We start from the raw sequence: 288,358 nt of genomic DNA, 5'->3' as shown, positions 1-288,358 counted from the left end.
AGTTTGTTTCCTAATGTCAGCACCTTCATTAACAGCTCACCAGTATCATCTGCTATGCCATAGCTACCTGTTTCCTCAGATAGTTATTACACCCTGCTTTACATCTACAAATACTGAAATGTACATATACTTATACACCAAAATTTCACTCCCATATGTGATGCGCATTATTGTTTGCACTACCACACACTTGCACTTTATGTATATTGCTTGTCTTTTATATAATCAGCATATTGCTTGTATATTGTGTATTGACTCTACATACTATAAATGCTGTCTGTACATTGTCTGCATTGCTTGAGAAGCCACAAACTGCCAGAACAAAATTCCTTGTGTGTGTTAACATACATGGCCAATAAGTCTGAGTCTGAGTCTGATTCTGATTCTCTGCACTCAAAGAACAGTGAAAATGGTAGGGAAACACCAGACAGGCTTGTGAGAGTGATGTCAGGAAGAGGAGAAGTGGAGCACACAGTTCTGAGTTGTAGGAGGTATAGGACACAGAGATGATGAGGAATAATCTGAGGGAATTAGGGGTGCAGGAATTCACATTAAAAACATTACTGAGCATGCGTGAGAGAGAACTGGTCAGGGTACAGCTAGTTTTTTAAAGGGATACAAAGATTTTTTTATAGGATATGATGGATAAACAGGAATAGGGTGGTAGGGTGGCTGACATGGACATGAAGTATCCATTAAGTGTAGTTTAGGGGTTTTGAGTGTGTGCATGAAGGGATTTAGCAGAAGGTGGCGGTAATGCACAATAAGAAGACGACGATGGAAGCTGTTGCTGCTACAGACTGCAGCTGGCTTTACCGTGTTGGTACTACTCTGTAAACAAGGCCAGTGACTGCTACAGATTGAGGGTAAAAGGACAGCTTCAGAACACCATCTACCTATTTTCTGTACTCTGTTTAGACACAACCGTCTGTGGGAACTGACCGCTCTTGAAAGTCGGAAGGAGTTCATGGAGCAGCGACTAGCTGCGGTTGTCGACAAGATATTTGAATATTTCCAGATGACAATAACTGACAGTGGGGAGCAGCTGGAATGCTATCGCAAGTTGGTGGACATCGTCTTTCTACCTGAAATTAGGCTGTGTTTTCATTTAGCTGCTTTATTTTACTGGGGACCTCTTTGTCAAGGTATTTCTACACAGGGTGAAAAAGTCTGAGAGCCCTTTCCCAGTAAAGTAGTCTCAGACCTCTTAACCCCACTGTATCTATGTATATGCTTTGTTGGAACGACAAACACAAAAAATTATAATTTCGACTGACCATCATTTGATAAGTGCCATTATATTTGAATAGGTGAGTTCATTGATTGTATACTGTGACGTTATACAACATAGAGTACACCTCTGGTCAATATCACTAACATGGGAAGTATTGTGAATCCTGTCCATTTAATAGAGTTTTATTTGTTTTTGACAAAAGGCCAAGAAGAACAAAGCCAATTCGGTTGAAAAACAGAAATGTTTGACGAAATAAATTCTCCATATTAAAGATCCAACTGCAACAACAGTCAGTTCGCCCTTAATTAGTGTGATTCCATTCCTTGATTTTCTTCATTATTTTGTGTGTGCGCCTTTATATTTGATGATAAGTTTGATCCTCCTGTTCATGGATGATACCAGTGTAACAGATATTTGGAGAGATGTCCTGCTTCTTCACAGATGATTCTTTTCAGCTGCTCTTTGGTGGAAGGGTTTTGTTGTTCTTCCTTCCATTTTAAAATACCCCAAAGGTGTCATATTGGATACAAGTCAAGGGACATACTTGGGCATGTAACAGTTTTCACGTTTATGTGATTTTGCAGTGTGTTTGGGATCACTGCCATGTTGGAAAATTTCTTTCACAAGCCTCTTGAGACTGGGAGTCATCTTTTCATTCAGTATTTGGTTACAAACTTGCATTCATAGCGCCATCTATAAATGTCATCTCCCCTACACCTTTGCACTCATGCAGCCCCACATCAGCACACTCCCACCTCCATGTTTCAGGGTCGGCACTATGTAGTCACTCTCACAGTCTGGATTCTTACTTGTTGAGACAGTTACTCACCATATGGAGCCATTTTGCATTAGATACAACCTAGACCAGAACTGAGGAAGCTGTGCTGTTCACAGGTTCTTTTATAACCTTGTTCATGCCATTAGCCTCAATTGGAAATCCCAGGTCCACTCACTTCTGTTACACTGAGGTTGCAGTTTGAGCCTGTTTTTTCATTGCAGTCTATCAATCTTGTTTGGGTTTACATAAGATGTAATACCCCACACTTCATTTTAAAAATAATACAAATATATTTAACATGGTACAGCATTTTAGTTACATTGCACATGGGTGTACTCAATTTTGTTGTGTGCTATATAATGTATAATATATATATACAGTATGTTGTCTTATTTCTAAACTAAAGTGATCTGAAGCGATCAGTGTTTTTTCTTACCCGTTTTTTTAAAGACTTTATTAATCCAAAACAGATTTCCATTCAGTCACACTCAAAGTGTTCCACATTTTACAGTCAGTATTTAACAAGACTAAGGTCAAAACCTGGTACATGGCTGGACCGCGTATGGTCAATTTCTGAAATTGTGGACGTATTTGAAAACTGTTGTGGAACCGCTGTAAACAACAACTTCCAGTGGAAAGGAGCTAAAGCCTGCTGGAAAAGTCACTAGATGTCACTTGATTGATGTAATACGCTAAGTAGCATATTCATGACATCAGCTCACTTTGAAAGAGCAATGGCCAGTGGGGAAACTCCAACACTCGGCCAGCCAACCAATGGTATTACATCAGCGCTCAGTCAGTCTGTCAGAGACAGACTTTCGCATTGATAGCTGCTATTGCAGTTTAGCCAAAAAGGAAATACAAAACCAACAGGATAATGACAATTAAGAAAAAAAACAATGAAGAAAATACAATATATATAAAAATACAATTAAAAAGACAGTTTGCATTCCATGTATTTTAAAAAATGTAGTCACAATATTTAATTGCACTTATACTCTTCGCTCTTATTAAATTTCAGACAGTTCAAAGGGTCATTCCATGTCAACACAGGCCTCCCGACTGACCATCTTGGATCTTAGAGGGACCATGAGAATTCGTATATTTTACATGTTGTACATCTTATACATCTTATACATGCATCCACATGGTTTCTCTAAGACTTACCGTTGGCCCAGGAGAGAGGATATCTGTTCAGGGCCTCTTGTACATATCCTGAAGATTGTTGATGCCCCATTTCCACCAACTGGCAGGCACCAAACACTTCCACCAGATTTGGAAAAGAACGTTACTGCATTGTTCAGACTCTTAAAGCCTTAGCTAAATTGTAGAAGTGTTTTTTTTTTTTTACAATGTCCGTTTATACTGTTTAATAACCTAAGAAATATGGTTTGGCTCAAGGTCCCAATCTCATATTATGTGGATTTAATAATTAAATAACAGTCTTTCTAGTGGTATGATTGTTTTTAGGGTAGACTTTGTCATAAATCGGCAGTATGCACTTGAAATACAGGTCTGAAATATTTTTTTTCATTTTTAATGCCTCATAAAACAGAAATATGCACCTAGTTGCTAAGAAAGTACTATAGCATGAGTATTATGTATAAAAATTTAAAAGATCTGATGTAGTTCAGTGTGAAGATATAGTGGGCTCCAAAGCATGAAAGATTTTTAAAATACAATTTTAAAAATCAGCTCATTACAAGGCAGTTGCTCATTAAAATGCAACTGTGGGTCGACTGTTTTAGAAGTTAAAGACGTTTAATGGTATAGAACAATCCCTGAAAATTTCAAGCATTTAGAATGAGTAATTCAAAAGTAATGACATATGGAACTTTGTAGTTTTTTTTTTTAGCAAGACTCGTTTATTAGGGCCACGACCCCTTTTTTAAGGCCTCCACATCTCAGAAACTAAAGATGATACAAGCAGAAAATTTTGCACATTGTTTTTGGGTACAATTACACCATTTAGGTGAAGTATAAAGCAAACCCAAGATGGTCGGTTGGGAAAATATTGTAAAATCTGTGAAATTACCTTATAAAATAAGTAAAGTCATGAAGGAAAACAGAAAATAGGTAATCCTTTAGAAAAACAACAGTTGTGAATATAAATAATTCCCCATTAAAATCATCACATTACCAATAACATCAACCTTGGGGTCTTTACAATAAGAGTATGCTATGACTTCTTTTAACTGAAAGCTTAATATTGTGATCATAATGTTGGAAATGACAACTAAAATTGGACCAAAATGTAGCAAAGTTACAACTGAAAAAGAGATGAGTAAGTGATTAATTTCTTTTTCTACAAAAAGTATAGTTAACTGCAACATCAGCAAAATGTGACAAAAACATTACTTATGTATATGTTCTGTACATTTCTTAAATGTAATTCTTGGGCCTTATCGGCTATAGAGAATTTATACAGTAATGAGCAAGGTTCCAATTAATATCTTCAATGAACTGATTCCGAAAAAAAAAAAACATTACTCTTGGAGTGATCTGTCTTTGGACAATTCATTTTGAATATGTTTAGAATTGCATCTAGACTAACCTCCCATAACTGGTTTGTGGTTTGAGATATTAATATCTTTTCACCAAACACCAAATAGCATCAGGATTCCAAAACCAATATTTGATCAATTAATTTCAACATACATCTCAGATTCCCTCCAATTCAGATTTCTTTCCATCTCCTACCATTTTTTAGGATTCTTATATTTGTTTTTCCAGAAAAAAATGTACTTTTTTTTGTTTGTTTTTTAACTTTTTGATAGCAGAGTAATCAACTACTAATGATAAGGATGGGTAAAGAAAACGAGAGTCCCTCGCTGCAGCCAGTTGTTAAAAATACATCTAGCTTTATTAAATCTTGGCAAGAAGTTAAATATTTGGTTTTCATTATTTTTTTAAATATTAATACCAAAATATCTAATATACTATCCTTTACTGGAATATCACAAATGCTAGATTCAGATTCAGTCGTGGGGACTTGGTTAAGTTCAAATTTAATTCAGAAGCATTAGAAAAGGAGTTAATAATGTCTTAAGATATTCCAACTTGTGCCTTCTTTTTTTTTTTTTTTTTAAAGAGGGTTGTGTTATCCGCCAGTTGTGATATTTGAATTTCTATTCCAAATAAAGTTAGTCCTTTGAGATCTAGATTGTTAATAATTTGCAAAGTCAGCTAACTCAGCCATATTAAGAAATAAAGAGGGAGAAATTCCACAACCTTGACAGAGGCCAGGGGTGATGAGAAAGGATATGAAATCTTGACTATTTATATCTTTGTAAAGTATTTTCATAATAGTAATAAATTAATCCCAAAGTCAAGGATGAGAATAAGAGCAGGTATTAACGGTATTATCCCTGTGCAATTTGCATCTGGCAGCTTATCGAGGCAATGCAAGTTGGACCTGTAGGCCCACAGATGCAAGGTTAATACCTGCCTGCAGGTCTACAAAGATTAACAAAAAGACACCTACGTACTACATGATTTCCTAGTTTTCTCTGAAAAACCCGAATGTAACAAGGAGGTACCTATAAACTGTAGCAACAAATTTGGCCTTTCTTGAAACATCAGATTAAATTCCAGCTAATTATCTGCTAATTTGGAGAAAAATATGAGGAACGTTTCTAGGAAATTAGCTGGAAAATATGGGACCTGTAATATAAGGTATTACCTATATTCCTCCTGGTCTGTGTAGTATCTTTTAAGAGATGAATAAAAGTGATCCCGGTCTATTGATGTTTTTTCTTTTTGGTTTGTTTTTGAAGTCGTTATGATTGCTGCCAATACACTGTAGTTGTCTTTGCCCTTTATTATTTACTATTCTTTTTTTGTGCGTTTTTTGGCGCGATACTAGTCCCACACACCTGCAGCTAGGAACTTGGTTCCAAAGCTAAAAGGTCAGGCATGTTGGGAAGATAGCTGTTATTCGTTTGTCGCAGCTATCTGTAACAATTGATTTTATAAGATTTTTTTTCCTGATGTTTTCTGAATGGTTTTCTATTGTGATGAGCAAAACATGATGAAACATGATATACAAACAGGATATATCAAAAACTACAAAGGCTACAAAACTGAATGTTGGTGAACAGCTTCCCATTACTTCAGTGCTTCAGTGCGCCACTAAGGGGCGCTATAGAAAAAAACAAAAATTGCTTAATACAAATTGTTACCACTCCCAGGTAATAATGGTTAGAAACATGGTTCCACTTTTAAAATGTCAAGCATGGGAAGGCCATATTAGCTTGTAAACAGCTTGTTGAGTGATTCATTTTTTAATGAGGAGTGCATGAAATCACTAATATTGAAACTTCAATAGACGGCTGGCGGTGAAATGCTTTATATAGTCGAAAAACAAAACTATTTTGTATGTTTTTTAGCCATTCATAAGTTTGCTGCTATTATGGCTGTTCAAGGTGATATGAGCTGCATTCTTGCATCAATAATGCAAAAAAGTGAAATGATAAGACTGTGGAATTGTTTACTCAATATGTCAGAAAATAAGGCAACAGTAACAGAGGCAGCAATCACACACATTTTCTTCAGGAAACCTAGATGTTCTAGTCTGTCTCATTATTATTATTATTGTCTTACATCTTTATGTGGAACCTGCCCCCCCTTCTCTCTCCCTCTCTCTCTCTCTTTCCCTCTCAACCTAGTCGGTCGAGGCAGACCCCGCCCCACCATGAGCCTGGTTCTGATCAAGATTTCTACCTGTTAAAGGTAGTTTTTCCTTGCCGCTGTAACCAAGTGCTTGATCATGTGGGAATGTTGGGTCTCTGTCAATATAACTATAAAGAGTCTGGTTCAGACCTGCTCTATATGAAAAGTGCCCTGAAATAACCTCTGTTACGATTTGGTGCTTTAGAAATAAAATAGACTTGACTTGACAGCTGTCAGCTAGTGTTTGCTCCCCGGCAGGGACAGACTAAATAAAGTAGAATCCACACATTGCTCACTCGACTTCCACGGCCACACATTCATAACCAGAGATAACATCTCTTCAACAAACACAACCTGGGAGCTCAGACCAGTGTGCAGTCTATTTTCAGTCTATCCCTCTGTAAGATGTGATCTCTAGATTCACTATGAGAAAGCCAGAGTCAGCTAACAATCCACAGTCATGACAGTCCCGTAAACTGCGGCAGTTCCACATAAACTGAAATAATTCATGTCACAGTTTACGAGACTGTTGTGACTCAAGGTGGATCATATAGCAGCTATCATCTATGTTACTATTTCAACTCAAACTGTAATAACTAATTGAACCACTTACACACATATCATTTAGGGCAGATGTCCATGTTTACTGAGAAAAGGCGCAAATTAAAAGATATCATGGGTGGCTGTGGCTCAGGTGGCAGATCAGGTCGTGCACTAGCCGGAAGGTCAGTGGTTCGATCCCCAGCTCCTCCAGTCCAGATGTTAAAATGTCCTTGGGCAAGATACTGAACCCCAAATTTGCCGCTGATGTATCATAGTTGTGTGAATGTTTGTATAGAAAAGCGCTGTATGAATGTGTGTGTGAATGGGTGAATGTGGCAGTAGTGTAAAGCCCTTTTCTGTGGTCGAAAAGGGCTAGACTAGAAGAACACTATATGAGTGCAGTCCATTTACCATATCTGGATTTTAAGAATCAATATTGGATCATTCATGTAAAAGTTGTGATTAATCAGAAAATCAGAAATATAATAATCAGAAAATAGAAATCAGAAAATTTGACATGGAAGAAGAATGCATGGAATGGAAAAGTAAATTTTTGGTTCTGGTGCATCAATTTTGATCCGTTTTTAATTTGTGGTAAGTCTGACATGGTTGAATGAGTAGAGTGCCAAATTGGTGAGAACTATTTTAAGAGGGTGAAGGGAAGTGAAAAGACACTAAGGCTGATGGACATACGTAATGTGAAATAATCCTGAAATAATCTTATCAGGCTGGGGTTAACATGAAGGAACTCATGTTCGTGTATTTGAACACTTTTCCCTGCAGATGTCCCTTCTCTGACTGAAAATGTAAAGATTCCCCCCGAGCAGCAGGGGATTAGGCCGAGTCAGCTAACAAGAGCCCCCACACATTAAAAAGGAACATGAGGAAGTCTGGTCCAGTCAGGAAGGAGAGCAGCTCCAAGGGCTGGAGAGTGTTTATATCCTAGATTTCCTATTCCCACTCATCTCTGTGAAAAGTGAAGATGATAAAGAGAATCCTCAGTTATCACAGCTTCATCAAAGCCATACTGAGGAGAACACAGAGGCAGATCCTCCAGCCAAGAGCCAAGCTGATCAGATGGAAACAATAGCTGATGGAGAGGACTGTGAAGGATCAGAACCTGCCAGTGATGCAAAAGCACCAAGTGATGACCGCAATTTAGACTGTTCTGAACCAGAGATTAAGGACAAGGATGACTTGAATAGATTTAATGCAGGGAAAATGTGGATACCTTTCAGCTGTTTATTTTGGGAGAAACATTTTTGCAGTAAGTCAGAATTGGTGATATATGAGAAAGGCCACGCAAGGCAGAAACCTTACTTTGGAACATTTTAGCAGAGCATTGATTTGAAGTCATGTTGAAAGTCCACACAGGAGAGAAACCCTTTAGGTGCTCAGATTGTGGTGAATGCTTTAGTCACTGTGCACCTTTCAAACAGCATATGATGCGCCACAGGAGGGTTAAACCATTCACTGGGAGGGTCTGTGACAGAAGATTCACTCAGAAATTACAGCTCAAAACCCAAGAGTGTGTTGGTAACAGCAGCAACTAGCAGTAAAACTGCAGAGCTGCAGTTTTACTGCTAGTTGCAGGACTGCAGGATTATTCAGAAGTAATACAAACTTCCCACTATGAATTTCTTAACATCCACCTTAAAACATTCGAATGGTTGTGGAAAGAACAACATGGAACTGCCAAAAGTGCATTGTAAATGTTACACAGTTTTCCCTCAGCTCATATCCTACTGAGCAGTTCACTATGGGAAGTCTTCGTGAAATCACGGTTGTTCATAGAGTACAGTGCAGTTAGAAAATATTCAGACCCCTTCTCTTTTTTCACATTTTGTTATGGTGCAGCCTTCTGCTGAAATCATTTAAATTCATTTCCTTTTATCAAACTATACTCAAAACCTCATAATGACATAGGAAAAACAGAATTATAGACATTTTTGCAAATTTGTTACAAAGGAAAAACTGAAATATCACATTGACATAATTATTCAGACCCTTTGCTATGACACCTGAAATTTAGCTCAGGTGCCTCCCATTTCTCTCGATCGTTTCTGAGATGTTTCTGCACCTTGATTGGAGTCCACCTGTGGTAAATTCAATAGATTGGACATGGTTTGGAAAGGCACACACCTGTCTATATAAGGTCTCAAAGCTGACGATGCGTAGCAGAGCAAAAACCAAGCCATGAGGTTGTAGTAACTTCCTGCAGAGCTCTGATGCAAGATTTTGTCGAGGCACAGATCTGGGGAAGGCTACAAAAAATTCTGCTGCACTGAAGGTTCGCAAGAGCACAGTGGCCTTCGTAATTCTTACATGGAAGAAGCCTAGAACAACCAGGAGTCTTCCTAGAGCTGCTGCAAACTGAGCAATCGGGGGAGAAGGGCTTGGTAAGAGAGGTGACCAAGAACCCGATGGTCACTTTGGATGAGTTTCAGAGATCCTGTGTGGAGATGGGAGAAACTTCCAGATGGACAACCATCACTGCAGCACTGCACCAATCTGGATTTTATGGCAGAGTGGACTGATGGAAGCCTCTCCTCAGTGAAAGACACACGAAAGCTTCTTGGAGTTTGCAAAAAAAAAGCACCTAAAGGACTCTCAGACTATGAGAAACAAGATTCAACAGTTTGGCCTCAATTCTAAGCATCATGTCTGGAAGAAACCAGGCACCGCTCATCACCTGCCCAACACCATCCCAACAATGAAGCATGGTGGTGGCAGGATCATAATGTGGAGGTGTTCTTCAGCGGCAGGGACAGGGAGACTGGTCAGGGTTTAGGGAAAGCTGAATGGAGCAAAGTACAGAGATATCTTCAATGAAAACCTGGTCCAGATCGCTCAGGACCTCAAAAGTTTCACCTTCCAGCAGGACAGAGTTAAAATGGTGAACCATATTATCAACATCTAATGCATTGGTTATAATATTACTGGAAAGAATGGAAGAGAAGGAGTGTCTTCATTAAGGATGCCAGAATGTGACATCTGTGGCTGATTTACTGACTCACACTGGAGGACACTATCAAATGTAATACATAATTGGTCAAATACATAGAGGGTAACAGAATTAAATGTACCAATATTAACACCATGATTAAAAACCAAATCCAAAATATGGCCACTATTATGTGTAGGACTTGTAATGAGCTGTATTAGATTAAAAGAACTTTACAGTAGTGTAATTGCTTTAAGACTAGAAAAGCACATATAAGTGCAGTCCATTTACCATTTAAGTTGGACTACCATACAGGTACATACAAGTACTTGGAGGTAATTTGAAAGGAGGCACTGTGGGTAGTGATCACTATTCAATATCTGTTAATATAGAAATAGACAGTGATACAGAACAGGATGAAAGAGAAGGGAGATGGAAATTTGAGGAAGCACATTGGAACCAGTTTAAAATATTAAAGGTTAGTTTATGATTTAGAAATGAAAGGAGAATTCAAATGTTATCAAAGTGGATTTAGGAAGTAGCACAATAGATCCTGCTCTGCGTTTAGAACATGAAGTTAGGAAGGCTTGAGTTATCAGAGTGTAGACAGTAGTGGCAGTATATTTTGATGTTGAAAAAGCATATGACATGATGTGGAAAGAGGGGTTAATAATCCAGCTGCATCAAATGGTAATACGGGGAAAAATGTATGGATGGATTAAAAGTTTTTTAACTAAAATGACGATCTCAGTAAAAATAGAACAAGATTTTAGTAGGAATTATTTAGTAGAAAATGGAACCCACTATTGGTTTCTGTTATGAAAAAGTAAATATGTAGCAGTGTATATAAGTCTATTAGGATTTCATTATTTGCAGATGGTGGGGTTATGGGGAAAAGGGGAAGAGTTTGTACTTGAGAAGTTACAACAGGTAATAGAGAAAGTGGAGGCATAGGCACTGGAATTGGCTTTTAGATTTTCAGGTGTAAAGACCAATATGTGTCTCCCGCTGTCTCCTGCATAACAGGCAGAATGCCGAGCTCTAGCCGACCAGTCTGAAGCGTACAGAGGCTGCAGATGAATGAACACGTGTTTACTGCTGCCTTCAGATGGCTGAAGGAGAAGCTTTTCATACAGTGGGGAGCGGCTCTGGACAACAGCTAATGTCATGTTCATTTCTAAATCCATGCAGAGTACATTGCTGCTTCAACCACATTCACCTTTAGATTTTTTATGCTGATGTAAACGCATTTATTGGCTGGGGAGCATTTGATTAAATATACTTGATTTATATTTGAAGCATTATTCTGTCATTTCTGTGCATTTTCTGAAAGAATTTAGTTTGCTCTTGTCGACAGCATCACTGAATGATTCAGGCTTAGAAACAGACGTGGTTCGGTGACATCTATTCTCAGCACAGCAACGCCAACAACTCGCTTTGCACTGCTTCATCTGAATAACCCCCCCCCCCACCTGTTTATCCCTCTGCTTTCACCTGTGCACCAAAACAACCAGACGGGCAAAACCAATTTGGAAAACGGTCGGAGCGCTGCTTGCATTGGTTGTTAGAATCAGAAACTTGAGGCCTCTGGCTTCTGCTCAGCTGTCTCTCTTGCTCGCTCGCCCTCTCTCACCAAAATAATCTGCGAGCTACTGCATCCACATAAGTCATTCATAATCGTATTATTTCCATGATCGTTTTGAGGAGGCCTAGCATTCCCCAGCCTCTTGTTAGCACTGCCTATGTGTCCTCGATATCAACCAGGGAGTCAGATACAGTACATACATTTGCACTGCCAAGGAATCAAATGTCACGGGGTATTGAGGTATCAGAGAAATGTTGCAGAGGAGATGTTTTCAGATTTTTAGGAGGTACAGGGATTATAAGGAAAATTTGATGTGTTAGTACATTAACTGTTGTGATGCACACTCCAATCCAGAAGGTGGCGGTAGTCCACCTAGAAGCTGTTTGCCAACCGCCATTAAACAAAACGATGAAGTGGAAGAAACGAACGCTTCTCGAACGCTGCAGTCAGGAAGCGCAGCCTTCGGGTGGGGACCTCCGTCCTGGTGATCGGATTTGCCCATTCTTCCCCGGTCAACGCCGGCTGTCCCCTCAGGATGTCCACCATCCAGTTACTGAGAGCGTTCGTCAGTCAGCGACTGACTGCGGCCGTAGAGGAAATAATCGGGGCGTTCGAAAGAACGATAAGCGAGTACGAGGAGGAGATCGATCGCCAGCGCAGGCTGCTGGAGGCTGGGCGACAGCCCGGCATCGGGGCGGCCTTAAACAACCAGACAGGTCTGTGAAGTAGCTCCAACATTCTGATGTACTTTCCTCACTAGTTTCTGATGTTTGACAGACCGGACAAGAAACTCGTTAAGCAAGAAAACAATCGGCAGATTCGTCAATAATGAAACGAGTGGTAAGTCGCAGCCCTGGGGATCAGTCGGACCCGAGGGATGTTTGCTACCGTTCTACCCTCCCCAACATACTGAAGGGGGTTTTATTACATTACATTATAACTTTTTTATTACAAAAAAGTTTAAAAAAAAAAAGCCAAAGCCAGGTTAGGGTCGGAGGATTGACCACGACAAGAGAAAGCTGGAGCCCGTGGGATGACTCTCACTAAAATGATTGATACTGCCTACTGGTAGCTAGGCAACGGCAGTGGCTGGTGGCTAGGCAACAGGAGCTACCTCCAGCAGCTTCTTCAACTTGCAGTCAGGCAACACCAGTCGGTGTCCTTACTCTGATATCAACAGCGTTCGTTGCTGGGCTGAATTTGCGCCATAGGTAGGGCGATTTTAATAGAAAATAGGTGGCGCTATAAACATTTCGCTCACTAGGAAGGTGCCAGCATCAAATTTCTGTTTGGTCAGAATAATAAACTTTTTGATCCTGATATTCGTGGACGAAAACAGTGAGATTGAAGAGATGCAGACGTGTAAATTCCCGGTGAATTGTCCATCACTTTTAATAGTCAGCATCTTGTCTTGAGCCACAAATTGCAGAGTCTAGCAGAAGTTTCGATATACACTTCACATTCAGTGTTTGTCTGGTGTAATAAAAATCCAGGCAACCATGGTGTGAAGAAATGAGCCCCTTTTCAGCACTAAAAGTCATATTTTAGAAAACAGCAGTCCTAAAGAAATACTCCTGAACTTTTCAGTTTTTACATGATGTCCTATATGTTTGTATCTCAGGTGGGTGTCAGGACATCCAGCCACTGATTGTCAATGCAAAGATTCCCCCGGGGCGCCCCAGTCTGGACCAGGAGACCACAAAGCCCCCACACATTAAAGAGGAACCAGAGGACGTGTGGACTAGTCACGAGGGACAACAGTTCCAAAGGCCGGAGGCGACAGATATCCCAGAGTTCCACTTCCCTCCTGTCTCGATGAAGAGTGAAGACGATGAAGAGAAGCCTCAGTTATCACAGCTCCACCAAAGCCTAACCGAGGAGAACAAGGAGGCAGATCCTCCAGCTACCAGACCAGCTCAACAGATCAAAGCCGGAACTGCTGGAGAGGAGTGTGGAGGATTAGAACCAACCTTTGACTTGGATGTAGCTGGATTTTTAAAAGCGACCAGCGATGGTCAGTTTTTCCTTTCACAGTGTTTTAAAACTGAGACTGAAGTCTTAGATGGTGACTGGAACCACATGATCAGATCAGATCAGCCATTTTCAGACACAAGGAAAGAGAGTGACACTGTGTCTAATAAGAGATCTCATAATCAGAAAAAACTCTATAAATGCCCAGCGTGTAGCAAAACATTCAAACACAACACGGCTCTGCAAAGACACATCACATGTCACACAGGGGAGAGGCCATTTGACTGCACTGAGTGTGGTAAGACATTTAGGCAAAAGGGAAGTTTGCACATACACATGAGAAAACACACCGGAGAGAAGCCTTTCAGCTGCTTAGTTTGTGGTAAAAACTTCACCCAGAGTGGAACATTAGCTGCACACATGAGAATTCATACTGGAGAAAAGCCTTTCAGCTGCTCAGTGTGTAAGAAAAGGTACAATGAAAGAGGGACACTAGTCAGACACATGAGAGTCCACACTGGAGAGAAACCATTTACTTGCTCACTTTGTGGCAAAAGGTTTAGTGAAAAAGGAAATCTGAATAAACACAAGAAAATCCACACAGGAGAAAAACCATTTAGTTGCAGTGTATGTGAGAAAAAATTTAGTTTGTTGTCGCACCTCAAAAACCACAGGTGTCCCGGTAAGAAAAGCAGTGAAGCTGTAGAGCAGGAACTTCGGCTGAAATGTCCAAAAGTTACAATACAGTTAACCAGACACATCTTATGAGTCAGTCAGGAGGAAAACCATTTAGTCAATGTTGTCTTTTTACTTTTCTCTGGTGTTGAGTAGACCCAATGATTCACCTGTTAATCCAGGAAATAATCAGCAGATGAATCAACAACGAAAATAATCTTTAGTTGCAGCTCTACTCTGATTCAGAATTCTTAACCTTTATTTATATTGTAAAAATAATTTGAGAGAATCAACTGCTTAAACTAACCCGACATGATCAGTGAGATAGTCTCACCAGAGAAGTAGAGCAGAACGTTTGCAGGCAGCACAACATTCTTAGAGTTAAATGAATCCAGGTATTTTGAAAACCAGGAACTGGAACCAAAATGGAACATGCTACACTGCACAGTGTGTGTGTGTGTATGTATATGTATATATGTGTATATATATATATATATAGAGAGAGAGAGAGAGATAGGAACATTTACATATACATAGTCCCATACATAATTGGACAATTGACTGACAGTCAGTTTCATGGACGGATGTTGTCTGTCCCCTCATTTTTTCATGACAAATGAAGCAGATAAAAGGTCTAGAGCTGATGTCAAGTGTTAAATTTGCATTTGGTAGCTGCGCATGGGAACTCTCAATATGTGGTCCAAAGAGGTGTCGATGCAAATGGAGGAGGCCATCATTAGGATGAAAATGAATTAATATTGTTTCCCATATGAACTCCTCCACCCACTACCTACAGTTAAAAGAGGCAATTGGGAGTATAGGTCAACACATGTCAAATGAACTCCTCTCTTGCTTCTGGATCTGGTCCACCTGCTGCCTAAAAAGCCAAGCCTCAAGCCCTATGTTCTTACTACCTATTCTTTCAAAGGTCGCAGAAAAGGTGATTTATATCCAACTGATGAATTATATGAGTTCCAACTATCAGTTTGAGAAAATCAAATCTGGTTTTAAGGCCTGAGCATAGCACAGAGACAGCTTTGCTTCGTGTATCAAGTGACCTTTTGTTAGCAACTGATGTTAGTCTCTGCTCCAGTTAGTCCAAAATACTGCTGCTTGACTCTGAACTGGAATTACGAGAAGGGAGCACATGACCCCAACCTTAGCATAATTTTTTTATGGCTTCTCATTGCTTCCAGGATACAGTTCAAAATTTTACTAATCTCATACACAAGATTAACTGGATCAGCTCCAAGCTATATCTCTGACCTGCTGAGCCCATAAGTACAAGGGGGCACACTGAGGTCAGAAGGAAAAGCACTTCTCGCAGTTCCAAAGTCTAATCTTGCAGGGTTTACCGAAAGAACCCCGTGGTTGTGCGATATTTGGGGAGTAGAGAGAGAGAGAGAGCAGTGGTGAATTAAAAATTATCATATAAGACGGTAATTTTTTTTTTCTCTCATAGGCTACATAACAGATGGAGTTTAAAATTTCTTTATCTTTTAAAGCCTTAATTAATGATGTTTAGAGCACAATGGACGCTCACAGCGAATTGAGTTATACATTTGCATCAGTTTCATTATGTAACTTTGAAAGAAAATTAATTTTGCTGCCTGTTTTATAACAACCAACACAAGCATTGAATGACAGGACATTAGTTGGGCTTCTCTTTAGTTACTATTAGGACACATGCTGTCTGTAAAGCGTTTCTCTAGATATTTATTTATCTTGCAAAATGCTGGCTGTCCCATTCTCCTGAATGCAATATCTCAGGACTATCTGGAGGGAATTTCTTAAAATTTGGCACAAACGTCCACCTGGACTCAAGGAATTAGGATTTGGTGGAAAAAGGTCAAAAGTCAAGGTCACTGTGACCTCACAAAACACCTTTTTTGGCCATAACTCAAGAATTCCTATGCTAATAATGCCTTCACTGTGTATATTACATGAGTCTGGACAGACATGAATGTAAACCACAACTTGACTGGTTGGCAGAGGCGTACAACCGTGAAGTGGTAATTCTAGTGGTAATTCTAGACTGATCTGCTCTGGGTTTATTAAACAAATTATTTATTTTTCTTTGTGCATAAGAGATGAAGGTAGAGGTAGAGAGGTACAGGTATCTTTATTTTCTCTCTATGTGCATGTTCAACTGTAATCGGGGCAATTCCTGGATTTTTTAGATGAGGCGGCGCGGGCGGGATTGAGAACCAGTTGGGAATGTTTGATTCTCCAGAAAGCAAACAAAAAGATTGCTGACCTTAACGGGGACAGTCCAAATGGATTACTGATCTCAGTGCAGCCATTCAGGACACAGTTTTGTAGGACCCTTCCACTTGTCCATCGTTCTCCTGATGCTCCTGAGGTTACCACTTATCTGGACGATACGCAGCTGTACTTCTCGTTCAAACTTTGCAAAACTGCTTAATAGCTATGAAGGACTGAATGTGCGATAACATTCCAGCTTAACCCTGATGAAACAGAAGTCCTTATTATTAGTTCTCAGAGCTTTTCTGATAAAATACAGCAGTTTATTAGTCTTTTGGAATGTTTCAAATGTTAAGCAAGCCTCAAAAAAACCTAGGAGTCATTTTGGACCAACACATGAAGTTTGAGCTGCATGTAAAGAAAGTAGTCCAATCCTGTTTCTTTCAACTAAGAAACTTTGCTAAAATCAAATCTGTATTATTTTTTCGGGATCTGGAAAAAAATCATTAATTTTTTTGTTTCCTCCCGACATGATTATTGCAATGCACTGTTCACCACTCCATCACACTTCTGTGTCTCAGCTCCAGTTGATCCAAAATGCGGCCAGTAAACTTTTAACCAAGACATGACGTAGGTCACACATTACACCATTATCGGCCATTCTACATTGGCTACCCATTGAGTGCAGAAGTGATTTTAATATTCTCTTAATCATCTATAAAGCATTACATGGACTGGCCCCACTTTACATGAGATCACTGGGATCTCTCAGGTCTTCTGACCAAGGCCTTCTGGCTGTCCCAAAAACTAGGCGAAAAGCTAAGGGTGACCGAGCTTTTGCAGTTGTAACTCCCACTTTTGGGAAATGTCCTCCCTTAGCGCTAAGAAACACAGAGTCAGTGGATAGTTTCAAGAAGCTGTTAAAAACTCACTTGTTTCGTAAGCACATTATTTAGTAGTGTGTTTTCCTTCTGTGCAGGTTTAATTAAAAAAAAATGTTTTACATAGTTACTTTCTGTAACAACTGGTAACCACAAAGCATACGACTTAATAGCGTGACACAGGAGCCAAAAACAGGGTTCCAAAAATCTGAGTTTTAATGAAAAAACAGGTCAATACACAGGTAGGCAAAACACTCAGGCAGAGAAAACCAAAAGGGATGAGGCAAAGGCAAGTTCACCTAACTAGCAAAGGAAAAACAAACGCAACACGAGGAAAAATGGCTGGAACAATCGTCAGGGGAACAAAGATGATTTGGCACAGAGCAAAGGAAGCACAGAGACTAAATACACTAGGAGCGGGGAGACAATGAGGGCGGGGCAGAAAACCACATTGGGGGGAAACACATAAGAGCAGGAAGTGAGATCTGAAGCGAGAGGGACAGTTAGTGGCACCAAAATAAAACAGGAAATACTGCAACCAAAGGAAGAAAAAGGGGAGGACAGGACATGGCACTTTCTGTTTTGCTGTTTTTAACTGTCTGGTCTAGTTCTAGTTTCTTTTCTGTTTTTATTGTACAGCACCTTGTAACTCTTGTTTCAAAAGGCGCATTATAAATAATCTTTACATACTTAACTATTTTCTTATTGTCATACTTTTTGACTGATATTACATCACACATCAACATGTCGTTTACACATTGCAAAAAGTGTAAATGCCAAAAATTATATATATTTAAATGTATTATAATATATGTAGATGTATATTTATATTTATTATATATAAACGTCATTGAAGAAAAGCCCTTAAAAATGAATCAGTGTTTTGTTTAAATACTTTTGATAGTTAATATGAAATGGAGACAAAAGGATTGAGTAGGTGCTTTAGGAAGTTATATAAGGGAACTTGTGGAATTGCAGAAGGGATACAACAACTATGTACAAAAGTTGAACCCCTAATACTGCACACTGTCAGTAGGTATTGTTCCAAGCTATATTTTTACTAAAGCAGAAGCTGGAATGTAAGGATAGGCACACATTTACTACTCAGTATTTGTGCCAGGATGGATATAAGAAAACTATCAGATTGACAAAGGACCACTGACATAAGTCATTTTTTATTTTTTTTATTTTGTTCTTAGGACATAATATTGCCATCATGCAGGCATGACAGACAACTGGTATTTGAAGTCAGTTATGTGATGTAGAATGAATAAAAATATTTATTTTGACTTAGCACCTGGGGGGCTCTGTGTTGTCTTTTGTTTTTTGCCATCTGTTGCAAGTATTTGTAACTTCCGATTTTCATTTTCAACATCAGTGATGTGTTAAATTGCACAAAATCACCAGAAGAGACAACTGGTGAAGCGGGCATCACAGCTGCCATTTCTGTCCTTCAGAATAGACCAAAAAGTATAGGCAACCATTTGTAATCATTTAATCACACCAATACTTGGAAATTGTTAAGGAAAAAATATCATCATAATCCTTAAAACATTCTGTCCTTAAATTACAGATTGTCAACTGGTGCTTTTCACTGATCTCCAGAATTGCTGGGCAGAAGATAGCACTTTGCTTCTTAACTGGTTTTGTCGTTTTTTTTTAGCCAGTCCATTCAAGGTGGAGATATCTCAATTTTAACCCATTGCTCTCACTGTTGGTGAGTTTTTATTAAGTTGTATGGCTGTATTGTGTTGTGTATGGCTTTAGTTTGTTGAAAGATTTGCTGGCGATATACACCGATCAGCTTCAACATTAAAATAGTTACCAGTTTAAATGTTGTAGTTGAATGGTGAATGTGTATATATATTTAAAACACAGGGGAAAAGGAAAAAAAACTAGAAGCACAAGGAATAAACTGGAGTCATGGTAGTGACAATGACGTGTGTCGTGTATATGTGTGTATGCTATAGCTAAAATATATCTAACCTGGATCTTCACCATATTCTTGCTTCAGTTTGGTATCAATCGCTACTCATTCTGAGTTTTCCTTGTGTAATGTTTTCCAGGATCACCTCACGTTTGCCTGCCTGCCTGCCAGTTCAATAATGTTGTGGCTGTATCCCTAAATGATTCAAAACTGTGTCTTCTTACAATAATTTTTATTATTTTTAAAATGAAGTGTGGGGTATTCTATCTTATGTAAAACCAAACAAGATTGATAGACTGCAATGAAAAAACAGGCCCAAACTGCAACCTCAGTGTAACAAAAGTGAGTGGACCTGGGATTTCCAATTGAGGCTAATGGCATAAACAAGGTTATAAAAGAACCTGTGAATAGCACAGCTTCCTCAGTTCTGGCCTGAGCTGTGTCTAATCGAGAGTCGAGAGTTCATAAAGATGGAGCGGGTAAAGGAGCATCAGTAGGCTACTGAGCGGGCTGAAACACAGCTGCAGCAGTGGTTAGGAGGTATAGGAAGAGCCATACTACCAATAACAGAAGGCACAGTAGCAGTCCTCGAAAAATTACACCACACGCAACTTGCTGTTTACATCACCTTGAAAGTCCGACAGGTAAGAGCTTCTGACTTGGCACAAAGACTGTCTGTGGAAAATGATGTTTCAGTGACTGATCAGACAGTTAGAAGGACACTGCATGAAGTCAACCTGAAAGGACGGCGTCCAAGAAGAAAATCACTGCTAGCAAAACTGCACAAAACTAAATGATTACACTTTGCCAAAGAACATTAAAAGAGGCCTGATGAATGTAGGGAGCACGTTGTTTGGTCAGAGGAAACCAAAATAAATGTGTTTAGATGGGGTCCAGCATGTCTGGTGTAGACCTGGTCAACGCTACCACAGTAACTACAAAGTGCCGACTGTGAAACATGGAGGGGGGAGCGTGCTGATGTGAGGCTGGCTGTTACTGTTACATGGGGAAAACAGAACTCCCCCACCAGATGGCTCACTGAAGCTCACAGTCCTATCCTTGGTAAATGAAAGCTTAAAAAAGGCCCTTCAGCACTCAGGCCAGAGCATCCCCTATCCTCTCCGAAACACCACACCCATCCCCACCTCTGAATGCCGCCCTGGATGTTTAAAATTTATTTCGTCTCACAGTCAGATATCAGTAGGGATGGTGGTGAAGCAGACAGTGTAATTGTCCGTTAGCTATTCTGATATGTTATTATGGGATTCATATTAACAGAATTTGAGATTAGAAAATATCAGAAAATCATTTGGCTACAACGGAAGTGAGAAGATTATGTCCAATTATGAAAATCAATATAAATATAACAACATTACAAACACCAACCAACGTTTCAAACCTGCTGGCTTTTCATCAGAATAATGGCCAAGATATGTACAGACACCAAACTGATGTGTGTGGATACGCCACCTTTTCATGAATTGAATTTTATCCTTTATTTTTCCTGAATTTTCAATTTGCATTTTTCTGTCATGTGGAAAATAAATTGGACTCTCACCTTTGGTAACATGGCAGGTTTGCTCTGAATTGTAATGAATCTTAGTGAAGAGACAAATGATGACCAAAGATAAACGATGTAAAGGTGTTCCTCCTTTTTATGTCTTTCCCATCATAATTTTCCCTGTGTTTATGTAAATCACAGCAGGATTAATATTAATTGTTCCATCTTTCCTCCTGTCTGTAGGTAGTCTTGTAGGAATGTCTTGCTTCTCTCTGTGGGCTTTTCTTTTGTCTCTACCTCTCCATGTTTGTCTCTGTTGGTGTTGGATTTTCTGCTCAGGGAGGGGTTCAAACCGGCAGACAGTCCTCATCTCTTATTGGCTCATGCCTCCTCTCTGTGTCTCTGTCACTGTAATGAAAAGAGGGAATTGAGCAGCACTGTGACGTCGCCCCCCTCCACCCATTCACTCTTGTCCTCTCCCTGCCTCCTTCTCTTCTTGCTTTCATCTCTGCCTGCTCTGTGACTGACGGTGGATGGGTGGTCATGTGATGTTATAATACCCAGGGATTTTCTGCCAGGCATGCTCTGTAGCCTCCTTTCCTCCCTCTATCCATCCCAATCTGAGGAGAGATTGCCTATTATTGTCCTGCATCCAGCCGCTCTCTCAGCTCTTCTTCCTGCAGGATCTATTGTTAGCTGGTAGTGACGTTTACCATGGTTCTGACTGAGGGCTGAATGGTGTGCTAGTGCGCTGTCTTGTCACACATTCATCAGAGGATACACACGTTGGAATACATGCACAGTGGTAATAGACACCAGCAGGGACGTGGCAGCATTTATACATGTGACTGGTAAGTGACATGCTTAGTGTTTGCATGTTTATGTGTTAGGATTGCTGTCGATCTTATTTAACCAATGTGTCCTTATCTGTCATTATTATTAGCACTAAATTATACCATATCGGTTTGTGATCGAACATTTTCACTGATACTACATGGTGTATTCCAATATAAGTGTATATATAAGCTCCAGTGTGACAGTGTTCGTTTGTGTGTGTGTGTGTTCGGTGTGTGTATGTGGGGTGCCAGGAATAAATTCATTTGTCCATTGATTCCCCCTCTGATCTAACCGAACAGCTCTCCTTTCAGTCTGCTTTGACAATGATACTTTATCAGGTACTGATTAAATGATTATTGATTTGTTGGCTAATTTGTTTGGTGGTTGTGGATTTGTGTGTAGTGCACCAGGGCTTTTTCTTCAGAGTTTGAGCATATTGGGTGAAAGCCTCCTGTCTTTTCTGGTTTGTATTCACTGGTTATGTATTCAGATGTTTGTTTTTTGGGCATTTCTGCTTCATTGGGTAGAATACAGAGAGCAGCAGGACACAGAGCAGACTCATATCATCAGCGTGATAGAGCACCTCTACTGTTTACATCATAAACACAAAAACAGCAGTGACGACAGACAGGGCGGTTTGTACAGCAGCCAACACGGACCATCAGTGGCTGCCACATGAGCTGATGGTCACTGGCAGCTCATCTCTCAGTGTCACCATAGCAACCACAGTCTGGCCCAAAGACTGGATTTAGAGACTGATATTGCCATCCATACAGACATGCCTCTACTTTGGCTAAATCATAGATATGGACAGCATGTGCTTCCAAGTTGGACTATCAAATGTGTGCCACCAAACAGTGCTTTTGTTATGTCATAGCACAGGTAGTACTGGTGATATATTATGTTGTTAGGTCTAAGGGATTTAATTACCCCTAAGCCTTTGCAAAAATAAATAAATCAATTCAGAACACAACTATGATTTATTTATATTTTTAGTATAGTAAAATATTGAATCTAGAACAGCAACAACAATGTTAACAACAGCAGTCACTATATCAGCTCAATAATATCTCCTGAAAGTGTCATGCCCAGCTCTGCTTCCTAGGTCATTTTTTGCAAGTTGCGTTTGCGGTTTTATTTTGTGTTTCTTACCTTTTTTTCCCTTTACTTTCAGATCCTCACTTCCTGCCCTAATGTGTTTCCCGCCATTGTGATTGCGTGCCCCGCCCTAATGTGTTACACCTGTGTCTCATTGTCACTCCTCTCCTAGTGTATTTAGTCTCTGTGCTTTCTTCGCTCTGTGCCAGATGTCTTCCGTCTCTGTAGCAAGTATTCCATCGATTTTCCAGTGTTAGTGGTCTCCTTGTGACCCTGTTCTAGTTTTTTGACTTTGCCTTTGCCTAGCCCTCTGGTTTTGTTTGCCTGTTCCTGGTTGTCTGCCTGTGTACTGAACATTTTGCTCAGTAAAGAATCAGTAAAGATAGTACCAACTGGCCATGATGGACTCAGCCGACTCTGTTTCTCTGCAAGCTGCCATCCGCTTTCAAGGAAGACAGCTTAATCAACACAAAGAGCAACTTACCTCATCTGCTAGGGGATGAGAGAGTTCAATGTTCACCACAAGGGCTAGTCAAGTGGAAGCCTAGGCAATGACGGAATGGGCTCACAACTCTCCCATCTACCATTCCCTGGACCTGTTTACCAGCATCTTGTGAAAGATTTTTGACCATATGACCCCTGGTCCAGGAAGCAGCGCTGGCTATTATGGATCTACACCAAGAAGGTGACAGGTTCTGCCATAAAGCTCAGCACCCTGGCAGCTGACAGTGGCTGAACATCCCCTCTCTGCCTGATGCTTTACATCAGAGTCTCAGACTGTATTAAGGACCCGCTGGTGGCTATGGAATGCCCTTTCAAACCTAGATTCATTCATTGCTCTTTCCAGAAAGATTGACAAAGATTTTCTCTTGAGAAGGAGAGGTCTCGACAGAATTCCACTCCACCAATCCAGAGGGGACACCCTTCTAGCGGAAAACTTCCTCCTCATTGTTCTTCACCTCATCACTTGCCTTGATCAGCCAGTCCCACACCTCTTGCCAGTCTGGAGGAGCCCATACAGATGAGACTTGCAAGGTTAATGACAGAAGAGCAGCAACGCCATCTCCAGTAGGGTCTGTGCATCTACTGCACTGCATATAGACACCTCATGGCTTTGAGTCCAGCAAAAGACCGGGCTTGCCAGTGAAGAAAAGGGCAATTAATGTGGCTTTGGAGGAGTGGCAGCATCGGCTAGAGGAACAATCATTCTTGGTGTGGACAGATCACAAAAACCTTAGCAGTAACAAGGGAAATCGAGCAGATCAGATAGACCCGTGCTAACACCCTGTACAGATCCTCTAAAATGGTGCACTTTATTCCCCTGCCTAAGTTGCCTTTGGTCAAAGAGACTGCAGAGTTTATGTTGTACAATGTGTTCCGTTTGCATGAGTTTTCCAGAGAGGTGGTGTCTGACTGGGGGCCTCAGTTCATTTTGTGGTTCTGCTCCCTGATCAGTTTTAAAGTCTTCCCTTTGGTTACCATTCCCTATCCAATGGTCAGATGGAGAGGCTGAATCAAGAACTGGAGACTAGCCTATGCTGTTTGTTTTTTCCACAATCTTTCTACCTGAAACAAACATCGCATAAGGGTAGAGTATGCTCATAACACCCTGCGTTGCTCTGCCTCTGGTCTAACTCTATTCCAGTATGCTCATGGGTACCAACCTCCTCTGTTTCCTGGATTGGAGGCTGAGGTCCGAGTTCCATTGAGTCGAATCTGGAGTCGAAAAAGGAGGCGGCTCCTCAAGACAGCGGTCCAGAACAAGAGGTTGGGCGCTCCCTATTACCCTAGTCAACCTGTTCGGCTGTCCTTCCAGGATCTGCCCCTCTGTGGGGAATCCAATAAGTTGGCCCCTCTTTTCATGGGGCCTTTCCCTATTTCCAAAGTTATCAACCCTGTGGCTTTGCATTTCAGACTCCCCAGATCCTGGAGAATTCACCCCAAAGTCCAAATCAGCCCCTTCTCCCTAGTGGTAACATCAGTCAGTAATTCTTCAAGAATTTACCACCTTTTTTAAGATACACAGGGTTAATTACGCTTAACAGTTGCATATAGGCTACATGCAGTCAGCTTTTGTTTTAGCATGTTCATAATAATTTGCTTGTAGCCTAACAAGCGTGCTATGGCTAAGTCATACCAGTGGTGACTGGGAGACTACAGGAAAAGTAATTGAAAACAGAATTTTTCTGCTTGTTGAGCAGGTGTTTTGTTGAAGAACTCTTATTAGCTTTTTACTCGCAAGGATTTTATTTTCCTACAGTAACGAGTACAGGTGTTGTCAGCTTGACTAAATAGTACAGCATCTATCATTTCTTTCGATACCTGCTGCCCTGCCTGCTCTTGAGTAGGCAGGAGTTTAGCCCCACCCCCCCAAAACACCAACACCAAAGCTACATTTTCTTATCTGCTAATCTCACTCTGTGATTTCAAGTACCACTAAAAGGTCAACTTGATTATTATGTTTTTGATCACGGGGAATGTATATTTAGTAGAATTAAAGCAGAAATGTAGGAAAACAAAAAGGAAAAACTAATTTGATTGGTTAGTAGGATTAGGTCCTAGCTGCGTTCAGTGGGCCTGACTCAGGAGAGGACTCAAGACTCTCCCTCTCCTAGGAAAAGTATTAGATCTGGGAGGATTGACTGGGCATTGGAGGCGCAGCATTGGTTGTTCATCTTCAGTCGCAAGTAAAGCTGCAGGACACCTCAGTACTTGGTTTTGTCTACATGTTTATCTGCCTTGTGTTAGGCTGATGTTACAACAGGAACTGAACAGAGGGGACTGGCAGCATCCTCTCCAAGCCAAAAGTCAAGGTTTACAGGAAAGGGAAGTATATCATGAGACTGGCCATCTTATTTGCTTCCATGTTCCACAGCTCTTTTCATGAGATTCTTACCTTTCAATGCCCCCTGGATGAGATAATCCAGTGGCCTTGCTTGGCTTGAGATATGGCTAATCTTACTTTGGCACATTTGTATTCTTCCGTAAGGCTAGAAATTGGGAGTGAGAGGACTTAGTTTTCTGTACAGTCCTATGCTGCTGAGACATCTTAGTATTCTAAGCCACTACTTCATGTGTAAGATGACTCTCCAATATGCTGACATATGATGGAGTGGCTTCATACATGGTAATTGGCCACAAGATGTGGAAGCAGCCCAAATTGGAGGCACCAAAGTTTCACCTTCACTGAGAGAGCAGGGTTGTTGATGTGCTTTAGGCCAGTGATTGAATCCTCCTTTATTTGTTGTACCTGCTGTGTGTCTTTACGTTTGCATCATACCATTGTCTGAGGCTTTTGATTAGCTTCTTCAGGACTGTAGGTATTGGTTCTTTGTGCATAAACTTGTCATTTGTGAGCTTGTCCTTTACATTGGAAATACTGCAAGGTTTAATTCGCTTGGTTTCCATTTGAAGTAAATATGGAGTTTGTCCAGAAGTCGCTTGATGCAAGCCTTTGTTGTTGTTCTTGTGGTCATGTTTTTCATGTATGCCCTGATCAGATACAGACGCAGACCACTTTCCAGGCATTCCCTTCCTACCACCCAGCATGAAGCCCTGATGATTAGCTCGACTGCCAATTGTGAAAGCCGGAGGGGAGAGAGTATAACCTGCCATTATCCCTACCTCCAGGTGCTGCCAAGTCGTGTTGTATTTCTTTGTTGTTACACAAAACTGCAGGATCCTGGAAGTCAGCTTTAACAAGTTGTGTGATGGCCCCTGGGACCTATAAGAATCTGAAGGCTGTCCAGAGCACTTCATGACACACTGATCTAAAAGCATAGGGCCAGGTCTAAAAATACCACATACAGGTCTTTATTTTCCTTCTTGGCAGCTTGTATCTGGTGCCAAATGATATTTGCATGTTCCAGACATCCCACAAAGCCCCACGCTCCTGCCTTCTTTACTGTTGTGTCCACCAAGCTGTTGCTCACTAGGTAGGCTGTGAGTCTTTGAGCCAAGACGCTAAAAAATAATTTGCCTTCTACATTCAGGAGGCCGATTTGGGAAAACTGATTGATTGGATGAGGAGCTTCTTTAGGAATCTGAACTCCTCCTTCACTTTGCCAAGCTTTCGGTATAACCTGTTTTCCCACTTTCATTCGATTCCAGAGGTATTTTAGAAGTCCTGGTGCATTTTTATAGAGCCTATATGGAACACCATTGGGCCCTGAGGTGGATGCTGCTCTTGCTCATTGAACTGTGCTCTGAACCCTTTTTGATGTTGGGATGCTTTGTATCCATCTGAGAAATAACAGCACAAAGAACGGGTTGCCTTAAGACGATAAATCCATGAGATTTTAGTAATATGTGTCAAATCTTTGCATCACACCAACAAAGTACTATGAAAACGATTGTAGCAAGTGTCAGTCTGGCTCTTCAGTAGCTGTACCTTGGTACATGTCTTATACCCAGGGTAGTGTATAGACTGCAGTGCTGAGAAGTGAATAGGGTGGGGCCAGTTTATGATTTACTTCAGGCAATAAAATTGATATCAGAATATGCTCCTTTTGATTACACTTCATAATAACAATCACTAAAAACAACCAGCAGGAGAATTCAGCCTGGGAGATAGTTACATTATTAACTAACACATACTTGTCTCCGACTCCTCATGGGAGAAGACAATGACTGAAGTAATAAACTATTTAATGTATGAGGACCTGCATCCATATACAGTAGCTTTGACAAAAATGCTAGATTTACAGTACAGACAATACCAGCCCTAAAACTGAGGTACACAATACATCCTGTGTATAAAGTTGCGTTCACATCATATTGAATTTCATTGTAGAGGTGGACAGATATCCATAGTTGTGACCTGCATGAGGATGAAGTCTTTGCGTCATCTGACGACTCCAGGTGGTTGTATGATTAGAGTTGGTTGTGTGTGTGTTTTAAAATACTGTGCATTAATAACACTGTATTTGTTAAATTTGCATTTAATTGGTTAGATGCCTCGGTTGGAGGCATCCGTGTTTGCATGATTTTCCAAACTAGAATTCGGATGTTGACATGAACTGTATTTCCAAATCAGAAAAACTCCAAGATGACAAAGAGATGACATTACTATCCAATGTCCCCTGTTTAATATTGATGTTGAAAGTATAGACTTTATGAGATTTTTGATAGATTTTTTCCCCCCTTTTTATCTTCAGCCCTACAGAACACTTTAAATTATGTACAGGTAAACATATATAAATGTATAAAATCTGATCTGAATTGTATTGAATCAGATTTGAATTGCAGTTCATTGGATCTTGACAAATGTATCTATATCACGTTTGCATCACACTGAATCATCTGAAAGAGACAGCTGCTCAGCTCTTGTGCACTGTTAACTTTAATAAAAAGGCGCACTGCCTGTGCCTTGGAATACTGGTCATGTATACAAATCAACTGAAATTATGAATAGGAGAAATTTACAGTATATCTGAATTGTACAATGAAACAGCCTCGACCTGCCAGAGCGGTTGGCAGCTTCAGTTACACACTGCCCTTTAAAAGACAGAAGAAATTCTCCACTTCCGTTAATCTTTTGTGGACCATTCGCAGTTATTCGGCCCATGGCTGTTTCTTTCTTGATAAGATATTATGGAGCGATGCTGAAACATGTTCTCACAATTCATTTTGCAACCACAGAAGAATCACAAGTAAGAGTTAGTACAGGTACAGACACATGCACAGATAGAAACAGACAGATTCTCCTGTGGGAGTGTCTGCATGTCATTTGGCAGAGTGCGGTGCTGAATGCCACATGGCAGTATTAAGCTAATCCCAGCCAATTCCTCTCCATCCTTCCAGCAGAGCTGATCAGAGGCAAAGCAGGATGAGAAGGCTTTGATTCAAACCTTCAGCCCTACTCTGTGATGTGTGTGTCTGTTTAGAAAAACATTCGGTGTTAATTTGAGGAGGAGAGAGAGGATGAAGATGCAGTGGTGTGGTTTGCTCTCCATGTCTCATGCTTGATCAAAGTATGAAGGTGGATTTTTGGATTTTTCTTTCTGTGGTGACACACACACGCACACTTAATTGTTTACTTGAGAAGAAGTTGCATCAATGCAATTTAAAGATTAAAGATTAGAGGTCCTGCATTCAGAATCCAAATTACATTCAAAAGTTCTTAAATTTAAAATTAAAAACAATATATCATGCATTAAAAGGTATGAATGAATTAAATAGTGTAAAATATCCCTTTGAAATGTTAAAGTGGAAGTATAAAGTTGTGGTATAAAGTAGTATTATTAGTATTGCAGTATAAAGTTTAAGTATAAAATACTCAGTGGTTGTACTTATACTGTATCTCAGACTTTTAAACTTTTACTAAAGTACAGTATAAACTGCCCAGCCACAACACTAAAACCAGTCACTGGTTTCAGTGTTGTGGCTGATCGGTGTATGTATGAGTCAGTGTACATAACATTGCACCACTGAATTAGAAAAGAAACAGTCACAGGACCAGGTTATGCAAAAATGATGATAAAAAAAATGCAATATAAATAATTCAAAAACTAAGAAGTGCCCAGTATAGTTTTCACTACTGCTTGGACTTTGTTTTTACAACACTGAATGGGTGTAGTTTTATATATTTTTTTCAGAATGCGAGAAGAAAAACATTGGTAAATTTCTACAAATTTTCCTAAATTATTTACAAAAATGAAACACAAAATAAATAGTTGTGCAAGTATTTGTCTCTTAAAGTCAGAGTTTAAAAGAAGAACCTTTTAGTTAGAGCTGTGAGTCTATGGTGATAGGTCTGTGTCTGGCCTGATGCCATCTGATGCATATTAGTCCCCTAGCTAGTCACTAGGTCCTAAACTCCTAAAGGCTGAATGACTTGTCGTGTATTTATGAGGGTTTTTTTTTTTTTGTGAACAGATGTATAATGTCTTCTGTGGCTCTCGAGGAGATTTGTCAGGTTTGAGAAAAAAACCCTGATATTGATTGATTTTTAAGTCATCAAAGTTATGATGTATGGTTTTATGATTGGGTGGGGTTAGCCATTACCGCAAATCACATTTAACTGGATAAATTTATATAACTCCCCAAATTTCAAGATGAGTCATCAAAATTATTACTATTTTTTTTTCTAGGAAGGGAAAAGAGAGGGATTTGACTCAAAACACATATTTAGAATGAAATAAGATAAATTAACAAAGGTAACACAGGTACACAGTTCTTTGAACTTGGAAAACACACACACACACACAACTCACAAAAACAAACACACAAACAAACAAAACAGGAAATGGTGTATTGTGTCTTGTTCACTAAAATACTCTTTATATAACTAAGTAATACAAGTACGCAGTCGTAGACCTGGTCTGTGAACCATGACCAACAGGCTGCTGCTATGAATGAGCACAGGATAAACCTGTGGAGCTTCTTTACATGTCAGCAGGTCTAGGTTAAGGACAGTATTTTGTGCTTGTATGTGTGTCTGTGTGTGTGTGTGTGTGTGTGTGTGTGCGTGTGTGTGTGAGGATTGTTAACACCCAGTCTCCTTAAATTGTGTCTGGGGGGAGCGTTTGGCTTGGATTAAGTAAACACTTAATCCAAAGGTTGCATGAGTGTGTGTTATTTTCAGTCACAAGCCAGAAAGTTGGAGAATGATGCAGTTTATCTAGAACTTATCTGGTCTTATTGTCAAAAAACTGATTTAAATGTGCAAAGTTCAAATCCTGTTCTCAACAGTGCAAGTGATAGATAGGTATGTTTTGTTTTTTAACTTGCTAATGGCTGCCATGTGATGAGAATTAAATGGTTAAGTACCTGCTCTCTCTCCGACACACACACACACACACACACACACAGACACACACACACACACAAAGCAGGAAATGGTGTATTGTGTCTTGTTCACTAAAATACTCTTTATATAACTAAGTAATACAAGTACGCAGTCGTAGACCTGGTCTGTGAACCATGACCAACAGGCTGCTGCTATGAATGAGCACAGGATAAACCTGTGGAGCTTCTTTACATGTCAGCAGGTCTAGGTTAAGGACAGTATTTTGTGCTTGTATGTGTGTGTGTGTGTGTGTGTGTGTGTGTGTGTGTGTGTGTGTGTGTGTGTGTGTGTGTGTGTGTGTGTGTGTGTGTGTGTGTGTGTGTGTGTGTGTCTGTGTGTGTGTGTGTCTGTGTGAGGATTGTTAACACCCAGTCTCCTTAAATTGTGTCTGGGGGGAGCGTTTGGCTTGGATTAAGTAAACACTTAATCCAAAGGTTGCATGAGTGTGTGTTATTTTCAGTCACAAGCCAGAAAGTTGGAGAATGATGCAGTTTATCTAGAACTTATCTGGTCTTATTGTCAAAAAACTGATTTAAATGTGCAAAGTTCAAATCCTGTTCTCAACAGTGCAAGTGATAGATAGGTATGTTTTGTTTTTTAACTTGCTAATGGCTGCCATGTGATGAGAATTAAATGGTTAAGTACCTGCTCTCTCTCCGACACACACACACACACACAACTCACAAAAACAAACACACAAACAAACAAAACAGGAAATGGTGTATTGTGTCTTGTTCACTAAAATACTCTTTATATAACTAAGTAATACAAGTACGCAGTCGTAGACCTGGTCTGTGAACCATGACCAACAGGCTGCTGCTATGAATGAGCACAGGATAAACCTGTGGAGCTTCTTTACATGTCAGCAGGTCTAGGTTAAGGACAGTATTTTGTGCTTGTATGTGTCTGTGTGTGTGTGTGTCTGTGTGAGGATTGTTAACACCCAGTCTCCTTAAATTGTGTCTGGGGGGAGCGTTTGGCTTGGATTAAGTAAACACTTAATCCAAAGGTTGCATGAGTGTGTGTTATTTTCAGTCACAAGCCAGAAAGTTGGAGAATGATGCAGTTTATCTAGAACTTATCTGGTCTTATTGTCAAAAAACTGATTTAAATGTGCAAAGTTCAAATCCTGTTCTCAACAGTGCAAGTGATAGATAGGTATGTTTTGTTTTTTAACTTGCTAATGGCTGCCATGTGATGAGAATTAAATGGTTAAGTACCTGCTCTCTCTCCGACACACACACACACACACACACACACACACACACACACACACACACACACACACACACACACACACACACACACACACACACCCTTTGCAACCATGGCAACAGCCATAATAATGGGGCAGCCCCTTTGCAGAGAAATCAAATTAGGGACAAAAGATGTGTGGGGGAGGGGGTGGAGGAAGATAAATTAAGGAGAGCGCTTGTTGGGGTGAATGGCAGGAGATATGGTGTATAGGATGGAGAGAGAGTAAAAGACAGTGATGTCCATTACAAGTTTAGTGGGGCATGTAATGGAAACACTCACTATTGATAGGACACCGCCTTGTTCAGCCTCAAGCTTTCAGGTGAAATTGTACTGTGCATCACAGTGTATGCTTGGACCCACCAAAGATGCCTCTGGTATGAGAGCTGATTAATACAGTAGTTCAGCATTGAGGATAGCAGCACTGTAACACTAGCTTGATGTGTTGTACACAATCAGGTCAGATTATTCTTTAATTATATTGCCTACAACTAATTCTTCTTGTTTTTTCATTCACTTTGTGATATAGAGCAATGAGGAATGTTTGCATTGTCTCAGTGACTATGAACAGGAGACTATGACAGTGTGGTTGCTGTGTTTATGTTCTTTTATTCCCTGTGATAGAGTGAAGAACACAGGGAGCAGAAAGTTTGCAGTGGGAATGGCTTTGCTAGATACATGTCAGGAGATCATCACTCAACTGTCCTTGGTTGCTAGACATTGAAATCAGTATCAACAATGTCACCAAGCTCCACAGTTTCCACCAGGTTGTAACATTTATGTCCACAATAACTGTGATGTATTTTCAAACCTTAAAGCCGGTGTTCCTCAAGGTTAAGATCCAGGCTCAAACTGACACTGTCCCACAGCGTGGATGTGAACGCAGACTGACGCATTTACATCTGGCTGTTGTTGTTTATAAACTGTCAGTAAGGCATTTGCAGATTGCAGGGATGGTAAGAAACTCTGCTCTGTGACTGTATATGCTGTCAGTAGCTACATTTGGAGAAAGAGCCTCTATTTCCAGTTGCAGTTGGAACTATGTCATCAGAAACAGGACTGCACACACAAAGGCGACCCACAGTTTGTATCAAACAGTGTATGTTCAGCTGGTTTCAATGTGAGCACAAATAAAAACTATTAAATTCTGCAGCTGGAGTGTAGGGGACGAACTCCTTGCAATTAAATTCAATTCAGTTCCATTTTATTTATCTAGCATTTTATTTAGGTACAACATAAAGATGTATAAAAATAATGAGATTAATAATAAAACTAATAATTATAATACTATTGTGAATAATAATACTAATAAAACTAAATTTAATAATGATGATAATCATAATAATGGAAGCAGCGGCTGTTGAACAGGATCATGGGGGCAGTAGGTGGTTTGCTGTCACAGATCCAGACTCTTTAGCACCAGGGGTAGAAATACCTGCAGAAAGCGAGGGGAGGAGAGAGGAGAGAGACCAGGAAGCACAAAACTATGGGAGAGAGAAGAAGTCAAGTTAGTAACGAGCATTGATGCCATATGAATACGTACAGATGGAGAGGAAGAGGAGGAGAGAGGAGCTCGGTGCATCATGGGAAGTCCACCGGCAGTCTAGGCCTATAGCAGCATGACTAGGGGATGGTTCAAGACAAGGCCTGAGCCAGCCCTTTCCCTCTCCAACTTACATGCACAGGTCCAAACATAATGCAAACACCAAAGGCAATATCTAAAATGTATTTTTATATCTTCATAATAGATTACAATACATGCATAAGGCAACAGATGGGCTTAAGAGGGCTTGTGCAGGGTAAAAGGATGGACTCTTGAACAAATGCTGTTAGTGCTGTGTAGGACCTAGATAGGTAGGTGCTCAACCAATTTAAGGCCACTCAGTGATTCATGCCCACTTCTCCAGTCCGTCAAGTTGAGTATGTTATGATCTGCTGTGTCGAAAGCAGCGCTGAGGTCCAAAAGAACTAAGATGGAGCAATCACTAGCATTGTCAGCCAATACAAGGTCATTACAAACTTTAAAAAGGAGCCATCTCAGTGCTGTGGAAAAATCGAAAGCCACGCTGGAATAAATCGAATAGATTATTATCTGTTAAATGTGCCATTAATTGTTTGAACACAACTTCTTCTAGGATTTTTCTCCAGAGTGGTGGGACATAAGTTGGGTTTTTTAAGGAGAATTTTGACCAGATCAGTTTCTAAATAGGCAGGGACAGAGCCAGAGGTCAGAGAGCTATTTACAGTAGATAAAATGAAAGGACCAGTAGTGGGCATACTTGCCTTCAGTGGTCTTGTAGGGACCACATCAAGGGCACGTGCTTAATCATATCATTTAGTGCAGATAGAGAGACTGGTGTAAAAGAGCAGAAGGATAAAACATGTAATGATCTGTGAGTTAACATCTCTGGGACAAAATTTGTGAAGGGCAGGTGCTATCGGTCTGGGATCAAATTTTTTCAATTTATCAGTAAAAAATATTTTAAACTGTTTACAGAGGTCAGGTGATGAAGGTAAGTTAATATTAGAGGGGGCACCAACAATCTGGTCAAGTGATTTAAACAGTACTTTTGAATTTTGCACATTCTGAGATCAAGGTGGAAAAGTTAGTTGCTTGTGCATTATTAACTGCAGCACTGTATTTCTTCATGAAATCCATCATATGCTCATAATGAATGTGGAGTTGCAAGCCTTCAATTTACGTTCCATCTCTCTCTTTAGAGAGCTGAAGATGTTTTGGTTCTGGTTTTGACTGGAGCAACTGAATCAAATGTTACTGAATCAACCAGGCAGAGGTTGTTAAAGGAGTTCAACAGAGGGTCAGTATCAGGGAGGAGGGGCAGATCAGACAAGAGGGTCGAAAATGCATAAGAAAATTTACAAGCTGTTGTTGAGTTAATGATGCAAGAGCAAATGGGGGCCAATGTAATTTTGGGAGGCGGAGGAGAATACAAATTAAACACAATACTAAGGTGATGGGATACAAAGAAATTAAAAAGAAATATTAAAAAAAAATTGAAAAGTTCCACATCCACATCGATCTTCAGGCTATATGATAGAACAAGATCGAGAGTGTGGCCCTTGTCATGGGTAGGCCCTGTGGAGTGTAAAACCAAATTAAAAGACTCTGAAGGGTTGAGAAATTCCACGCATTCATATACTGCGAGTGCATTACCAGGACAGTATATGAATATTAATATCACCAATAATACAGACTCAGTCATAATTAGGTAAAAGCAGACAGAGCAGGTCAGAGAATTCAGAGATCAAAGTGCCATGAGGTTTCGGGGGGGCGGTAGACTACGAGGAATAAAAAACAAAACGCAAAATATTAGGGTTTCAAAGGAGGAGAATTCCCCATAGGATACTGGCTTATAGATAAAATTATCTCCGTAGACGACAGCGTGTGTTACATTACTGCTTGTACTAATTAAAAATTTCCTGCTGCTTCACATTAAAAGAGTGTACTCTTGTACCTGGGGCACGAGAGGTGGCTTTCATTGTAAAGCAGCCACAGGAAATGCAACATAATTTTTCACTGAGGTTAACACTTAATGTTGATGTGTCTACAAATAAAGAAATTGTCATTTTTGGCAAGGGCATGTGGTTCTGTTTAGGCAATAACAGAACTTCATTTAAGGTTCGGGAAAGATGGTGGTTTGGGTCCAGTGTAAATAAACAGGTTGTGTCTGAAGTCACTGTGAATTTTTTCTGTGTTAAACCAGACCAGGATCTTTCCCTGACCTTAACCAAGTGCTACGAGGGCTTTAAACACACTCAAGTCAAGTCAGTTTTATTTATATAGGACCAAATCCGAACAGACATGATCTCAGGGAACTTTTCACTTTCAGGTCTGGACATAGCTATAAAAAAAGTTTAACAATGCTGTAGATGCAACAAATGGATTTTGTATTGTAATACCGGATATTGGGTATTGATGAAAAACAAATGAAATACTTCAGTGAACATTTTAACTGATACTTTCACTATCAGATACTTTTCACTATCAACATTTTACTGCTTATGATATTTTTATTCACGACATTGGCTAAATCTAATCTATTTGGCATTGTTTCCCTCAGAACATATTTAGTGTTGCAAAGGAGACAGGGTTGCCATAAGATGTAAGCAAAAAACGTTTTAATTAGTCAGTCTAACCCTAGCTTTAGTGGTACGGTAGCCCGTATCAATCTCTTTCTACTCTCTTTACTCTTTCTCTGCTGTAACTGTGAGAACCAATGTCTTTTCCAATATTATTGTCTTCCTACTCAGAAATACTCTTTCTCTATTTGTATGAAAAAATTTTCCACATCTCCCTAACTGAACTGAGACAGAGTCAGGATTATGCAGCTGATTATAATAATACTTCAGAGCACAAGTCAGCAACAGCATAGTGCAGACTGTGTCTGTGTTGGAGAAGATACATGTACAGTAAACAATCAGACTTTCTTATGGTGCCTGTTTGCGGCTGCTCAACAAATCTGAAGTGTTACTAGGTCTACAGACTGCGAGTATACACCAACCCCCCACCCATCACCCACTCACCAGCCTGCTTATGTAACCATTGCCCCATCCTTAGTGCAATTTCATCTCTCAGTTTGCTTAAGAATGCAGATTTTCCTCTCTCATCAAATGGGAGAGATCTGAACCAGCGCAGCAGCTATTAGCTCATCCAGGTTGTACACCAAGACATCTGCCAGGAACAAGCCTCACAGTGGCTCTGAAGAAAATCTTGATTCTTTAAACCTTGTAGGTGGGTAGAATAGACTGTCGATGCAGTTGGCATCATTGAAATTTTTAATTTTTGAATTTGTCCAAATATTTTGTTTTTGGTTTATTGTAAGTGTCTCAAGTAGTTCAGGATTATATTCATTGCCTCTTTTATAAGCATGTTTAAAAAAAAGTGTCTCTCTGCAGTTGATGTAAATAAATATTTCAGAATTTATGGTAACCAGTGATGCTAATAGAAACAATCCCAAACTACAGAATTAAGCCTTGCTAGTTATAAAGTGGGAATTATTCCTCCAGCTCTATGGTGTTGATGATGAAATGGACTTTAATTTTAACTACGACATGAATCAATGTCAATGTACATTCTACTTTACCGTTCTTTTGTTCACTGTTAATGAAACTCAACAGTTCTTGCACAGATGTATCAAACTGAAATATTCCTATGGTGTGAAATATCTGCAAGAAGTCTTGAGTTGCAGTGAAGGTCGTTCTCACTCAACCAAACACACATAAACAAATAAGCAAAAAATTTACAATACTAACAACAGAAAAGGCAAAGTAAAAGGAACTGCAATGCATTGGTGAGTTTAAAAAAAACTGTATTTCTGTTAAAAAGACAAAAAGAGCAGCAGAGTGACGAGCATGACATGACTGTTGTTGTACTGATGTGGAAATTTACATTATACACAACTGACCATGTGGGCACTGCGGAATGTTTTTCATGTTGGCAACACCATGGCTCATTGCAGACACTGCCATTTTTTGAACACAGGCTTTACAGAATTAAAGTGCCATAATAGTCACAGCTGTAGCTAACAATGGAAACATACAGTATGTAGGAAACTGGCACCAGAATTTAATTTCACTGACTGACTTCAAATCAACATATTTTCTCTGTACTGCCAAATATCAACACTTTCCCTACAAAGAAACAGTAAGCAAATACAAATAAAGAATAATACATTAATCTATTCCATCTATTTATCTAGTTGTCAGGTCTGCTGGAAGCCACAGCAAGGAGAGAAGCTGAAGACTTACAGTATTTTGACTTGAGTACAAAATGACTCATACTGCTCTGTCAGAACATCCACTTTCACTCTGAATCAGTCACACAGTGACTGTTCATCTCAGACAAGGCCAAAGGTCATCTAATTTTAAATCCCGGAGCATGCACTCTGCAGGCCAAGCCACAGGATTTATTTTGCTGGAGGTTTAATGACAGTGAAAAGAATCCAGTGGATGCTCAGCTCCTGACAACCTGTCAGTTTGCATGTCCTCACTCAACTAGTTACTCTTCTACTCCGGTTTTAGTTTTGATGCATAACCACCATACCTAGGCTAATAATGTTCTAATAATATTGCTTGAGACACAACCAGACCATTTGAAGAGTAAATTTGTACTACATAGTCATTTGTGAATGTGTGAATTGGAATGAATTTTCTGAATGAATAACTCTGAAGAAGTCTGCATTTTCTAAGCAAAGTCAGTTATATGACTCGCTATATGATCAGCAGTATTTGTATTATTGTGTGTTTGTTAACCTGGCAAACCAGTGCATTCTCTTTTTTAACTACTAAGACCAGAATTTACACTTTTGGCAAGATTGACAGATGTCATGCCCTGAGTAGATCCTGCATATTCCCAGGGGTATACACTCTTTTGATATAAAAGACCCCTGGCCTCTCCTGTAGTGCCACCCCTGTTGCTGAGACCCACTGGAGTCTTTATCTGTCCTCAGCTCCACAGTATTTATTTGAAAGAGAACAGACACTGATGCCATGAAGGGATATACCTGCTCAGCACCATTGCTGAGGTATGGGTGTGCCCAACAGCTCACACCTTTACAGTTTTACAGCTCATACATGCCTGCTATAGGGACAACCCAGCATCACTCTCTGCTGCTGAAGTTCATCCACTTCAGACATTACCTCCTGTCCACTACTGTCACTGTTAACGGTCATTTGCGAGACTGTGCTCTCAGGAAGAATGACAGCATCAGTTGTTTCAGCAGGTGCCCCAAAACAATATTTATTTATGTGACAAAGCTATCTAGCAAAAATTGCAATTATGACAAAAGCAAAGGAGGAAGTCAAGTGTTGTTGTTAAAGAGCAACAAAGCGAGTGTAGGGAGGAGGTCTGTTTGGATGGATGGGTCAACGGAATATCAGACTTTAACACAGGAAACCATGATGTTTCCCTAAACTTAATCAAGTTCTTTTTGTGCCTAAACTTAACAAAACCCTAACTAAAGCATTGTCTCTTCACAAAAATTAGTTAGAGATTCGTTTTTCAATTGAGAATTGTAACAGTTTTAGAGAACAATGAGGAGGGATGCTATCCAGCTGATAGGGTCATAAGATCAGATGGAGGGGCTGACAGTTTACATTCACGAGCATACATGAGCTGTTTCGCACACTTAACAATCTCAACTGAACCCCAAAGGGATTAGTGCTCCTTCCTAATTGGATATAGAACCAAATGTAACCTGCTTGGTTCTTCAGTCACACACTGCCTTTAGAATTATGAGCTAGGTGCAGGCATTAACATAACTGAGGATTGCTGTCATAAAGCGGCGTGCAGTGACTTTTACAGGTAGGCAAGCAGAGCGGGAGAATCAACTACACCCCTCGCCTACAAACCACCATCTCAATGTGTGATTCAGCTATTTACTACACCGAAGAGAAAAATGGACCAGACTAAAACATACCTTTTAATGACAGAAACTCTCTCTTAAATTCAGGGCCTGTCCTGTCTCAGGATTTTGTGCCACCTGTCTTTCCTGTGCTGAAAGTCTCTGTCCTGCATCTTGCTGCACTCTGCCTGGACATTTTCACTTTCCTGCACTCCTTCCTGGCTGAATAAGTATTTGGAAAATTCCTTTGAACTGACAACAAACACATCAAGTTTGCAGTAGAGGAAAAATGTCTAAAAAATATTTACTACTAAATGACAATGACACACTCCTGGGACAAAGCAGGATTATTAATGAATGAGTCGTTACTAGTTTGTGCCGCTCACCGGCTGGTTCATAGTTAATCAGGAACGACTTATGAAGCAAGTGGTCATTACTAATTTTCACAGATAATTATGAATTATTCATTACCTAATGAGACATTATATAGGTTCTCCCGATCAGTTCTCTAGCAACTCCTCATTATCTACTATGTGGTCCTCAATTCAAAGTTATTCAAGTACTACTGATTAACGGTCCATTAGTTATCAGGTCATTCCTGATTCTTTCCTCACTGGTTCCTCAGTAACTACTCACATTTTTGTGTACCTTGTTGTAAAGTGTTACAGAATCAGTTATTGTAATAATAATAATAGTAATAATTATAACATTTGTCAGCCCTGTGATTGACTGGCGACATGTCCTCTGACCCAGACTGGGCTAGGCTCCATGCATGCATCATTAACAATGGTTTGATATATAATATATATATATATATATATATATATATATATATGTAATTACATCAAATTACATCACATTACATCACAAAGCTCTAGCCATTTTGTTGCCTTTGGTGAGATTAGGATTTGGGTTCCCTGGCTTCTGACGTCATACAAAAAGCGGTGTGTAGGAGGGGTCACATTTCAGATGTCTATGAGTTATTAACAGCTCCACCAAATAGTGATTTTTCCCTCTAAAGCCAGGCTCAGACTACAGGAGTTTTAAAACCCTAACTTATTTTCTAAATCTTGTCGCATCACGTGTATAAGGAGAAACTTCACAGATGAAAATAATGGTGCATCACACACTACAGGTTATTATTAAGCTTATCGTGCCAGAGGGAGCAATCAGAGAGCAATTCCCCACCTCACCTGATCTCATGGGGAAGCAGATGTAAACAAAATGGAGACTGTAGAGCAAAAACTTGGTGTAATGTTCATCATTTACATTACACCAAGTGTACGTTGCAGTGAAAAAACAAAAGCAGAAGGCTAAAAGAGTCTGGATGAGAAAATGGTAGGGGAGATGTGGTCAACACGGGTTGTCTATTCTTCAGTGAGAACTTTACTGTCAGTTTGAATATCTCTAAGGGCTGGAGTCTTTACCGTCGCTTTGCAACATCGTCAGCTAGGAAAGTACTGACGTAATCATGATCGTAATCATCCTGATTTTAACTCCTAAATATCAAACATGTTCGACATTAATCAGGGCGGCCCCGATGAGTCTGTGAGTAGTTTGGGAGGTTTAAGACTGGGATCTCTAAACCCCTCACAGTACCAGATAATCTGGGCTGAACATCGGTACCAGACCAGATTTCTCCTCCGATTGTTGGGTGAATCAGGGATAAAACTGTATACTGAGCCCAGTTTAAACTTCCCACATGGCTTCATTTGTATAAATGTTCAAATGATCCAATATCTCAGCAAAAAATCAAACATTAGAGAAAAAGCCCAAAAAACTGAAAACAGATTTGCTATCAGAGCTTTGTTTTTTCTTCTTTCCTTTCCAATGAGTAATCTGACGACCCCTCAGATTTATCTGGTGACCTTGTGTCTAAAACTGTATATAAAGTAGTCCAAAGTAGCTCCACCTCCAGAATCTACAACAGTAACATGCTGCTACACACTGATGCTTCAGTACTAATCATCTAATGGTGACAAATATAATAATATATCAGTCAGAGCAACCAAACCAGTTCTTTAACTTTAATGCTTTAACTACATTTTGCAGATACTACTTATGTACTTTTACATACATAAGTCTTGCCATTCAGATTCATATATCCTTCAATCTGTATCTGACTGTAGCTATCGTACCATCATTATCTAGCGTTTGTTTATTCCTACTTAAATAGACTACAAATGCAATGTCTACACACAGAGTACGTATTATACAATGACAATTGGGGCGGTCAAATTTTTCATCTGGTCATAAAGGTAAGTAAAGGTAGTACAGCGCAGGCGCATGCTTAAGTAAGGTGAAGCTTTACAGTCCTTACAGTATCTCTAATGTTTGATGTGATGTCTGCTGTCTGTAATTGTTAATAAGTCACATCCATTACACCAGCTCATTGGGCTCGCACCACACATCAACATTTGTTTTCAGAGGTCACCAAAAAAGTATTCTACAGAATACCTACTAGCAACAGCAGACCATCAGGCGGGTCTGTGTTTGATCAAACACAGACCCACACAATGCTGTACCAGAACCAAAGACACTATATACATGCCAAAGAGGCTGGCAGATGTGTTACTACCATACATCCTCTGGGATTAAAGAAATAAACCACCCAATAATCTAAATCTGTCAGCTGTTTTCTGACTTTGAGAGTAGTTTAATAAAAAAATAAATAAATCAACATCCCAAATTGTAGATCCTGTACTGGTCCCAATACCAAAAAGAATAGATAAGATAGGATTCAAGCTGTAGGCTCAAAAGTCTAAGCTTGTTTGATTCCTGTCTTCCATTAATTTAGCAGTAGAAACATATGGCTCCTATGGACAAGATCCTGGAGAATATGGATTGATATGATGGTGAATATGATGACATACATCTCTAAGTGCAGTCTCCTTTCTAAATCATTTCTTTGATATTAGGCTCTGCCTGGTCACTGTCCCCTGACAGCCTCCTGCCTGCTGACTGTCATTCTGACCTCCCCCTGCTTCCTTACAACATCACCCACACTATCCTGCTCAGTATTAAACCTGCATGACAACCACAGAGACTACAGGCTGCATTGTCATCTCTTAGACCTAATTCGTACAAGTTTCAACTCTCTCTTTTTTAGCACAAAAAAAACAAAAACGGATATCTCCTCTCCTCTTACTCATGTTGAATCTGTGAATGAAATATTTGAACTAATACAATTAATCAGCCTTCAGCACACATGGATTTTAATATTGTTCAATTACCCAACCAGGTAAAACTCCTGAATTCCTGAGTGAAAACAAAGGAGGTGATTATTATAAAAGCTCACATCAAAAAGGCAGAAGACCAAACCACCATAGCCACACAAAAGACTATTAAAATGAAATAATAAAGTCTATATTGACGTCAAAATGTGTCTGTACAACAATTCCATTTTCTCACTGTTCCAGACTGAGCACCAGTGTTAGCTAACATTAGATAATATATGACATTTTACATTGGTAATGAAATGTCAAGCCAACATTGAAAATTACTTAGCTAATGTAAGGTAAGGCAAACGTTAGCTCTAGCTAGCTAACTGCAACTTGAGGACAAAATTAGAAACTAGCTTGCATTAGCTTTCATCCGTAGACACTTGACACAGTCTAATTCAGAAACTCTGAACGTACGAAAGTAAAGTTTATTAAACAAGCTAGATAGCTAGCAACTTACATTAAGTGACAGTGTCTGCATTGGCTTGCAAAGCGCACGGGAGCATAGACTTTTATGAGGTTCAACTAACATCAAGATTAAGAAACTGTTTTTTTTTTTTACCTCTTTTGGTGTGGTCCAAGTCTTAATTTGAGGGGTCAGACCCCACCAATCCCCCCCTATAACTTCAACCGTCTACACACAAATGGCATTTTAATGTTAACATAAGACGACATACCTCTATATTGGGCTTTTCTTTTCCTCCTCTTTTCCCCATTTTTATCCTTGTGCACCTGAAGGCTTGGACCTTTTCAGTATGAAATAATGAGATAATAATAATTGAAGCATCCCTGCATCTGATCCAGTCTAGCATTTGACATCAGACAGTCAGTGTTACATCCCGGATTTGGGCTCCGCTCAGCAAGAAGAGCTGACTCTTTCGGCTCCCAAATTGCTCTTCATTTAGTAACATGTCTGGCTTTTAAAATTCAGCCAAATTTAGCAATGTTTTGACCCAAGATTGGAATGTGTGCACATATATCACTCAAATTGTTCAATGTAATTATACTAAACATTATAATTTCCAGAATACCATTATATTATATTATCTTTGGTATATAAGTGTGAAGGTAAAAACCTCAAACACTATTACACATGTGTATTGAATGTTTTATTTCTATTGAACGTTGTAAATTAGCATTTCACTACAAACACCCTCTACAAAGACTGTCAGTCCCCCCTCCCCCTTCTAACCTGATGGTATGATCCTTGTCTGTCATCACACGTGATTGGTGGCACAGCATGCACATCAACACAACATTCAGTCAGTGCATGGAGTGCCCATGGCTGAGCAGTGTGGTGAAAAGATCATCCTATTATTGTGTCTTGAATGAATTAAAAAAAAAAAAAAAATTGTCTCTCAGATGGGAGCCAGCTCTCATCATTCACGTAAAGGAGCCGTCTCATAGAGCCGCCTCATTCACAACCAACACATCTGCCACAGATGAAAAACTGTGGGGAGCAGATGTGTTTAATGCATCATGTTGTCAACTTGTGACTGACAGTTCATGTTTACTATTGTAATTAAAAGGCTGTTTTTATTGATCACGTTGTTTCGTTAACCATGATAAATAAAATTATGCTAGTGGCGTATTCTGCTCTTGCAGCGCCCCCCTAGGAGACCGCCTATGTTGCCTATGTAATGAGCAGCCCTGGCACCAAATCATAACATACATCGTCTCAAGGGACTTTACAGAGTTATTGTAAGGTCAAGACCTTACAATGTTATAGAGAGAAACCCAAAAGTTCCCACCATGAGCAAACACTTAGCAACAGTGGAGAGTAAAAACTTCCTTTAACATGAAGAAACCTCTGACAAAACCAGACTAAGGGTGGACGGCTGTCTACCTTGACTGACTGTGTTGAGAGGAGAGAAATGGGGGAGAGAGAAGAAAGAGGGAGGAGAGGGGGAGAGAGACAACAGAGAGACCAGGAACAGTTATATATACTGTTGTATTCAACACTGTCAGGCTGGTTGTTGTAGTGATAATAATACCAGTGATACTCACAGGTGTAATAATGCTAGCCCCCTCTGCAATTCACACCCAGTGTTGAAGTGATGCAGACCTGCAGGCCCACGAGCTGCTAGTGGGCTAGTCTCAGGTCGGGAGCAGCAGAGATTAGAAAACATCCCATTCATTTATTTATGTATTTATTTATGTATTCTAGAAAAATAACAAGCAAATTTCATGCCTCTGCAAGTTTCATGTTAATTGAAGTGACCTATGAGCCTCAGTGGGGCATGGAAAACTACATGCCCAAGCTTTTTGCTAATCAAAATAGCTGTTGCCAAGATATAACATCACTTCTTGTTACCGAGAGGAAGATATTCTTTTACAACTTTTGAATTTTGTGGACTATCAAAATTATTTTAATAACTTTTAATAACGAGGGTCCTTTGATGCTACGTGCAACAATTGTACAACGATACAGATTGGATTTCAACCTAAGATGAGTTTGAAAAATTCGGTTTCGCATATTTTTCAACTTTGTGCCACCTCGTGGCCAATATGCACTAAATTTGCACACAACTTCAGTGTGGCACAACAAACTACTGGCCCAAGTTTCATATTAATCGGAAAGTTCTATGTAAAGATATGACATCAGTTCCTTTGTATGAGTAGTTTTTCTTTTCTAAAAGAACTCATATAAAAACTCTTTTAATCACTTGTGATCATGAGAGTCAATATATTCTGTGTCAAAAGTTTCATGCAGATCACTCACAACCTAGGAGTTTGAAAAAGTAGGTTTTGCATATTTCACAATTTTGCAAGGTTTTATATTCAATTCAAATTTTAAAGTCAATTTTAAATAAATCTAGCGCAACATCATAACATTTCATATAGGCACTTTTCATATAGGCAGAAATTGGTGTGCCTATGTCCTGTGATTCAGCTAAATTCAGGGAACACGTGCACGTAAGGTTTTTGAATGTGCAATGCACTTTGTTGGAGTTATGGGCCAAAACATGCTTAACTTGATTATAAGGCCATCTTCTGGTAAACGTGTCATTTTTGGTGTCTGACATGTGAGCACCATTCTATACCTCCCCTGAAAATTTCACTTACTTTTAAGGTGTATGCTGCATTACCCCTTTTACCGATGGAGGAATTAAAGATGAATATAAAAAAATTAAAAAATAAATAAAAATCTGAGCAATAACAATAGGGTTCCAAAGTGGCCCCCAGTCCCCTCGGGCTTGTATCCCTAATGACATGCAGTAGCCTGGTATAAATGAATTGGGACAGAGTGAAGAGAGAAGAAGTGCTCAGTGCATCATGGGAGTTTTCCCAGCAATCTTATCCTATAAAAGCAGTACTAAGGGATGGTTCCTGAGTGACTCACCTGAGCCAGCCCTAACTTTACTATTTTTTTAGGTTAATCAAAGAGGAAAGATTAGGTTTTAAGCCTAATCTTAAATGTAGAGAGCGTATTTGACTTCTAGACCCAAACTGGAAGATGGTTCCACAGTTGAGGAGCCTGATAACTGAAGACTCTGCCTCCCATTCTGCTCTTGGAGACTCTAGGAACCACAAGCAAGCCTGCGTTCTGGGAGCGCAGTGTTCTAGTGGGGTAACAGGGCTTTGTAAATCAGGAGAAAGACTCTGAAGTATATTCTGGATTCTGGGGCTGCTGTGGCTCAGGAGGTAGAGTGGGTTTTCACTAATCAGAAGATCAGTGATTCCTGGCTCCTCCAGTTTGCATGTTGAATTGTCCGTGGACGACCCAGATTGCCCCTGACACCTGTGCCGCAAGTATGTGTGAGTGTGTGTATGAATGAGATGTATGAATGTGTGTGTGAATAGGTGAATGGCATGTAGTGTAAAGTATTTGGTTGATAAGACTAGAAGAGCGCTATGTAAGTGCAGTCCATTTACCATTTACAGGGAGCCAATGCAGAGAAGCTAATACAGAAGAAATGTGATCTATTTTCCTAGTTCCTGTCAGTACTCTCCTGCAGCATTCTGAATCAGCTGGAGAGTATTTAAAGATTTGTTGGGACAGCCTGATAATAAGGAATTACAATAATCCAGCCTAGAGGTAACAAAAGCATGGACTAGTTTTTCTGCTGTGCTGGATGGACTGCAGAACAAAATTACAATTTTGCTGTTGTTAGAGATGTTGTGGGTAGGTAGTCATTTGGTAAAAGTTAATGGATTTTTAAAAATGGATTTGTGTGCAAACTGAAATGTTGACCTTGCGACGTGCCAAAAGAAACAAAGTCACCGATGTTATTAGGAATCCTCTTTTTGGGAATATTCATATTAAATTTAATGGCAATCTGGCCATTAGCTGTCATGTTATTTTCCTCCTGACCAAACATTATCACCTTTAGGCTTAGCTCCAAGAGAGGCAACAAAAATGTCAGAATCATGCAGACTGTTTGAAAGGTTGAAACCAAATTAAAGAAAAGTTGAAAAAGAGGCAAAAACAAAAAACAACAACAAACAAAACAAATTAAATATCTTTACTCACGATATTCTAACATCCTCTTAACCTAGAAGTGTTATACGCCTAGTCTTACAGTACACTCATTTCTACAGTGTGTGGTTTCATTTCTGGTAACATCTATTTAGACTGATTGGCTGTGCCCTCCAGCCTTCCATGGAGCTGTGCAGAGAGACGAGGGAGCAGCCAGTCTCAGCAAATTATGATGGGAACACACTGATTATAGAGTGGATGTACATGCAGGAGCTATTTCTGGGACTGCACAGCCGTCAAATCAAATGCGCGCACACACACACACACACACACACACACACACACACACACACACACACACACACACTAAACAAAAGATGATTACTATCATTAGTTTGAAGTAACCAAAAAAAAGTGGGTTGGTATCTACGTCTCTAGCAAATAAACTCAAATAGTGCTTATTATTATCTTTCTATAATAGGTGTGTATGTATAAGGATGAGATGAGATGAGATGAGATGAACAAATCAATATTTTCATATTAATAATGGATCAAATGACTATATTGAATGTATGGCATGTAGTAATGAACCAACATTACAGGTCCCCTCAGCTCTCCTTTGAGTCTTAGCATCTTACAGGTCACGTTTATGGTTTTATAATCCACAGGGTTACTGTTTAGTTCATTCCTACCACTCTCACCATCCTCATTTCCAACCGCTGATTTCAGCAACCAGCAGACAGACACAGTTAGAGAGCAGCTGGTGAACAGAGTGGAGCTTTTAGCAGCTGAAGAGCCAGATGTTTTCTACAGGACAATTATCAGAAGCAGGGCTAAAAGAGAGGGAATACTGGACTTAGATTCATCAGGTGGACACAAACATCACTCCAGATGTAGGATCGTGTTGCTCTGTGTCTGTATTACAACTTTGAAATGTATTATATGTCAATTAATGTTGTTGTTTTTTGTTTTTTCTGCTACCCCCAGGGGGAAAATAATTTAGTCCGTCTCTTATAAAAGATCGTGTAACAGAACAACAAAAGTCTCATACAACATACATGTGATCAAGATTCAGTTTAGATCGCGGTAAACAGGTTGTCCAATATTTTCCTATATTTTTTACATTTCTTCTCTGACAAGTTTGATACATAACATGCAGTGTATGTATGGACCAGAACACAATTAATTTGATTTTTAATTTTTCTGTGATTGGACAGTATGTCCCCAAATTCTTAGTAACATGGCTAATCTTGACATAAACAAGTATTGTAAAAGCTTTTACTTAACTTAGATGACACAGAGTTTGCACAATGATATTTTGCAGTACTCATCCTTGTATTCTCATCCTTATACAATTCATTCTTGCAAAATGCACCCTGAATATTCCAAGACCATCATACCCATCTCGTGATACTTGAACTTCTTCACATGAGGCAGCAGCTCAAGGTGTCGTGGTGAGGTGGTTTGGACATAAGAAGATGATTGCTAGCTGCAGTCCGCCAGTCGGGACTTTGTGTGCACTTTGTGTGACTCTATGTGCACTTTGATACATATTTAGTTCTTCAAGCAACAAATTTAGGAAAGCTGTGCTAGAAAGTGCTTTCTAGTTGTTGTTGAAGTAAATGCGGTAAAAGATGTTTAAACATGATATGGTCCTTTAAAGCTTCCTCTGAGGCTTCCTAAAAAACACTTGTATCAGATCTCAGTGACCCTGGAGAGTGGCTGGTGTTTGATTTGGCTGAAGTGGAGCAGAGGTGTGGGTGTGTGCACAAGTCTGTGTCTGTCACTGTGAGTTTGTAGAGCATGGATGAAGTGATTAGACTTGAGTGGAATGTGTATGTGTTTGCGTGTGTGTGAGGCAGCGGCTTGTGTGGACATGTGAGAGAGACAAAGGGTGAGTAGGGTGGAGGGTGAGTTGCAGCCCTCTGGTCATGTACCTCATCCAGTCTTCTAAACCTCCTTCAAACCACCTCCGTCTCCTCTGCCTCTTGATCCAGGAGCCCCTCCCTACACACCTGTGTTTTACTGACTAATACTGAGTAACAGCAACACCCATAATCACAGTGACCCGTGCACACTCACTCAGACGCAAAGGAGACTGTGGATGTGTGTTTGATCCGGAGCAGGCGCGTGGATTAACAGCTGCTCAGGGCCCTCCAGTCAGCAGGGGGACTCAAACAAACACTTTTTGAGGTATTCTGTTACTTGCTGTGAGTTTATTTTTCTCATAATTATTTAGTTTTTATTTTAGGGGGCAGGACAAAGTCCAGGATTCAGGGAAGCTATAAAAATTTGGTGGTGTTTCCACTTACCGTCTATCTCATGGTACTTCTGACAATAAACATTTGAGGGCTGGTTACTGGTGGTAAGAGCGAGTACGATGTAACACATCTGCAAACACTCTGAGCAGCTGCTGTGTCATAAATACAACAGAAGTACTTATGTTACTTAAGTCAAGTCAGGTTTGTTTTGGGGAAGATTGGTCATATAAATCAGGTTAATTATAAGTTTGACCATAGGTTACCATGGAAACACATCCCTCCGGACTAACCTAGTCGAGACCTCAGGTTCATCTCTGGTGTTCTGTTAACAGACACATGAGCTAATGGTCCAACATGGTCTCACTCCCAACTCGTGACATACGGACGCTTGGTCAGGACCAATTCAGCGTACTTTGTAACGTGCAGGGTAGTCCGATAGGAGATCCGTCTCCCAGGAATGATGTTTCTACACAACTAAACTGGCATTATTAAACTGGTTTATGGTTCAGGTTCGGGTAAGATCCTGGCATTGTTTAATACAGAGAAAGCTCACAGTGACTTCAGACACAACCTGTTTATTCACATTGAACCAAAACCACCATCTTTCCTGAACCTTAACAAAAGTGCTGTTGTTGACCGAACCCAGACGGGACTCTGGATGTCCCGGACTCTGGAACCTGGTCTCTGATGTCACAGTTCTGTACTTTATATGTCCTCCATCCACCCAAACCACATCCTAATGACTCAGCTGCTGTTAATAAATGTGTCACTTCATTCATTCAAAAATACGTTGCCTCTGGACACAATCCAGCAAGAGATTACATTTCCTACAAAACGTGTTTGCTGTTGCAATTTAGTTGTAAAGAGAAACCATTATTAGGAGCATCACCATGGACACACACACTGTAATTTATTTTAACACAGTCCCACACAAATGTTTGTCCCTGTTTGAGTGAAGTTTGATAAGAACTGCAAAGTCCAGCTGTTTTAGGATTATACAGAGCCTTTCTTAAAAAATGAAACAATGTCATCGTGAGCCATTTTCAGTCATGCTAGCGGCATGCCTTTGGGGCTGGCACTGGTGGTTGGCTGGTTGGTCCAGAACTGAAATATATAGACAGCTATTGCATGGACTGACTTGAAATTTGGTAGACATTCACATAACCTAATGACTCTTTGATAAAAATGTACATCTTGCACTGTTAGGACGCATTGAGACACAGACTAACACATTGTTGGTTTGGGACTTTTTGTGTCATTTGTTGACAAGAAGAGAAATTTTGAATAACAACAGCCACATCCTTTAACCCAGGTTCAGCTTGTCTGGTTCACTCAAGCCAAGCTTTTCATAATACAGTAAGCCCTGATTTCTTTATAAAAACACTTGTTCAGAGGGTTAGTATGGAAAAATATCAGCTCATCTTAATAACTCCACTATACAACAAATGTGGAGCATTTTTGAGTCAACTGTGTTTTTTCAGATGGAGCTTGCTGTTTCTGAAGCTGAAGCTCAGTGCTGCTGATATTTCTGTGCAGCCCGTGGTTGTCTGCCATGCAAACTCTAAACTGAATATTGTGAAAATATGGGAGAGAAGACCCTTTTCCCTCTTTCTCTGGTCTGAGGAAGAAAACATAGAGGTGAAGGAGGAGAGGGAAAGCAAAGAATGGGAGAAAATGACAGGAAAAGGAGTGAAAATGGAAAGGATGAAGGGGTAAGTGCTTTGACTTGCATGCTAAACGAATGTGTGGAAGATGAGGCAGAGGAGAGGAAAGGGAGGGAAGCAGAGAGGGAGATGGAGGTAGACAGCAGTGAGGAGGAGGAAGGGAGGGGGTGATTGTTTCTGGAGCTTTGGAGGTTTCAAATTTCCCTTTTCTTTCGATTCTCTGCTCACATGCAGATTGAATCTCTTCCTGTCTTTTCCTCCCTCTCTTACTTTCTTCAGACCAGTGGGACTTTTTGCAGACTGGCCCATTCCAGCCAAGCCCCAGCATGTTGTAGGCGGCTGCTACCGACAGGAAGACTGGAGTGGAGAAAGCAACAAAGAAGAGAAGAGAAGAAAGTGAAGGAAGGGACGGTGAAAGAAGGTAAGTTCTGCCGCACGTGTTCTTTATTTGAAATATTGAGAGGAGAGAAGGAGGGGCAGAAAGATGGAGGGATCTCCAGTTTCGGTACTCTTTGTGTTCGGTTTCTGTCAGGGGAGACGTACTTGAGTGTGTTGCTGTTGATGCGTGTGTGTGTGTGTGTGTGTCTGTGTGTGTCTGTGTGTTTGTGTGTGTCTGAAACCTGCAGCTGAAGCCAGCCTCGCTGCTGACGTGAAGGACTAAATAAAGCCATGTTTGTGGGGTGTGACTACGGGATAGAGAACTGTGCGTGTGTGTTTTCAGGTGAACCTGTGGGAACCCACAGACACACGGTACCTTGACATTATGACCTGCTTTCCAGTGCTTTGATGTTACCTGTGGCCTAACTGCCGCAGCGATAAAGCAGCGACCTGCAGCTAGATTAAACACCGTGCCATTACTACGCACAGAAACCTGTTTGTTTGTGTTTCAGCTGTTCGCATCTGGCCCCTGAGCATTGGTGATATTGTATTTGGCTCATTGAACTGTCCTGCCTGAACAGCAGTAGCTCTCTCTTATTTAGACGTGCTGAATGATGTCATACCCTCATGGTGGACAGCCTTTGGGGTTTGTCCAGACTGAATACAAAAGTTACTGAGGCGGATTCTTTAGTGTTTTCAAAATGCATTTTGGCCTAAATAAAAAGTTTTGGAATATAGTGACGGCGAGAAGTCACAAGCCACTCAGACATAGGTATATTATATAGCTTCTACATGCAGTCTGTGGTGAGTTATTATGGCTCTATGAGGTATATGGCTTCTTGTTACCTTGGTGTCAGACTGAGGGAATGCTCCACCAAAAATCTACAGTATCTTTTGAGTCTCAAATATTCATTGTGTTCTGTAAGACTGCCGTTGGGCCCTGATAAGTCTGCAGATCATTGAGGATGATGGTAGCTGTAGTCAGCTTAGCTGTCACAGTGGATTCCAAACGGTCACTCGGTGTCATGGCAAAAAAGTGTGAAAACATCCATAGAAGTGTAGAGCATTTATCCCTTGCTGATGCTTAGTAAACTGTATGCTTTGCCAGCAAAACACTAAATATGCTACTTCTGAGGAGGCAATAGCACGTAGAAGCAGAGAAGGGATTTATGGCACTTCACCTACTTCCAAGGTGCATGGAGAAGGGTCAAAATTTGAGCAGGACATAACACCAGTAACACAGGTAGTATAAAGAACAAAGACCAACATCTTTCAGACTGTGGCCCTCATCACTATAAAGTTGTCCTTTATACAACAAGTGTGTTCACCTCTGTAGTGTATTTAGCAATGTTGTGACATTATGAGGATTTGGGACATATGGAACATACAGATTAATGGCAGAGAGTGGATTGTGCTGCTGAAGTGGTTTAATATGGTAGTAATTTCAGCAGTGTTATTTTGAGATCAACTGTACATTGAGCTCTGATTTTGGCTCCGCATTTAAGCATTTTAATCCTGAAGTAAAAGATGCAACATTTTTTTATGAGCAGTTTACATTTTACAGTTTACAATTTATGTTGACATTCTCCTGTGGTTGCATGAATAATTACTCTTGTCTGTTAGGAGCACTGGAGGAAGTAGGGTGTCATTGCAGCGCCACAAAACCTTCAGGAAGGATGGATGGAGTGGCTAGCGAAGACTGGGGGTTTGACACTGGAGACTGCGGTTTGCACCTGTCTCCTCCTGACAGTCAATATTGGTTTTCCTGTAACCATGACTGTTATCACGCATAACCTTAACCAATGCTGTCTAAACGGAACTAAACCTTACCTTAGACATGGCAGAAAAAACATACATATGAATCATTTCTGACCATTACAGGTGGTAATGGTCTTGAGAGGCACTGACAAACATTGTTGTCCTGATGACTGGGTGCGCGATCGGCAAACGCCCACATGGACGGTTTTGAAAGGCGGTCGGAAAACAAGGAATGTTTTGTTTTTAGTTTGGAGGATTTTTTCTTGTTTGAAGGGACAACTGAAACATGAATCAGCTCTATGCTTGAGGACTGTTCACTTATCTTATTGTTTGAGTCATTTTAAATCACATCAGCATCAAGGTTTCTACGAGACTGAACAAAGAGTTTGCAGGAATAATAAGGAACTGATGAATAACTACTGTGTGTTCGCATACAAGCACAAACACAAACACGGCTCTCAGACCAAGACACGACTCTGCAGTGTACAAGTCTGCCTTCACATGCGCCCCCTACCTGCCGCTACAGGAGGAGTTTGAGATGTGCACGTGTGTCAGTATAATTCTTCTGTGCAAATCAGTAGAAATATAGATGGACACAATCAGACGTACCTCTGTTCACCCTCCTCTCTCCCTCCCTCTAGCCTCTACACTTGCTCTCTCCCCCTCCTCCCTTCTATCTGAAACCCCCCCGCCCTTTCAGATGTTGCTCTCGCCATCCCACTGCTCTCCTACTACCCTTCCCTCCCCTTTCCTGCTGACAGTTGACTAGCGGCCAGGGTCCGTGAGGAATTTAAACAAGGGGGAGAGGTAGAAATGGTTCTGTCTCATGCGGGAAGGATCTGCTCTTTTTCCTCTGGGGCAGCTCTCACTGACCACACATATGGATTACATTCCCCACAGAGCAGCTGCTGGCATTCTGATACCCCAACCCCCCCCCGCCCCGGTTCAGTCATTGTACTGTTCATCTTGGGAGGCTGAGGCTCTGGCAGCAATATTACTACAGAACTCAGTAGTTCTTTACAAAAGAACTCCAAAGATTGTTTCACAGAAAAAAATATAACACAGTGTAAAAATTCATTTTTTTAGGAGGGATCCTCTTATTGCTTTAAGAAAAAAAAAAAAAAACAGACTCAGAGACTTTCCAAGACAAATACAAAGAGGGGTCTTTCGGTTGGCACTTGTGCCCCTTGTAGCTGCCACATGCACAGCTACTAGATTGCCTGGTGGCTTGTTTGAATTTTCTGATTGAACCTGCCAATACCTGTGTAATATGTTGTGTCAATATATTCTATATTCAGTATTGATCAGTTTCACGCTGCAATATTCTTTTTTGTTCTGTGTTTTTCTCAAGAGCATATCCTTTGAAACAACCACATGGGACACCAAAGCTGTCATTTTAAACCAGCCTACATTCTATAATGGTTAAGGCTGTTCGAGGCGAGGTAGTGCCTCGAACAGCCTTAACCATAGAGGCGGCAGATCAGAAAAGGCTCATGAATCATTTTGGAAATGCAATATGTAGCTGTAACAGCAGACCCAAGTGATGGGAGATGATGCTGAAGGAAGAACTTGCTTACAGTCTTCATAAAGCAAACATTAACTGTTGGATTATGAGAGGACTACACCCCCACCTTCCAGCCACACCACTACACAAGTGTTTTTTTTTTTTTTACTAGGGCACACGTCTTCCTGCACTAGCACTGAATGTTGGATGTAAAGCATACACAGCAGAATTATCCAATATGTAAGAAATTTCCTTGCAATACAGGGATAGTTTTGGAGGGTGGTGACAAACAATGTTGTCCTGCTGAGAGGAGAGAAAACACACATACTATCGAAGGCAATGACGAAACTTGTGTGTAGTTTAAGTTGGAAGACTGTCAAAAACTCAAAGTTGATGACCGGCTTTAGTGTAATCTTCCACAATACAGCATAAACAAATATATTCTATTAAATTATAGTTGAGTTTTTATTTGATTATTTATCCATATGGATGGTTCAGTAAAAAAAAGCAGTTCCCCACCTTTGCAGGGGGTCAGGTCGGTGATACACATGGTGATTTGCCCGTGAGCCCAGTCCCGGGACACACACGCTCTCGTGCGCACCCTGGATGACAGATACACAGAGAGGGCACCGGCCGACCGATGCAGCGGCGCACCAGGATAAGTCCCAGCATGCCCGATGGCCTATGACCTGATCCAAATGTAACCCCGCCAGTAGCTCCGCCCACCACCAAAATTCTACTTCCGGGATTGGAAGCTGCTATCACTCACAACTGATTGACAGATCTTATATTACTGTGGCTGACACTAGACAGAAACTAAATCTGTGTTATTATTATATTCATTAACTTAAGTAATATATGATATATCTGTAATATAGCAACATATATGATTAAGGTAAGTTCTTAGCCAACTAATATATCACTCGTACTCTTTCCTCCTCTGGGTCTCTGTCTCTCTGATTGTCCAACATGTGGATGCCAGTCTACAGCCTGCCAGCTGCCAGGGAGACACAGCTCAGTCCCACCAGTTAGGCCGAGGACCAGACTCACAGCCCTCATTCTGCTCAAAACTGTCCTCTGAAGCCGTGTTCCTCTACCTGTGTGGTCATCTCCTTTTCAATCAAACAAAGACAACAACAATTCCTAAAATCTCTTCAGAGAATTTGAAAATTGTGACCTTATGATCAGCATCATGAGGTCACAACTGCATATACGACACAATAGTGAGCAAAGCATAAACAGAACTAGAGACACACTAAAAAAAGACATGACAATAGGAGTCTGTAGGAGTCTTTCTATGCTTAAAGTAAAAACATCACATCTGTGTGTAACGACTGTCTGTCTGAGTAAACAGTCAGTTCAACGTAATATCTTAAGTTCTTTGTCAAGTTCAATTAACTCTTAGTTTTACATTTTCAGTTCGGTTAACTCACATTTTTAAGGCAAACCTGTGTTTCTAAGTTGAACAAACTTAACATAATTTACAGTGTAGTAGCAGCAGTTGGAAAAGGACAGTTTATATAGAGACTTGGTTTCTTAATACGGGGAGGGCCAAACTAATCTACTGAAGAAATTGCACTGCAAACAGGCAAACTGAAAATCCAGGAAAGATTAAACCAAACATGATGCCACATGACCCCCAAAAAAAGCAGAAATGTCATCATTTCCTTCGGTTATCTCTATGTGGCTTCTGCAGGACACTAATATAGGACTCCTTTACTAGGACTGTCCAGGCCACAGGCTGGTGTCTCCTATTGTTCCTCTGCACATCCGGTCAGCTCTCTGCTTACTGCGTCCACTGCTCATACACCTGCCACACACCTCTGCTCTGATTAGGTCAAGGAAGGAAAGGAGGTCACCCCTCTAAGACCCAATAAACCAATCGGGTTGTTGCTTCCTGGTTCCTGGCTTCCATACCCTGCACTATAAGGAGAAAATGTGAAATGTGAAATGTGAAATATGTGATATTACAACACAGTCAACAGTTTTTAAAACTCCTCATGTCATCAGACAGTGCTGGTTAGCAGCTATGGGCGAGAAGTGTTATAGAATGACTGACTTATCCTGCCGTGGATCCTGCCTTTTTGATGCTTCTAATGTTAGTTTAGTTGTATTATCGGTGAGAGAAATGACCAAGTGTCATATGCACAAATGCTTCAAGTGACACATTTACGTTCACCTAACAAGGACCTCTTGTGGCTGTGTGAATAATTACTGTTTGAACCTTTTGGAAGTAATGCTGCTGAGATATATGAAAAGTGGCTTCCTGAAGAGTTGTCAATGGTTTTCCATGATGTTCAGCAAGGTTTGTGTGTTTAACATTAAACTGTTACTTTTTTATGTTGAGTTTGGAATAACATAAATCACATATCAAACACTGAAACTGAGGGTTATTACGCTGAGGAGAGGGGTGGAGTTCTTACAATTCTTAAGTAAGGACTGGTTTGTGTGTGTGTGTGTGTGTGTGTGTGTGTGTGTGTGTGCGTGTGTGTGTGTTTGTGTCTGCTCTTTCCACCAGGGGGCAGTATGAGCCAGGCTTTTTGTCACCTTGTGAAAACTGAAAGTAGGTTGTTGTTGCCAACTGGGCCAGACGTCTGCTGCCTGTGTTTAGTGCTCTGCTGCTGTGAAGTTATGAAATCAGGCCAGCAGGTGATTTATGAGAGGCATCTGTTGAAGCTGCTTGGGCTGGGGAATATTCAGATAACAGCACTGGGCATCAGCGCAGCACTCAAACAACCTGAAATGCAGCCCTGTTTGACATGTAGCTGGAAGGTGGGGAGGCTGATGCTTCCTGTATGACACCCACAATAACTGGCTTCTGCAGCGGTACTCATGCTAACTGTACAGTAGTTTTGTCTACGGCTGAAGGCTGTTATGGTAGAAAAGCAGATATTGCCGTGCATTCTGTTCTGCAACAAACATTGTCCAAAGTGATTTATTTATTTAAATATTATTGCTCATAAAAGTCTTGTCTGAAGGAGAGCTGGCGTAGTATTTATCAAGCACCTCAGAGTCTCTTCTCAATGCAGTTCCCCAGAAGTTACCTCAATTGTATACAGTACATCTACTTTGTTTTGAGGGAAACATAACAGCGCTTAGATTGAGGCAACAAAAGCGCTTTGGTAAAGGTTTTGGTTTATCATGAATAAAGTTTCTTGTCTCATATTTCAAACTACTTTTGACTTTCTAAATATTTAACCATAACCATAATATTTCCTGGCCTTCTTTTATGGGATGTTATAAATAGTCAGTGAACATTTTGCAGACATGTTAAGTATGAACATTTTTTGACTTTGCACATAGAGGTCAACTAAAGTAAATAAAAATACAACTTTCTGAAAATGCATATCAGGAATGTTTTTAACATTGTGCATTCCTGATATGTAAGGACTGTGATGGATAATTAGTCACTTCATACAAACTCAATTTCAGTTGTTTGTAAGAAAGGAGTTCAATGTCCTGCATGCTATCAGTGTTTACTGCATACCAGCAACAACTAATTAAGTTGTAGTCAGTTAGACATGCTGCTTTACTTTAAATCTCTGCAGAGCATTGCCTGAGCTCCTCCATGTGCCTCATTAGAGCAGAGAAGCAGGGGATTGTTTCCATAAAAGCTGCTAATTTACAGTAAGTCCACTTCTTGCCCTTTGTCATATCAGTATGTTGATAAAAGACTGAGAGAGCCAGAGCAACAGAGGGGAGGCACATGATGCCTGACAAAGAATCTGGGGGAGTATTTTCAGTGACTCTGTAGATGTAAAGTATACCCAAAATGAAAAAGAATGAGCAATGATGGTTTAAGCAAGAGATGGCATCCAGTAAATGACCCGGTCTAGAATTAATAATGCTTCAGAGTGAGAGACTATCCAAGCTGATGCAGATCCCTGTAGATATTGCACTGGATTGTATGTTATGGACTCTAGAAGAATTGCAAGATATACCATAACATATTAAACATACTAATAAACTAATATGAAAACAAAAGAACGGTCTATATCAGTCTATCATGACAGAAAGATTAACTGGGTTATAAAACTGATGACTTTTTAAGAATTCTATTTAACAAATTGGATAAATATAAAAAATTTGTTACTGAGGCCCACTGATTAATATGAGCACAGTAATAATTGACACAGCATTCTGTACATGTCTGAAAGTCTCAGAGGTAAAGAAGATGAGTTAGATGTGAATGTCCTCCTGTCCAGTGACATTTGACCTCTTCCCAGTTGATGCTGTGAGGGATTTATTGAATGTTTGTTCATAAAAACAATCATCACTTGAGTAGAATCTGAATCATGAGTGAATCATGAAAACACTATTGAACACAATTCCAAATTATTTTATTGATTCTTCATAGGCCAAGAAGTTTTTCTTTTCTTCTTTTCTATATTCCGTTCCAAGGTCATCTTAGTTCTTTCAGAAAAATATACGGCTGCAGCCCAATACAGCTGCACAGTCCCTGTTATGTGTGTTATTATAGTCCTAGAATATCAGACTTAGCTTCTTCTGGGTCTACCCCATTCTCCAACCAGTTGGAGATGCCCGGAAGACCTCCAATTGAAGGCACCCAGGAGGTATCATAACCACCTCAACTGGTTTCTTTCGATGAGGAGGAGCAGCGGCTCTACTAAGAGCTCTCCACGGATGTCTTAGCCCCTAATCATATCTCCAAGGCTGAGCCCAGCCAACCTGCAGAGGAAGCTCATTTCAGCCACTTGTATCCACAATCTCATTCTTTCGGTCACTACCCAAAACTCATGACCATAGTTAATGGTTGGAACTCAGATTGACTGTTAAATTGAAAGCTTTGCCTTTCCGTACAGCTCCCTCTTCCACCACAACTTTCCAGTGCAACATCCTCTATACTGGTGACGCTACAGCGAGCCGACTGTCAGTCTCGTGCTCCATCCTACCCTCGCTCGTGAAAAAGACCCCGAGATAGTTAAACTCCTTCACATGGGGCAGAAACTCTTTCCCAACCTGAAAGGAGCAATCCACCATTTACTGGCAGAGAACTATGACATCCTGACTTGGAGGTGCGGACTCTCATCCTAGATGCTTCACACACAGCTGCAAACTGCCCTAGTTCATGAAGGTCATGGTCTGATGAGGATGAACCACGTTGTCTGCAAATAGCAGAGAAGCAATTCTGAGTCCTGGAGGAGGGCAATACCCACCAAAAGCGTGTTTGACTTCCTGCCAAGAATATGGATGCAACTCACACTCCAGTTATAAAGGGACTGAAAGGCTCATATTAACAGCCCAGAAACTCCACATTCCCACAGTACCCCCAACAAGAACCCCCAAGGGACCAGGTCATAGGCCTACACCAAGACCACAAAACACATATAGAGTGAATGGGCAAACTCCTGGGACCCTTCAAACATCCTTGAAAGGGTAAAGAGTTGGTTGACTGTTCCACAGCCAGGTCGGAATACACATTTTGCCAACCTCCATGGGACACTGAAGAGACGTGTCAGCCAAGACAGGCCAACTATGTTGAGAACCTCCAGCATTTCAGGGCAAATCTCATCTACACCAACCTTTCCCTTTCTCAATGGCCTCCCCAAAATCATTCCACACCTGGGTCTTTGCGTCTGTGACAGCTGCAGCTGCAGCCCCTCTGGCCTGCTGGTACCTGTCTGCTGCGTCAGCAGGCCCCAGGGCCAGCCAGGTCCAAAAGGCCTCCTTCTTCAGCTAGACAGCTTCCCTCACCACAGGTATCCAACAGCAGGTTCTCGGGTTACCGCCACGACAGGCACCAATGACTTTCCAACCACAACTCCTGACAGCTGCATCTACGATGGAAGCTTGGAACATGGCCCACTCAGATTTGATCTCCCCAACCTCCCCCGGGATGCATGCAAAGTTCTTCTGGAGGTGGGATTTAAAGACCTCACAGACAGGGGCCTTGGCCAGACATTCCCAGTTGACCCTCACTAAACGTTTTCTTCAACTGGCAGCCTTCCCTGCCAGCAGTGCTGATCAGTTGACAGCTCTGCTCCTTTCTTCACTCCAAGACATACGGCCGCAGATCAGATGATACCACCATAAAGACAATCATTGATCTTAGTCCAGTAGCCTGGACTGTTGACACAAGGTGGGCTGGGTCCATGGATTCATGCTGCTGATGCCAAATCCCGACCCTACCATCTGCTGCCTCAGCACAAATCCAGATTCATCAGACCAGGCTACATTTTTCCAGTCTTCAACTGTCCAGTGTTGGTGAGCCTGTGCCTGCTGCAGCCTCAGATTTCTGTTCTTGGCTGAGAGGACTGGAGCCTGACGTGGTCTCCTGCTGTTGTAGACCATCCACCTCAAGGTTGGACATATTGTTCATTCTGCTCACCACAGTTGTAAAGAGTGATTATCTGAGTTAACGTAGACTTTCTGTCAGCTCCAACTAGTCTGGCCGTTCTCCTCTGACCTCTCTTATCAACAGGGCTTTTTCATCCACAGAACTGCTGCTCACTGGATGTTTTTGTTTTTTTCACACCATTCTGAGTAAAAACTCTAGAGACTGTTGTGTGTGAAATCCCAGGAGATCAGCAGTTTTAGAAAGACTCAAACCAGCTTGTCTGGCACCAACAATCCTTCCACAGTCAAAGTCACTGAGATCACATTTCTTCCCCATTCTGATGTTTGATGTGAACATTAACTGAAGCTCCTGACCTGGATCTGCAGGATTCCATGCATTGCACTGCTGCCACATGATTGGCTGATTGGATAATTGCATGAATAAGCAGGTTGGTAGGTGTTCCTAATAGAGTGTAAATTAGTTTGCCAAATTTCATTTGATATGAAACTAAATAAATAAATTCAAAACAAAGTCATTAGTCAAAATGAACAGGGTAAAAAAAGAAACACAAGAGATAAGTTTTCATTACTCAGACGTTAAGACTGTCAGGGCTGAGACATCTGTAAAGATGTTATTTTATACAAAGTTTTGTGTTGCTTGATACTTCAAGAATTAAATCAGTAATGTTTATATTGTAGACTTGAATTATCATAGATTGTCTGCAGTCTATGAGACTTTCTGTTTTTTCCTCTGCTCTCCATGGTGCAAAATCCAGCCAATAAAATCAAAATATCTCCAATTAAAGAAAAAATGAAAAGTTTCAATAAAACGTTCTGTTGTTGATCCAACATCTACACCAACCAGCTTTTAGAGCAGGTGAGAGCCTGTTTGATGAAAACATGTTGTCCATTCCTCACCTCTCTCTCTTTTATCCCCGCTGGGAGGAGCCGAGACACGAGGAAGAGATGTGAGTGAGGGAAGCAAGGAGCCATGCTATCCAAACGGAAAGCACCTCCGCAGTATTTGCAAGTAGTCAAGTGGCTACTACTGTGACATATTTACACTAATTGCCTGTAGTGTCCTAAGTGAGTCTGTCTATCATTTATCAGAAATGCACTGATAATTGATATTTTTTGATTATTATTTTTTTCTGTTTATGCAGGTTACCAGTGTCACGTATGCCTAACTGAACCTTTACATTCCTCTTGTGCAAATGTATTGTGATGCCCACAGAGATCTTCAACTGCATTTATTGATTAATTTGAGCATCCATCAGTACATGTCTGATGTCACTGCCCAGGGAAGATTTTGGCTGGGAACTTTAATCTGAAGTACCGATATTTTGGTATTGGCTGGCCCATGGAATATCCTACAGGGTCACAACATGTCCCTAAATCTACTGTTTGCCACATTGTCCACAAGATAGCAGCATAAATCAAATACATGATAAAACAACAAAGTCATCCACTACCCATGACATGATCAGCATGGATGACATTGGACAGGGCCTTGACTGCTTGGCCCACAATGACACCCTCAGCAAAGCTGTTGGTGCAATCAATGCGTGTCATATTTGGGTTAAAGCTCTACCTTGTCACAGAGAAGATTACTGTAATCACAAGCAGTTTTACTCAATTCAGATGCAGGCCATATGTGATCAAACTGGACGATTTATTAACATCTTAGTAGGTTATCCAGGATCAGTTCACAACACATGCATTCTAAAGAATAGTCCCATGGACCTCAGTGTTTAATATCCACCTCAAGGCTTCTATCTTCTTGGAGATGGAATCATCACACCCTACACCATACCACAAGGAAGAACACAACACTGTTTCAATCAGCATCAATCAAAGACCAGCTCTACCATCCACCTGACTTTGGGCATACTGAAGACAAGGTGGAGGTCTACCTGACGTTCCTGGGCTTCTGGCTCACAAATGGTCTGCTGCCTCATTTCTTCCTGTAGAATACACACACACACACACACACACACACACACACACACACACACACACACACACACACACACACACACACACAGAGGGGGAGAGTGTAAATATGTTTAATATATCTTTGATTAACTGGGAAAAATATGCTATGCTATCTTTCATTTTTAAATAAATCTTTACCAATATGACAACAATATTAGTAGAGCACTGTCATTTCTTAAGTGGGTAAGGATATATTTTGCCTATATTATTTAAATGTCTGTTTCCCTTATGGGTAGGCATAGGTTTCCTATCTCTCCTCAGGGGACAGGAGCAGCAGGGTTTTAAAGCAGGGGTCAAGGGTTGATGCTGTTTAGAGGATGTTCTTCTCCGCTGCACTGGCATATCTCTTATTAGGGTCTTGACCGATGCTTTTTTTGATGTCTCTGACCAACGCTGTGTAGCCAATGTTGTCCTATGTGTCATGCAACAGCTTTGTGAGCAGCGGTGCTACGAGTGACAGAGTAGGTTTCTTTTACTCCGACATCACAGTGGTCGCCACTTGCATCGACTTCAAGGCCCAGACTGCGCTACTTCTTCTCAATTCAGCAGAAATGGCAGGCTGTTGTTCAAAGAATGCCATGTTTCTTCGTCTGGCCGCCTTCCCGCCAGCAGTGAGAGAGATAACAAGCTGTTATAGTCACATACGAATCCACTGCCCATGATCTCCATGCAACGCAAGTTAATGCAACCCTTTCTGCTGTATTCAGACTTTCCTCAGTTTCAAGCTTCACTTCTCTGTTGAGCTTGGGTACGGCAGTGTCTGTGAAAAACCATCGACATGGAGTCACGTACCTGGGTTCCAGTGTCTTGAGCATATAACAAAAGCCCTTCTCCACAATGTTGTATGGAAAAAGGTCTTTGCACATGAAGTAGGTGATGGTTTGTCTTATTTTCTTAGCCTGCTCTGAATTGGGACGTAGCTTTGTCAAGCTAAGTATGTCCAGTGTTGGTTGGTTTTTCGGTGGAGCTGGGTTAATGTTAGCTTTGCTGTCCTCGGCTAACGCATTCTCTGGATGGTGGCATGTGAGGTGAGCCTTCATGTCGTAATATTCCCAGAGTATTTTATTTTCATATGACACTCCTTGCAAAGCCCACGGGTCATATCCATCTACTTAATTCTTCCTTGTTAAAAATCAAAAATATGTTCAATTTTAGCTGTAAAACTGTTTGTTTGATCTGGATTATTTTTTCCAACAAATCGTCTGAGCTCTGATGTACCAAGTACAGTATATGATAAACCTCAACACGCTTGCAGTATTTACAGTCACGTGGGCCATGTGAAATACGTAACACAAGTAGCCACTTGACTACTCACTGCAAATATGGGTGTTGATACAGTCCTTCCATCTTTTGTCCAGGGTTTTTCCTGTTTTTGTTTCTTTTTGTTCATAGAACTTTATTAAAATCAACATATTAACAAACAACAATGACAAAGTGATGACATGAAATAGACATTTGACAAATAAGGTACATAAGGAGACTTATAGGTTAAAAAAAAACACATGACAACAACAATAACAATAATATATTAAAAAAAACCCTTGATATATGCGTAAAAATTGCACTATGGGGATGTTAATTGGAGAAAAATACCCTAAATTGGTCCAAAAACAATTTAATAGTGTTTTACTATAGAGAGGCTTTGTTTGTTGTGTAATTTTAAAAACATTCGGTAGTAAAAATGATTAATAATAAAAGGAGAAGAAACTGGTAGCTGGCACACTGAATTTACTCTTGTAAATACAATTTTTCTTGTAAAATGATGAAATTGACTGCGTGTTCCCATCTCTTACCTGAGTGAATATATGCCATTTATTGTTCGAGTATTTCTTGAGTGTGCAGTATAAAAAAAGGAAAATGGCACTATTCCAAAGCAGACACTCAACTACGTTCATAAAATAAGTGACGCGACGATGCTTTTGAATTTAGAAATAAGATTATTAGTTGGTTATATATCATGTAGTATTTTTACGATGCGTTCTCTTTCCTTGTTTGGGAGACAGTACTTAAAAGGCAGAAACCATGTCTCTCCAGTTCACACTGGATGTGACAGAAGTCCAGTAAAAATTTCCCCTTTTTCTTGGTATGGAATACACAACTTATCATTTTGTTACTGCATTTTGGATCATTTACGTACAGTATATCTAAACTGCTTTTCATAAACTGTTAAGTGATAACCTGGGGTTTTTGAAATTTAGATAACTTTTAATTCGAAGAATTAGACCTACAGGGTTTGTTTTAATTACTTGTTTCAGTCAAGGTTTTTGACACGAAGCTATTCGTGGTCATAATGCCTTTTGAGAACAACAAATCACCATCCTGATCAAAAAGATCACTTAGTTTGTCAGGATCCTCGCTGTTTGACTAATGTAGTGGTCCCCGCTGCTGTAAAATGGGGTGTCATTAGAGACGTGAAGGTGCTGAATGCTCCGGCTGGGTGCTCTGACAGCGCAGCCATGCAAGTGTTATTTAGAGGTTTGCTCTGGATATTGTAATATATTGTTTTGCAGGCGTCTCTTTGGTAATAGAAGTTTACAAGAACAAGTCTCTCTGGGCAAAAAAGGCATCATGTTACACACCAGCCTCAGTGTGACCACTATCACACCACATTAGCTCAGTGCTCTGTGGGAGTCCATGTAAGGCTTTAGCAGGATCGGTCCAGCCTGGCTATTAATTAAAGGATTCTATCTTGTTGTGTGGTGTTGTCCTGGGCTCTCTATCATCTTATCCAGGCAGTTTTGTAACTTGACGAACACCAGCTGCTTCCAGGCTGCAGCTAATTTATATAAAAGCACATTCCCCAGTCTCTGACCCTTAGCTACATTTTAATCCCTCTCCTGCCTTTCAGGAACTAGTCAGTTCCCTCCCAACATGCTGAAAAGCCGCCTCCTCCACTGCTAGACACCTCTGTTTCATCGTTTCTGTACAATCCAACACACCTGTACAAACCACATATGTATTCAGCAGTAGCATCAAGATAGTAGAAAAAACACAAATAATCAAGGAATGGTGAAAAGTCCTGACAGTGACATAGATATTGTAGTGAAAATACACAGACCCACACTCCTACATTTGTCTTGTGATACACCACCAATTGAAAATACTCAGCGAGCAGGGAAAAAAACAAGAGGGCCGTAACCAGGGTTTCAGAGTTACTGAAGTCAACAGTGCACCATGCTGTTTTTTTAGATATGCTTGGAATAATGCCTAACCGGTAGGCTTATGGATACACTATTTGATCATTTCCCAACAAATTTGTCAAAGAGTGACCAAGTTCAATTTCTTACTAATTAAATGTTTAAAAAAAAGAATGTATCAAAGCAAACAAAGCAGGTCCCTTAAAACAAAGTTGCTGGTGAAAAATAATATACACTATTCATTTTATTTTATCAATCAAATATGGCCTCTTTGATATATTTCTTTAAAAAAAAAACAATTAGGAAAACAAAACATGATTATATAAGTGCATATAATATAAGTCCATATCATCAGTATGACATACAGTAGCTACAACCTAAATTTCAAAATAAATGTAGTCATTTACCATTATTCTGGCAGACTACACTCCACGAGCACTTAGCATTAGGAACACCATACACCATACTAATAATGGTTAGGACCTCCCTTTGCTCTCAAACAACCTCAGCAGTGGCAGAAAATCCCCCACAACCCTGAACATATCAAAGACATAACATCAGTGCCTTCAGTGGTTTAAAAAAAAAAAAAAAAGATATTTGTTACTGATTGGTCCAGATTTAGAAAGAGTCAAGCGTGGGAGAAGGAATCTGATTTACTGATTGTGTCAGTGTTAGATGAGTATAGACTAAAGCATGAGTCCTAGAATTTGTTTTGTCCTATTTCAAATTTAACAACAAAAAGGTAAAGATCATTTGGGATGTTGTCCTCAAATAAGAGGAGATTAATACCAAGCTGTTCATAGATCCCTGACTAAGAGCAAAGCCATTTAGAAAAGGTTGAATTTCATCATTGGTAAATCATGTAAAAATGATCTTTTTGTGTACTGGCAAGGTCTATTATATATTAATAGTATGACCTCTAACCCTGAAATATCTACATTTAAATCAAAGGGCTCACATGTGGCAGCTCATGCTAGCGCTGTGGGCTGTGACTGTGACACATGTTGCCACACCTGCCACACTACTGTGTTCCACGTTTGCACTTGACTGCCTGTGCTCTGCTGTGCACTGTTCGACTGTAACGGCTGGTCGTTGTGAAGGCAGAGGCGTGGTCACTAGTGTGTCTGGCCCACATCTATTGATCAGGCTGTTTGAGTCATATGACACAGAGCTCCGTGGTCTGCCAGTAGGATCAACTGCCTCATGGCTCGATCAATGGTCCTAAATATCAGTCATACTCTTAGTCATACATTTGGTCTGGTTTGGTCTGTCTAAAGGCTGAGAGGAGGGATATACTGGTATAGGTTTTATTGATTTATACAAATATTGATAGTTTTGTTCATATACATTGGTACATAGAGAACACTTAGTGCTCATTTTCAATATCTTGGAGCCTTGAAATCGAACAGTTTCTGCATGCAGGAACTTCTACAGGAGGAATTATCGGCTTCTACTTTAATTTCACTGCTTTTGGTTTTTGAAGGTCATTTAGTACTTATGGAATAGCCATTTTGTGTTGATTTTTATCGTATTTGAATATTACCCCAGTCATGAAAAAAGTCCTATTAAAAGAGTTCATTATAAGGTAAAAAATGGAGAGCAGCCAATATAAAAGCTTCCATTTACCTGGAGTAGGTTGAATTAACATAGGTATTTTTTAACAAGCAATACAAAGAACAGACTTAAGATCATGTTAATTCATTGTTCATACAGACTGACTGAAGAAATCATGGTGCAGTTTAGTTTTGTAAACATGTAAATAAATACGTAAGACTTAACTCTTCCTGCTCAACATTAATTTGGCAGCTTATTAGGTACATCTAGCTGAAACTAATGCAGTCTAATGCAACTGTCCTGTATTAAATCCTCCTTCGTGAAGCTTTAATCAGTTTTTGTTGTAGCTAGTTTAGAGAGAATGTAGCTTGGATGTAGTGTGTGGTGCTGTTGAACTGTATTGCATTATACAAAGAAGTGTGGGGTGGACAGAATAATAGAAACACCTGTCAGTATAACAAGTATACAATTCCACAACACCACGAACTGCAGCCTCCAAAATGATCAAACAGTTGAATCAACACCTCTCTGAAATAGTTTCAACACAATCTGAACATTAGAACCTTAAGAAGGGAGGATTTATTGCAGGACAGTTTTAGCTAGTTCCTAATAAACTGCCAAATGAGTGTATGTAGAACTGTTTGTTTTAAATCAGTGGTCCATGCTATTTTTTCCATGGGAGCCACACTGGCAGGACACAGTCAATAGGAGAGCCTTTTGTTGTGAAACACCAAACACCACACAGTGTTATGTGTGTGATTCGGAATTGGTACTGGATTTCCTGTGCTCATCTTTCTTTTTTCACTCGGTCCACCTGCAGTCTGCCTGCTGGTCCCCATCAAAGGTGTCTTTGTTTTGATTTTCAGTGACTCTTCATTTTCCCCACTGACACACTACCTTGTCTGTCTCCATCTGGTTTGCGACTGTAATCAGAAATCGATCCATTTTTGTTCTTCATGCACTTCCTGTTAGCTAGCATGAAGCCCTGCAATAGTTGAATGAATAACACTATCACACGAATTTACAATCTTGGCAAATTAGTGACAGTTTCCTGCCCTTTAATTCATGAGCAATAATTAGGAAATTAGTCAAAGCTCAAATATACATGATATAGTGCAGTGTACTGTATCTGTAAATTTTGTAATCACCCCAAATTATCCCACACCAGCTTCGATTTATTTACCATCCAACAGCCGCCAAAACTGGCAGCACTGCAGTGAGTTAGGGTAGGTGTCGTGTTTGAAGTCAACATTCCCATCTTGTGTATGAATAGTGAAGCTGTTTTGACTATTTTAGGGGTTATGTGTAATGGCTGCATTATCAGATACTGAAATTGTTTGCAACCATGTAAAGCTGCCGATTAAAGTTTGGTGAACCAGATTAGACTCAAGAGCCACGCAATGAGTGTGATTGTTTTACATAAAGCCATGCGGTGACAAATGTAGACAGACAGGAACCAAAGTGAAACCATCACTATAACCTTCACGAACTTAGCATTACTGATATCAGACAGCGGCCAGTTTCACTTTGTACGAAATCTACAAACTGAAATTAATGGCTGTGAAATATGTAGAGCAGCTAATGACATCACAAAGTAAAAAATGAGTAATTTTTGGGAAAATAGTTGTAAAAAGTATTTTATAGCACAACATTTTCTTCGTGTTCTGCTCTGCTCGCTGCGTGCAAGACAAACCCTGATTTATTGTTTATTGAAAATTGAAGACCATGATGAAATGTGGCACATGGCTTTATATGGCCAGTCTGCTGTGGGCTTGAAGCCATGCACAGGCCAACAGCTCTCTGCTCTGGATTGTGGCCAGCTCTCTGCTTGCTATCTGCTACACTGAGCACGCCTTTTAGACCTCCACCTCCAACCTCTAAGTGTAACACTGGGCTTGACAAGGTATGACAATTAGAAATGTTACGTTATGTCAAATAATGTATGGTTAGGTGCGCTCTGGTGGCCTTGGGGTTAAGGTGCCAACCATGAACTGCAGCGTTTACGTCCAGCTTGGTGGGATGTCATTCAACATCTCTCTCTCCCCTCATTTGCTGTAATGTCTATACTGTCAGCTAAGTTGTACACTGGACCATTATTGGCCTACAAACTACAAACAGGTGGCAAATTAAATGAAAACCAACAAAAAGTGTCTCAGGAAGGTGTTGGGCCACCACGAGCTGCCAGAACAGCATACCATGCTGTATGAAGGGGTACCCTCCCCCTAGTGCTACCACCATGTCCTCGTTGACCTCCTTGGGTGATAAGCCCTTGAGACTGAGGTAGCGGATCACTGCACAAAGGCCTGCAATATTTAAAGCTGATCTGCCGACCAAATAGGGCTGAATATATCCATATCTGGTCTTTTAATATGACACCGCGACAGGAGGAAAGGTTTGGTTAGCATCAGTAGTAACTTAACATAGTTTCAATACGGCTGAAAGCAATCAGTAAACAGCAAAATAAGGCAGATATGTGAAAGTATACACAGAAATGCAGGAGTGAAACTAAACTCCAAACCACAGAGACTTAGGTCGAAGCTACATAAGTACTGAGCGCTGAACAAAGAGACTTGTACAAACAAAGCCTTTCTCTCTGGTCTCCAGCAGACAGAGTTTAGCCGCTGAGTACACAGTAGAACCACAGCAGCTTGGCTCAGCGTGGATATCCCCTGCTGTGAGGCTGTACTAGAAACGTCTTCATGGTTACAGAGGATCAACCCGTGCCCATCAAAAACTATGTATAACTTGATTTATATGTCTTTTATTGTGAAGGCCGAGAGGCAGTGTCTACTGGGGTAGTCTCGCAATATGCCCTCATTGGGTACATCCAAATTCCCTCACAGCAAGAAGGTTCAATCGGGGCCTGTCTGTGTGGAGTTTGTGTCTGGGTGTGTCTGTGTGGGTAGCCTAGAATTAGCAAAAAGGTTCATTATTAGTGAAATGACTAAGCCTGAAAATTGCACTACTTTCAACTTCAATCCATCAATCAGTCAAAACAAATAAGCCTTTACAACAAAGGCTTCACAATTAAAATGTAAATTTTATTGACTAAAAAAACAGTTCACATTATTCTCTGTTATCTGAAGTTTAATGATTTTATTTTTCTCCCTAGGGTTTACCAGAGAATCTACAACAAAGGAGGGAAAAAATGTAGGGAGGACTGACAGTAAGAAAAAAGGGAGAAAAGATGGAAAGAGACAGCAGAGAAAAAGGATTTCCATTTTTACTTAAGGAAAGGAGGGGGAGGGGGCAGATATTGTTAGTAGTTTAGTCACTGATATCACATAATAAGTCTTTCAACCCCATACAGACATACATGTATTATTGTGTATAGGTATTATTATTATTTACTGATTGCCTCTTTAAGTAGAGTACTGTGGAATAGAACATATCTCTGTATCCATTATCCAGCTATATGTGCTTAAGTGTGGCCTCTCAGGTTTAATCTTGACAGGATGACATGTTAATATGTGAGCGCCTACAGGGGCTGCTTTTAATGCTGACTTTAACATATAGGCTACATGTGACTGCGGGCCCAATGAGAGATCATGCATGAGCCGTTCAGTATGCAGTATGTGTGTTGAGGATTTTTTTTTCTCTTTTTTTCTGGAAGATGGTTGAAAACCAGAAAAACGGGACGAAGATAAGACCAGGTCAAAAGATATGTTTCAACTGATCAGTGGGAAAATAAGTAGACTACTGAGACACAACGAAAAAAACACAATATAGTGTGAATATTGGATTAAACGTGTGGTAGTGATCTTGTTACAGGTACAGAGGTCAAACCCATGACAGGTAATTTATGCAGAAATAGAAGAAAGAATCAGACAGGGACCTGCTCTGTACATCTTCACTCATTAAAATGTATTATTTCATATGCAAAATTATTCTTCTGCTCTAATTATTCCCTCAGTAAAGAGTCAAATACTTTCAAAAACAAAACAGAAATACAGTCTCTCTGGTTCCAGGCTTATACACAAATTCAGTATTCACATTTACCATCATATCAATAAGGACGCTCTTAATTGTTCATGTGAGAAACATACACAGTGCTACCCAGTGCTAATATTTTAATGTATGGAATTATCCATGCACTAATGGAAATTTAAAAAAAACAACAACAAAAAACACAAGCACACTGCTACCATTAACTGTAAATTCAATCCTGATACCTAGGCTGAATGTCTGCACAACTTGTTACATTTGAAATCCTTGCAACATTTCAAAACAAAAAAACATTTTAAAAACACAATATTCCTCTGAAATGTGATTTTATACAAGGTGAACTAATAAGAAACCCAAAAATAAATGTTCTGGAGCCGGTGACTAAAACATGAACGGTAGAAATTTTATTACCACGATATTAGGCTTACTCACCACCAAACCATAGAGAATGTATGTATTATTCCCCTTTACAAAATCGATTTCAGCATTCACAAACCTGTAGAAACAGGAGAAGGGATGAGACAAGTTTGGCTGTTTTGGCTTCTCTATTAACAGAATAGTGTGTACATGTAACAATAAAAACTACTTCATATGGAACAATATGGTACCATGATTAGAGACCTTGAAAATAAGAACGCTTTCAAAAGACAGTATTTTTGTTAAATACGGTACGGACAGTATTGGTATTAGTACTCGTTTTAATGTGGGGTTATCCCTGCTATGAATAATTTTTTTTACATACGTCTTGACAAAAGTCCAAAATTTCATTTGGAATCAGTCTATTTCTTCTTATGGATGTGGGATTATCCCATTAATAACATCAGCTTCTATTAAAAATAACAAAAACAAAATCAAAACTTAACTATCTCATTGCTTTCAATACAAAAAAGCCTTTATCTTGCAATTGTAATTGTACAGTTTTCCCAGTCTTTCACCTTATAAAATGCTGAACGTCCACCCACAACATTCTGGTATTAATACAATGGTAAAACAGATGGCAAATTGTTTATTTTTCTAATCCACAGAAATCCCAATAATATTCAAGGAAGGAAGGATTGCACATTATTTAATCTTACCTTAACGTAATTAGCCAATATTTTTAATTTCAGATTTGGCAGAATGCCAGAAAAAATAATAAAATAAAAGCCCTCTTAGGGCTTGTTTTCACAGTTAAAAAAAAAACAAAAAACGATGAAAATCGATTCTCACTAGCCTCTCAGGGCTTCTGTACAATTCACTTCAAAAGCACAATTTAAAGTTTTCATTACCTTGAAACCACCATCTTTCATTACATAACACATATTACTTTCAATGACATTTAAAGTCATATAAAATTAAATCAAATCTTATCAAGTTCCTGGTATATTTTAGTTGGCATTTCCAGTTAAAAGGATACATAGACCAACCTACATATTCCCCTCAGATTTGGACAACAAAACTGTCCCATTTAAAGACAGGTCTCTTGACAGCCACATGAACCTTTTACTTATTTGTTCAATTATAAGATTAAAATTCATACAACTTCAATCTTTCTCATTCTTATCAATGATAATACCCATATATGTAATGGAATATCATTCACTTCTATTAGTTATTTCAGTACGTTAGAATGCTAACATGTGCTAATTGGCACAAATATTAAAAGTGCAGCTGAGGCTGATTGGAATGCCATTAGTTTAATGTACTAAAGTATTGGAAAGGTGGAAATTTTGATCTGATGGTGGCGTTAAATTAAAACTCAGAGCCTCATCAAAGTTATTATAATAGATCCTGAAGGGGCCATGAATGTATCATATCTTCATCAAAGAGTTGTGAAGATATGATGAATGAAAGTCAGTTGATCATCAAAGTCAGCAGGACTCATCCTCTAGGACTGACCGACTGACTGACAGACAGACCAGCCAATAGACCACATGAACATTGATCAGCCCTGATCTTTTGGCCTGCCAAACTGTTACACAACTAATCCATCCACAAACATGAAGACAGTCAGACTGAGCTGTCTTACCTAAAACCATGTTTTTCTCACTTTCCACTGCACACAAAAATCAACGTTACTAAAATCCAAGACTGATTCATTCATTTTCTCTATAATAGACCTGAGATATTTTCTTGTTGGTCTTGGTTCTCAGTTCATTTCATATGCATCATAATTTGAAAAAAGAAGTCTACCTCATAATCTGAGTTTCCAGCTTTTATTTTAAAACTCACTGCGATATAAGAAGCAGTTGCACTGAACTAAGCATAGCTTACAGGTCAGCTGATCCATTGTCACTTTCATGTTGCATGTTGATATGTGGATCTGTGGAAAGACCTTCGGTTCATATCCCATGAGTATTGGCATAATCAGCTCACTTTAACATCCATGGCAGTCACAGAGATGAGTTGCTGTGATTCACTGCACAGAGACAGTTACACTTCTTTCTTCTTTGCCTCCAACGGACTACAGTCATAATCCTTAGGGCTGCTGGAGGGCTTTGTCACTTAAACGTTAACATGTGTCATTATTGGAAATTTGCTATTTTGCTATCTATTTTTTCAAATTAGATCATATCTGCTTTCTCAGTAACTTACTTATCTAATGCTGTTGTGCATAGGAATTGTCCACTTACACTGTTATAGTAATCCAGAAGAATGGAAAACTTAATCTAGTATCATTAAAGCAAGGTGTTGCTCATGTATATGAAATCAATTTCCCCACATCTTTCCTTCATCACAACTTTTGACCCCTTTAAGTAGCTCAGAAATTAAAGAGAGATCAATACGTTAAACATATATTTATCACAAATTCAACGACTTTTCTACGGGCTTCGTAAGTCTTTTCTGCTCCTATTTTTTCTTATAATCAACCAGAGTTTGTAGTGCTGTGTTTTTCTACTCTTTCTACTAGTGGTATCTGGCTTTAGCAGATAAGGTGCTCCCTCACTGAGTGAGCTGGCAGGATGTGCCAAAGGTCAGAACACCTGGACGGGAAGAGTTAACCCCTTTAGTCCCCATATACCTTTATCTGGGCAACATCATTATGAGATTTTGTATACTCTCAAATATCAACAGTGATGTCAGCCCCCCAAAAAACCCAGTTTCTGCAAGGCTATATTTAGTATCCTCAAGAGGACTCTAATTTGTGGGCTTGGCATTGGAATGTTGCAGATATTCCTGGACTGCTGGGATAAGTCAGGCTTGGGAAAGTTCAATTCAATTCAATTTTATATATATAGGGCCAAATCATAACATGGGTTATCTCAGGGAACTTTTCATTTAGAGCAGTTCTAGACCAAACTCTTCATAGTTATATTAACAGAGACCCAATATTCCCCTATAAGCAAGCGCTTGGTGACAGTGGCAAGGAAAAACTCCCTTTTAACAGGTAGAAACCTTGAACAGAACCCGGTTCATGGTTGGCAGCCGTCTGCCCCGACCGGCTGGGTTGAGAGAGAGAGAGAGAGAGAGAGAGAGAGAGAGAGAGAGAGGAGAGAGAAAGGGGGTGTAAAGGAGGGAGGAAAGAAAATGTAGCACAATGCAGGTTCCACATAAAGATGTATAATTATAATAAGAGTAATAATAATTATCAGGCAAAATATAATAATAATAATAATAATAATAATAATAATAATAATTGTAGCAGTACGTGTTGAGCAGGATCATGGGGGCAGTAAGTGATATGCAGTCACAGATCCAGACTCTGCAGCACCAGGGGCAGAAATACCTGCAGAGAGTGACAGGAAGAGAGGGGAGAGAGACGAGAAAGCACAAAACTACGGGAGAGAGAAGAAGTCAAGTTAGTAACGAGCACTGATGCCATATGAATGTGTACAGATGGAGAGGAAGAGGAGGAGAGAGGAGCTCGGTGCCTTATGGGAAGTCCCACAGCAGTCTAGGCCTATAGCAGCATGACTAGGGGATGGTTCAAGACAAGCCTGAGCCAGTCCTGACTGTAAGCTTTATCAAAAAGGAAGGTTTTAAGCCTACTCTTAAATGTGGAGAGGGTGTCTCCCGGATCAAAACTGGAAGATGGTTCCATAGTAGAGGATCCTTAAAACTGTACGCTCTGCCTCCTATTCTACTTTTGGAGAGTCTAGGAACCACAAGCAAGCCTGCGTTCTGGGAGCGCAGTATTCTACTGGGGTAATAGGTACTATATGTTCTTTCAAATATGATGGTGCCTGACCATTAAGGGCCTTGTAGGTGAGGAGGAGGATTTTAAATTCTATTCTGAATTTTACAGGGAGCCAATGCAGAGAAGCTAATACAGGAGAAATGTGATCTATTTTCCTAGTTCCTGTCAGTACTCTCCTGCAGCATTCTGAATCAGCTGGAGAGTATTTAAAGATTTGTTGGGACAGCCTGATAATAAGGAATTACAATAATCCAGCCTAGAGGTAACAAAAGCATGGACTAGTTTTTCTGCATCTTTTTCAGACAGGATGTGCCTGATTTTTGTAATGTTATGTAGGTGAAAAAAGGCAGTCCTTGAAGTTCGTTTTATGTGAGAGTTAAAGGACATATCCTGATCAAATAGAACTCAGCGACTCCTAACAGTGGTGCTGGAGGCCAGCGCAATGCAATCTAGAGTAACTTTATCATTAGATAATGTGTTCTGAGGTGTTGGGGGCCAAGCACAGTTTGTGTGAGTTTAACAGAAGAAAGTTGCTGGTCATCCAGGTCTTTATGTCCTTAAAGCTTGAAGTTTAGCTAACTGATTGTTTTCTCCAGGCTTCATTGACAAATACAATTTTGTATCATCTGCATAGCAATGGAAGTGTATGGGGTGTTTCCTAATAATATTGCCTAAAGGAAGCATATATAAGGTGAATAGAACTGGTCCAAGCAAAGAACCTTGTGGAACTCTGAGAAAAACTTTTAAATATGTGGAGGATTTATCAGTAACGTGCACAAACTGATATCGATCTGATAGGTAGGACCTAAACCAGCTTAGAGCAGTTCCTTTAAAGCCAATTAAGTGTTCCAGTCTCTGTAATAGGATATGATGGTCAAAGGTCTAACAAGATGAGTACAGAGACAAGTCTTTTGTCCGATGCAGTAAGAAGGTCAAGAGGTTTAATTACAGATGTTTTAAAGGACTGCGGTACATAGCCTGTTAATAAAGACATATTGATTATATCTAGTAAAGAGGTGCTAACTAAGGGTAAAACTTCCTTATGCAGCCTAGTTGGGATGGGGTCTAAGAGACAAGTTGATGGTTTAGATGAAGACATTATTGAAGTTAGTCGGTGAAGGTCGATGGTCTAAGTATACATCAGGTTTTACAGCTGTTTCTAAGGTTTCCGTGTTTGAAGACAAATTGTTGCCGGTTGAGGGCAGGAGGTGGTGAATTTTGTCTCTAATAGTTAGAATTTTATCATCAAAGAAGCTCATGAAATCATCACTACTGAGAGCTATAGGAATACATGGATCAATGGAGCTATGACTCTCTGTCAGCCTGTCTACAGAGCTGAAAAGAAACCGAGGGTTGTTTTTATTTTCCTCTATTAGAGATGAGTAACAGGCTGCTCTGGCATTACAGTTGGCCTTCCTATATGTTTTAAGACTATCATGCCAGGCTAAGTGGGATTCTTCCATTTTGGTAGAACGCCATATCCTTTCAAGTTTTCGCGTGTTTTGCTTTAATATATAGATTTGGGAGTTAAACTATGGAGCTAACCCCCTTTGTTTTATTATCTTCTTTTTTAGAGAGGCTATAGAGTCGAGTGTCATTGGAAGGTTGCAGATTCGATCTGAACTGGTGGGATAAGTCTCGGTCGGGTAAGTGATAGTACAGACCTTATCCGTCCATCACTACCACCACTGACATCCCTCTGAGCAAGACCCTTAATAGTGAATGTTCACAGGAGCTGTCTTGGTTGTGTTCTGGTCACACTCCAGCCCCATCACAGTCATTTGATTTTATGATGATGACAGTCTCCTTACTAAGTAAAGGTCAAAAAAACTCCACAGCCACCCAGTTATCTGAAAATAATGCACACTCTCTGCATTAATTTCAGAGTTGCTGGACTGCTACTGCTTTGACAAATGTTTTTTTATACCTGTTTTCTTTTTGTCCTTATGCCACCAGTCAAACAGAAAAAGTGTACTGTGACTGACACCTGCTTTAATTTAAGCAGAGTGAAAAAGCTTAGTTTCCATCAAATGTCACAAATAGTATGTTCTGTGATTGTTGTCATTAACAAACACTGTTTTAGCAACAGAGCCTAGCTTATACAGGAGCTTTCAATTACATTTCATTTCAATTCACCAGTAGTCATAGATGACAGAAAAAGCACGAGGGTGTGCACATCCAAAGTTTTTTTCAGTTATAGGACAAAATGTGCGTGTAAAAAAAATAAAAAAGAAACAACAACAACAAAAAGAATCAAAAACGAAGAAAGAAAAGGAAAAAAAAAACCCAGATATGAGTCCGATCACGCTGAACTTCATTTAAGTGGTATACACTCTATGTTGACAGCACGTCCTCCAACTCTGAAGCTGAAATATGTCGGCTGTCTGTGCCTTAGAAAACTTCTACAAATGACAGTTACTGTATGAAAATGATTGATTGAGCGTTTTCTGATTTGTCACATCTTTAGCATGGTTAAAAGAAACCATGACTGAATAGTTAGGCTGAAAACCATGGTCTTTAGTGTCAAAGTCAGAATCTGCCATGCTAATAACTCAATGGCTACAGCTAATTTGTTCCTGTAGAGTACTGACCAGGAATTCTCCCATGGCTTTGGACAGATGTGTTCACAGACACACACACAAGCACTGTCCTTTGAGAGAAAATCCATGAGAGGGAAGTGAGATACTGATACACCACCAATGAAATAGAGAGAGAGACAGTGAGGTGGCCAGTAAATGAGATAAAGATAGAGAAAGAGACACCATGATAGAGATAAAGTGAATATCAGCCAGACTGAGGGGACTGAATAAGCTGAGTGTTGCATTTCTCAGCCAGGAGGCAGCGAGTGTGTGTGTGTGTGTGTGTGTGTGCATATATATATATATATATATATATATATATATATATATATATATATATATGTGTGTGTGTGTGTGTGTGTGTGTGTGTATATGTGTGTGTGATAGAGAGAGAGAGAGAGAAGGAGGAGGGGATGAAGCGAAACAGAGGGAGGGTGAGACAGGTGGGGAAACAGGCAGAGAGAGAGGCATGCAGTCTGTAGGAGAGAGATGAGGACAGCGGTGTGTATTGTCCTCCTCTCCTCCATCCGTCCAGCTGCTCTCCACCCCTCTGTTCATCTCTCCACCTCTCCTCTATCTGTCTGTCCATCCATCCCATCTCCTGCGGTGTTGGTACATGACTGATCCGGGGGAGGATGTTGAAGTTCCGTGTGGACAGGAGAGTCAGGTAGGTGGCGAAAGAAAGTAGCTAGCGACATGCGGGGCCGGGTTAGGACGAGACAAGGAAGAAGAGGAGAGGATGAGGGGAGGAGGGGAGGCTGACGGAGGAGTGGAAAGCCAGGAGCTTGGAGGTCAGAGATGACTGCAATGCAGTGCCAGCAGGAAACTCAGGGAAACCAAAAGCCCTGCTGTGTATGTATGGTCAACGTGTGTTTTTTCTATAGAGTGATGTCCAGTGTGATTAGTACAGTGTGATGGTTAGTGTGTGTTTGTGTGTGTGCCAGTGTGAACCATGGGTTGATAGTGGTACAGTGATGCAGTACTAAATCAGGAGCAGAAATTGTTGGATGTTGTTTTGAAATGTGATCGAAAGCTCGGGAAAAAGGCGGTAAGTGGACATTAGGCTACATTTTTAAAATTGCAATTCTTTAATTCTATAAATTACACCAATCAGCCAGAACATTAAAACCAGTTACCGGTTTTAATGTTGTGTTGTATCTATTGTTTATACACACACACACACACACACACACACACACACACACAAATCCCTCCTCTAATGTTGAATACATGGCAGGGTTTCAATCATGACTGCCAATGAATCAGTTCTAATTCACCCATTATCTGTGAGGATACCTGGGATTGAATATTAGTTGATTTGTTACACTAATTAATCACAAGATACCAGATATTTCAGGACATATTCTTTATTTACAGTAAAGATTTTTACAACATAGTTGTTCTCAACATGTACAAAAGGTTCAAGAAAATTTTTGCCTCAACTGAAAAAAATAAATAAACACTTGATTATGTGTTCCTTGCAATCTTAATGAAACTATACTTACCGGTCATATACATCATCTCACAGCATGTTTTTCAAATTTAACAGTGAGTAAAATACTTATAAAACATTCAACATTAATGGGATCCCTTCATGTTATTTCACACTTTAAAGTTTCTCATTTTAAGTTGTTGTTTTTCTGCCTCCTGTCCTCTTTGTCCCCACCTCGCTCTCCACCTCACTTCTTCCCTGAATTACTGAAGCTACAATATCAATACAATATATATCAATACAATATATATTTGAGTTGTAGTGCTGCACTAATGGGGGAAAAATAAAACAGACAGACAAAAACTGATTTTAAGATGAGTTTAGACGACCTAAAAAAAAATCTGAAGTCAGAAAATTATACCTTTAATTTTTTTTTTAACCTTGAAGGCCAGGTGAGTTTAGTCAGTTTTCAAAACAAGAAATCACTGAGCACTATTCAATTTTTTGATGGTCAACATGGTCTTGGAGGTTGTAGGGACCATTAGGTGTGCTATGGAAACACATAATTGTATTTACTCAGAGGAAAATGGCTTTGCATTGCTGACAAACAGGGAGACTTTTAAGCAGCTCCCACAGGTCCCACAGGAAGTGTCCACACACAGCTTGAATTGTAAATGCTATAAAAACAGACAAATAGATTTTTACTATTTTGAGCACAACCAGCAAAGGTGACATTTAACAATACAGCTAACTGAAGTAAGTTTAACCTTTTTAGAGAGGTTTGTTGCTAAAACCGACCAAATCTGTTTTCACAATAAATCACTATAATCACTGTAACAGTGGCTATGCTAAATTGTACAATACTTGGTCGTACTTGAAGCAGAAGGCTGGTATTTGCTAGAGTGAATGAGAGTCAAAATGAGACCCTATTTTAATATCAGAGATGCTAATGTTTAACATTATCCTAATGCCAGCTAGCATAATTTTGTAGCAGCAAATATAGCCAAATTACCAGTTCATTTTTCATTTATTGCGTATTGCAAATAATAGCAGTGGTTCAGATGTTTGCTAGAAAATAAAATCTACCTACCAGGACACTGCTAAACAGCTTGAAAGTTCTGGTCCATTTACATGCCGTTTTTCAAGGGAGCAAACCAGCCTATTGAATGGACCCAGCATTTTCTTTCGTTAAAAGACTAAAACTACCTCCTTCCACAGGATGGTGAGAGACGATCAGAATGTTGGGCAGCAGGAGCAGTTGGAGCAACTAAATAGAATTTTGACTCTGGACTGTCCCATTTGCTACAGTATATCCCACCAAACGCAACTTTCCATTGTTTTCTGCGTTACATATAAACAAAAACCCAACATGCTGCACAGAGGAGAAGTGCTTTGTTTAAAATAGATGTACTCCAACCTGTCTAAAATGGTTGTTCTCCAGTCCTCATTTTGGCGGGAAAGTCGGCAGTAGGCATACCGAGGCAATATTGATTAAATGTTAGAAATTTGATGTGGAAAACATGAAATTGTACAACATGTATATGTTACACGAAAATATGTAACATATAGAAAGTGTTGAACAAAAAACGTTGGCTATCTGGGATATTACCAGACAACAGCCCAGGGTTTCTTTCTGCTTTCTATCCAATGCATAGAATTGACATTAATCAACCGCAGCTGTTGGCGACATTGGTCATTGGTCACTGGTCACAGACTTACACTTTCATCACCTACAGCTTGGTTAGTCACCATTGATCCATTAATTGTGTAAATAATAACTAACATTGTGGCACTTGTGATCTGAAAATTGCAATCTTTTAAACTTCAATTTCAATTTAAGCCTACTCTCCCTACTCACAATCCATATCTCAATGTTAAAAGACTATTTGGTCTCTGTAACTGTGACGTTTCCCACATATCACTATTGAAATTCTTCCTCCGTTTTAATCGTTATTTATCACATAACAGACTTTCTCATGGGGTTGTTGGTATTGGCTGTACCGTGCACTGTAAGACTGTTCCACTTTTTAGAGTATTAGAGTAGTATTTAGAGTATTAGATGCACTAATATGAAAATGATTGGTATTCTTGTTAACACTTTTTCTGAGGTGTCCTCTGCATAGCCCAGTTTAAAAAGGTGATGCTGATGTTTCATCATTCCGAGCAGGGAACTAACTACAGCTGCCCTGTTCATTTCTAACATCTGGCAGAGTTGTGGTTGTGTGTGCTGACTTAGATCCTTAGGACTCTGCTGCCTGATTTTTATTGTTTATACAGCAGCTGCCTCTTTATAGGTTTGTAGGTTATCCCTGAGCAGGGAGGCACCACCCTGCCAGACTGTGTCTCACACTCATAGACAAACATACACACACACATACACCTGTGGTGCATAACCAGGATATACACATCCACAATCAGTTACTTGCAAAGCAGGCTCCTAAGACTGTACCATAACAATGCAGTAACCAACCCAGTCCCTAACAAACTGCCTTTACTACTTCACCACGATTATCTTTACCAAGTAGAGTTTGGAAGGAAATGCTGGCTGGTTGCCAGGACATTTGCTGGCAACATCTTTTGCAAATAAGGAAGTTTGAACGGCTATTGTCAGAAAAGTGATGAAATACAGTGGCAGTGAATAGTTTACAGATCCATTGCCTCATTATATTGATAAAAAACATAGTCTGGGGGGCATTGTTCCTGCAATACATATTTGCAAATGCAAATTAGTTGTATATGAGCATAATTTCTGGGTTGGATTTAACACACACAGAGTGTTAATTCAGTTGTGATTACATTACAGAGATTCAGTGATGATTCAGTTCAAATCAGTTAGAAACCATATTTTCCCCAGCAGTAAACACAAGGCCTCTTTTCAAAATCCAAGAGACTTCACACATCAGAATAAACTCAATACTTGTTTTGTTTGGTAGTTTTGAGTCAGTCTGTTTTCTAATGAACACACAGCACAGCTATGTAGACGTGTATGTGTGTGTGTGTGTGTGTGTGTGTGTGTGTGTGTGTGTGTGTGTGTGTGTGTGTGTGTGATAGAGAAACAGAGATTGAAACTGTACAGTATATGTGTGAGGAGGCCACACAGATATCCCATCCAGAAACTGGGCCAGATGCCAAAAGAAAAACGCACATCCACTCACACACAAACACACACACACACACACACACACACACACACACACACACACACACACACACACACACACACACACACACACACACACACAAATTCAGGGAGCCCTAGCGTCCAATGCAGCAGCGTGTGAGTCTGAAGCCCTGAACGAGCTGAGGATTCTGAGTGCTGTAAAGTAAATCAAGCAAGGACTGTGAGCTGATGGAGGGAGACTGCTGCAGTGCTGCTGTGTTCTGATCAGTTGTTGCATCAGCTGAGTGTGTGATGGTCCCATTGCTTGTTACTGCTGCTGCTACCTGAGTATGTCATGTTTTACTTGTCACAATCACTTCAACAATTAAAAAAGAAAGGTTCTGCAGGACAACTCTGGAATACTTTTCTCGTCATTTGACAATGACAATGTGTACTGTTTGGATGATGATGTTTGTAGCATTCTGTAATGAATAAAATGTGGAAATGAATCATAAAGAAGTATTGCAGAGAGGAAGAATGTGGATTTTTCACTGCCACTATAAAAAAAATGCATCACAGGTTTCTGCTTAAGGTACCCAAATCAATAATGTGGCTATATACCCTCCCCCCAACCAACACTCACTCACACATATACAGGTCCACACAAGCAAATCTGAGAGGAGTCACTGACAAATGTGACATTCATACAGTTTGAAAATCTCCTTTTTGTATGCTATGAAGAGATAATTCTGGCTTATTCAAATCTTTGTATTGTTTTTGTAGTTTTGTCTATCATTCATATCTACCACAGGAACATTGTATTCTTCAAGTTAATTGCTGATATCAAGGTTCTATTCAGTGAGGTCTGGTGACATCACTAAAGGGAGATTGACAGGGCAAAAAGCATGCCCATCATTCCTGTCCTAACTGACAGAAATGATGGATGGAACTGGAAAGTTAGGACCCAAATTGTAATACACTGTAATTTTCTTTATCCTTGTTGATAATCCCAATGAACAATGAAGAGATTTTACTGACATCCTATGAAGTCCTCTTCAACATCTTGTGTTGATCTATGCCCTCTTTGTCCTTCATCTGTCTGTTTTCAGTCATCATGACCACAGTGGACCAGCTGGACAAGCACTGAGCCCGATCCAGCTGGAAGAGCCTACACCAATACACTCTTATCTGCAGTAAGTAACCTACAGTATCAGCAGAACTTACCAGCAGTAATATACTTTATAGAGAGAGAAAGAAAGTTCACTAATGGTAACAAGTCTTCAGCTATCAGATGGTAAGCAGCTGGATACAGTGGATACTGTTGGATGCTGTAGATGGTACTGCCTGTACATGCATACAGGACTGCTTTTACAATATCTGTTTTCAGCTTTGTCTTTTTCAGAACCCCTGCAGCATACAGACATTAAAAATGAGACTTTCTTCAAGACTGATGCACTGCTCCTTTTTATTTCATGAACTGAAAAAAAGACAAAACAGGTCAAACAGGTCAAATTTGTAGAACACATCATGTATACATCAGCAAGCTCCGCTGAAGTTTTAGGAATATGCAAAAATGTCTAGAAAAATGGTATTTTGTTAAAGACAACCTATGAATTGTGCTTTCAATGAATGGTTAGGCATCAGTGAGATAATCACATCAGTGTGATAAGACATAGTGCTGGCTCCAACATCTCTGGCCAATTTTATCACTACAGACTGTAGGAGAAGAGCACACTGAGGGACTAAGAGGAAAGATTGAGGGAAGAACAGAGTTTCATTTCAAGTGTTAAGAGAGAGTGTGGAAATGAGATGCAGCATATGCATTAATCCCCCCACTGGTCAGTAGATCAGTATGGGGCTCCCTGAAGTTGGACTTTATAGAGATCAGACCATAAATCCACATAATCAATAAGTAGTGTCACCGGTCCCCACAGGACAAAAAACAAAACAAAACAAAGAAAAAACATAGTATCTTAGTGGTGTTAGTTAAAATATAGTTCTAGTCCGTGCTTGCTTAGCCTACATTTTATGAATTTAAGATCATTCACTGAAGCCCCTTGAAAACAGAGATTGTCCAATCAAAGTTTAGCACCTGTTGCTAGGTATTGCAGGTCTGTCAGTCTTTGGATTTGTCAACATGCTGAAGCTGTGTTCATGGGGGTCTAGTTAGAGCTATACTTACCAGTCTGGAGTTTTATATGGTTTTAGCAAAACCCAAAACACAAGAGCAGAATTGTAAGGAATGGATTTAACTGTATGTTTTTCTGTTCTAATTTATGCAGCTAATGTTAGCATGCGTGGCTAACGAGCTTACTGCCTACAGTGGTAAAGCTAACCTAGTGTTACTTGAAAAGCCAAGGAGCATGTCATTAGTTTACTGACTTATTTATGGGGTCACATGCCATTTGAGAAAGCCCTGTTCAAGAGTGACACATCATGGGTGAAAGGCAGTGTAACAGTATCCCGGATATGCTACTTTATAAGAGGATTTGAACAGCAGTCTCTGGCATCAAAGTCATATGTTCTAACAATATCACAGTCCTGCCAGCTTTGCTTCTGGCAGCCTAGAGTCATTATTCACATGACCACTAGAGGTCCTTGTCAGGTAAATGTAAACATGGGTCTTTTCTCTAGTGAAGGTCTCCTTAGAAAAGTCTACAATGTCATCGGCTGGAGCAGATTAGACTGGGACATATCAGTCAGATTTGTACCATTTGTCATTTTGCATGGTAATTATGGGACAGTTCTCTTGGCAGCCTACTAGACAATAAGGGCTGGAAGTACCAATGCACTGATCCACTGATAGGAGAGCCTTTGCTGTTCTGTCCAGGGGCTGTGATTTGGATATGAATGGGAAGGTGAACACTGCTGCTGAGAAGATCACTCACTACAAAAGAGCCAATATGGTGTCAGACCTGTCTCCAGAAGCCCAGCCTTACACCCGGGTGAGCACGGACACACCCACACACTCTCACACGCACAGATATACTAGTACCTCTGTCTTTGTGAGGACACTCATCGACTGTGTCCTCATAAAGATAGAAGTGCGAGAACGTTCACAGACACAAACACACTCTTTAACGGTGATTTCAGAGATTTTTTTTTAAGGTTTGATGCAAAACTTAAAATTGTGCACCAAAGTATAATTCCAGAAATGTGAAACAAACAAAAAAAAGGCTTAGGCCTGAAATATTGATTATTATATGAATATATTAATATATGATATTAATATTATATTATATATTCATGGTCACTAAATAAACAGTACTCGGGGTGTGAAACAGAGCCTATAATTACATCAGCCCACAGGAAGTACTGTGATCACACTCACTTAGAGGGTTTTAGCTTAGTAAATAAGTTCTCCTCCACATCTTTTTTGACCCCATGTCCCTCATATCTCTCATGTCATACGACCCCCTATGAAAGGAAAAGAATACATTACTTTATTATTTTTGACTACTGAGATCCAGTCCCAGGTTGTAGTTAATGAATTCTCAAATCAAATGGTATTGGCTTCATCTATAGAGATGACTTGACTCACTTGTTCATAACCAACTGGTGAACACACCCTAAAGAGCATAATTGATAAATGTTATTTAATAAATACATAACAATATATAAACCCTCCTCTTCTTCCATATCTCTTCTGACCTGCAGATGTCTCGTACTCCCAGAAAGGCGGCTACATTTGGGAAGCGCTCCAACTCTATGCGCAGGAATCCCAAAGCAGAGGTCACCAAACAGGGATGGCTGTACAAGCAGGTAGTACCTTTTCTCTCTGCTCTCAGTAATGCAGGAGAACTAAACTGATTTTACAGAAGGGATGGGAATTGTAAGATCCAGTGTTTTTGAAGATTGATCCATACTAGGGACTACAACTCATATTCCATGAACGATCAACCAGATTAGTAATACAGTAGTCAGTTTGCACCTTTTCAAGCAAATGACTTGTAAAAAAATACATACAAATAAAACCAGACACTCTGTTTAAACAAAGAGATCACATCAAAACCCATCTACTCGAATGTCAAAACTCAAAACCCTCTTCAAAATTACATCCCCATTGTTTGTACAAGCCATATATTTTCTGTGCAATTTGTCTGTCAAGAACAATTACATCCAATGCCAGTGTTCAGTACTGAAACAAGAAGTAGGGTGACCTTCGTACTGCATGGCAAATACTAAAAGTGTGGAGGGTAGGGTGGTGAAATTGCACTCTATTTTAACATCAGTCCAAATTTGCATCATTTCTCTTACCAGCAGTTCTGGCCTTTTGTTATTAAAGGTTAAAAAAGAAATCTCTTGAAGAAACTCAAACCAACAATTCATCCCTCTGCAGTGGCCATGTTCAAATTAATGCAGGAATATATCTCCCACTGCAGACACTTTTATGTGTTTAAATAGAGTCTTATGGCCTGGAGGCAGAAGACGTATCAGGCTGTGGCTAGAGTCAACACTTAACACATCAATTCATTGTTGGTTTTTGACTTTTTATGGGATTTATTAATAAGAATAAAGGTGACAAAAACAAAAAGGATGGTGTTGTTTCTGATGTTGATGAATGAGTGTGTGATATTTGTTCCTCCAGGCCAGCAGTGGAGTGAAGCAGTGGAACAAGAGGTGGTTTGTCCTCACTGACAGATGTCTCTTCTACTACAAAGGTTTGTGCTTCATTCTACTCTCCAGTCTATCTGCTTCAGTGACTTTCAGTTGATATGATTCGTAATGTGTTACCAACAAGAGGGTTGTTGTAACTTGTTGATCTGGTTCAGTTGGTACGGAGCCTCGGTAACAACAAAAACAAATAGCATACTGATGATGTGTAAAGTCAGTTCATGCATTATTTCAAAATTGGTAGTTACAGTAGAAATACATAATTTGCATAGTTTCAACATGATGCCATATCACTCACTGCGACTATATTGTTGACATAACAGCCAGACAATGTGACTCATTTTGTTCTCAGTGTTGATAAATGAAATGAAACTAACAATAAAATCAAGAACAAACATTAGTCAGCCATGTTGGTTGCTTTCAATAGGTTACTCTCATTCTTTGTAATGCTGTTAAAGGCTTTACACTGTTTAATCAGATCTATCAGATCTCTATCAGATGGCTGAGAATGTATGTATTTCACCCTGTGGTGTCAACCTTTGCTGACTGCTCACTTTTAAAAGCTTTTCAAAACTTTCCTAAAAAAAAAAAAAAAAAATTAAACCAGGATTTAACTACACAACTACCAAAGCCCACTGACTGTGCATAGCCAGATCACCACCAACAGCTCAACACAAGTTGCATTACATCATCCCCTGCCTGTTCGGTGGGCCTTGTTTGTTTATTTTTATTTTTGAAAGTTCTGTTCCCCCCGTGCATTTCGGCTGTCAGTCACAAGTTAGAATAACTGGATGTAGACTGTGGGTATCAGGGCTGACTCTAGCCATTTTGGTGTCCTGGGTGAGATTGTGACTTGGTGCCCCAGAAGGAGGCACTGGTACTGCCCTTATGTGCAATTGTTAGATACCTTTACATTACTTGATTATTTCCATTTCATGCTTCATTATAGTGTAGTGGAAACTCCACTACATTTCAGCGGGAAATATTGTAGTTTCTACTCCACTACATTTATTTGACAACTTTAATTACTAGTTACTTCTAAGATGAAGATATTACACAATGAATGATACAACACACTTTTAAATAAAACAAATTGTCAAAGATTAAACCAGTGGTTTTCAATCTTTTTGGCTTCTGAAATCTTATAAAAAGCAGTGTGTAGTCAGGGTCACATTTCAGATGTCTATGAGTTGTTAACAGCTCCACAAAACAGTGATTTTTTCCCCTCTAAACTTCTCACATGGCTTCATATGCATAAATGTTCAAATGATCCAATATCTCAGCAAAAAATCAAACATTAGAAAAAAGCCCAAAATAATGAAAACAGATTTGCGTATCAGAGCTTTGTTTTTAATTCTTTGCAAATGGGAAACCATTTGCATCTGATGACACCTCAGATTTATCTGGTGAACTTGTCTCTAAAACTGTATATAAAGTAGTCGAATGTAGCTCTACCTCCAGAATCTACAACAGTAACATGCTGCTACACACTGATGCTTCAGTACTAATCAACTAATGATGACAAATATAATAATATATCAGTCAGAGGAACCAAACCAGTACTTTAACTTTGATGCTTTAACTACATTTTGCAGATACTACTTATGTACTTTTACATACATAAGTCTTGCCATTCAGATTCATATCTTTCAATCTGTATCTGAGTCTAGTGTGTGTTTAATGTCTGCTGTCTGTAAATGATGATAATTCAAATCCATTACACCAGCCAAAAACGTTTGTTTTCAGGAGTCACCAAAAAAGTATTCTACAGAATACCTGCTAGCAACAGCAGACCATCAGGTGGGTTTGTGTTTGATTAGACCATCAAACACAGACCCACACAATGCTGTACAAGAACCAAAGACACTATAAACATGTGTTACTACCATACATCCTCTAAGATTAAAGAATTAAACCACCCAATAATCTAAATCTGTCAGCTGTTTTCTGACTTTGAGAATAGTATAATAAAAAAATAAATAAATCAACATTCCACATCATCTCATTCAACATCCCACATTGTAGATCCTGTACTGGTCCCAATACCAAAAAGAATAGATAAGACTCAAGCTGTAGGCTCAAAAGTCTAAGCTTGTTTGATTCCTGTCTTCCATTAATTTAGCAGTAGAAACATATGGCTCCTATGGAGAAGATCCTGGAGAATATGGATTGATATGATGATGAATATGATGACACACATCTTTAAGTGCAGTCTCCTTTTTAACTCATCTCTTTGCTATTAGGCTCTGCCTGGTCACCGTCCCCTGACCACGTCCTGTCTGCTGACTGTCATTCTAACCTCCCCCTGCTTCCTTACACCATCACCCAAACTATCCTGCTCAGTATTAAACCTGCATGACAACCACAGAGACTACAGGCTGCATTGTCATTTCTAAGACCTAATTCTTACAAGTTTCAACTCTCTCTTTTTTAGCACAAAAAAAACCTAATAGGATATCTCCTCTCCTCTTACTCATGTTGACTCTGTGAATGAAACATTTGAACTAATAAAATTAATCAGCCTTCAGCACACATGGATTTTAATATTGTTCAATTACCCAACCAGGTAAAACCCCTGAATTCCTGAGTGAAAACAAAGGAGGTGATTATTATAAAAGCTCACATCAAAAAGGCAGAAGACCAAACCACCATAGCCACACAAAAGACTATTAAAATGAAATAATAAAGTTTATATTGACGTCAAAATGTGTCTGTACAACAATTAGTCCTCCATTGTCTCACTGTTCCAGACTGAGCACCAGTGTTAGCTAACATTAGATAATATATGACATTTTACATTGGTAATGAAATGTCAAGCCAACATTGAAAATTACTTAGCTAATGTAAGGTAAGGCAAACGTTAGTTCTAGCTAGCTAACTGTAACTTAAGGACAAAATTAGAAACTAGCTTGCATTAGCTTTCATCCATAGACACTTGACACAGTCTAATTCAGAAACTCTGAACGTACGAAAGTAAAGTTTATTAAACAAGCTAGATAGCTAGCAACTTACATTAAGTGACAGTGTCTTCATTGGCTTGCACAGCGCATGGGAGAATAGACTTTTATGAGGTTCAACTGACGTCAAGGTTAAGAAACTTTTTTTTACCTCTTTTGGTGTGGTCCAAGTCTTAATTTGAGGGGTCAGACCCCACCAAACCCCCCTCTAATTTCAACTGTCTACACACAAATGGCATTTTAATGTTAACATAAGACGACATACCGCTATATTGGGCTTTTCTTTTCCTCCTCTTTTCCCCGTTTTCATCCTTTTGCACCTGAAAGCTTGGACCTTTTCAGTATGAAATAATGAGTATCCCTGCATCTGATCCAGTCTAGCATTTGACATCAGACAGTCAGCGTTACATCCCGGATTTGGGCTGAGTGAGGCACAATTGTGCATCTAATGGTTCCCATCATCCCCCACGTTCAGTGCACAGTGCACACTGTACAAGTGCAGTGCAGGGCAGTATTGATGGGAAGTCCGGTTCTTTTTAGTGAGCCACATCATTTGGCTCAGCTCATCAAGAAGAGCTGACTCTTTCGGCTTCCAAATTGCTCTTCATTTAGTAACATGTCTGGCTTTTAAAATTCAGCCAAATTTAGCAATGTTTTGACCCAAGATTGGTATGTGTGCACATATATCACTGAAATTGTTCAATGTAATTATACTAAACATTATAATTTCCAGAATACCATTATTTATGTCTTTCATCACACTTGATTAGTGGCACAGCATGCACATCAACAAAACATTCAGTCAGTGCATGGAGTGCCCATGGCTGAGCAGTGTGGTGAAAAGATCATCCTATTATTGTGTCTTGAACCAAGTTAAAAAAAAAAAAAAAAAATTGTCTCTCAGATGGGAGCCAGCTCCCATCATTCACATAAAGGAGCCGTCTCATAGAGCCGACTCCTTCACAACCAACACATCTGCTACAGGGCAGATGAAAAACTGTGGGGAGCAGATGTGTTTATGCATCATGTTGTCAAGTTGTGACTGACAGTTCATGTTTACTATCGTAATTAAAAGGCTGTTTTTATTGATAACGTTGTTTCTGTAACCATGATAAATAAAATTATGTTAGTGGCCTTTTCCGCTCTTGCAGCCTCCCCTTACGTTCCGCGCCCTAGGAGACCGCCTATGTCACTTGTGGCCCTGGTTGGTATAACCCTGCCATATAACCCTGTGTGTGTCATACAACATTCTCCTCCCCCTCTGCTGTTACCATTTTCAAAATCCCTTTCGCTACGGGAAACAACAACAACCTGTGAGATAGCAGCCTACGCTCTGAAAATGGCAAGCTTTGACAAAGATTTGGATCTTGCAATCAGAGAGTTGACATACCACGTCTTTAACTGTTTTTTGTGGTGTTTTCTTTGCGGGGAATTAGCTGTTTTTATGACAGAGATCGCCTCCCCACGTGCAAATGTGCCACCAAAATGAGTTATCCCCCAACACTATTTTGCAGGAGCACCATTGCTGCATCCTGGGCTTAGCACCGCCCAAGATGACTGTGATTGGTTTCAAGCAATACAAAAACAAGCCAGAGTGTTTTTTCCCCTATAGTAGAATGGTAATAGGTGCAGCCAAACCATTCTCCAGTGCTGACACAGCACTGTGGCTATGTGAGACTAGGACAAGCTGGCTGTGACACACTGAGCCTTGAGTAGTCCAGTCATCTTCCTGTGAAGGCCAAAACCTTTTAGCACTGCTTTATTTCATCAGCAAGGGTTATGCTGTGTATGATTAATAGTTTATAATTATATTTACTTCAAATAATGGTGTTTAAATGTACTGTTGCCAGTCTACTCCTGCAAAGTACTGACAGGATACCATTCACATGTGCTGTTGATGTGAGAATATTTATGAATGATTTCACTACTTCATCCCGCTATTTAGATCACTGCCAGTCTTCGCACTAATTATATAGTTCTGTGTAAACAACTTTATATTATGTTGCAATTTCTTCTATATAAACGACCAAAGCTCAAACAATTTTGCAGTTGTTCATCTTTCAACCATACCGAGTATTCGTATAAAGAATGCAGTCTTTCTGTGTGTGTGCATGTGTGAAGATGTGTGAATGTGCAAACACTCATCAGAGGCATTTCTCACATGCACATTAATGGGTCACTGAGCTAACTTTGGGCTGCAGCCTGGCTGGGCTCTCGCGACAGTAGCTCTCTTTTCAGGAGTGTACATCTCCATAGTGACGCTGGCTGCGGTCCTATTCACCTACTCACTGGTGAACTCAGAAACTAAAACACTATAAAGGAATCTTAAGGACTTAATTACCTCTTCTGCCAAAAATCTATTTCCCTAACAACAGGTGAGATAAGCAACCAAAAATCAACACAGAGAAAGTGTTATAAGAATAGACAGGAGGAAGAGATGTTGGCAATGTAATGGAGAACAACTCATGATATTTCGACTGTCATGTGAAGTGCGTTGTCCAAGACTGTCTTGTAATATCTCCAGAAACGAATCCTTCCTATACTAAAGCAGGTAATTCATGCCTTTGCATCATCTGAATAGCAGCTCTCTCTTTTTGCACTTTTCATTTTCTACTGATTATATTTGGTCCAAAATGCAGCAGCCAGGCTTTTAACGGTTGCCAGCACTCATGTCATATAAAGTTGTTAAAAATTATTCTCCAGCATACATTTCAGTCCTAACTTTTACAACCTAGAATTCCCTCTTAGTTCTGCAGAAAGCTTCTCCTTCAGTTCCCAAATCTGTATTTATCTCATAAAAAAGATTTCCCTTTTGTTGTCACAGCCCCTACATTTTGAGCGGTCTGCCTGCATTTGATAAAATTAGCCATCAATCTGAATCTTTAAATGCCTTCAAAAATGCCCTCTGTGAATTCACTTTCACTTCTTTTCACTGTTTTTACTCTCACTGATTCCTAGGTTGACATTGATTTGAGTTGGTGAATGGATGATTAAGCAAGTGTCCATATATACATTCATTATAGAAAAACATCCATTAAACATTGGGTTAACAAAAAAATAACCTGGCTGGAATTTCCTCGAAAACATATAAGCCTGAGCAAATTAGTATATACTGTAAATATACGTGAACTGAATCATTTGCTATTCAATTTTTGATTGAAGTGAAGCAGATGAAGGTATAGCTGCGCCTACATTTGGTATTGAATTTTATACATGATCCCAGGAGTAATTTATCAAACCCTGTAACTAAGTCAACATTTAGCGATCATCAGTTAATCATTTAACATTCATTGTGACAGTGGTGTAAAATGTGCACAATCCAAAGACCCATCATAAGCCACAGCTAAAAGCATCTGTATGGTCCCTTGAAGCCCCATGAATGGAGAAAGTTGTGATAAGTGTAATTATTTGTGGCTTGTTATTATGTTCACAAGTGCATTGCCTTCACCAAAGAAATCAAATTAGGCTCCCTATTTCATAATTGTGATATCTGTAGCTTTTAAGTACCAGTTCCATATCTTGTAATTACAAGCTCTTTATTCAATAATGTGAGATATGAGAAATACAAAATCACATCATCTCAACATCTTATAATTATAAGATTCTGTTAAAAACACTAAATAATAAAATTATGACGAAATAGCTCCTAATTATGAAAAAAAGATCTTATCTGATAATTTCTCAATTCTGACATAAATAAATAATATTCTTGTAATGACGACATCTTACATTGTACGTACAAGGTCCTTATTTCATAATGACAGATGGATTACCAGAAGATAACTCATTATTTTAAGATTCCATAATATAAAGTGAAAATAAGTTTATCTCATGACTAAAAAAATTAAAAGACCTCATAAGAGATCTTTTCCCGTAATTATGAGATGCAGGTCTCATCATTATGGATTTTTTTAAGAGATCTTTGTCTTCTTGTAACTGTGAGATAACACTTTTTTTCTTTTAGTGAATGCAATGTACTTAATGATCTCATTAGGCAGTGTGTTTGATAAATAGGAGAGGTTATTAAAATCAAGCCGTTACGTGAGTTTACTCATGTCTTTATCAAAAATGTTACAATTTAAGAGAAAAGGTATCAGTTCCATTACTCTCATCAACTGTGTATCCAAATCCATGTGTCATGTATTTCCCTCGCTGAGAAAATTCAGTGGTATTCCAGCCTTTGTGATGACTGCAGGGGCCTTTTTCTTGTCCTCACTCTCCAGTACTGTGTGGCTCATGTCTCAGAGACCTGTTGTCACTCATCTTTGTCCTCTGCCTCTCAGCTGTTGGCAGCTTTGAATGACCTTGTGCAGGATTCGAACAATAAAGCTGGGATAGTCCCACAAGTTGTAGACAGAAAACATGATGTGATAAGCGTGTAGGAGTCAACAAAACAGTCGCTGCACCATTTCTTTTTCGTTGTTGCTAATTGATACACAGTTCTTTGTCCCTTTAGTCTTCCTCTGTAATTACTGTAACCAAATAATCCATGTTATGGTTGTAATACTTTTACAAACTTGTAATTACAAACATGGCCTTTAAGTCCCTGTTCTTTTCTTTTCTTTCCTCTTCTTTCTTTTCTTTTCTTTCCTTTTCGTTTCTTTCTTATTTTGACGTTAATTCCTTCTGCGCTGGGGGCTTCTCTCTCTATTCTGAACACGTCTGCTTTGTTCCAGCCTCTCCTCCTCTCTGCCTGGCCCAGCTGTGTTTTGGAAAAGAAGGGAGTGATGGAGGGAGGAATGTGTGACAGTGCAATTTACCACTGCGATTGCTATGCCAGCGAGGACCAAAGGCCAAAAAATGGGCACAAGGGGAGGAGAAAAAGCGCAGGACTTTTGTTGTGTGGGTTGTGTTTTACAGGGCTGTCTCTGACTCCTCCAAGGCACAGCCTGTGCTCGTATGAGTGTGTCTTTAGACAAATATATATTGATGTTTTAATAAAAATCTGATATTTCCGATATTTTTTCACTTTGACTAGACTGAAGTCTGGTATCCAAAATCCAAAAATGTGCATGCGCTTCATGACGAGGCAGAGGTACTGTGTCACTTTAAGTGCAGACAACAGCAATGCCTTAGTCAGTTGTACTGACTAAGGCATGCTAGGTTGCTAGATCTTGAGTGAGTAGTTGCTACAGTGTTTGGGGTTGTGACAGGGTGTCCAAGGTCTGCAGATGTATAACAGGTTTGACATTTTGATTGTAAGAAAATCATTGTACTATAGATTTATGGATATTTTAAACATGTTTGCACTGTTGGGAGAGCTTGAAGTCCAAGCTTTTCAGTACCAGCAATGACTGCCATGCATTTAGGTGTTGTGCACTTGACAAATAAGGACCTTGAGCCTTAGAGTGAATACACACACCTGAAGTTAAATGAAATATTTTGCGTGATGATGTCAGGAGCACATTGTTAAAGTTAGAGCTTTGGAAAACATTTGTAACCAACATGGTGGTCTTATTTTAACATTACCTGCGCTGTTCAGTGATTTTAATCCCACCCAGAATTCCTGTGTGTCATTTTGGGTCAGTTGTGATTACAGCCACAATGGCCTCCTGTTTTTCTGTGAACTGGCTGCTCCTCCTGTCTGGAGCCATGAAGAGCTGTTTGTCCTTTTACTTTTTGTTTTGGTAATCAGTTCAATGTGAAATTTGACTTTGTGTGAAAATGGAGGCTCGCTACTCTGATGGCTGGAAACATGCTAACACCAACAGGATAGGATAGGTCTATTCGAGAATCAATATTACAAGAGAAAAAGATTAAAGACAGCTGGAGAGCAAGACCCCATAAAAGCTTATCAAGTGTGCTGTTATAGCCTAAAGACAGCTACATGTTGGTACTAGTATTCTCATTCTTTATTTGACAAATTTTCCCCATTAAAAATATACCAAATCAGCTGTGATTGGCTCCTGTTTGCAGTAAAGCCATGGATCTACAGAGAACTATCACTGGATCACTGTGATACTGAAGGAAATTTAAGATTTGATGACCCTCATGCAAGTTTGAGCAGTGTGCAGGATTCAGGATGGTTGATGGTGTGCATAACTTTTTGGAAATTACAACAATCATTACTCAAACAGGAGGAAATAGGGCATCTGTCTGGGACTATTTTCAGTGGTGGATTAATCCAAATTTGGTGCTGTAGTGAGTATTTTGGGCAGCGGGACTGTTTGGGTGGGACTGAGAGAAAAGAAAATGTCACCACACTTATACTTGTGATTACATGATCACTGTCTTGAATTCTTAAGCCACCAGAACGTCCTGAAAATCATTTGTTTTCTGTCAAAGTCAAATTGTATTTTTTTCCCTTATTTTAAGATATGACAATCTTAAATAATATTTTACTGCATATGGCTTATTTTCTAGTGTGAAAACAATTAGATTAATTAAACTGATCAAGTGTCCATTTCAATAAATTATTTCTATGGTCAGTTCAACTACATTATGGAGCAAAAACAGTTTTCTCAGTTCCCTTTAAATGTATCTAAGCATTCAGGTATTTCACTTGGGATAATTCCGACCTGGCTGTGAACAGTTTGCAGTCAAACTCCTTTTTACTGAATGAAAGGCCCCTGTTACAACTGCTGAAGGTGAGATCCGTGGATCAATGAGAGTAACAGGCACACTGTTTCTTGAAACAGATGCTGTTGTTGATTTTTTAAATATCATTTTGGTAGAACTGTACTTTACCCCATTTTGCATTTATCGGCAGTATAAATGCTTAATAAATTATATATGATAATGCTATATGATTGCACACATGAATAAATACTGTTGAGTGTCTTGGGCTTAAAGAAAAACCTTAGAAAAAAAACTTTGTTAACAAATACTTTGTTATAGACCATCTATTAATTGTTTTTATACTGCTTATAAGGGCTTCATGCGGCCAGTAAAATGAAGTGTTACTATTACTGTCATGTCATGAAATGTGGACACATTAAACTGAAAGCATCTGCAATGATAGATACTCAACTTTGACATAAAAAGGTACAATGTAGGTTGTTTCCCATGTAAAAATACCCCAAATCATCTAGTTCCAGCTTATCCGAGATGTGAAGTGTCTTCCTTCTGTGTCTGACATCATTATAAAAGGATTTTTTTCCTTCCTGTATGTTGCACTGTCTGTTGTTGTTCTGTTCAGATGGTCTAACAGAATGCATTTTCATGGTTTTAGTCTATAAATACAGACATCGATAAATCATTCAAATGTGTGTGGGAGACCAGAAAGTGAGAGCAGCAGAAGTATGTCTATTTACCTGCTGTCCCTGTATGCATTTGTGTGTGTGTGTGTGTGTGCGCTTGTGTGTGTGTGTGTGTGTGTGTGTGTGTGTGTGTGTGTGTGTGTGTGTGTGTGTGGCTGAAGTCTCATTGGTACAGACAGGCAGCAGGTACATTTGGCCGGGGGCCAAGATTCCTGCAACATGATTGCACAAGCCCTTCCCCCTCCCTCAGATCTCTCTCTCTCTCTTTCTCTCTCTCTCTCTCCTTGCTCCCTTGCCCGCGTTTTTCTCTCTCTCACACACACCCACACATAAACACACACACTCAGTCGGCAGCAGAGATAGCGTTGGTGCAGAGCTACGTTCGGGGAAAAAAGAGGTAGGTGGTCCCGGAGAGATACAGTGTATCCCTTTTTCTAACTGCTGAAATTTTCATGCCTCCTTCCATTATTTAGTCAGCACCGGTGTGCCCCTTTTACAGCACTGTTATCTATAACTGCTGGATCCTGGTGTGTGTGTGTGTGTGTATGTGAGCCATTACTGTTGCTTATCAAAGGGACCCTCAGACCATAATGGATATCTATTCTAGGAGATGTCACCGTGGGAGCAGAGAGTACACCGGGAGGAGAGCAGCTCTGATTCCACTCTCATGTTTGGACTCCTCCTCTGTCTTTTATCTTGCAGGTTGAATGAACTGGCTCAGGCTGTAATTGCTGTTTCTCTCACACAGTAGTTGTTATTGTGTTTCTCTGATTCTTCCTGAGATGTTTTCACAATTTCACATTTTTCCTCTTCACAGATGAGAAGGAGGACTCAGTGTTAGGGAGCTTGCCGCTGCTCAGTTTCCGGATCGGAGGAGTGGAGCCTTCGGATAACATCACCCGCAGGTTTGCCTTTAAGGTCAGTAACATCCTGCTGAGGGGACAAACGGTGCTGGGAGGTCTATGTGTAATTGTGTTTCATGCTCGGGTACTGGAGAACATAAATTAGTGCATATGACTTTCAGTGTGCAAGGCAGAAATTGTTGGGAAACAAATTGGTTATATGTAGAATCATAAGTTGGTTCTTTGTAGTCTCGTATCTTAGAAGAAACCTTTATTGAGGTCCTCTGCAGCAAGAGGATCAAATATTTAAACAATAAAGGACCAGAAAATAGAGAAGCCTTTCAGTGAGTGACAAATTCTCCAGAGCAGTGGTATCGAAAGGTTGTTGGCTGTAGGTTTCCTGAGAGACAGCAGTTCCTCACAGAACCACTGCTTATTGAAAAGGGGAAGGATTTACTGATGTTAGACCTTGTTCCTTGGTTGCATTGCTGTGGCTTAGTGAAGGGTGTTGGTTTGATTCTGGGTGATTGATAGAAGCTGACTGGCTTCATGGCTTAGTCACATGATGTTATTTATGACTGTTAAAGAGCCCCATGGGGACCGGAGTCTCCTGCGTCTCATCAGAGTGTAGAGCTGACGGTTTTTTCCAGTTCGGGGGGCAACCTTGAATTAGGATTTCCACTAGTATTGGTTTTGATGTTTGATTAGATTTTTAATCCTGTTTCTTCTTTTTGATGCTGATATTGTGTACACCATCCTGCCGATGTTGATTTGTAATTTGTCTTCTAAAATATACACAAGAACCATCCCCTTGCAATTACTTGGAAACCCAATACTTGGATATCACAAGTATTGTGTCAAGATCAAACTCGAGCTGTTCTTCAGTCACATCTTGGACTTTCTTTGCCGCTTTCAGAACTCTAACGAAGTCAAATTCTTTTGAAAGACACTGACATGGAGCTGCTCGACTAAACAAGCATCAACAACATTTTTGACTGATGAGGGTGACCGGATCATGAGTATACAGCCATTTCGACATAGACAACCAATTTAGTAGCATCATATCTGTGATGTCCAAGGTGTCCAGCACTGCCAGGACCACATCCCAGTTTCCATATTCAATAACATCCTTAAAAGACAGCATCATCGTGCTTGTAGTCAGAAGACAGAGTGGGACCTCTGCGTGTTTTATGTAATAAAACATATTTTGATGGGAGGTTATGACAGTCAAAGACCAAAATGGATTAATTGTATTTCTGCCTGACAAACAGATCAAGGCTGTGTTTCCTTAGATCCTGATGAATCACATCAGTGGCACTGGCGGCAGGGGATAAACAGAGCACAAAGCCACCTGACAGGACTGTTTGTCAGAGCTGAATAAAGATGCTGTGATGTAGCTTAGCTGAGTCTGAATCTGCTGAGTAAAGTTTTATGTAAGTTGGAAAGTTAGCCCTGTTTCCCCTTCGGCATCAGTGTGAGACACACACAGTGACAGCTCTCTCTCTCATCCCTCCCTCTCTCGGTGCCCCTCCTCTTACTCCAGTCAGTGTTTGTCATTATCACTTTTCTGCTCTTTTCAGAACATTTAGTCCTTTCTGTCGTTCTCTGTCTTTGCATGTCCAGTGCAAGCTCTGGTGCAAAGTCCAGTGCATGTACCCAGTGTGTCCACACACACACACACACACACACACACACACACACACACACACACACACACACACACACACACAGGCACAGGCACACGCACTTGCAGTGGAGACAGACTGAGCAAATATATCCAGTGTGGCTTTGACAGCTTGCCATGGGTTAGGGTGCTTTTGTTGGCTAATGATCTGACTGGACATTCAGTACTGTTTACTGTCCAGTATGAATGCAGAGTGCCAGTCATGTCAGTAAATATTTTAATAAACTACAGTGTGTAATATTAATATTAATAATGTTAACAATGATCAAATACATGTGTTCACACTTTAGAAATTATGTTAAAAAGGTGCTTTCTAACGCAAAAGCACAAATGCAGAAGAGGTAAAAGACTAAATGCATCATAAAGAGTAAAGCTATAAATATAAGGGAGAAAAATAAAAATAGAGACAAGACATAAAATATAAAAGAAGGTAAATATAAAACACTATGACAAGGCCTTTGAACCAAAGTTAGTCTGGGGAAGTGATTTTAGAGTCAACAGTGATTCTGTCAGTCTGAGAGTGACGGTTACAGCCTGGTCACAGCAGAAGGTGGCACAGTGAAAATCATCTGCCATCAACAAAATGGGAAGGTGTATTTTTGAAGCTTTGATTGAGTCAGGCCAGCTCTTTCAACTGCTTCCAGTCTTCTCATCTCAACCACAGAAAGAAAGCAAATAAGCATATTTTCCCAAAATGTTGAACTGTTGAAACTCTAAAAAAAAAAAAAAATCAGATATTTTAACGTATTTACAATACAAATCAGTATGTTTCAATAAAAGTCTGAAGTGAGTTTCACAATGTTCAAACCAGACACAATGTATATAGTTCTGATAACTTTGGAAGTTGTAATATTTGGAGACACTGTTATTCACTACAACAAAATCGGGGACTGTGTCTTTAGACGTTTTTTTGTTGTTGTTTCTTACTTTTGTATGGCAAACCATTGTTCTGACACTTTCACTATTCAATAAATCTATTGTGAAATTCTGTCCAACACTGAATAAGCCCAAGACTTTTGTGCATATTTTCACTTGATGTTGAACTTGGCCCGATCTCAGTTGGTGGTGCAGTTTAACAGAACTGGTTGTTTAGGTGTTGACTCTGACTTTGTCTCTGAGCCTGATTGACAGGTTGTGGTGACTTTTTCGATTTTATACGGTCAATTTATGTAGTCATACTTACATTTTTGGATTATTCATTTTGTAATATTTAGGGTAGTGGTATGGCGGCAGTAGTGAGGTGGTAGCCCAGCCTTAGCTCCTTTTTTCCTCTTCTATTTTCTGCTTTCTTGTGCCGTCTCACTGCAGCTCTGTTTCACTGAGGCTGATTGTTGATTGATGGAGTATCATGCCACCGCCAGTGTTCTCTTTCTGTTTGGGTCTGTTCAGGTTGACTGCATTTTGGATCAGGGCTAATTATCATCGGGTCTGATCAGATCAGGTCTGACTGTCCTCAGGTCCCTTTAAGATTGGGTGGTTTTGATTTAAAAATTCATTCACAATATGTTTAACAGAGCAACGTATTGGTTTGAAATACTGTATTTTACCATACTTATTTTGGAGCGCCCTACATTCTTTTAAGAAGAATACAGTACAAATGTTTTTGCTGGGGTCATGAGAATTATCAGACTTGAAACAGAGTCACAGACCAGAAAAAACTTGGCATAAACCATCGTCCCCTGGCATAAAACAATCCAAAAATATCACAAAACCCACATTGGCTAACCCTACTTCAATCTGTGAGAGCTGTGCAGGGCCATCAGGCTTATTTTGCAGGTACCAGGGGAAAAGCAGATAGAAATAACATGGGAATAAAACCACTAGAATTCCTGAAATGAAGGAAGGAGTCTGACACTTTGAACATCTTCTCTGTGTCATGAAGTTCACTCTTAAAGTTGCTCTCCAGCTTGTTGTTGTAGCTGGAGAGCAGCAGGTCACCAGAAAACAGATACTGTTTAATTTCAAACCTATCATAGCTCTGGATCCTCTGGCTCAGCAAAAAACTTACATCTGACATGTTGGTCATACTCATGTTATAGTAATATACTTGATGGATAAAAACTGCAAATGCATTGTGAATCTTTTATTCACTGGAAATGTCATGATGATGACACTCAATGGCATGTAAATGTACAGTGAATTCCGTATTCTCAAATTTCACTTGGAATTGCCATTCCAAAGTTTTTTCTTTTCTATTCCCAGGTTTTATTTCATGTTCTTGGACTTAATCTAATCTTTGAATCTTCATTTTTAAATGTGAACAGGCGTTCAGACCTAAAACAGCTCTGCACTAAAACAACACAAGGGACCACAGTGGTGGGGGTGTGTTGCTTCAGGTACCGGTGGAACATGAATTTCAACTCCTTGAATCCATGAATTTGAAGGCCTCTCAGATGCCAAAACACAGCATATTGTTTTGACTGGACTTTTCAGCTAATTAAAGCAATTATTACTGTGACAATTGCGAGGTAAAAAATGGAACTATCTAGTTCAGAGCCCTCTGTGTTGCCCCCATCTTCTTTCAATTTTATATTCTTTTGTCTCCTTAGTTATTTTCTTAAAAAGTATGCCATAATCTACTGTATGTGTGCCTCTATATAGAAACTACTACAAAGTCAGTAAACTCAGTGACGTGTATATGGTTTATCCCTCCACTACATGTCAACATGTCAGGTGTTTGTGCTGCAGCAGTGAGCTTCTTGGGAGATGTTAAAGATGTTAGATAAGATGAGGCTGCCTTCACGGGGCAGGCCATGTCAGCTTAACAGGGAGTGGCGGTAACACATCAGTGAGTCATGAGGGTTGTTCAGAGGCAGCTCAGAGGTCATACTGTAGGCATTTACAGCACAAGGTTTATGACAGTGCACAAAGAACCCATAGTGAAAAAGCTTCTTGTATTCAGCTCTTGGTATTTTGTTGAGTCTTACTTCTTTTGGTCATTGCTTATGTATATTGTTCGCAGTATACAGGCAGATGGCAAACTGTAACTATAAATTACATAATGACAGATAAATGGATGTGACGTGAGCAGTTGAGACATGCTGTGTATGCTAGCCAGTTGAAGCAGGTTGTTTTTTTCTGAGGGGTGCTCCTCATGTTCTCTCTCATTGGACGAGCTCCCTCAGGGCATCGTAGAGGTGGAACTCAGACTCTCTGTAGTCCTGTCTCAGCATGCCTCCTTCAAAGCTGTCTCGTGATTCGTGTCAAACAACTTCAGTTTATGACAAGTGTGAGTACAAAATGACCCACAGACGACTGGGAGACGAGGCAGACCCCGCTCACTGATAATACAGTATGAATTGGGATATATAATTTATCTCTATGCAATAGAGATATATTTTTGTCTACATTGAACACAAATGAAATGGGAATGTAACCACTTACAAGTTTCGATCAACATAGGAGCCATGTTTATAGCTTGGATAACATACAGCAACATATCTCTGTTTCGGCTGTAGTGTCATGGCTGAAAGAAAAACAACCAGTCCAAAATAGGATACAACTTATATTCAATTCAAGCTTCCCTTTTTTTTTTTTTTTTTACTTAACATTTACAAGAAAAAAGACACCTTCATGAATGTAACTACAGAAGGTTTACCATAAGATGAAAACATCTGGTCACCCTCAAAAACAGAAAGGCAAGATTAGACTTTGCCAGAAAACATAAAAAAAAAAAACCTGCCCAGTTCTCGAACAAGATTCTTTGGACACATGAAACCAAGATGAACATGTACCAAAATGATGGGAAGAGATGAGTATAGAGAAGGAAAAGAACGGCTCATGATCCAAAACCACCACATGATGTGTCAAACATGGTGGAGGCAGTGTTATGGCATGGGCATGTATGGCTGCCAATGGAACTGGGTCACTGGTGTTTATTGATCATGTGACTGCTGATAGAAGTAGCAGGATGAATTCTGAAGTGTATAGTTCTATACTATCTGCTCAGATTCGGCCAAATGCTGCAAAACTGACATAGTACAGATGTACTTCATAGTACAGATGGACAATGAACCGAAACATGCTTTGAAAGCAACCCAAGAGCTCCTCGAGGCAAAGAAATGGAATATTCTTCAATGGCCAAATCAGTCACCTGAGCATTTCCGAGAATTTCAACAGCTACATTGGTTCAAAAACTGACCGCAAGTGTCAGTAGCCCTCCCCTCTGCACTCCGGGGCTTATTAACTGCATATTGCATATTAACCCTCTATTATTAATCCTGTCTGAATGAGGTTAAAGTGATGTTTGTGTGGTCCCACAGGTCTCAGTACGTCTTGGCAGATCCAGGCAGTTTTGAGTATACTGGAATGGTTCTGTTAACTCTTCATTTTGGCAAATATTTGACTAAACCTGTATCTTTCAACAAGACTAAGAGTCTCCAGTCTTTGCTAGTGGCGCAAGCCAGGGGTCACCAAAAGTCACGGGAGCACCAAAGTCAGTAGGATTCATCTTCTTGGAATCATGGATATCTGCACCACATTCCAGGGCAATCCATCTAAGGCTTTGTTCAAACCATTAGGACGGACTGTACATACTTTTATTTGCAAGTGATCAGATCGGATTTGTGTGTCCAGACATCACCAACCTATCTGCATGAGTTGGTGCAGTAATGATGTAGGCGTCTGGAACTACGTGGCTACCATCACTCTGGATTTGATGTCGTTATTATGTGTCCCCTTGGGAGTGAATGGATACAATCTGGATATGCCGGAAACGGATTTGGGCTGGCAGTTGAAACAAGGTCTTATAGCTGTCGACACATTTGAGTCTGGACCAAGTGGTGGACCTTCCAACTGACATTGCCATCCATAGAGCCACACCACTAGAATGGCTAAGAACAAAACACATATACAAAAAATTGAATACCCCATTCAGAGCGACAAAGTGATGCGGGTTAAGATAGAAATAAAACAATACAGTGTAAATCTTTATTCAATTGGATCCCCATTAACTTCCATGAAGCAGTGGTTAGTCTTCCCGGGGTCCACACAAAAACAACAAACATTGTATCAATGAAACAAAAAGTAAAGAAAACAAAAACTCAAACAAATTAAACAATAAACAACAGTAACCCCCGATAAAAACAAAAACAACATTGTAACTAATACACAACAAAAAGAAAATAAAAACAATCAAAAGTTCAGAAGCAGCCACAACCACAATTACATCTATATGAGATTCATCAAATTTTGTTTTAGTGACAAAGAAAATGTACTTTTGGTCTGTCTGATGAGGAGCATATTCCAAAGAGAAGAAGCTCTGTAAAGAACACTACTCATCATACACTTTGTTTGTGGACTTCGCACAACCAAATGACCAGTGCTCACTTGACATGGATTTTTTCTACAGATCAGCTGCGTTATGAATCGGACAAAAATCTGCAAAAAAATAGAAGGGAGGCTACGACTGTCACATTGCCCACAAGCTGACAGGAGGCATCACAGAAATGTGCAAAACTCTTTTCATTGTGTACAAATGGATCCACAAATGCATAAATGTTTAAGTTGTGAGTAGTTGCTAATTGCTTCATATCTTTGTGGATAGGATTGTGGATAGGGTTCCAGCAGAAACTGGAGTCTTTGCTGACAGCGAGCAGCAGGGTCACAGTTGTTTCATGAATTTGTCCAACGCAGGTCCAACGTGTGTTGAGTGGACCCGTGTCATACACAGATCTGCTGTCTGAAACTGGTACAAATGACACAGGAGGCGGCAGCCAGATCTGAAACTCAGTTCCTAATCTGGTTCTTTTTATCTTTGATCTTCCATCCAGCTCTGTCTGACTGTGTCTTTTTATAGAAAATCCTATTGTAATGTCAATTTGTAAACAATCTCATCCAGCTAACTGAGTTGCTCACCTACATGTAAAAGATCTCTGCTCTTTAGGAATGTTGTTTTCAATCAGCAGCTCAGTCATAGAGCTGTCGAAACCTGTTGTACCTGTAATTTTACTACCTGACTCTGTAGAGGTGTGGCCATAGCCCGGAGATGTTCAGTAAGTAGAGAAGCTCTGGTCTGTAGTTGTAACCCAAAGTTCTGAATGTAACCATTACAAATCTTAATTCATGTCCTTTGGCTATTGTGGTTCTCCAAGAAAAGCATCTGCTGCAAAATAAATTTTGCTCGTACCACACACTTCTATACACCCATGTCAGCAGAACGTGTGTGTGTAGAACCAAGCACCTTACACATTTAAAAATCTTGTGAAAGTTGCTTCACGATCCACATTCTTAAGTACCCTACTCTCATTCGGTTAATTATTAACCATAGGCTTTAGGTGTTTGTGTGTATGTGTGACTCAACACGCAGAGTCATAGGGTTACACTTTTGGTGTGTGTGTGTGATGTGTGTGTATGCAGTGGAGCTCAGCCTCACCCTTCCTGTCAGCAAAACAGTTCAACAGAACTATCGGGTGGCTGTAAAAAAAGATGAGTTTTCATTCCTTTGGGGCTTTTGTGCTGCTTTCTCTCCTTCCTTGTGCTCATGTCACTGACTGAGGCGACATTCATCAGCATCCACTACTAGCTGATCCTCTCTCAAACACAGAAATGGGAAATGCTCTAAACTCAAAGAGAGTTTAGCATTAAATTAAATCAAGTCAAGAGCCCTGTGTCCTAGGAGGCTCTGGTATTCAGTGCACCTACTGTTAGAGTCTGTCTAGTAGTTAGGCTAAAAGTCTTTCCTAAGGATGATGTTAGAGCTCATTTCATGGGGTTGTCCATCCATCGAGTTAAGTTCATGGTTGTCTGCCCATTCAATAATGGCTTTTCTTTTGTTTGAAGTTAATGGAAGTTTCATGGCTATCTGGTTTAAAGGTTGATTTTTCTTGTATATTTGAAAAAATGGACTAATGGGGGCACCGAAAGAGAGCAGTAGGTCAGCAAAAACATGAAGAATCACACTCTGGAGTCCATGAAAATACAATTCAATTCGATTCAGCTTTATTTATATAGCGCCAAATCATACCAGAGGCTATCTCTTTATAGTTATATTTACAGAGACCCAACATTCCCACATGAGCAAGCACTTGGCGACAGCGGCAAGGAAAAACTCCTTTTTAACAGGTAGAAACCTTGAACAGTAAGAGGCTCATGGTGGGGGGGCTGTCTGCCTTGATTGGCCGGGTTGAGACAGAAAGAGAGGTGGGGGGTATTTATTGCACTCCTATGGGACAAAAATGTTACACAGCTCTCCCCACCACAATCATCAAAACACCAAATGAGGGAAAATCTTTTGGAAGGATAGTGTTCATCCCTCCAGCAGAGTTACAGAGATTTGGAGAATCAATGTAGAAGAATCAAGGAGGATTGAAGCTGTTCTCCAGGTCGTGGTAGCCCAACACCTTCCTAAGACACTTTATGTTGGTTTTACCCTTAATTTGTCACCCGTCTGTAGGAAATATAAAAGTCAGTTCAAGTCATATATATCACCAAATCATAACAGAAGTTAATTCAGGGCATTTTTCATAAAGAGCACACATCTAATGGGAAATCATTATGAAATATCCTGAGCACATTCACGTTCCTCGGAGGAGGAACCCTTTCCAACTGTTTCCTGCACCCTGACACTCCGGGACTTTTCTGCTGGCACCACCCTCAGGACAAACTACTACCCATCACCTAAGGCTTTAAAGTGGAAGATTTCAGTCCTGGTTGACTTGGCGACACCTGTAGTTACTGTTGGTAACAGCAAATGCTGTGCTACAGATCACATAATTCTGGGGGCAGCAAAACAAGCTATTGTAATTTTATAAAGGAGTCAGGGAATAATTGTCCTTTTTCCATCACTCTGTGAACAACCGTAATCTGATTTTCTGCTGCACACGGCCTGAGTCTGCTAACAGCAGGGCACAGTGACAGGAGCTGGATACCTGGCTGAGACGTTGGAGGTGTGCAGCCTGTCACCTGCAGCTCTTCACGTAACGGATCACTGTGGCTGCTCCTTCTTGTTCCATTAGTCCCTGCAATATTTCAAACTGATCCACTGTCCATAAAAGGCTTAAAATGACCCTTGTTTTGTTTTGTAGATGCAGTCTTGATGAATGAATGCAGTAAGGGCTTAGCTCACTAACAAACACATTGCATTTGCTGTGACTACTTTATAATAAAAGTCAACTCGTGTTTAGTCATTTACATACTTTTAATGCGAAGCTTCAGCAGTTGGAAATATTCCATTTGCATTTGCAGTAACTTAATACAGGACTTTTTCTGGGAATGTCGCCACAGACACCCAGTTAATAATAATAATATGGGAATATTGCAGTACTTAAATCATTGGGCCGTTGGCTCAGTCACCATTGTGTTACCTCATTCGGCGATAGATAGTGACGTGACGGACATTTATTCAAATGAAAATCTTCCTGATTGCCACTTAAAGAAGAGCTGGATTGTCAAAATGATTGTTCTGTCTAAAGTTGTGTTCAGACTAAATGCATAAAGTCCATTGCTCAAGGTTAACTGATTACTGCTGAATTAATGAGGAAATGATTAACAGCACAGATTGTGAACAGAAGTAAAATTTAAATGACAGTGTATATACACCATGTATGTACGACTCAGTATAGATGTTGTGGTGGTGTGTTTAGTCATATGCTGTACCTGCACAGTGAAAACTGTGTGTGTGAGGACAGCCAGGGAAGCATTTCAATAGCTCACACTGGCTGCTTCTGCCTTCTGAATGGCTGCATTGACAGCATTTCCTGAAGGCTGGACTTGGCAATCTCGATGAACACACACACACACACACACACACACACACACACACACACACACACACACACACACACACACACACACACACACACACACACACACAATGACACAAGTATACACTGTATATTCAGAACAAGAACTTCAAGATGAAGCTCTGTGCAACATGTCAGCATTAGTGGTTTATGAAAACATTAATGTTAAAGTTTCATGACATGATGTCAATTTCTTTCACACACACACACACACACACACACACACACACACACACACACACACACACACACACACACACACACACACACACACACAATGACACAAGTATACACTGTATATTCAGAACAAGAACTTCAAGATGAAGCTCTGTGCAACATGTCAGCATCAGTGGTTTATGAAAACATTCATGTTAAAGTTTCATGACATGATGTCAATTTCTTTCCAAGTCCATACATATATATGTGATGTACTGTGTAAAGTATTTAAAGTTACACAAACCATCTAATATCTTAAACACACTTCATTCTGACTTTCCTTTGCGAGTGGCATTTCTGATACATGCAAATGAAATCAAGAAGACAACATAAATAATGCAATTGATCTCAAAGCCCCCCCACAAGAACAAATGCACATGGATGAATGGTTGCTGTGGCAACAAGTGAACCATATAATTTAGCTAGAAGGTAACAGAGGAATCTCACAGCCATAAACTATGTTTGAATCAGGTGACACCAGCTTTATGTCCCCTACAGCACATCAGCACAACGCTAGTAACTTTTTTAGTAAAGTACATTTGCTCAAGTGCTGTACTTAAGTACAATTTTGAGGTACCCATACTGTACTTTATTTCAGTTTGGTGCTACTTTATACTTGTAGCACCAAAATGACTCCTGTCATTACACTTCAGGGGGAAATATTGCACTTGAAATATCCTACACAAACTGTCACATCACCTTATATGCAATACATTATTAGAGTTCAAATGACGCAAGTAATTAGAGCAAGCTCCTCATCAGCAATATTAAATGCTGCTTACACGATAATGCTTCTGTAGTAATAGACCAGTGATATAACATAATAATATATAATATCTATAATGTAATATATATAACCTTACAGAGGCCATTTTGTCATTGAAATACATTTTGCTGATAATAATTTTTAAGTCTGTTTACTGTAAATAGATATTAAGCAGATGCTCAAAAAAAGGATCGCAATACTTCCACCACTGCATATAAATACACAGGGCCTTTTTTACGATGTCACACCCAGACAAATGGACAGCTTTGCCTTGTAGCAGTGCTTGCATTGTTATACATTTATAAACTGTAATGAGTTCAGTAGAAAAAAGATATTCTCAAAAAAGATATTCGTGGTTTCAGCCCTGATAGTGGCCCTCTAGTGGATATACCTGTTTATCTTCCAGGTACATACAATGTACATAGGCAAGTATGTGAACAATACTGAATTAAAGGGCGAGGATGAAATAATATATATATATTAACTTTGAGCTACACAACTGAGTCATAATCGAAAAACTAAAAAAATCGCACCTCAGTGGTCATAAGTCTCACTAACATTGACTGAAGGGGACTTAGTTAGATACACATGACTGTGCATCTGTAAAATGAACTGTGAATCCTTCCTAGTGTCAATAAAATGACTGACCTGTATACGCAGCACTTGGAACAACCTGTCCACTTTTCACAGCACTCTGGCTTGATAGAGGGTGAGGTTATGGAGCACATTCCACACAAAGGTTAGACAGTGCATTTGGAAGCCTTTCCGTTGCCTAACCCAACCACAAAGCGGCACCCAAGTCCTGCGTTTTGTATGCCCAACCGGACCGCCTACCTGCGACTGCTGTGCAATACATTGATACTGCTTCATTCAGTCAGAAAAACTTTGCCTGTGAACATAATCCAGGTGACGACAACCTTTACTTCCACAACGTAACTTTGAAGACCAATTAGTTTCTGGGAGTTTGTTGACAAGTTTGAGGCCATGGGTTGTTGTAGCGTGTGCACTTGAAAGAGAACGAGAGAAGATGGTGGCCTGCACTCTGCCCAGCTGCTAGACTAAAATAACAAGATATATAGTGTGCCGTTTTCATCTGCGGCCACTACAGAATTAAGTGTGCTGTGCAACTGCTCTATAACCTGAAAAATTACAAATGTGCATCAGTCAAATCCATGTGGCAGACTACTGTGTATTACAAGGCCTGTTAGAAAGAAATAGATCAATGAGTTGGACATGGTGGGGTATAATACGATCAGACAAGATATTAAGATTTTAGTTGGATAGTCATTTCAGCAGTTACCAGTTATAATTACACTGTCCACATTTACTTTGCATTGCATTCAACTTTTGTTGGTTAGCTGTGTGTTTTGACCAAAGCCACCACTGTCCCATTGAAATGAATGAGGGGGCTGTGTTTTTTTACACACAGCTAGAGTAACTGGTCTGAATACAACCTTAAACGTCTGCAAAAAGGGTCCCATTACTTCACTATTGTTATGTAATTCCTGTTGAAATAGATGACGGGGGCTGGGTGTCAGACAGTGATGAATTGATCTTAAATTGTTGGGCCATCATTTAAGAAGAGAAGTTTGATTTGAGAGGACAGAAAAAAGGTTAAGGACTTTCTTAGTAACACATCTTCATTACACATACTAGTGCAACATAGAGTCTCAATTGAAAACTTACTTTAACTGCTAAGGTAGCGCAAAGCATAGTGTTGCTATGTTTAGCATGAGCACCATGATGAAACTGTTGACTGGAACTTTGTTTGAGTGTTACATCATACATGTTTAATGACATCTATCAGCCAGTCAGTAGCAAGTATCTTAAATGACTATGGATTTATTGTTGTTGTACCTCCGCCCTCTTAGTGTTAGGTTCAGTGTCATGAAACTTAACTCTCAGTTCAGGGACATCTGGAGACAGATGAGACACAGTACTCTCTCTCTCTCTCTCTCTCTCTCTCTCTCTCTCTCTCTCTCTCTCTCTCTCTCTCTCTGTGTGTGTGTGTGTGTGTGTGTAAGCTTGGATGACAGGGAATGACAGGGATGCATTGCCTGATGACCTGAGTGCATGTTTGACTAGTCAGATACACCGTGTACTCACACACATACACACACACACACACACACACACACACAAACACACACACACACACACACACACACACACACACACACACACATACATCTCACAGCTGAACAGGAAGCTCTTGAGAGTCTTATTAGAACCAGCAGAAACTATTTACTATTTAGACGAATATAAAAAAAGAATAACTTCACAAGAGGGTTCTCAAGATACTGGCAGTGGCAGTGTGTCACAGATTTTTTTTTTTAATTGCTAGCTCACAATTCTCTACTGAGTTCTGAGTGGATCACTTTTCAGTGCTTTGACACAAAATGCATTTATTGACCAATCAAACTGAATCACCACCGAACCTCTATATTTACACTCCATTTTACACATATTTACATACAACTTGAATGACTATTATCAAACAGGTGACAAATGAAAGGAAAAACCTGAATAAATTACAAATGCAGGTGCTTCCACACAGGTGCACTGTGCGTGTGCACTGTACAATTAACCAGTTAACATCCAATCGTGCTCTGTGGCATGTATAAAAATGCTGAGCAGGCCCAGTTGAATTTGCTATGATTTTGTATCAAGATGGCAGGAGGAAAAGTTCTAAGTGACTCTGAGAGAAGGTTCATTGTTGGGACAAGAATGGAAGGAGCTTTAGTCACAGACTGATCAACTGGCTGGTGTTTCAATAGACACAGTGACTAAAGTGACATCTGCATTTAGATCTATGGGAGAGACATCGGTAAATAGGGATGGAAACTCGACAGCACACATTTAATGACCATGACGCTGGTGCATTAGTGCGACATATAAGAAAAAAACAGAAGAGCAACTCTTCCTCAGCTGACTGAGAAGGTCAATGCAGGACGTGATCAGACTGTGTCAGTGAGAACAGTCCGTCAGTTACATAGAGAGGGATATTATAGTAGGGCTGCAGTGCATACAGCCCTGATTACAAAGATGAATGAACATTTGAGAGTTCAGTGGTGCACAAACCATAGGCACTGGTCTACAGAGATGTGGAAAAAAGTGATATGGTCAGATGAGTCGTCCTTCACCATATTCTCTACAAGGGGGTGAATGCATGTGTGGTGAACACAAGTGAACGGTGCAGGGCTGGATGCTTGACCCCCACAGTGTTATGCTGTGGGGGCGCATTTTGCTGACATGGTTTGGGTCCACATGTCCCCTTAGAGGGAAGCATCACCTACACACTGCTCTCTCCCAGTCTGTGACTCCATCTATCCCAGGATGGAGTCACTTTTCCTTCCACCTTACTCTCGGTGGGTAGTTTATGATCAGATGTCCTTCTTGGACAAAATGAATGCTGGATGTCTGGACAAATCAACGGAAGACTGTCAGGTTGGATCAGATTGCAAAAAGATTCTCCCCATGTGGACTGAAGAGAGGACAGACAGTGGGATGTGGCTGAGAACTTTTGGCCAAATGTAGAAGACAGGGGTGACTAGCACTGCCGTATTTCTACATCTCTAGCTATCCTATACATGTATGTATAGTGAATATGTATGGTTTTGTACTGCTTTACTAGAATAACAAGCATATTGCAGCATTTCTGATTCATATCTGTAATGGAATCTTGGTTTATGCCAAATACTGTATTAATCAAATCAAATGAAACCAGAATCCCAGACTGTAGAGATCCATACTATAATGCTGCCTGTTCTTAGGGTTTTTTAGGTCAGTGTGTTCAGAGTGACACAGTTTTCTTGTTGGGAGGCAAATGTTGTCGTTCTCATTTTGGATGTGAGATTAACTGTCGTGCTGTGTTGCTGAGTTAGCAATCAATCCATACCTTTTATTCACTGTCTTTCCTCATCTGATAATTGTCTGGCTTTTTTCCTTCCTCATTTCTTTCCTTCTCCATTTTCTTTCTTTCTTCTCTGACTGGACATTTTTGTCTCATCGTCTTTTTCTAATTCTATTTTTTACTTTGAGTTTTCTTTCTTTCTTTCTTTCTTCCTCTCTTCCCCCTTGTTTTCACCTGCCTTTTCATTCTTTCTTTTCTCACTGTTTTACTGTCTATTTCAACTTTCACTTTTCCTTCCTTCCATCTGTCTTACTTTCACCCTCCCTTCATTCATCTTTCCATTAATATCTATCGTTCCTTCCTTTCTTCCTATGTTGCTCTGTTACTCTCTCCCTCTTTTTCTTTTTTTCTTTTCTCATAATATTTCTCATCTGATCAACTGTTTTTTTCATTTTCTTTGTTGTCTTTTGGCTTTTCCTTCTTTTTTCGTTGTTTCCTCCTTTCTGCTTCTTTCACATTGGTTTTATTTCCTTTTTTTTTGTTTTGCTCCACAGAATAGAAAATAATAATAAATTATCAAAATAATTTTATTTTTCTGATTCAATAGAAGGGAAGTGTGAGACATACAGTAATGTTGATGTCTGTCACCTTTCCTTTCTCCTTCATCCATCTTTCCCTCTCTGGCTACCTGAAAGAATTAACAAAAGTAGGACAATGAAGGAGGCAAGCTTCACGCATACACACACACACACACACACACACACACACACACACACACACACACACACACACACACACACACACTCTTCCCCCAGCTCCACCTCTGTTGCTAGGTTACTGCTGCCACTTGTGATACAGCCGTTTTAGCCAATCACATCAACTTGTGTCACTGCTGAAGGCGGAGCCTCAGAATGCTCCACCGTGGAAGGAAATGACTCCTGTTTATCAGTGACATAATTTCCTCCTGCTCTCTTATGGCAGTATCGCCCCTCCTACATGCCGTACACACACACACACACACACACACACACACACACACACACACACACACACACTAAAATCTGTCATTGTTTTTATCAGAAATCTGATAAAGTGTGTTGTTGGTTAGGAACTGATAAAAGTAGGAGCAAGTATTTGTGTGGATCAACATGGATGTTTGCTCTGCCTAGGGTTCCCATGGAAGGTCTGCAGTGGGGTTTTGTTAAATGAAGACAATATGCTGTGCAGAAAAAGAGGACTGACTACTTTTGACTCTAATGCCTAGGATATGGCGCTGACCAAACCTACAACCTTTGGCCATATAGTTAATATGACAGGTACTGAGTGGCTATGTTGTTATTGTTGGTACTTGGGTGTTTTGCTGGGGTACTGTAGACTTTTCCTCCAACACATTTATCTGATATCTGGAGTTGAAGAACGAGGTTTTATTTATAAAACAGACACTGATCAGTGTAGGATCCGTGTACATTAAGCTCTCAACAAGTCTTTCAGGAAACAAGTTCTGTCTTACAGCAATTGGCAGCTCAAGTGCAGTCAGGAAAGCAGATCTTTACGTCTGAACTTGGCACTTGAATCCCAGGTTTTTTGCAGAGGCTTTTTTTCATCCCTTAATGACTGGTGAATCAGTCAGAGAAAGCAGCCACAGCTAATCCTCACTAAATGTGAGTGAGTGATAGCTTTGTCCAACTTCTTTTTGTGTGCTGCCCTCTTGTGGTACATTTCAGAAACTGCCTCGGCTTACGTGTTACATAAGTAGACAGCATCACTGCTGCTTTCATTCCAGTTCAGTGTCTAAGTGTCTATGGGGTCACATTTGCCTTGTTCCAGACTTTATGGTCTACCCACACAAGATTTGTCCTTTATTAGTGACTTATGCACAGTTAGTATCATAGGGAGACGATTGCTAATGTTTTTGTTAACTGTCAGTTGTCCAGGTGGAGGTGCTGACAGTGCACAGCGGTCTGTATTTAAAATGTATATCCCCTCACAGTGATTATGGGTATGAAAACATCAGAAACCTAAATAATGTTCTGAAAGTAAATGCTACTATGAACTGTTTTAGCTGGTCTTTTAACAGGCCTCTTCATACATCCATACAGGGATCTTCTTTGCAATGTAATGTTTTTAGAGGCTCCAGGTGTTCCCAACCAGCTTTCCTCTTCTAACAAGAGAACGCTGAATCCTTGAAGAATACATATTCAGGCCCTGGCATCACGCTCATTAGCAGTGACCAGTGACCTTTGACACCACAGCCCTTAGCCCCCCCCCTCACTCTCTTCTCTCCCTTCCTCCTCTGCCCGCCCTTGTGAGGTCTGCTGGCCCTCGCCATCTCCTGTTGCAGTAAAAAATACAGTAGGTGCAGTGTTGATGTTTTGCTACTCGTCTTTTTATTAACTGTCCTGTCTGCAAAGGATGCATGATGGTGTCTGTTGTACTGCATGTCTGCATGTTAGTTGGATACCTGCATTCAGAGGGATTCATTGTTCGGATAATGACTGCATACCCACTCTATTGGTCAAAGGTACACCCTGTGATTTTGTTACTGCTACCAATACCACCTTTCCAAAATCCCTAATGTTTGAAAACTCAACTGTGAACTGAGTTTGAGTCGACCATGTGCATGTATATCATTAAAGGATCATTCTGGTTTATCACAAGCTGGGTCTTATTTTTGTAGTCATGTCCGCTAATTTTATCAGTAGCAACAACATCGTACTCAGCAAGATAATTGCTAAAGAGAAGTCTGGACAATAAACATGAGCAGTCAGACAATCAGACAGGTTAGAAACAATCCTCTTAAGACAGAGTAAGGACGTGAACTGTAAAATTATTATGTAAACTCAAGTCAAGTCAAATCCATTTTATTTATAAAGTCCAGTATCAAAAGCTTGGCATTCTGTACAGTATATGACACCTTCTATCCTCAAACCCTCATGCTGTCTGCTGCAAAAGTCCATCACGTTTTTTGACTAACTTTACCTAACTTTGACTAACTTTACCTACTTTACAGTAGCTGTGCTCTCACAGTTTTCTCATGTAATAAAGGATTATTCAAAATTTCAGATGCACTCACTGGAAAATCTGGATAAACTCCAGCCTGTCTGATGGTCTGAATGCTTGTGTGTCTTGACCCATTAGAAACAAGGGCATGTCGTCTTATCAAGTTCCAAGATCTCAGCAATTACTTCGGTGAAGGCATTGTTACCATAAGTGATAGAAATGACTAAAATAAACCAGAATTACCTTTTGCCTGGATATCTTTACTATCATGCTTCTTCACTGCATGAGGAGATGAAGTTGATGAAGATGATGAGGATGTTGAGTGAAGTGTTAACACTGACCAGTTTAAGACTGTGTTACTTACGTGATGCCTCTCTGTGTTTTGTCTCCATCTTCAGGTGTGGCTGGAGGAGGAGGGTGAGGGTGGGGAGTTGAAGGGTTCAGTTGTGTTTTGCATGCAGGCGGAGCACGCTGGGACCAGGACGTACTACTTCAGCACAGACAGCCATGAGGAGCAGGAAGAGTGGATCACAGCCATGAGCGAGGCTGCAGAGTTCAACATGCAGCCAACAAAGAGGTGCTGTTCCTGTACACGCACCATGCCATACAGGACATACCGTACATACGCATAGGCGATCATGTTCTCCTGAGTCTATTTGATTGAGTCTGCCCCATATTTCCATTCAGGGCAATATTGTACAGGATAGTATACACTATTTGTGTCTTAAAGTTACTATGCATAGGATATGATTTATACATTTCTACTTCAGTACCATTTGGTGGTGTAATCAGCAACGACACTGCAATTGGCAGTAACGTTGTTTTATGGTATTTATGCTTGCATGTCTTGCGCACATCATACATCTACATCTAGAAAATATCTTTAACAAGGACTGTTTTCTACCCAGTTACAAAACTGAACACTTCTGGAGGATGACTTGAATAAGAAGCAAATGTTCTGGGTTGTCTACATCCCTTGGATTTTATGCCTATTTGATAATAGTAAACAGAAATGACAATTGTTACTGGTGAATAGCATATGTAACAAACTTAAGATTAAATTGATCTAGGCATTTGGCTCTGTAGCATGGAGCACAAGTGGCCTAAGATACGCAAGTAATAACCCCACTGTGCAGCTACAATGCTGATAGGAAAGAAATGCACAGTGGCTTTAGATAGTGTCTACTCGGAAAACACAAAACAAAAAATGAAGATTTGGACAACGGAAGATTGTATTGGTAAAATAATCAGTCATCTGACTATACAACTGTAACATACACATAGTCAGAGTACTGGCCCAAGTCAAGCACTGCTTAAGATGTAGATGAGTATAGCATGACCGGCTATCAGTCAGTGGAGGTAGACTTGCCTCTTGGCCCTGTGTTGTGCTGATGATGAAGGAAAGCTGTCACCAAAACTGTCCACGGACTGAGTTACCTGTCTGTCCTTATCTAAGTCGAACTGGACCAGACATAAAAGGCAGTAATGGATCATTTGTTTCTTGGTCTGGACCAACTGGGTATTGGCATGAGAACAATACTCAAAGGAGAAATGTACAAGTTTAATTCTTAATAACAGATTTAGGGGATTCTTATATTTTCTTTTTCCTTAAAACTTCACAGAACAAACTCGGACACCACAGCTGATCCTAGCCACACTATGGTGACCAAGGCACCTGACCCACAACAGCATCCACACACACAAACACACAATGAAACTGACGGTGACCTGCCCACCCACCCTAAAGTTAATGGGGTCAACAGCCTTGAGACACTACCACCATCTACTCCCCGCTCTGATCAGGAGGGAAAAAAGAATGACAGAGGGCGAGGAGAAGGTGGAGGAGAAATTGAAGATGAAAGGGAAGGAACCGGTCATCATCACGCCCCTCACCTAAATCACCATCCAAATGGTTGGGGCAGCTACAGCCCTTCCAATATTATGCCGCACAACAGCAATAGCAAACACCCTCTGTCCAGGAGTCACAGTGGACATCATCCTGCTCAGGGAAACCCAGAGGGGGGTGTCGGCCCATTGCACGACCCCAGGGAGCAGCAGGAGAATGTAGTGCTGAGGAGGGGCTTTGTGCCCAGGACAGCTCCAGAGAGGGTAGCCCAGAGAAAGAGCTCCATGGCCCAGCTGCAGCAGTGGGTCAACCAGCGGCGGGGCATGGCCTCCCAAGAGGACATCAACAGGTAGATCAGTGGAAAGGAGGACAAAACATAACACCTGTATCTCTCTTTAGGTTTTCTTCTGTGTTGGTCTTTGCAGTCTTTCAGCTGATGCCTTAGTGGTCTTGGGAAAACACTCTGATGGTGCTTCTGTATGGAAAGTCATTTACAGTGACCTTAAACTGACACAGTTGTTATTAAAGCACTTAGGTTAAGGTTGGGTCACATCTGATTTCAGTGACTCATAGTTATAGTTTAAAAAACAACAACACTGTGGCACCAATTTTCACTGGAATTGTCTAATTTTTCTCTACACAAAAACTTATGCTATCTGACTAATTTGGAAGATGGTATAATGGCATAACATTTCTACCCAAAGGGGCATGTTCATTTCGAGCACAGTTTATTAGTTGGCAACTTTGAAACACAAGGACAGAAGGACCAAATGTCCTTAAACTGCATCACAGCTTGGGATTTCAAGTTTCAGTTCACCATAACCTTGCTGAGATCCAGACCATCCTGACAAAACTGAAGTCATTTACCTGAGCACCACAGTACAGCACAGCTCATGGGCTCATTTGAGGGAAGAAAATGGGTCTGACAATATCTTTTAAATATGTAAACATATTTCCTACACCTTCAAAATGCCTCATTTACAGCATTTGTTTTAAAAAGTGGCTTTTTTAATTAATTTAATTTCCACATGCATAATAAATAAAGGCGTCATTGATTGTATATTATAATAACAAGGTCAGTGGATTTCATTATGCATTTTAGCTTAGCCTTTACTGAGCAAAATTACGACGCTACACTTGATGAATAAAATTCAACTGCTGCAGCTTTAAATACTCTTGAACTGTAGGTCCATCGCGTTCAATCTTATTTTGACTCGACATGACTTTTGATAAGGAAATAATCTCCATGTTTTCCTGTCCTTTCAGCCCATCTCGTTATTACCCAGTGAACCGAGTTGTCTCAGCTGACTACTATGGCTACCCCGGTGGGCCCCGGTATGTGGAGGAATACCCCCTGTACGCACCAGGGGTCCGACCTGACAGCATCTGCTCTGTATCTGCTGTGGGGGGATACGATCGACGCTGGAATGTCGAGGAGAAGCGTCACTCACTGAGGGACGGACCTCATCAGCTGTATGGATCCCCGATGCCCAGGGACCCATGGGGGCCACAATACTATGGTGGAATGGAAACATCCATGAGGCGCCTGTCCATCCAGCCACGCTCCAGGTCTGTGCCCAGGTCACCATCCTCATCATCGGGGGGGCCCTACTCACCGGTACCACCCAACTTTGCTTCGCCGGCTCGATCACTATCAGCCCGCTTTGATCGTTTTCCAGGTAGGATGAGGGACGACATGATCTACGCTGATCCATCGGTCTACAGCCTGAGGAGATCTCTCAGCTCACCGAAGGTGAGTGATGAGTGTGTGTAGAATTGCACAATGGATATAAAACTGCAACCTCAACGTGACAGTCTTATTTGTTACAGCAACAACCCACATCTCACTTATTTTAATTTTTGTTCTAAAATCTAGGACAGTTACTTAATGATCAGATATCATAATTTGATGGGGACAAGCTTTTGTCCCATGTTTGTCCTGTTAATTAGATTGAATTAAGGTTTTGTGTTACTGAGGATTAGAATTACTGAATGCCCACATCATTTCCAGAAAATCTAGGTTTGCAAAGACTCTGAATGAGATATAGGGGTACAAAATAATTTCAAATAGTCAAGGGGGGTGAAAGAAAGAAAGAATGAGAGACTGATGTTTTGTTTTCATAGGCTGCAACCATATTCACCTTACTCCACCCTAACAACTTTTGTTCATTCCTATCTCCATTCCTCCCTTCCTTCCTTCCTTTTTATTTTTCCTCCTTCCTTCAGTATGACTACCCTGGTGATAGGAGGTCCTTAAGCCAAGGATTATACCACCATAGCTACCCTGTATCCCCTTCCATCCACAATAAAATGGTATGTGCCACTAACGTGCTCTAATACCTATCAATCCACTGGATAACACGCACAGTCACACACACAGTCTTGTGGTGGTAGGCACAATCTACAATACTAATGGCACTCAGTGTAGTGCTATGTGTAGCTTTGCTTTGCAGCTGCAGCAAGCTGTGGGGTTTCTTCTGCACATCGTTCCTCTGTCGATCTGTCTTAACCCTGTACACATCCCTCTCTGTCTGGACCTTTTCTCCTGTCTTTTCTTTCTTCTACTGCTATTCTGTCCCTAACACGCCACTCCACTCTGTGTATATGTGTATGAGTGTGTATGTGTTTGTGTTTAACCATAGGAGAAACGTGACTTAATGACAGAGACCTCCATGGGCAACAATTTCACATCCGATCAACAGACTACAAGGCTTCCAAACAGTCCCATGTTCAGTAATATAGGAGACTAGAAGCCACTTGATAGAAGAATTCATGTGTGAAGAAATATTGAAAATTTCTGTGAAAAGCTGGGAAGAAGACTGCTGCTATCTAGCAAACATGGCCGTAAAAAATGCTGGTATCAAAAACTTCGAAAAATTGTCCTTGCCAGTTTTTTATGAGGAAGGAAATGCTTTCAGCACATTTGTTAGGCCTCCAAGCATATACACAATGCATTCTGGTGAGTAAAGAGTTGTGTTTGAGCATGAAAATGACCTTGACCTACTGTTTCTTTACTTTAGAAATAATAGTTTCTCAGAAGATATCTTAGCTTAAGAAAGTTTCACCCATATCCTATGGTCTTAATCAGTGGATGGAGTTTGCTCTGTAATCGTCACATGACCACCTTTATCCATCACATCATGAAAGGAGCATAAGGACCGCAGTGTACAGGAAACCCAATTACACAGACCAGTATATCAACTTCAGCTCTAACTACCACTTATCTCAGTGATGAAGCACCTCCTACGCAGACTACAGCATCTTATCAGTAAGGAGGATAATAGAGAGAAGGGGTACTGCAGGTCAGACAGGCACTCTGGGTCAAAAGGTACTGCCAGGAGCATGCAACTGGGACTCCCTTACATGACCCTCAACACATCTAAACAGTCTTCAAGTCACGAGGAGTCAGCCTTTACCATTCGACACCTTGACAGCTCTGCTGGTCCAACCTCAAGACAGGAGCCCCCAGAGTCGAAGACTGGAGTGATGTACGACATGGTCATGACATCACATGCGACTGCCCTGGGGAACTGTACATCAGTGAAACAGTGACCTAGTGAGACTGATAAAACCCCACAACAAACCAGCAACAGAGACTTGAGATTTTTTTTTAAATCAAAAATACCCAAGAACAGTGAAAAGAGCAGCTTTTAGTCAAAAAGTGCCCAGATATTAACATGCCAAGGAGCTGTGGACCTCCAGTGTGATTGACAAGTTGGCTGTGATGCTTTGCTTTGCTGCTGTCTTTTCTGAAAGCCTTCTGTCTGTACAGTATGTGTCTGTGTGATTTCCATGTGCTTCACTGTTGCTGCTGCTTGGCTCAGGAGGATATATTAGACCTTCAGCTTCAGCGCAACCTGGATTACCTAGACCAACAGGTAGGGACACGGACACACACACACAATATAGTTTGCCATTACATATTTCACACACTGTGTTTTCCAGTCAGTGTTGACATTGTGAGGTCCCTTCCTCCATCATTCCCTCTCACAGTTTCCTTTGTTTTGTCTTTCCTCCCAAAGGATGCTTGCCTGTAAATTAGCTTTAAAAAAGTATCAGTAGCTTTTCCTAACACAGTTCCAGTATTGTTCCAGCCTTGCTGTCACACAAGCTTGTTGTCAAGTCTCTGTATTCTGAGCTGAATCTTCAGGGGAAGCTGCCTAATTGGCATGGTTACATTGGCATGGAGAAGAGAGGACCACAGGGAGGCAGGCTTCAGCTAGCAGCATTGCATCAGAGCTGCTTTTCTTATAGGTTAAGAATGAACTATTCCATTTTCCAGCAGGGGTCACCTTTGAATTACCAATTTGACTTTGGGACTAATAGACCCCTCACTAAGCCCCGTCCCTTCGTCATTAGGTGCTAGTCAGTCATGTTTTCAGCACTGGCATGGTGCCCACTCTGTTACTAACTGCATTCCTTGAAGAAATATTATCCAAGTTTTGAAAAACTAATAAGCTATTTCAGAGAGAAGCAGACAGAAGGGTTTGAGGGATATATCCAGGATGTCAAACTGACTCAGCCTCAAAAACACAATAAAAAGTTAAAGATAGAAGTGAAAGCCTACAGATCACAATGTAAAAGTGAACCGCCCCATCACTTTGCAATCGAGACAGAAGACTATGAAATTAAGGAGCAACACTGTTCCTGTAAAGCAGGGTAGGTCTTTATTCACTGCTAAAATCATTAAAAAGCAAAAGCAGCAATGTATACAATCAGTATACCTTCAGTAGTTAGTGCAGCATAGAAGCGCTAGTTAATGATTGATGTGTTGTTCTCTGCTAATGTGAGCTCGACAGGTTTTTGCATCCATCCGATCAGACTCACGTTGATCAGTATCACTGTTACATGGGACCCAAGCACAACATTTACCCACGACTAGCTCGAAATCCACAAAACCAGCCTCAAAATGACTAAAACCCAAAACGATTGTATGAGTCTATGGAGCACAGCCGTATAGTTGTTGGACCTTGGTCGGAGCTGGACGATGCTACGCTCTGATTGGACAGATTGGGGCAGGATTTACCGAAGGGTCGATTGGGGAACTTCTGAGCCAGGGTTGTCTAGTCCAGTCTAGTCCATATTTAGTCCATATTTTGGGCCTGGTCAAAGCCTTGTATAGACCAGAAATTCCATACCTTTCCAAGCCTAACTCTCTTTTCTTGTCTTGTCTGCATGTGTACCATACTATCAACCACAGTCCAACAGTAATGTTCTCCTCCATCATGCCTTCTTAAGCATGTATCATACACTCTGCTGCCACTTGGCTGCATGTGTCTGTGAGGGTCTGCGTGACATAGATTTCCTCATCTGCTCATGTCAGTGAGGGTCCTTGGGACATTTTTGTCAATGTCCAGCCAAAACCTTATGACTGTGTGGACTGTAGAAAACATGCGCACACAAAAGGTGTACACATGTCTACCATTGCAGACACTCATCTGACCTGCTGTTCACTAATTTGTCCATTTTGGAGTACTTCAGGGCAATTAAAGGCCTCAAGGGCCCTGATATGCTTGCACAGGCCATGTATACCACCCGTGCATTCATATATGTTGGGTGGAATGTGGATGTCTTTACAGACACATGTATGAAACCCATGGAACGTTGAGGACACTGGCAGATGAAGAAGTGTGGGTCAGATGAACCTTCAAAGACAGTCTAGCCCGTTTCTGCTGTTACTGGAGTTTATACTAAAAGCTTCGGGTACAGCATTGAGTACAATGGATAATGCTTTGCCCTGAGTTTTTCCTCTCAAGTGGCATTACCACTGTCCGTATTCTCACTGATAGAACTAAACCCTTTATCATGTTCGATTTGGATGTTACAATTGTGCTGAGGGTACGGTGGTGGGGTCCTTGGGGGGCTGGGGAGAAAACAACTTTCCCTACAACTCCTTTCAGTTATTCAAAGCCACACTCCCAAGATATATCATGACATATTTCAACATATTTCTTCATTCTAACACAAGAGGCAAAGATCTTCTGTGACATTAAAGATGAGGCAATGTGCAGGTATGCATTATCAGTGTGCCAACATGTTGTTTGTATCAGGCTGAAGAATGGATCTGTGGAGTTTTTCCCATTTGACTTCTGGCAGATGTTACATATTGTATTTTAATAGAAACTTAATCACCTGCTTTACACTGCATAAAAAATAATCACTTATAGCTTACTGCAACATAATCCTTTTTTTCCTGGCAGAGGTTTCTTCATTTAGATGTCCTCTCTTGCAAAAGAAATATTGATCTTGATGACTTTCTGAATAAATTAAGCTTTACATTCCTCAGAATAAAAAACTAAATATTAACATAGAACTTTTGCTTTCCTCTCATTAGTGTTTTTACTCTTTGATTGAAACTGATGATTCAGATACTTTGTTCAATCTTTGTTTTCACAGGTGCCTCCTTTCCATGATGTCTACAGCAGAGAATTACATCCCACACTGAAACTCAATGAGATTGAAACCAGTGTAAGAGACTTAACACTGGATTCACATTATAAACATACTGCACAAACACACTCTTACACCCAGAGGATTCACACTTTTTTTCCAATACACTACATGGCCAAAAGTATGTGAACACTCCTGCCTACATATTTTGATCTGCGACCTAACGTGAATGCTACAGTATACAATTATATTTTAGACAATAGTTTTCTTCCAACTTTGTGGCAACAGTTTGTGTTTGGCTTTTTACTGTTTCAACAAGACAGAGCCCCCATGAACAAAGACAGCTCCATAAAGAAATGGTTTTCCCAGTATAGTGTGGAAGAAGTTGACTGGCCTTACAGATCCTTTACCTCACCGCCATCCAACACCTTTGGGACAGGCTTGAGGACCAATTGTGAGCCAGACCTTATCACCCAACATCATTACTAAAACCAGAAGAGTGGCAGCAGATTAAGAATGACATGTTCCCCTTTCACATATGGGTGTAATGTTCCACTGTGCATATTCTTTTGGCCCTGTACCGTCAGCATGGACTCATGCAGACACATTCTTGAATTCTTTCTACTTTATGTTTCCTCTCTTATTTCTGTAAAATACACAATGTAACCACCCGCTGCCCTGTCTGACACAGAAACTCTTGGGTCGACTGTGTGAGCAGAGCCGAATTTTGAAAGACCATGAGGCTGTTGTCCACAGACTAAGAATGGACAAGGTACATCATTTTCCTCACAGTATTATACCATGTGTTTAAGAAATGTTTTGTATTGTAATAATGAAAGAAACTATGTAGTTATCTGTGCTTTTGAAACACAACAACAGTTACCACAACAGTTGTGAGGATGTGTTATACTGAAGGAAATCCATAGAGTTTATCTTATCTTACCATATGTAAGGATATACTGTAGACTCATTGACCAGAAAATAGAAACACCTGACAGTTCATTGCAACTGCTCTGCAATGACTGCTTGCTGTTCCCAGGACAGCCTAGAGGAGGCGCTGGTGGCAACTCATCAGGAGATGGAGCTGTACCATAACCAGCCATTGGCCATGGAAAAGCTGCAGTTCAAAAAGGAAACCCTGCAGAACCAGCTCATCAACATCAGAGGGGAGCTCTCCCAGGCCTCTAGTGTAAGACAGTGCATCACAGATTATGGATCCTATCTGTGATCCAAACAAAGGCCTAGCTGCAATTTGCAAAGATGGCACTCTATCTTTATAAGAAGAATTTTTTTAAAGAATATAATGTGTTAGTGGTTTTACAAATTTGGTCTTACTCTGGCCGTTACTCCCATCATTTATAACACAATTTTATTCATTGACGTTATTGGTGATTCCTGTTATACTCTAACTACAGAATGGTGCAGCCACATAAGTGACTGGACCTGTTTTAAACAAGTATCTAGTTCAACCAGGTCATTGAAAACCACTTTGCAATTTAAAATGAGAGTGAACATTAAAGCTATAGTGAGAGATTCAAATCCAATACAATTTTGTCAGATTCAGTGTGTATCTCCTCGCAGTCCGCTAGCTGTATGTTCTGTGTGTGAACTGAAAAGAAAATCTGGTGTTCTTACACAACCCTGGCTGTGTACAAAACAAAGATTGTGCTCGTTCATAGGAGAGGCTCTCTGACCAAACGAGCTGCACTCCGACCTCAGCCTCTTCTTCTGCTTCTCCGGCTACTGTCCCTCTTCCACGTCCTTGCCCCCGAGGAACCGAGCCACACCACGATAGTAATGAAACATAAATAACATCAGAGATATTACCTTGCCAACTTGGTATTGAAATATTTTACTTGTTACGTCAGACCTCACTTTATTCCCCTTGGAATTACACGTCTTCATCTGTGTAAGGTCACTCGTCCCACCTACATGCTCTTCTGTGGAGTTACACCATTGTAGGAAAAAAAATCTTAAATAACATCAGAGATATGACCCTGTCACGTTATTTTCTTCTTTGTTCTTTTAGAATTCGCCATGTGTCACTGACGGTAATGTATAAGTTACTGTTACTGTTGAAGTTACTAGTGATAATGTTACATAAGGCTAAGCTACTTCTCGGCTTGGACTTTGGCTTTGACAAGTATTTGGCTTCAGCACCTATTTAAATATTGACAGGCTTATTGTCGCATTTTCTGAAGTACCATAAAAAAAGATATGCTACCTGTATTTTCATAGCGATAAAAAATTGCTTCCCCCTATTAAAATTAAGTTACCCTTTCACAGCAGATGCGCTGGATTCCGCCATACTTTTGGTCTTTTGGTCAGCTAGCCCAGTTGTTAGTGTTGTTGCCTTGGCAAATGCACGTCCATGAATTTGGGGGGCAGAGCTTCTGTAGGAGCACTGAAGGGAGGGGTATATTTGTTTTGCTGTTGAGTTCAAACATTAACAGTCTTTCTTCAGAATCGCATACTCTCCCTTTAAAGTTGTTACCCAAATTGTCTGTAGAAACCATCTAAACCATTAGATCCAGAGCTTCTTTGCTGAGCTGCCTTACCTATTGCTGACTATGCATAAAGAGCGGTGGACAGTATAGTGTTCATTTCAGTTGCATTCATATTTTTCTGTGTGTGTCTACCAGTATTGCCACATCTCCGGTCTCAGCAATAAATGTAGTGACAAAAATGTAACTACAGTTGAGGAAAATGATGGCCTGAATACAAAAACAAGTGCTTGGTTGTAAGAAAAAGCCTAACTTTCATTCAAAAATATGTTATCATCTATACTCAATTCATTCTGAGAGTCAAAGGAATTAATATCAGAAAGGTGTGATTTATGTAAGCCAGAGATTTTAGAAACATTCTCTGAGTATGGCTGCATTTATTTGTACCTTTCTCAGGCTTTAACCACCACTCGTATGGAGTTTGAAGCATTAGAGGATGAGGCCAACGCCATCCATGGAGATCTGTGGGAGCAGCTTAATGCAGGAGGGCAGGTAGTTACGCTGTTATCATACCTGTCTGTTCAACAAAACTCACCTGTAATTTGTATGGGAAATGGAAAACTTGTTTTACAGCAAGAAACTTATATGTTTCCTGTTTACAGCGTACAGTCCATGCGGGAAGCGTTCCCTAACACTGTAAGAGTTATGATGTGCTGCGTATTACCATGGCCTTGTACATTCATTCTTTTTCTGAAGTAAATATTACAGGAAAACAAGGTCAACAATACACTTTGTCTGTGCTGCATGGGTCCACCATACCAATGTTTTATGAATTAATGTTAAACTGGTGTAAAGACCCGAAGGTTTCCGGTGATAACGAAGACATCAGGATGAGTGAAAGAAAAAATACAGTGTAAAATGTATCAGTACACAAAATTGAGGGGGCACAATGTACCTTGGTTGTGTGATCATGGTTTGGGGAAAACAAAGGTTTGCTATGCGTGGACCTAACGTAGACCTAATTCGAGTATATTAGGCTAATTGCACGGCAGTTATTTGGTCCAAGGGGTACTGACTTTCTTTTTAGCTTCAAGAATGTGTAAGTAGTAAGTACAGTATAACTGAAATTGTCATGAAGTCTGGAAAAAGCTACTTTTTCTTATGTATATGCTAATTAAAGGGTCATTCCTCCCATTGAAAAAAATATATTTATTTCACTTACCTCTAGTGGAAAATAGCTATGTCAATAGTTGCTGTTTTATTTGTCCAGGTTATCAGATACAGAATTTTTCACTGACACCTCTACCACCGTGGAGATGAATGAAATATGGTTTGTAGTGTTCACAGAACTGAAAAATTACATTTAGGTAGTTCAACGGCAATATTTCCTACCAGAAACACGTCCCTGTTACTTTGTCTTACCAAAAGAGATAATCCATAGATCTCACTTTTAACAGTTCCCATAGGGACTGTTTCTTCAATAGAAAGCCATTCAGCTTCCTTCTCTCATATTACTTTGTCTGCGCTGGCATTTTGCAGAGTGAACTGGTTCGTAGGCACATCCAGAAAGAGTTTTGGAGAGTCCAGGATGTATTAGAGGGACTGCACAAGAACAACTCATCCAGAGGCACCGACACAGCCAAGCACAGAGGTAACACACCGGAGCTGTAAATTAATTCATTAAACTTAATGGAAATATCAGTGTCTCTCTCAGGTACATTCTAACAACTCTATCCCTACCATCCCCACCTTCCTCTGTTTCTCTTGCACAGTGGCCAGCGGTGCATCAGGCTCCTTTAGCACCAATAGTCCTGCCAGTCCCCTGAGCTCAGTAAGCCTCACCAGCCCACTCAGCCCCTTCTCCCCAGTGCCCGGCTCCCAGGCCTCCCCCACCAAACAGCTGGGCCCGGAGGTAAGCACCGGACAACCCCAGCTGGGGACCATCCCCAATCCAAAACCTGGCACAGGCACAAGCTCAAACTCTAGAACCAACCCTGAAGTGCATAGAAGATCAAGCCCTAAACCTCGCCCGAAGTCATGTGCAGTGCCTCATTTCAAAACTGACACTAAGCCTAGCTATAGACCCAGAAGTTACAGGGAGTCTGACACAAGCCTGCTTGCAGAGCATATAAATAACTATGGTTGTGAAACCTATGAACACACCTTTCCTCAGTCCTCCCTAGCTTTCCAAAACCATAGGGAGTCCTCGAGTAGATTAGACCCTGTGATAGAGGAAACAGACCAAAACATCAACTGCAGAACAAAGTTAAACTTTGACCAACCTATAAATCCTGCCAAAGCCAGAGCAGGAGAACAGATCAGCTTTCTCCAAGTACAATGCCAGGACTCCAAATATACTAATCAGCATTCAGACACAATCCAAACACACTGTGACCTTCAGGAGGTCAGTTGGTTATCCTCAAATGGTTGTGTTCAAGAAGTCAGGATTGGTCTGAGAAAAGATGTTTATCCAGACTCCCACCCATCTCACTTCTCAGCCAGTTACCCGAAAGACCTCAGAAACCTGTCCTCCAACAGACACTTTTCTTTACCTGAACCCCGGATCTTGCTTCTCCAGGACTCCTATTGGACTGATTTTTTATCATTAAACTATAGCCCAGATCTTTGTGCACCTTCAGTCCCTAGTTTTAGAAGTGCTAGCCCTGAAACTCAACACCATCGCCAGCTAGCTTCTCAGTCATCATGTCATGCAGGTGCAGGTACTAGGCCACTTACCTACCCCAACAATCAAAGGGAACTTGGCAATGATCCAGTGATCTTTGCCATAACACAGTCTGATTCACCTAATAATCATTCAGGTAAAGTGTTCATGCAGAGCCATGAATAAAAATAAAGATATCCACCACTTCATAGTTAACCTTAACATACTGAGATTTCGATAATTCCCAATTCCATCTATACTGATTTCTAACATTGCAAATACAAGGACAATATTTTCCCCAAATCATAAACATTTTACATCGTTCGTGCTAAAGATCATTGTATAATTTTTGTACCCATTTGTAAAGCCATTGGTCCTGTTAATTGCATTTCCAGACAGTTCCCTATCTAACCTTTCAGGTTGTCAGTGCTCGTTCCTTGACTGCCCACAGGGATCCCATGGAACAGAAAGAATTTGCACACACCCCTGATATATTATTTCAAATAAAACTCTCTGGCACTGTTCTGCCTCAGTCTTATTCACATAGGGATTTGGGGATTTTATGTCACGAGTCTTGAGAGGGAAACCAGAACATGTGGCCAGAGTTACAGTTCACTTGTGCTGTTTACAGCTTTAATGTTGAGAGTTTCCAATTAACTAAAGAAAATATATTCAAATATATGAGTTGAACGTGAAAATTATTTATTTTATTTCAGTTTGGTTCAGTACCTGAGCATGACACAAGTTGATGGCTGAAATGTTGTGGCTGTTTCACAGAGTCTTTCATGGACTGTGTGAATATAAGAATTCACAGAAGCTGTCAGGCAAGGTATTTCATTGGCCACTTGGGGATTTTCACGTTTAACTCCTTAACATGGGATCAAGACCCATTCCACAGAATCATTCCCATGAGTCCTTTCTGCTCTGCACTTTGCCTGGCTTATTATCACTCCTTCTGATGTGCAGCACTCTCTCTTCCTCCTTTCCTTTCTCTCCTTCCTTCCTCCCTCCCTCCTGCCCTTACGGTGATCTAGGAAAGTGTTCCCCCAAGGCCTCCCCTGCCCAAGGCCTATTACCCTTTGGAGCCCTCCCCTACCTCCCCACCCTCCATCCCCCCCCTGCCCTTTGACAGCACCGCCTGGCTACGCAGCTTGGGCATCGATGATGGTCACCTTGATAGTGAAGATTCTCACATCAGAAAGGTATTTGGGTGTCCAGCCCTCCTTTCAACCAGTCCTAACTGTTGTCCAGTGTCACCTTTTCTTAACATCATTCTTAATCTTATAAGCCACCAGAAACCATCCATCCCTCCAAATTCCACATTCTTCCTTTTTCCAAACCTCTTTTTGTTCAAACACTTCAACCATTGCCTCTGATTATCCCTCTCTGTCTCCATAGCAGCCTGTATTTAACCTCCCAGCACTTGCTCCAGAAGTGGCTGCTCCCCCTTTGCTTTTTTTAATGCCTCCGCCACCAAAATCCATGTCAGCTACATGTAGAAACAAAAAATGTTTGTAACTAAACACAGTTCATTCCAGTTCAAAATGCAGTGCAGGTGCTTTGGTTTGAAGGGCAAGGATGAGCAACACTTAGCACTTGGTATGAGTCCTTTTACTGTGTATGGGGTTCTCTACAGCTACAGATAATTGGTCAGACTCTCTATGTAGTGAAGTAGCCTTGCTAGTTAGTACATGGTCACACCAGGAAGCAGCCCAGTGAAATAGGGTTATTCCCATGAAATAGGAGGTGCTGGATGATTTGTAGTGACCACTTTCACCCTCAGTGTCTAACTGGAAAATGAGTGAACACGTATTTGTACCATCCATTTCTGTCTGATGGCTGGCTGCAGACCATGTTGCATCTCTTTTTTCGAGCAGGCTATACACCAGGAGAAACAAGTGTCCATTTTGGACTCTCAGGTTCTCTTTGTTCCCCTCGAAGGTCAGCACTGTCAAAATGGTTTGCAATTGGTCAATGTTTGCCGAAGTTGAAATCTTTGCAAAAGCTTATAGAACAAATACACTGAGCGATTGCATTGAAATTAGATGATTTTGGTCTAAAATTTCGCTGTCATACATGCTGGTGTGATCAGGTCATCACTGTGTCTGCAAGTAATGTGTTGATTCTGCCATTACAGGTATACCAGGTATTTTAACTCAGTGTCCCCATCGTTATACACAATAATGCATAATCTAATGCATTCTGTTTAATTAGCATCTTTAGATGTGCACTGAAATTTTTCATGACCTTCAGGTTTAATGTTGATTACTTGACAAATAATATCAGTATTCCATATTGCAGCCCAGGTTTGGAGAGCAGAACAATATAATTGACATGCAGGACCAGGTCCAGGACAGACAATCCAGCATGAATAAAGGTACAAAAAACCTAAATTCAAGTTTCCATGTGATAACGCTTCTGATCTTTTTTTCAGATGATCATAATCCAGCAATTAACTCCTGGGTTGGGATACAGAACCTCTTGGATCATGGGATTACACTGATGACATTCCCTCTACTGATATTTGGAAATTATAGATGAAAGAAAACCCATAATCCAATTCAGATTTCCATCTTTTAAAGAGTGATTGTATCATTAAATCAAGTGAGACTGACAAGATATGCATACATTTCCTTATAGTGTTAGTAGTGAGAATTCAGTTTCCACTTCTTTCCCATGGTTCTGAATTTATCTCTTGTGTTCCTTGCCAGTTGGAATTGTTCCTCCAAGAACCAAATCCCCCACAGACGAATCATACAGCAGCTCTGCTGGAGTTTCCCGGCATAATGGCAGAGTGCTTAATGGAATGTCTAGGGTATGTCAACCTAACTACATGTTAATAATATCCAAATGTTCATCTAAACCACAATGTACACCGATGTGTATCCTCAAGCCAAACAAAATATTTTGTGGAAATCAATCTTATCTAAGGATCTTTAATCAGTGTGCACAAGAAACCTGTGACAGAGCAGGGACCGTGGCTCTGTCCCAGTACTCACATTTATGGTCTGAGAACTTAGATGTGTGTCCTTGTGTTACTATTATCAGATATTTGCAAATTCAATAACTCTTGATCGCTGGAGCTCTTGTATCCCCCTTATGTTTTTTCACATAGGGTAGATACAAGATAGAAACAACCATACAACATTATGATTACCAACAACTTACCACCTTAATAAAGAGCATAACATGAAAACAAATCTTCAAGCAGGTGAAGGGCTTGAGATGTTCACATTCAGATATTTGAGATATTATTCATATGAAAGAACTTCTGAAACAAGTCAAAGAACATGAAATTCATGCCAAAATGTCAGTTTTTGAATATGGGTAAATTTTGAAATTATTTATTTTTTAGTTGTTCAGTTACCTCATAAGTGTAAGCCAAGTTTAACACTCATATTCAAAGTGTAAAGGTACCCCAGTGGCTCTAATCTAGCTATAAGCACTGCCATAGTTAAGTGTGTATTATGCACAGATAGCAATTTAATATGACTTTTTTTCTTGTGATCATGAGTTTAATGTAGTGTTATCTGGGGATAATCATGGTTAGAAAAATGTATAATCAATCATGCAAGAGTTATTTGATATTTCAAGATAAGTAGATTTTACTGTTGTGGTCTCAAAAATACATCTGAGCACAGCATAGTACTAAACATAATTGTTACATCAAGAAAAGATAATGGACCAAAAAAAAAAAAAGTAGGAGTGCCATTCACCAAGATTGTACAGCCTTTAATACACAATGGCACGTTAAAGTGCTCTACATATTGCACTGAAAACAGGAAGTACAGTATAAAACATTGATACAAAGATGACAGATAAGAAGAACAGAGAGTGCTATTATCATGTGCATGATTATGATAAGTTTTATTGCTTCATATAATTTGTCCTGATGGAAGCATAGAAGCTCAAGAACTGCACCTTGAGATAGATTCCAACTTAGTTTTCTGTCTATCTAGTCGTATGGTCAACTGACTGAAATCTTGCCTTAATTAAAGTGTGTTTCTATGCCACATCTTTGTCACAGGAGCGTCCAAAGAGCGCTGTGTTTCCTGCAGAGATGAAGTTGAAGATGAGTGTAGAGGAGCAGAATGAGCGAATCCGTCGCAACCAAAGCAGCTCTGTGAGGGACAAGAGGCGGAGTCTAAACCTCTCAGGTGGCCAGTCTCCAGCCAACTACAAAGTGGTATGATCAACCTTGTGGTGATACTAACAGTGGATTTTAACACAGAGTGTCATTAGAATAAAACCTATGCCTATGTTTATACTCCCCGCTATTCGTCTTTAAGATTACAGTTATAGAGAACTGGGAACCTTTGATCTTTGACCACATCTATGACTTTGCAAGGTAGAACTACTGTTCATGAAACATAATGATTTTGTTAGAGAAACTTGATATGTAAGCAAGATTTCTGTCATGGTTGAAATAGCTTAACCATCAATAACACCTGCTGACACTCCAGGCCATTGTTGTTGTAAGTTTAGGACAAAAGTCAGGTTAACATTATTCAAAAAGGAGCACACTGCATACTTCTTTGCATTAGTGCCTCCAGGTGGGTAATGTTGTTCAACACATGCAACTGCCAGTGTATAAGTTGGAAGCCCATGAGGGACTGCATCATTTTCACCGCAATAACAACTGCTTCTAGTGTGTCGGGGCACTAGCTGGCCTGTTTTTTGGGTTTTTTTTGGCCGTGTACTGACCAAAATCCAAAGTATTACCAAACTGAGCTTTTCAGATTGATGCATCTCTGCCATCGTTACCACACTGATGTTGTTGAATTGATTGCTTGTTTCAGCTTGACCAACACTTCATTTTCAGCCTATGAAAGTGAAGTTGTGTGACTCGTGTACATCATGCAGTGCGTTCAGTGCATGGGGAGAACACGTGAGGCAGACAGCTGCATTAGTGCTGCTCTGTTTTTTTTTATAAATTTGGATTTAGAATATTTGTTGACAGCCCTAATATACATACACACACACACACACACACACAAACACACACATATATGTGTATGTGTATGTGTCACGGAGGACAAGAGTCAAGTACATATGCTTGTGTAATAATTTACTTAAGGTCCCACATGCATGTATCTATGCGTTTCTGTGTGTGATTAGTACGATTCATCCATGTGGGTGCATGAGTGTGTACATATATCTGTGTGCACATCCTGAAACGTCACGTACTCACATTAAATCTGTGCAGCATCTGAAGGCAGCAGGACTGTGTTACGTGTTGTTAAATCTGCAGCCTCTGACAAGCGCCAGAGAGGAGTGGCGTTACGCATGGCCCCTCACTGCGGTGGTACCACACAGACCTCTACTGACATAAGACTCGTCCCTTCTAACTCCCATACTCTGATTTTTTATGAAGGAGATGTCTGGGTAACAAGGCTCATCATAGGCTCTTTTCCAGCTTTCTTTTTAGCAAAAGTAGTGTCTCATGTCTCAGCTATTTACTGTTATAATATGGAAAATCATACACACAGGCACAAAACGTAAAACAAAGCTGCATAAATGATGAAAACAGATAAAACAACAATAATGATGCAGTCACAGGATGAGCTCACAGATGTGCATACACAAACGCCTGTGTGTTACGAGTCGCACGTCTGTATGGCTGAGTTGTACTAATCGCATACATACACACACGTGGAACTTTTAGTAAATGCTCACAGGAGTGTATTTAAATGTGTGTCGTCCTCCTTGACCCTTTTCACCCCCTATAGTGTGTGTGTGTGTGTGTGTGTGTGTGTGTGTGTGTGTGTGTGTGTGTGTGTGTGTGTGTGTGTGTGTGTGTGTGTGTGTGTGTGTATCTGAGCAACTATACGTATGCATTTAAAAGAGACAATATATCGCAGTATAAACAATTTAACAGTAAATGATACCATATAGATCATTTCCGGAAACGTCTGATGTAAATCTGGACACAGATACTAGTACAGATAGTTATTTGGAGAATATAACAGAAACACATACAGATAGTATCTTTGTGTCACACACCTTCATGTTAGTACGAGCCTCCCACATGTCATAACTCACGAGTGAAAAAATGTAGCTGGTGACATCTTGTAGCAGAGTTAGCAGTGAGAAGGACTGCAGCTCAGGGGAGCTGAACAGTCCAAACTGGGGGAAGGAAGAGGAGCCTCACCAAGCTTTTCGAACGGGTGACTCATCCTCCAGCTTGCAGATGATTTGATTGCATCTCTATCTGTGTGCATATCTGTACGTGTGCGGACAGGTGCGTAGGCGGCTGACAGCTCACGAGATCGACATTAAGGACCTGGAGACAGCGGTTCGAGGCCAGGGGCAGGAGTCGCCACGGGAAGAAATCGCCCGCCTGAGGCGGTTACAGGTTGAACCAGAGCAATACGACCTGGACGTCAGCAAAGAGGTGAGATCAGTCATCTTTCACACTCTCTGATCATAACACATTTTCACACATCAAGCATTGTGCATTTCGGCTGGATATGCACATGCATATTTCTCAAAGCGCTGGCAATGACACATGAATCATAATTACCTACAACTGCCTCTTGTGCTGATGATAAATATTAATTGATGACCTATTTCCAATAAAGAAAATGAAATGATAATTAAACAAAAAGTAACATTTGTAAAGCAAATGATGATGAAATGTACAACTGAAATTTCTGCTTTAGGAGGCAGTATTCAGTAAATGCACTGTGACAGACAGCCAGGGAGCCAGTAGCCATCTTTGGTACAGCTGAAGACCAGTGGTCTAGTGGTGTCTTGGTAGGTTGGTATACTGTGGCTTCAGCCTGTTGACAACACCACACCCCTTGAAGGCCCCTCACCAGCTACCTTAACTATATGACTTTTGTCTTTAATTTGAAAATAATATGATTTATGTTATGTGGAAAGTAACAATATACCTTTACTCAAGTAATGTACTTCAATGCAAATAAAAGATACCGTTACTTTACTTGACTATTTCCAATAAAACAGAGTATACAGCCCAATTAGTTAAAACTAGCTCCACCTCAGCCATCTGCAAGAGTAAAATGATGCCTCCATATTAATGCTTCAATAATAATAACCCAGTAGTAACATTTATTCTGATATAACACTAGAGGGGGGCATTTTTGGAATTAAGATAGAGATACTTTAATTACATTTTGCTAACATTTTAAATGGCTTGAAATTATTTGTAATTTGTAATGGAGTATTTTTATATTGCAGTAGCTTCAGAATCTGATTTGCCGGTGTTTTTGTCTTTTAACATCTTTATCTGAAGTTATGTCTCTCACATGTCTCCTTCTGAGTGTGTCCCTCTATCTCATAACTGTCATTAGTGTCATCAGTGTGAGATGGCTTTTACCTGTTGACAAAGTTTAAAAGCGCCGTGGTGCGTCACATGGTCACATCTGTAGCTGTGCGAGCTAAGCTCGCAGATAATGGAACAACAAGGGATGTCACATTTGTTCCCCGAGCTTGTCCATGAGACGGTGCCCTCCAGGCCTGGTGCAGTTGTACCAGGGTACTTATGTTTCCTGTGAGGAGGCACTACCTTAACAGATTAAAATCAGGGAACAAATAATGTAAGCCTCTGTGAGCAGAGTACGTCACAGATTATAAATTGATTGGCTGAGGCCTTACTCTGCAAGATGTGCACCAACATGTATTTGTGGCAATTTTTAAGTGGGTATATGGAAAATCCCCTTGCCCAGAGGTGGGTATACTCTGTATACATGTGTATACACACCACTACACTTCTGCTGAAGACTAAGAAAAACATGACAAAAATAAAGAAATACATGGCCAAAACTACAGTGAATCTTATAAAGGATCAGTAAAACTAAACTAATGTGTTCTTTAGAATGAAAATAAAAGTCCAGACACACAGAGCAAATACTGTATCCTGGTCAAAAGTCTTCCTGGCTCACTTTTTAAATGCTATGAAAGGGCATGTTATGTTGGTCTATCAGTGTATTTGTGTGCATGTAGGCTATATGTGTGTGGATCCATGTTTTTGTATGTGCATCATCTTTGTTGTAGCTGATGACTCCTGACAAGGTACTGATCCCAGAGCGATACCTGGATGTTGAGGATAACACTCCTCTGAGCCCCGAGGAACAAAAGGAGAAGCAGAAGAAATTGGAGCGAATCAAGACCCTCATTGCCAAATCAAAGTGGGTTTTGACTCACACGTAGATTAATCAGTAAATCAGTTTTCTATGCTATATTTCATTACAAATCCATACCTTTTGGTCCAGTCTTTAAAGTATGCCTTCCTTGCACCTTGCCTTACAAAAGAAAGTGCTCTCTCTAAACTATGCGCAATAGCGTGGCTCTTTCACATGTAACAAAACATAAATATTGGTTGTACCAACAAATTAAAGTTTTGATTCAAAATTAAAAGCAACAGCCTCAATTTGAAAATCGAATGTGATAACGAAATATCACACACACACACTATACATATACATATATATACATACATACATATATAAACAGCCTAATCACTCAGCAGCCCTATGTGCATTACATCCCGAGAAGGCTTCCAGTCGCATCGCATAGACCTACAGTATAGTCACCAAGTACGAAGACATCAGATCCTTTATTCTGCAGATGGATTCAAATTATGTATGTCCAACAGCCTCATGTAGAAAAGTCATTACCTATGACTAACAAAACCTCCACCCTCCTCCTTTTTATTTCTTTATCTATGTGTCTGCTTTCATCTACATCTCTACTGTCAGTTTGCAGAACATGGTTCCTCTGCTGGACGGCCCCGTAGAGGGTGGAGCGCCAGTCAGCTCCCAGCAGCAGCTGCAGGAGCAGGAGAAGCGTATCGAGATCTCCTGTGCTCTGGCTGCTGAGGCTTCTCGTCGCAGTCGCATTCTCTCGGGTGAGGACTCTCTCCACTCAGCTGCCATCAAGACATTCGCCACATCGCTATCCTCTCAACTTGATCACACAGCACAGGACAAGCCACAGTACTTACTCCCAGCACTACCTCATGCACATTTCTGCACATGCCTGCATGATTCATCCAGCTCACATTCAAAATTAAGAGCTGATCTTCGTGTGCTGTTTACGGTCCAAAGTTTGCCAGCGTCTTGTAAACCAAAATGTAATCTGCCTGGATACTTTTACAGGCAAAAACATTTAACATCCATTTCTCATAGAGTCTTTTCATTTGCATAGCTGGACGCAGGGGGGGTTGAATTGATTTGCCGCTGAAAATTCTGGCTTCTAAAGGTCTTTTTTGTGTGCTTGGTCATTTTTTTGTTGTCAGTTCTCATTTATCAGTTTTACTCACCAACGTCTGGGAAATCAGCGTCAGCCCTTGAGTCATTCAGGACACGAACATATACAATGAGATGGGCAGAAAACTTCAGACTGTGCTTACAATTATTAGTGACTGATCTCTTCATTAAACAATGTGTTTGTTTGGCTGTACTGTAAACAGATACAGCAGTTGCTCTTCTATTGTAATCCTGACAAAGTAGCTTGGAGCAGGGAGTGTTCGTTGTACATTTAAACTGCACTTGCCTTTACCAATAGTGACCAGTGGTTTTGCCAAATTAACCAGGACTTGAACCTGAAGGATTACTTTAAAGTCAAAAAGTGTGTGTCTGGTCTCCAAATGATTTTACTGCATACACTTGGAATCCTTTGACTGAGCAATAGTTTGCAATGGCACATAAGGTCATTACCCATTAACCTTGTGCAGATGTTGAAAGTTTGAAATAAGTAATGAGGGTAGCCTCGATGTGCAAGGTGTGTATTATTAAGGAACAAATTTGGAGTGGTCTGAGTGCACCTCTGCCAACGAGTTGTCTAATTAGGCAGAAACACAAGTGGATGCTTTTGCTGCCCCAATACTGCACTTTCTATGCCAGCAGTCAACTCTGTGTCTATTTGATCACTGGTATGGGCTACAGTTACAGGTCTTACATTAATGGATCAGTTCCAGTCCTGAACTTTATGGGTGCAGGGCAGCTATGGGTTTTGAAAACTTCACCCTGTGCAGGACTCTGAATTCAGGTGCACCCATTTTCAGTTTTGACCTCCAAATTAGTTGTCTGCTGTGTACCCAGATCATTGCAATAAGGTTGGCAAGTTGTTATGTTTCTATAGCCAATAGAAATGATAAGAAAAACTTTTTTTTTCAAATAAAAATAAGAAAAAAAGGTTTTTCTTTATGTCTGTATACTTTTGAATATGATTTAGTCTCTCTTTATTTACACATTTCAGAGTGTTACCCTCATACTCAGCAACAACAGTAAGCACTTAGTTCACAACTATATGATAATGATATGGTAATGTATCTACACCAGAGCAGTTACAGAACATACTCATTCATGTTAATGCTTGATCCCATATTCAGCTAAACAACTGTATTTACATTAACAGAAGTTTTTTTGTTGTCGCTGTTCTTTGCTTTGACTCTGGTTTGCAATCACATGCCTTTGTGTAGAACTGTACTATTGCACTGCACTGCGCTGTATACATGGCATAAGTTATTGTATATTACAGCAGATCTGTAACAAATATCATTTATAATAAATTGTATTTATGAAAAAATAAGGAGAGGCAGACATGTGTGACCAGGGTGACCATGAAAAGTGTCAAACTTGTGGACTTTGACAACAAAACTAACCCCCTGAAATTCTCCATTGCAAGTTGTCATCACTGGTGAGACAGTCAAAGGTTAATCACACCAAATGACTTGCACATGGCAAATGACTGAAATGGCTTGACAAATTTGAAGAAACTGCCATGATGTGTGCAGATGGTCCCCAGAGGATAAAGCCCTATGAATTTGGTGATCCCCCGACTGTTCATGTAGCGCTACCAGTAGGTCAAGGTTTTTACTTTCAGGTGAAATACCTCAGCATCTACAGGTTGGATTGGCTTGAAATGTGGTACACACAATTATTGTTATATATTGTCTATATTTCAATTTTTTTCTACTGAATACCTGCAACACTAGTGTCGTTCTCTTCAGCCTTCACCCTCCATTTTGAGTCCTGTACCCATAATCGTCTTTTATGATGGTCAGTAGTTTTGAGCGGATTTGTGCTTCTACAAAAATACAAAAAATGCATTGTTAAGCTCCTTTTACTTGCAGTGTGTCAAGTCAGCTCAGAGCTCAGCAGTGCTCAGGACACGAGGGGGGTTGCGCATGGGTGTCTGAGCCTAATCTGCACATGTATTTAGAGGATACATGGTGATCCAGGGAAACAGAATTAACAGTTTTCTTTACCTTGAAAGTCTACAGATATCACAGTCATATGTCTGAATGCACAGGAGTCCCTCCTCTTACCTCACCGTACTTCTCCCATTTGATTGGCTCACTCCTTGTTTTGCTTTCCATCTCTTCCCTCTGTTCACTCCTCCCACCTCCCACCATCTCATTCCAGCCCAGTGCGCCCCCAGTCCCCACACCTCCCCGACCAGCCTGGCCCCTCCCCCTTCCTCTGCTGACTTCCCCAACTCTGCCCACATCATGAAGGTGTGAGTCTTACAAGGTGAGTCTCTTTTCACCACACCACATCCACCCTTCTTTCTGTATCCTGTTTAGACTTCACTCTCTGGGGCTGTTCTTGCACACGATTGTCCTGACTGCATCTACTGATGTTTTTGATATGATACTTTATGTTAAACTGATATAGGTTTAGAATAGCAGTCCTCATGTTTATAAGTTGAAGCTGCTAATGACTTTGTTTTATCACCCTCAAACTTTTAATGTAATTAAATGAACATAGATTTCATTGTTCAAATGTTCATTTCTGACAGTCATTCATTTCTGTCTTTGCTTTTTGAGAAGCAATAGTTGCAATGGAATTTAAGTACCTGCTTGGTTTTGTGCAGAAATCGATCTTGAGTGTTAGTCTATCCCTCCTCAAAATTCTCACCAAGGTCCAACTTGTGTCCCGAAGCACAACTGAGGAAGGCCAGATGATGAGAATTTTGTTGTCTTTGTCAAGTAGATACCGTCCACTGTAGCTTAGAATATGTTGCGTTACAGTGGCTAGTGGAACAGATGCTAACACTCTTTAAAATCTGTAAAAAAAAACAACACGGCCTGCTGTAGCAACAATTACAACAATTCCATTTTTCCTACAATGAATCAAAGTTAGAATTCCACTTATTTCCCATGATAGTCAACAGGAGTCAGTGCCCAGTCACACACAAGTAACCTGAGATGATCTCTGTATCTCTCCTACCTTGTCCTTCTTTGCCTCTCTCTCTCTCTCTCTCTCTCTGTAGCTCAAGCCCTGGCTGCTGTCAAGTTTGATGGAGCATCTTTCTGAGGATTCACTGGACAACCTGAACAATGAGGATGGCCCAAGACAAATGAATTTTTTTTTTAGTTTTTTTTTTAGCACCTACAACAAAATCCCGGAAATCTGTCGAAGGAGGTATCTAGGAGGCAAGAGCAAATTTAAAACCCAAACGGAAGTTATAAAGACTTGTAAGCTCAGTCCCCTAAGCTCCACCTCATCCGACCCACGACAGCCTCTCACTGTGTGTGTCTGTCCAGTGGCACAAAGGAAGGCTGCAGATTTATTACCAGCTTCAAATTGTATAATATTTCTATATAATTTAGCTCAGGACATGTTCTATAAAGTACAGATTACTGATGAACTACATTGATGATGAGATGTTTTACACTCATAATGACAAAAAGAACTAAGGTTTGCTGTTGATCAGTTCTAAAGGGAGCGCTTCACACAAAAGGCCCATGCTGAAGATGAACAAGGAAAAGAGCTGCAGAAATAAAGAGATAAAGAGTTTGGGATGAGGCCAGAGGAACAGCACTTGCGGTCGACTAGGAGACAAGAGTCTCACTAAAACCTACAATGAGGCTATGAACATGCTTCTGGGCACTAAAAGCAAAAAGAGGATGTTCATTATCATCTAATTTCTGTATCAACCTTCAGAACCACCAGTGGCTTGTGTCTCAGTGACAGACTGAGGGTATGTATACTGACATATTCTGAGCGAAACAGGAGGCCTCTCTTCCGCTGTAAAAATCTGAGGACTCTCTTTCTGAACTCACTGTGATGACTGTTTCACCCAGACCTCCGTCCCCTACACTACTTCCATCCTATCAAGCTCGTCTACTTTCAATTACACTCATATGCAACCTTTAGCATTCCGTACGTTTGACTGGGTCAAACGTAATGTCTCCTGGATTATCTTTCACTTAAGTGCATCACCCATCTTTCACACCAAGCAGGCAAGAGAACAGTGTGTGTTGCTAAACAGAGCCGAAGATGAAGAGCATTACGTAAACCGTGAGCCATCACACAAAGCTGCTAACAAGGACACCTTGTCCTACTTCAGAACCCGAGCATTGCATATACAAAACACAACATTCATTTTCTAAACGTGGATCCTCAACCTCTCTCATATTTGCTGTCCTTCTTGAGATTTTTTTGACTCAAGTTCTGGTAAAGTCAGAGAGTAAAGTCCCTGATATACTCCAAAAAGAAGAGTCCTGTACATACTACATTGGGTGTTTGAGTGTGCAGATGTGGTGCAGTTGGCATGCTTGTAGGCAGATGGTAGTCTGTGTGGTCACAAATTTTGGATGGCATACTGAGGGGATTGTCTAAGACATGTAAAGCTGATGAAATTTACACAGGTACCTTAGTGGCTACGTGGAAAGTGTAATCTAGGTTATACTCTATTCTACATTGAAACACAAAGCCTCATAGCCTCCACCTGCTGTCGGTGCTGCAGTGGAATTTTTCAGAGAGCTCAGCATATTTAGAGACCAAGATTCTATTCAGGTCAACTTCAGCCACTAAACCTGGAGGAAAATCAAGGCAGTGTGCACAGCTAGGACTTGCTCTGGAAATAATAACCGTGCTCTGTGCTGTGTTGACTTCACTCTCTGGTGTGGAAGCCCAGTCAGATTGTTCAAGATGAAATCCCTAACTTCCTTTCGTTGCAATAAAGACATATTGTCTCACCTGCATGGTGGAGTATTGTAGACACAGTGGCAGGACTCACTGTCTGTATGGTTCTGTTCAGTCTGAAGTGTTCAGCCCAGAGCTGTCACACAGGAAATGAAATGTTTTCCCTCACTGTTGTGGGTCAAACATTCCAATAAAGAGCCTAACACCAGCAGTGGACTAGCGGTGGATTATATACTTCGCTATGTATATCGTATGTATGCATATTTCACCTTTTACAATAGTTGATTCACAGAAACAGTAGGCATTGACACAATCTTCTGACCCAGATGTCAAGAAGCATCTATCTGAGAGGACAACAACAACGCCTGAAAGGAGAGACAGAAATTGCTCAAAGATCAGGGTGAGTCTGAGTCCAGAAGCCTTTTTCCGGCTGAATCCACTTTTTTTCAGCATGTGCTCTTGGCAACAGTATGCTTAAAGTGCAGTTAGGTTTTGGCAACGAGTACCCCTAATCATTAGACAAAGATGGTGATCATCTGGTGGTTAGAGAATGAAAATGTTAGCACAGGCTACCAGGAATGAGATGAGACCCCTGACCTCCACACCCTTCCTGTACACGGCTCTTTGTGAACCCTCCATTTCTCAACTGTTTTGACTGAGAATATTGGCAAGGATTATAAAGCTCTAATCCAGAACAATTGCATATGAATGTAATTTATCTGAGACCAAGTTGCATCCCGAAATGTTACCATGACCTCACCTGCAGCCACTGTTTGCAACTCCTGCTTTTGCAATTAGCATCAAATTCAGTGGACTTCATCATAATGCTCAAGATATTACCCCAATGATTGTCTATACATATATAGGTAAAGTATGTTTGATATGCCTTTATAGATGGTAAACTGTATGTTGGAAGTGAAAATAGAAGTGACCTTAGAAAAGTAACTCTGATAGGAAAACAAGTGTCAAGTGTTCAAGAGGAGTTAGTTAATGATGCAGTCATTTGAGAGGAATTATACACTGGGAGAAAAAAATGTCATGTAACATATCCCAATAACATTTCATCCAATCATGCAGTGCCATAAGTCTGAAACTTGTCAGTGTGTTTTATGTGTTGTGATGATTGGATATATTAAGGAGATGACTTACAAAGGAGTTTGAATCTGGAGGAACCGCAATGACTGATGGTACCAATGTTTGAAAATTTCAAAATCTACACATAGTGGCTTTAAGTGGAACTCCAAAATGGCCAATATTCAATAATGTATTTGGAAATAAATGTAGTATTTAATCATGAATGAATTAAATAATACGTTTGTTTCACAATTTAATTTTAAATACATCAAAATGTGAAATAACTGAAAAAAAAAAAATCAAAACACAGCTCATGTTACTTACTTCATAGTAACACTGTTCTTTAATGGAATTCATTTTTATTTCATATTAGTCCATTTTTCACCACCACACCCAAACTTTCTTTTACAAAAGTCTGTTTCTGTTCATTTGACAATGGCACCTTAATTTTATGTCATACTGTATGTCTGTATTTTAAGCCACTGATTAAACAGAATAAGTATGTGGCTGCATGGGTGGGGAGCTGTAACTGCTATCTGCTGATATTTCATTAGTGTCTGTTGCACATAAAAAGGTCCTCAGATGTAACAAATCCTACAAAGTCATGCTGCTCTGTTTTATAAAAAAGCCACTGTTCCAAAGTAATACGTCGTTCTCAGAGGATAAAAACACACAGTCTTGGGGGATTTTTCTAGTTTCGCCCATGGCTCTTCAATGCAACTTCCTCCTGATTTGAACTCTGTGACCACACACACACAGACACACACACACACACACACACACACACACACACACACACACACACACACACACACACACACACACTTGTCTTACGTCAGGTGTGAGGACACTCATTGACATAATGCAATCTCCGTACCCTAACCTTAACCCAAACGTGATTCTAAGCTGAACACTAAAACCAGGGATTAAACCTCAAACAGTCCTTTGAAGTTTTGAGGACTGTATAAAATGTCCTCCCTCCGTAAGGTCTATAACTCACCCACACACACACACACACACACACACACACACACACACACACACACACACACACACACACACACACACACACACACACACACACACACACAAACACATCCCCTTTGTAATGTGTGTGTTCATCATGCTTTTTTTGCCCTTACACACTTCAATGTTCAAGTGACCTGTCTTTGTAGAAAGCTATTGTATGTCAATAATCAGATTCAGAGAAAGTATGTTACAAAAAATGAAGAAAATGGAATTTTATGCTGAAAGCAGTTAATGGCTCTCACTACGCAAAAACAAATCAAGGATTGAAGAGAATACTTCTATTTTTTCTTGGTTTAAGTTTTTTAAGAAAGGGAGTTCAAAAGAGGCAGTACATATTTTTTTAGATGCATGGATATGACAAGTTAACAGGTTCAATTTTTACACTCAATTACACAATGTTTTGCATTTTTCACAAACAAGACTGTTTTTATTTTATTACTCTTGAGGATTGTTTGAAGGAGCAGAATATAGATATTTTTGGATTAATTGGAATCTGATGTGTTAAGAAATGACAGCCAAAAGGTGGTGTCCAATATTTGATACTAGATGTAGCAGTTGTGGATAATGATCATAGAGAATATATACATTATATACATTGGTTAGTGTATATAATATTTTGGATTTCAGTTACAGTATATCCTACTATCACATGTAACCACTACTACATTGGGTGAAAATAGATAAACAGCTTGAACTATGCAAATTATATTAAAAAAAAAAAAAAGAGAGACAAATAATATGCTTGCTTTCAGAAAACTTTGCAATAAAGTGAATGTATACAAATAATGTGTTTCTCTAGATGCTTCTGAATTCATCACAGTATTTTGAATGATAAAATATGTCTCACTGTCTGGAATGGTGATATATTTACTGCTGTTATTTTCACTGCCAAAAAGTCTACTGAGGTTAACTGTCCAGTCCGCTTCTTACCAATAGGCTCCCTGATGATATTCTACAATCTTTGTTATATCAAACTGTATGTCTGAATGAATAAAGTGCGAAAACACAGTCAGACTGGATTCTTTCACATCAAAGCTTAGATGAGGAAATGGACAGTCAGTCATTTATTGAAGAAAGGTTGTATTTGTAATCACCACAATTTACATTTACAAATACTCTTGCACAAATAAAATCATGACTTATAAACCATATAACATGAAACACTAGCGAAGAGACTTACTGCTATACTGAGGGGATATATATACAGAACAAAATATTGAGTTAAGTTACGCTGTTGCTGACAGATTGCTTACCAAAGGCAAACAAAACACCAAAGACAAAATACAAAACGTTGGTTGTAACCTCTGATGGTTTGGGAAATCAGTTTGTTTTCTCTACCAAATCAGTTTGGAGGGATTGTTTCCAACCTATCTGATTGTTTGACTGCTTGTCTTTCTTGACCTGATGGCCCTATTTTAGCAATGCCATTGGGTTCCCAGATCGTAATTTGATGAGTAAATTGTGATTATTTCCAATGATGGCTGAAATGACCCAAAAAAATAAAAATAAAAATAAAAACATCACAGTCGTGATACACAGGAATGATCTATTAACCTTTCACCACCCACTGTTCCAATTGAAGGGTATTAGCACTATGTAGAACTGTCTAACTGCTATAAAAGACACATAAAAATCAACATGCATCAGTAGGTCAGGAATTTGTCTAACAATTTTCAACATTATACAAAAAGAACACTGTTGTAAAACTAGTTCAGGTACAATGCATGGCAGAATTTGCAACTCTAACCTTAAAATACTGTGTCTTTGTACTTTCTAAGTCTGAAAACTGTAAGTTCAAAATTCACTTCTGTTTAGGGAGGTGGGTGTTAAAGGGTTAAATAAAAACACACTGAAAATCCTTCTTGTGTCAGCAGGACAGCAGAGTTTGTCAATTCCTTCAAAAACATTTGACATCTGATTTGTACAGAAAAGAGATTCATATGATTATGTTTGATCCATCTCATCTATGGTTAAAGTTTGGTTAAAATGACTTTATTACGGCTAGAGAAAGATGGTTGTCATTGTTATGAGAAAAGAGTGGAAAGACATTGTACTCAATCAGCCCGAGGGGATACATGCCTCCTCAAAGTTTACAGATTTGATAGTTTAGGATTAAAGGTGGAAATTACAAATCATTTGTGGATTCAAATAATTTTCATTCAATTCATTGCAAAGATTTGTAGTCACTGACTGTGTGGGTAGTTAGTTTGTTTTCTGAGCAAGGCCATTGCATCACTGTTCAAATGCATTCAGAACATACAGGCAGTTATTACTATTGACCAACAATTCTACAGCACTGAAATGACTTCTCAGGAGAAAGGCCTGAACAAAAGGAGCTTTTTTTTCCTTAAGAGTAAAGACTCACATATTGTAAGTAAGAACTTTGAGGCTTTCCAGTCAACAAGATTGACTCTCTGTAAGTGTTCATGTCCCATGGAGGGATGTGCATATCTGTTTTAAAGCTTTAAATAGGTTTCTTTGCGTAGATGCTGCTATATGTGCTTTAATGTTGTTCTGTCCCAGTCTTGTCTCCCTTGTTTGTTAGAAGTACTCAAATCATTGACCATAGTAAAAGCATAACTACTACAATAGAACAAGTTTCAATACAGTAAAAGTCCTCCATTAATTTTTCAGTAAAATGTACTCAAGATTGTACAGAGAAGTGCATACTTATAGTGTTGGATCAAAATCTAATTTCTCCAGTTTTATGGTTTTCATGGTTAGATCGTTTGAAGAAGAGAAGGTTGGTAATACTGTATACAAAAAAAAAAAAAACCATAAGGAAAGATAAAAGCAAAGAAAAGGGGGAGCAGAGGGAAAGGCACAATGAAGGAAATAAGGAATAAGGGAGAAAATAATGACCAGGCAGTCAGAACTTTTAAAGACGGTCTGAGGTATGCAGGAGCCCAAACACAGGACAAGGGATAGATGCATTAAATGTCTTTGAATGGGAGATGACATCACTCAGGTAGTTGACCCTTTACCTGAGAATCCCTGTGTCATTACAGGGTGTCAGTGTGCGCCTGCTGTGGTTAATGTTCACCTCATAAACTGACAACATCAGCGCACAAAGGTCAAAGTTGAGAAAAGGAAAGGACTCATTTGTTCCTGACAGTCAAAGTGAAACAAAGCCAACAAGGTAGAGAGGAGGGAAGACATAAGGGATTACCATGGTGGCCATCACAGAGATCCAGAGTAAGTGCTCCTACAGATCTTCTCCTCGAAGGTGTTAGAGTGAAGCGGCTGTCCTCTGAGTGACTCATGGAGCAGAGAGCATTGGCCGGATTTCTGAATATATAGAAGTGCTTTTAGAAATTCTGTATCTAAAGGTAAAAGTCCACAGGATAATAAGAGAGTATATGTTTTGAGCTAAATTCACATTCAGTTTAACCAATTTAGGCCCTTGTCTCCGAGCGTCACAGAATCACTTCGAGGAGATGAGCTGAATGAATGAGCAGCGCTGGTGTTCTTAAAACATCTAAGAAAACTGTCTCAAGAATGGTCCAAATCTTTGACATGGTAAGAAGTATGACTGAGGAGCTTTTTTTTAAAGAAGCTAAAAGGGACTTTTAGTGTGATTCTTCATAGCCCATTGCATTGGTAAAACATGGACTACAACTATGTATAACCATATAACCCTACCTTAAGCACTGAATCAGCCAAAAGCATGCCTCTAAAGATGACATGTCAGAGCTGCTTCACATCAATCGTCACAGCTTCAAGGACACCTCGTCATGATTTAGACTACCCATTATTCATTGTGTCCAATATGCATCATTATATTGAAAAATATGAGAAGAGGACTTATACAGTCAGGTCCTCTTTGCCTCTGTATACAACCGGAATGAATTTGTAATAGAGCTATCAAGATGTGATTGAAGTGTAGACTTTGAGCATTATTTCGGGGGATTCACAAAGATGTTGCATTAACCGTTTAGGAATTACAGCCATTTTATACATAGTTCCTCGTTTTCAGAGGCTCAGTAATTGGACAATTGACATTGATCAGTTTCATGTCCAGGTGTGGCATGTTTCCTCATTATTTCATGACAAAGTAATCAGATAAAAAGGTCTGGAGTTGATTCCAAGGGTTGAATTTGCATTTGGTAGCTGTGCATGGGAACTCTCAATATGTGGTCCAAAGAGGTGTCGATTCAAATGGAGGCAGCCATCAATAGGCTGAAAGAACAAAACAAACCTATCAGACAGATTGCAGAAACTTTGGTAGTAGCCAAATAAACGTTTTGGTACATTCTTAAAAAGAAGGAATGCACTGGCGAGCTCAGCAACACAAAAAGGCCTGGAAGACCACAGAAGACAACTAAAGTGGATGATCACAGAATTCTTTCCTTGGTGAAGAAAAACCCTTCACAAATCTAGCTAAGTCAAGAAAACTCTTGAGTATTGTTGTCAAAGTCTACAATCAAGAGACAACTTCATGAATGTAAATACAGAGGGTTTACCACAAGGTCCAACCCACTGGTAACACTCAAGAACAGAAAGGCCAGATTAGACTTTGCCAGAAAACATATAAAAAAAACCTGCCCAGTTCTGGAACAAGATTCTTTGGACACATGAAACCAAGATGAACTTGTACCAGATTGATGGGAAGAGAAAAGTATTGAGAAGGAAAAGAACAGCTCACGATCCAAATCATGCCACATCATCTGTCAAACATGGTGGAGGCAGTGTTATGGCATGAACATGTATGGCTGCCAATGGAAGTGCACTGGTGTTTATTGATGGTGTGCCTGCTGAGAGAAGTAGAAGGATTAATTCTGAAGTGTACAGTTCTACACTATCTGCTCAGATTCATCCAAATGCTGCAAAACTGACAGGACGGTGCTTCACAGTTACAGATGAATAATGAACCGAAACATACTGTGAAAGCAACACACGAGCTTCTAAAGGCAAAGAAATTGAATATTCTTCAATGGCCAAATCACTCACCTGACCTAAACCCAACTGAGCATGCTTTTCATTTACTGAAGACAAAACTGAGGGCAGAAAGACTAACAGCTGCAGTAAAGGCCTGGCAAAGAATCGCAAGGGAGGAAACTCAGTATTTGGTAATGTCCATTGGTTCCAGATTTTCAGGCAGTCATTGACTGCAAAGGATTTTCATCCAGGTATTAAAAATAATCCTTGTAATCATGTTGGTTTGTCCAACTACTTTTCAGCCTCTTAAAATGAAGGACTATGTATAAAAATGGCTGTAATTCCTAAACAGTTAATGTGATTAGCTTTTTGTTTAAACCCTTGAATTAAAGCTGAAAGTTCACACTTCAATCACAACTTTTCCTTTCAATTCCATTGTAGTAGTGTACAGAGGCAAAATTATGAAAATTGTGTCACTGTCCAAATACTTCTGTACCTGACTGTATATTTTCCCTTAATTACTAAAACTGAAGTTTCAACAGCTTCATCATATTTCACAGTTGTGTTGTAAAACACAACTGCGAAATATGAAATATGATACTGAAATATGATGAATGATGATATCTTGTGGTTTTGTCAGTAACTATAAACACAATATAAGTATAGATGACACACATGACATGGTCTGCTGCTGATTGGTATGTGTTCTTGCAAACAGTTTGTTCTGGCTGCTGATGGTGCATTATCATTGCTTAGGTTAGCCTGTGTAAAATGTGCAAATCCACCACAGTACCATGCATCATGTCCTGGACCTTTGAGGTGGAATAAAACAAAATTAAAAAATTAAAAAAAAGAGAGAGCTGTGAGTGACTATAATCATGATCATAGCTGTATTTCCTTGTTTCTAATTAAGTGTGACACTGAATGTCTCCTACTAACAAGTATCGATCTTATTCCTCCAGTGTTGTCCAGAAACTATTAAAAGCACATCAGTGAACCACACTGTTGCACTGGGTCACATGTTCCTTCATCAAAATGGACACACACTATGTAGTTTATTTTGATTCAATCCAAATAAACAAAGGTGGATTAATCCACCACTGAAAATAGTCTGAAAATGCACTGTTTCCTCCTGTTTGAGGATGTTGAAAACTAGAGTGTCCAATCTTTTCGGGAAATAGACATGTTTTTAAAAAGGTTTACATTTACATAGTTAGGTTAGGGAAGTCAGAAACTAATGAGAGTAGGACTAACGCACTGCTAGTTTTGGTCTTCTCCTGAAATTTGTTATGAGAAATAAGAAAAATTATGAAAAATATAGAATTATGTCAGCCTTATCCTTTAAATCAGAGGTCCACCATCTACATTCTGCTATTATGTGACATGCTGTACTGGACTGCAGGTTAGGACAGCTCTGCAGCACTCTGCAATCCTGGAGAGGACAGGAGGACTTTTCTAGATTAAGAAAGTTTGCACTAAAAGTAACATTTTTGCCTATTGAGGACTTATTCCTCTGTCTAATAAAATATCTATCCCCAAGTCGAATTGGAAATAATTATACCCCTCTTATTATATAGGCTTTTTGTTTTAAGTGTTTCTGAAATGTTCTTACTTCCCATGTGTATGTGTGTCTTCCAGAGATTGGTATCGGTGTGATGGGATTTGGTTTATTTTTCCTGCTCTTTGGTGTGCTGCTGTACTTTGACTCTGTCTTGCTGGCATTTGGGAATGTGAGTAATCTTTCATGCCACACACGTGCTCAGTGTCAACATCACACCATCACACCATAACAACATTCAAAGACAAAACCACTAGTTTACAACCTTTGAGGGAAATTTAGTGGTCATCATAGGTGAACTCTTTCACATTACATATAGTCATTGAATCAGTTGTTCAAAGTATTGTGTTTATACACAGTCCTTCATTTTAAGAGGCTGAAAAGTAGTTGGACAAACCAACATAATTATAAACACAATAAAGTAGTGCAGTAAAAAGTGCAATGCCATATTTCTATTTGATTATATGGTATAGTATACAGTAAGTGAGATACAAAGGATATGAAGTTTTCAATTAGTTTTATTTTTGTTTATGTGATGACACTTTCTGACTTTCATATTTTTTAATCTTAACTATTGGCCATCCTCTTAATTAAGGGAGTGAAATTACTGTATTTGGTTGTATTAAGTTATCTAAAATCATCTTAACCACCTGGCCAACAGGATGCCACCTTTAGGCAAAATTTAGATTCATTCACCATTTTTAAAGCAACAGAATGATTTCCTGCTGGTTCTGCCGCGTGCTGCATAGTTCCCAAACACTCCATGTGATTAGATTAAAGAGCTGATCTGGCCCCTGTTTTGTGGGAGGTTGACGCCATAAACAGTGTTGGGCAGTTTATTTGAAAACTGCAACCAATTACTGAATAGACATTACTTTAGTAATTACTGAGCAGTAAAATCATAGCATTAAATTACTCGTTAATTAAGTTTTGTTACTCAGCTGTCAGGTCCATCAATGGAGCCTTTTAAAACAAATGAAATCACAGGGCAAGGACACAAGTGCACGTCTCAGAGACACAAACAGGGTTCCAAAAATACAAGGTCTTTACTAGAAGAATGGTTCAGTACACAGGCAGGCAAGTAAAACCAGACAGCTTAGCTAAGGCGAGGTCCAAAAAACTAGAAAGAAGTCACATGGAGAATGCTAAAAATAGGAAAAGGCTGAAACACTTGTCATAGAGAATGAAGACGAACTGGCGCAGAGGGAAGGGAGCACAGAGACTAAATACACTAGGAGAGGAGGGACAATGAGACACAGGTGCAACACATTAGGGCGGGGCAGACAATCAAAATGGTGGGAAACACGAGGGCAGGTCACATCTTTTATATTTAACACATTTGGAGACAGAAAAACCAGATGCTGCAGTTTAACAAGCAGCAGCTATAGTGTGGAGGATTTACTGAGCATCCAGCAGCTAGTTTAGCATTGGCCCTCGACGACTGCACACAGCTCTCAAGAAACTCGGTTACTCACCCCCCAACTAGAAAAAAAGACATGACTCCTGTAATGTAACATCTGCCAGATCAGCCAACAACACACAACATTTAAGTAAGAGAGTTTTGGAATTACCTTGAGTCGCATTTCTCCTCTTTTGGTAAAGGCTACCGCCCCCACCACAAAACTGATCCAGGACCAGTCTGACACTGAACCCAGAGACCAAACTGAGATCAAATCAGTTTTACTGGGATTTGTGACTGTGATTACCGAATTTCAAACTTTAAATCCATTCACTACTCATTACTGAAATAAAGTAATCACTTTACTGTAACCTGTTACAAAGTAACACTGGCCATAACAGTATCTTTCAAGTGTATCATGGATTACAACTTAAAGTTGCTATATGTGATTGTTTGCTATTGCTACATAGCCAACATTAGAATTAGCAGCTGTTTATTTACCAAGAGCCTCAGCCATCGCTGTGTTTAAGAAACAATAAGTTAGAATATGTCCTCTAAATGAAGCTACTGCTTCATAGTCTCATGTTGGACTAAGGGCAGACTGGACGCTGCAGTGACTCACTAACACAAGGTTGTCTGATGGGCTGGGACTAGCTTGTTAGCATGCTAATTTTGGTAAAAGAAAAGAAGTACTAGAAATAGAAGCAAAACCAGCGTTAACATTGGTATTGCTTTCCACTGCTGGAGACAGCTCTTGGCGAGTAAAGGAATGAAGTTTGATGTTGAACTCGTAATGTTTCTTCTAGACTGGTGAGTAAACAGCTATTAATGCCAACGCTGGCTGTGTAGCAATAGCAAAAACTTAATTATAACACCTTTAATACAATACTGACTTGTCCATATGAATACTGAAAGAGTTACTGGTGGCAGTATTCTTTCCTTAGCTGCATACTGGCTGTGAATAGCTCTCTTCCTAATATGATTCCATTGTAAAAGATGATGGACAAAATTCAAAGTCCTTATTCTGTGTAAAAATAAATACTGAAGTTCAGCTAGAGCTAATTTGACAGTTCATGCTGTGTCTACACAGAAAGCCTTTCAGTCTGTCTCACACATCTGACAGAGCACATATTTGTGTTTTTTCTGGCCCAATATATGCCTAGGTCCTCGGCCAGTGTCAGCTGACAGCTGAATAAATTATCTGTGCCCACAGCTGGCCCAGATGTTGAAGTAGCATCTAACAATGATGCTGAATGTAGTACTGTACCTGAATGCATCCTGTGTCGATACGGACAGAGCAGCAGAGCTGCTGCAGCTGCTCTGCTGATGGGCTGCTGACACGATGCCCCCTGTGTAGACATGGCGTTGTACCCCATTCAGACCAAAAGAGTGACAAGGGTTATATCCATGTCGGGGTTTGGATTGGTCAGAATGCGGTGAACAGAAACTAATCATGATACTAATAATGTTACTGATGTTGAAACTTAATTTAACCAACTCGCTGAAGAGAGACAAAGAAGAAGAGGACACAGATAGACAGAGTGAGGCAAATTGAAAGCTCAGACAGAGGGGTGATTATTTGACGTAAGTCAGTGTAATTCTCAGGTTTTTTTTTTAATTTTTTTATTTCTTTGTTGAGGAGTACAAGTTTAATAGACATCTTTAAGATTCAGTCTGGTGGTAAGATCTTTACTGTGATGTTGCAATTGATGAGATATTTCCCAAAATCGCCTTCTGCTTGATTGTTGCTAGTGCTAATAAAAACATGACATTCCTATGATGTTAAGCTGTAGTTATACTTTTCCCCATCAGTTACATTGGAAGAGCATTATGAGAGGATCTTTTCACAGCCAGTGTGGACAGGACAAATAGGCAACCAATTAGGGTGGCCAATTATTCTCTCAATGTACACGTGGGCATGTGAGTATGAAAATATAACATTCAAAGGTTGATAAAACAATACAGTTCAATATTATCAGTGCTATTTATTTTAAATCATATGATATGTGGATAGTACAGTACAGTAAATGTCTCAAAGGAGTTCTAAGGACACAGAAAGTTTTTTATCCATTCAAACACATGAAAAACATGTTTTCTCAGAAACAGGAACATCTGCACACCTTCCTACAGTTAAGCAAGAAAGTTAACAGGCTAATCATGAATATCTCAGGAACACCTGCCAGACAACAAACATAGCTTAATGCATTTAGAGTGTTGAAGGACTAGGCATTGAATGACAATTGTAGAATAAAACATTTTTGTGTGACTACCTGCCCTTTAGATCCTATTTCTGACTGGTTTGATGTTCATCATCGGCTTCAGAAGGACAGCCCACTTCTTCTTCCAAAGACACAAGTTTCGAGGTTCTTTTTTCTTCCTGGGGGGTGTGTCTCTGGTGCTGTGCCGTTGGCCATTCATTGGAATGCTGGTGGAGAGTTATGGCTTTGTGCTTTTATTCAGGTAAGTTCAGGTAAGGTGTTTGTGAAACAGAAAAACAAGGCTACAAATGAATCTTTGTCTCTAATAATAATGACAACTGATGTTGCCAGTTTGATTTGGGAATACCATGATCTGAATAATACATCTACATAATATCTGCTTTATGCATACAGTAACAGTAGTTGATAGTTTGTTGAAGCTGTTGATCCCAGTCATCTCATAATTCTTTTGCATCTCATCATGGAACTGATTATATCAGATTGTAATTGACGTGATGTATCATTTCAACAATAAAACATGAAATGCCACACTGTTTTGTTTCCTGCTGTAGGTCTTTCTTCCCCATGGCCTTGGGATTTGTGCTGTCAGCTGTCAATATTCCTTTCCTCAACACAGTATGTTTTGTTCTTGGCTCAGCAGATTAACACTTAACAGGATTTTTTTTTTTTTTTTAATTTCCAGTACCTCAGGGATGTCACTGCAGTGATTTCACAGATAATGTAATCTCTTCTTTTTCTGTCAGTTTTTCTCCAGAAGCTCCTCCATGGTCTGAGCAGATGAACATACAGCAGAGAAGGGGGGGGGGGCTGTTGCTATCGTTTACTTTGCTGATGACCAGGAAGAATAATTTATATTTTACAATGTACTGTATTTTGTCACATATTAGGTTAAAATTAATAACCAAGCAGTCAAATAATAATTTTCCTAAAAGTTAGTCTAACTTGAAATCATACAAAATTAAAGTCTTGCAGTTGTACAGGATCTATTTTCCATCTTTGCAATTATTTGCTGTTTTTGAATCTTTTAATATCGTATTGATGTTTTTTTTTATTTAAAAAAATGAATGTCCTTATATTGTCTGCCAGGTTCACATACTGTATAATAGTGTCCGTAAAGACACGCACAGGGGCTATACATGTTATAAAAAAGGAAGCAGATTTAATGATAACCAGTAAAGACTTGCTGCAAAAAAACACAGGTTCAGATGAGGAGAACCTCTGATCAGTCTGCCTTAGACAAGCTGACATCAGGAGATGGTAAATGCTAAATGGACTGCAGTCATATTGACCACTCAAAGCGCTTTACGCTTTACACTACTGCCACATTCACCCAATCACACACTCATTCCTATAGCACTTTTCTATGCGGACAGCACTTCTATACAAACTCATTCACACACAGACAATACATCAGTTCAGTATCTTGGACCATTCAACATACAGACTGGAGGAGCCTGGGATTGAACCACCAACCTTCCGGTTTGTGGACAACCCGCTCTACCTCCTGAGCCTGTGAGATGCATGAATTAAGAAAAGTATACTGCGACCTCTGCATCTTTAGAAGACACTCTCTAATTCTTCAACTGTACTGAAATGTGCTGTTAATAACATATTGCTCTTAGGTACAACTACCGATAACTGTGGTAATATACAAGATCGGTAAGCCTAAGTCTTCCTACACTTCATTCTTTGTTCAGATTTTGCTTTGTAAGTTCAGGCTTTTCAAAGCACAAATACAAATATTAGCTTTCTTCTGCTACTTCAATTGCTTACCTGTCTAACAAATGCAATAGAAACATCAGTACTGATGTATGTCAGAGTGTGAAGCTCCATCTAACTGTCAAATGCTGCAAAGATATTGACTCAAGTTTTGGGGGAAGCAAAACTAGGTGTACAGCATGGTCGTATCTGAGGGTTCCTGACAGACCTTTTTTCCAAGAAAACATCTAGTGCCTTTCTGGACAATCCTTAGCTACTTTCTATAGATAAGAGTCATCAGTATTCCCATACGAGCACAGCTCTATGCGTGTCATTCAATTGACTGCATGGCAGCTGACACAGACGTGAATGAGCTTCTAACTTTATCTCTGAGTGATCATTTTTCAGGTAAATATGGCCGAAATCACAACACAGTCGTTGTCTTTAACTTATGACGAGGACGCAGTTATAAAATCAGGATTTTAGCATAAGAGCAGCAGCTTCGAAATGGCTTGGAAGGGACTGCCGGTTAACATGGAGTCTTAATGGGCTGCGTTTCAATCACTATTTTTCACACTTGTTCCATTGTTTGACAACAGAAAGAGAAAACATGTCAATGAGAACAGCTTTAATGGGAATTCAGCCGCATTAAAACACTGTATATGTGAGCACAGAGAGTAGGAGAGAAGCAAACAGATGAAGGGCAGTCCAGCCACAGACTAGGTTTTTACATAGCCCTGTTTGAAGTGATAATCTTATCAACAGAATGACATATATGTTTACTGCCTTCAAAACTGGTACAAACTGTTACACGGTTAAAAAACGATTCACATCAGACTTTTCTGATATCTCCCCAGTGTGGCTCAGGTTTGGTTCAACTCTTAAATTTCTGTAGGATCTAGTTCCACTTTGTTGTATTGCCTTACTGTTACTTTTTAAAGAAATTATTGTGTGAAAACACATGGCATTATTTTCTGCATAATTGGCATATTGGCAGGTTCAGCCTAGAGCATTGTTTTAATATTTGAATTTAACTCTAACATTTATCTGTAGAGTGTCTTGGGGCTCTGTATACAACCCTGTTTCCCAGAAAGTATGTTTCTATAAAACTAAACTGCAAATATGTTTTGTAGGAAGCGTAATTGTGACCGGATTACTTTTTCTGTTAACATAAAGATGATAAGTTGTTCATTTATGTTTTTGCCAGGTCACAAATCTGTTGAAACTGAACGTATCGGTAAAATGTTCATAGGCAACATATCTATGATCTTGCAGGAAAACATCCATTTGTAGTGAATCCAGCATCATTAAATTGTTTTACCAAACCCATCGTCTTTCCTGAACCTTAACCATGTGTAACTTCATTCATTCAAAAATATGTTGCCTCTGCACATAATCCAGCAAGAGTTCATGTTTCCTACAAAACGTATTTGCTGGTGCAGTTTAGTTGTAAAGAGACGTAATTTCTATTTCTCAAAATATTTTATTGTTTTTTTTAAATTATTATCCTCCCTGTGTTCCCTCCTGAGAGGAGGGGGAAGACTGGTATGGTGTCTACAGCACATGTGGTGTGACCTCAGTGGGATTGAGCCTAGTGTCTCTTAGCAGCAGGCAATCTGCCCTGGGTGATGGGTTTGATTTATTTAAAATGTTGTCTTTTGCCATGTTCCTTTGTTAAAGAAAATCTTTTTAATGTTTATTTTAATACAGATATGTGTTTAGATTCATTGCTTTGCTCACATTTCCTTTGCTAATCATTATTGATCCATAAAATAAAATAGTAATTATCTGAATTTTGTAAAATCCTGGTTGGTATGCTGTGCTTGAATCTAGTTCTTGAGTGTCCAGTTTAGTTCTCCCTTTGTTCTGTACAGAATCACACGAAGGAAACAAATCCTTTAATAATCTTTACCTGCATTTTTTATTGAGTCTTTAACAGTGACATTTTTTTTTTTTCCTCATTCTGAATAAAACACCATCTGTGAAAATGTCAGCTCTAACACAGAATAACAACAGACATCAGGTCATTTTCCGTAACGTAGACCAAAAGAGTTGAGGTTGTATGAGGATACATCTTGACGTTTCTTTATACTCCGAGGGAGGACCACCTTTTGGATCCACCATCCGGTCCTAGGAAACTTTCCATCAGTTGCATGGATCTTATCAGCAGGCAAATTCCCAGAATTCTTTGCTGGTGGCGACACTGATGCATGGCTTAAATCTCTCAAGGCTTTCATTATTGCCTGATCTGAAGGACAAACAAGACAAAGTTGTCTGGCATCCACTTTTTTGACTTAGTTAACTTATTCATAAATTCTTATATGACTTATATCAAAATTAAAACAGAAAAAATAATATGAGATCAATCATTTGAATAAACTGTAAAAACAAAACTTAATTTTCTTACCTAGGCAATTGATAAAATATTTAAAATTCCAATATTTCACTTAGATTTTTAAGGGAGAGTTAAAGGAATAAAAGACACCATGCTCTTTTTGGTTTGAGCTTGAGTTTCGATCACTTAAGCTCTTTCCAGGGGCAAACATGAATGTACTTGACAGCCTGTAAAAACTTACTGAAGTCTGACTAAATAACCTTGATGATGCCATGGTGATGTCATCGGAATATTCACATCTTAGGCTTGGAGGCTATTGATGTACAACAGAGAATCTATGTTACAAACTGGAGCTATGGAGTTTTAAGGACATGGGTATTTACCAGGCAAGTACAATTACATGAAAGACAGTATCATGTTGCATAATGGGAAGTGTAGGAACCGGTGTTTTCGGAGACCCTAGCTTGACTTTAACAGATGTGCAATACTGACAAATGGCAACCAACTCAGCCAGTATTGCCTTTAGATAAAAATTGCTTAAAATTGAGTGGACTTAAAAATAAGTGACTGTATTTATAAAATGAACACGCTATCTGTCTGTGCTAAACACATTTCAGTTACTGCACACTGTCAGTCGTCCACTGATGTAAAAAGTTAAGGGACCAGTATTCTTGTTGGATAGCGCCCACACCCACAGTAGATTGGTGGGGAGGGGATGGGTAACTAACTTTCTGAAACCAACAATCTGACATTCACACCCACTTCATGTGGTGGTGAGAAAGGAGCCAGGGTTTGACTGTCTCTCTCTAGGTCTTTTTTCATTTCTGTCACTTTTCACATGTACCGGCACTGGAATAGTTTGAATGACTTCTGGAGAGACTGTCTCAAAATTTGTGCCATTATACCTGTATTTAAACAAATCATGTCTGCCCCCTCTCTGCGACAGGCGGCTATTCACCCACCTTCAAGGGTAACGATTTCGAACAAAACGTTCCAGGACTAGTTCTGATTGAGCATATCCTGACCCTTACACTGAAACTGTTTCTACCCACAGTAGCTGTCTACACTGGCTGTGTAACAGCTCCGACTTCATTACAGCATTTAATCGACCTGAAGTGTCTTTTTTAGGCTTCACGTTTATTTTCCTCCTACTTACATGTGTAAGTACATTGATTGTGTTTGGCTATGAGCTCTACCATAGTATTTGTGAGCGCTCAGCAGTACCTTGGCTGAACCCGCTCTTTGTAGAAGCTTGACCAGCGACTGCAGCTGCTGTTGTTCGGCTGACATGTAGACAGAGTGTAATCCAAGGCCATGCACTGATATGTATTTGTAGATTGCTTTTACAAGCCTCCAAAACTCTGACTGTACCTTCATTGTAGGGGGTGGATTTCAGATTGCTGGTGGTGTAGACCTCTGTTGACAAGGCAGCCATCATCAGCGCAACAATGAGTTGTGGCATTGTGACAGTCACTATGTTCGAGCTGCTGAAATTCCTCTGCAAACAGACAAAAATGATTCAAACGTCATTAATCCCAGCGGAGGTCAGGTTGCCGGTTGTAGCAAAGGTTTTAGCATTTTCAGTCCTGTAAACAGATTCAACAAAGCAGAAATTGTAGCAGTATAGATTATTGCTGTGTTTGGATTTACTCAGAGTACTTATTTACTAACTCTTGTAAATCAAATGATGCTCAAGAGGCTCATTTTTGTTGCTTGTTGCTTTGGGTAGTATTGTATGTATGAGGAATTGCCCATGTGTGAGTGGGGAGATGTTTTTTTTTGGTGAAATATTTGAAACTTTGTGGAACAGTGTTTACATCTGGACACAGGGTGTTCAGTGACAATCCAAACATCAGCCTTACATGGGCTGAGGCTAAATGCTAAATGATCGCATCACTTCCAGAGCCTAATTAACCCACTTGCTGTGGACCCCTATTAGGCTACTGACCCCACACACACAGTCCGTTTCCTCCAGAGTTCCAAAACTTTCGTTCCGAAAATTGAACACCACACTACCCCAGGTTTTTTTTAAGTCATTTAGTTTAGGACAATTTGATTAAACACAAATTTATATGCGCCATGTAAGAACATCAAGACTCAAGATTGAAATTTTTAGTTAAGGGTTCTGCCAAGTTCTTTGAGAAAACGGCATACAGTAACACTTCTGAGAGCCTTCCAACTTTTCCAAGTGGATTTATCCTATTTATATCATACCTAGGACAGAAAAATCATTTTAGCTATAATGCTGTTCTACAACTTTCATGAACACTAATTAAAGGAGAAAGAACTGACAGTCCCATCAATTTTGGCAACGAAATACTTCTAAAGTATAATTACATGTATGAGGGAATCTGATGAGGACGTAAGCAGCGCAACACCAGTGCCAGTTTGTGTTGTTTAACATCCTAAGATGATGTAATATCATGATGTCATGCAGCATCATATGATTTGTAACACATCTTATGGTGTATAAAAATTGATGATTTTTTTGTGTATAAAAAAGCTGTAATTGAAATCAAATGATAACATATATGAAGGCATGATGACTTTGTATGACACCATATGGTATAAAGATTGAAGATTCCTTTTGTACATCACTTCTTAAACTGGTTGACATGTGACGATGCAATATGATGCCATAAAATGCTGATGTCATGTACTACTGTCTAATATAAGACTTTATGACTTTATGTGTATTCGGTATACACACAGTATACTCTACCTAATATTTACATGGGGTAGGCAGGATGATCATAATGTGCTTTTTATAGTGCTGCACAGAGTTATACTATTTTTTTAAAGACAGTCGTGTTATGCACTTCTTGATTGTTAACCACCCTCTGCAGTACCATAGATGTAAAGTAGGAGTAGACAAGCTAGCAAAGCTACCAAGAGTTAGCCTATAGATGCCTTTGGTTGTCTCATTTGGTCACGTGGTCTTCGCATTGTAGGCTGTTGCTGTCTGTGAGGAGTCTGTTAGTTGCATGACCACAAGAAGTTGTCGTGAGACACAACATGTAAACATTGGTCGTTTTAAACAAGGCGATTGTTTGTGGAGGACAAATTCAATTTAAGAGTACTTAAAGCAGACCTTTAATGGTCACAATCAAATAATTAGGGACGAAATGGAGCTCAGTGACAGTGAGTAATTGTGTACTGGAAGACATTCGAGTCCTTTCCCCTCTCTTTATTATTGACCAGTAGAGTCCTCTGGATAGAATCCAGCTGGACCCTGGTTGCTGTAGAACACATCACTCTGACCTCAGCACCAACACACCCTGCAGAGATGAAAAACTACAATTTCTGATCAATAATTCATCAGTGCTTGTTGTTTACGTCAATGGTCATGTTTGGAACTTAAAAAGATAAACTTGAACCATTAACCTGGATCTGGATTCTTTGCTTAACATCAGAGAGGGATCAGCTCAAAATATTAAAATAATTTTTCAAAAGGAATCATTTAACTGACAACAATGAATCCCAATGTGATCTGTACTTTATTCTTGGATGACTAACACCATCAAACTTACTGTTAAGTCACACTGTTCAAGTAGGAGGTCCCTATATGAGAAATAGCAGACAGTGAGTTCCCCCCAGGTTGGTAAAAAAAACAAAACAAAAAAAAAAAAAACAAACAAACAAACAAACAAACCATGTACCAGAAAAATACAGAGAAGATGATCTAAGTGTCCTCAGTGGTAGCTGTAGCCCTTATGGTAGTGTAGCTGAACTACTTTCAGTACCTTCCCCAACACTGCCTGATAATATATAACCTGCACTCTATAACCTTTGGTCTATTTTTAGCCACACCACTTGGTTGGTCCACCACTTTGGTCCAGACTGAAATATGTCAACAACAATTGGATGGATTACCATGCCATTTGGAGCAGGCATCTAGACGAGGTGATGATCCTAGTGAATTTTGGTAATCCCCTGAGTTTTCACCTGCTGCCATCAACAGGTCAAATTTTTAATTTGTCCAGTATTAGAATCAAATTAATGACATTTACATCAACTGTACTTGATGAAAGTACTCATAACGTTTGAACTGTACAGACCAGTCCTATACATATTGTAAATAGTTTCTGTCTAAATGTTCATAAAAACATAACAACTGTACTTCTCACATCTCTCTAGCTGATTATCACTTTTTTTGCACCCATCAGACAAACACACCCATATTCAGTAATATCATAATATTTTACAAGTAACACGTTGACCTTTCTGTATATGCCATCGTCATACAAAATAAGCTCTATTATACTTCCAGTCACATCATTTCAGACTTTAATGCTGACAGCATGAAAAACCTGTATGACATAGGTTGCAAACCTCTTTCTGACTCCCCTCTGGCCATTTATTACATACACAAGGTCAGAAATTAATTTTGAACCTCAACTTTCATCTCCATATGTCACAGTTTGGTTTTCTTTACACTGCAGCTTCACAGAGCTGCTAGCATTCTGTAGAATCTTAGTCTTGTTTCACTGTTGTTTTCTCTGTCATTTCTGTCACCATGCTCCAGTAGTTTGTAAATAATGTGCCCACCAAACCACCATGTGCTATTGTCTGGTCGAACCACTTAACTCTTACTGTGACTGTGACCACTGTTCGTCACATACACTGTGCATCTGTGAGAATAATAGCGCATTCATTTTCTTACTCTCACATAGACACACACACACACACACACGTGTTGGGACTGTGAAGACGTTAACCGCAGTGACCACATCCTCATATCACCAAACAAAGACCCAATAATGAATATGAACTGTGATATTCTGGTCTTACCTGTATGCTGCAGGCGAGCACTGACTGAGACCCCTGTCCCTCTCCTTGACCAGAGGTCTCTTTTATAGGCTGAGATCTCCCGCGTCATCATCACTGATCACTGGTTGGTAGTGTGTGTGGTGCCAACTATGCACCAGCACACACACACTGCACCATTACTCCTCATTTCTTTCCTGTTCATCCAACTCTTCTGTTCAGAGATGGCCTTTCAAAGATCAGTAAGATTCCAAAACGCTGATTCTCATGTGTGTACTCAGATATGGGTTAGTCACTACTTAGGTCTTTCTATAATAGACATGAAATTAGGTTTTTGGTCAACACAAAAGTCTGGAGGTCATAATAATAAATACACAATGGAAGTGAAGTGGGCTGAATAATAGAATCTAAAAATATACACCTGAGAGACGTGCATTTTATGTAACTGTAGATAAATAATGTTTGCGTATATCCTCAACTGGCACTGAGACAATTTGTATATTCATAATATACAAACAGCCTCATGAAATAGTCTCATTGTTCTCATAGAAGCATTATAGGATTAATTTAAGATCTTCTTGAGCCTCAGTAATAATTTGTAATGTTTTCCAGCAAAATCAGATCATATTATAGTGAGAGACCTAACATAACACAGGTCAGATTGTCCTTTTAACACCCAACACAAATGATTTCATGCCATATTCTAGTAAAGCATATTTTATGAATTTCCTCATTAATCTTAAATAATAATTGATAACACTAAATAGTTGTGATCCTAATTATTCGCTAATTATTTAAACATCCAGTCAGAACATTTTGATATTTTAAAAGAAAATTCCACTTTATCACAGTTTGGGTAATATTTTCGTAGCTTTGGACATTGTTCATTGAAAAAAAAGTCTTAGGAATTCCTGAAGAGATCTTAACAATAAATTCAATAACTGGAGAAAGGGAATTGGATCTAAACTCTTGATTGAAAGAATAATTTCACTTGAAGTTTCCTGGGTCAGGAGGACCCAGGTAACTTCACTTCCTGGGTCCTCCTGACTCCTAAAGGTCACATCTTTTCAATTCTCCTTCACAGTGTAAATGGGGACCAAGAAGATGCCCAGTAGGAGCAGAGGACCAGATTCTAAATTTTTCCACCGAGGAGGAAAAAGTTGGAATCTGGTACAACTGACTCCTGTTTTACCTGAATGAGTGAATAGCATGTGGTCCAGACTTCAACAAAATGCCAATGACGGATGGAAAATAAGGAATTATAGAGTCAATAGCTATTAGGCTCATAAAAAATCTGAAGATGTGAATGAAGTTTGTGATGAAGATGTGACAAATACACTTTTATTTTGATAAATTCAATAAATAATGTACATTACCTATTCATTCATATGCAAAAAAGAGAATACATACATGGAAAAAGTCAGTATCACTTGGAATAAGAGGTGTGAATCCTTTTGTCAGCTGACTATGATAGTGATGGAAAAAAACACATCAACAAACAAGTGATTTAACAGTATTGTGGCATTCAAAACGTATTTACAGTTTTCTCATAGATACAAATGAAATTCATGAATGGTCCAAGAGTTTAAATATGTTTTTTTTTTTTTTTAAATAACTAAACTACTAATAACTACTATAAATGATAATAAAATTAATACAGTGCATTCAAAAGTACCCTTTACTATGAGACTTGAGATTTTGCTCAGGTGCCTCCCATTTCTCTTGATCATCTTCGAGATGTTTCTACACCTTGACTGGAATCCACCTTTGGTAAATTCAATAGATTAGACATGATTTGGAAAGTCACACACCATATAAGGTTTCACAGGTGACGATGAGTATCAGAGCAAAAACCCAGCCGTGAAGTCGTAGTAACTGCTTGCAGACCTCAGAGACAGGATTGTGTCAAGGCACAGATCTGGGGAAGGCTACAAAAATTCTGCTGCATTGAAGGTTCGCAAAAGCACAGTGGCCTTCATAATTCTTACATGGAAGAAGTCTTGAACAACCAGGACTCTTCCGAGAGCTGGCCGCCCGGTCAGACTAAGCAAGAAAGGTGACCAAGAAACCAGTTGTCACTATGGCTGAGCTCCAGAGATTCTGTGTTGAGATGGGAGAAACCTCCAGAAGGACAACCATCACTGCAACACTCCACCAATCTGGACTTAATGGCAGAGTGGCCTGATGGAAGCCTCTCCTCAGTGAAAGACACACGAAAGCCTCTCAGAGTTTGCAAAAAAAAAAATTTGTTTAGATCTGCTTCGCCACGAGATCACTTGAGGCGGTTCATCGCTCCCTGATTGCTCCCTCTGGCACAATAATCATAATAATGTCCTTTAGTTTGTGATGCACCATTATTTTCGGATCTTGTAGTGTGTGCATGTGCATCTGTGCAGTTTCCTCTTATATGCGTGATGCAGCCCAAGTACAACATCGGTTAGGATTTTAAAACTCCTGCTTATTATCATTGCTGCCCTGATGAGTCTGCGAGCAGACTGGATCTCTAAACCACTCACAGTACCAGATAATCTGGGCCTATTTGGCCCAGACCAAATTTGTCTTCCTCCTTGTTGGGAGGCTTTAATGAAAACCTCGTCCAGAGTATTCAGGACCTAAGACTGGGGTGAAGGTTTACTTTCCAACATGACAGTGATTATAAGCACACAGCCAAGAGAATCCAGAAGTGGCTTAGGGACAACTCTGTGAATGTCCTTCACGGGCCCAGCCAGAGAGACCTGAAATCTCTGGAGAGACCTGAAAATGGCTGTCCACCAATGGTCCCCATCCAACCTGACAGAGCTTGAGAGGATCTGCAGAGAAGAACGGCAGAAAATCCCCAAATCCAGGTGTGCAAAGTTTGTTGCGTCATACCCAAGAAGACTGGAGGCTTTACTCGCTGCCAAAGGTGCTTCAACGAAATACTGAGTAAAGGGTCTGAATACTTCTGTCAATGTGATAATTTAGTTTTTCCTTTTCAATAAATTTACAAGAATGTTTGAGTATAGATTGATGAGGGAGAGAAAAGGAATTTAAATAATTTTAAAATAAATGTGAAAAAAGTAAAGGGGTATGAAAACCTTCTGAATGCACTGAATGAATATATTGTTGCAGTAACAGCTCAAATAGTTACAAAAAAAACGAAATGAGCATTTTTAGACCTAAAATTTATAAACATTAAATTTAAAAGCAAGTACAAATGAGAAACAAGTTACGGTAGGTGAAAGTGGTTATGACAAACTTATGACCAAAAACCATTTTTTAAGACAGTTCATCTTTGGACTGCAGCTCCATCTGATAATCACCAGCTGCTGTCAGAGCTCAGCTTCACACAGGAAATATGAGTCTGTAGAGAATCACACAAGGACTAGGTAAATTAGCAACAGGAAAAACAACTTTAGTGGGAGCTTTAATGCCCTCTTAAGACTGACCACTCTAGTTGAGTGTTCCTTGTTGGATGCCATACTCTGTTCATAATGTGGGTCAAGGGTATAACCAGTCACACTCTTGGGCTTTTCATCACACAGAACTTTGGTGGCTGTTTTTAAAGTAATTTCACAATGTCCAATGTGTTGCATCACAGTTCTGGGCTAACAAGAGGTGCTGCCACCACTGCCTGCTGTTCAAGGTAGCAATTAGCATATCCAGTGTACTTTTTTACCAGATGCTTGCTTCACTCATACGTTTTTGCAGCGGCAGTCTAAGCAGTTTTTGTTTTGAAGCCAAAGTCGCGGTGGCAGTGACACATCTGTGAAAAAATTCTGCAATCCTTCTCACAGAGCCCAGCAAAGAGCTAACATTTAGTACCCCCAGTCCTACTTAGGTGGTCGGATTTAAAGTTTGGGCTAAACACCTGATGTGTGGTCCCAGGTCTGTCCATCTGTGGTTACTCTGACTGTCAGCCTTCTGGAGAGTTGCTCTAAGCTTTACCTTCATATCCTCAATCATAGCTGGAACTACAGATTTGCTGAAGTTTGTACAGGACAGAATGTGATATTTGTGCTCCAGTATGTTGACAATTTTTTGAAATCCTTCATAATCAACTACTGAAAATGGTCTCATGTCTCTGGCAATAACAAATCCAAATGTTTTGTGTTATCTTGTTTGCCTTGATGCCACATTGTAAAGCTTGCAAATAGTATTTGTTCGGTCACAACCTTGTCACCATTTTCTTGCCTTAATGCTGGAAAACCAAAATGATACCATACAGCTAACTTAAAGTCTGAGAAAGTGTCATTAATTTCCACCATTTTCTTGCAAAAACTCGACCACCACAGCCATTGAACGTAAGGGTCAACAACAGGTCAGCCAAGCAAACTGAGAAGCCTATTAACTAATACCCACATTCCTCGATGCACCGGCCGAGGAAACGGATTGCAGCCATTTTCAACTCAAGCCTAATAATCAACCCTAAACCTAAACTCAGTTATAACTCATTCGGAAGCCTGGTTCTTAGTCTTACACATCCATCATGGAAAATAGTGTACCGCACTCCTGGCCCATACTTTTTATCAGGTTTAGTCCTTAGTGCAGATAAAGTAATTACAATACGTGATTTGAATATTCATATTCATGTTGTTAATGAGCCTTAGAACTGTGTTTATCTCATTATTAGACTCAATTGGCTTCGCTCAGGGTGTAAATAAACCCACTCACTGTTTTAACCACACCCTGGACCTCGTTCTGACTTATTGCATTGAAATTGAACATTTAATAATCTTTTCAAAGAATCCTCTTTTATCGAACCATTATTTAATAACTTTTAAATTCCTGTCACTGGACTACACACTATTAGGCAAAAATGTCTTTTCTAGATGTCTATCTGATAGGGCCGTAGCTAAATTTAAGGAACTGATTCCATCAGCACTGCTCCTATGCTCCTATTCTAACTCTAGTCCCTCCCAAATTGACCATCTTGTTGAAAGTGCTTCAGGCTCAATGAGAAAGACACTTGACTCTATTGCCCCTCTAAAAAAGATAAAAAAACAAAGGAGGTTAGCTCCACGGTTTAACTCCCAAATCCGTATATTAAAGCAAACTACGCGAAAACTTGAAAGGATATGGCGTTCTACCAAAATGGAAGAATCCCACTTAGCCTGGTATGATAGTCTTAAAACATATAGGAAGGCCAACTGTAATGCCAGAGCAGCTTATTACTATCTTTAATAGAGGAAAATAAAAACAATCCTAGGTTTCTTTTCAGCACTGCAGCCAGGCTGACAGAGAGTCATAGCTCTATTGATCCATGTATTCCTATAGCTCTCAGTAGTGATGATTTCATGATCTTCTTTAATGATAAAATAATAATTATTGAAGACAAAATTCACCGCCTCCTGCCCTCAACTGGCTACGATTTATCTTCAAACACAGGCACCTGAGAAAAAGCTGTGCGACCTGATGTATACTTAGACAGTTTCTCTCCCATCAACCTTCGCAAACTAACTTCAATAATGTCTTCATCTAAACCATCAACTTATGTCTTAGACCCCAACCCAAATAGGCTGGAAGTTTTACCCTTAGTTAGCACCTCTTTACTAGATATAATCATCTGTCTTTCGTAACAGGCTATGTACCGTAGTCCTTAAACAGCTGTAATTAAACCTCTTTTTAAAAAGCCCACTCTTGATCCAGATGTCTTAGCCAACTATAGACCCATATCTAACCTTCCCTTTCTCTCTAAGATCCTGAAGAAAGCTGTCACCAACCAGTTGTGTGACTTTTTACATGATAATAGTTTGTTAGAGGATTTTCAGTCAGGATTTAGAGTGCATCATAGCACAGAGACAGCACTGGTGAAAGTTACAAATGATCTTCACTGCATCGGACAAAGGACTTGTCTCTGTACTTGTCTTGTTAGACCTTTGACCATCATATCCTATTACAGAGACTGGAACACTTAATTGGCTTTAAAGGAACCACTCTAAGCTGGCTTAAGTCCTATTTATCAGATCAATTTCAGTTTGTGCATGTCAACGATAAATCCTCCATATACTCAAAAGTTAGTCACGGAGTCGCACAAGGGTCTGTGCTTGGACCAGCTCTATTCCCCTTATATATGCTTCCTTCCTGCTTCCTTTAGGCAATATTATTAGGGAAAACTCCATAAACTTCCATTGTTATGCAGATGATTCCCAATTGTATTAATAAAGCCTTGTGAAACTAATCAGTTAACTAAACTTCAAGCTTGCCTTAAGGACATAAAGACCGGCAACTTTTCAGCTATTAAACGGAACATTGCAAAAATCAGGCACATCCTGTCTCAAAAAGATGCAGAAAAACTAGTCCATGCTTTTGTTACCTCTAGGCTGGATTATTGTAATTCATTATTATCAGGCTGTCCCGACAAATCTTTAAATGCTCTCCAGCTTATCCAGAATGCTGCAGTACGAGTACTGACAGGAACTAGGAAAAGAGATCACATTTCGCCTGTGTTAGCTTCTCTGCATTGGCTCCCTGTAAAATTCAGAATAAAATTTAAAATCCTCCTCCTCACCTACAAAGCCCTTAATGGTCAGGCACCATCACATCTGAAAGAGCTAATAGTACCTATTACCCCAGTAGAACACTGCGCTCCCAGAATGCAGGCTTGCTTGTGGTTCCTAGAGTCTCCACAAGTAGAATGGGAGGCAGAGCCTTCAGTTGTCAGGCTCCTCTACTGTGGAACCATCTTCCAGTTTTGGTCTGGGAGTCAGACACCCTCTCCACGTTTAAGAGTAGGCTTAAACCTTCCTTTCTGATAAAGCTTATAGTTAGGTTAACCTGGCTCAGGCTTGTCTTGAACCACCTCCTAGTTATGCTGATATAGGCCTAGACTGACGGTAGACTTCCCATGATGCACTGAGCTCCTCTCTCCTCCTCTTCCTCTCCATTTGTACGCATTCACATGGCATCAATGCTCATTACTAACTTGACTTCTTCTCTCTCCCGTAGTTTTGTGCTTTCTCGTCTCTCCTCCTCTCTTCTCCTGTCGCTTTGTGCCGGTATTAATTGCCCCTGGTGCTGCAGAGTCTGTATCTGTGACTGCAAACCACCTACTGCCCCCATGATCCTGCTCAACACCCACTGCTTCAAATATTATGACTATCATCTATCATTATATTTAGTTTTATTAGTATTATCATTCACCCTATTGTTATAATTACTAGTTATATTATTAGTCTCATTATTGTTATACATCTTTATGTTATACGTCTTCTGTGCTATGCCCCCCCCCTCTCTGTCTCTCTTTCTCTCTCAGCCCAGTTGGTCGAGGCAGATGGCCACCCACCATGAGTCAGGTTCTGTTCAGGGTTTCTACCTGTTAAAAGGGAGTTTTTCCTTGGCGCTGTCGCAAAGTGCTTGCTCTTGTGGGGATGTTGGGTCTCTGTAAATATAACTATAAAGAGCATGTTCTAGACATACTCTACATGAAAAGTGCCCTGAGATAACTCCTGCGCTATATAAATAAAATTGAATTGAATTGAATTGAATTGAATTGAATATTAGGCCTATTGCACCCTCATGTGTTAAAATTCATACATGACATCTACATCCTCTGGGAGTCACAATTTAATTGACCTAATATTCAGATTAATTTTTCAGCTTCACAATCATATAATCATATTTTTAAAATTGCAAAATGTCATTCCACAGTGCATTGTTTTACCACTACACTCAATACTTTACAATTCATTGTTAGATTGGGTCTTTTCATTGGATCTGCTGACAACAAGAAAAACTATACTATAGTATCACCGCCAGTTATCACGAAGAGGCAGAGCCAAACAGCCTATATCTTTCAATTGTCATACCTTTGAAAATATTAAACACTGACTTTTTGATGTGGAATAACTTTACTATCTTAGACCAAAACTGGTTTGCAACATTGATCTCCTTACCTGGTAATGAATGAGTGAAAACCAAAGCTAACAGTGCCTGTGGCCTGAAACTGTTGCCCCTGCAATTAACAAAAAAAAAATAAAATGGTTCAGTACAGAACAAACAGAGCATGGTCCAAATCCCAAATATTTAAGAGCTGAGTTCATTTAGGAGATAATCCATGTTGTTATCAAAACACTACATGATCAGGAGGCTAATCATACCTGTGGAGTACTTTTTCTTACCCAATGGATTATATTGCTAATACCTTGGCTAGAGTACGGTCTAGACCTTCTCTATATGACAAGTGCCCTGAGTTAACTTATGTTATGATTTGGCGCTCTATAAATAAAATTAACTTGATTTGACTTGTAATGCCAGCAGTCAGAATCATTATTGTTTATCCCCTTAAGATCCAGCCTTAACATCCAGTTTTCCCCTTTTATTTTCCCCTAAGTAGTTTTAAGGTTTCAGAAACCATTTCACTCCACTCTGTCTGACAGTGTCATGTCGATTGTGCATAGCTGACAGCAAACCTACATTATATCATGTGCTACTGGGAGGCTATTATTGTTGGATGTCAAAGTCAAATGTTCTTTCAACCATGCTCTCAACCCATGCAAGCACCATGCTTTACCAAGTTGTTTACGTTGGCTATAAAGTTGTGAAAAATGTTGGCATTTTTTTTCTGCAAACAACCAACATGACAGCAATGAAAATAGGAATATATCCTCTCCCTTCAGTAACAAGCATCCAATGTGGTCATGATGTTTTGTGTTACCAATGTCAGAAATTACAGGAGCGTTTCATGTCCAAAACAATGTACAGAAATCAGAAATATTTCATGTTCTTTTATATTGATGAATATGTATTAGTACAGTGAATGCCACTACATTTAAATGAATGTTAAATGTTAGGTGTTTACAAGATTTCAAGGTATATTAAAGTGTAGTTACACCAAGCATCTATTAATTTCAGAACAGGAAAAAAAAAAAAAAGAGAATGTATTGTCGACATTTAGGTTTATTTTCTTTTGTGTTTAAGTTTTAGTTTAAGTGTTCTCATGATGGGGCTATATTGTGTATCTTCTTGTTTCAGCTCTTCATTGTAAATAAATTATTTTACACTGAATGAAATATTCACACCCAAGACTTTATGTTTTTTATAGTTGCAGCATTCCATCTAATGAACATGTTCTGTGTGTCATGAACTTCATTTTAGGCACATTTTCACCATATTCATTATAATATATATAATAGTAATAGCAATATTATAGTTATATATTAGGTATCTTTGGGAAGTCCACAATAATTTAAAATAAAGTTCTGTGGGTTTGAAAAAAGGTTTGGCTGCACAGCATGAGATGGAACAGGTTGAAGAAGCTATGGCCACTAGTAGAAGCCTTGAAGAATTAATTTAGAACACTGATAAGGACCAACAACAGCCTGGTGCAGTGATTTTTAGTCCCTCATATGGGTCAAGTTTCCCAAAATGCTTATTAACATAATACCCACAAGTTCAGAACATCTTTGTTAGACCATGCCTGTCTGGTAAATGTCCACATCTTTCATACTCCCCACCTCCAGTCTGTAACAAAGACTCCAAGCCAGAGTCTCCAAACCCATACCCTGATGAAATCACTATTACATAATCAGGGTTATTTTGTTCTGTGGAAAATATGAAATATTTCTGTCACGTTGCCTTTTACTCTACACCAGTTAAGTATCTAGCGAGAAAACAAAACCAACTCTCATCAGTGTGGGGAGCTCTATTTCAGTCTTCCCAATGGCCACAAACAGTGGAAATCCAGGTATTGCATATCATCTCTGGTGGTCATTCAGAATTCTGAAAGCAAAGTTACACAGTGGGATCCAAAAGTCTGAGACCACTTTCTCATTCATGGTCTCACACTTTTGGACCCCACTGTGTGTACTGAATAAAAGTGAGATGGAAGACTGAAAAACATTGCTGAAATGTATCCTTGGTTTAAAGGCATTTTTTGAATATGTAAAGCAGGCACATCCCTTTAAGCTCTCTGACCTGATAGTTATGCTATAATACTTTACGGGGAGAGAAAAAAAACACAACAGTTATGGCAGACAGGACTACAGAACATATTAGGTAATGTCCTGTAGTGTTCCACTGTGTGCAAAAGTCCAGCAAATATGACTTGCATGATTTGCTGTCTGCATAATGGGGCATTTTGCAACCAGGTTGAATTCAAAACAAAAATTCAAGTATGAACATTGTGTTGAATTGCTAGCCAATGTATGACATATACATTTTATTCAAAAAAAGTTCAGGCAGGATAACTGTTACTGTTTGTACCTGGGGTGCTGGTGTCAGCAACAGTGGTGGATTCTGAATCCTCCTCAGCAGCATACTCTGCATGACAGTCCCAGTCCACAGGACTAATGCTCTCTGTCATCAGGCTCAAATACATCTGGATCACTCCTCTGGCCCTTCTCAAAGCCTCCTTAGGAGAGCTTTCTACTATTCTTATGAACCTCACTGGGCTGTCCTGCAACAACAACAAAAAAGCATGACAAAGAACCATATAGATAATCCAGAAGAATCGCTTAAAGCCATCTGCAAGTGAAAAATTAGGTTTGGGTAGATGTGTATTTTTCTACAATTTTATATTATTATTATATAGTATATTATCACAGTCAATTGTTTTGACACAAAGGGCCTTCATTTGCAGAAAAGGCAAACAGCTCTTCATTGAAACCCAATTAATACCCACTATGTGGAAACCTGAACAAATGTTAACACATACTAATCTGCTGCAATAACAGTCTCCGCTCCTCTGGTTTCAGGCTATCCAGCAGCTTTTGCTGCCACTTGGCCACAAAGGCATTAGTGACGTCCAGCACTGATGTTGGTAAAAAGACCTGGCCCTGTCAGCATTCCAGTTCATCCAAAAGGTGTTGGGTGAGGTATAGATCAAGAATCATCAGAACGTCGAGGTCACAACCATGCATTTGTCATTGGTTTCTCACCGACACACACGCTGAGAAACCAACTCTGGTTATTGGCCGCTCTATCTTGAAAAACGTGAAGGTAGCGACACCAGTGACCATAGTCAAATGTATTCCTGGGGCCAGAGTGGGTGACGCTGAATCCTTTTTAAGACTGCTGGCTAAGGATAGACGTACATATAGTAGGATTGTTATTCACATTGGCGGTAACGACACCCGATTACGCCAATCGGAGGTTAAAAAAATTAGTGTTGAGTCAGTGTGTACATATGCGAAGACAATTTCGGACTCCATAGTTTACTCTGGTCCCCTGCCTAATCTGGCCGGCGATGACATATATAGCCACGTCATCATTCAACCGCTGGCTGTTGAGGTGATGTCCAGCAAACGACGTGAGCTTTGTAGATAATATGCAGACTTTTTGCGGAAGACCTGGTCTGATTAGGAGAGACAACACACATCCCACTTTGGATGGAGAAGCTCTCATATCTAGAAATCTGACTGAGTCTATTAGCAGACCAAAACCATGACAACCCAGTGCTAAGACCAGGGGCCAGAGTTGCAGTCTTACACGCTTCTCTGTGCTTCCATTGCAGCAGTCACCGACCCAAACCCCCATAGAGACTGTGTCTGCCCCCGACCACCTAAATTATTTAACTCAAAAATAAACAGAAGATGAGTTGGACACAGAAACCGAATAAAACTAAGACCACCACTGCAGAAGTACAACAAAGTAGGAGAATTTAATGTGGACTCTTGAACCTTAGATCGCGCCAATCCAAAGCTGTATTAGTAAATGATCTAATATCAGATCATTATATTGATTTATTTAGTCTAACTGAAACCTGGCTGTGTCATGATGAATATGTTAGCCTAAATGAATCCACTCCCTGCAGTCATTTTAATACTCACATTCCTCGAGGCACCAGCCGAGGAGGTGGAGTTGCAGCCATTTTTAACTCAAGCCAAATAATCAACCCTAAACTTAAACTCAATTATAACTCATTTGAGAGCCGGGTTCTTAGCCTTACACATCCGTCATGGAAAACTTTGAAGCCTGGGGAATGTTGGTTCTCTGTAAATATAACTATAAAGAGCACGGTCTATACCTGCTCTACATGAAAAGTGACCTGAGATAACTTCTGTTATGATTTGGCGCTATATAAATAAAATTGAATTGAATTGAATTGAATGTCACTGTCGCTCTCTACAATATCTGCGCATAGCAACTACAGTGAGGTTAAGTGCTGAGATCGAAAAGTGGCTGATGGTATACCACTAGTGGTTCAACAGCATATGCAAATCCCTAGGGGTATGCCGCTTGTGTTCCAATGGCAAAAACCGTTTCCTAACGGCACGTGCTGCTTGAAAGTGGTAGGCCAATGTCAGGCAGTCACACCAGTACCACCAGTGGGCTGGTTTTCTTACGACAAGTACCGCAAAAAAATGCATATTTTTGCTATTTATTGACATTGGTAGCAAAACATATTGCCGTAAATGAAGGAATGTGGAGCCAACCAACCAAAGAATATGTGTAATATTTTTAGCATGTTAAATCTATTAGTAGAACGCAATCACACATCATCCTATAAAACCCCACACCAAGGAACATTAACCAGGCATACATATGACATCTTATTTATTATTCACCATAAATACTTTGAATGAGTGACCGGTTGCTATCATTTCTACCAGCACAGTTGTGATTGGCATAGATAGAGGGGTATTTTCTCACTATTATCTGTGTTTCTTACGACCAGACACAAGAACAGTTTCTTCTCACAGGCCATAATGCTGATGAACAGTTGAATCAGTCATACAGCGCCAATAACCCTCTAAGACTAAAACATCCACTTGCTACACACACATATATATATATATATATATATATATATATATATATATATATGCTGTAAGTGCTTTGCGAAGGCAGCTGGACTTGCTTGAAGTTCTTGAAGACATCTTGCCTCTCATCTGAAAGGCTTCTTCAGTTTTCTGAAGAACTGACCTGAATACCATGACCTTGATGACTGAGAATCTTCAGACACACATGCACACACACACACACACCTACACACACACACACACATATATATATATATATATGAACCTGGTGTGCACACAGTGTAACAACCGTGTGTGAGGTGGAAGGTAACAAATTCCATTTACTCTGTTATATGTTGTGAAATAGCTTTTTTTTTTTTTTTAAATGTACTTGTTAGAATAGCATTTTAATGTAGCACACTTCTCGTCTCATCTAGTACATCTGGGAGAATAAAAATACTTTTACACTATAAGGTTTGACTAGCTTCCTCTCCTGACTTTTCTTGTAATCCAGTGTCATTTCAGATCAAGTTCTATTCTTTTGGTTTGTGGACACTTCAAAAAGTTTTTTTCGCCAGATGGATAATTTAAGGAGTTTCAAAATGAAAACATTCCCGGCCTTACTGTTTTTCCTTTCCTTGACAGGAAAGTGCAGCTTGCAGCTAATGCTGAACATTCAACTCAATGTGAACATTGGCAGGGGAGCCTTGATCAGAGAGGAACATTAGAGCACCATGCTGACACTGAGCTGGGTTTTCATCCCCCATCAGCTGCCAGAACAACTTTGGCACTCCTTGTCAAAGATTATCCAGTTCTGAAGAACTCTACTGGAGGAATAAGCAGTGTTCCTCTAAAGGATATTCCCTCATCTGGTTTTTTGGATGATGTCGTTCTAAATTCCATAGGTGTTCAGCTGAGTTGATATCAGCTGACTGTGAAGATCGTAGCAAATGATTCACACCATTTTAGTACTTATCAAACCATTCAGTGACCCACATGTCCTGCATGGAAGCATCTGTATTCATTATGTCAAGCTATGTATTTCCTTTGTTTTGTCTCTTGTCTGTATCTCCTAAACTTCTTCATGTTCGCAAAGCTTCAAATCTGACATCCTTTCACACACCTGAGGCCAATTAGTTACGATGCCTATTAAATATGGATGTAGACTCAACTGCATCTCAAGTGTTTGAATTCACCTAAGCCTGACAAGAAAACCAGGAAACTCAGTGATGAGGTAATGTGCTTTAGAACCACTGGGGAAAATGGGCTTACTGTACACCAGGTCACTCATGACAACTTGCACCTAATACCCAACATGTGGAACTTGGCTAGGTCTTTAACCATTTAATAGTTCCACCAGTTCTTACAAATGGTACGGATGTCCCTTTAAAGTGAAACATTTTCAACAGTCTCATTTTTTTTCATTTCAGTGAGATTATATTGATTATTTTTGTTATAAATAAAAGAGTAATGTGTAAAACATGAGAAATAAGACATTTTAACATAGATATGTAAAAAGATAACATATTTCAACATAAAAATGAAACTTTTTTTTAAATATAATAAAAGATTACCTGATAGTCGTATAACAGAATCAAAAAATTCATGTAATCTGCAGCTCAGTCTGCGTAGAACCAGATGAAGCACCAGTACAGCAGTTTTCTTTTGTTTTTTGTTTTATGTTTGATTAAGGTAGCTTGATTGAAGATTGAGGATGGAGTTCAAACACTTCTCTAACTTTTAGAAACAGACAATCCAACAATCATGCCCGCTTTGGGCAGTGATCGATCACCTGTGCAGACCTGTGAAAGTAGGCAGGGTTTGAACTTCTTCTCTAGCTCTTTTTACACTTGTTACATAACTACTTCTATCACTTTTAATGTGAGCAACCCAGTGCAACATTATAAATGATTTTGAGGAGATACAGACCAACAGTGTGTGCAGTTCTTCCCATTTGTGTGAGTTATCATGTTGAGACTAGAAAGACACAAAGAAGACAAAGAATTTTTGGAGAGAGATGTGGGGGGGCCGTGGGATGCCTCCAGGAGGAGACTGGGACCCATATATTGATCCGGCAGGAATCGGTCAATATTCTGTCTTTTGAAAAAAAGGCTGACTGGCTTTGATAATACTTTGACATAACACTGACATAACCTGCACTGTAGGATGACCCCACTCTCTGTAAGCTAATGTAATGTGTGTAAAATTGTGGAATTTGCTAGAATTACAGCAAGTGCTTACCTCAAACTCTTCACTGATTTCAGGTACACATCCTTGAGAATAGAGATGGTAGATAACCGTTTCCAAGGTGTTGACATATCTTCTGTTGTCTGAATTCCTGACATAATTGAAATGTGTCCTCAGAAGCTCGAGGATTTGTGGCAAGCTTGCTTTAATATAACAGACGTTACTCTGCAACATATAAAGTACAAAAGGATCATTAGAAGCAGCTCTGCACCAGTGTTAAAGTATTTTGTGGTCATTTTAAATAAGCTGTAATTCATGAGCATAGTTGACAGGACAATCCAAGGCAGAAAAATGGGAAAAATTTTTAATCAGCTGAGTTGATCTAATAAACCCAAAAGAGTATGTCCATTTAATCACAGGGATCTTACTTTTTAATCACCCAAATTCCAAATTTTTAATTGAAAGGCTTTTCTCGCTTGGCCATACACAAGGTGAAGGATTATAATTCAAAGATAAATTACACCCATATTGAAGTTACATGGAATTTGTGACACAGATCTCACACCAGCCTGGTCTTAGTGGTCTTTGTTTGTGAGAAGGGAACTCCGCTGATTCTTCACATCACAGTACTACTGTAGACTACTGCCTATGTGTAAGCAGTTGTATAAAGACTTCTGCAGCTGCAGAGGGAGCTTTGTTAGTGTATCGCCCGGGGCTGATGACTATGTGTTTGAAACTCAAAAAAATGCTCTTTGAACAATTTCCCTCATAAAACACATTTTAAACGAGTAAAAACTCTTTCAGATCCAACTGTCGTTTCCAGATAAACATTTGCCATTCATTCCAGTCTGCATGCATCAACACTGAGCTCGGCATCCACACTGCTACGCTGCAGAATTGAACTCTCCGAGGGTTTGGGAGCTCAGGGACAGCATGTGTCTTGCTGGCTCAGATCTGTTCCAGAGCATTACAGGAGCAGAGCCAAATTCCAGAGTAAAATTTGTATTGCTGCATCAAAACCTTGACGAGTTTCTTGACTGACACTAGCCGCTATTTAATGAGAGAGGGATTTGACATGCAACGAATTATATGGTATGCACCTTGACTATTAAGTTACCAGGACGCCTGAACAATGTCTTTTTAACACTTGTGTGAATAATCCCCACAAACACAGACATCATAAATCTGCTGTGTTTCTGAACAACAAATTCAGGGAAAAGGCAGAACTCAAGTGATAAAAAAATCCAAATTTCATCTCCAGCTAATGCACTGCCTCGTTTCAGCATGAAGCCTTCATGACAGCGTATATGACCGCAGCTCTCTTCTTAATGGACACAACATGGAATCAACAGGAAAATAACTATACCTTTTGACAAAAAAAGGGGGAAAAAACTGAGTAGAAAATAACTCAAATAAATAACGAGCTAAAGCAATGATCATATAAGGAGGACTTCAAAAAATTAATTTATTACATTTTTTTTCACAATTATTATTATTTTTATGATTAAAAATGCTCATATTATTTTGACTTTTTTTGCAGTCTTTTCTTTGATTTATCTTATTCATCTTCAATTTTCTTCTCATTTTTATTTATCATTTGTTTTTCTGTAAATTGCATGATGTATCCTGAAAAAGACAGTTCACTGCTGTCATATACTGTATGCTCTCATAATGGTTTCATGTCAAAGTGTGTCAGCGGTTTTGTCAATCGACCCGTTGTTGTAGAAATCTTGCGTGTCTCTTTTTAGTCAGCAGATTTCTGGCAGAAAAGATGTTCTGTCTTAAACTTTTCCTCTTTGATGGTGGCTTGATGGATGCTAAATATTAATCATATTTGCCAAAATTTTCAACAGAATATATTCTGTAATGCAGTCTTTCTCTGTTTCAGCCACTTTATGCTACAGTATAACAATATACTCCAGGTTTCCTGGAGGTTTAACATGGAAGTTCTTTTTGGAAATCCTACAGAAGATCAATGAGACTGACCCAGGACGACATTTGAGCCTTTTCCCTCACCAGTACAGCTTCTCTCCTTTCTGTCTACCTCCCACCTCATGTCATCTATCCAATCACTGCATGAGTTTCTGGTTCGCCGTTGTGCTTCTTCATAACTCATTCATTACTAGCTCTTTTCCCCATTCTCTGTTTTGCTCGCTGTGCAGGGAGCCACCTCTAGCCCAGCTCCACTCTTCTACTAGATGACTCACAACTCCTGGCTGTAGCAGGCTCAGTCTCCCTCCTACACAGTCTCCTTCAGAATCTGCTCCAAGTCTCTTCTAGTTGTGTTTGGAACTCGTCATGACTTTTTAAGATTTAGATTATAGTAATAGTTCACTAGGGCTGAGTGAACTACTACGTGCTCACATCAAATGCCAGACAACGCAAATGAGATCACAAGTGGATGATGTTAAGAGGGTTGCTTGTACTTGGTGTCCAGTATAATCAGAGAAGTGTGCAAGGCCATTATTCTATATTTTAATCCTTTCAGAACTACACCACTTATTTCCAATTGTACCACTTATCTCAAATTGGCCTCATTAATAGCATTAAATCGCTAAATCAGTTTAATCTATGGCCTGATCTTCAGTCACATTTTCAATATTTTTGGACTCTGTGAAACCTGGTTATCCACAGACAACACATTGCCTTTGACAAAAGCTTCAAACGCTGCACATTCCAACAGAAAGTGGTGTTGTAGTGTACAGTGTACTTTTATAATCCCAGACTGACCTTCATTTCTCATCCTTTGACGTTATCAGTGTCACTGTTTCTGCCTGCAGTCTTTTTCATAATTCTACATGCTGGCAATACGAATGACCTGGTTGTTTTTGGTGGTCTCTTCAGTTTCAGGGGTATCAGTTTTATCTTTCCCTCCTTCTTTATCCATCCACTCCCTGATCAAATTCACTGCTCTCATCATCCTTATCATGTCCAGTTCAGCCTCCTAGATCATGTATTTTTTATTTCATGGGTATTTTTGCATATCCTGTTTCATTTTTTGTTTTTTTTTCTTTTTGGACCTCGTCTTTTGTCTAGCCCTCTGGGTTTTTTTTGCCTGTTCCTGACAGCCTGCCTTTGTACCGCCCACTGCTTCAGTAAAAGATTTTGAGAGCTTTTACACCACCTTTTGTCTGAGTTGTGCTTTTGACTCTTTCTCGAATTGTTTCTAATTCAAAACCTACAAAATACTCTCTTGATCCCATTCCTGGCTACTTCATTAAAGATGTGCTCCCCACCATAGTAGGGCCGGTTTTATTATCATCAATAAGTCTCTCAGTTTTGATATTGTACTCACTGCTTTTAAACCAGCCACGGTTACTCTGTTATGCAAAGACCTAACCTTGATCCACAGACTCCACAAGATCAAATTTCTCCCCTTCATGTCTCACCTGTTAGAAAAAGTGATTGCCAGCCAACCCACAGCCCATTTATCCCAGCCCATTAATCTTTTTAAACAGTTTCAGTTTGGGTTCAGACCCAAAGACTCCGGGGTAGTAAATGACTTGTTAAATGCCTAACTGTGGCACTCATGTTGCACTCTGGTTCCACTCATATCTATAAGGCTGAACAGAATGTGTTGTGTATAAAAAAGGTTGTATATGATGCTCCTCAGTGATCACTACTTGGACCATGTTCTGTGTGTACATGTTGCCACTTGGTCAAATCCTGACAAAATACAAAATAAATTATCATTACTATGCGGACAATACACAAATCTACCTCACTTAAACGCCAGTGACATCTCCCAACTCTTGATACTGGAGAAATGCTTGTCATTTTTGGATGTGTCATAACTTACACTTGAATTCCAAGGAGAAAGAAATGTTGCTTGTTGGTCCAGCCACATATAGAGCCATTTTTTAGAATGTTTGCATTAATCTCAATCGCTGCACAATTTCAAAGAGCCACACAGTCAAGAATTAGGGAACAGTTTTCAATCCTTCCCTAACCTTTGAGCCAAATATCAAGAATGCAATCAAACTGACCTTCTTCCATTCATGCAATGTAGCCAGAATCCGTTCCATCTTATCCATCTCACACTGAAATCCTTACATACGCTTTTATTACATCCAGAATTGATTGTTGCAATGTACGCTTTTCAGGCCTTTCCCTGGCAGCAACATGAGGTCTTAAGTTGGTCTAAAATGCAGCAGCTAGAGTCTTTACTAGGTCTAAGAGTTTTGATCCAATTACTCCAATCCTGATGTCTTTTCATTACCTACCAATATAAGTCAGAGCCGATTTTAAAATATTCCATTGAATTTCACGGCCTGAAGCGAATTTGGCTCCCCCTACATATCCATTCTTAATACTCCATATACACCGTAATGTCATTCACACTCTCTTTATGCTGGTTTCTTTACTGTCCCTAGATTTGGTAAAAAATCTTTTGACGGTATAGCATTTGGCCATCAAGCCCGTATCCTTTGGAATAAGCTTCTCTTGCAAGTTCTAGAGGCAGGCACTGTGGAGATTTTAAAATCCAGGCTCAACAAACTTCTACTTGACAACTGGTATCCTTGATTTTGTCATTGTTGCACAGACATCTTTTAACTCTGTGACCGTTTTTTTGCCTGTGTGTATGTCCATCAGGGCCGTCTGTAGACATTTTGGTGCCCTAGGCAAAATTTACACTGGCGCCCTTGAGGGGTCTGATTTTTTCTGTCGAATATTTTATGAAAATTATCAGTAGTAAAATACAATATATTTTAAATTTAACTTTATTCGGCTTTTATTCTATGTCTCTCCATCAACATCAGAATAAGAATTAGAATCAGAAAAACTTTATTGATCCCGCAGGGGAAGTGCTTTGTTGCAACTGCACAGCACACAGTTACGAAAGAGAAAGTAAATGAGTAAAAACTAATGTAAAATAGTAATAATAAGAAATACACAGTAAGTCAATAGACAAATGTGCAAAATGCAAATATAAAAAAAGTAAAGTGTGAGGTAGAATCTCCAGGCCTTTTAACATTAGCATACACCAGATCCAGGGTCCGGTCTCCTCTGATAGTGCAGTCCACAAACTGAGTGAAAGTGGGGAGTGTGCTCAGATCATGAAGAAACCACTGGGGTGCAGATTCTAGAGTCTCACTGCAACAGAGTTGATGACGTCACACGCAGCTGCCAGATCAGTGGAGGGGGATGTAAACAACAACCAAGATGCGTGTGAGAAGTGCCTGGATATTTAGTATGGACGTAGCCCCACAGCTAGCGGTTCAGTGTCTGGGCTGCAGAAACGTTCCTTTGGTTATGAGACCAGGGTGGCACCATCTGTTGTTAATAAAAGCGGCAAGCCCGCTTCTTTTCTTTCTGCTCTCAGATTGACCCCTGTTAGGCCAAACCGTCTGAAGCCGTCAATGGTCGCAATGAGATCTGGGGTATCTTCCTGTAGCCATGCGTCTGTGAAACACTGAACACTTAGCTCAGGAAGTCCCTCTGATCCCTCACTAGGGCGGCTAGCTCGTACATCCATTGTCCGTACAGTGATCTCAAGTTTCCCATGATGATAGAAGGGAGATAGAGCTCATATCTCCTCTTGTCCATCAGTCTCTGTTGTCTGGAACCGCTCTCTTCCCTCATCTCTTTGTTCCTCCGCTGCATCCTCTGTCTGTCCTCCTGAATTCTGTTGGGAGGTCTGCTGTTCTGGTAACCATGCTGGCCAGCTTCAGCACTATCAGCTGATCCCTGGTGTTAACAATGTTCGGTTGCGGCACAAAGGCAGTGTAGTTGAATGATAGCGTTTAAAAAGCTGGCTGAAGTAAAGAAGTAATTCTACAGTGAAAATTAAAACTGACTAGAACCCTCTCTACCTGCATGTTTAGAGAAGGTGAATTAAATAAGTTACTAGTAAAACTCGAAATAAGTATGACAAGAGAAGAAAGTTGTGAAATACGAAAGAGCAGGAGCAACTGCAACAAGCTGCATGCACGGTCGGTGCATGTGCACAAAATAAAAAATCAGCTGTCACATATTATCTTTACAAGCACACTGGTCCTTATTGTGTATTATCCTAGCTTTAACCATATTTGGTATATGGATATATGATATGGATATGTCAGTGACAAACTCTTAAAAATCGGTCAGGAGCAATTACAAAATATTTCTTCCTCTCTTTGGCACCCCTCCAGCTGGTGGTGCCCCAGATGACCAGGTAGGTGGACTATGCCTAAAGCCGGCCCTGATGTCCATCCCTATGTGTTTGTAGGGTACCTATACCTTGTGTTTGTTGTTTTATTTAGTTCAATTCAAACCTGAAACCGGAGTCAAAATCCTTGTAAACATACTTGGCCAATAAAGCTTATTCTAATTAAGTTGTGTGTCTATTATTATTCAATTTTGTATCTGTTGGTTTTTATTAAATCTGTAGACTGTGCATTGACTTCTTTGGTCATGTTGCACTATAAATAAACTGAAGTTTATAAGATGAAAGAATATACTAACAGCATAGTGAAGCCACAGGAACAGTACTCTGGCTTGTCTATGTGCAAGTCAAGAATGGCGACTAAATGCGCTTTTGGATGTTTGATGGCAAGGTTTGGAGCACTGTGGAAAGCAATGGACATATATATGTGACTTGGTGTAACTGCCCCTCCGCAGTTACTCACCAAATTCAGATGTTCTGTGAATGGATAGATTATAAAACAGCCATGGTCCAACTGGTTGTCAATCTGTGGAGTAAATGTAACAAAGTTAATTCACCCACACATACAAATGCACACACAGAAACATACACTGAGTCATTCAGAGGGTATTTAAAACTGTTGGTGTCTCTAGGTAGTGAGCATCTATATATATATATACACATTACTGTCCACCATTATATTTGAGTGGGCAGATTCTAAGTTTGTGTGATACCTATAAAAAGTTTTTTTTTTTTTTTTTAGCCGGTCGAGGCAGGCAGTCACCCACCTTTAGCAGGGTTCTGTTCAAGGTTTCTACCTGTTAAAAGGGAGTTTTTCTTTGCCGATGTCACCAAGTACATGCTCAGGGGGGAATGTAGGGTTTCTGTAAATATAACAATATAGAGTATGCTCTAAACCTACTCTATTTGAAAAGTACCCTGAGATAACCTCTGTTATGATTTGGCGCAATATAAATAAAATTGAACTGAATTGAATTTAATTGAATACGCCTTATGTCAATACCTTGTCATTCAAATTATTCATTTAAACCGCTGTTTCCAAGCTGAGACTTAGATTAAGTATCTTTTTCAGGAATAAATCCTTTTTCTCCCTCCAGGCAGGGAAACACTTGATTTTGCCAACTTTTTTACCTTTATTAGATTACTGCTATCTACTCTTTATGAATGCACCTGACCAGTGCCTAAAGAAGCTGGAGACTGTAAACGATCATGCTCTACTTTTTTATAACTGTCTGTGGAAATCTCATACACCGCTGTTCTCTGTATGCTGCTGCTAAGTGGCCATCTCTGAATGTCCGCAGACTTTCTCCTTGGTTAGCTTTTATATATAAATCTCTCCTTTGGCTGGTTCCTTCTTATCTTTGTAAATACATGTGTTAAAACAAATATGGCCTGCACGCTCACAATAATCTACAAATGTTGGTCCCCAGAGTTATAACAGAGTTAGGCAAAAAAGCTGTTAAATACACTGCCCCTTCTTCCTGAAATAATGTACAGAAGCAAGGCAGAAGTGCAAAATTCAGGGAGGTTCAAATGAGAATATTACTTACCCCATCAGGATTGTGTGCAAATCCATAGTAATTCCGGGGGAAAAAACTAACTTCAACAATGTCTTCATCAGAATTACTAACCTGTCTCTTAGACCCCATCCCAACTAAGTCGCTTTAGTTAGCACCTCTTTAGTATATATAATCAATTTATTAACAGGCTATGTACCACAGTCATTTAAAGTAGCTGTAAGTAAACCTCTTCTTGAAAAGCCTACTCTTGATCCAGATGTTTTAGCCAACTATAGACCCATATCTAACCTTCCCTCTCTCTCTAAGATCCTTGAGAAATCTGTCACCAACCAGTTGTGTGACTTTTTACATGATAATAGTTTATTTGAGGATTTTCAGTCAGGATTTAGATTGCATCATAGCACAGAGGCAACACTGGTGAAAGTTACAAAAGATCTTCTAATTGCATTAGAGAAAGGACTTGTCTTTGTACTCGTCTTGTTAGATCTTAGTGCTGCATTTGGCACTATTGACCATCACTGGAACATTTAATTGGCTTTAAAGGAACCACTCTAAGCTGGTTTACATCCTATTTATCAGATCGATTTCATTTTGTACATGTTACAATAAATCCTCCATATACTTAAAAGTTAGTCATGGAGTTCCACAAGGTTATGCTTGGACCAGTTCTATTCACCTTATATATACTTCCTTTAGGCAATATTATTAAGAAACACTCTATAAACTTCCATTGCTATGCAGATGATACCCCATTGTACCCAGGACATAAAGACTTGGATGACCAGTAACTTTCTTTTCTTAAACTCAGACAAAACTGAAGTTATTCTGCTTGTCCCCCAACACCTCAGAAACACATTATCTAACGATATACTTACTCTAGATGGCTTTGCCCTGGCCTCCATCGCCACTGTTAGGAAATCTCAGTTATCTTTGATCAGTATATGTCCTTTAACTCTCACATAAAACAAACTTAAAGGACTGCGTTTTTTCAACTACGTAACATTGCAAAAATCAGTCACATCCTCAAAAAGATGCAGAAAAACTAGTCCATGCTTTTGTTACCTCTAGGCTGGATTATTGTAATTCCTTATTATCAGGCTGTCCCAACAAATCTTTAAATACTCTCCAGCTGATCCAGAATGCTGCAGCGCAAATACTGACAGGAGCTAGGAAAAGACATATTTCTCCAGGGAGGAGACAGCTGTGTTCGTCAGGCATAAAGATAAATTGGGCTGCATCAAAAACCTAAAAATAGACAGTAAGCTAACTGATGACGTCCCAGTAGCCAAAACATATAAGGAGATACCTCAACCATTGTATGATGATTAAAGAACCACATCCAGGACTTGTTGAACAAGGGCTTCATCTGCAAAACCACCTCTTCAAATGCATCCGAAGAGGTTTGTGTGAGGGCTGCAGATAATGACCCAGACATAAAAGTAACAAAGTAGTTTTTTGCAGGCACAATTTCAAGCAGTATAAAGAACTGGTGTATAAGTACCTTTGCTGTGAAGTGGGTAACCTGGAGGTAGAACCAGTTTCACACCTTGCTAGACACAGGCCTGGAATGCATTTGAAATTGTTTCTATAGACTTAACCTTAACTTATAATCTTAACCTTGAAAAAAGCAGGGGCAGGTAGGAGTATTTGTTAGTGATTAGCGACAGCTTCACTAAGTTTGCCCAAACCTATCTAACATGTACCAAATCAGGCAAAACTGCAGCAGAGAAACTTTTTAACGATTTACCTTGAAATTTGGCTTTCCTGCTCAAATGCACCATGATCAAAGCAAAGAATTTTAGAACCAGTTTTTCAGACAGGTGCAGAAATACACAGGCATTGCAAACTCAAAAACAACTCCTTACGACCCACCGGGGAACCCGGCAGAAAGATTTAATCACACTTTGCTATCAATGCTGGGGACTTGCATGATGAGAAAAATTTAATTTTCCATTCAAATTAATAGGAAAGTGGTCTCAGACTTTGGGCCCTACCATATGTGAATGTGTTATATGTTGCACATGCTTATAACTGTACAACCAGTGAAGCTACAGGTTACTCTCTTTTCTATTTGCTTTTTAGTAGAAAACCCAGTCTGCCAATTGATTTGAACTTTGGGATAAAGGATGAGGAAGGATGTACTGTATCTCACATCAGGAATATACTCAAAAATAGAAATGACAAATGAAAAACATTGAGAGACATTGCATCCAAAACCATCCAAAGGACTACAACAACAGGAAAAACATAGTATAATCAAAAGAGGTAAAGTTCAGTACATTCCCCAGGTGACAGGAGTATGTCAGAGCGTGGGGGGACCTTGAAAATTGAAAAGGCAACCTCTCTTAACTGCTCTGGCACACACATGTATGTGCGTCCACACCACCAGTGCTGCTACTGCCAGCCCTATCTTTCTACACTGAGTTTGCCTTTGATAATATCCATCGATAATAATAATCATCCGTCGCTGATGAGCAGTCTGAAGAGTGAAGAGTTGTACAATAGTTTTTAAAATGGTTATGGATATTCAAATATAGCCTAGACATTAAAAACTATAATGAAAGATTTCAGTTTTATGTAATGTTGCTGGTATGGTCAATATGACGATCAACAGATCTTTTCTTTTTGTCTATTTTTGCTGAGGTGCTTCTCAGCACACGCATCACGTGAGAAATAGGTGAGACGCCTTAACTGTAGATGACGCGCCACTGCAGCGAGGCTCAGACGCACCTCTTAACAGGCTGTGTCGCTGCTCTAACCTGTTAACAAGGGCACTGATTTATAAACCAAGATTGTTCTTGACCATCACACACAGGTTAGGTGAGCAGTGTGTTTACTCCTGAAACAGTATATCAGCCTGAGCAGAGTGCTGAAGTAGAGGAGTTCAGAATGAAGACTCCAGTGCAAAGGCTTATGGACAATAGCACTACTAGAAACGACACTCAAGAGGTAACAAACTGTTCAGTCTGCAGACCCACTCAGTGGTCAGGAGACAGAGGTCCCAGTGAGAGAGATGTTCTAAAGAGACATTGACATATGCGTCATTAAGTTAGCCTTTTAATCATGTAGTAGGGCTTCACCCACTGTCTGTAAATGTACAGGCACCAGCATATGGACAATATAGTGTGCCCTGACCAACGCCACAACTGGTATATCGTACTCTTGCACCCCTAGAACACTACTGAGAGATTTAGAGGTTTGATATGGAATGTTATGGACTATTGTGTGAGATATGGATATGCTGTAGTAACATGGACTGTAAGTGAACTGAGTGATAACTGAGAGATATTTTTGTTTCTGAGTAAATTTGCTCTATGAATCTATTTTTACAGCTGTTCAAGTTTAAGTACACTAAAGGTTACAAGCTATAGTGCTATTTAAGAGTAGAGTGTGATTAAATCACAGGCTCTTTATAGTAATGTTATGAAATTCTGAAATTTGTGGGAAAGCACTTGTATTACCAAAGAGTGCTAATTTTGAAGACAACATTTATTTTGAAGGGGAAAGAATTTGGCAACTATGAAAAGATTTTTTTTTAATGGTTCCTGCCCAGTTCCCTTTATTTGAACAGTTGTTTGTATGGCTTCACAATTTGTTCTTTTGTTTAATTTACAAATTTATTGTACACATCTGTAGGGGACAGAGTAAGCTTCCACAAAAAAAACCTGAGCTTCACCAGAGGCAACAATACAAGCAATATTTGGTATTAGATGCAGCAATGGCTTAATAAGGTAATGTGCTTTGAAAACATTTGAAAAACCATCATCAGGTTTGTCTTCATTTTCTACTCTGCCGCTGTCTGAGGCACTCCATATAATACATGCAGTACAATGCGTACACAGGCATCATGATTCCTCCCTATCTGCAGTCTCAACAGATTATGTTGTTTGGAAGAAGTCTCACCAGGCGATTAAGGCTCAAAAGGTGATCCTGTGTTACTGAATGTCGGCATGGACCAGGGACGCCACCCAACGCCAGGTGCAAGCACAGGAGGAGCAGCAAGCACAGATGCTGAGCCTGGACAAAGCAGAAAAAAAGGATATAGGGTTTTCTCAAACTATGATGTTTAACATAATAAAACAAAACAATCTATAGCCAAAATAGTAGTGCTTTGATTTAATGGCAAATAGCAAGAGAAGCAGTGAAGCATATGAGAGAAGCTGTGACGATCTTCTCCACTGTGCGTGGTGTTCATTGTCAGGTCTTACAGTCAGACACTTTGCAGTTCCCATACCAGACATTGATGCAGGTGGTCCGGAGGCTCTCAGTGGAGGCTCTCAGGAGCAATGCTATTTAGCATTGGCTAAATAGCACTAAATAGCACCAAATACACCTAAGGAAGTAACCTGAATAACCTGAAGCTGAAAGAAATGTCAGTATTGCTGGCATTTGGTCATAAAGCAAGTATTGGACACATTGAAATTTTGACCTCACAGTGATGCTAAAGGAAAAGTCAGAGGATCACCAAAGTCATTAAGAATCATCTTATGGGGACCATAAAGGTCTGTGTCAATCTATTCAACATATGCTGAGATATTTTAGTGCTGACTGAAGTGACCCATTGGCCTAATTAACATTAATAATTTTTAATACGTTCCGCACAGAGTCTAAAGTAATCTTACATTTTACAATTAATCTTAATTTTATATCATCTGACAAAATCATGTGTTAGACTCTTTCTTGAATGCATTCAATTTGCGTGCTTTAGCAACTTTATCTTTTGTGTAAAGGGCTTTTTTTCTTGGGTTTTACAATATCAATTTTTGAACACAGTTCTCTTTCAGCTGTTGAATAGAATAAATTCCTTTATTGTCACTGCACACATTTGTACTATTGTACAACGAAATTGAGTGGCAATCCAGACGGTGAATTCACACATCACAAACAGGAATTTAAAAAAACTAGTTTAAACTAAACTAATTTAAAGTGCAAAATATATAAATAAAATATGAAATGTATATATTTACACATAAAACACATTAACACACAAAAAAATAAGACATACAATAATACGATACAATAAAAAAGCAGCTGAGATATTGTACTTGAGGAAATTGCACGTTTGCTGTGTTACAGTGGTCCTATGTACAAATAGTATAGAGCTGAATAAGTCCTCCAAAGGAGCCATTGAGCATGCGACGATCTTCTGGGTGGTACTGATGACCACATGAAGGGCACTCCTGTCCGCTGCCGAGCAGCTAGCGTACCATGCAGAGATAGAATACATCAACACACTCTCGATGGACCAGCCGTAGCAGGACACAAGCAGCCTCTCCTGCATGTTGTTTTTCCTGACGATCCTCAGGAGGTATAGTCACTGCTGTGCCTTCTTGACTACTGCTTGACTACTTGACTACCAAGGAACCTGAAAAGAGGGACCTTTTCCACACAGTCCACATCAGTGTGTAATGGATCGGGCTATGAACTATTCTTCTGGAAGTCTATTATGAGTTCTTGGTTTTTTTATGAGGGGCTGAGGATGAGATTATTCTCTGAACATTACACTGCCAGTCTTTGGATTTCATCCCTGTAGGCTGTCTCATCTCCTCCTGATATAAGTTTAACCAGTTTTATCATCCCCAGACTTGATAATGGTGTTGTTGGGATGGGTGGGGGCATAGTCATGAGTTTAGAGAGCGGAGAGAAGGGGGTTCAAAACACAGCCTTGTGGGGTGCTGCTGCTGAGTGTAAGGGTGAATGAGAAGTGGGACCCAGTCTAATAGTCTGGGGGCGGTTAGTCAAAAAGTCCTTGATCCAGTGGCAGGTGGGTTGGGAAATTCCTAAGTTAGTAAATTTAGTGACCAGTCTGCCCAGGATGACGGTCTTAAAAGCAGAGCTGAAGTCTACAAAAAGAATCCTCACATGGTTCCCCTGGTGTTCACGGTGGGTCATTGCAGCGTGAAGAGCAGCGGCGAAGGCACCTTCTATAGACCTATTCGCACTGTAGGCACACTGGTGTGGAGCAAAGGTGGGTGGAAGGCGGGCTAATGTACTGCAGGACCAGCCTCTCAAAGCACTTCACGGTAACCGTTGTAAGTGCAACCAGACGGTAGTCGTTGAAGTTTTTCGGCAGGGGAATGATTGTGGCAGTCTTCAGGCAAGGTGGACTGATGGATTTAGTCAGGGACAGGTGAAAGATCTTTTTGAGGATCTCAGAGAGCTTGTCTGCACATTCCCTCAGGACCCTCTCTGTCACACCATCAGGGCTTGCAGCTTTCCTCAGGTTCACCGCTCTGAGCAGATGCCTCACATCATGCCTCTGCACAGTGAGAATGGAGCTGTTGGAGGCTGGGGGAGGTGTCATGTCTGTCTCCGTTGCTTTTACTTCATAGCGAGCAAAGAAACAATTTCCTGTGCTAGCGAGGCATAGGACTGATCAGACTATGAGTATGATCAGAAGGTCTTGAGGGCTTTAGGTGGGATTTTTGCAGAACTAAAATTAATGTTTGTGATCAACATATAAACAAAAACACCCATAAAAAGCACAGAGAAGGACAGCGTCAAGCCACTGCGTCTGTGCGCACTGCCATCTTACCCTGTAGTGTTCTCTTACTTCCTTCAGTCTCTGGCTTAATTCTGTTTATACGGATCTTAACTCTGTGTGATCTTAACTCCTTAACGCTCTTTTTTGTCTTTAAATTCCTTTGTCACGTACAGTCTCTTGTTTGTCTATTTTGAGAGTCAAATGAGAATTTCATTTAATTTCGGTTGCAGCATATCTTGAGAAATTACATTACATTTACATCTACTCATTGGCTTACGCTTTTATTCAAAGCCATTCGCCAGTGAGGGACAGCACAAAAGCTTCAGAACAGTAGGAGACCCTACTATGCTAAGTGTTAACTGCAAGGTCTATTCAAAAGACAAAGTGCAAAGAGATCAGGTAAAGAAGTGCCCGAAAGTGTGTAGTAAGTGCTAGTATTAAACGGCATTTATCAAATTTCAAGTCAGATATGTCGGCCATGCTCCATATGTCCTCTTTTACTCTTCCCTGTAAATGCGCCAAATATTAGCAAGGTAACGTTAGTGTTGTCACATGGTTTAGTTAGCTACACAATGGTTTCACCTGCAGTTAGTGGGTGTTTGGGTTGCTTTGGCACCGCCATTCGATTAAATGCGTTGTTGCAGCAGTATGAACAGGAAACAGGCAGTTGGACCGTACAATATGTTTCAGTTGCAAGGGCGATCTCAGCAGATCAACATGGTGTTCTAACAGCTTGTTGTAATCCTTTGGTTTGGCCCATTGTAAGCATTGCCCGTAAGTATTTTTTATTGTTTGTAAGGTGATCTTTCAGTGTTGAAGAATATTTGTCTTCAATGGGATGTTTTAATGTTTGTATTAGATAAATGCTCATTACTGGCTGATAGATGTTCATACTACTGTATATGACATGTTCAGTACATCATGCCTAAGTGGCATATAGTTTACATTTAGTATATTTTGAGCACTGTTTGTGTAACTCTATATGTATTGTATAGCAAACATATATCTATACATTTACTATTTGTAGGTAACTCTTGAATGTTTCTGTTGTTCCAGTTTCACTCCTTTACTATTAACACGTTCTACAAGAGTCTGCATTAAACCTGGTGATAGAAAGCTATATCCTGATTCTCGTGTTGCTTAATGAGGGAGTTTGGCTGAGATACACCATTAGGAGGATAGTAGTGTCTCAGTCATTTTCAATATTATTGTGCCCACACATTAATAGATATAGGGCTGGATGTACTTCTCTGAAAGGCTAATTCTGTTTAACAGTTTCTCTCATCATTTTCTATGAATTATGATACCATGCTCAGCAAATTAATCACTAACATCTGGGAACTCTTTAAATTTTCAACAGTAAAGTCCAAGGGGTCAAGAAACATGAGCAGTCATACAATCAGACAGGTTTAAATATGCCAAGAGTTTATCCAGATTGTCTAAACCACTTAAGTTGGGGGCAAACTGAAAGTCTGCATACCTGAAATGTCCGAAATAATGATATACTATATCTTGTGCGTGTGTAAGTATTTTGCAGGTCACTTGCTAAGCACATTAAGCCACCATTTCTAGCTTGTATTCACATGCAGTCTGTATCTGGATGTCTTTTATCTGTTCAAAGTAGAGGACATGTTAATGTAGCTGTAAATGCACACATAACACTAGCTGGCATTGTGATCAGATGCCAGCCAAGTGGCAATGCAAATTGTACAGTTTGTTCACATTCTTATGAAAAAAGTCAGCCTATTAGGTTGACAGTCACCTAACAATGTCTATTTCTGCTATCTCAAGCTTCCCATCAAAATGCTATAGACGAGCCCCCTGTAAAGGAAAACATCAGCATCCGTCAAGGGGAGTAACCAGGAACCACTACCATATTCAAGAACGACGTCACATGACAGCGGAAGCTGAGCTGGTATTAGTGCTAACAAGCTTCTCTACAGTTAGCAAAGAATATTGAAATCACAATGCGCAGATAATCAAGATGACCCTTTTAACCCCTCCTTTTAACAAGTACAGATCACATGTTGATGCCGGTGTGTGATCATCCCCTAAAGACGAATGCAAAGGGCTGTGCAGGCACTGAAGAGAAGTGTGGTGGGTGAAATAAGGAATTGTGGACAACCCAGGGCTGGGAGAGGTTTAGCAAATGTTTACACCACTGGTATTTCAACTGGAATGAGCACAGAGCCACAGATCATATCTCTGCCAGCCATGTATCAAATATCACTGCATATTTACTGCTGACTCTCTCACAAGTGACAAGTTGATATTTTAAGTGAAATAGCTTCAAGTGAAAGAGATCAAAATAATTCACTCTGTTTTGCTTTTTATGTGTTTTCCAAGAGGTAGAGTTTACAAAACCTTTTTCCTTGGAAAGTCTTTTTTTTTTTTCTCCTTAAATTGTATTGCACCACTGCTCACCGCACAGGCTTTCGTTTGTGATCAACAAACTGCTGACAGTCAGAGACAGAGCTTAGCAACAACAATACATGCTGGACACAGACAATGTTGAGATGCCTCCAATATAGCATTTGCGTAGGCTCTTCTGTCTCCAACTTCTGTCTGTCAAAGCAACAGAAGTTACTGAAGGCTTCGTAATGATCTTCTTAGGTGAATTTAAAAGACCATATCAGTGTTTAGCCTGTTTATGAATGTAACAAGAAAAATAAAGTGTTCAGTTGTGAGAAATGACTCTAGTCTTCTGTTTTATAAGTTTAGGCGAAGCATAAACCACTTTTTTTTTTTAAATGAAAAATTAACTCCACCACATGTTGAGAAGAACATAACAAACAGAAATAGTCTTCACTTGCATGAACAGATGGAAGCAAAGCATTTATTATTTTACAAAACATTTATCACAGAGCTGTGATCTTGTGGGAAAATAGGTTCAGCCAGTACTAAAACTTATGAAAATCATTTGTCCCCTCACTGGAATTCTTTTTTTTTTACTTTTTTTTTTTTAAAGATTTTTAGCTATACTTGTGATGTGGCTTTACAGATAGTGGTTGCTCAGAGCGAACTGCTCAAATAGAGGAGACACAACTTAACTTCTGGAACTGGCAGAACTAACAACTACAAAAAATACAACCACTACAATTTGTATTGTAAAAACTTTTTAGGCACCTTTGTTGCATTATCCTATTCAATTATATGAAGAAATATTTGTAGCTCTTGAAATAAACCTCAACAGTAAAACAACCTGCATTAAAATACACAATTTTGATGTGGTTCCCTCAGTATGTTCAAAAAACAAAAAATAAGAAAAACAAAACAATAGACTTTTCCCAATGTTGCTCATCTTACAATTCACATCATTAAATATCCCCATTGACCTAAGCATAGCATCATTTGAAGGAATGTTGAAATGCTTAAGAAGTAAAAACTAATTCATTAGCTCACTTTAAATATTGAAAAATATTTTCTAAGCTTCCTGACTTTGAATTAAGCTTTATGGCTGGTGGAGTTCTGGAAAAACTGAAGGTGCTGTTCTGCTAACATGCCACTTTTGGAATGTGGGCTGTGTAGACACTGTGTTGAATGAGAAGATTGATGCCACTCTCTTGTCTATCCATTAAATATAACACTACAGCCAGCAGCTGCTTAGCTTAGCGTAGCATAAAGACTGGTAACAGGGATAAACAGCTAGCCTAGCTCTACCCATCAGCAACTGTAAAAGCCAAGTAATTAACACATTATAACTCTGTTTTAATCCACACAAAAAAAAACTAAATGTAAAAGCAAAAATCACCATTTTAGACAAATCTGAAGCCAGTTAGTTCAAAACCTGATCAAAACCACAGACTTCTGCTTGTCTGTAAACATGCTTGTAAAACAATTTAGATTTTATTAAGTTTCATTGAGAAAACTGTCTGCTTGGTTAGTTACCATTACCCAGCCTCTAAGAAAGTTTCACTGTGGTGCTCCCTGGAGACCTTCTGAATCTGTATTTCATTGCACAACAGCTCTTTACAGTGTTTTTTTTCAACCAATAAATGCATGATGAATGATACTGACTACTGATATTTACCACTCAGGGAGAGAGTGACCGTTGCAGCCTCACATAGATCACCATGACAGGCTATAACTTAAAACAGCTGCCTGGGTGTTCGGGACCTTCAAGGTCACCTAAGCTCCAATATTTCACAGTCAGGTTACATCATTTCTGTGTGGAGAGACCTTATTGTTTCAGAGGTTCTCCATAGCCAAAAACACTGGGATGAAATTGTAACTTTTGAAGGACAGTTCCTTGTGATGGATTGAAATTTCTTTTTGATGTGACCCATTTCCACTGCACTGACAGAACTAGTGACCATGTGTTGATTCCAGATTGATTTACTGTGTGCATGTGACTTTTATTACATCAGAGAAAAAGTGCTTTGAATTCACATTTTATTTATCCTATGGCTTTATTAGTTCTGACAGTGCTTGCGTGCATACAGAGCAGCTCTAATAGGAAATCCAAAATCGGGTATTTGTATGACATATTTCCTGAAGGTTGGCTAAAATCAACAATGTATGCATTGACTAAATACACACCAAAGTCTTATTGGAAGATGGTTAGTGGACCTTCATCAAAGCCCTCCATGTCCAAAAACAGGGAACTGATTCTTTTTGATAGTAATGACATAGCTGCAGTATCACCCACTGTACATCAGAGCTGTTAGTGCGACTGATAAACCAGTTTATCAGATTACATTTGCACTTGTGTAGAGACATATGGGAAAGAGATTTCCTCTGTTAACATAGTGTGCCGGGACTAACAGAATGAATATATCCCTCAAGATATCCTACTTATTCTCCCTGCTGGTCAAACAATTGAAGCTGGTTTGTGAGCTTCTGATTGGACAACTGGTAAGTGTTTCCCAATATACATATCAATCAATAATAATCGGTGACAAAGTACAGGCTAAAAAACATACATGTGCTGAGTGTCTCACTGCTGTCAAAGATGCTAAGAAAGGTCTTCATAGTTCATTGGCTTTTTGGAACAAAATCTGCTGTCCACTGCCGCAAGGATACAGTATGTTCAACTCACTCATAACAGACAAAGGAAGCATTTCATGACGAGATATTTCTAACCCTGTGGAAAACATTAGACATACAGCAGGCAAGATAAAACAAGAAGTGAAATGAGGGGAAAAGATCAAACTGTCAGTTTAAGCTTAACTACAAGTTTTCGCAAAAACACAGCAGCAACTGATTCTTATGCCGGTCTTTTTCTAGTATCTTGTGGTTGATTGATGTAAGCTGCATAGGTGAAGCAGACTACTGGGTGTCATTTGTCATGTGGACAGCCCATATGAACATGATCAGATTAATCTGCTAAAAGTGATCCTTTTTCTGTATAATGGCCCCAGTTTTGCTTACTGGCCAGTTAGTGAAACACAGACTAATTCAGAAATGTGCACAAGGTAAGCACTGGAAAAGTGAAGGTCCTAAACCTAGATATTGACAAATGGCCCCTCTTCAAAACAAGATATCAAGGTCAAGTCATAAGCAGGACCCACCTTACAGTTGCATTGGTCAGTATTTGTATACAGAAAACTGATCAAATGACTAAACGTAATGTAAAACATACCACCCGACTCAGCTTGATGAAGATTTTAAGAGTTTTTAAGTTCATTGTATTGGTTTTATGCCCCTCAATTTTACTGTTTTCAGTCACCACACTGTCATCAACGTTACTTCTAGCAGCAGCAGCAGCTGTTGTCAGAGAAAAAGCTGTAAAAAGCCACTTTCCACTCCCTGCTCACTAAAAAACAGAAGACAGACACAGTTAGACACCAGCTGGTGAACATAATGAAGCATTTAGCAGCTGAAGAGCCAGATATTTCCCTCAGGAGCTTTTAGAGAACAAAAACAGAGCTAAAAGAGAGGGAATACTGGACTTACAGTAGATTCATCAGGTGGACACAGGCGTCACTCCAGATGAAGGATCTTGCTATCTGAGTTGACATTTGGTATGTTCTAATACAAAGATACTATTAATCTAGCCTGATAATCAGCTGAATTTCCATATTGTTTCACTTCAGTCTTACATCGTGTTGAATTCAGCAGAATTCTGTTTGGAAAAGTGATTTTTTTTGTTTTGTTTTGCCCTAACCAATAGGTAGAGACTGAGGTATCAGACCTGGCACTGTCATTTTCATTCAAAATGGAGGCTGTGTAAATCTCATCCATGCTTGTTGCCATTTTTGTGGCCTTTTTTGGTTACCAGTGTTTTCACACTGGATGTGGCTGGGCAGCTATAAGCAATGTAGGAAGATGATGACCCCATTCTTAGTTCCATCCATAAAGCTCTGACTGGTCAGCTGTTTCTGTTTCTGTCAATGAGAAAAACAACAAACCTACAGTTTTTGAAAATGTGCTTAATCAAGACAACAAGTTGGGGGTCTGGGTCTAGGGCACCAGGGCACTGCTATGGCTGTTGGGTGAACACACCTTACACTATAAGTTAAAATGTACCGCAGTTGTTTTCCTTTAAAATAATGTTGTTGTACAAACTCACTTCAAATTCCTTCCTGACAACAAATCTTAAATACATTGGTTTGTTGCTTTATTTGATTTCTCTGTTGGTAAAGATGATAAATGAACTGTTGCACAAACCTGGTCAGAGATAAACATTTTTAAATGGAAAGTCGAAGGACGTTTGGTGCTCCTAGTCACTCATGTGGTGTAAACAATACTGAGCAAATGTCTTAAATGTCAGCATTCATTCATTAACAATAAAATCAAAGTTGGTAAAATCAGATTTCATCAACGGGCATAATATTCTGTCATCTGAAGCCAAAAATATCTCATCACAATTTAAGCCTAGTAACTGTGGTTAGCTAGGCCCCAGTAGCATGTGCAAGCAGACCCAGCATAGCTCCTACTCCCCCCCCAGCAGCAGCTCCCGAGCAGCCGGGAAGCCAGGGTGGCCAGGTGACTGTCCGTAACAAGAAGCCCTGAACAGAAGCCTTTGCTTCACCATCAACCAGTTCGTGTTTCAAACAGACACCCCCCACTAAGCAACACACCCGCTGAGAAACCAACTCTTGTTATTGGCAGCTTTGACTGGAAAAACATGAAGTTAACGTTGGTGTATACATATGCAAAGACAATTTCGGACTCCGTATTTTTCTCTGGGCCCCTGCCTAATCTGACCAGCGATGACATGTATAGCCGCATGTCATCATTCAACCGCTGGCTGGCGAGGTGGTGTCCAGCAAATGACGTGAGCTTTGTAGATAATTGGACTTTCTTGGGAAGGTCTGGTCTGATTAGGAGAGACGACATACATCCCACTTTGGATGGAGCAGCTCTCATATCTAGAAATCTGACTGAGTTTATTAGCAGACCTAAACCATGACAACCCAATGCTAAGACCAGGGGCCAGAGTTAAAGTCTTGCACGCTTCTCTGTGCTTCCATTATCGCAGTCACCCACGCAAACCCCCATAGAGACTGTGTCTGCCCCCCGACCCACTAAATTAATTAACTTAAAAATAAACAGAAGAGGAGTTGTACACAGAAACCGAATAAAATTAAGACCACCACTGCAGAAGTACAACAAAACAGGAGAATTAAACTTGGAGTGTTAAACATTAGATCTCTGCCATCCAAAGTCGTATTAGTAACTATCTAATATTAGAGCCTAATTTTGATTTATTTAGTCTCACTGAAACCTGGCTGTGTCATGATGAATATGTTAGCCTAAATTAATCCACTCCCCCCAGTCATATTAATACTAACTCAATTGCAGCCTTTTTTCAACTCAAGCCAATTAATCAACTCTAAACCTAAACTCAGTTATAACTCATTCGAAAAACCTGGTTCTTAGTCTTACACATCCGTCATGGAAATGTACGGTGAAGATGGGGGATGGGCTGAGTCGTCTAATCCCTGTACAGCGAAGGATAAGACAGGGTTGTTCTATTTCAGGTCAAACTATATAGCTTAGCTAGTGAGCTCTTGCTTTGCAGGTTGAGAGGTCGGATCAGTGGTCTCTCACTGCTTGGATCGTCTGACTTCTTCAATGTTCAATGTTTGCAGAATACCCTGTCTCTGTATGAAAAGGCTTCATCTTCATGGGTGAACTGGGTTAAGAGTGAAGCTTTGTTGGTGGGACAGTGGAGGAATCAAGCAGTGCCCAGTCTGCCTGGAGGACTTGAGTGGTGGAAGGAGGGGCTGAAAGTGCTGGGAGTATTTCTGGGCACTGAGGGCATTCAAAGAAAGAACTGAGAGGGAGCTAAGGAGAAAGTGTGTGCTCGGTCGTCTAAATGGAAATGGTTGCTACCCCATTTGTCATATAAGGGAAGAGTTCTGGTTGTCTATAACCTGGTCGCCTCGACTCTTTGGATCAGACACATTGCTCTGACCACCAGGAGGCCCAATAGAGGACATTAAGAGAGCCATCCTGGACTTCTACTGGTCTGGCCACCACTGGGTTAAGGCAGCAGCCCTCTACCTGCCTGTGGCTGAAGAGGGGCAAGGACTGATCAACATTCAGTCCAAAATTCCCTAATTTAAACTTTGAACTGCGCAAGGACCGCTGTACAGTTGTCTCCCAAGCTGGTTCGATACAACCCATATGCTGCTGAGGAGAGCAGGGCAATTGGGCTACGATAAACAGCTGTTCATCTTACAACTGGAGACTGTGGACCCTACTGGACTAACACCTTTTTACAGCTCTGTACTGCAGGTATGGCAGATTTTTAAGAATTACATGTGACACAAATGAGACTCCCGGCATGTGGTTGTTTGAGGAACCTTTGTTTTTCATCAACCTCATAAAGACTCATACACTGCAGTCTGCCAGTCTGAGAGTCAGTCTCAAAGAGGCTTGCTGCACCAAACTGACCATCTGATGAAAGTGACGGCAACATCTGTGAACACTCTGGGAGAGAAGAGCAACAACAACTCAGGCTGATTAACAAAGCGGTGAAGGAAGTCTGTGCTGCCCTACCACAATCCCTGAGAGCATTTGCAGGAAACCGTACTCTGTGCAACCTGTGGAGTGCAGGGTGCGAGTACAGTTTCCCCTCTCTATCTATCACCCTAGGTTTGGGGGAAGCTGGAAGTCAGCTGCTGTCGTTCGCAACCCCCGAATGGACAAGTATCAGGCTGAGGGGGAAAAAGCAGTTTACCAAAACTTTGTTAAGGTTCTGAACCTGCGCTCTATGACAGGGGTGAAGGAGTTGAGGTAGACTGACTTTTTTGACGTTTTTCAGACGTTTCCCCGAAAGGCATCTGGTGGTCCCTGTAGAAGCTGCCGGTTGAAAAGCTGACAGCAGACCTACAGTGGAGGGTTGCACACGGGGCAATTGCTACAAACAGATACTGAGTGCAACTGGATCCAGAGCTAGGGGAGTAGTGTATTTTCTGTTCTCAGACTGAGACCCTTGTACATTTATTTGTTCAGTGTCCTTGGCCGTCCGCACTGTTTGAGCTTTTAAAAGGTGGGGATTTTTCTTTTGGTTTGTTCATTTTTGGCTCAATAAACTGCGTAAGAAGCAGACATCGGTGAACTTTTTATCTGGTTCTGCTAAGTTGGCCATCTTGCTGACATGCAGGACCTGGGATCAGAGTACTGGAAGTGTGGAGCTTGTGCCCGTTCTGCAGGGGCTGTGGAAGGCCTGACTGAGCGTCGAATACACATATTACCAGATGATGGATGATATGCAGGCTTTTAGTCATATTTGGACTGTTGGGTGGGTTATGCTCCATCGGTTTGGACAGATTTGATTGTTAATTTCTCATCCGAGAAACACATTTTTGTGTTTGGTTGACAGGTGTCATATAATTGGAATGCTTCACCCTTCTTGCCCTTGGGTAATAATGTGACAATGATCTGGTTTCTCCTGGTAATGGTTAAATAAAGGGATTTTGAAAACATAAATTTAGATTTTCAGTTTGGATTGAAAATGGATCAAAAAGCAAAAATTTCAAATATTACTTAAAATTAATTATATACTTAATCACATATGGTAGAATGCTTGTAAAGTTTCCCTTGACATTTATTAAAATGTGATATTTTGACAAATTATTTATTTATTTATAATAATTTTGCTGTAATTTCATAAGACAAATTATTTGACAATTTACAATTCAAAATGAATGTATTATATTTATTATATAAATATTTTCACTCTATTAAGTGTAAATAAGAATTTTTTCTGTCTAGTTGTTGCTGACAAATTATAAAATGGCTTTTACTTTATTTTCTTCTAGTCATTTCTTTTGACATAAATAAAATACCATACAAAAGTGATTACACTGTTTGTAATGCTGCTTTTCTCTAAATTAGAAATCTAGTTGTACAAGAAGATCATATGAGTCAAAGATGTCATAAGAGCATTCACAGACACAAGACTCCAGCAGGAGTGCTCCACCAAACCCACAGAGGGAAATAAAACTCAGATGAGAGCCAAAAACAAATTTAAAAAATCAGTCAAAAAATGTTCTCACTCGTCATGCTGTTTACTAAGTGAACAGTATATTCAATCTGTGGCAGAGAAGGTCTTAGACATTCCTGACTCCTCAGTTATGGCATCAGATGGAGCTGAATGTTACCAACTATTCACATTCATCCTCACCAAAATCTTTTGTTTTTTTTGTTTTTTCACTGACACATCTGCTACTCATGTTTATGTTCATGGCTATATTTGCCAAGATGAGCCATGGATCACTGTGCCTCACCACCTCAGTATTAAAACTCATTTCAGTCTCACAATTGGATAATATGGAATTTTTTGTTTTGCACTTTAAAACATGAATTTAATTCCAAACAAGTACAGGCTGCTTCATAGAGCACAACAGCTGTAAAAAGAACAGCAGCATGTAACTCTCAGTACGATGAAGGATGTGTGAGGAACGGTTCTTACCTTTGCTATAAGTTCTAGCTTGTGTGTGTTCATCTGGCTGGGTTGGGAAAGCAGAGGAGAACAAAGTCCGGCTTCAGCGTCATTGGCCCGGAGGTGGGATCTTTGACACAGTAAGGCCTGTAGAATCTCACTCCTGATGCTTAGCAGCCTTTAAGCTGAAGACACCATTAGACAGTGTGTCCAGCTGAGACCTGAGGGGGCTGACGCTCAGCTCTGCTGCTTATAGCCACCTCCATCCATCCACAGAGATGGAGACAGCAGGAGTGGGAGGGTGGGGGAGACCGCCTCCTCCTGCTGGCTCTGAGCCCGGCAGGCTAACTACACTCTAAAAACTTAAAATGTTTTGTTCTGAATTTTTTGCGTGAAAAATATTACAATTAAAAATATTGTGTACATTTTAAAGCTTTGAAATCATTTAAATACACCTTAAATATACCACGCAAAAACATTGTATTTTTCACACACTGGTCACTTTTGAGTTTTACGCTATTATGATTCCATAACATGTTTTCTCTGAGAATAGTGGAGAGAAGACATCCAAAATACACATTTGGTGTTAATTTTACTACACTTATTGTATTGAGTCTGTAAATTTCTCCTAAATTCAACAAAACGTAGCATTCAACGCAACATGTGGTACCACAGTTGTTATCTCATCACAGATATCACTAAAAAGCTCTCTCTCTCCTGCACAATAATATCTGATCCAAACATGATCATTTCCTTTGTATCAGCAACCAATTGTGAAAGTGAAAGTGAAAATCGTGACATTGTTAAATGATACAATACTTATCTCTAACGGTCATTTTCTCAAAATGACTTCTGAGCGAGAAATCTCCACTTCAGTAATACTCACATCAACCAAACTTTCCATTTTTATTCTTATCTATATTCTGAATGCTTTTACTGGGGTTTACTAGGGGGTTTGTTCATATATCATTCATAGCCTGATTTATAGAACTTTTTATTCCTACAAACATGGCAAAAATTGATTCTTTTATGGATGCTGACAATATTTTCTGATTTGTGGAGTGTTGAAAAGAAATCTCTGTAAAAACCTTTGGCTCTAATATGTCAACAAAATGAAACAAAAAATGTGAGCCTGGAGTTATCCATTGTTTAGATTTCTGTTGTGGAAATGTCAATGCATATTTAATTAGATAATGCCTCATTTTCATATTTAAACTCAAAATTTCAGAAAACTTGTAATACAAAAATAATTGTCTTAATGTAAGTAATCAACTGGGGTAGTTTCATAGTGATGTCTATTTACCTGTAGTGTGGTATCTTAAGTACTGCTGAATAACTACATTTAGTACCGTGACATATAAAATTGAGTAGATATAATTAAAGTTCTAAATCAACAAAATAGGAACTCTAAGTCAAAACCAAATGAGCAGATATAATTGAAGTGCTTGGTAGTAACTGAAAACTAGACTAAAAAATCTTTTTATCTGAATTTATTCATTATCAAAATAAATATGTTACAGTTACTTATTTTTTTCTAAACTGTATTTACCCTGTACTCCAAATACTTGACAGGAGGTAAAAAATATGTAATGAAACCAAATGTAACAAAGCAATTGTACACATATTAACATTCCAGTGTCTTACCAGTGTAACTCATGATGTGACGTTCTAAATTCCACCTGGTTTACTATGCGAATGACATATGTAACACCTACAAAGCCCTTAATGGTCAGGCACCAGCATATCTGAAATAGCTCATAGTACCGTATTACCCCAGTAGAACACTGCGCTCCCAGAACGCTGGCTTGCTTGTGGTTCCTAGAGTCTCCAAAGGTAGAATAGGAGGCAGAGCCTTCAGTTATCAGGCTCCTCTACTTTGGGACCATCTTCCAGTTTTGATCCGGGAGGCAGACACCCTCTCCACATTTAAGAGTAGGCTTAAAACCTTCCTTTTTGATAAAGCTTACAGTCATGACTGGCTCAGGCTGGGCTTGAACCACTTCCTAGTTATGACACTAGAGGCCTAGACTGGGGACTTCCCATGAGCTTTGAATAGGATGTAAAACTGTGACACGCAGATTTTCTGTCTGTAGTGTCTGTGTTGACCACTCTGCTACAAAAATTCAATTTACTAACTTGCGAGACATCAAACAAAGCAGGTCATCTGTCCTTGATGACTTTGATGCACATTGTAGGCTGATGACTTCATGTCTTCTATGTGCAAAAGTTCTGCACATTAAGTCCTTGATGGCTGGGCTGTCTTTCTTCTTTGATTCGGTGATTAGTAGATGTCGGTACAGCTCTTGTTCTTCCTTACTGTCTGCTGTGGGATACTGTCAAATGCCACTTCTCAATATTTCTTTATATTCTTTGCAGGTGCCTTGTCATCAGTGTACTTTCTTAAGTGAGTTGCAAGTAACCTTAGGAAAAATTCCAGAGCTGCAGTAGAAAAGTCGTTTTTGATTAGAAGGTTCCTAACTGAGTGAAATGACCCAGAAGTATGTGGAAGTGGAAGCCATAATGAGAACTGTTTGAATTCTCTAAATGCTAAGGAACAGTGCTTCAGTGATTCTTATCTTATTATCCTTTAGCATAAGATACATCAGATTTTCCTTTACGACAGGAAAAGAGCTAATGTCGTCCAATAGTTCCTTGCTGCAGCAGCAGCCTTTAAAGTGATGCACCTTTCAGCTGTTCATGATCATGACCGACAAGGGACACAGATCATCATGTAAGTTACAATTACTTATTAATTTATATATATATATATATATATATATATATATATATATATAATCAGTGGTAAAAGTATTCAGATCCTTTGCTTTTTACAGGCAATTTAAAAACACTTAATTAAAAGTAAAACTCCTGCATGGAAAATCCTACTTAAGTAAAAGTACATAAGTATTAGCAGCAAAATGTAGTTAAAGTATTAAAGTAAAAGTACTAGTTTGGTTCCTCCGTCTGTCTATCAAGAAAAGAGATATGAGATGTTTGCAGCCAGATGATGTTTTTAATTCAACATTTTTGAAACTTAAGAATGACGATATATATATATATATATATATATATATATATATATATATATATATATATATATATATATATATATATATATATATATACAATAGTACAAATGTAGGCCTAACGTGTTAATATAACAAATATTTTTATGCAATTATAGTAATTGGGATTCAAGTCGATAAATATGAATTGACAGGATGAACATGAGCAACCATTCCCAATGTGACAACCATTTCGTTTCACTTTTGTGAATGGTAACCTATATTCCTTTTTTGTTTCAATTCCAACCTTGGTAACGAAGTAATATTTGTCACTAGGTTGTCCATGTTCATGCATTAAAAAACAAAAAAAGAACGTACGGGGCAAATTATCTAAGACGAGCTTTTTGTAGTCCATCTTCGGAACATTGTAGTTTAAAAATGGGAGACCTATGTCAATATCGCTGTCCGTCGTAGCATAGCTTAGTGTAAGTGCAGTCAGATTCTCTTAACACCATAGTTGTCTTTTCCTAAGTCCTTATGAATTCCCCTTCACATTTTTTCTTGACCTCATGATGTTTTCCGTCAAGGCAGGTTTTTTAAGAGTCTGAGTCTTTTCATGTAACACTGACAAACAATGTGACATTTCAATGTCACTATGTGTTTGCCTCCCATAAAATATGCTGTCTAGGGATATGTGTCAGCATGTGTAACAGGGTCATTTTCCCAGTGTGTTCCAATATAAATGCCCTTAAATGTTTATCACACCAGCTGTTGAATAATTTCACAGTGAAACTCAGATTGCTGTCTACAATAACATCTGTGAAATTTCAACAAAACCAGGTAGACCACTAGTTGACCAATAAGGCAAAACCGCCCAACCAGCATATTTAATTCCTTGGTGTATCACTGCATTGGTCAACTTCACAGAGGTTTATGTTGGATAAACTGACTAGACAGACTGCTGTATTTGCATATCAAGTAGTGCAAGTAGTAGTAGACCAGGATTTCACCTTACAGACTGAATATGTAAATCATAGTTCTTTGTTCTTGGTGGAAAAGTCCTGAACACACTTCCTTTTGTTAATTGTCAAAATGGTCCCCAATTCAACCTACAGATATAATGACCAGAAAAAGCTTTCTACAAGTCCACTCAAAGAATGAGCACCAAGATTGTCTGCTGAAACAAAACAAACAATCAGAAAAAAACAGTATCTCTGTTATTTGTACCAGCCTAAGGGGAAAAAAATCTTTCCTTGTCCAAAGTCTTGAGATCTTTCAAAAGGGGCTCCAGAATAGTTTCATAGCCAATTTTTACATAATTTCCTTTATAAAGGAGAGTCAAATAAATTGATGTTGATAGTACATCGCCGGGTACCCAGTACACTGCTGTGACTTCCAAGGGGATTGCGGATTTCAAAATCATCTACGTAAGAGTATAGGTGTCACAATTGTAGTTCGGAGCAATGATGACCGAAACACAGACACATGGCAGGCTGATGCATTGACGTACTTTAAGAGAATCAGGCTTACAGGTAGGTGTTGGATAACCAAGAAGACGCAAAAACAACAGCAGTCAGGCAAGCAGGAACAGACAACTGGATCGAATGAGGAACACAAGAATACATAACCAGCAACAAAAACAAACGATCTGACACTGAATGGGGAAAAAGGGTTGGTAGGAGGACTGGCAGAGAAAATGAGAAACTGGGAAAATGTGTGTGTGTGTGTGTGTGTGTGTGTGTGTGTGTGTGTGTGTGTGTGTGTGTGTGTGTGTGTGTGTGTGTGTGTGTGTGTGTGGGCAGGGAAACTCAGGTGATTACAGGGCTGATGATAAGCGGGACCTTGTGTGTGAATGGGCAGGGCAGTCAGGTGAGTGAGTCTGAGGTCTCGGGAGAAGAGGAGAGGAACATGGCCTGGGAACAGTGAGCTGAGGCTGGAGTAAGGGGCCAACGGGCAGAACATGATAGTGTACCCCTCACCCCCAAACCCACCCAGGGGGTCTGGATCTGGCGGTTGTCCTGAGGGGCAGGTGTAATTTTCTGAATATTGAGGCAGCCATGCTGTCATACGTTAGCTAGTTAGCTGAACTTCTTTTTGCAATGGGCCAGTCCTGATGTCTTGATGTTGGAATCATTGTGACTTTGTCTATTTACAGTATATATAGAGTGGGGCTGTTCATAGACAGGTCCATTGTCCCATTGTAAATGTGTTTGTGTAAGAGAGAGAGAGAGAGAGAGCAGGGTAGGCGGCTCTACACTGAAATAAGATTTTACCCATTTTAAATAGTAAAAAAAAACAAAAAAACAAAAAACAAGACGTTGTAATCAACTTACAGGAAACACTGCTATCTGTAATTACTTTTTAGATATGTAAACTTACTTGCTAAAATGGTAATTAAAGATATCCACAATAACATTGTTAATAGTAAAAAATGCAAAGGATACGATATCTTAAAAATATCATTTGTTTGTCATGCCAATTTCTTTTCATGAAATAAACCTGAATAATAGATATAGATTTAAGAAAAAAATACAATGTAAAGGAAAGTGATAAAAAATTCCTGGATCTGCTCCTTTAACCGGATCCACACCAAAATGTAATGGGTTCTTCCCCCTCCACCAAGTTTGGTCCAAATCGGTAACATTATTATCATTCTTTTATTTACTATTTAAATTTCATTGCAGAGCCCCTTGCCCCAATCTCTCTCTCACAAACACATTGACAATGGAATCTCTCACTTCGGTGATTGTTTGAGTTGGACATTCCAAAATAACAAGCAAACTGACACGGGAAAACATAACCTCCTTGGTGAAGGCAAAAATTACTTTATAACTGTTGGAAAAATTCTTACCCTTTATGCTCATGACTGTGTATTGACCTCGTATTATTACTTGTGTGAGAATCTGTACAACTATCTCATGACAACAGAGGCTGCGCCCAGGGGAGGACATGAATACCAGAGAGGAACAGGGCATTCTTGTTCTTCTCCTCAAGGCCATCTCACTTGTCTATTCCTGTATGATAAGCCAAGAACTATCTTCACCATGTGTGTGATATATGTCAGCGAGAATGCAAGCATCTGACCATCTGGCATTATAAAAGTCTCATGTGAACTCTGTATTTTTTAACATTTGCACTGCAGGCTCTCTGTGTGTAACTTGTTCCCTTGCCGCAAGAATAAAAAACCTACTCATGTGAATTTCAGACGGTGTTCCTGAGTTTGCTTTAGAATTTTCCTATCAAGAACCCAGGCATTGGTACCAGAGTATGTTTTAAGAATTGGACTCCATTTCATCCTCCACGTTTCCAACTGGTGGATCAAAGAAAAAATATAGTTCATTACAATTTAGGTTTTATTTTTGTTGCTCCAGGTTTTGGAGGTTTTTTTTTCTACCTGGGAACACAGTGGCATCACAACAACAAAGTGTGATAGGGTAGACATGTGAGTAGTCAAACTAGAGGTCAGGCTGACAGTGAGCACACCTGTAATGTTGGCAATAATCCCTTATGCACAGGAAAATTCTTAGTGCACAACTACAGCAAGTACGGTAGGTCATAGGTGAACCAGGAACGAATTTGTTTTGTTTGCTTTCTCTTTCAGATGTGTTTGACAAACCTGTTGGCTGTTGGCTCATTTACATCCTGTCTAATTGTCTGACTGCTAGTGTTTCTTGGATCTTTGTTTTAGAACTGTCTCAGTAATTACTCTTATGAGCACAGTGTTATCAAAACTGGCAGAACCGCTGGATAGCACTACCAAAGTAAGACTTAAGTTTTACTAAACTATATTTTTTACTTTAAAGGTAAGGGTTAGGTCTTGTGTTATTCTACATTTTTCTCCAAATTTCATGACAAGACCAAAACCATCAATGTGTTGGTCCATTGTGGCCTCAGACAATGCATTTGTTGGGGACTATTTTCAGTGTCAGATTAATCCTCATTTGGCGCTGTAGTGAGTTTTTGGGGGAGCAGGACGGTGTGTGTGGAACTAATTCAAAATAAACTGCAGTGTGTGTGTTCATGGTGATAAAGGAACATGCCACAGAACATGTAGTAGGAGACAATCAGTTATTTTAGTCTGCACACAAGTTTTGTGGAAAAATAGGATAAGTGTGGTGATACTCCATATTTCAAGACCTCAGTTGGCCCCTCAATATCATTATAAAGAGTCTCAACCTCAAGCATCATTATGAGAATATTGATAAGTATTAGTCTTAAAATTGTATTTTATTGGGCCTGTAAAGCCCAGTGAGGCACTATAGGTAAAACTGAGCCTTACAAATAAACCCGATTTAGCTAACTGTTTCCTTTATGTATTACAGAGAGTATACAAAGCAGGAAAAGAGCACAACGGAGTCCTGTAATTTCCTTAAATCTTCCGCCCTACCAATAGAATAAGTGAAAATCAAAACCAAGATAGGGAAAATGCATACCCTGCTCAGGAAATGATTAGCTGGCTAGTTTGTCACATCCATTAGGTGCGAGACAAAAGTACTTCACACTCTCTTATAAATGCTCTTATGTGTCACAGGACAATAGCTTTGCATGAACTGTCTGAGCTGCTGTGACACTCTGCAGGCTTCTGACTTCAGGCTGCCTCTTTCATGTAGATGCAGCACCTTCTCCAGAGCACTTTAACAGCCATTAACCTTCTGCAGCACTGACCCCCTCACTCTTTACAAACATAGTAACAACCAGCACAGGTGGTGATGTGCATTCCTCCCACCAAAAGGTTCAATCACATAAAGAAAAGAAAATTTTTTAAGTATGAATATAGTATATTATAAATTGATATAAATATCTAAATTTAAAAAAAACTAACTTCATTATTTTCAGTAGCAAAGAGACATATTGTGAAAAATCCATTAAAGCTTTCAACTTAAGAATAATTACATGCCTCAGCCACTAAATTCCCTCAAATAATAGATAGATAGCCCACTGGGGAGGGGACTTCAGTGGGTACTGCAGCGCTCCCAAACCTCATTGTTTTTTAAATTTATGTGAAGTTGCTGCTGATAGATAAATAGAGCACTGATTAATAAAGGTCTCTGTCTATAAATCTAAATAATAATAGAATATCTTTTTTTAAAATTTTTTTAATTTTATTATATTTTTCTCATTTCATATCATACATGTATATTGTGTACATATAACAGTGTTGTTTGATTTCAGTCTGTGCAAATAAACAAACTGCTAAATAATTCCGTCCACCTCAGTCCAATACCAGGCCTGACTGATACCCCTGCCACCCTGAACATTCAACTAACATTCAAACACATGTGTGTCGATGGGTGAATGTGGCAGTAGTGTAAAGCACTTTGAGTGGTCGATAAGACTACTATAAGTGGACTAATAATTGCAGTCCATTTAAACCCCTTCAACTGCCAGCTGAGAAAAACATTTCTGATATTGGCCCAGAAGTATTTTTTCTTCCTGATAATATTATAAAAATATCTCCAATACATCTAAATAAAACTTGTTGACATTATTTGAAATTACAAAAATGGGATGACTAAATGTGATTTCAGTTGATCTTTAATGCTTTATGAAATTCCTTTATGATATAATATCCTGTATCCAAGCATAAAACCCTCTGTCAAGCTAGGGCTCTTTATACTATACATAACAGTGACCCTTCACATAAGTTTCCTCTAGTAGAGGGGGTTGACTTTTTTTTTCAGTACTGCACTCACTAAAGCCTTCTCTACACTGGCTGAGAAATACAAATACTATTACTTTATGTACTATTATACTTCAATTTTTTCCCTATTATGTTACAGTTTTTTTAAAAACACTTTTATTTAAGTGGCCTTCCAAATGCATTATGTGAAAAACTAATGTCAAAATCTCTGGTTTTCTTTTTCACATTTTTTTTTTTTTTTAAACAATGTGCAAATCATAATTTTAAACTTTAAAAAAAACACAATCACACACACACACACACACGTTCACACATTTGTGTTAGTTGTTTTAGTTTTCTTTTTTCTTTTTTCAAGGATTTTATGTAGGATGTTTCCAGAGTTATGTCTCTGGAAATCAATACTGTCATGCATCATGCATGACCAGATGTGTGCACTTTTACTACAAGAGTTCAGGTATCTACATTTCAATATCTGATCTTGGGAGGGTAAAAAAGTTGTTATTGTCGCTCAGTTTCCTTCATCATGAGATTTGCTTGCTTTTCTCACTTAGAATCCCTACCCAGCAGGCACTGAACAACGACCTCCACTGTCAACAGTCTCCTCAGGGCATGCCATTATATACAGCAAAGGTTTCATCATATTAAAATGCTGCCTGTAACTGGAGTGCTCTGTTTACCCCTGTGGCCCCCAAAACAGCACTGTGGGACTTAGGGAAAATGCCTAAAACATGAATACACAAAAATTTAGCTTTGCCAACTCCCTGTTGTAGAAAGGCCTCTCTGCTCATCCTGATATAGAATAGGTATAAAATAGTGTTATAGAAAAATTCAAAGTTTTAATGTTGTGGTTGAATTGAATTTATATATATATATATACCTGTGTGACACATTGAGTACTTTGATATTCAGCAACAATTTAGAGTTACTTGATATTAAACAAAAAAAACATTCCAAATGAAAATCTCAGCAGCACTATGCTACACTGTGTCTGTGAATATTCGCATTCATCCAGGTCATTGTATTCTGTTAGTGCTAAGTGAAGGCAACTGGACTTGCTTGAAGTTCTAGAAGACGTTTCGCCTCTCATCCGAAAGTCTTTTTCATTTCAACCAACTAGTGGGGAGTTCCAGGTATTTATCCTCCGGTGAGATCAGCAACACTTGTGAATTGTCGAGGTCACATGAGTCATTAACCCTCCCGGTTATCATGTGAGTCGTTAGGATCACATGGGTCAAGGTGTCGATGGGTGCTAACACCTTGAGGATCGTTAGAGTGACAAGTGAGTCGCTGACCCACTCTGCCATCATTTGAGTCGTTGAAGAGGGAACTTTGAACTGCATTGTAGGTGACCGACAGGTGGTGTCTCAGACCACCTCCTCTGTTTAGTGACGGTTGTTCCAGATTGACAAAGATGGCTTCTTTCACTCCTCTTTCAAACCATTGGTCTTCTCTAAAATGCGTACATCACTGTTTCTGAAAAGAGTGTCCTTTTTCCTTAAGATGCAGGTGGACTACTGAGTCCTGACCTGAGGAACTGGCTCTCCTGTGTTTTGCCATGCGCTTATTGTAGTGTTTGTTAAGTTTCCCCACTGTACAGGTCTGTGTATTCCTCACTGCACTGGACTGCATAAACTACGTTGTTCTGCTTGTGCCTGGGTATTTTGTCCTTAGGGTGGACCAGTTTTTGTGTCAAAGTGTTACTGGGCTTGAAATGCACAGGGATGTTATGTTCGTAGAAGATCCTCCTGGGTTTTTCAGATAATCCAGCAGCGTAGGGAATGTGATTTTGTTCATTTCAGTTTTCTTCTCTGTCTGTTCTGCCTCTGTTTGTGGTTTTGACGAAGGCCCAGTTGGGATAACCACAAGTTCTAAGTGCTTCCTTGATCTGTTTATGTTCCTTCTCTTTCCCCTCTGACCTTGTGGTAACATTCTGAGCCCGATGGTGTAGGGTTTTGATGACCCCCAGTTTGTGCTCCAGTGGGTGGTGAGATTAAAACAGTAGGAATTGATCTGTGTGTCTGGGTTTCCAGTATACTTCAATATTGAGGCTTCTGTCATTTTCGATATGCACCACACAATCCAAGAAGGCTAGGCTATTTCCACTGACATCCTCACGAGGGAACTTGATGTTGCTTACCACTGCACTGATGTGTTCAGTGAAGGATTCAACTTCATGGGTTTTGATTTTGACGCAGGTGTCATCCACATACCTAAGCCAGTGACTGGGGTCAAATCCTGGAAAAGAGGTCAAAGCTCTGCTTTCTACCTCTTCCATGTAGAAATTAGCCACTGTTGGTGACACCTGTGAGCCCATGGCTCAGCCATGCTTCTGTCTGCTATGCTGTATTGAATCAGTACACTATTTAAATTAAAAGTGTGAAACTGTGTCAGTATCTTAACCTTTTTGAACTTTTCACTGGACCTATTAAATTAATAAAATCGGTATTGGTACATACTATGCTTTACAAATGGACTTTACATATGATATAATGCAGTAAGCATAAAGGTGTAATCCAGTGATTTGGTATTGCACTTCCTTAAAGTTGAAGGACTCACAAGAGACCTTGCAAAACAAATGATCAGTATCCGTGCAGAAGAGACCGACATATTATTATGTAGTTCGTCTGTTGTCACTGTACTGGCTCTTGATGTACTGCTCCAGCTCCTCCTTGGTGGGATCTAGCTTCCTGCTTCTCTTCTCATCCAGCAACTGTTGGGCGCGCTTGAAGGGATTCTCTTTTTTCTTCCTCCTCCTTCTGATCCTCTCCAGTCTGCGCAGCTTGGCAAGCTTTTGCTTCAGCTCGTCCCACAGGTCCTTTTGGCCTGCTCTCTCATTGGGTGCAGCTTTCCTCCAGCTCATATGGAGCTGACGCCTGGTTCTTACTAGCTCTTCAATGTCCTTCTCTCTCCTTCCTTTCCTTGAGGCTGTGGGCTCCTTCCTACTGATCTCTCCTCGCAATGACCGCTCCAAAAGATGGCTCAATTTAGAGTCGGATTTCTGCCATTCCACCTGATCGTTTGCTTTCGGCCAGTTGATTTTGTTGCGCCTCCTTGTTTGCTTTGAGTGGTGTACTCCTGGTAGGCTTCTACCACTTCAGTTGTCCCAGTGCCATTAGGTCCTGCAGCACTTTGGTTTCAATCTCAGCTTTCTGTCCCTATCGTCTGACGTATTTGCGCAGAGCGAGGTCACGGGTCTCTTTGCATTCTACACGTCATTTTCCCCTGATGGATGTGTAGTCCCCTTCGTGACGTCACCTTATTCCAACCACAGGTAGACGTCCGGAGGATTTCTCATTGTCGTTATCCATTCCAGTCGTTACCTCTTGTAGGCCCATCTTCCACGCTGCTTCTCGGAGGGCCTTTGGGTCGTTTTCTCTTATGCTGCTTCATAGTCAAGAAGGGTGCTTCCTGGGGCTTCCAGGTCACTAGTGGGTACGGTGACCAGTCACCCACTCCTGTTGTAGTCTTTCCCGCTGTCAGCTGGTCTTTCCCAGCTGTCCACCAGTCTTTCCTGGCTGTCACCTGCCCTTCCGCAGGTGGTTACCCAGGGTGGTCAGATCATTATACAAGTGAGGTGTTATTTTTTGCCATGGCATTTCAGCCTGTCTCCTTTTCTCCACGGCACACCACATGACAATGTCTGGCTGGAGAGTGGTTGTAGTAATCTCTCTCGGGAAGACCAGCTGGCTTCTGAGGTCCACCAACATCTGCAACTCTGTGCCAGGTTTGAGTGTGATGTTCCTCTCTTGTTCAGGTGCTCGGAGCATGCTGCCTGGCTTGATGAATGCTGTTAGGGTACAGCTTTGCTGTTTGCTGCTACCCTGAATCTCTCCAGAACCTCAGCCAGCTTAGCCAGGACTTGATCACGGTGCCACCTGAAGTGTCCCTGGGTCAGCTCCACCTTGCATCCAGATAACATGTGCTAGAGGCTTGTTTTGATATTGTTACACAGCGGGCAGTCTACTTCACTTCCAAATCACTGGGTGAGATTTGAGGAGCATGGGAGGGTGTTGTAAGCCGCCCTTGACAGGAAGCTGAGTCTGGATTGTGCCGTCCTCCAAATGTCTGCCCAGGTTATTCGCCTGGTCACAGTAGCTTCCCATAGGGTCAAGGCTCCTTGACGGCCCTGGGACACTGCCTCTATGTTGAAGCGCTCCAGCTCTTGCCTGGTGACTTCATCCACCACCATGGACAGAAATGTTGAGGTGTTCCCTAGCCTAGTTCAGTGCAACCGTCTGGACTGACCCAATCACCTCTTGTTGTTTCAGACTGGTGATGGCATGGTCTACCTCAGCTTGCGCTGAGACTTTCGCCCTCCTTTTGAGCTGCTCAGCGGACTTCTTCAGCTCTTGCTTGTACCCTAGCCTGATGAATTTCATAGGGAGCTCCAGCATGTTCAAGCTGAAGAGGCCTGCATCTGATAAGCCCCACCACTTTCGGATGTAGCTGTTTGCTAGGCTATCCACACAAGACTGTCCATGTCTGATATGGAAATTTCACAGACCTTTGGTGGCCACATTACTCAATGGTATAGTGTGTGTTGGTAGCACCACACTTTGTGCTTCCTAGGCAGATGGCTTCAATCAATCTTTGCCAGGCCCTCCACAAGTTGTTGCTTGGCTAGCTTCCCCATTTGCCTGTCGGACAAGTCTACAGTGTACAGCCTCCCCTGGCTTTTGAGAGGTTTTTCGGCCAGCCAATGGATGGGGTCTCCTCCAGTGACAAGGACGGTCTTGTCTTGCAGCATTCATTTCCTTATCGAGAGACTTCTTGACTTTGCAGCCTTGATCTTTATTCTTGCCCATGTGGTAAGCTAATCAAAGCAATTGAGGAAGCCTTGCCATGCATTGAGCTGTCTGAAGGATGCTTGTGACATCATCCATATAGTTCCTCAGGGGCGAGATCCTCTCGCCTGATGGTAGCTTGACACCCCGACTGCCTGCCTGGCCCCTCTGAGGATTACCTTGAGGGCTGTCACGAACAGGATGGCGAGATGGCAAATCCAATTGCAATTCCATATTCCAGCTGTTGCCATCCTGTTGTATAGCCTTCCAGAGCAAAACACATTTGCAGGTTGCTGAAGAATCTAGTGATGATGGTCTTGACACAATCTGGAAAATGAAAAAAAATTCCAAGGTGAAGTCTATCAACTTGTGCACTGAACCATATGCATTGGCAAGGTCTAACCACACCACATGCAGGTCACTCTTCTCTCTCTTTACGCGCTGGATTTGGCCCCAAACCATGGAGGAGTGCTCAATGCATCCCGGGAAGCCTGGGATTCCAGCCTTCTAGCAGCTTGTGTCGATGTATCCATTTGCCATGAGAACGTCAGTCATTCTCCTTGCCAGGATGGAGAAGAAAATCTTACCCTCCACATTCAACAAAGCAATGCTTTTCAACTCCTAGTGTGGTTAAAGCTGAAAAAATTTATTTGACCCTTCTTGCCTTGTAAATTCCGTAAATGTCTTTTAAGCTTTACGCCTCCAGTTTCTAATAGACATTCTGTTGCAAATTTCCAGTTCCAGATGATGACATGGTCATCGGGGTTATTTACTCAGACTTGACAAAGCTCCTCCACAGCCACAGGAGACATCCTACAACTGTCTCTGCAGTCTGAGTAGTACTAACCATAATTCAACTGAACTAGGTGTGAAAAATCAGTTGAATTCCCCTTAACTAGATTAGATATTCTTATTATTTTCGAATTTATTATACGTAAATACATGAATATCAACTAGATTGTGTTACAGTAACAGTGTCTTAAAGTAGTATGTTATGGTAGAAATATAGAACACACAGAGAGCTCTGTGTAGTCAACCCTCTGTTGAAGTGGCTATAAGCTCGCTACCTAGCTAATATCGTTCTGCTTCCGTTTACATAATGTGATTTATATGATTATAGGTGAATGTTGCCTATCAAAGCTGACATACTTGAGTGACAAGTTTAGGAGACAGAGAAAGGCTGAGAATGAGAAGAAAAGTGGTGCAGGAACTGGTGAAGAAAAAAGCGATGGAAACTGATATACATCCTAGCAATGGCGCGATGCTAGTCTATCATATAACGGTAGAGATATGTTGTCAGCATGTTGTTGTCATAGAAACAAAACCCACGCGTAGCACTTTTTTGATGAAGCACTGGGTTGAAGTGCTCAGCAGGGCCCTGCCAGCACTCTTTTGCCAAAGAAAAACATTATATGGACATATGCCCACATGAGATCAGGTAAAGAAGTGCCAAAAACTGTGCAGTAAGTGCTAGTTAGGCTTTTAAGGGTGTTAGAGGTGTTAGAGCTGTTAGGAGAGGAGATGATCAAGAGATTCTTGATGATAAAGAGAGACACCGCTGCTCTGATAACATTTGGTAGCTCATTTCACCATCGGGGAACCATGAATGAAAACAGTCTGGACTTTGATTACCTTGTGTACAGGGATGGCAATGCCAGACGACATTCCTTGGAGGAACGCAGTGACCGAGAAGGAGCATAAGCCTGTATGATTGAGTTCAATTAAATAGGTGCAGACCAAGAAGTTAATCTGTGGCCAAGTATTAGTAACTTCACTTTAATTGGAGGTCAATGAGCAACGGACTGAAATGTGCCCTTTTGGGCTGATCAAAAACCAGATAAGCCACAGCATTCTGGACCATCTGTAAGGGTTTCACTGTGCATGAAGGGGAACCTGCTAGATGGGCATTGCAGTAGTCAAGGAGAGTGATAACAATGGCCCATACCAAGAATTTGGTGGTGTACAGATTTAGGTTTTTTCTTATGTTGGTGTAGGGCAAACGGCACTGCCTGGAGATAGATACTCTCCACTCAGCAACACACCCGCTGAGAAACCAACTCTGCCTATTGGCAGCTCTATCTTGATAAACGTGAAGTTAGCGACACCAGTAACAATAGTCAAATGTATTCCTGGGGCCAGAGCGGGCAATGTGGAATCCTATTTGAAACAGCTGGCTAAGGATAGACGTACATATAGTAACATTGTTATTCACGTCGGCGCTAACGACACCCGCTTACGCCAATAAGAGGTAACCAAAATTAATGTTGAGTAGCTGTGGACATATGCAAAGACAATAGGGGACTTTGCAGTTTTGGACCCTTGCCAAATCTGACCAGTGGTTATATGTGTAGCCCGCATGTCATCATTCAATCACGGGCTGTCAAGGTGCTCTCCAGCAAATGATGTGGACATTGTAGATAGCTGACATTTACAGGGTGTTGGCCGGACTTTCTGGGGAAGAACTGGTCTGACTAGGAGAGACGGCATACCTCCCACGTTGGAAAGAGCAGATCACATATCTAGAAATCGGTCTGAGTTTATTAGTAGTCCAAAACCACGACAACCCACAGTTGAGACCAGGAGGAAGAGTTGCAGTCTTAAAAGTTTCTTTGTGCTTCCATTATAGTCACCCACACAAAACCCCATACAGACTTTGTCTGCCCCCTGACCACCTAAATTAGGTAATTCAAAAATAAACAGAAGAAGATTTGTACATAAAAACCTAATAAAAATTAAGACCACTCCTGCAGAAGTACAACAAAACAGGAGAATTAAATGTGGACTCAAACATTAGATCCCTGCGATCTAAAGCTGTATTAGTAAATGACCTAATATCAGATCATCATATTGATTTATTTAGTCGTACTGAAACCTGGCTGTGTCATGATGAATATGTTAGCCTAAATGAATCCACTCCCCCCAGTCATATTAATACTCACATTCCTCGAGGCAAGGAGGTGGAGTTGCAGCCGTTTTCACCTCAAGTCTAATAATCAACCTTAAACCTAAACTCAGTTATAACTCATTCCAAAGCCTGGTTCTTAGTCTCTCAAATCCAACCTGGAAAACATTAAAGCCTATTCTGGATGCTGATAATGAGCCTTAGAACTGGGTTTATCATTGTTAGACTCAATTGGCTTCGCTCAGAGTGTAAATAAACCATTCAGTTTTAACCACACCAACAACGTTATTCTGACTTATGGCACTGAAATTTAACATTTCATATGTAAGCTCCTTGGTTTGACTCCCAAACCTGCACATTAAAGTAAACAATGTGAAAACTTGAAAAGATAAGTATATATTACCGAACTGTCAGCAATGGAAATGAAAGCATGACAATCAGTAACAATAACCCAAACCTGTATATTCGACTCAACTTGACTCGACTTGACTCCTCGTGAAGATACTGCAGCAGGTGTTCTAGCTTTGCCTGAATCACATCAGTGTTGGATCTTTCCATGTATCCCTCATGATGTAATGTTTAGAGTTGTTACAACACAATAAATTCAACTGAGAAAGGCAAGCTTACTACTTTTCACATCACAATGTACAGGACTGAGTCATTGTGCAAAAACAAAAATTTAAATTGATCAAAATAATTTGATATATCGCCCAGGCCTAATTTAGTGTAAGCTAAGGGGTCAGAATCAGATTTTTACCAGGTGCACACCTCATCCACCTTTGCAAACATAAAACACAAATCACGGTGGGAGTGAAGATGCTAGTTAGGATGTAGTCCTCTGGTTAGCAGTTTTAGGTGTATGAAAACAATGTAGGACTAGCTGCTTTAGGTGAGTGTTCAGGCTACTCTATGATAACTCTGAAAGCAGCAGGGGAGAACTTAAAGACATGTTCTTTGAATATGGATGAAAAATTAATGCGAATTCTGAATTACCTACTGTTTCCAGAAGACTGTGTTCAAGAGTAGTGGGCACCTCATTCAAATTGACCCTTTACTCAGCTACAGGGAGAGTGAGAAAAAAGAGAAATAAGGAACTCATAGAGTTGTCCAGCAAGAAGGTTAAACTTAGAGCACCTTTTTCTGCAATGCATATGCACTAGCATATATTCCTCGCAGAATACCTTGTTGACTGGATGGCGTACCATTGTGCTAATCTTACTGTTTAGCTCACAAGCATTGAGACAAAGTAGAAAAGTATTGCTGCTGTGGTCACTTTTTCGGAGGTTTAAAATCCTGCCTAGTGGAGGAAACTGTATTACAGTGTGTCATGGTCTGATAAACCTTCAAATGAATATATTATTCCAACAGACCAGTGCACCTGCAGAAGTGGTTTGAAAAGTTGTTGTGGATCTTTTTAAACGTTTTGCTGTGACTCTCTGTCTCTGGAGTCTGTGTTGTCAAGTGAAGCATAGTTCTGTACCTGACAAGGACCAAAGAGACCAAAAGAGCGATCTTGTTCAAGAATATATACAGTATGTCTTTACTGTCTTGTATAAACTTATAACAAAATAAGTTTATAATATTGTGTTTGTTCATGTTAATTCTGTCAATGTGCAGGATAACTCAACATTAAAAAAAATCTCATCTTAACTAGGAAGAGGGCTGATGCTAAGAAAACTCATGTCACTAATAAGTACTCAGGGCCCAGTGCATTTTAAAGGCCTGAACAATTGCTCATGGATATTTTTTAATTTGCTTAACATCCCTGCTTATTGTTTTCTATGACCATTTTCAAAAGCATGCTTTAAAATTTAAGATATTAATTTCAGACGTTCTTTTTTGTGTTTTTCCAATCTTCCAGGAAGTCACTAATTTCGGTTCTCTTATCTAGGAAAATGTACTTTAAATTTTCCTGAGTCTGGGAATCCATCACATCATGGCTGCTTTTGTTATTGTCATTGTTTCATAGTCAGAAGTGATATTGTAGAGGAATGATTCAAATGATAGGTTCACAATTTTTAAAGTCCGCCATAAAACAAAAGCCAGATGCTGGTATGTTCATTGAAACAGGTTTTGCTTATTCCTCATGTTCATTCTGGCCATTAACAGATCCATTGCTGATGCTTTCTGATGTAAGTGATCTGGAACAAAACCCCCAGCCCACATTTCTTGCAAAAATGTATTGCAAAGTGTACGTTGCAGAGTGCTCAAAATTATCATACCTGTCTTATCATGCAAACACATAAAAATATTGATAAGAATAAATGGTGGTTGGGGTGGTTCAGCTATTTCAAACAAGTTTCAAGTCTACGCCTGTTGGTTATACCTACCAAAGTAATTGCTGAGAACTAACAGCAACCGCACACATCAAGTTCCCAGAGGATCATAACCCACTGCTACAGAGAGCCTACTCACATGAGCAAGATCTTTATTTGAACTCTTGACCACCATTTACAACTAGGGATGTCCCAATCAAGTTTTTTTGGCCCCTGATCTGACTCTAAAAATCTACCAATACAGAGTCCAATCCAATACTCATATTTACCTAGATGACACAGCTGCTCAGTTATCAATACAGTGATAAGTATGCCATAGTGGGTGAGCATTCCTGTGGAAGCCCAGTATTCATGTTGAGGTTTTTTAGACCTAACACTAGGCTCCGCAGTGGGTAAGAGGCTGTGCCCTCATAAATCTGCTTTGCTCCATGACAAGCGACTCCATTTTCTAGCCCTGACCTAACGTACCTTTAAACTGACCTAGCATGCCTTTAAGCTGCTTTTAAAACCTACTCTTACCCAAGCAAAGAGCAGATACTCTGCAGCTTGACCCAGCCTTATATGTACATTGTATCTGCTCAGGCTAAGCTGCAGTGGCCAGCCCTACTGGCTTGATAGACAGTTTTATCTGAATGCCATGGCCCTTTCAGTAGTCCAGCTGTTATCCCTATTTATTAAGCGTCACTTGTCTTACCACTGGTTACTAATTATATCAGAAAATTACCACTCTCTGACCTTGTGCACCTTTAAAGAGTTCCTGTATCCTATCCTCTCCCAGGTAAAGAGCAGATACTTGGCTTTATGACCTAGCCTTACGTCTGCATTGTATATGATCAGGTTGAGCTAAAGTGCCTGGCCCAAATGGTGTATTAGACAGGTTCATCTGAGCACCAAGGCCTGCTTAGTACACTCACGACCACAATTGCATAACTGGTTCCACTACTGTCACCAATAGAAACAAATTAGCAACCACTTTGAATCAATTATGGCCCTTGACCTGTCATAACAAATAAATTAATATGGTATCAAAGTGAATTTGTATGCAAGTGTGAGAGTGCAGGAAAGTGTATAGGGTCATCAGGTGGGCACCCTCTCAATAACTGGTGTTTTGCTGAGATGGGTCCTGGCACAGAGGATACTCAACACTGTGTCCCAGAACCACCCCACTCTTAACATTACCTGCACCAGCACACTCAACCCACTACTTGCGCAACCTGGCAAGCAACTGTCAAGTAGTCACCCTCAGTTACCCCATGTTAGCAAATAACAAAGCACCCACTCCTAACTAACCTACTGACAAGCCTCCTAAGCTAATTAACAGTTTGCTAATCTAACCAACATGCTGCTTGAGCCGCCTACTAGACCAAACATATTCACAACCACTAGCATGCTAAGGTAACTAGCATGCTAGCAGCATACCATGGAACTAGCATGTTTCTGACTCACCATATAAGCAAATTATATACTACATCTAGGCCACCTCATCTTGACAATCCCCCAAAAAACCAGCCAAGCCTCTTTAGCGATCTCATCTTAGGAAGAAACAGTGTACACTCAACTACAACCTGAAGATGAGAGAAGACAGAACTAAATTCATCCTGAGAAATTTTTTTTGTTTTGAAGTTGTTAGCAAACACTTTTGTATTTCCACATCCAGCAGTTACAGAGCAACATGATCATTCATCTGGAGTCGTGTTTGAGTCCCCCTGATGAATCTAAGTCAAATAATCTCTCTCATTTTAGCTCTGTTTTGGTCTCTGCCAGCTCCCGAGTGAAATATCGGGCTCTTCAGTGGCGAAATGCTCCACTATGTTCACAAGCTAGTCTCTAACTTTTGTCTCTCTGCTGTTTGCTGCTGAGCAGGTAGTGGACAGTGGATTTTTAAGGCTGTTTCTCAGAAAACAGCTGCCTGCTGCGGCCAAAAATGACATTAAGAGAGCGGTGAAAGTGAACCAGAGCAGTAAAGTTGTGGTCAGGACAGATAAACAATGAGCTGGAACTGACTATGAAGCTCTGTGAAACTGAGAGGGGAGGGGGTTGCAGTTCATCACTGTGAGTGTCCGGCTTAGAGTAGCTGACCAGTTGTGCGCCCCCCCTCGCTGATCAGGGTTGTTCTAGTTTGACATTGGTGGCCTAATGTTACTTCACTCCTTTATCAAAACATGTCTAATAATAAAATACACATTATAAAAAGAAAAACATTTACATTAAAAAGTTAAACATGTCTCACAATGTCTTTCAGAGGAATGGCAGCATTTTGTTCTTTTCTGTGACAGAGATGGTTTAGAGATGCATAAAAACTTTTGGAAACACTACATAATACATCCCATGATTTGTACTGCCTTTGGCAGGCAAGCTACACTCCACACTTTGCATGTTTCTTCTACTTCATGGTATGATTTGGAACAAGAACAAGTCGATTCTTTTTCCCCCTCCTCTCTTTAATGAACATTATGAACATACAGACAATCAGCTGGCGGATATTGAATGGACATGTGAGGATCATGGTATTTATTTTGATTCTTATAATTACACAAGAATAATAAGGTATGCAGACAGGCTATAAAGAATCTTGACTGTACTGTTTGGAAGAACATTATGAACATACAGCCATTCAGCTGGCGGATATTGAATGGACATGTGAGGATCATGGTATTTATTTTGATTCTTATAATTACACAAGAATAATAAGGTATGCAGACAGGCTATAAAGAATCCTGACTGTACTGTTTGGAAGACAACAAGCACTTATCATGTCTAAAAATAATAAAAAAATTTGCCATTCACAAGGTTGATTGTGAACTACATTTTCTCACATTTTAGCTCAGGATCATTAAGTGGATACTGGATTTAGCCTAGTTAACCTATTTGCCAGGAAGCAGTCAACAAATGTACAATCCCCATTTCACTTGTACAAAATCTATCCACAAATGCGTAAATGTTTTTGTGGATATTTTACACAACACATTTTTTTAAAAATACATGTTTTTGGAAAGTTAAATGTTTGTGGATATTTTTACACATTTGTGGATTGTCTTCTGTGGGTAACAAATATTAAAGTCCAATGAAACCTTCCCTAGCTACTGCCAAACAGACAGTTTTCAAGGTCAATATGTAACATCACATCAGTGCCTGCAGTAGTTAGCTTAAAAAGGCTTTAAAAGTAATGTAATGTTATTTAACATCTTTGTTAGGTCACCTCGGTTTTGATGCCGTTGAATATTATTGTGAAATACAGAACATATTAAAAGTATACAGTATATATAGTAGTAGTATATTTATATTATTATTATTATTATTATACATCCCTATGTGGAACCTATATTGTGCTATATTCTCTTTCCTCCCTCCATAGGAACACATCATTATTTTATAATATGATCATTTTGTGATTGACAGTATTTCTAAATAGCGATTCAAATGTGTGTATGTTTCACCTTAATATGGTGTTCTGCACGAACAGAAGGCCCTCATACTGAATATCAAGACACACCAAAGTGGAAGAAAGACAGTAGTAAATTTCAACTTAACATACAAAATTTCAACAAAGTAGCCCATGTGGTAAGTTTCACCTGTGTCACATGTCACATGTCAAAATTTGGACTGGCACATGTATCATCCCAAGACTTAAAAAAGTCACTAGGTGACTACACCCAACGGGAAGTCAGCCATTTTGAATTTATTTTGAAATCTTTGTTTATTTTTGCCATTTACAGGGTTCATACTGTATCAAATTTTTTCTAGGAATTTAATCAAATCCACCTCAAACTTGGTTAGCCTATATTAAAAACCTAAGTGAGTTGTTAAGCTTTTGCGTTTTCACCATGGCAAGGCATCAAATGTACATGCTTTGCCAAGAAATAGGAAGTAGCTTGTAGTTCGACCCTTCATGGTCAAATCTGCTCCAAAATTGCTCCAAATTGTTTGATAAGAGGCGTGGCCTAAAGACATCTACATCCCTTGATGACGCTCAATCTTGAAGCTTTAGAGTTTTTATCAAACACTGATCTTGTCTACACTTACAACATATACTGTACAACAACATTATGCATGTTTGATGGGTGTTCTCTATCGCCTCATAGTGGACACAAGAAGTTATACAAAATGTGCAATATGTCATGTCCACTGCAATGCATTGCACAGGAAATAACATCATACTTTCCAGTCGTTGCAAAAGTGCACAGCTGTATCAACCAAAGTCCCGCCAGCACCCATGACATGCATGACAGTGCGAGTGCCTGATCAATGCTGCTTGCAGTTTTAACTCATTATTGTGATTATTAACTGATTCATATAAAGCTTAACTTGCTGTACTAGTTCCTCTTAATACAACTAAGATATTCTCTAACTCTTTCTGTTAACATATACAAAGTTAAACCACTGTTTTATGTTGCTCTTGATGGATCTCCATACCTTAATTTCTAATGCTAAAGAAGTCCAGATTTGCTGATCTCAAAGTCATAACGGCATCCACTAAATTAGCCCCTTATGATCACATTCCCAATCATACAAAATGTGTTTTGTAGAGCTTTCAGTGGGCTGGTTGAAACAACTGTGAGGTACACAGCAATCCATTTTTTCTCACAATGTGGACATGTTGCTTGCACATACATATGCAACTAAGTGATCTTTTTCATTCCTGTCACCACACTGTGCAGTTTCCCACACAGCTTTCACATGGTGTGATACTCTGTTACTCCACTATTGTGGTCCTCAGAGGATGAATTTGAAAGACTTGTTATTCCCCTCACCCTTCCTCTAGTGCCATCAGCAAGTCGTAATTTTAACTTGTCCAATACTTTGTTTAGAGCCATTCACAAATGTTAGCATGCTAACAAAGACTAAGATGCTGGTGAACATAATTAATGGTTAACAATTGATACATTATACCTGCTAAACGATAATCATGATAAAATCATTGTGAGCCGTAGACTGCATATAAAGTATAAATATCTTGATTTCCCCCTGATGGCTGGTTGCAGTACAGGTAATAAACTCTACCCTCTCCATATTAGCGGATGGGACATAACTAAAAATTCAAAATACACATTAAAATTTGTTTCCCCAAAGGTGGTTTCTGTCATTATAGGTAGTTCTTATCATGCTGATATAGAGTATGTTCAAATGTTATTTTTTACTGATAAATTTGTTTTTGACAAGTTATTTGATTATATAAAAAGGGGCGTGTCTTGTTATTATTAACAGCTGTGATTGGCAGGTGCTCTAAAAACTTCATTAGATCCACCAGAGGAGACCTAAGCAGTTTGTGATAGAAAACCCTAATTCATTTACATTTTCATTTGTGATTCACTCCCAGTATAGTTAACTAACCTGATGTAACAGTCAACTGTTCTTACAGAAACTCTTAGGGTTCTTCCTTTGTTTTAGTATTCATGCCATCACTTCGTAGCATATATAATAAAGAAAAAAGGAGGAGAGTTAGTTATTTTTTCGTATTTCACTGGTTCTACACCCTGAGTTGTAGAATTGATCTATATGCTTTTCATTCACTGATGTGCTTGTATTGTGATTACAGATGCAGCCTGTTCCACAGCCACAGTAAAGTGCAGAACACGAGGACTGTTCCAGTGTTGACAGTGAACTATGAACGGCCCTGTTCAGACCTGGCTACGATCAAAGGCGGTAAGCTCTATGTACGTCAGTTCACCTGGCTTTAGAATGCGTCTCAACATACGTCTAATGAATTACCACGACCAGATCTCACCTCTCCGCTCTATATACAAATAAGCATGTACATAAATTTGGTTTGCAAAGACCAAATACGGGAGGGAGCCATGCACTTCCCATGCCTTGTCTTCTAGAAATTAAAAGAAGACGAAGAAATCAAAACAATACAGACTGGACCTATTCGCTGGCGTGTTCCAGGCAAACCAAATCACCCAAGATGTTTGACACACTCATAATATACTGTACAGTGCATTCAGAAAGTATTCAGACCCCTTCACTTTTTTCACTTTTTTTGTTATGTTGCAGCCTGATGCTAAAATGGTTTAAATTCATTGTTTCCCTCATCAGTCATCACTTAGCACCCCATACTGGCAAAATGAAAACAGAATTTTTGCAAATTTATTACAAAGGAAAAACTGAAATATCACATTGACCTATGAATTCAGACCCTTTGCTATGATACATGAAATTTAGCTCAGGTGCCTCCCATTTCTCTTGATCATCTTTAAGATGTTGCCATACCTTGATTAGAGTCCACTTGTGGTAAATTCAGTCTAAATCATGTCCAATATAAAGACATGATTTGGAAAGGCACAGCCTTGAGGTTGAAAGGACCTGCCTGCAGAGTTCAGAGAAAGGATTGTGTTGAGGCACAGATGTGGGGAAGGCTACAAAAAAATTCTGCTGCATTGAAGGTTCCAAAGAGCACAGTGGTCTCTATAATTCTTAAATGGAAGAAGTTTGAAACAACCAGGACTCTTCCTAGAGCTGCCGCTCTGAACAAGCACCCGATGGTCACTCTGGCTGAGCTCCAGAGGTCCTCTGTTGAGATTAGAGAAACTTCGAGAAGGACAACCACTGCAGCACTCTACCGATCTGGACTTTATGGCAGGGGGGGCTGACAGAAGCCTCTCCTCAGTGAAAGACACTCTAAAGCTGCTTGGAGTTTGCAAAAAAGTACTTGAAGGACTCTCAGACTGTGAGAAACAAGATTCTCTGGTCTGATGAAACCAGGATTCAACTGATAGGCCTCAATTCTAAGCGTCATGTCTAGAGGAAACCAAAAACCAGAAAACTAAATTGTTTCCTTACTTCACATCTTACCTAAATTCAGTTAATTTTACTTTTTCCATTTCCTAATTATGGGAATGGGAGAGGGGGAAAAATATAAATGGGAAAACGTTTTTTCCCCCCATTTATATCCCATGTATATTCCCATTTAAAAGTTCAAAAATGTGTAGCCAACTTCTATAAAGATGTTCTACTAATAACAATGTAAGTAGGGCTGTAGTATTATTAGGTTATTAATTGTGTCATTTGTTGGAGGGATCACGTGCCTTGAGGTTAAACCCAAGTCAAATTGAATTCTATGGTTTTTGGAATCAAACATACAGAAATCATGATATTAACAGAATCATAGAAGTGGTAATATTATCACGGCATTGCATACAAAATAAGATTACTTTCTCATTATTTTATTATTTTTTAATTATTATTTGAATAACTAACAACCTGCTTACTAGCCACTGCAGTTATAACTGCCTGAATTCTGAGCTGATTTGAATTCTGAAAAAATAGTCTAAACTGTGGCATTCACAGGAGGCATGATTATTCAACCATGTCACAAAGAAAAAGTCATCTCAAACTGGTTTGATGAACATGACAATGAGTTCAATGAACACTAGGTGCCCCCCCAGTCACCAGATCTGAATCCAGTAGAACACCTTTGGGATGTGGTAGAACAGGAGATTGGCAGTTGAATGTGCAGCTGAGAAATCTTCTGAATTGAGATGTGATGCAATCATGTCAGCATGGACCACATTCTCAGAGAAATGTTTCCAACATCTTGTGGAAACCATGACAAGAAAAATGGAGGCTAATTTGAGAGCAAAGGGAGGAACAACCCAGTATTAGTATGGTGTTCCTAATTTAGTGCTCATTGAGTGTATATTTGTATGCAAATGTGCGCATATAGAGAAAACAAGTTAGCAAGTTCAAACATACATAACTGTGCATATTGGTCATCTGGCAAAAATGTCCTTACCAAAGTTAAAACTAAAACCTACACCCTGTGGAGAACAATGCTGGTCATTGCTTCTGTATAATTGCTAACTCTTGGACAATCTATGACAAGGAGCACTTCAGCTGTTCTGGAGGCTCCTGCTGGAACACCTGACACTGAGTCCTGTTATGCTGTACACCTCTGTTTTTTTTCCAAAAGATAAAGATGGAACATATGGAGTGAAGAGATTTGGAGATTTGAAGGTGAATTGGGTGTTAAATGTAACTGGCTTTTCTTTTCCTTCATTGACAGAGTTGGAGTTTTTTGCCTGCTCCTGAAGCTCTAGAGTTTATCCAAAGCTACTTTGCTTCCAGAAGTGAAGTGAAACAGTGTTTGTGTATGTGTGTTGAAGGGGACACGACTGGCAGCTGAGTACACGTTGACTGAAATGACTTGCACAACCCCCCTCTCTTTCTGCCGCGTCATCCCCTTTCTCTTCCCACATAAGGAGGCATTGTCCACAAGCCACTCTGAGGCCAAGTGAACAACAGGGGCCCGTGGGGACTCTGGGACCAGTCTGAGAGCCATCAGGGGATGAAACAGCCACTAATAGCAACAGGATTAGAAGGAATTACCTTTTGTGGAGTCTTCAGGAGTGCACAGCGGAAACAAAGCAGTAAGCTCCCTGCAATTATTGAATGTCATTTTGTAACCTAATATTATTCAGGCAGGTAAAATTCATGTTTCATCTAAGTGCTGAGTCACTTCATACTTGATGACAGTGATGATAATTTGCTGAGATGGTTGTTCCTGGATGAAAGCAAGGGACTTCATGTTAAAAAGAAATTCATTCTACTTCATTTCAGATATTTGTCTCATTTGCAGTGGCTGGTATAATCACTGCTGGAATTCTTAATTCTCCCTGTGTGCAGATATCTTACAAAACACAGTGTAAGCAGTACAAGATTAAGAACTGTTCTATTTTCACTGTTTTTCATAAAGATTCTACTTTATAGAAGAACTGTGTATTGCATTCTCTAGTGGAGTTAACTTGTGAATTTACCATTTGTATGTAAACTGGAGGTAATTTATCTGAGTGTCAGTGATCCTGATGACTACCATTCAGATATACTGTACTGCAGCTGTTATGGACCTGTGTGCTCTTAGGAGAATAACCAGTCCAAGTATGACAGGATATACTGTAACTAACAGTATAGCCACAGCTCTAGTTGAAAATCCTGCAATAACGTCTGTAGAACTGTCCCAGCAGGCCAGCACTCACACAGCCCTGTCAGATTTCAAAGCAAACATTCCTCTGGCATTCTGACCAAGCAGCCAACAATGTTCCTTTGGCTCACTAATCATGGAAGGGACAGGACTTCTATTCAAACTCTTAAATAATCTTAGAAGTGGACATGACAAATGGCCCAGATAGCTGATAAAAGAAAAATATTGTAATCACTAACAAAATGAGTTGAAGACTTCCATATACAACAGTTCACGATGTCATGATTTGGGCCTCTAGACACTATCATGAAGTATTCCATCGTAGACCTTCACTAGACTCCTCGAGTAAATTACATTTTAACCCCACTGATGCAATTTGCATCAAAAATGTTCTTCTCAGACTCACATACATACAGCTGGAATGAGCAAGATTCATCCCTCAATTACTAACAGTTCTCTGCTGTCATGGATAACAATTCATATGTCAAATTTACAAAAGCTGCTCCTCCTAAGTCAGATCTTACCTCATGAGCGTAAGATTCTGACCTTTTTTTTCCAGTATCAATAAATCTTATAATTCAGTATTTTAGGTAATTTATTGTTGAGAAAACAATCTTACCCCAAGGTCTATTTAGTAGCTGTTTTGGAGCTTTTGATGGACCATGCTGTGAGACTGTTTTTAAGTGGCATTTCCAAGGTTAAGTATGAACTCTGATCTTCAGGAGATGATGGTTGGTTGGTGATTGTCTGATGGTCTGTATCCATGGTTACAGTTGTAGGTGCAACCAGGATATTCCAATCAGACCCATAAAATCAGTCTCGTAAACAATTAACCCTTTAACCATCTAAATGTTATTTATCATTTAATTTCATCTCCCTCTTTAAGAGTGGGATAGAGAGAGAGAAGCAGCAGGCGTGTACTTGTAGGAGGGAGAGAGTGAGCACGAGGCTTAGCGCAAGACAAGAGAGTTAAGAAGTAACAACATTTCAAGTTATGGGTCAACAAAAACAATCAAACACTTCAATAAATCACTACAATTTGTAAATTGCTCCTGATAAAAAGAGGAAATGAAAGTATGTTAAAAGATTGTTAATAAGTTTACTCTTGAGAAGGGTTAGAGGTAGCTGATGGTAGGGGAGCAGGCTCGGCACTTGAAACACAGTGGGACTCGGATAAGTGAACACTACTGAGAAACTACTGATATCAGCATGAGGGTCAGCATGAAGGTCATTAAAAGGGCTGTTCTAACTGCCCTTCTTGCTGTTGGCATTGCGGCTCTTGCACCCACCCTGGTGGTCATTGGGGAATGAGCAGTTGTGGAAAGCAATTCTGTAGGCCGAAGACCTTCAAGCTAAAGACCAAGGACCCTGGCATCTTCCTCATTTTTGTCACACAAATACTAGAGGAAGTCAAGACAAGTGCATTTATTTATATAGCTCCATATCACAAATCACCTTTTGGGGCCTTAAGGGGCTTAATAATCTGTTCAGCATACCACAGACTCTGTCCTTAGACCCTTGAATTGTACAAGTAGAAACTCACCAAAACAGAAAAAAATAGATAAACCTCAGGAAGAGCAACAAGGGAGGGAATCCCTTTTCCAGGATGGACAGACTAGACAATAGATATCATGTGTGCAGAATAGAGCAACAGGGTAAATTTACAGTATGGACAATCAGGATGACAAAATGATAGACTGGAAAAAAGAATATGATCCAGGAGGAGATCAAGGAGCTTCCAGGTGCCGCCAACAGATAGGACTTGAGCCACAGATCAGATATCAGAAAGGTATGAAAGGGCTTGCTCATTTAGAATATTGTTTGTCATTAGAAGCACCTTAAAGTCTGATCTGACATGGATATGGAGCCAATGTAGGGAAGCTAAAATTGGTGTAATGTGGTCAAACATTCTGGATTTAGTTAAAATTCTAGCTGCAGCATTCTGAACCATTTGAAGACTTTTTTTACGAGCATGTGACAGTCCTAAAAACAAAGATAACGCAGATAGTAGGTTTAGACAGGACAGATTGGATGAAATAAAGGCATGAATAACTTTCTCGAGGTCAGCAGCAGAGAGAAATTGTTTGATTTTAAAGGTGCATCTCAACTGATAAAAACAAGACTGAATAATCCCTGGCGAAACAGCAAGTTCTATCTACTAGTTTTGTGTCCAGGGGAAACATGTGAATTTAAAAAAGAATTGGGCCCAGAATGGACCCTTGAGGAACATCACAAGAAAGTTTCATAGACAAGGAAATTAAGTTACTAAGTTCAACAGAGAACTGCCTGTCAGATACCCAAGACTTGAATCACTCAAAATCCAAACTGCTTTCAACGTGATTAGTGAGTCAATTGAGTAAGATGTTCAGCAGCGTGAAATGGAGCTGTAAGGTCAAGCAGGACTAAGATAGAGCCAAGGCAAGGGTTAACTGCTAAGTGGAGGTCATCTGACACACTAAGCGAAGCTGTCTCTGTGGAAATCACATAATTCATCAGTTGGGTATAAACCTGTTTTCTAAGATAAAGGCTGAAAACCAGTCAAACTTGATATAACATTAGGATCAGAATTTAAATTAAAAATCCTGGAAACAGTTTGACTTCTAATACTGTCAACTCCCTCAGAAAAGAAGATCCAGAATTATTCTCTATCATAAAAGAAATGTTCAAGAGCAGGTTTAGGAGCAGCAATAATATGGTCAGTAGTTTTGAACAAGTAGAAAGTTCTTTGCCATTCAACAGTACAGTAGCTGAGCATTTGCAAAACTCTCAGCTTTGTGCATGGAGCAGTTAATGAATTACCTCGGAGAACAGGGCTGCAGCCAGGATCTTAGACTTACTGAAGTCGTGAATGCCCCCCTAATGCAATTCCTCTTAAAAATTAGGACTAGACACCAAAAGGAAAGCCTATCAGAATTTTTCAATTATTTTGATTTTCCATGTTTTATTTATTAAACTGCAATTAATATTTTCAGCCCTTGGTGGTGGGCAAATTGTGAATCTTATTTATACATTCATTTATTTACTTTGTTGATTTTTTTACTTTGTTAGCAGAAATCAAATATACTGAGTCTAAAAGTACTGTTAAATATCAAGAACATATGCTCAATGTTCTCAGTGGAAGCTATGGCTTTGTTTGAGAGACAGTAAAAATGAACATATTGACACTGATATATGAAACCCTTCATTTTCCTCTCGTGATGTCAGCAGGTAGTCTTCATGTTTGAGCTGAGGATGTCTCTGCAGTCTCTGATGGTGGCTCCTGTCTTGGTCCTGGTCATCCTCAGCCCCTGCCCTGGCATTGCAGCCCCTCCAGGTGAGCCAGATGATGAAGCTTTTGACATGGAGAACTACGACCTGAACAATGAGACAGAATGGGAGAACCTGGACATCAACATTTATGGAGACAGCTATGATTATGAGGACTTGGACCAAGAGGTGAGGGGGAGAAAGGGATGACACACATGATATTAGTAATTCATATTTGTAGTTATTATTAAAGTATATTAGTTGTATTAATACTTCAAGCTCAGAGAACCCTCTGTTTGCTTGTTGTGGGAGAAGCAGCTTCTTTCAGTTTGATATGTTTCCAAAAAAGAATTCTCAGTTGTCTAGCAGCCAAATGAGAGAAGTAAGGATCTTAACAAAATGTTGGTATGCTCATCTGATTTGACTTCAATTATATAAGCTTCATAAGTAAAATAAAGTGATTTAGGACATTTATGTCCTGGGTTTTGCCTCTCAGGCTACATATAAGTTGCCCTGCCCTATTGTTGGAGATTGTTGGGCCTGTATGCTCATCAGGGCTGAAAAAAGTACAGCAATCTCCGCTTCATGTTTCTACAAATCATTTAATCTATATAATTTTTACAGTTAATATTCTCCTAAAAAGACACCTGAGTTGGACATCAGTCAGAAAAAGTCAAGAAAATACAGTTTAAAATACAGTTTAAGAGCAACTTACCTCCCAACCCCCGGTTTTTCACTTCACAAACACCGCCCTCACCCCTTACTTTTCATGCCGTACATTTTTTAATATGTCTACTGTACTCTAGTTTATGACCAAATAGCTGCAAAACTAAAGACAAACCTCTTAAGTTGATTCCCCCTATAGCATCTGTCCCAGTTAGTAAAAATGCCAGTCAAGTGACTGCTGAATTTTATCCTGAAGAAGGAAGTTTGCCAAAATGTTGATGTGTTGAATCAAAGTTTTTCCATGTGCAGCTTTCCTAATGTTGTCAGTTTTTAATTTCTGCCTGCGAGCTAGCATCTCACTAGAATAGATGAGCATTTTCTCTCTATTTTTTGTTGATGATGCTACAAAAAGCAACCTGCCTCAATAACTCCTAAGATATCTACACAGGACAAAGACACAACTTATGTTACCCATGGGCTTGAATGCTCTGAATACAGTCAACCCAACAAAGATTGACTCTTGACAAGCAAGTCTCTTTTTGATGTCCATAGCAGTTGTCTGAATCACAACACAACACTACTGAACCTCTCCAAATGCAGAATAAGAATAATAATAAGATATGCACCCTCTCATTAAGTGTATGCAATAGCATTATTCCTAGTGGTCTAAGATGGCAGAAGGAACCTTCCCTTACCCAGAGAAGCAATGGATTTTGTGACTTTTAGTCTGCCATATTGACCTAGTGCTTTCTAGATCTGATGACACAGAAGCAATGAATGATGTAGCTAAGTTTGACAAACGTTTAAAATTCAAGCACAAACAAACTGAAAAACTGTAAACTGAAAAAAAGGAAAGTCAAAGAAAAATCAAGAAATTCAGTCGCTATAAGGTAAGAAAGGAGGAGGGAAGAACTTACTTCTGGGGGAATGGATACAACTTTGAGAATTCTTTCATGCACAAACCTCCAATACTGAACATAATAGAGATACTTCTCCTAGTACGAAACAATTTAAAGGAAAGAGCTGTTTTGTGCCCCCACCAATCACCATGCATCAATTGACAAAAACTGCAATCTTGTAGAGTATCTCATAAATACTGCTGCATGATAAGCAACTGTACCAGAGTTGTTGCAACCATACAAAAGATGAAAAACAAGCACTTTGGTGACTCCTGGTGTTAGGGCTAACAAAATGGCTGCATGAACATGATCACCCAATAGCTACCTAAAGAACATTCCCTGTAAGTCATAAATTAATGGACAAATACTATCAAGTCAGAGTGTACAACAAGCTCTCAAAAGGAAAAAATACACTTAACAAGGATTACCAACATAACATTGCAAGAAATGAAAATGTTTTATGTCTGGAGGGAACTTCAGCTCCTGGAGAGAGACTTTACCACTCACTCAGTCCCTCATTCTGTTCACTCCAGAATTGACTACTTTTTTAAAGAACACTAACGAAAAGTATCGAGTGGAAGCGTGTGGGATAGGGTGGTGGATACCTCAGACCACAGTGCTTAAACACGACAATTTGCTTAAATAGAAAAAAAATCAATATAAGGAGGCTTAATGGTGGTATTCTGAACAATATGGCAGTGTTGGAACAGACAAGAGCAGAGATTTAAAGATATACTGAGGAAAAAATGGTAATGAATGGTCCTGTCATATTGTAATATGCTTTTAAAGCAGTTATACATTCAAAGGTGATTGCTCTGATATCATTACAGAATAAGACTCAACATGCTAGATACCAACAGCAGGCTGGGGCCTTAAGGTAATTAGAATTAAATTTAATAATTAAGGTGAAAAATAAATTACATCCTCAAAATGGATATAGAAAAGAAGGCTAGATTTATGCAACAGACTTATCATGAGTTGGTTCCAAATGCAACTAGACTAAGGGCTGTGTAAACAGCACACTTTAAACACTTTAAAGTTGAACTTTAATACACATTAATAATGCATCCTCAGACCAACCAAATATTGTATGAAGAGGAAATACAAAATGTATTTGAGGAATTCTATGAAAAATAATACTCTAGACCTCCCTCAGCTGATTGGTAAGACACAATAAAGCAATCTTAGATCAGAAATAAGAAGTGAATAAATTAAGTAAGCTGCTGTATAAGTTGAGTGGAGGCCAAAAAAATCTCCAGGTAGTGATTGGGTTTCCATCAGAGCAGTACAGAACTTTTAAAAAAGAGCTTACAACTCTGGTGTTCTCTTTTAACTGGACCATTAAAGAGGGAAATGCCCCAAAATAAGTTGCATACCCAAAGAGGGCACGGATATAGAACAAAGTGAAAAATTTAGATCAATTTCAATTTTAAATGTTGATTATAAGATATATAAGCCAAGAATCTGCAAAATATTTGAGACATGTATACCTAATTTATTAGATGACGACCAAACTAGGTTTATTAAAAGGTACCAAACCCAAGATAATATCAGAAGAACTCTCCACATTGTAGAACATAAACAAAGAGAATGCATTAGGACTACTTTGATCAGCCTTGTTGCAGCACTTGAAAAAGTTGGTTTAAACAAAAATTTAATCCATTGCATTAGAACCAAATATGGTTAAAGAAAAATATGGTCTTGACAAGCAAGATTTCTTTATATACTTACAATCACGGGACTATTTTATGAAAGAGATGATGACTTACCGCAATAAAGATATGAATGGTAGCATTAAAATTATTGTGGATGCATATAACCAGCGCAGACCTTTTACCAACCCTCAGGAGAAAGAAGAGGAAACTCAACACTATAAATTAAAAACCCATGGGAATAGCAGTTAATTATCAAAGGTTTCATATTATAGAAAAATTAAATTTCCATGTCTTTTTTTGATTACAAAGCAAGTCTAGGTTCTATATAAATATTGTGAAAGTATCAAAATACTCAATCCATGAAGAAATGCACACAGCCCAGATTCAGAGACTGTTTCTTAATACAAGCTGTCAGTACTTCTGTAACTTTGTGATATCACAACTATATAGTCACTGCCCTCAGCCGTGCCCCCAGCACTTTCAACTTTATTAACAACACAACAGCAAATCATCATTCTGTCGCTGAGCTACCAAGGTACAAGAGAGAAAAACATTTTAGTCTGAATTTGACCGTCTGTTCGGCTCATTTCGACGTTGAATGCTTCCTCAATCAGGCACAATACAATGCAGGTTTCTCAAAGAAGCTACTGATCAAGGATACTGCAGTCCCCATATTGTTGGGCCCAACTCCAAATCCACAACCTGTAAGTAAACTTGTAATATCTTTTATGTTTCATTAAGAACGCAGCCTAATCGGAAGTTATAATATTTGCTAATGTTGCGGTTATGCAATGCTAACGCAAACGTGTTGATTTGAGTTTTGATAACATGGGTGTTAACTGAAAGTAACTTGCCACTAACAGCTTGACTGTGAACAGTATGTTAAGCAAAAACAAGACAAACGAATGCACTGTCACACTTTTGTTTCTCACAGTGCTTTGCCAAATATATTTGTACTAAATTTTGCTATCTAAAATGGATATCGTTGCTCTGCTGCTCTTGGTACGACTATCACCATCCCAAAGCTGAAGTAACGTTACCTGTGCTAATACAGTCGTTTCTGTAACTTAGCAAAAGAGAAGACACCAAGACTGAATGGTGCCAAACACTTAAACGATTTTTCTGCCTTCCACAGATTAGAGGTGTTTACCAACAAAAGGTTTCTGAAAGACGTGGAGAAGATGAGCCCTCACTATCAGACGCTTTTCACAGCGTCATTCTGGTTTATGCGCTCAAGAATGTTGTCTCTCCTTGAATGTTATGCAGGTAAATAAACCATCATTATCTCAATATTTAGGGTAAAATGTGATGTACAGTTTACAATGATCAGCCACAATGTTAAAACCACTAATTGGTTTTAATGTTGTGGCTGATCGGTGTATATATTTATATCTATATATACACATACGTATATGTGTGTGTGTGTGTGTATGTATGCACTGGTGCTCACCATCATATTTCTAACTATTATTTTTTCCTTCAAAGACTCTACCTGGCAGCTTACCTGAATTTAAATGTAAATTCTGGGCGTCCCCAAACGACAACATGAGCTGGTGAACCAATATTTAGAGTCAATTTTCCAAAGTACAAGCAGGGAGAATGTACAGCAAAGCCAGTAAAAGCAGGACCAACTTTCTGTAAATTTTACAAGCTTTTATTGAAAATCCGAAGAAGTCAAACAATTACAGCTATTATACAACAAGTGAAAAATAAATAACAATTTAACGGCTGTCTTTAATGGCATTCATCATAAATAAAAACTAATAGTTAAACAATATAAATACTAAAAATCAAACGAAAAACGTGCAACACTGCAAAAGGGCTATTGGGTTATCTGACAATGTCACAAACTATACCTAATCTTTTTCGTTTTTGTATTATAGGTTATGTGGATAAACTGTTGGACCTTATCTTTGAGAAGGTTTTCCAGGACCCTGCCCCAGGGTACAATACATGTACAGTAGATGAGGTACTGAAGATCACCATCCCCAAGGATCTCTCTGCCCAGTTTGATAGACCAAAATAAATTGCATCCACAAATCCACCATTACATATGGTGAGAGAAGGATAACGTGTTTCTTCTCTGCCTCCTAGCTCGGGCTGTGAGTCACGTACAGTCTCGTGAGAGTAAGGAACAAGGAGTGGAGAGTCTACAAATTCCAAAATTTGAACCATATTTCGGTGCTGTATTGTCTCATAGATATCAATAAAAACATTGAGTAAACATTGACTAAATTTGTTGCTGCATTCGTCGACCCCAGATGAAAATTGCAGGTGTGATTTATTTGAATTTTTTGTTACTAATAAGGACATAGGTCACCAAATGCAACGATTTAATGACATTGTTAACGTTACCAAATACATAATGTTTAAATCCGGTAATAACTGGTAAATATACATTACTAAAAGGTGTTGGCAGACAATCCTACACCCCTGCTTGGCCCATTGACAGGTATTGTCAAGAAAACATTGCTTACTGTTGCCTACAAAGTCTGAGCTTGAGTTTTACAGGTGTGATGGGAATACCTTAATGATGTTTCCATTACTTGCATTTGTTTACTTACCAGAAACCTAGCCTGTTATTATTGGTACATTAGCAAGCTACATACACACTCAAGTCACTACCAGTGTTGTTCACGACAGCCACCACAGCCAGCAAGACCAGCGTACAAACATACAAAAAGAAATATCAAAGTGACATAAAGTTAATAACTACCTATTCAGAAACGTCCTGTTGTATCTCTGATTCTCGAACTTGTTCAGGAGCCTCTTCTTGCTCAGGGTCTGACTGGTTCAACCACGTCTGGTTGCACAACTATGCCATGTTTTTCCCAGGGTTGCCATGGTAGAGCGAAGCCTTACTCGTGTCGGCACACCCCGCGAAAGAGCGGGGTGGGTTGAGCAATGGCTCATTATCATTTAAGGGACAGGCTCTTAAATTTACCTGTTCTGAACAGGGCTGTTTAGATAGGGGAGAAGGTGTCATGGTGTTTCATCTTTGTGGTATTTTGACCAAAGCATGTTACAGAAAGATTTCATTGAGACCCAAGGGAACTGTGTTAAGTTGTGGAAAAGGGTTGTAATTTGGAACCTTTAAAATATTAGATGAAGAACTGTACGGAATGTTTATAGCATAGTCCGCTTCCCCTAACTCATGAGGATTCAATTCAGTTCAATTCAATTTTATTTATATAGCGCCAAATCAAAACACAGGTTATCGCAGGGCACTTTTCATATAGAGCATGTCTGGACCAGACTCTTAATAGTTATATTTACAGAGACCCAACATTCCCCCATGAGCAAGCACTTGCTGACAGCTGCAAGGAAAAACTCCCTTTTAACACGTAGAGCCTAACTCGTGGTGGGTGGCTGTCTGCCCCGACCAGCTGGGTTAAGAGAGTGAGAGAGAGAGAACTAATAATAATAGTTGAAGCAGTGGGTGTTGAGCAGGATCATGGGGGCAGTAGGTAGGTTTTCAGTCACAGATCCAGACTTTCTAGCACCTGGGGCAGAAATACCGGCAGAAAGCGACAGGAAGAGAGAGGAGAGAGACGAGAAAGAACAAAACTATGGGAAACAGAAGAAGTCAAGTTAGTAACAAGCATTGATGCGACATGAATACTTACAGATGGAGAGGAAGAGGAGGAGAGAGGAGGAAGACCCCCGGCAGTCTAGGCGTATAGCAGAATAACTAGGAGGTGGTTCAAGACAAGCCTGAGCCAGCCCTAACTGTAAGCTTTATCAAAAAGGAAGGTTTTAAGCCTACTCCTAAATGTGGAGAGGGTGTCTGCCTCCCGGACCCAAACTGGAAGAGGGTTCCACAATAGAGGAGCCTGACAACTGAAGGCTTTGCCTCCTATTCTACCTTTGGAGACTCTAGGCACCACAAGCAAGCCTGCATTCTGGGAGCACAGTGTTCTACTGGGGTAATACGGTACCATGAGTTCTTTCAAATATGACGGTGCCTGACCATTAAGGGCTTTGTAGGTTAGGAGGAGGATTTTAAATTCAGTTCTGAATTTTACAGGGAGCCAATGCAGAGAAGCTAACACAGAAGAAATATGATCTCTTTTCCTGGTTCCTGTCAGTACTCGAGCTGCAGAATCTGGATCAGCTGGAGAATATATAAAGAAGTGTTGGGACAGCCTGATAATAATGAGTTGCAATAATCCAGCCTAGAAGTAACAAAAGTATGGACTAGTTTTTCAGCATCTTTTAGAGACAGGATGGGCCTGATTTTTACAATGTTACGTAGGTGAAAAAAGACAGTCCTTGAAGTTATGTTATGTGAGGGTTAAAGGACATATCCTGATCAAAGATAACTCTGAGATTCCTAACAGTGGTGCTGGAGGCCAGGGCACTGCCATCTAGAGTAACTATTTCATTAGATAATGTGTTTCTGAGGTTTTGGCGACCAAGTACAATAACTTCAGTTTTGTTTGAGTTTAACAGCAGAAAGTTGCTGGTCATCCAGGTATTTATGTCCTTAAGGCATGCTTGAAGTTTAGCTAACTGATTGGTTTCATCAGGCTTCATTGAAAAATACAATTGTATCATCTGCATAACAATGGAAGTTTCCTAATAATATTGCCTGAAGGAAGCTAAAGGAGGATGGAGAGAGTTCAATTGGAACACCCCAGATCAAAAGCCTAGCAATAATGTTGGATGCTCTGTGACAACCTGCAGGCAAACTGTACATTTTCATATACACGTTTTCTGGAGTTGCATCAAACTTAGGCCTTTCTGGGATGATGTAAATGCAACCATAAAACATATTTTGTTATATGCATCCCAAACAACTGTTCTGTGATGTACCTAGGGACAATTGAGGAGGCTACGCGAAGAAGAGATTGATAATTGGCAAGAATTTGGCCTATAGCCAACAAAGTAGGCCAAAAAAAAAGGAGTAAAGCTGACCCTCCAGTAAAGTATTTTTCACAGGAATGGGGAAAAGTGGATAATTTACATGAAACATGATGATGAACAAGTAACTGCTAAAATATGACGTAACTGGAAAAGAGAATGTTTATACATGTCTGTGGATAGACACCTCACTTTGTCAAATGAAACATTTATTTTAAAATACACAGTATCATTATAGCCCATCAGCCAAGACCTTTATACTTGCAAAATCCAAAAAAAAATTAGCCAAAAAGATTTATATGTTTTAATAGCATACAAGATTTCCATCCCTTTGGATTACACATTTTTAACATAAACAAACTAATAAACTTAATGTGATGCATATTTGTCAGTCAAGCATAAATAAAACAAGTAAGAATGAGATTTATGTAATAGTAGTAATACATCCAATGAGTTTCAAATGCTTAATAACCAGATATATGCAAACTAAACCTGGTAAAATCTCATTCTTACTTGTTTCATTTATGTTTGACAAATATACCATGGTCAAAGTCACTGAGATCACATTTTGTCCCCATTCTGATTTTTGATGTGAAAATTAACTGAAGCTCCTGACCTGTATCTGCAGGATTTTATGCACTGCACTGCTGCCACATGATTGGCTGATTGCATCATAGCATAAATAAGCAGGTGTACAGGTGTTCCTAATAAAGTTCTTGGTGAGTGTAGTCTTTATGTCAGACAGAATCTGCAGCGCCTGGCTTTTGCCACACAAAGCAGCATCATTTGGAAAACCTTCTTTACTGCCCCTCCCATGATCAGCCCAATTCCATCATTCAAATGAATAGAAAGGGCTGTGTTTTTACAGAGCAAATATCTGTATGAACGCAGCTTTATATCGACACCTTCTTCTGTGGGGGGTCCATGTTGGTGTGCTGGCTGACAGTTGGCTCCATCACACCATGATGATACAATTATGTGTATAAGATTCCCTTTGTGCCGATTCTGTTATCTTACTAGGGTAAATAAAACATTTAAATTGATAAAAAATGTCTCAATTTTCAAGATTGATCTATATGGTTAGGGTTTACACTGTCTGCATTTGCTTGTGATATTCTGTAGGGGTTTTCCTATGGGCATTATCCACTACATGATGATGTGTGCCATTCCCTTTTATGGAAGCTCCATGTTTCAAACTAACAATCACACAATCAAATACAATCTAACCTGCAAACCTGCAGAAAGTAATGTGATTTGTAATTAGAATAGTTTTGAATTTGTAATAACTCATTTATTATTTCAAGTTAAATATAGTTAAAATGAATTGTATTGTACTGTGTTACTGCCCCTTCACACAACTGGAGATTGTCCATGTCAGATGCATTCTTTCCTACTGGAAATACTCCATTTGGATTTGGGGAGGTTGGGTGGTGCCTGGGTAGGACATGCAGGAGGCAGGACGTGACGTAAAAAGTATGTTGTGATGATCCTTTTTGACTTTCAGATGTTTGTATGCTTTGGTTTCGTGCCGGTAACAGGATAGAAATGTCATCAACAATCCCATTCACTCACTGTGAATTCTCTGGGAAATGACCTGCTTGATTCACAAATCAGCTCAATCGCACATTACAAGGACTTTGTAATAAAGAGCTGGCAGGATAAAGTCTTTTCAATGTCCAGTCAACCGATTTGGGCATTTGTGATCTTAAATACAGCTCCTGCGGGTAATGTCTAGATACTGTAAGTCCAGGGTTGCAGTGCATGTGTGAAAGCATTATAACATTCATCTTCTGATTGGTTTAGGCTGGGGTTTGTGGGCACTGTTCCTTGTCAGGACAATTGACTTATGGCCCATTAAGCGCAAACAAAAAAATACATTTTAATGATCATGATGTTGGGCTCTAATGTAGCATGTTGTGATATCCAGAGGAGGAGGGAGTATCCTCCTAGAGGTTATGGTGATTCTTTGCTAAGTATACATAACAGCGTTTGGTATGAGCTTTTTCCATGTGAGCATGTGCAGGACAGAGCCTTAAGACGGGGAAAGTGACTGTGACATTAGCGCAGCAGGAAAAAAGCAGAGCCCATTACATGTAGAGATGCATAATACTGTATGTCTGTGCTCCCAGACATACAGTTTGTACGCACGCAGCACGCTCTCATATGTACCCCGAATGACAGGCACACAGAGAGGGCCGGTAAAAGAGACTGCCAGAGACCATCAAAACTTTATGGATTTTTTTGACGGTCAAGCCCAAATGTATGAAACTGCCTATCAGATGTATTTACTTATTAATCGTAGGTGCTGATATGCCATTCCGGATTGTTCCGACGCACTTTAACTCCTGAATCATACCCAAACAGTCACTAGTACGGCTACTTCTCTACCACTACAATCTAAAAAGTAAGAGCTGTGCTTACTTACATTATATGAGTGAGAGGTGAGATCATTAGGAGATCATTAAAACCATATATACACTATGAACAGTAACTCAGTATCATGTTGATTTTTACAAATTTAATTTTCAATACTTTTTGATGAAAGAGCGATGAAACTAGGCTGAAAACTTGAGTGAAGTGGACTTTGTGTTCTTGGAGACAGCTCAGTGCTGCACATGTGCATGTGCTACACAGGAGAAATCTCCAGAAACCGAGGCGTGGTGGACACTTGTGGGAGAAGGATTTTTAGCGAATCTCTAGGTAAGTTTTTCAAATTGAATATATATTTCAATTTATCAGCTACAATTTCATTAATCACAACTAGATTTTGGAAAGCTATATTTAGCAACTGTGTTCTGTTTTGTCCTTTAACATTGCAGAGTTCTTAAGCAAAACTTCTTTTAGTCCCTGGACCACTATTGCTTGAGACCTTCAAATCTAAAACTGGGATTGTTAGAGGGACACTTGCAGAGATCATTTCTCGGGCTTAAATGAGGGTGAGCATTTTTCTTTTTTCATTCATCTTTTATAAATGGCAGTGTAATATTTTGGTAAGAGTTGGATACCATTGAATACAAAAGGTCTTTGCATTGACAATTTTTTGCATTATCTTTTCAACCTTCCTTTATGCCTGCAGGATTTAAATGTCATTGCAGAATCAAACAAGTTGCTTATGGGGTAATACTGTAAGTACTATGCGAAGGCAACTGGACTTGCTTGAAGTTCTTGACTGACGTTTCGCCTCTCATCCGAAAGGCTTCTTCAGTTCTAACTGACTAGGACTCATGTGACCACTCACTTGATGACATGGTGGGTCAACGATTCACTTGTCACCCTAACGACCCTCAAGGTGTTAGCACCCATCCACACCTTGACCCATGTGATCCTAACATCTCACATGAAGACCAGGAGGGTTAACGACTCATGTGACCTCGGAAACTCACAAGTGTTGCTGATCTCACCAGAGGATAAATACCTGGAACTCCCCACTAGTCAGTTAGAACTGAAGAAGCCTTTCGGATGAGAGGCCAAGCCTCTTCAATAAACTTCAAGCAAGTCCAGTTGCCTTCGCTTAGCACTTACAGAATACCATGACCTGGACGACTGAGAATCTTCACAGACTTATGGGGTAATAACTTTCATACCTGAAAACGGTGACCATCCACCTCCAAACGGCCCTGCAATCGGCATCATCCTGCATTGATTTATTTTAATGTCAAAATACATTTATTTTTTTCCCTCTTGTCTTAAGGTACTCTCAATGGCATTTTTGTGTAAATAAAAAGGAAACCTGCACAGTAATATTTATTTGTCGTGCTTCTTAGTTTTTCAAGGGATGGAGGGCAGGGATGGACAGTACTGATGGAGTAATTAGCAGAGAGAAAGTTTCAATTGTTCTATGGTTTTTCATTGGACTGTAAATTGTTTTCAATGTGAACTGTCAATCAACATGCATGTTAATTTACACTTTAGTAGAAACTGTAGAATAATTTGTTTGATTTGCACTTATGCTTGAAGGTTTCTGTGGTTATTTTGCAGCAGTCTAGCAGTGTTAATTCTGTCAATGAAAATTCTGATGAAAATTTGTTGACAACGTTTTTTTCACAATGAAAAAAAGACTAAAACAAAATAAAACCTAACCTTTGAAAATGACAACTCTAACAAAATATTTTACAGTCCTGGATAAAAACTGAATAATAATGAGAACCACAGACAAATGGAGAAAAGTAAAGTAAAGTAAAGTAAAGTTCTACTGAGTGACCTGCAGTCATCAAAAAATAACAAAATATAGCTCCACTCATAAAACAATTTCTCCAACAGCTAATAATACCTCTTGTTCAGAATCTGATTTTCTTGTTCAGAAGCTAGTTTTTGGATGTCACCTGTTGTTCTGCTGTTAATAAGAAACATCTTCCATTCAGTAACATTCTGTCTATGTCAGCATTGTTCTCCGACCTTCGCTGAAGAAACAGATTTATGGACTAAATTACGCTACAATCCACTGAGAATTAGACAAGAAGCAGCAACAAAACAGCTGAGACAAACTTTGAAAACATGCAGGCAGCATTTATAAAAAGGTAAACTAACGTAACATTATCAGGTGCTGTGGATGTAACCTTAATGTTACTTTCAGTCAGATATTTTAAGGGTTGCTGTCAGGAGGAGTGAGTAAATTTCAGGATTAATGTTGTCAGTCAACCATGTAAAACATCCTTAAGATGTTCCTTAAATAAGAATCAAGTTATCTGATGTTTTAACCTCTCAAGATAACCCCAGACAATGAACACTAACTTAGTGAACAGGTGAGTGATTCAGCTTCTGAACGATTAACTGCTCTGCAGTTGAGAGAACAGGGAGTTGTGCTAATGCTAATGCTAACACTGAGCGAGCAGGAACTACAGACAGAGAGTTGTTCAGAGGTTATCATGCGGATTTACTGAAAAGTCAGTCTGTTGTATCACTGGCGAGCAGAGGGACATGTACACTACATGTGTGAACAGAGTCTTTTCTCTTTACATTGCAATAGATGGGAATCACACCTGTAACCATGGTAACTGTACACAACAAAACTGGTGATAGCTGTAGCCTCAAATTTGAAGACATAAAAATTAAAATTAAATGAAATCTTTACTAACGAAAACTAAACTAAAATGATAAAACAAAAATGAAATGACCAAAACTAGTTTGCAATTTCATCAAGGACAAATGAAATCAAAATCAGGTTCCCAAAACTACTACTGTAGTCTGGTTCTTGTTGCACTAAATTGAAGCAGCGGATTTGCAATGTGTAATTGTGATCTAACAGTGCACATCTTCAGTTCGCTTAGAGAGTGCAGATCGAACAGATACCTGCTGCCTAAAGCCTGGCACCAGTATAAAAGAAAGGCCAACATTATAGGCCATTAACTGTCATGGATTACAGAGCTGGTAAGAATCATTCATTAATCTTTATTCTGTCTGGCTGCCATTAATGTCATAATTGAAATAAAACTTTTGTTCTGTGTGATCACATGTCAACTATTTGAAAAATGAAAGGGGTTATTAAAGGGGTTTGTGGGATTTTAGGGAGGATTATGTGGGTGTGCTTCACCAAATAAAGTAACCAAGTGGAACACAAGTGTGCTGTGCTGCTGACCTGCTCTGAGCAGGCGGATGGCAGACTGCGCAAGATGCACTCATTCTTGGTACCAAGATTGCAGTATGCCCCAGGATTGACATCGCCACACCCTCTACTTCGTCTGGAGAGGAAATAACCTCAGTGCGCTGCAGTAATATACCAGTACACCAGTGTGTGGCTACATTCCACACCGTGTAACCCTAATGCTTCTGCACCAAAATAGAGCCCTTGAAGTGGAAATAAGTCAGTTTCCACTGCTAAACATCTTTCTGTCTTGTAGGGATCTCATTATATGGAAGGTTGGCCCTAAAACAGGATGAAAATTTTCCCTTCAACAAACCTTATCTTACTAGTCTGTTTTAAAACACTGTCCTCTGCAGTGTAGCTCCTACACTTTTGACTGTGGAACTTCACAGTACTTGTGATATCCTGTGGGGGGTGTCCATAATATGGTGATGTCTGTGATTCCTTTTCGAGTGGCAGCTCCAAATTTCAAAGCAAACTGCTTTGTCCCCCAATTCAAATAGCAAATAGCATGTTGTTAGATTCTCTCCTTCTCTCTTTACCAGTATAACTCTCATTGGCTGATTGGGTAATTATAACTGGCTTAAAACTATTTCTGACGCATTACAGAGTAATTGTCTTGATGGATGTTTGATAGGAGCCATACTTTCAAAAAGTTTGGCTTTTTTCTACAAAAAAAGTGGAAAAAATCTACTGCAGCTGTAAATGGTTTAAATAATAAATGTCAATCCTTATCCAGAGGCGAATTGATTCAAATACTCAGTTTATCGAAATAACTTCCACCAGGCTCAAAATTTAACTTCACGCAGTTAGTAGCTGCAGCGCTCTCTCATACTGGATACAGTATATGGATGGTCTTGTACCTTGTACAATTTTCAGAGTACCAGAGCTACTTCAGCTCATTCTAATTGTTTGTAGTCATGATTCAACCAGGAGGGTTTCATGTCCATCCCAGAGTTGAAATATTTCCAAAAGACAGTTACCTGACAATGTCAATGGGCAAAATGGACATTTGTTCCACTCTGCCGCAACACTGTAGCACAGTATAAGAAAATGGAAAGTAAGTGTAGTATTATCTAAAGAATAACTTAACACCAGGGTGAAAGGCATTTTTTTTTCTGCCCTCTCTGGTTGAAAGTTTCCAATCTGTTGCACTTTGATAACACCCAGCATCACTGATGGGTTTGGATGGGTTTGTTCGGGAGTCTGCTGTGTTGCCCCTGCAACCAAACCCAACAGTGATGTCACAACGTACTGCCCGAAGCTCGAGTACACTTACACATAGCTGGAGCAAGGTGAGAACTTAAGTTAAGCTTAAGCTTTAAGTGAGCAAGACTATTAACTAAATAGTCAAGTCCCTGATAGTATGTGAATTGGCTGTATTTATTTGCTGTACAGCCTTCCCACATGTGGGACCTGTCCACAGCCAGGTCCAAGCACTGCTTCAATTTTTTTCTACGTAATATGAATGGGATACAGGTATTTGCATTACGGTTAAACTATAAGTAACGAAAACGTTAAATATATCTGTACCATTCATATTAAAAAAAAATCTGATTTGAACTCTCTTTATCTCTCGCTCCTGCTGCCCTGGGAGGACAGATTGAGGTGGGCACTGTAGCACCGGACACCCCCCCACCAGCCATCCAGCCCATAGCTCAACAGTACGAGGAGGAGGTGACCCTGCCCACCCTTGCTCCAGCTCCTGTTTCCCTGGACTTCAAGGGACCAGGACTCTTTGGCCCTGAGACTGGCCTGGGTAGGTCGAAGCATCAACTAGGTGTATATCTACTCTCACAGAACTTCAGCAGTCTTCAAAATTTGTGTAACTACACTTGGTTAATTGTGTGTTTGCGTGCATATGTGTTAAAACTCTGCCCTCTGTCCTTGTGCAGGTATGCCTATCTGCCTACTGTGTGTGTGTATCGGCGGGAGTGTGTACTGTGATGACATGGGCCTGGATCAGATCCCACCCCTGCCCAAAGACACCACCCATTTTTATGGCCGCTTCAATAAGATCCGACATGTCAAGAAAACAGACTTTATCAATCTCAGTGAGAAACCACTTTGCATACGCACAAATCTACGGTACAAATAAATGGCATATCATGGCCAGTAAGAATTTTTTGTTGTTTTTTGCAGATAAGCTGCAGTCCATTGATCTAACCGGGAACCAGATCTCAGGGATGGATGAAGATGTGTTTCGTTCTCTGACGCAGCTCCAGGAGTTATCGTTGGCTGATAACAATATGCAGTTCTTGCCTGAGCTGCCAATCACCATGAAACGCATAGATCTACGCAACAACAAGCTGATCAGTCGTGGGGTACATTCTGAGGGATTCAAGGTAAATATCCGGCACACATGCTTAGGGTAAAAAACAAACAAAAAAATTCTCATTTAATGTTGTAATTATTAAAGGGACACTCCACTTTTTTTACACATGAAGACCTTTTTCTTTGTCACAAGCAGTATCACTCAGCCTGTGAAAATAGTTACTGTATATAATGGAGTCTGTGGCTCTTGAGGGGTTTTTCAGGTCTGAGAAAATAACCCTGATGGTTTGACAAAAACTTCTCAGCACAAGGTCGAAATTTCCAAAACTTTCCAAAGGGGAAAGACTGTCTTTCCAAGAGTTGAAGGGTACCTGCATTATGACTGTTCAATCCCTTGACCAGACGCTCAGCTTATCATATCTTTGTGACCTTGGTTATTGTGACAATTGCTATTGAGTACTTAGCCAGCTTGGCTCTATCAGTGTCTTCACAGCTATACTTGAGACAGACAATGAACTATTGCTTTAGGGTTTACTATGCTTTAGGGCAACTGTGGCTCAGGAGGTATCGCAGGTCTTCCACTAACAAGAAGGTCAGTGGTTCGATCCCTGGCTCCTCCAGTCCACATGTCGAAGTGTCCTTGGGCAAGATAGTGAACCTGGCATTTTGCTTGCTGCACTAAATTGAAGCAGCATATCTGCCGTTTGTAATTGTGATTTAACAGTGCACATCATCACTCCGGCTAGATACCAGGTTCAATATATTCTGTAATTCATACTAGGAAGAATTAATATCTCCTCACAGTCCTCCAGCTGACCGTTCTGTGTGCGTGTTCATAAACTCTCTTGTGTTCTTAGACAGTCCTGGCTATATAAATGGGAAACAAAGTTGCTTAGATTGAGCCCTTCACTATTCAAGCCAGTGAAAACCTCCTCAAGAGCATGGAAGGGAGGGGTGTAATTTGATTTGCTGTTGAGCTCAAATCAAAAACCTTCCACTAGTATCACAGACTGCACGTGCAATAAGTGTTATGTTCCAGCCGGTATTCAAACCAAGTCACATTACAGAATTTTAACTGACATGGAGTTCATACTAAAATACTTCTGATTGCATAACTGTGCTAAATTTTGTATATTTCCTCCAAATAAAGGATTAAGTGTTCCCTTTCTTCACTACCAAAATAATCCTGTCAGAAGTGAAACGTCACCATGTTTTGGTCGTGACTGTTTCAATTCAATTCAATTTATTTTCATTTATATAGTGGATATAGCACAGCACAGGTACAACAGAAAGATGTATAACAACAATGATACTTATAATAAAACTAATAATTATAATAATAGGGTGAATAATAATATTAATAAAACTAAATATAATAATATTAATGATAATCATAATAATTGAAGCAGTGGGTGTTGAGCAGGATCATGGGGGCAGTAGATGATTGCAGTCACAGATCCAGACTCTGCAGCACCAGGGGAAGAAATACCTGCAGAAAGCGACAGGAGGAGAGAGGAGAGAGACGAGAAAGAACAAAACTACGGGAGAGAGAAGAAGTCAAGTTAGTAACGAGCATTGATGGGATATGAATACGTACAGATGGAGAGGAAGAGGAGGAGAGAGGAATTTGGTGCATCATGGGAAGTCCCCAGTCTAGGCCTATAGCAGCATAACTAGGAAGTGGTTCAAGCCAAGCCTGAGCCAGCCCTAACTGTAAGCTTTATCAAAAAGGAAGGTTATAAGCCTACTCTTAAACGTGGAGAGGGTGTCTGCCTCCCGGACCCAAACTGGAAGATGGTTCCACAGTAGAGGAGCCTGACAACTGAAGGCTCTGCCTCCAATTCTACTTTTGGAGACTCTAGGAACCACAAGCAAGCCTGCATTCTGGGAGCGCAGTGTTCTAGTTGGGTAATACAGTACTATGAGTTCTTTCAGATATGATGGTGCCTGACTATTAAATGCATTGTAGGTGAGGAGGAGGATTTTAAATTCTGTTCTGAAATTTGCAGGGAGCCAATGCAGATAAGCTAACACAGGAGAAATGTGATCTCTTTTCCTAGTTCCTGTCAGTACTCATTGCAGCATTCTGGATCAGCTGAAAAGTATTTAAAGAATTGTTGGGACAGCGTGATAGTACGGAGTTGCAATAATCCAGCCTGGAAGAAACAAAAGCATGGACTAGTTTGTATGAATTGTTTCGAGACAGGATGGGCTGATTTTTGCAATGTTACGTAGGTGAAAAAAGGCAGTCCTTGAAGTTTGTTTATGGTGAGAGTTAAAGGACATATCCTGATCTAAGAGACCTCGGAGATTCCTAACAGTGGTGCTGAAAGCCAGGGCAGTGCCATCTAGAGTAACTATATCATTAGATAATGTGTTTCTGAGGTGTTGGGGACCAAATACAATAACTTCAGTTTTGTCTGAGTTTAACAGCAGAAAGTTGATGGTCATCCAGGTCTTTATTTCCTCAAGGCAATCTTGAAGTTTAGCCAACTGATTGGTTTCATCAGGCTTCATTGACAAATATAATTGGGAATCATCTGCATAGCAATGGAAGTTTATGGAGTGTTTCCTAATAATATTGCCTAAAGGAAGCATATATAATGTGAATAGAAGTGGTCCAAGCACAGAACCTTGTAGAACTCCATGCCTAACGTTTGAGTAAATGGAGGATTTATCGTTAATGTGCAAAAACTGAAATCGATCTGATAAATAGGACCTAAACAAGCTTAGAGTGGTTTCTCTAATGCCACTGAAATGTCGCAGTCTCTGTACTAGGATATGATTGTCAGTGGCATCAAATGCAGTACTAAGATCTAACAAGACAAGTATAGAGACAAGTCCTTCGGTAGAGACAATTTTAGATGATCCTTAAAGGTGCTAGTGAGCACATGGTTAGCTACCATAGTTCTGAACAGTCATTCACACATAAACACTAAATTTTCATAAACACCCAAACAAGTTTGCTTAATTCCAAAAAATAGGTATTTGGTAGTGACAGTCCTTAAAGATACAGACTGATTTTCAGATTTTTAACAAATTTACTTTTAAATGATAGGACTTACTTACCATGCAGCTATAACAGAGAGGGATGCAGGCATAATTCATGACATTCAAATATTTAGGGGTATGGCTAAAAAAAACAACAATGTAAAAATTAGCAAAAATTATTTCAGTATCATTGTCATAAATTGAAAATTAAGGGTTAGCTTTCAGGGCAGCCACCTCCCAAATCAAAGCACCCTATAAATGATGAATTTATATATATTAAGCTTACTTACCGGTATTGTTTTCACCTTGTGAGTCTTTGTGTGTGTGTCTTTGTGCGTGTGTGTGTGTGTGTGTGTGTGTGTGTGTGTGTGTGTGTGTGTGTGTGTGTGTGTGTGTGTGTGTGTGTGTGTGTGTGTGTGTGTGTCATCATGGCAAAATGTGGTCCTGGAGATACTGTAGCGGGAACTACACAGAGGCGATTTTGAGTCCTTACTTATCTGTCTCTCTGTCTCTCTGTCTGTCTCTCTGTGGACAGATTTTGTCACTGTGATAGCACCTCACCACAACTGTTGAAGTCATGAAACTTTACAGTATTTGAGATCAAAATGATGGCCAGATTTGAAGATGGGCATGGTCTGAGCGGGAGCATTGGAAGTAGGGGCATTGGAAGTAGGGAAGGGGCCAATGGCCCCCCACCTTACACCCATTCCCATCCACTCGAAGACATTAGGGAAAACTATAGACCGTCTTGCGATGGGATCACACCAGCCGCAGCGCCAGTCAATAATGTAGTAATGACTACTGAGTACTCATGGATCAGAACTGCAACATGTTGATGGGCGTCATGGCAGGTGTGATCCCACAGCAAGATGGTCTCTAGTTTTAATTTTGTGTCTGATCAGTGTAAAATACAGACATTATTGATCATAGATGGATGTTCAAAGGTGTTCAAGGGGGCTGCAGTTTTCCAACCCCCTGATGGATTATGGTGAGATCCAGCTGCCTTCTCCTGACCATCAAAGGCCTGCAGCCATGCTACTTCACAAAACAATGATTACATTATGAAAGAACATTGAAAATGTAAAGATCTTACTCAGTGAATGCACTCATTGAGTTCTTAGTTGTTCAATATTTAGATGATATTCAGTGGGTTTGGGGGTCCCTCTTGTGGATAATTTCATGTATTACTGAGTTGTTATGTGAGTGTGTCTATTTCTTTTAACTCCATGCAGGATATGAGCCAGCTGGAATTCCTCTATCTGTCCAGCAACAACCTGGATTACATTCCTACACCACTGCCACTGAGCTTGAGAGCGTTACACCTGCAGGTACAAGCACATCCATGTCATTCTTCTTTATTGTCTGCAAAGGGAAAATGTACTTTTCAGCTAGGTAACCAGATAGGTCACGTCTCAATTAAAAACAACAATATAAGCAGCAAGCCACTGCATCACAGTACAACATAGTCACAGACACTGAAATATATTGAAATTTTTTTATTAAAGCAACAGTTATTAAATCTTGGGTTTGATTTGCAAAGGCAGAGCATCAACATTGCTCAGCAATCACACTGGTAGACAATGACATCTTTCCAAATTGCATGACACAATTCTTGGTGAACGTATTCCAGGCAGTGAAAATGATCATAGCGTCAACACTAACACTAACCCTCCACAAATGTTGAATGGTAACACTTTTCAGTGTTAAAACATCAATAGTAACTTTCTTCTTCACAATAAGAACAACAACATCCAATCGCTGCATGAGGACACCTTCTGTAACCTCCATGATCGCAACTTCATCCGCCGTAACCTGGAGGACATCCGTCTGGACGGCAACCCCCTGAACATCAACCTATTTGCCAAGGCCTATGTTTGCCTGCCACGCCTGCCTGTAGGAAGTCACTGACAGCTATTTAACTTCAATGTCTGTTTTGTATCAATATTGGTCATGTGTGCATGTCTAAATATTGAATACCAGTTTTTATGCAAAGTCTGTAGTTTGTAGGAAGAAAGCATTCAAAATATCATGAGACATAGACTGCATGACTGAATTATTTTTAAAGCTGCATTAAGTGATTTTCTGGCTTTATAAATTCTTATAAAGTTGTATATCACTTCTGTGTTAGCAAACAGTTTGCTATTTACACATCCGGCAGACACAAAGCCACATTATTATTCATTTTGATTCATGCTTGTGTCCACCTGATAAACAAATTAGCTGTTAAATGGTACACGGTGTTCATTAGCTAGTCATTGGGGATGGAGAGGTAGTGTACAGTGGGTTTATCAGATGTTTTTCACTGAAAACAGCTGCCTACTTCTGCATGCTGCCGGTTCATGAAAGTGGAGGTTGTGGGCGTTTGTGACAGTCTCTTTGGGTTCAACCTAACAAGCCCCCCCTTCACATTACGCATAGTCTTTGATCCATTGTTAGAATAAAAATATTGATCAGTTCAGCTGTTATTGTTAATATTATTGTAATAGGGAGAAGAAAGAGAAACATGTCTCCCCTTTTAACCTCCTGAACCCTCAGCTGTTTTTGGATAGTTATCTCTCCCTTTATTTACAGACTTATGGCATACCTTATATTTTACTTCTTTTTTTGGGTTGGAGCATGTGGGGTTATTCAAAATGCCATCATCTGGTGTGCCATTGATAAATCAATTTCTAGGACACCTTTTATGAAAAAAATAAATTGTTATTTTTTTCTGTATGTTCTTAGATTTTCCTCACATAATAATAAACACCTGCATATGAATTTATAAATGTAAGGTTAGTGTTCCTGGAATGTAAGAATCATGTTAATGGGACATTCTATGCCACTATCAAAACATGCTTTGATAGTGTAAATTTACATAAAACTCATTTCCATTAATTTTATTACTCTTGTGTTTTCCTTTATATTTCCATTTGGAATGAATATGTTTTGAGATTTGGCACTGCAGATCCCATGATGAGATGGTGGGTGTGTGATATAAACAAGAAGTACTATATGGCCATGTACTCTTTGAGTCAGTTGTAATTTCCCCCCTTGTGCACTCAAAGACTTTGATGATAAGTTTACCATGTTCATGACTTGCAAGCATCAAGAGGGTTGTATGATAAGCTGGTTGTGTGAAAATGAGAATACTGCGCTTTGATAATATATGTCTATTAAATTTGGGTTTAATTACATTGAACGACGGCCTTTGGGTGATGCAAAATCTTTGTTTCATATTTGTTGTACTTCTGTACTGTGAAGTGCAATGTCATATATGTCTGGGTTACCCAGTTTTAACTACGACTTGGATGTTGATGTGATCGCTATTTACAAATCGGAAACTAGTAATTATTGTAATTCTGAAATGACATGAATATGGAATTATGCACATTATCCAAAAGTCTGAAACTCTACAGAATTTTTAAGGGAATAACCCACAATTAATAGCATTTGTTAAGATGTAATTCAGTCTGCACTGTAGAAAGTAATGATGCGTTAGTTAGAAGCAGTTCCTGTTCATACTGTTACCATGGACAATGACTGGAATACTTCTGATACCAAAAAAATGTCAGTTTCAGGTTTATTGTCATTTCTGCACATACTGTGTGTTTGACGTAAATACAGGAAAACGAAATGTTGTTCTTCATTGACCTCAGTCCAACATAGAACAGACATACAAACGTCACACAGTCTTAAGGATAACAGTGAGCACTCTTACATCAGCAGCTACATCACTACTCTTACATTAGCAGCAACAACTTGGATGTAAACAAAGTTCAGTCTATTTTCTTCTCGCGTAGCAAGGTTGACATTTTGGTGGAATTAAAACAGTAAAACACTCTTTAAATTTGCATTATTGGAGTCGCCAGCGATGATGAAAAATCCATGTGTTGTTTGTTGGTAGATGATGCTGCTGTACAGTTCTAGCAGATAGCCAGTTGCAGTTAACAGTAACAACAACAGTGAACTCCTTCAGCAGATAATACAACCGGTGGACACAACCACAGTATTTGTACACCTCTCCTGCTGGATATAAACACAAAGACAGCAATGGTTCCTATTGTTTAAGTAGAATATTATTCCATCCAGCTCGATGGTCATGTCCTGAATGTTGCTGTGTAGCTATGTTTCACTGAAAACAGAGATGCAACAGTTCATTGTACTCACTCTGCTGATCTCCAGAAGATCCTGGCGGCTGTAGTTGTTTTTTCTACATAAAAAGTGCTCTTTTTTTTAACAGTTGAAGACACTTAAAACAACAAATTCACTGAAATATTTGGGCCAGGAGAGGCCACTGTGTCTGTATGCGCTGCCACTGGCAACCGACCTATGAAAGTGAAACTGAGCTGAAGTAACTAAATCAGCAACAGGTAAGACAAATGTTCTTGATATTATTAAAAAACTGTATTACTGTAATAAAAATTAACTTAACAGAGTTACATGATACCCCTGGTATCAAAAATGACTCTGCCATAAAGAGTTAAAGAGAAAGAAACACAAACGGGTCATTCTGTCAAAAAATGTCCCCCAAGGGGTTGTTCAGATTGTCCTGGGAAACCTGTTTGGAATGGGAGGAAGAAATCACACCCATGACCCTGGCCTGCCTCAGGGCAGCTTTCCCCATCGCCAACAGAGTACATCTTTAAGTAACAAAGGGATTAGCCTATCCACCTGACCTTTATTCCGGTCAGGTGGACAGAATACAAATTGGCCACACTGACAAGGTTAAGCAGTGGAAAGAAGAAGTTAAGAAATGAAACCACTACACATATGAAGTTCAAAGGGGTACACTCACGGAGTGGTGCATCTGGGCACGGTGTGGAGAATAGGCTGAATACATCATTAAGAAGGCTGACATTTATTTTAAGTTACTACAAGTTGAAGCATCTGAGTGAAGTACCTTTTAGTACTTTATTTACTTTATTAATTTTCTTTTAAATTTGCTATACCATTGCTAAAAAGTGCTAGTTTCAGATTTCAAGTAAAATTAAGTAAGGGTTGTCTTTGAAACAACAAAAGTACTTACTTTGAGTAGCATGTCCTTGAGTGAGTAGTCAACAAAAATTGTTAAATGATGTCAGGTTGTAGAGCACGTAGGCAACATACCTGGTTGCACAGCCTCTTTGAGAAAAGATGAGGCTCTACACCTCCATTTGCAAAGCAGGCTGCAATCATGCAGCCCATCAGCCTGTACTTTCCAGAATAAAGAGCTGAGATGGACAAAAGAATGAGATTCTATTTGATATCATATTCAAAGAGGTACAACGTCAGTGTCACTTAGCTCATTCATAATTTAGTAAACTTAACCAAAAATTGTATGTTTATAACAAGATCTGACCATACAGTATCTCACCTATACTGTCCAACAACATACAGTGCCCCAATTTGGTCCCTCACCGCAAAAGAAACCAAGGTAGCCAATAGCAAGATTACACAGTAGAGCACTGCACATTCGCATGCGAATGCCCTGACTTTTCAGAACAACACAAATAATCCAGACATTCAATTTTACTTTCAGATCCAAAACAAATTCTCCTCTCCAACACTTACTGCTCTGCGTCAAAGACACAAGACAGGTACGCATCAATGGATGAATTACACATGCACCGACTTCACTACAGGCTTACAAAAGCGACTATGGTCGGATATCATTTTTTCACACATGCACTAAAATCTGGAATGAGATTCCATATTACATAAGAGCAATAAGCTCTACTATAAATTTCAAACAGACATATAAACACTGTCTGATCAGATGAAACGCTTTGTTTCTGTTTTATCTTTTATTATACTGTGGCCCTGTCTTTTATTTGCTGTAGAACAGGAGCCTGCTGTAAAACAGTTTCAACTGAGTCAGGCCAGTTTAAACATAACACAATAGATTTTTATCTTATTTTCACAGTGCTAAGAACATGTCTCGGCAGTAAATGTAAAATGCCTACTTATTCATTATCCTCCAGACTGTAGTTGAATGGAGGAGAGGATATACAAGAAGTTGTGGGTGGAGGGGGTGTGAAGAAAAAGTTGTTTATCATTTATTCAATTTTGCTGATGCTCCTATAGAAGTTTCAAGGTCTCTCCCAGGAGCCCTAGACAGATGTTTTATGAGTCCAGTGGGGCCTACCTATGGCACAGCCTGTCGCCTTACCATAAGTGGAAATAAGCCAAGCTATGTCTGTCTGAGCTTCAACTTTTGGCCAGTGCATGGGTAGCACTTCAACATTATAATTTCTATCCTTTTGGATGATGTGTTAGGGTAGAAGTAAAGATAACCAACTGGGACAAAGTTCTTTGTCTGAAGTCTAAAAAACATGATTGTTAGACTTTTCTATTGAAATTTTCCTTTGACTTCTTGTGATAAAGTTTCTTTGTCTCCTATATTGTAACTTACAATATATTTTACTTAAACCCTATCAGTGTTTTGTGTGTTTAATTGTGATCAGATTTTTTTGTGGAAAATCTTCCACAATAGGGGGTCCTTGATAGACATGTAAGGGCCATGACTGTGAATCAGGGGCTCTCAAAGTTTTGATGACCACACAGGAAAAAAGCACACATCAAGCAAAACAATTCCAAAACCAATCATTTATCATTAACATTAAGATGCCAGAAAGCTTCCCTGGTAGCACAGGAAAACCACGAGAGAGACAGAGAGAGAGAGAGAGAGAGAGAGAACGAGAGAGAGCGAGAGGTTTATGGTGCTTATTCCTCGTGGCCACAATTTTCTTGATGTCCGGCTCTATCACTTTCGTTGATATACAAAGCACTGAGTGTAAATGGACATCCTTCAGCCTGGATCTCAGCTTGGTTATATTAATGGCCATGGTGGAGAAGATTTTCTCACATTTGCATGTGCTTCCGAACAGAGAGGCCATTCTCATGGCAAGTAAGTAAGTAAGATGATGGAGACAGTCCTCTGTAGAATTCGACGAGATACTTGTCTCAAAATGCGCCGCCTGTTTTGGAGCTCTCCTGCAGGTCGATGAGTTCTAACTGCACTTCCGAGAGATGCTCTTTGGGTGCACATTTAAAAGGATCTTGGAAGAGATGAGATGATTTGTCGTGTTTCCAGAAATCTGCAAAGTGATAGTGAAATTCTTCCTGCAGTTCTTCCATCATGTTGTGGTTCTTGTCCGAGCATATGTGATACAAAAGGTCTTGTTCATCCGCGAGAGCCTTGCGAGTGGGGAAATGGGCTAGATTCCCCTCTTTGAGCCATCCCTGCAGCAGTTAAAAGGTTTTATTTGGAAAGCCTTGATGTCAAGCAATGTGGAAATGAGCTTCACATAGCCCTGTATTTTCAAACTGAGCTCATTGAGAAAACTGGTCAGGTCTGCAAGGAGTGCTAGGTCACAGAGCCATTCAGTGTCACTTAATTGTGGCAGATCCTGTCCCTTTGACTGCACGAACTCTGCGATTTCTCTCCTAAAGTTAAAAAAAACAATTCAGTGTGGCACCTCTGCTCAGCCAACAGACGGCAGTAAAGTATATGTCATCACCAAATTCGGCCTTAGATTAAATTGGCGGTGATTCAGACTCCTGGACTTAATGAAATTAACAGTCCTGACAACCATGTCTATGACATTTCTCATTTCAAGCGTATGATCAGTGAGGGCCTCTTGATGAATTATGCAATGATATTTGATTATGTGCTCAACTCCATTCTTGGAGACTTTGTTGCAGAGCAACGAGACAGTACCGGTCTTAGTGACAACCAATTTTTGATGCTCCATTTGTATCTGACACCGACCATGGATGACAGCCTCTCATTCTATGTAGCGAGACTACGACACACAGCATCACAAATGTTGGTTCCTCTTGTCCTGTCTTTGAGACTTTCTATGCTTAACTGTTTCTCAACAATTTCAAAGTCCTAAGCTGCGGTCTGAATAAAAATCAGCAATTGTACTGTATCTATGTCTGTGCTCCCATCCAGTGCTATTGAAAAAGGCTCCCATGTACAGGTTTTTGACTTGTAGCTTCAGTTGCTTTTTGGGGTCATTGCACAAATCTTCGATGCGCCACATAACAGTGTCATAGGTCCCAAAAATCTCCTCTATCGTTTGGGCTCTAGCAATCAATCATGAAGTAAATCAACCTGTAAGAGTATGATTACATTTCCTTTTCCCAAAAATTAAAGGAATAATCTTCCTAATTGCCTCATTATGGCAGTGGGAGGTAGAACAGTCATTACAAGAAGAATGACATGCCTCAGCTGTCCAACCTGCAGTGGTCATATCCAGAAAGCTGAGGAAATGCCTTTGTTAAGGAACCTTGAAAGTTAGACTGGTCCCTGGGAATGAACAGTCTATGAATGGCGCTGCTATTTAGTAAGTAAATATGTGCACATACATATGTAATAAACATAAAGCATAGAATAAAAGTAAATGAACTGCAACTTTTATCCACCCAGATATTTGTTTCCTTATGTTTCCAGTATAATAATATACTAATGTGGCTAATGCTCTTACTCCGTCCACTTGTATAACATTGGACCCCTGGATTGAGATAAATGACGCTGAGAGTCACCAAGGGTCTTTGTCTCCTTTTGTGTCTGAGTGCAGCCTGATGTGAGCTTTCATTGTGGAAAGCCTGAAACATTTATGAGACAAAACATACTAATGATACAAAAGTACATTTCAAAATAAACACCATATGTGAAATATCAACACACACTTTTCTGTAAGTGCTATGCAAAGGCAACTGGATTTGCTTAAAGTTCTTGATTGATGTTTCGCCTCTCATCCAAAAGGCTTCCTCAGTTCTAACTGACTAGTGGGGAGTTCCAGGTAAATACCTTCTGTTGAGATCAGCAACAAAAGTCAGTCATTGAGGTCACATGAGTCATTGACCTTCCTGGTCTTCATGTGAGTCGTTAGGATCACATGGGTCAAGGTGTGGATGGGTGCTAACACCTTGAGGGTCGTTAGGTTGACAAGTGAGTTGATGAAAAATATATATTCTCAAAAAATATGAATTTATACACAAATGCAGGACATGACCACAAAAAACAGCAAAATCCTTATGCTTGTTGTGTTGCATGTTGTGTTTATCATATTTTGTTGAAGGGTGGGTTGAGTCTTGGCAGCACAGTGGTGCAATGCTAACTGAGGCACCGCTGCTGCCTCACAGCAAGAAGGGTTCTTGGTTTGAACTCGGCAAGGACCTTTTTGTGTGGAGTTTTCATGTTCTCCCCATGCCTGCGTGGGTTTCCTCTGAATAGTCCGGCTTCCTCCCATAGTCCAAAGACATGCAGGTTAACTGGCAACTGTAAATTGCCCAAAGGTGTGAACGTGAGTGTCACTGGTTGTTGGTCTCTATATGTTGGCTCTGTTGGCTATGTTATACACTGGCGACCTGTCCAGGGTGGACCCTGCCTTGAGCCCAATGTTAGCTGGGACTGCCCCAGCCCCCTGCGACGCTCGAAGGATAAGCTTTAAAGCTACAGTAGTTCATGGATGGTTTAAGTCTTGTTGTAACTACTTAGTAAACTGCTCCACCCCGTGGTTAAATTTTGTATGACTGTCAGCAACCGGAAGAGTCACAGCTATGTGCCCCTGTCAGGGTTTTTCGTCCTCCCTAAACCAATACAGGATTAGTGACCAGTGGTGGAATGTAACTAAGTACTTTTACTCAAGTATTCTGTAAGTGCAAGGTCCTTGCTTGACCTCTGCCTGACTACCACCTATTTCCAATTCAATGAAGGTTTCTACAGACAGAAGCACGGCTGTGCCATGGGCTCACCGATGTCACCAATAGTGGCTAATCTCTACATGGAATAAATATAGAACAGAGCCTTGACCTCTTTTCCAGGATCTGACCCTAGCCACTGGCTTAGGTATGTGGATGACACCTGGGTCAAAATCAAAACCCATGAAGTTGAATCCTTCACTGAAAACATCAATGCAGTGGACAGATCAAGTTCCCTCGTGCGGACGTCAGTGGAAATAGCCTAGCCTTCCTGGACTGTGCGGTGCACACTGAGAGTGACAGAAGCCTCAACATTGAAGTATACTGGAAACTCACACACACAGATCAATACCTACTGTTTGACTCTAACCCCCCACTGGAGCACAAACTGGGGGTCATCAGGACCCTACAACATCGGGCTCAGAATGTTACCACAAGGTCAGAGGGGAAAGAGAAGGAACATAAACACATCAAGGAAGCACTTAGAACTTGTGGTTATCCCAACTGGGTCTTCGTCAAAACTACAAAAAGAGTCAGAACAGACTGAAAACAAAATGAAATAAACAAAACAACATTGATATTCCCTATCTTCCGCAAACATAACATCCCTGTGCATTTCAAGCCCAGTAACACTTTGACGCAAAAAATGGTCCACCCTAAGGACGAAATACCCAGGCACAAGACGAACAATGTAATTTACGCAGTCCAATGCAGCGAGAAGTGCACAGATCTTTAGATTGAGGAAACTAAACAACTGCTACAGAAGTGCATGGTACAACACAGGAGAGCCAGTTCCTCAGGCCAGAACTCAGCAGTCCACCTGCATCTTAAGAACATACGACACTCTTTTCAGCACAGTGATCTACGCATTTTAGCCAGAGAAGACCAATGGTTTGAAAGAGGAGTGAAAGGGGCCATTTTTGTCAATCCGGATCAACCGTCACTAAACAGAGGAGGTGGTCTGAGACACCACCAGTCAGCAACCTACAATGCAGTTCTAAGTTCCCTCCCCAGACAGCTCGACACCCATCCACACCAGGACTCATGTGACCACTCACTTGATGGCATGGTGGGTCAACGATTCACTTATCACCCTAATGACCCTCAAGGTGTTAGCACCCATCCACACCTTGATCCATGTGATCCTAATTACTCACATGATGACTGGGAGGGCAGACGTCTTAAATAACTTCGAGCAAGTCCAGTTGCCTTTGCATTGCACTCACAGAATACAATGACCTGGATGACAGAGAATCTTCACAGACATTTTACTCAAGTACTTTACTTAAGTACAAATTTTAGGCAATTTTACTATGCTGCAGTTTTTCCATTGTATACAACTTTATACATCTACTCCACTACATCCCAGAGGCAAATATTGTACTTTTTACTCCACAACATTTGTCTGACAGCTTAGTAGTTATTTTTCAGGTTATAAATTTTGATACCCTTCCTGTCCAGTGAAAACCATGATTTTTTTATTTGAATTTTTCTGAAAGCTTAAGTGCACCTCTATGTTTTGAAATGTTCTCCTACTTCTTAAGCTAAATAAACTATTTTTAAAAACCCTCTTGGATTAGCTGGAAAATGCATTGTCACAAAGCTGAAAACAAGCTTTTTTTCTGAGCTCATGAAAAGTAGATTTTTTAGAGACACGTAGTTCTCACAAACATATAATGATCATATAGAACATGATGCATTGCTGTAGATTAAACTGCGCAAAAGTATATAAAGTAGTTAATATTAGCGGTAATATTAAACCAAAAACATCATATATAGTAGTAAAACACTGACAGGGACTATTTGTCTACAGAAATACTTTTACATTTGCTACTTTAAATTTCACAGGTAATGTGTAAATACTTTTACTTAAGTAAGTTTTTGAATGCAGGACTTTTATTTGAAATGGAGTATTTTCACAGTGTGTTATTGAGTAAAGGATCTGAATATCTCTTCCACCACTGATTGTGGTTGACAATGTGGCACAAATGCTCAGTTATGCAGTGACTCATTGAAGAACAGTACTTGCTAGAGGACTTTTACTTGAAGGCTTGCCCTGGAGTCTGGAATCTGTTGTACTTGATTCTGTACTGAGTCTCAGGTATAACCACCTCTGCTTCCGTCGACTGGAAAGCAGACGCCTATCCCATAGGCTCTGCATTTTCTTCTTGATCTGCTGTTATCTGTTTGGACTCAGCTGCCTGTCTATCAATGGGAGTATGCATTGCATTGCAGGTCGTGGTGCTCTCTAGTGTGTCAGGTAACCCCTGACAAAGATCAGAGACTGGTGCATCTCAGTCCACAGGCCATGAAAATTTTACTGTTGACAAAATTGCTGCAAGTACTGTTTAATACTGGGCAGGTAAGCAAATTGTAATGCCAAGAGTTGCATTTCATTGTCCACTTCCGCTATTCCCTCTGTTTCCAGAAATGAAAACAAATCTTAATACGAATTGGACACACCCTTCCACACATCACCCCACAAACGCTCAATGCTCTGATTGTGTGTATTCCTCCCTCATAAGGAGCTGCTCCTGCTAGAATCCCTGAAAATGTCCATAAATAGACAGATGGTGTTGTTCTCTCCCCCATGATCTGTGCTCAGTCTGGAAAGAACACCATATATTACAACAGCATTTATGAAGTTGCACATGAAAGTGCTGGCCAAGTTGTTGTTGGACACACAGAGAAACACCACCCGTCAGCTGTAGCCATCGACAGCACCATGAATAACACCCCTCTACCTGAAGCAAAACATATAATGCTAATCAGTAGGATGACAAGGTATATGATTGACTAGCACCATGAGACCGAATTTTTCCAACATTCCACAATCTATCCTAATGTGTTTTGCAAATACTGGTAATCTGAAGTAAAGTCCAAGATGGTAATGAATACAGCATATAGCAAAAGAATTATTAACACCATTTTGATTTCATCAATCAAAAAAAGACCACACACTGACAAAATCCTGAAAGAAAACAGTTCTATGGCATGATATTGTTGATCAAGTGCACATGTACACTTAATGTACCTTATCAGCTTGTGGTTTCCATCAATGTGGCATAACGAGTTTATTCTAGTAACACAATAAGATAGTCTGTGTTACCTCTGAATCAAAGCTCTCTGGGCAGGAGCCCTTGGATTGACACAAAGCAATCCCTCTTGACCTTTGTACTTGGAGGTCCTCCTGCACCACTCTACTACAAAGGGGAGCTTGATAGCCAGCATAACCTGTAAAATATATTGGCAGACTATTTATTAAGCCAACATAATGCAAAAACTGATTATAAGGATGGCAAAATTAAAAGCAGTATAAACTTCTTAATCGACAGCAGGACCAGGGTAGGACTGACAGTATACGTTTATGTGCATGTGTTTAATGCTAGTAAGGCAATAAAATGGAATTAGAGTGCTTGTAATCATCATCAAATAATGTATATCGTCTTTAAATAGTGCTTAACAGTTTTTTTTCATTAAGTTAATAATTAATTCATTATTAATAATGAACAAACATTAGGTTATCTTATATTCAGGACATTTATATTACAAAGATTCGTAATTGGATTGTTTTCAGACCAAGGCTCATCTTATTTTTTGTTTGAACTCTTAAAGAGGTACTGCACACTTAAACATGTTATTTGAGCTGTAAACTAACATGATATGACTGTACTGTGATATGGCTCAGCAATGGTTGAAGATGGCAGCAGTTCCTTCGATAGCAACACACTGCTATGTACATTTAATAATAAAACTAATAATTATAATAATAGGGTGAATAATAGTATATAACAACTAAATAATAATTACAGGTATAATTATAATTAATAATAATAGAAGATAAACATAATATTTGAAGCAGTGGATTTTGAGCAGGATCATGGGGGCAGTAGGTAGGTTTTCAGTCACAGATCCAGACTTTCTAGCACCAGGGGCAGAAATACCGGCAGAAAGCAACAGGAAGAGAGAGGAGAGAGACGAGAAAGAACAAAACTACGGGAGAGAGAAGAAGTCAAGTTAGTAACGAGCATTGATGTGACATGAATACATACAGATGGAGAGGAAGAGGAGGAGAGAGGAGGAAGTCCCCCGGCAGTCTAGGTTTATAGCAGAATAACTAGGGTGTGGTTCAAGCCGAGCCTGAGCCAGTCCTGACTGTAAGCTTTATCAAAAAGGAAGGTTTTAAGCCTACTCTTAAACGTGGAGAGAGTTGTCTGCCTCCCGGACCCAAACTGGAAGAGGGTTCCACAGTAGATGAGCCTGATAACTGAAGCCTCTGCCACCCATTCTACTTTTGGAGGCTCTAGGAACCACATTCTCGGAGCGCAGTGTTCTACTGGGGTAATACGGTACTATGAGTTCTTTCAGATATGATGGTGCCTGACCATTAAGGGCTTTGTAGGTGAGGAGGAGGATATTAAATTCTATTTTGAATTTTACAGGGAGCAAATGCAGAGAAGCTAACACAGGATAAATGTGATCTCTTTTCCTAGCTACTGTCAGTACTCGTGCTGCAGCATTCTGGATCAACGGGAGAGTATTTAAAGAATTGTTGGGACAGTCTGATAATAAGGAATTACAATAATCCAGCCTAGAGGTAACAAAAGCATGGACTAGTTTTTCTGCATCTTTTTCAGACAGGATGTGCCTGATTTTTGTAATGTTACATAGGTGAAAAAAGGCAGTTCTTGAAGTTTGTTTTATGTGAGAGTTAAAGGAGTTTAACAGCAGAAAGTTGATGGTCATCCAGGTCTTTATGTCCTTAAGGCAATCTTGAAGTTTAGCTAACTTTGGTCTCATCTGGCATCATTGACAAATATAAATGGGAATAATTTAGAATGTATGGGGTGTTTCCTAATAATATTGCCTAAAGGAAGCATATATAATGTGAATAGAACTGGTCCAAGCACAGAACCTTGTGGAACTCCGTGACTAACATTTGAGTATATGGAGGATTTTTCTTTAACGTTTATAAACTGAAATCGATCTGATAGAAAGGACCTAAACCAGTTTAGAACGGTTCCATTAAAGCCAATTCAATTTTCTTGTCTCCGTAATAGGATATGATGGTTAATGTTATCAAAAGCAGGACTAAGGTCTAACAAGACAAGTACAGAGCCAAGTCCTTTATCCTATGCAGTAAGAATGTCATTTGTAACTTTCACCAGTGCTGTCTCTGTGCTGTGATGCACTCTAAATCCTGACTGAAAATCCTCAAACAAACTATTATCATGTAAAAAGTCCCACAACTAGTTTGCGACAGCTTTCTTAAGGATCTTAGAGAGAAAGGGAAGGTTAGATATGGGTCTATAGTTGACTAAAACATCTGGATCAAGAGTATGCTATTTAATGAGGTTTAATTACAGCTGTTTTAAAGGACTACGGTACATAGCCTGTTAATAAAGACAGATTGATTATATCCAGCCAAGAGGTGTTAACTAAGAGTAAAACTTCCTTAAGCAGCTTATTTGGGATGGGGTCTAAGGAACAAGTTGTGAGTTTAGATGAAGACATTATTGAAGTTAGTCGGTGAAGGTCGGTGGGAGATAAACTGTCCAAGTATACATCAGGTTGTTTGAAGATAAGTCGGTGCCAGTTGAGGGCAGGAGGTGGTGAATTTTGTCTCTAATAGTTAGAATTTTAACATTAAAGGAGATCATGAAATCATCACTACTTAGAGCTATAGGAATACATGGATCAATGGAGCTATGACTCTCTGTCAGCCTGGCTACAGTGCTGAAAAGAAACCTTGGGTTGTTTTTATTTTCCTCTATTAAAGATAGTAATAGGCTGCTCTGGCATTGCAGCTATCATGCAAGGCTAAGTGGGATTCATCCATTTTGGTATAACGCCATATCCTTTCAAGGGAGTTAAACCATGGAGCTAACGTCCTTTGTTCTATTGTCTTCTTTTTTAGAGAGAGGCGATAGAGTCGAGTGTCATTCTCATTGAGCCTGCAACACTATCAACAATCTCGTCAATTTGGGAGGGACTAAAGTTAGAGCATAGGAGTCCTCTGTTATATTGTAACATGGTGGTAAATTAAGTGCTGATCGAATCAATTCCTTAAATTTATCTACAGCACTATCAGATAGACATCTAGAAAAGACATTTTTGCCTAATAGTGTGTAGTCCAATAACAGTAATTCAAAAGTTACTGAACAATGCTCCGATAAAAGAGGATTCTTTGGAAAGAGTATTAAATGTTCAATTTCGATGCCATAAATCAGTACACAATAACAACTAAAATAGGCTTTAAAGTTTTCCATGATAGATGTGCAAGACTAAGAACCAGGATTTCTAATGAGTTATAATTGAGTTTAGGTTTAGGGTTGATTTACAGGCTTGAGTTGAAAATTGCTGCAACTCCACCTCCTTGGCTGGTGCCTTGAGGAATGTGAGTATTAAAATGACTGCGGGGAGTGGATTCATTTATGCTAACATATTCATCATGACACAGCCAGGTTTCAGTGAGAAATAAATAAATAAATAAATCAATATGATCTGATATTAGATCATTTACTAATACGGCTTTGGATTGGAGCAAGATCGCTCCAATCCAATCATGTTTAAGAGTCCACATTAAATTCTCCTACTTTGTTGTACTTCTGCAGAGGTGGTCTTAATTTTTATTAGATTTCTGTGTACAACTCTGAATCGACTTCAGAGGTTTGAATAACATTGAAATAAAAAAGAAATACCCCTTGACACTCATCAGTTCTGCTTTTGAGCCCCTCCAAGGAGCCACTATATTCACAAAACTCGACCTGCGGAATGCTTACCACCTGGTTAAGAAAAAGGAGGGGGGCGAGTGGAAGAGGGCCTTCACTACACCTTAGTGTCATTTTGAGCATCTGGTAATGCCTTTTGGGTTAACCATTGCCCCAGCCATTTTCAAAGCCCTGGTTAATGACGTTTTGATGGATTATCTACACTGCTTAATTTTTGTGTATCTCTGACATCCTCATTTTCTCCAGAAACAAGACCGAACATGGTCTTCACTTCCGCTAGGTACTTCAAAGATTGTTGGAGAATAAATTGTTTGTCAAAGAAGAGTGAGTTTCATTCGAGCAAGGTGAGCTTCCTGAGATACATCATCAAGAGCTGATGTCTGAGTGGCCACAACCTACCACCAGGAAACAGCTGCAAAGATTTCTTGGTTTTGCCAATTTCTACCAAAGATTCATAAGAGAATTCCACCAAATTAACCTCTTCCTCCATTCCTTCCATCTGGTCCCCTGAATCTGACACTGCCTTCAACAAGCTAAATAACCTCTTTTCCACAGCTCCAGCCCTGGTGCAGCCTGACCTTTCAAATCAGTTCATTGTGGAAATCAACGCATCGGATACTGGAGTAGAAGCAGTGCTATCTCAGCATTTTTTTTGTATCCCTGTGCCTTCTTCTCCGACCGCCTTTCCCCCGGAAGAGTGAAATTACGACATGGGAAAGAGAGAACTACTAGCGTAAAGCTGGCATTGGAAGTGTGGAGACACTGGCTGGAATGTACTGTGCCACCTTTTGAGGTTTGGCACGATTATAAAAACTTAGCATACATCCAGTCTGCTAAAAGTCTTAACTACAGACAGACACGATGTGCTCTTCTTCAGTAGGTTTAACTTCCCTCTTACTTATCGTCCAGGATCCCCTAATGTTAGATCAGATGCTCTGTAGCGTCAGTATGTGGGTGAAGAAGTGGAACCCAGTCCGGAAACCACCCTTCCTCCCTCTGGGTGGTAGCTGCTGTGTCCTGGAAGATTGAGTCTGTGGTGAGGGAAGCTCAACGGCTCGCAACAGATCCAGTTAACGGTAGTGAAAATTGCCTGTTTGTCCCAGATTCTGTCCGCTCCCATTTCCTGCAGAGGGTCCACGCTTCCCAAGTCTCCTGCCACCCGGGAATGACACACTATTATGCTGCTGAAAAGGCACTTCTGGTGGCCCATTATAGACGTGGGTTGTTGTGGAAGATTATCAACAAAAGACTCTGAACACAATTAAACACACCAAGACACTAGTACGGTTAAAGTGAAATAAATTGTAAGTTACAATACAGGAAAAGAACAAACCTTATCACAAGAAGTCAAAGAAGAGTCTCAATAGAAAAAGTCTTACAATCATGTTTTATAGTGTTTCTTAAGACAAAAAACTTAGTTCAAATGGGTTATTTTTACTTCTACCCAAACACATCATCCAATAGCATAGAAAATTATATAATGTTCGTGTGCTGTCCATGCATTGATCATAGACTGAACATGAGACAAACACGTTTTAGGGGGGGCTACATATGCAAGCTGCTCCATATGTAGGCCCCCCTAAACTCACAAACATCTGATCAGCTCACCCTGCTCTGCTTGCCAATATCTGCAAATCCCCACTCCTATTCTTTGCTCATCTACTCTTTAAACTGCACCTTCCAAACTCCTGGATCTCTGAACACTATCAAAACCCATTACAATAAAATCCTTTGTTACCCAACCGCTGTCTCTGCATTTTTGGTCCAAGAGTATTTAAACCTAGTGAGTGCCTGTTATGGATGATCCCGATTTGAATCATCATTAATATCACATTATGATTAATAATAATAACTATTTATATAGAACCTTTTATACATAAAATGCAACTCAAAGTGCTTTACATTTGAAGCATAGAAACAAGGGCAAACAAATGCAGCAAGAACAAATAAATACAAAAGTCTAGCTTCAGAGTTTTGTATAAGTTCCAATTTTTTTTCCTTCATTATACAACTTGCAGTGTAATCTGCGTTGAATTATTAAAGCAATTAAGATATGTTTTACAGCTGAATGACCTTTGCATTAGGACACTAATTGCATCTGCATCACTGAAATAGATATGTTTTCAACCAACAGCAGCACTACACAGTGGTGGTTCACCAGCAAAACATAGACATGAAACAGACGCAATATGCAGGTCTGCTTTCATCATTTTATATAATTAACTAAAGATTTCTGTTTTTAGTTGTGGCTCTGCGGGTCACTCACAATGCTGTGTCTTCAGTGTTTCAACGGTAAACCAGGAACTTTTACTTTTTGCAGCCTTTCAAGGCTATACTATTTTAACACCACCTTGTGGTGGTTGAAAGATGTAGGCTACCTTATGTCTCAGTTTATGTTTTCATGTCACAGAATAGGTTTATCCTGATGTTTTCGTTTTCAGTATAAACGTTAAGAAAAACAGAATTTAACAATCCTACTTTGAAGACCAGCAGTGCCACCAGATCATCTGCAATAAATAACCATAAATACTTTATCCACAAATTGCCTGAGCAACCATGTATTTTTTCATTCCACACAAGGAATGGATAAAACTGAGAAAGACCCAAAACAAACAGTTCAAAAGTTGGCACACGACAAATGTGATAGCAAAAGGGATCCAAAGTGTATATCCGTACTGTAGCTTTGCTTTCAAGCGGCACTGTATAATAAGTATAGGCTCTAAGAAAAACACTGCACTGTTTACCTGCACTGAGTACTGGTGCTTTGGTGACTGTCGTGTTCAGGTAAATGTGAAAGTGGCAAGTGAATCCCCCCTCAAGGCTGTTGTCTGCTCCCTGGGGGGTATCATGTGGCACAGCCGTCAACAGTTGAGAAGGAGGTCAACAAGAGTTGAATAAAGACTGCTGATAGCTGGGAGACCGAGCTCAAAACTCCCACAAAATATGTATTTGTATAGCTTGAATAAATTGGAGGAGACTGTTGTGCAAACTGGTTTCAGAGATGAGGTTACAACGACTGGAATGTTGAAGACTTTATCCTTGGCTCCTTCATCACAGACTGTGTCAAAGTGCATGAGCCACAAATTCACAGAAGACCACTTATGTACATATCTGATGGCTCTGTAGTGTTAATGCATGTCAATGGCCTTAGTCCACTTGTGACAGGACAAGGACAGGAGCACACACTTGCACTTCCAATCCTACCCGGTGCCTGAGCCATTTGATGAAAAATGCAAAAAACATTGAGTGATTTCTTTAAGTGATTATGATTTTGTAATATTTAATTAGAATATAGTGGCATAGTGAATAGTAGTTAGTGCTACTGTGCTGTTGTCAGGTTCATGCAGTGGCGAAAATGTTGAGAAACAATTTCAAAACCTTCACACGCTTCAGCAGCTGCACAGCTAGCCATTGATAACTCAGGCATTTCTGAGGAAGATTTGCAGAATTGTTAATTCACTTATTTAGTTCTTCAGTATTGAGTGATGAGTCTTTTCTTTTTTTGGCCATGTATATTTGTGTGTTTTTCTGTGTGCTTGGAGGAATCTCATTTTGTTAGTTATTACTAAATAGATATTGTATGGACTTTAACAATGATGCAAGCAAATTCCTCTTTGGCAGTTGTCAGTAGATATTAATTTGTTGTCACTACAGTCCATGCAATTAAGAAATACACAACTCTATGGACTACAGAAATATAACCTTGTAAGTAACATCTGATTTAGTATCCAAAAACACATACAAATTTTTTTTTTAAATTACATGTACGGGACAGTATCACTTACAGAATGATTTCGGCCCAACACTGTTTGATGGATGGAGAGCCAAATGTGTACTTCTGCCCCAACTTTATCCCTCAGTTTCTCATGTTCTTTCTGCCTCAGGCTACTCTGCGGGTGAGGTAACTTCCTGTTCTTCATCTACAGTATTTATTAATTTTCAGCTTGTTTTTCATACTAAGTTATGTGTTTCTATGGCAGGGGAGCTTGGAAATCATAGAGAAGGTCCCTTTTATGAAAAGCTCTCAAAGAGGAACAAAAGAGTTGCCCAGAAATCAACACAGGTAAACTTTATCAAAAAGGCACAATTAATGCTAACCATAACTTAAAAACTATCAATAGCTATTATCCACACAGTTGTAGGCACAATGATTCACCACATTGAATTCTTACATGATTTCATACCACTTGTTCTTACAAGCTGTTTGTTAAAAACATGACCCAGGGGATTATGGAGACGAACCAGTGGGATCTGAAAAACAGCGGCTCACAAGATTGGATGACTTTGTGCGTATATACAAGGTCATGCATAACGCACTTTTGAGAGAATACAAAGACTCTGAAAACAAAGAAGAAGGTATGATATTTTGAAAAAGTTTATAGCACAGTGTAATTGTCTTTCTGTCATTGCTGTCCTTGTTTGAAGGATCAAAATGTGATCAAAATAATAACCTTGATTTAAAGCTCTATATTTTCAGTGCTGTCACTTAGAACATGCTTTTACAGAAATTGGCAATAAAAATACTTAGAGTAACATAGAAGATCGTGGGGAAGTATTTCTTAATTTCTTTGGATATCAGACTTATTTCAAATTTAGATTTTAGTTGACTGAATTCCACAACTGTTCTGGTGTTAAAATGTAACAATGAAAAAAAATCTGGTATGTCCTCAGGTTTAGGTTACATATTATCCATCCATTGTCAATACACTGTGTTTACAATTATATGCATGGACTGAACATATTAATTAACTTTGTGGTGTTGTGTATTGCCTCAGGTTTTAGAACCAAATGGATTATTAAAAACAATAATAAACCATCGTTGATCAACCATCTACCAATGCATCACAGAATTGCCTAGGCTTGTCACATATCCACTCATCTGAGCTAACTAATACAGAATGAAATAGAAAATGTTTAGAAAATATGTTTCTTTATCAACAGACATCCACAAATTGTGTCCATTTATAGTAACTATAGCTATTTCTCTGTTTATTATAATCTAGACGCAGGATGGAATGGTGGAAACAGGAAACAGAGGAGGAGAACTTTATACCGTATGTTTCACCAATCACAGAAGAGATTATCTCATTGATCCATTTATAGTAACTATAGCTATTTCTCTGTGTTTATTATAATCTAGACGCAGGGTGGAACAGTGGAAACAGAGGAAACAGAGGAGGAGAACTTTGTACCGTATGTTTCACCAATCACAGAAGAGATTATCTCATTGATCACCATTTGTTCAGAGTGACATATGCTATGTTTTTATATAATCACAGAAAATAGAAAATGTTGATGTAACTTATACTTGTGATTATGGGGTTTTGAAGAAGATTCTCAACACATCTCGTCCATCACGTCCATCCTCACAGGGATACAGAAAGAAGAGAGAGACAGCTCTTTTTCAAGAGTGGTGATGATCTCATGAAACTTTGTTGATGTATTTTGTAACTTTTCCAGTTGGAATGCTTTTTTTCTGCAACATTTGTGTTTATCAGGACACAGCACCCCTTCCATTTCAGTCAACAAACATCCTGTCTAAGGAACACGGAGGAGCTAAAAATGGCATCAGCAAGCCATCTCAAGAATGTGTGACATCACAGGTGACCTTCACACATCTGGTAGCATTGTACATATACAAGGTACCATTATGTAATGTACATATCTTATAATAGGTTGATGTTTGTATGTCATGGAATGCCCTGTATCACATTGTTCACAGCTTAAGTCCCCCACCAGTTAACAACCATCATCACTGGTGCACATAAGAAAGAACCCCTGCTCAGAACATGTGCCATCACAGGTGAGTTTTCTAATGCAAGCTATCAGAACATTACAAAATCTGATGTGATAACAGTTAAGATGTGGAGCTAATTGCTTACATATTTACATTACATATTTGTGTATTTGTCTGTCTCTTTTCCTAACAGAAAAACTGAATTTACTTTATGAAATATTAGGAATAGTATTCATTTTACTATATTAATCCTGGGATGACACTACAATTACACTGCATAAATGGTTATATATTGACATTGTACTTACAGTAAATGCCATGTTGCCAAGGCCTAATACATTAAATGTGTACAGTCTGATACAGGAGGAACTGATGTTGCAAGGATGTGTCAGAGTATCATCGGTTTCAGTTTAGTGGAAGATGCATCGCCCTTACTCTTCCCAAGTGAAAAAAATCAGTTCTGGATCCATCAGCAGAAAAAAAGGGTGCAAAACCAAATCAAGTCATGAACTGTCTCAAAGCATCAAAGTATGTGTATAAAAGAGGATGTCATGATTTTGGTCGGGACTCCAGTTTATTCCTTGTGTTTCTAGTGTTTTTTCTTTTCCCGTGTCTCCTGTCTTCCCTTGTCTGTCCCTCTCTGTGTATGTGTGTCTACATGTGTCTGGTGTGTGGACGTGTGGCAGTCTTGCCCAAGTTAGAGATTCAAGCAGAGAGCGACCTCCACATTCACAAGTACGACAAATTAAATACTGGACAGGCAACCATACCCAGTGCTTGCATTCTACTTTGCAAAAAGGTCATTCATGCAGTCGGCCCACGAGTCAAACAAAATACATCTCAAGCGGTGTTACCCAACGCCAAGAACACTTTGAAAGACACGGTATGGAGCATCCTATATAAAGTGAGAGAACATAGTTTGCAGTCTGTATATATATATATATATATATATATATGGATATATATTTTATTATTATTGAACTCTGTTCTCTGTGACCTTTAATTTCCAATAGAATTTCCCAAACCTTGTCAGTCAGATCGTGTACCACCTTCCAAAAGTGTTTCAATTTTCTGCAATCCGAGAAAATATGGAAAATTGACCCTGTACATGTTATACAATAATGACATCGAGAAGATGACTTACTATACATTTTTCATAAAAATTTTCGGATAAGGCACATCCTGTGCATAAATTTATAACTCTGTCCAATTATTTTATTACAAGACAATGAAGTATAAACATTCTGACACATTATATATGTATATATTCCACTGGTCACTACTAAAAATCAGGATCCCAGATGTTTTTGCCATACATTCTTAAGTGGGGTCAGGGAAGAACGTTGATGGTCTAACAGAAAACCATAGATCATAGAGATTTTCCCTTTCAATGAAAGTGAGCTCTCCCAATCCTCCTCCAACCCTGACAACCTCAGAGTAGTCCTTCCTGCTCTTTTTTTTAATTAATAGTAGATGGATGGATTTGTATATATATATAATACCTACAATTCAAAAAAACTTTTTAACTTTAAAAAAAAAAAAAAAAAACTTATGTGTACCATATTCTTTCCACTTTGTGAACAGGGACTTTTTCTTTTCAGGGTGGCAGTGGTGGGGATTTGGGTGGAGAAGAGAATAGAGATTCGACAGAAGATCCACAAAATTTCTTTTTTTACCTGCCAAGTGCAGCGCTTTGTGCGTACATTACAGATTCTGATACTGTGTGCATTTATGTTGTTAATAAATGGTGGAGAGGCCAGAGAGGTAGGGAAGCAAAGTTGTTCTTCAATATTTGTCCAGTGAGCAATTCTGAGTTTTTGTAACCAACTAATCAGGCATTTTCTTTTGGCAGCTCAGTAATACAACTGAAGGTCTGGGAGTCCCGGTTCACCTTTCTTTTTGTACTTAACTGAAGTTTTCAGAGTTAGTCTTGGTGAGGGTTTTTTTCTAAAAAAATATCTATTTTTCCCAATGTCAGTTCAGGAAATAAGGATACTAGGCAACCCTGCCGACAACCTCAATATAAGCCTTTTTAAAGTACCCTCTACACGTATTTGAGCTTGTGGATTGCTGTACATAGACCTGATCCATCCAATACATCTATCACCAAAGTTTCTTCAGGATGGAAAATAAGTATTACCACTCAACCCTATCAAATGCTTTTTCTGCGTCAAGTGATAATACTAACGCTTTTGATTGTATAGGGTCGAGTGGTCAATTATATTTAATATCCTCCAGATGTGTATTGTGCCTTTACAAAGCCGGATTTATCGGATTTATTAAACTGCGGCATTAATCTATGTGCTATTAACTATGATAATATCTTAAAATATCTTGAAATTGGATGGAATGAAGTACATCATGTTACTTCTTTATCCTTCTTGTGTATCAATGATATTACAGCTGTTTTGGCTGATTCAGGGAGAATTTCATTTGCAAAAAAATCTGTAAGCATGAGCTTAGAAACAGGCTTAATTTGAGGCCAAAAGCCCTTCTAAAATTCTACAAATTATCCATCCAAGCCTGGAGTTTCTCCTCTGAGGTAAATGGAGAGTTCTGCTGTTCCTTATCATCTTCATAGATTGAAGCAAAGATGCCTTTTTCTAAGAACATGCAGATATCTGATTCGGGCCAAAAGTTCAAAAATGGAAATGTGCAAAGTAGATTAATGGCAATTTAATAGTAACTTAACCATAATATGCAAAGGTAAACTGAATGAAAAGTGAAATGTGCGTCAACAGTAAATTAACAGTATTTTTACCTCAGAGTAATGATGGAGATGTGCAGAAAGGGGAGGAATTGTAGATCTGGATGGACACAGGAAGGAAGGATTTCCTGTTGTGTTCAGTGGAGCACTTAGTCCTGTCCTTAGTTCCTGGTCCAGTCCAATTTGCTGTCCAAGTGGACACCCAAGTATTTGCACTCCTGTACCATCTCCACCATCTCTCCCCTAATGGAAAGAGGAGTCACAGGAGTCCCTGATCTCCTGGAATCCACCACTATCACCGTTGTTTTTGTTTTTGCTGATGTTGAGCTGCAGATGATTCAGCTCACCCCAGTCCACAAAACTGTCCACCACCCTCTGGTACTATGAAACATCCTCGCCCCTGATTTAGGGAGAAGTGAAGAGTTAAATCTCCAGTACTTGGTTTCATTTGTCTGTTGACGAAGGAATAGTTGAAGCCAAACTGGTGAATGGTCTGATATAAGAATAGGTCCTATACTACAAGAAATTACAGAGGAGAGATGATTTGGGGGTAGAGAGGAGAAATCCAACCAAGAGTATGTTTTGTGTCTAGCTGAGTAAAAGATATAGTCTCTCACTGCAGGGTTAAATTCTCTGCAGACATCAACAAGACATGCATCATTAGAAGCCATCTTTAAAACTGTTGATGCATTAGGATTGGATACTGAGAGTGAAGTTTTATCCAAATTACTGGCCATACAACAATTAAAGTCCCCCGCAACTGTTTCAAAATCTGTATTATATTGACTAAATAAGGTGACCATATCTATCATAATTTTAGGGCAATACTCATTTGGTATATAAATGTTAAGCAATGCTAATTCTTGGCCATGAAGCATCCCACAAATTAGTACATGCTTACCTTCAGTGAAACAAAAGAAAAGGGGGTGAGATATAAGGGACTCCCATCTACATCCTCAACGCCCTCTCACAAACCAACAGCCTAGTCCCCAAATGACAAGGCAACGTCATAACAACAGGTAAAGCCCTTTCATCAACATCCATCTCCGACGATAGCACATACTCCTCCTTGAGCTGCTGTAACAGCATCTAATGCTAAACAGTTAACAATGGCAATTTGATGAATTAGGGAGATTTCACTACTGAAAGCTTGAGGACCCATAAGCATTGCATTAGCCTCTAGAGCTATGTAATGGCGAGTAAGAGCTATAAGATAATGATTGACATATTGTAATTCTGTATTCCAAAACATACTCTTTGACAAATTGAGTGTGTGTGTGAAAATCCTATAATTATTATCTGATGCATAATACCTTCTAGCTAAATCTTCTGGGGTGGTATTTGTAAGAGGTATGTAACCGATTACTTCTGAGAGGTCTCTTAGACCATGCAAGAAATTCAACAGGTTCAACCCCATACAGAATATAATTTAACATACACATCCCACAAATTCCTTTAAATAATGGAGGAAGGCTTGTTCATGTATTTTTTCCACAACACAAGCAAAAACTGGGAGTTGAAGTAGCTTCCAATTTAGAAAGTTGGATATGATCCTGGGTGATCTATCATGGAAAGCCATTGACTAGGATGTAAAAAAAAAAAAAAAAACTTATTTTGCATTACATTAGAATGCTGTGATTTTTATACAAAGATCAAAGATGGAAGATGTATTTACTGAAGCTGATATCTTGAAGGACTAGCTGACTATTAGCTGTTTGTGAGTTTTCAAGGATGATAGCAGCAGCTGCTACTGCTCTTAAACAAGGAACCATGCTTTGTACAATATGTGGTAAAATTTTGAAATAATATGCAACTGGTCTAGGCCTGTCACCGTGTGTCTGAGCTAATATAGCAGAGGCAACAATCCCATCTTCAGAAACATACAGATGGAATGGCAGCTTGTAGTCTGGAGTTATTTAATGTCAGGTGCATCTTTAATTGTAGCTTAGCGAAGGGTCGAGTCATATTTGGCATACTTTTTGTGAGCCATGCTGGGCAATAGTTTACAAGACCCAGAAATGATAAGAGTTCGGTTTTTGTCTGTGGTCTTTTGATGTCTTTGATAGTCTTCATTCTGTCCAGTGACAAGTATCAATCTTTCAATAGACCTCCTAAATATTTAACAGCCAGCCACAAAACTGACGCTTGGCGAGAGAAGCTCTATGTCCACTCACAGCTAGGTTTGGAAGTGAGTTTTTGATGCAATCTGATTCCATTGAAGATGTCACTAGGATGTCGTCCACATACTGTAAACGTGTTGCCAAACTGGGAAAGGCCAATAAAGACAAGTGCATATTAATTACATCCAAATAAACACTTGACCAATCAAAAAAATCCATTGGTAATTGGCCCCACAAATATTGCTCATTTCTGCATGTTAATGCAAACAAATCTTGTTTATTATCATGTACTAGAATTAAGAAATATGCAGATCAAAGGTCCACTACTGTATACCATTTGGAATGCATTGGCATCAGAATGGAATTAGTATCATGTACAACTGGAGCCATAGGTAAAATGGCATCATGAACTTTCTTTAGTGCCCATAAATCTGATGGGACTGAAGCTAAAATTGATGGAGGCTTAAGTGAAACTACCGTAGCCTTCTCTGCAGATTTTTGGTTTCATATAATTTCGTATGTCTTAAAAAAAAAAAAATATAATTTCTCTCTTCATTGTTTTGTTTTTTATTATTATTTGACAAACAAGAAAGTGATAGAATACATATCTGCAAAATTGGGTTCTTACTGTACGTAAAAAAAAAAAAAGGTTCAATGTATCAGAAATTGGAAATTGTGGAGCATTCATTATAAATTTGCAATTAATATCCATGTGCTGTTTTCGGTGGTCCTATTTACTCCACAACAAATTCGCTGGTCTGATTTCAGGTGTTGACTGAGTCCGCTGTTGATGCATATCAGCTCCAGCCTGCTGAGATACATAAGGAAATGCTGTTGCCTGCGAAGAGAAAACAGCTGGTGAATGTGAGGGAGGGTGAAGTTATATCTGAGATCCATAAATGAGAAATTGGTTTAAATAATTTCTTAATAGCTTCTTGTTCTTTCTTCAGCAGATCATTCAAATTTATTCTTTATGATGATGGGTATATATGTATATGTATATGAAACCCCCACAAAGGTCTCTGCATTGCCCTGGAGCACACGCTACATGCAGAATATCTGAGAAAGCTATGACAAGATAAAGAACACCCCTTATTTTAATCACAAATACTACTAGGAGACAAACGGTAGGTTTTGATTAAGATTTTGGAGATTTTCTGGACCAACTAATTGATCTCATCACCTTTTTATAGTAAACTCTTCAATTAGGTTGAGGAATTTTGTGATGAACTTCTCACCTTATAACAAAGGTGTCAAAAGCAACACACGCCAGACCAGGCAGTACCATCTTCAACCTGGAGAAACTGACATTTTGATATGATGATATATTAATGGCAGAAAGTGAACTTCTGTTATCACCCTATTAGTCACAAAGCTGTCGAACTCTATCAAGGGACAAGACAAGATACAAAGGTCCTTGGAACAGAAGACAAAAGACTGCATTCAATATTTAAAATTATGTTTTCACAAAGAAAATAATCAAAATCAACCATTATTGATCAGCAGTCTCTGGGGAGAACCACACACACACACACACACACATACATATATATACATATACATACATACATACATACATACATACATATATATATATATACACACAAACATATATTTAAAAAAAATAAATAAATAAATCCCCCACCACTGGAACCACTGTTGCCTTTACTCCCCACATCTTTTCTTGCTCCTCTTTCAGCCCTTGGTATTTTTCAATCTTCTCCTGTTCCTTCTTATTGATGTTGCTGTTGCTTTGGATCGCTACATCTATCACTACTACCTTCTTCTGTTGTTTGTCGATCAACACGATGTTGGGTTGGTTAGCCATCACCAGTTTGTCAGTCTGGATCTGGAAGCCCCACAGGATCTTGGCTTGTTCATTCTCAACCATTTTAGGAGGTGTCTTCCATTATGACCTTGGGACCTCCAACCCATACTCAGTGCAGATGTTCCTGTACATTATGCTAGCAACTTGGTTATGGTGTTCCATGTACGCTGTTCCTGCCTGCATCTTACACCCTGCTACTATTTGCTGAACTGTCTCAGGAGCATCTTTGCAAAGCCTGCAACTGGGGTCCTGTCTGGTGTGGTAGATTCCCTCCTCTATTGATCTTTTACTGAATGCCTGTTCTTGTGCTGCCATGATTAGTGCTTCTGTGCTGTCCTTCAGTCCAGCCTTGTCCAGCCACTGGTAGGATTTCTTGATATCAGCCACTTCTCCTATCTGTCGGTGGTACATGCCGTGTAGGGGCTCATCCCTCCATGATGGTTCCTCCTCCTCCTCGGAATCCTCCTGAGTTTCTGCTGCCTGAGGTATTCACTTAGCAGTTCATCTTTGGGGGCCATCTTCCTGATGTATTCCTGGATGTTGGTTGTTTCGTCCTGGACAGTGGCTCTGATGCTCACCAGTCCTCGGCCTCCCTCGTTCCGCTTAGTGTACAGTCAGGGTGCTGGACTTGGGGTGAAACCCACCATGCACTGTGAGGAGCTTTCTTGTCTTGATATCAGTGGCCTCTATCTCCTTCTTTGGCCAGCTTATTATACCAGCGGGGTATCTGATGAATGGCAGGGCGTACGTGTTGATGGCCCGTATCTTGTTCTTCCCATTCAGCCGACTTTTCAGGACCTGCCTTACTCTGTGTAGGTATTTGGCTGTGGCTGACTTCTTTGCAGCCTCTTTAAGGTTCCCATTTCCCTGCTGGATCTCAAGGTATTTGTAGCTGTCCTGAACATTTGAAATGCTGCCTTCAGGTAGTTCAACCCCCTCTGTTCTGATCATCTTCCCTCTCTTCGATACCATCCGACCACACTTATCTAATCCGAATGACATTCCGATGTCGGTGCTGTAGATCCTAGTGAGGTGGATCAGTGAGTCGATGTCTCGCTCATTCCTGGCATACAGCTTGATGTCATCCATGTAGAGGAGGTGACTGATGGTTGTTCCACTTCGGAACTGGTACCCGTAGCCAGGGGGCTGAGGGGGTTCAGGCCTATGCAGAACAGTAGTGGGAATAGTGCATCCCCTTGTTATATGCCGCACTTGATGGTAACTTGTGCAATTGGCTTTGAGTTGGCCTCCAGAGTTGTTTTTCACAGCCTCATTGAGTTCTTGATGAAGGCTCTTAGTGTCCTGTTGATGTTGTACATTTCCAAGCATTCCAGTATCCATGTGTGTGGCATTGATTCATAGGCCTTCTTGTAGTCAATCCAGGCGGTGCACAGGTTGGTCTGCCTGATCTTGAAGTCTTGGGTGACTGCTCTATCGACCAGTAGCTGGTGCTTAGCTCCCCTGGTATTACTACCAATTCCTTTCTGGGCCCTGCTCATGTATTAGGCCATGTGCCTATTCATCTTAGCTGCTATAATGCCTGACAGGAGCTTCCATGTTGTACAGAGGCAGGTTTTTTGTCTGGTAGTTGGTTGGGATCGTGCCCTTCTGGGGCTCCTTCATGATCAGGACTGTCTGCCCTTGGGTTAACCACTCTGGGTGCGTCCCATCCATCAGCAGCTGGTTCATTTGTGGTGCCAGGCATTCATGGAGTGCTGTCAGTTTCTTTAGCCAGTAGGTGTGGATCAAGTCCGGGCCCGGTGCTGTCCAGCTCTTCATACCTGACACTTGTTCTTGGATGTCTGCCATTGTAATGGTTACTGGATCTTGTCCTGGGAGATTGCTGTGGTCTGCTCTTAGATTCACTAGGCACTGAGGATTGGTATTATGTGATGCCTCCTTCTCCCATATGCTCTTGCAGTATTGTTCAGTCTCAGCCCTGGGAGGATCTGTTCTCGTGTTATTACCTTGCCACTGAGAACACACTTTGGATGGTTCGGTGGAGAACATCCTATTTATTCTCCTGGCTTCTGCTTCTCCTGCGTATCTCTTCAGGCGGGTAGCCAGTGCTTTGAGCCTTCGCTTGGCAGTCTCCAGTGCCTCAGGTATAGACAGCTTGTTGTACTTCCTGGGTAGCCCTTTCGTCCCCACACCTTTCTCTAGCTCTGAGAGTTGAACTTCTCTCTGTGTTGCCTTGATCTTGGCCTCCAGCCTCCTTCTCCATGGAGGGTAATGCTATTTGTGGCTTATGGTGTCCATCTTGTAGCCAAGCATCTCTAGGATCACTGTTGCTGTGGTGTATATCAGCTGATTGGTCACAGTTACAGTCCTAGTAGGGATAGTATGTAGCGCTGCATTCATATCTTCTAGCAGACTTTATGAGGGTACTTTATCACTTAGCCTTGGTAATTGGCTACGGGGGTGCCGGGTGTCCAGCTTAGTCATGATAGTCATTTTTAGGTCAGTTGCCCTTGTGTTAAGGTCGTAAGGGCTTGTTGGGGCTTGGTACCCGATCTTGAAGTGTGGGAAGGATGATGATATCTCCCCTCTGACCTGTCGCTCTGGCTCCTCCTTGCCGTAGCATGTTCGTTGTACCTCATCAATCTGTAGTTGTGATAGCAGTTTGCGGATGTTGGAACACTGAGCTAGTAGTTATTTCTTTGTCAGCTTAGATTTTGGATTTTGAAGCATCCATATATCCCATAACCTCTGCATGTATAAATATATATGTGTGTGTATATGTATGTTTCTCACTTTGTCTGCTCTCCTTCTGCTGCTTTTTCACTATTGTTACTTTTCTTGTTCTCTTTCTGACTGACAGCTGCTTCTCTCTTTTTGTTTTTCAGTTTGTTTCTTCCTGACTCTGCTGTTTCTCCTCCCTCTGTGTTTTATCAGTAGAGGAGATTTAGAGGAGATAGAGGAGATAGAGGAGGCACAGACTAAATGACCCTCCTCCCATGCATTAAAAACACTTAAAAGGTCCAGAGTTCACAAACACTATTCAAATTCATCAACTTTCACATTTAACACTAAATTCTTGGCAGTAGAGGGAGTAATTGTGGAGCCAGAGAATGTTAAACAGGATATCAATCAATCATTAGCATCAAAGCCAATGGCTAGATTAATGGCAGGAGATATGAATGTTGATAAAGCATAGAGTCCTAAAGAGTTAGCAGATTTGTGGAAAGAAGTTCCTAACCCATGAATCTGGCCACAACAATTCTTGCACTAGCTAAAAAAAACTTCTGATGCATACAGCATCTTACCCACAGTTGTTATGGCTCTGTGCAAGACACTGTATGTTAATGACTGGGCAAAGGTACAAAAATAGTTTACACCACACCAGTGTTTTGGAGGTGGCATGCAAGAGGGAGGTAATCCTAATCAAACTGACCTTTTCAAATAAGCTGTTCTGGATGGAAAATAACTGAATGTGGTCAGAAATCAGATAAGTGTTTTACTGATTCTTTTTGCATGGGTTTGAACTTACATGGACAGACAGGACAGGAGGCGAAGACATACAGTAAATGACCCGTCAGAGAAAGTGAGCCACTCTTCCAGTCTGGCAGAATTCAACTTGCAACTTGCTAAAACAGCACCTGTACAGTTAAGTGAAGGGGGGTTTGTGGAGCAAGAGGCAAAATACAGGCATTTCTTTTTAAATGTAAGGGGAATGAAAGCCAGCCAAAAGACCATATAAGCAGAGAAACAAGTGTTGAAGGAAAGGACATTGGGCAAGAGACTGCAAAGCTAAGTTTATTCTCCATCCAAATGCACCCAGCTGGAGTAATCAGGAACCAAATTCCAAACAGGTACCAGCACCTGCTCCTCAACTGCAGTGGATGACAGGGAGTGGAGTGCACACAAATGGATACCACAGTAAGAAAGAGTCAGCAACACCAGCCAAACAAAGTCCTGTGATCCAACTTTCCAATGGTCCAAAAGAAGATCCTGTTGCAGATATGCCAATTGAATTAAACCTTGAAACCCTGAAAAAAATGAACATTATAAGGGTAAGATTTACTGCAGAGCTGTTGTACAATGTTCTCTTCAATTGTGTGGGCTTTTCTTTTTTTCTGAATACTCTGGGTTTATGTTATCAAACTGCAAATCAAGATCAAATCAATGACTGACTTATATTCTAAGTTAGATTGTAATGGTTTTGCTCATGTTGTTGCATCTTTCCCATTGTTTCAAAATTAACACACTAAGGACACCAGAGGTTTTCCTAAAAAAAGTGTTGGATTGTTAATACAGGAGAAATTGATGGGTAGGCCAAAGTCTACTGGCATAAGCCCATCACTAACAATTCATATGTTGATATAAGCAGGTATCTGAAAGTCTGCATACCTCCAGTGACAATCCAACTCATCAATTTCAACCAGGGGACAATATCTAGTTATATCTTTCAACACAAAGTCTCCTTATCTCCTAAGTAAATTGGACCTTTCCAGGTGATTCTGACTAAACAAACTGTAGTTAAGGTGGGTGTTCCTGATGTTTTTGGTGACTGGTCGGATCAGAATGGAGCAGCACACACATTCTAGGTGGTATGTGTTGGATCTGCCTAATATTTAGTGGGGGAGGAGAACTACTGATGCTCCTTGGGAATATCATTGGGTGGTGGAAAGAACCCTTTGAGGAACTCCAGAATCTGACCTACAGGGTCCCAGAGGGATTGCTCTAATTATCAGGGTATCAAACTGCCCAGCCTCCATTGGAAAACGTTTGCAAAGGTACTGAGCCAGTTTGCAGCTGACTGTGAAGAGGCTGAGATGAGAATCAGCACCTTCCCAGTTTGAGACTATAGTTCTCTGCTCCCTGCAGGTTGGGAGTTAGTTGCTGCCCCTAGTGAAGGAGTTTAAGTATTTTGGGGTCTTGTTCATTAATGACAGTAAAATGAATGTAGACTGAATGTGGAATGAATGTTAAAATGACAGGTGGATTGGTCCAGCAACAACAGTTATGTGGCTGTTGTTCTGGACTGTTGTGGTCAAGAGGGAGCTGAGCCGAAAGGCAAAACTGTCCATTGACCAGTCGATCTACATTCCAAACCCTCACCTATGGCCACGACCTTTGGGTAGTGACGGAAAGATTAAGATTGTGAATTCAAATGGCCAAAATGAGTTTTCTCCACAAGGTGGCTAGACACTCTTATAGATAGGGTAAGAGGCACAGACATCCAGAGGGAACTTGGAGCAGGGCTGCTGCTCCTTCATGTCAAAAGGAGCCAGTTGAGGTGGTTCGGGCATCTGATCAGGATCCTCCTGGCTGCCCTCTTCTGAAGAATTTTAGGGGAACGTCCAACTGGTAGGAGCCTCTGGGGTAGACCCAGAACAC

At 39.8% G+C, this 288,358-nt stretch overlaps 5 protein-coding genes across 23 annotated transcripts; 4 read left to right on the top strand and 1 right to left on the bottom strand.

Annotated features, from left to right (window-relative positions):
- The first annotated feature begins 12,188 nt into the window (after positions 1 to 12,188).
- Positions 12,189 to 14,897, top strand: LOC120783457 (zinc finger protein 771-like). The gene is made up of 2 exons (XM_040116499.1): positions 12,189 to 12,471; positions 13,377 to 14,897. The coding sequence occupies exons 1-2, from the start codon at positions 12,291 to 12,293 to the stop codon at positions 14,492 to 14,494; spliced, it is 1,299 nt and encodes a 432-aa protein (XP_039972433.1). The 5' UTR covers positions 12,189 to 12,290; the 3' UTR covers positions 14,495 to 14,897.
- A 36,313-nt stretch (positions 14,898 to 51,210) lies between these two features.
- plekha6 (pleckstrin homology domain containing, family A member 6) lies at positions 51,211 to 145,846 on the top strand. Of its 10 annotated transcripts, XM_040159206.1 has the most exons (25): positions 77,097 to 77,154; positions 83,729 to 83,812; positions 85,450 to 85,564; positions 86,277 to 86,381; positions 87,208 to 87,280; positions 98,207 to 98,307; positions 116,890 to 117,068; positions 118,114 to 118,686; positions 119,604 to 120,090; positions 120,564 to 120,650; positions 124,734 to 124,805; positions 125,419 to 125,499; positions 125,767 to 125,916; positions 127,628 to 127,723; positions 128,711 to 128,822; positions 128,944 to 129,083; positions 130,868 to 131,035; positions 132,135 to 132,210; positions 132,545 to 132,648; positions 133,861 to 134,019; positions 136,075 to 136,227; positions 137,853 to 137,986; positions 138,557 to 138,705; positions 141,227 to 141,334; positions 142,077 to 145,846. In XM_040159206.1, the coding sequence occupies exons 3-24, from the start codon at positions 85,466 to 85,468 to the stop codon at positions 141,322 to 141,324; spliced, it is 3,396 nt and encodes a 1,131-aa protein (XP_040015140.1). In that variant the 5' UTR covers positions 77,097 to 77,154; positions 83,729 to 83,812; positions 85,450 to 85,465; the 3' UTR covers positions 141,325 to 141,334; positions 142,077 to 145,846. The 10 variants fall into 10 exon arrangements, 9 of the variants coding, with proteins under 9 accessions (XP_040015134.1, XP_040015136.1, XP_040015135.1 ...); XM_040159200.1 differs by lacking the exons at positions 77,097 to 77,154; positions 141,227 to 141,334; positions 142,077 to 145,846 and adding an exon at positions 51,211 to 51,244 and having other exon boundaries at positions 138,557 to 140,302; XM_040159201.1 differs by lacking the exons at positions 141,227 to 141,334; positions 142,077 to 145,846 and having other exon boundaries at positions 77,096 to 77,154; positions 116,953 to 117,068; positions 138,557 to 140,302.
- A 3,082-nt stretch (positions 145,847 to 148,928) lies between these two features.
- Positions 148,929 to 159,433, top strand: golt1a (golgi transport 1A). Its single transcript, XM_040158696.1, has 5 exons — positions 148,929 to 149,032; positions 152,354 to 152,445; positions 155,954 to 156,132; positions 156,443 to 156,506; positions 156,635 to 159,433. The coding sequence occupies exons 1-5, from the start codon at positions 149,008 to 149,010 to the stop codon at positions 156,662 to 156,664; spliced, it is 390 nt and encodes a 129-aa protein (XP_040014630.1). The 5' UTR covers positions 148,929 to 149,007; the 3' UTR covers positions 156,665 to 159,433.
- Positions 159,434 to 159,571: 138 nt separating this feature from the next.
- LOC120806932 lies at positions 159,572 to 204,793 on the bottom strand. Of its 7 annotated transcripts, XR_005709762.1 has the most exons (8): positions 204,554 to 204,793; positions 191,106 to 191,219; positions 186,146 to 186,208; positions 179,592 to 179,762; positions 174,874 to 175,066; positions 161,296 to 161,422; positions 160,166 to 160,237; positions 159,820 to 159,837 (listed from the first exon to the last, which is right to left on the bottom strand). XR_005709762.1 is itself a non-coding variant. In XM_040158474.1 (7 exons), exons 1-6 carry the CDS (start codon positions 204,584 to 204,586, stop codon positions 161,298 to 161,300), a joined length of 699 nt encoding a protein of 232 aa, XP_040014408.1. In that variant the 5' UTR covers positions 204,587 to 204,793; the 3' UTR covers positions 159,732 to 159,837; positions 161,296 to 161,297. The 7 variants fall into 7 exon arrangements, 6 of the variants coding, with proteins under 6 accessions (XP_040014407.1, XP_040014409.1, XP_040014410.1 ...); XM_040158474.1 differs by lacking the exon at positions 160,166 to 160,237 and having other exon boundaries at positions 159,732 to 159,837; XM_040158479.1 differs by lacking the exons at positions 159,820 to 159,837; positions 160,166 to 160,237 and adding an exon at positions 172,566 to 172,624 and having other exon boundaries at positions 161,356 to 161,422.
- Positions 204,794 to 209,397: 4,604 nt separating this feature from the next.
- On the top strand, positions 209,398 to 257,404 carry optc (opticin). 4 transcript variants are annotated; one of them, XM_040158663.1, is made up of 9 exons: positions 209,398 to 209,557; positions 228,668 to 228,774; positions 231,330 to 231,497; positions 235,253 to 235,483; positions 250,561 to 250,717; positions 250,854 to 251,012; positions 251,101 to 251,303; positions 255,456 to 255,551; positions 255,964 to 257,404. In XM_040158663.1, exons 4-9 carry the CDS (start codon positions 235,265 to 235,267, stop codon positions 256,129 to 256,131), a joined length of 1,002 nt encoding a protein of 333 aa, XP_040014597.1. In that variant the 5' UTR covers positions 209,398 to 209,557; positions 228,668 to 228,774; positions 231,330 to 231,497; positions 235,253 to 235,264; the 3' UTR covers positions 256,132 to 257,404. The 4 variants fall into 4 exon arrangements, with proteins under 4 accessions (XP_040014597.1, XP_040014598.1, XP_040014596.1 ...); XM_040158664.1 differs by having other exon boundaries at positions 228,668 to 228,785; positions 235,256 to 235,483; XM_040158662.1 differs by having other exon boundaries at positions 228,668 to 228,785.
- Positions 257,405 to 288,358: the final 30,954 nt, after the last annotated feature.

This window comes from Xiphias gladius, chromosome 21 (assembly GCF_016859285.1).
Source record: "Xiphias gladius isolate SHS-SW01 ecotype Sanya breed wild chromosome 21, ASM1685928v1, whole genome shotgun sequence".
NCBI classification, from domain to species: domain Eukaryota; kingdom Metazoa; phylum Chordata; class Actinopteri; order Istiophoriformes; family Xiphiidae; genus Xiphias; species Xiphias gladius.
Note: the sequence above shows the minus strand (reverse complement) of the source record. Positions and strands in the feature narration are given on the sequence as shown.

Coding starts and splice junctions, on each gene's coding strand:
- golt1a (XM_040158696.1), top strand. CDS start 149,008: ATGGTGGCCATCACAGAGATCCAGA. Junction 149,033..152,353: donor GGCCATCACAGAGATCCAGA/GTAAGTGCTCCT, acceptor TGTGTCTTCCAG/AGATTGGTATCGGTGTGATG. Junction 156,133..156,442: donor GGCTTTGTGCTTTTATTCAG/GTAAGTTCAGGT, acceptor TTCCTGCTGTAG/GTCTTTCTTCCCCATGGCCT.
- plekha6 (XM_040159200.1), top strand. CDS start 85,466: ATGAATGGGAAGGTGAACACTGCTGCTGAGAAGATCACTCACTACAAA. Junction 125,917..127,627: donor AGCTCTCCCAGGCCTCTAGT/GTAAGACAGTGC, acceptor TACCTTTCTCAG/GCTTTAACCACCACTCGTAT. Junction 129,084..130,867: donor CCAAACAGCTGGGCCCGGAG/GTAAGCACCGGA, acceptor ACGGTGATCTAG/GAAAGTGTTCCCCCAAGGCC.
- LOC120806932 (XM_040158473.1), bottom strand. CDS start 204,586: ATGAACACACACAAGCTAGAACTTATAGCAAAG. Junction 179,763..186,145: donor TCACAGAACATCTGAATTTG/GTGAGTAACTGC, acceptor TATATGTTGCAG/AGTAACGTCTGTTATATTAA. Junction 159,838..161,295: donor ATCCACCCCCTACAATGAAG/GTACAGTCAGAG, acceptor TTTGTCCTTCAG/ATCAGGCAATAATGAAAGCC.
- LOC120783457 (XM_040116499.1), top strand. CDS start 12,291: ATGTCCACCATCCAGTTACTGAGAGCGTTCGTCAGTCAGCGACTGACT. Junction 12,472..13,376: donor GGCCTTAAACAACCAGACAG/GTCTGTGAAGTA, acceptor TTTGTATCTCAG/GTGGGTGTCAGGACATCCAG.
- optc (XM_040158663.1), top strand. CDS start 235,265: ATGTTTGAGCTGAGGATGTCTCTGCAGTCTCTGATGGTGGCTCCTGTC. Junction 251,013..251,100: donor AACAGACTTTATCAATCTCA/GTGAGAAACCAC, acceptor TGTTTTTTGCAG/ATAAGCTGCAGTCCATTGAT. Junction 251,304..255,455: donor TACATTCTGAGGGATTCAAG/GTAAATATCCGG, acceptor AACTCCATGCAG/GATATGAGCCAGCTGGAATT.